This window comes from Oreochromis niloticus, linkage group LG8 (assembly GCF_001858045.2).
Source record: "Oreochromis niloticus isolate F11D_XX linkage group LG8, O_niloticus_UMD_NMBU, whole genome shotgun sequence".
NCBI classification, from domain to species: domain Eukaryota; kingdom Metazoa; phylum Chordata; class Actinopteri; order Cichliformes; family Cichlidae; genus Oreochromis; species Oreochromis niloticus.
In genome coordinates this window covers 22,470,108-22,751,281 of record NC_031973.2, presented here as the reverse complement: position 1 = coordinate 22,751,281, position 281,174 = coordinate 22,470,108, and the positions used below count along the sequence as shown (strand labels likewise).

At 41.4% G+C, this 281,174-nt stretch overlaps 20 protein-coding genes and 1 non-coding gene across 47 annotated transcripts; 10 read left to right on the top strand and 11 right to left on the bottom strand.

The window, feature by feature from the left end:
- The first annotated feature begins 9,185 nt into the window (after positions 1-9,185).
- On the top strand, positions 9,186-14,970 carry maff (v-maf avian musculoaponeurotic fibrosarcoma oncogene homolog F). Of its 5 annotated transcripts, XM_005448020.4 has the most exons (4): positions 9,186-9,630; positions 11,754-11,887; positions 12,112-12,204; positions 12,391-14,970. In XM_005448020.4, exons 3-4 carry the CDS (start codon positions 12,172-12,174, stop codon positions 12,832-12,834), a joined length of 477 nt encoding a protein of 158 aa, XP_005448077.1. In that variant the 5' UTR covers positions 9,186-9,630; positions 11,754-11,887; positions 12,112-12,171; the 3' UTR covers positions 12,835-14,970. The 5 variants fall into 5 exon arrangements, with proteins under 5 accessions (XP_005448077.1, XP_005448076.1, XP_003438574.2 ...); XM_005448019.4 differs by lacking the exon at positions 11,754-11,887 and having other exon boundaries at positions 9,187-9,630; XM_003438526.5 differs by lacking the exons at positions 9,186-9,630; positions 11,754-11,887 and adding an exon at positions 9,649-9,753.
- Positions 14,971-17,237: 2,267 nt separating this feature from the next.
- tmem184ba (transmembrane protein 184ba) lies at positions 17,238-28,919 on the bottom strand. 3 transcript variants are annotated; one of them, XM_013273453.3, is made up of 10 exons: positions 28,550-28,919; positions 28,417-28,467; positions 26,592-26,867; positions 25,193-25,358; positions 22,367-22,457; positions 21,565-21,732; positions 21,116-21,285; positions 20,832-21,026; positions 20,475-20,501; positions 17,238-19,832 (listed from the first exon to the last, which is right to left on the bottom strand). In XM_013273453.3, the coding sequence occupies exons 3-10, from the start codon at positions 26,853-26,855 to the stop codon at positions 19,603-19,605; spliced, it is 1,311 nt and encodes a 436-aa protein (XP_013128907.1). In that variant the 5' UTR covers positions 26,856-26,867; positions 28,417-28,467; positions 28,550-28,919; the 3' UTR covers positions 17,238-19,602. The 3 variants fall into 3 exon arrangements, with proteins under 3 accessions (XP_013128907.1, XP_005448079.1, XP_013128911.1); XM_005448022.4 differs by having other exon boundaries at positions 26,592-26,825; XM_013273457.3 differs by lacking the exon at positions 20,475-20,501 and having other exon boundaries at positions 28,550-28,916.
- Positions 28,920-32,981: 4,062 nt separating this feature from the next.
- On the bottom strand, positions 32,982-42,103 carry LOC100696848 (casein kinase I). Of its 7 annotated transcripts, none has more exons than XM_025909801.1 (12): positions 41,599-42,103; positions 41,053-41,193; positions 40,152-40,249; positions 39,949-40,059; positions 39,335-39,483; positions 38,161-38,389; positions 37,792-37,962; positions 37,530-37,678; positions 37,251-37,449; positions 37,016-37,161; positions 35,961-36,026; positions 32,982-34,290 (listed from the first exon to the last, which is right to left on the bottom strand). In XM_025909801.1, the coding sequence occupies exons 3-11, from the start codon at positions 40,225-40,227 to the stop codon at positions 35,994-35,996; spliced, it is 1,263 nt and encodes a 420-aa protein (XP_025765586.1). In that variant the 5' UTR covers positions 40,228-40,249; positions 41,053-41,193; positions 41,599-42,103; the 3' UTR covers positions 32,982-34,290; positions 35,961-35,993. The 7 variants fall into 7 exon arrangements, with proteins under 7 accessions (XP_025765586.1, XP_005448083.1, XP_005448084.1 ...); XM_005448026.4 differs by lacking the exon at positions 41,599-42,103 and adding an exon at positions 41,343-41,420; XM_005448027.4 differs by lacking the exon at positions 41,053-41,193 and having other exon boundaries at positions 35,972-36,026.
- A 5,020-nt stretch (positions 42,104-47,123) lies between these two features.
- tnrc6ba (trinucleotide repeat containing adaptor 6Ba) lies at positions 47,124-68,590 on the bottom strand. Of its 4 annotated transcripts, none has more exons than XM_005448030.3 (22): positions 68,453-68,590; positions 66,733-66,822; positions 66,084-66,105; positions 65,287-65,723; positions 61,806-64,679; positions 59,576-59,740; positions 59,162-59,358; positions 58,744-58,818; positions 58,381-58,587; positions 58,053-58,172; positions 57,727-57,852; positions 56,304-56,474; positions 55,721-55,837; positions 55,393-55,588; positions 55,032-55,199; positions 54,764-54,910; positions 52,960-53,103; positions 52,177-52,266; positions 51,532-51,735; positions 51,161-51,228; positions 50,138-50,277; positions 47,124-49,563 (listed from the first exon to the last, which is right to left on the bottom strand). In XM_005448030.3, exons 4-22 carry the CDS (start codon positions 65,429-65,431, stop codon positions 48,960-48,962), a joined length of 5,958 nt encoding a protein of 1,985 aa, XP_005448087.2. In that variant the 5' UTR covers positions 65,432-65,723; positions 66,084-66,105; positions 66,733-66,822; positions 68,453-68,590; the 3' UTR covers positions 47,124-48,959. The 4 variants fall into 4 exon arrangements, with proteins under 4 accessions (XP_005448087.2, XP_005448088.2, XP_025765584.1 ...); XM_005448031.4 differs by having other exon boundaries at positions 66,733-66,819; positions 68,453-68,583; XM_025909799.1 differs by lacking the exon at positions 68,453-68,590 and adding an exon at positions 67,844-67,911.
- Positions 68,591-68,846: 256 nt separating this feature from the next.
- On the top strand, positions 68,847-75,280 carry si:ch211-141o9.10 (probable endonuclease 4). Its single transcript, XM_005448029.4, has 7 exons — positions 68,847-69,065; positions 69,145-69,354; positions 69,461-69,643; positions 72,771-72,902; positions 73,054-73,158; positions 73,241-73,370; positions 73,488-75,280. The coding sequence occupies exons 1-7, from the start codon at positions 68,918-68,920 to the stop codon at positions 73,546-73,548; spliced, it is 969 nt and encodes a 322-aa protein (XP_005448086.1). The 5' UTR covers positions 68,847-68,917; the 3' UTR covers positions 73,549-75,280.
- A 27,062-nt stretch (positions 75,281-102,342) lies between these two features.
- Positions 102,343-115,441, top strand: cdc42ep1a (CDC42 effector protein (Rho GTPase binding) 1a). Of its 3 annotated transcripts, XM_025909696.1 has the most exons (5): positions 102,343-102,569; positions 104,043-104,229; positions 107,419-107,522; positions 110,662-111,655; positions 114,031-115,441. In XM_025909696.1, exons 4-5 carry the CDS (start codon positions 111,184-111,186, stop codon positions 114,750-114,752), a joined length of 1,194 nt encoding a protein of 397 aa, XP_025765481.1. In that variant the 5' UTR covers positions 102,343-102,569; positions 104,043-104,229; positions 107,419-107,522; positions 110,662-111,183; the 3' UTR covers positions 114,753-115,441. The 3 variants fall into 3 exon arrangements, with proteins under 3 accessions (XP_025765481.1, XP_005448091.1, XP_025765482.1); XM_005448034.4 differs by lacking the exon at positions 104,043-104,229; XM_025909697.1 differs by lacking the exons at positions 104,043-104,229; positions 107,419-107,522.
- sh3bp1 (SH3-domain binding protein 1) lies at positions 115,211-130,591 on the bottom strand. Its single transcript, XM_005448036.3, has 18 exons — positions 130,264-130,591; positions 125,645-125,687; positions 125,239-125,343; positions 125,078-125,154; positions 124,511-124,622; positions 123,961-124,037; positions 123,779-123,866; positions 123,624-123,692; positions 123,429-123,519; positions 123,200-123,336; positions 122,355-122,466; positions 121,954-122,035; positions 121,797-121,877; positions 120,290-120,403; positions 120,084-120,181; positions 119,310-119,466; positions 118,805-119,175; positions 115,211-116,596 (listed from the first exon to the last, which is right to left on the bottom strand). Exons 1-18 carry the CDS (start codon positions 130,311-130,313, stop codon positions 116,310-116,312), a joined length of 2,151 nt encoding a protein of 716 aa, XP_005448093.1. The 5' UTR covers positions 130,314-130,591; the 3' UTR covers positions 115,211-116,309.
- A 2,602-nt stretch (positions 130,592-133,193) lies between these two features.
- pdap1a (pdgfa associated protein 1a) lies at positions 133,194-137,260 on the bottom strand. Its single transcript, XM_005448040.4, has 6 exons — positions 137,120-137,260; positions 136,165-136,247; positions 136,005-136,079; positions 135,492-135,616; positions 135,253-135,404; positions 133,194-134,641 (listed from the first exon to the last, which is right to left on the bottom strand). Exons 1-6 carry the CDS (start codon positions 137,130-137,132, stop codon positions 134,607-134,609), a joined length of 483 nt encoding a protein of 160 aa, XP_005448097.1. The 5' UTR covers positions 137,133-137,260; the 3' UTR covers positions 133,194-134,606.
- On the bottom strand, positions 136,164-139,975 carry cby1 (chibby 1, beta catenin antagonist). 3 transcript variants are annotated; one of them, XR_003221476.1, is made up of 6 exons: positions 139,796-139,934; positions 139,475-139,573; positions 139,238-139,343; positions 138,996-139,108; positions 137,120-138,520; positions 136,164-136,247 (listed from the first exon to the last, which is right to left on the bottom strand). XR_003221476.1 is itself a non-coding variant. In XM_005448039.4 (5 exons), exons 2-5 carry the CDS (start codon positions 139,550-139,552, stop codon positions 138,440-138,442), a joined length of 378 nt encoding a protein of 125 aa, XP_005448096.1. In that variant the 5' UTR covers positions 139,553-139,573; positions 139,836-139,975; the 3' UTR covers positions 137,119-138,439. The 3 variants fall into 3 exon arrangements, 2 of the variants coding, with proteins under 2 accessions (XP_005448096.1, XP_003438741.1); XM_005448039.4 differs by lacking the exon at positions 136,164-136,247 and having other exon boundaries at positions 137,119-138,520; positions 139,836-139,975; XM_003438693.5 differs by lacking the exon at positions 136,164-136,247 and having other exon boundaries at positions 137,119-138,520.
- A 203-nt stretch (positions 139,976-140,178) lies between these two features.
- On the top strand, positions 140,179-149,701 carry plbd1b (phospholipase B domain containing 1b). Of its 4 annotated transcripts, none has more exons than XM_005448038.3 (11): positions 140,179-140,656; positions 141,279-141,381; positions 141,625-141,708; positions 142,407-142,548; positions 142,636-142,782; positions 143,112-143,256; positions 145,966-146,166; positions 147,033-147,173; positions 147,257-147,442; positions 147,593-147,699; positions 148,994-149,701. In XM_005448038.3, the coding sequence occupies exons 1-11, from the start codon at positions 140,551-140,553 to the stop codon at positions 149,168-149,170; spliced, it is 1,539 nt and encodes a 512-aa protein (XP_005448095.1). In that variant the 5' UTR covers positions 140,179-140,550; the 3' UTR covers positions 149,171-149,701. The 4 variants fall into 4 exon arrangements, with proteins under 4 accessions (XP_005448095.1, XP_005448094.1, XP_003438577.2 ...); XM_005448037.3 differs by having other exon boundaries at positions 141,159-141,381; XM_003438529.4 differs by having other exon boundaries at positions 140,179-140,732; positions 141,159-141,381.
- trnar-ccu (transfer RNA arginine (anticodon CCU)) lies at positions 140,311-140,383 on the top strand. Its single transcript has one exon. It is a non-coding gene; the product is annotated as a tRNA-Arg (tRNA).
- Positions 149,702-150,234: 533 nt separating the features above from the next.
- On the top strand, positions 150,235-169,346 carry kctd17 (potassium channel tetramerization domain containing 17). The gene is given in 8 exon segments (XM_003438694.5): positions 150,235-150,586; positions 150,589-150,722; positions 161,219-161,327; positions 161,754-161,845; positions 162,498-162,593; positions 164,193-164,318; positions 164,802-164,940; positions 166,570-169,346. Coding segments are annotated over 7 exon segments (873 nt in total). The 5' UTR covers positions 150,235-150,369; the 3' UTR covers positions 164,901-164,940; positions 166,570-169,346.
- A 902-nt stretch (positions 169,347-170,248) lies between these two features.
- Positions 170,249-188,452, bottom strand: gucy2cb (guanylate cyclase 2Cb). Its single transcript, XM_005448045.3, has 27 exons — positions 188,009-188,452; positions 186,803-186,921; positions 184,389-184,456; positions 184,007-184,222; positions 183,737-183,855; positions 183,009-183,111; positions 181,954-182,068; positions 181,441-181,582; positions 180,908-180,990; positions 180,631-180,739; positions 179,942-180,023; positions 178,482-178,584; positions 178,348-178,404; positions 178,159-178,230; positions 177,925-178,029; positions 177,715-177,801; positions 175,986-176,118; positions 175,758-175,895; positions 175,526-175,602; positions 175,346-175,437; positions 175,038-175,196; positions 172,656-172,848; positions 172,401-172,575; positions 172,191-172,289; positions 171,906-172,000; positions 171,706-171,782; positions 170,249-171,622 (listed from the first exon to the last, which is right to left on the bottom strand). The coding sequence occupies exons 1-27, from the start codon at positions 188,208-188,210 to the stop codon at positions 171,409-171,411; spliced, it is 3,234 nt and encodes a 1,077-aa protein (XP_005448102.1). The 5' UTR covers positions 188,211-188,452; the 3' UTR covers positions 170,249-171,408.
- A 4,761-nt stretch (positions 188,453-193,213) lies between these two features.
- csdc2a (cold shock domain containing C2, RNA binding a) lies at positions 193,214-202,309 on the bottom strand. 2 transcript variants are annotated; one of them, XM_005448046.4, is made up of 4 exons: positions 202,130-202,309; positions 198,541-198,895; positions 198,281-198,403; positions 193,214-196,877 (listed from the first exon to the last, which is right to left on the bottom strand). In XM_005448046.4, the coding sequence occupies exons 2-4, from the start codon at positions 198,726-198,728 to the stop codon at positions 196,715-196,717; spliced, it is 474 nt and encodes a 157-aa protein (XP_005448103.1). In that variant the 5' UTR covers positions 198,729-198,895; positions 202,130-202,309; the 3' UTR covers positions 193,214-196,714. The 2 variants fall into 2 exon arrangements, with proteins under 2 accessions (XP_005448103.1, XP_025765827.1); XM_025910042.1 differs by lacking the exon at positions 202,130-202,309 and adding an exon at positions 200,950-202,086.
- A 1,266-nt stretch (positions 202,310-203,575) lies between these two features.
- On the bottom strand, positions 203,576-211,615 carry aco2 (aconitase 2, mitochondrial). The gene is made up of 17 exons (XM_013273585.3): positions 211,481-211,615; positions 209,999-210,141; positions 209,444-209,702; positions 209,251-209,343; positions 209,001-209,159; positions 208,766-208,916; positions 208,540-208,644; positions 208,310-208,401; positions 207,692-207,797; positions 207,306-207,463; positions 207,136-207,209; positions 206,758-206,869; positions 206,388-206,666; positions 206,099-206,290; positions 205,886-206,018; positions 205,676-205,797; positions 203,576-205,573 (listed from the first exon to the last, which is right to left on the bottom strand). Exons 1-17 carry the CDS (start codon positions 211,514-211,516, stop codon positions 205,439-205,441), a joined length of 2,349 nt encoding a protein of 782 aa, XP_013129039.1. The 5' UTR covers positions 211,517-211,615; the 3' UTR covers positions 203,576-205,438.
- A 4,602-nt stretch (positions 211,616-216,217) lies between these two features.
- On the top strand, positions 216,218-217,613 carry phf5a (PHD finger protein 5A). Its single transcript, XM_003438696.5, has 4 exons — positions 216,218-216,374; positions 216,642-216,665; positions 217,147-217,313; positions 217,418-217,613. Exons 1-4 carry the CDS (start codon positions 216,323-216,325, stop codon positions 217,505-217,507), a joined length of 333 nt encoding a protein of 110 aa, XP_003438744.1. The 5' UTR covers positions 216,218-216,322; the 3' UTR covers positions 217,508-217,613.
- Positions 217,614-219,222: 1,609 nt separating this feature from the next.
- tefa (TEF transcription factor, PAR bZIP family member a) lies at positions 219,223-228,774 on the bottom strand. 2 transcript variants are annotated; one of them, XM_005448048.4, is made up of 5 exons: positions 228,595-228,774; positions 223,339-223,731; positions 222,664-222,884; positions 221,484-221,695; positions 219,223-220,947 (listed from the first exon to the last, which is right to left on the bottom strand). In XM_005448048.4, the coding sequence occupies exons 1-5, from the start codon at positions 228,668-228,670 to the stop codon at positions 220,926-220,928; spliced, it is 924 nt and encodes a 307-aa protein (XP_005448105.1). In that variant the 5' UTR covers positions 228,671-228,774; the 3' UTR covers positions 219,223-220,925. The 2 variants fall into 2 exon arrangements, with proteins under 2 accessions (XP_005448105.1, XP_005448104.1); XM_005448047.3 differs by lacking the exon at positions 228,595-228,774 and adding an exon at positions 224,466-224,823.
- A 1,653-nt stretch (positions 228,775-230,427) lies between these two features.
- Positions 230,428-247,605, bottom strand: zc3h7bb (zinc finger CCCH-type containing 7Bb). 2 transcript variants are annotated; one of them, XM_005448051.4, is made up of 21 exons: positions 247,283-247,605; positions 246,419-246,480; positions 246,286-246,322; positions 245,774-245,971; positions 245,394-245,552; positions 245,087-245,227; positions 244,962-245,004; positions 244,635-244,870; positions 244,230-244,515; positions 243,747-243,802; positions 243,553-243,652; positions 243,188-243,349; positions 242,871-243,076; positions 242,668-242,768; positions 242,319-242,500; positions 242,016-242,095; positions 237,326-237,585; positions 237,098-237,203; positions 236,826-236,934; positions 234,946-235,079; positions 230,428-234,331 (listed from the first exon to the last, which is right to left on the bottom strand). In XM_005448051.4, exons 2-21 carry the CDS (start codon positions 246,475-246,477, stop codon positions 234,296-234,298), a joined length of 2,691 nt encoding a protein of 896 aa, XP_005448108.1. In that variant the 5' UTR covers positions 246,478-246,480; positions 247,283-247,605; the 3' UTR covers positions 230,428-234,295. The 2 variants fall into 2 exon arrangements, with proteins under 2 accessions (XP_005448108.1, XP_005448106.1); XM_005448049.4 differs by having other exon boundaries at positions 244,635-244,873; positions 247,283-247,604.
- A 1,447-nt stretch (positions 247,606-249,052) lies between these two features.
- On the top strand, positions 249,053-255,623 carry rangap1b (Ran GTPase activating protein 1b). The gene is made up of 16 exons (XM_003438698.5): positions 249,053-249,155; positions 249,503-249,621; positions 249,752-249,879; positions 250,155-250,214; positions 250,678-250,857; positions 251,105-251,239; positions 251,369-251,527; positions 251,622-251,735; positions 251,821-251,920; positions 252,063-252,147; positions 252,238-252,421; positions 252,542-252,625; positions 252,728-252,830; positions 253,469-253,557; positions 254,329-254,450; positions 254,573-255,623. The coding sequence occupies exons 2-16, from the start codon at positions 249,510-249,512 to the stop codon at positions 254,649-254,651; spliced, it is 1,734 nt and encodes a 577-aa protein (XP_003438746.1). The 5' UTR covers positions 249,053-249,155; positions 249,503-249,509; the 3' UTR covers positions 254,652-255,623.
- An 8,408-nt stretch (positions 255,624-264,031) lies between these two features.
- On the top strand, positions 264,032-270,349 carry LOC109203284 (chondroadherin-like protein). 2 transcript variants are annotated; one of them, XM_025909741.1, is made up of 10 exons: positions 264,032-264,165; positions 265,994-266,155; positions 266,761-266,955; positions 267,082-267,237; positions 267,354-267,499; positions 267,595-267,790; positions 268,569-268,712; positions 268,828-268,973; positions 269,067-269,262; positions 269,986-270,349. In XM_025909741.1, exons 2-9 carry the CDS (start codon positions 265,994-265,996, stop codon positions 269,209-269,211), a joined length of 1,290 nt encoding a protein of 429 aa, XP_025765526.1. In that variant the 5' UTR covers positions 264,032-264,165; the 3' UTR covers positions 269,212-269,262; positions 269,986-270,349. The 2 variants fall into 2 exon arrangements, with proteins under 2 accessions (XP_025765526.1, XP_025765527.1); XM_025909742.1 differs by lacking the exon at positions 268,569-268,712 and having other exon boundaries at positions 269,986-270,348.
- Positions 270,350-272,665: 2,316 nt separating this feature from the next.
- On the top strand, positions 272,666-280,743 carry chadlb (chondroadherin-like b). The gene is given in 12 exon segments (XM_019362811.2): positions 272,666-272,801; positions 274,435-274,602; positions 275,006-275,200; positions 275,325-275,480; positions 275,597-275,742; positions 277,275-277,556; positions 277,655-277,865; positions 278,406-278,679; positions 278,754-279,109; positions 279,111-279,167; positions 279,252-279,418; positions 279,651-280,743. Coding segments are annotated over 11 exon segments (2,322 nt in total). The 5' UTR covers positions 272,666-272,801; the 3' UTR covers positions 279,961-280,743.
- Positions 280,744-281,174: the final 431 nt, after the last annotated feature.

Here is a 281,174-nt window from a genome sequence, read left to right as displayed (position 1 = left end):
CTCATAGGTACTAGTATACTTTATGCATGCTTCCTAATCTGTCACGCTTATCAGTGGCTCATGGTTGCTTAAAGCCTATGTCTGTACTCGACCACAGAGGCAGAGCATCATTCAATCCTGCCAGCTGCCTATCTTGGTAGCATTTCAAGGATGACAGACTCCACTTTCTCTGCAGCAAGACAGCTCATAACGTTTTAACAGTCTCTCCCTGTCCTCATACTCCTATATCATCTGCTATAATCAAGAGCCATACACTATCATTGCATCTACACTACAGCTCAAAAGTTTGAAGTGCATTAGAAACGTCGGATTTTATAAAAACACTGAAATTCATGTTCATATCTTTGTTAAATTAATCAGAAAAAAGAAATGTGAATGTTTAAAAGTGACATTGATCACAAATGATGAATGAGGTTCAGTGGAATATCTACATAGGTATACAGAGGCCCATTTTCAGCAATAATACCTGCTGTGTTTCAGTGGTACATTGTGTTAACTACTGTCAGTTTCTCATGTGAAATCCTGAACTTGTCAGTCAAGACATAAGCATAGACCAAAATCATTGTGCAGATTCAAAACACAGCAAAATTTGCAACATTCATGTCAGATCATCCCGTTTTCACTTTGTAACCTGATTAAACCAAGTTTGCACTTTTCTATAACAACAGTGGCACACCCAGATGTTCAAAACCTTCAATTGTTTTTACCTTGTTCTTTTTTCACTTTTCATTTCCTATAATAATATTTCATCAAACCAATTCTTAAAAACAATTTTTTTTTTCATTCACTTTCAGAATGATTGAACGCATAAAGTTGAATTTCCAGACCCCAACTAACCAAATTTAGTGTTTTTAAGCTGCAGAGTAGTTTTCAGCTCTGCTTGTCAGTAAGATGATTCCAATCATATATGAACCATCTGACCTGATACATTTGCATTAAGTACCACCATGTGACCTGTAAATACAGGAGTGATTGTTACTGAAAAGTGGGCCCCTGTATTACTGTGTAGAGATTTTCTAAAACAACATAACTGATTTATGTAAAAAACAACCTCTGTGCAAACATTACTGTTAAACCTCATGTAATATTACATGAAAACCAATGGAAATTTGTCTTTTAAACAAGGACTTTTCAAACTGTTGAGCAGTAGTGTGTATTGTATGCATGTATCTGTCTGTATCTGATCAGGATTTTCTCATCACTTCCAATCCAAGGCTACATTTTTAAACTGTGTCCTTCTTTAAAAATTGACTTCAAGTGTTTCAAGGCTGATGGGAAACTCTCCCTAACAAGTCCACTTTATTGCGTGCTCATGTATTCTCTCCTATAAGTGGCTCATAGGTACTAGTCCACTTTATGCATGCTTTCTAATCTGTCACGCTTATCAGTGGCTCATGGTTGCTTAAAGCCTATGTCTGTACTCGACCACAGAGGCAGAGCATCATTCAATCCTGCCAGCTGCCTATCTTGGTAGCATTTCAAGGATGACAGACTCCACTTTCTCTGCAGCAAGACAGCTCATAACATTTTAACAGTCTCTCCCTGTCCTCATACTCCTATATCATCTGCTATAATCAAGAGCCATACACTATCATTGCATCTACACTACAGCTCAAAAGTTTGAAGTGCATTAGAAACGTCGGATTTTATAAAAACACTGAAATTCATGTTCAGATTTCTGTTAAATTAATGACAAATGTCAATAAATATGAATGTTTAAAAAGAGATTGATCACAAATGATGAATGAGGTTCAGTGGAATATCTACATAGGTATACAGAGGCCCATTTTCAGCAATAATACCTGCTGTGTTTCAGTGGTACATTGTGTTAACTACTGTCAGTTTCTCATGTTAATTCCCAACTAGTCGTACAAGAAACTTATTCACAAAGACATCAACACTCTCTAAAAGTGTTCAGTGTCTCTTCTTAAGAAACCAAACATTTTCCCACAATACTGTACTGATCATCCATTTTTTCTTTCCAAGGTTCCACTTTTCTATCAATAATCAAAGTCAGGTGTTCAAAATCTTTAGGTTTTTCTTGTTTCCCCACATTAAATAGTTTTCATTTCCCCTAACAAGTTTTCTACAACAAGCTTTTCATTTTAACTTTTTCATGCCTTTTCAGAACACTTGAACACATAAATCTGAAGCTTTAGACCCTGACCTTATCAAATGTAATATTTCTTTAGATCAGTGCAATATTTTTCTCTATTCTTAATGTAACTGCAGCTAACCATAATTAAGATACTTAGATATTAATTTTCAGTGCTCTTAGTGTGTTATGTTACTCACAGTTTTGCTGTCCGTCTCTTTGTCTTCATGATTAGCTCTGGTCACCCTTTTTCGCTGTTTTTCTCTCTCCTTATCCTGCACTTTAACGTGTCCTCAGATGTAATCCTGACTCCTCCCTCCCTGTTTCCACCTTGGCTTGTATTGGCAAAATTTCCAAAGTTAAGAGAAATCCAAAAAAGTATTTCCTCTTCAAAAGCTCTTGTCTTCCAGCTGTCAGTCTTGTTGTTGTCCTTTAAATGTGCTCAGTTCAGTTTCTGTTTTTGATGTTTTTTTACTTCATGTTACCGTGACAACATAACACAAAGCATTATGGTAGATTAAATCAGGGGGTTCTGTGCTCCTGACATCAGATAAATCCAAAACTGTGTTAATGATGTTCATCTTTAAGACACTCAATGCCTCAATTTACATAAATTATAAGATTTTACAAAACAGGGGTATTTTCTCATTATTATTATTTTCTTGTTTTGTTTTTTTAATTAGATTTCTTTACATACACAAAGAGAAAATCCAGGTCAAGTCAAATCTACAACCTTTTTCTTTGACCTTTTTAAGAACAGCTGTCTGCACTGATTTCTACTGTGTATTTTTACTTGTGATTTCAACTGTTTGATTCTAAATAAATGTGTGTGATGGCCCTTAGGCCGCTATATCTATACTTCCAGGATTGTTGGATTAGGGGAGTGGCTCAGTTGGAACAATGTTAGTTACTTTGGTTAATTGCTCAAATGTTTCTTGCTTTTCAAGGTCGTTTGGGTTTGTTTGAATTTTGTTAGCTTTGCACAGCACAGAAACACCCATACACAGACTGCACACATTAACAATCAACTGATGACACAAAACACTTTTTAATAAATGTACTTTTTATAGTACACATACTGTATATAGTCATGTGTCATGTCCATAATATGCCCTTCCTGTTGAGCCGGGGGTGTGACATGGTTGATTGTCCTAGGATGATACATTTAATGACACTCACACATAACTGAAGGCACAGACTCGACTTAATCATCTCTCAGTCTTCATATTTTCAAGGTGGCGGTGCCTGATAAAATTCTTGATAATTTTTTTAGACAACTATGCACAGGTCAGTGAATTACATTTTTAGGCATGAAAGAAATTTTCTAACATACCAAAAATATGTGGTAATATAAAAAAACCTTCATGTGTCAGCAGCTAATGAACTTCTGTCCTCTGAGGCGTGCAGTGAGTGTAGCCATCAGACTCTCTGCTAATAGTCAGCAATCGTCCTCCATTAGGTTTTCCCAGCCTGACATAACAAATATTTTCATGCTTCTTCCATCAGGATGTCAACCACAGCACAGCACTGAGACGTTGCTAGGTAAAGTTACAGACATTTACATAAATATGGAGAGCATTTATACAAATACTGGTAGATGAAGTCTCTGGCCGTATTTTTACAGCAGAGTATGAGAGTCGACTCAAAAGCAGATTCAGATGGCGGCACTGTACTTGATCGAAATAACAAAGCTTTATTTACAGATTGCACTTGAAGCTCTGAACATAAAGCGTGAGCTACAGGGGGTTCGAAGATGGGGTCATGGTCCAAGGGACGATAGTCAGAGTCAGTATTGTAAGTATTGATTTACTGTAGTTGGCTTACATCACCTACAAAAATGTATATATATATATTTCTACAGAGAGTTTTTGAACTGGATGCAATGGAAAAATTCCATGAATACATCTACATGGATGAAGCTGCGTTTAATCTCACCAAAAGGAGAAGGAGAGACCGTAGGGTGATTGGCCATTGTTGGTGTCCCTCGGTAGCGTGGTAGCAATGTCACATTGTGTGCTGCCATCGGCAGTCATTGTGTTGTCCACCATCATGCCAACCTAGGGCCCTACAACACTCACCAGCTCCTCATCTTCCTCAATCACGTGCAAGATGCTCTGTTAGGGCAGCAGGATGAGCAGCCCATCTATGTTGTTGTTTGGGACAACGGGGGTTTTCACAGAGGCCTCCAGGTTAGGGAGTGGTGGTTTTATCAATCTTTGCCTTCCACCGCACTCCCCTTTCCTGAACCCCATTGAAGAATTCTTCTCCTCATGGTGGTGGAAGGTATATGAACACCAACCTTACACCAGGGTAAATCTCCTGCAAGCCATGGAACTGGCCTGTGGTGACATGGATGTGGAGGCATGTCAAGCCTGGATACAACATGCCAGGGGTTTTTCCCCCCGTTGCCTTTCCAGAGAAAATGTGGCCTGTGATGTAAATGAAGTCCTGTAGCCTGACCCAGTATGGAGAAATTATGCTGTGGTGGAGTAATGCACTTCTTTTCTTTGTACTTCATTTTTATATTTGTGTGCTTTATTTCTACGTACAAGTAGAAAATGCACCAGATTTCTGTTTTTTGGCAAATTCTCTTTTCTATATACAAGTGTTAGAAATGCCCAGGTATTTTGTTTTGCAACATGCATTTAGCCTAAATAAACATTTATTTCTACCACTTCATGTCCTGAGCTTTGTGTTTTCCTTTTTTCTATGTAGTGTTTAGTAACTACTGAGTAGAGTATATGATTTAGATTGACTTTAGGCATGATTTGACGGCATAGTTCAGTTTTGAGCACAGATTGAACTGTTTTGGGGTGAAAGTTTGGTTTTGCAAGAAGAGTCAGAGGTTTTGTGAATGTAGCTTGAAAATTGGGTTTTGTGTTCACTGTTTGGAGAAAAGGAGAGCAGCTTTCCAGGAATGTGTCTTAGCAATTGTGAAAAACTGTAAGCACATCAGTGTTCAACTGGTTCATATAAATGTCTTTTCATGTGATAGTTTGTGTGTGTCATTTGAAAACAAAACGCCATTTTGAGAAGAAATGACATTGTTTTGGATTTAAAGTTTCATTTTGCAGGAGAATTGAAGGGTTTTGCCCGTTGTGTGTGTGTTTTTTGATTTGTGTGTAGAGTTCTGATGATATGAGGCAGGCTTTCAGGAAATGTGTGTAAACAATTGGGAAAAACTAGAAAAAATTTAAAAGTTACCCCGTCATTTACTTTTTTTTGAGCGATTAGGAAGAGGCAATTTAAAAATGTAGCAACAGCAACTATGTGATGATGTCTTAGGCTGTCTATAGGACAGCAAAAGGGAAGATTACAATAAAGTTTCATTGAAAACATCACTGACTGCTGGTAGGAGAGACACTGTGACCACAGTCAGTTTACAGTTTTTCCCAGTTGTCCTAAAAATCATGGGTGGACAGTGAACCAGACTCTGAAACACACATGATACGTAATACAGACTTGGAGTGATCACTAGTGGGAAGCATAATCAGAGTATGATTACTGTACAGTACTATAATGTATATAGTGTTGAGAGTATGCATCAATTGTGGGATTGTATGGGACTTACTTGCACATAGTTGTATTGCAATTCTTTGAGTGTTTCTGAGTTGCGTTCTGAGTTGCTCTGTACCTTGCAGAGCTGCTTCATCCTCAGATTATTTCTGTGCAAGACACGGTCCAGTGTTGATAAGCTGACCCTATCAATATTCTGAAATATGTTCTTGTCTTCTATTGTTTTTCTTTGTATTTGCTGTACTGTTATGGCGTTATTTTCTAGAACCATGTTTATGATTTCAGTCTCCTGTTCAGGAGACAGAAGACGTTCCCGACCACCTCGTGTTGGTAAGTTTTCAGCTCTGCAATACAAAAAGTATACTGTAAAATACTGTGAATAGGCCTACTATGTAGGAATACAAAGTAGGTATACATTTCCCAAATACGTGAAACATACTTTGCAGTATTTTCACAGCCTACAGAACAGTCCACAGGCAGTACTGTGCTACAGTAATGCACTCATTGAGTACAGTGAGATTTCTTACATATTCTCATTTTGGAAAGTCCGGATGATAGATGCTACAGTGTACCTGCTCAAATTTGGCTGTACTCTTTGCCCAGCCACCCTCATTGTTACACCATGGTTGACCACATGGTGAACAAAAATTACTTTGATCTCATCGTAGATTACATTCCTTGTCCTCCCCATCCTCCTCCTCTTACTCTCACTCCTCTGGCTCTGCCTCTTTTTCCATTGTTGGCATCCATTGCTCCAAAACAGAAGAACTCACCTGTTGCCCTTTTATAAAGCTCTGATTTCTTAATTGCAATTATGTGTGAAAGGTGTTTACCCATGTGAGGAGTTAGTATGCAAGTAGGGCAACTGAGTTTACAGTTTTGAATGCCAGTGTGTTTTTTGTGCAAACAAGAGATTTTCTTCATGAAAATTGTGCCAAATGCAGAGAATTGTGTGTAGTGTTTTGAAAAAGTGTGTTTTAAAACTGCAATTTGAGTGAAAAGCAGGAATTGTGCTTGTAGTTTAGCGGAATTGGCTCAGGGGGTTGGTGCATCAGTTGTAGTCAAGTATTTGTGTGTAAACACTTGGGAAAAACTGTATCATTAAAGACTCAGACTCTACAAAAAATGTAGATGTGTTTAGTCACAAGTAGTTTGCTCGTGCATTTACATTTTTAAGGTACATTTTTTGGTTTGAAATAAAAAAAAACAAGTATTCAAAAGAAAGGTTTGTAATCGTGGCACATCAAATTTGTGTACAGCGCTTTCAAAATTGGACCAAGTCTAAAATTAACTGTAAATCATGATGTTCTTTTAGTTAGCTACCTGTGCAGTTGAGATCAGTAATTTTCCTAAATTCAACAAAGCCCTGCACCTTCTTCCTCAACGCTGTGATAGAATAAAATCAGCTGTCTAGAAAAAACACAACCACAACAAAAACCCCTAAAGATGTCAAACCTTGTTTTCAAAAGTCCAGTGGTGTTTGTAAAAGAACGTTTGTAAAGATTAGAATTGGCTTTGGTGGAGCAGATGGAGTATGGGTGTCTAAATCAGACCTCACCTAGGCTGTAACACCTCAACCCAGCTCAAAGGACCATTAACAGCTACTGCTTCTTGAGCTGCCTCCAACCAGAGGATCCTTTTTCACTACCAGTCGACCAGCAGCTATTATATTTAAGTTTAAATTTAATAACTTTTATCTTATTTCAAAATAAATGTTAATACAAAAGACAAAACTCTTTCATTGTATGGTTTCTTCATTAAATAACATATATGTTGGTACAATTTGCTTGGAGGAATTGAAGGTTTCTCCCCTCCCCTTCTCTGTCAGACAGTGACAACAGCAGCTGTAAATGACTGACAGAGAAAGCAGCAACATTCATTTGTGGAAAGATCGACCCTCACCTGACCGTCATGCACAATTCAAGTCAGAGCAGAGTCATTTAACATATTTATTGACTCTTAAAGGAACAGGAAGTAAATGAACAGGGATCCTCCTTCTCTAACCCATGATTGGGAGATATGATTTTAAAAAAAACCCCAGTAAAAATCAGTCCTCAAAGCAGACCGTTTCCTTACAAATCTACTGCAGTGGAATATTTATTCTTTCTTTAAATTGTCAGGAATTTGTTTTGATGCTTTTTGATATTATTTCAGATCAAGTGTTGAAGTTAAATGGCACAGCTTCCAAAATGGAAGAGGGATTTAATTCTAACGTCTTAAATTGTTTTTATTGTTGCATTTGATTGTGAGTGTCTGAAGAAGAAAACGAGAGACTGGGAATATTGTGCACATTAATTTAATTAGAAGAAATTACACAGATATTACATTATTATTGTAAATGCCATGGGTTTAAAACTGAGTTCTATTGGTTAAAGTTTTTACATTGACAGCAGTCAGAAATATACTGACAGACCTCAGATTATCTAGGATCATTGTGGTTCCTGAATTAATTTAATGGGAAAAACAAAACAAAAATCACTCTGTCCGTTTTTGTCACAAATCATGTCCTTGTTATAGGAATGGTGTATAACATTTTACAGGATGGAGATAAAAAAAAAAACTAAATAAAAAGACCACTGAACTTCCTCTGAACGACAAGTGTTGAACGACAAGTGTTGTACTTTGATGCTTTTATTACAACATGCTGACCTCAGCCTGGTTTAATACAACACGCTGATGTCAGCCTGCTGAATGTAAAAATGTAATGTTTATGACTCACACTCTGTGGGTGACCCTGCACACAAACAGAAATGATTAAAAAAAATCCCTCCTTTCACTGTGGAAACAATAAAAAAAAAAAGATGGATGCAGTTTAAAAATTAGCACTTTTATTTAACTCAATTTTCCATACAGAAATACTCTTATAGCTTTAGTTGTAATAGATCCTTTTGCTGATGTCAGCATGACAATATCAGCAATATTTTATAGATCATTTGAGCTGAGTCAGCAAGATGACATCAGCAGCTTATATAGGTCATTTATGCTGATGTCAGCACTGGTAATATGGAAATATATTGTAGTGTATTAATCTTTTGTGTCATTGTGAAGTCATATAATGTATTGGAAAAAAATGTTTTAAAGAGCTAAAACAAAGAAAGTTCTTATGTCAGCCAATGACTAACAGTATTTCTTTAAAGTTTGGAAATGATACAGTGGAAACTTTTACCTCATTTTAATAACACGTTTTGGAGCTTTTGGTGCTGCATCACCGTCCTGCTGTACAGTGTTTATATATCAGTGGCCCTGTGGGATTTGTGGTAATAGGAATTGGGGAAATAATTATGGAAAATTTCTGATGCTTTTATTAAAATCAGTGATCGAAATATATGAGCACAGTATTATAGAATTGATCCTGTTTTCCTCTGACAGTCGCTCTGTTAGTTCTACATCAAGTAAAATGAACAACAAAGCAATTTCAAATTGCTTTTCATGTTAAAGCTTTTTAACGCTATTATGCTTCTCCGCTTGTTGTCCAGTAGGGGGCAGTAATGTCCCTACATACGGAAGCATCAGTAATCTTTAAATTAGAACCAGAAGAAGACGTATTCGACGTTTTATTATTATTATTAGGTGGCTAACAGGACGGTGTTTCGGCGAAAAGACGCTCGTGGAATTTTCTCCTAACTGTAAATTATAGCTTTTGATAAGTTTGATAAGTTGGGGTTAAGTTGAAATAGTTTCTTGTTATTGTTGAATTCTGCTGGAGTTTTCAACTTCAGCGTCGTTGGGCTGGATAGTTCCAGGAAAGGCTGACTCTGAATCCTCTCCTAGGGTGTTATGGCTTTCCAGAGTGGCTGGGGGATGGTCATGGAAAAGTTCTGGGATTCAGGGATTCCTTGTTTACATCCTCTCGGAGTACGTCTCGGGGGCGGGCTTGGCTCCGCCCTCATTCTTTAGGCCTGACGTCATTGTCGCTTGTGTTTTTTATGAATGAAAGAATCCAACCTCAGAGAGCAGCGGAGTAATTCCGGGAAAAGGCGGACTGACATTTTGTCGCCGGAGTTGCGTCGAGCCATCAGGTAAATCATTACTTTTTAAGAAAAATACTAAACATTAAAATGTTTAGCCGGTATTCGGGGTAACAGCTGAGCACTAGAGGAATGGTATCTGCCGGGGGACGTGCCAACCAGAGTCCTCGAATGGTAACCAACCAAGGACAAATGAGCAGTCAGCAGTTGGCTTTAATCTCCTTTAGCCTGTCACTAACCGTTTATGCTAGTTGCTAACAGTTCATACTAGCATGTTTAAGATGATACGAATAATTTGGCCCCGCTCTGCATATTTCTGTCTATATCTCGGCTAGACTGACACCCGGAGGGGGGAGTTATCACTTCCTTATTTCACAAGTGTGCTTAAATACAGTTTAAATGGATAAAAGTCTACATGTCGGAAGGGGCTCTAGTGATAGCTGTTTACTATAGCGCACATTTGCCCTACGGTGTCCAGCTCCGCTCTTTAAGGGTAAGGCTAGATGCTAACTGGAGCTACATAAATAAATAAATATAGGTCCCAGGCCTGGCTTGTGTTAACCATTCGGTATTTAATCATTGTATATTAAGTACTGAAGATAGACAGGAGTGGAATTTCTGAAATCGTGCTATAGCTTAGGTTTAGCTGCGTTGCGTTCACTTGTTGCTTACCACTTTACTTAAGAAAAAAACAAAAACTACTATGTCCTCAAACTGGGTATTTATAGTGTGGCACAAATGTGGATATCCTGTGTTGTTTGGACTGACCGAGAAAGACGCGGTCACCCACGGTTTTCCTATATTTGTACTGACCGGCAGTCTTGGTGGAGCTGAGCAAGGGCTTTATTGCTGAATCACCCTGACTTTACGAAACGGCGGTCTCCTCGGTTTACAGCCGGAGTCCGACGGCTGGTTGGACAACCGCTGTTGCTGCAACCTCTACTTCCTACGCATTTCGGGAAATGCAGTTTATTGTCTGGCCATAATAGCATTGTTTATTTAGCCCTTTTAGTTTACCATCCAGTTTGCCTGAGTTGGAGGCCCGTGCAGCAAGTTATTGTTTTATTTATTATGACTACGCAGTTATAGCAAATGGGATTCCCCCCAGAAGGAAAGAGATCAAACGTGACATTTTAACTCAGATGACCCTTTTTGGTTATGTTTTGCTTGTGGTTCACTTGTTGGAAATGTAAGTCGTCTCCTGTAATGTCTAAGCACATCAGCAGTCTTCTTTTTATAGTCATTAAGGCATCAGGTCTGTGTCTTTTATGTATAATTTAAAGAGGAAAAGTCACAATATAACTGAGGTTTGTAAAAGTGTTATGACACGATTTAAATACAGCTGTGGATGTCTTTTCAATAATTAAAATGAACACACGCTGTTTTTTGGTGATTCATGATTTAAAAGAGAAAAGAGGCTAAAAGGTTGTTAGGGATCAGTCTGGGTGTCAGGAAGAAAAATAAAGAAAAAGAGACGACTGCACTCATCTCTTAGCTCATCACAGACGCTGCCAAAAGGTCAACAACAACCTTAAAGTAAGCGGTGAGCGCTCTGTCATGACATGCAGCTTTCTGTGTTTACTGTGTTTTTTCTCGCCCTTTCTGGACTACAGCGTGAGAGTGGCATAGGGAAAGACCATTCGCCCTAAGGAGAAAATCCAGTGTTGCAATAAATGAGAAAGTTAACAGAGTGAATTTGCAAAAGTAAGATGGGAAAATCCCCATGGTTTGCATGATGTCAGAGTGAAATTTGGTGGTCTTCATTAAACATTATCATACAAAAAGTTTTAGCTGTATAGCTGGCCCAGAGTACCTTCACGTCACGTCAACAGACCACTTCTAGGTGAAGGAAAGGCAACAAAAAATGTCTCCAGCTGAAGTGCTGAGTGATCTTTTCTTTTTTTGTTTAAATAAGCAGCAGTGACTAAGGTGGGGGTAGAAGTTGAAGTTGGCCCACTTATGTTAGACTTTAATCCCACGCTGTGGCATTTGAAAGGTGTGTAGGCAGTCCTGATAAGAGTCTGTGTCAAACCTGTGTTTCCCAGGTAGACTCTTTAAGAAATGTTATTACAGATTTGTTTTCAAATCAAGTATTGTAATTTTTCAAGTTTAACTGTTTGAAAACTGTCGCTTTTAAAAACCCCATGTTCAAGTTTTTGCTTTTTTTTTTAAAGCCAAGAGCCTCGAACCGTTGGTGTTGTGCTGACAAGAGGAAGTGTTCAGGGAATTGGTTAGGACACCTGCTTTGAGCAACCAAAGGGCAGCCACATGATAACTTCCTCCTGATAATTCCAGCTAACAGAGAAAGGCATGTCACTTTCAAAACCTCCCCTTTCTTTCACATGAAACCACAAATTATAATGAGACGGCGTGCTTTGGAGAAGCACGAAAGATCTGCAGGTTCTCCTTTTTCTTCAGTAGTGCATGACTGCATGTCTTGTGAGCGGATGGTGAATGTCAGGCAGACTATGAACCAAAAATGCACAGTGTCCCACGTTTCATGTGATGTTGTTTGTGTTTGTGTTCCTTCAGATTGTGTGTATCTGGTTTTACTGGTGCTTGGGGAGGGGAAAAAACAAAGACAACTGGATCATGACGACAGAAAGAAACAGCAAAGCTCTGAAGGTAAAACACAGCCAGACATAAAACCGAGTCATGGGGGGTTTTTGTTTTTGTGGGGGTTTTTGTTTTTTCAAGAGAGAAAACTGTAATTTTGAAAAAACGAAGAAGAAAAGAAAGTATGTTTTTCTTTCTCATTCTTCCTCCTTTAAATGTTTCCTCTCTTCCTGTTTCCTCCTGTTTTTACTTCAGGTGAAGCAGGAATGCGGCGAGAACGTGCCCTTCCTGTCGGACAGCGAGCTAATGTCCCTGTCGGTGCGAGAGCTGAATCTCCACCTGCGTGGTCTCTCCCGCGAAGAGATTCAGAAGCTGAAGCAGCGGCGTCGCACCTTAAAGAACCGGGGATATGCCGCCAGCTGCCGGGTCAAACGGGTGTCTCAGCGAGAGGCCCTGGAGCAGCAGAAGATGGAGCTGCAGAGAGAGGTGGAGAGGCTCGGAGCCGAGAACGCCGGCATGAGGAAGGAGCTGGAGGGGCTCAGCGCACGCCTGGCTGCGCTTCAGAGATTCGCCAGGGGTCTGGAAGCGGGAGGAGGCAGCCTACTGGCTACGGCCCCTCGCCTCAACACCGCCTCAGTCATCACCATCGTGAAGAGTCCGCAGCAGCCTCAGCCACAAAGGGAGCAGGAGCCATCCTAGAAGGAGATGCTGAAACCAGACTGGGGTTTGGGGTTTGGGATTTGGGGTGGGGACGGGGAAGCCTGCAATGCAAACACACGCACACATCTGCAGGCCTTAATACTCACGCAAGCAGGAGAGCAGGATGACTTGTAATAATAGGAAAATACTAAGCGCCTTGTTCACATTACAATTGACAGAAATCCGATCACAGCTACGATCACCTTTCTAACAAACAAGGAAACAAACAGGTTCAATACTGTAGTTTTGATAGAGATGTCCTCTGTTGACGATCCTCCATGAAACAGCAGTCTGGTCAAGTAAGATTTACTTAGTGATTTTTTTTAATTTTTTTATTTTATTTTTTTTTAATTGTTTTTTTTCCTGAAGCACTCAAAGTTTCAAATTCTGTTTAATGTGAACAAGGCGTCGCACATATTTATGCACAAAAAACCCTCACAGTCTTTCCCTTGAGCTACACGGGGACTCTGACTGAAGCCCAACCAAGCCAAACAGGGTTACTGAGCACCATTACTCCTCAGCAACCCCCCACAGCGAGGCTGGTGTAGCCTGATTATGCTACCTAAAGGCTGGGGCGCCTTTCTGCTTCCGTTTATGGCACCTGACCAACAGCAAAATGCCAGGGTGGAGCTTCCTCGGTCTCCATAATGCCTTTTAGTCTGAAATCACTAGCTTAGCTCAGCCTCGTGTTCCCACCCCCCTATATTTTTTTTTTCTTTTTTCGTTTTATTCCCTGTCAATGCAGTTTCTCACCCTTTATGTCACTTTATGTGCCGGTGGGATAATCTAATCTGTGTTCACCTCGTTCCATTGATGGCTCTCTAGCTGCTTTAGTCATGAGACTTTTGGGAGCAGAAACGGTCAGAGAAAGGCTGAGAAGTGCTGCCTGAGTGTATTGTGAATTTCTCTAAGTTGTTGATTCACTAAGATTTTCCAGTTTTTTGGGTGGGGGGGATCTCACCAGTCCAAAAAGACAATTCTGTACTATCTGTGTGCTCATTTTTCCCATTAATGCAGTGCCTTCAGTGTATGAAGGAGCTCACCAGTCCTCCTGATTGTCTGAAACGACACATTTCTTATTTCTCATTGTGATTTCTGTGGATTTCCATCTTTTTCTGAGCTTTAATCCCAAATTTCTCGTTTCATGAAAACTCCCGTGCAGCAGTTTGGCCAAGTCTAGTGTCGGTGGCTTCCTCCTTCTGACGACAGATGTTGGTCATTTTGCTAAAATAAATAATTGAATAAACGAATGTGTGGAAGCGGAATCACGTCTGGTAGGAATTACGCTCAAGCCGATGCAAATCCTCTGCAAACATTCCCGTTGTTGTGTTGTTTGTAATGTCTGAGAGACGCAAATGTTGAGTGACATTTATCAGATATATATATATATATATATATATATATATATATATATATATATTCTAAATTTTATTTGTATTTAAAAGTAGATATTATGACAAGACAAGCTAACGAGTGCTGTGATGTTCTGTATGTTTTCAAAAAGTACTTATGACTAGTCTGAGGATATTCTCACGTCTAATTATTGTGCTGCGTGGCGACGATGATTACTTTACAAAACGTTTGATTATTAGCTGTGTAGAAATATGCTCAAAGCCAATGGCCATATTGATGTATGACGATTTGTGTGCGTGTGTGCGCGTGCGTGCGTGTATATGTGTGTTTTACGTATATTTTTGCAATGTTTGTACTAGCTCGTCGTCGTGGATATCTTGGAGGGACATTATTTTTCTAAGATGAATCGTATGTTGTTTGTGCGGAGAAAAAAAAAATTGAGGTCATTTCTGAATGGGCGGGGCAGGCAAGATACACAGGAGGTTAGAGAGAGAGGGAGAAGACTGATGGAGACGAGGGTGAGAGTGGAGGGTTGAGAAGGAGCCGGATGATGGAGAAGGAAAGTAGGCACAGCAGACTGGAAAAGAAGGTGCATAGAGGTGGTGTTTTATTCACTTGAAAAGCCTCCGTCTGACGTAGGCCTGTTTCACTCAGCAGGCTTAAATTTCATGGGAGTTTAGGCCACTGAATAGTGCTAGCAATATAATATATTAAGTAGGCATGGTAACACATGAAACTGTGTTGACAAATAACTCCTAAAGATATGAGGCATATATTTAGCTATATATGAGTATTAGTGTGGCAAAGCATTTATTCTCTATATTTTAACGTCTCACATCTGTCAAACCCTGCTGGATGTTTTATAATACCTGCAAAACAGAAATGGTCTTTGTATTTATTACTTGTATTTTTTCTATTGTGAAAATTTAAGTACATTGTCTATTTTATATATTAATTATAATAAATGTTGTACATATTGTACATAAAACTGTGGTCTTGGTTGTTTTGTTTTTTGGAACATGTGCGGTCCATGAGAGGAAGCGGATCTACAGGATGTGTTGCAAAACTTATTGGTCTGGATGCAAAGATAAAGTCATGCTACATGTGCGAGTGGTTAGCAAAACCATGGTGAAATGAAATTGGCCTCCAGTTTTTGATGTATTTATAGCAATTTACTCTAATAGGACAACTCATTAGGTGTACTTACCTACTACCAGGTTGGACTCCCTTTTCCCTTAGAGTTGCTTTCATTCTTCATGACAGATTCAAAAAGATGCTGGAAAAATTCCTTGCAGATTTTGGTCTATGTTGATACAACAGCATCACACAGTTGCTACACATTTTTTGACTGCACGTCCATCCTGTTCCATCACATCCCAGAGATCCTCTACTGGATTGAGATCTGATGACTGGAGGTTATTTGAGTACAGTGAACTTCAAGTTCAAAAAATCAGTTTCAGATTATTTAAGCTTTGTCACATTGTGCGTTATCATGCTGGAAGCAGAAGATGGGTACACTGTGTTGGTAACATAGAGTGAACCACTGATACAATATGGGATGGATCCATGCTTTCATCTTGTTTACCTGCTGTAGCCCATCTGAAAGGTTTGTGTTTTACTTTCAGAGCTGCTCTTCTGCATGCCTTGACAAGTGGTTATTTGAGCTATTGTTGCTCTCCATCAGCTCAAAGGAGTCTTGCCATTCTCTGACCTCTGTCGCCAAAGAGGCATTGTCCAGAGAAGTGCTGCTCACTCAATACTTTCTCTTTTTAGACCATTTTTTATAAACCCTAGAGGTGACTGTGTGGGGAAATCCCAGCAGATCAGCAGTTTCTGAAATACTCAGACCTGCCCATCTGGCACCAACAAACATGCAACACTTAAATTGACTTTCTTCTCCATTCTGGTGCTCAGTTTGAACTTCAGTGGGTCATCTTGATCATGAATTACTGCCATTTGATTGGCTGATTAGATATTTGCGTTAATAGGCAGTTGAACAGGTGAACCTAATGAAGTGGCTGTTAAATGTATATTCTGAATCACTGTTATGGTAAACCTTAAATGTATAGTCTCTATAGAAAAAAGTGCTTGTGTTATTTCAGCTCTTCTGATAAATCTCTCCTGGTGGTTGGAGGCTGTTTTCCAGTATAAATCACATCTAGTACTCTGTGGTAAGTGTGGAGATTGTGTGTCTGCTGGCTGACTTGTGTTTCCTAGAGTCTCTAGAAATATAATGGGAGGCAGAGCCTTCAGGCTCCTCTCCATGTAGGAAACATCTTCCAGTTTGGGTCAAAGACCACAAGACCTTGTCTAACTCTGAGGTTGGGTGGAAAAGTTTTCTTTATGACAATGATTATAGTTAGAGGAGTTGATCATGTGACCCAGTGTCATCCCTTAGTTATGCAGCTGCACATAGATAAAGCTTATCCTTCGGACTTATCTATCACTCTCAATATATTTTTATGAAATTACTACAGAAGTATTTGTATACTACTCCCTCCTTGCTTCTTCCTTTAAAAAGAGAGTTCTTCCTCCACACTTGTCACCGAGTGTTTGGGGGATCATCAGGTAGCGTTCTTTGATATTGTAAAGTCTTAACTGTAACAGGAAGTGGTGACCTAAAAAGAAAAGTGAATTGAAGATGGAGGTCGTGTGTAATATATGTTCGCTGCCGAAGAGCATTTACTTTGTTGTCCTAGCTTATTTTATTTTAAGACAATTAGCATCACAGGGCAAATACCTTACTTTCTAGCAGATGATCTGCAAAGACTGCTCCTCTGGTGCATACATTCCCAGCAGATGGTGAAAGGAATAACTTGTTATAATATATGAATGCCTTTAAATGTAACTTCAATGCTTAATGTAATTTTGAAATAGAAGCAGGTAAAGGGGTTAACTAGTCTTAACAAGCTGAGCTCCAAAAACACCATTTCCTAACATGCAACTCATTAACATTTTCATTATCCCTTCCTTGGCAACATATTTGAATCATACATGTCATTTTTAATGCACATTAGAGGAAAATGATGTGAATTTGACACACAAAAAAAAACAGTAAATATCTTTAATTTTGTTTTCATGGTTTTCCATCTAACGTGACACAGAAGCATTGTGAGCAGCATTATAATATACAAAGAACTAGAAACCAAAAAAACAATGAAACAAAAGTTGTAAAAAAAAAACTAGGCCTTTGTTTCTCCTGTGATCAATCTATACAGTATATATGATTATTTAAACGTACATTTACTCCTGTAGATAGCACTTAAAACTTTCATGTACTTTATGTGCAACATTAGTCTACAACAAACATTTTTTTCCCCACATAAGAACAACTCACACTGCAGCAAACAGCATGGCTGCAGACAAAGATGAGGAGTACAAGGGTGAATTATGGCATTGAAAGTGCAAATCGGCATACTGTCTGCTTTGCTTTTAAACAGAGTTAATTTAATGCCACGCAAGCAACCTGTCAGTAGGAGCTGCAGTGCAACCTCAGTGTCATCATCGCTAAAAATAACCCCGTTTTTAAAGTGTCTATAAATAAGAGGCTGCTCCTGCACGCACAACGTGGCTTCTCTCCTATTTAGAACTAATAATGTCTCAGGCAGAAGCACAACATTTTTTTTTTTTTTAAATGAAGAAAAACAAAAAACAAAAAAACAAACGTAACCACTGTCTGAACATGGGACACATTTCTGCTTTCCAATGAAAATAGAAGACAGTCCTAAAAAGACATAAAAAAAGTGACAAGCATTTTCTTGGTGCATTAAAAATATGCTTCAAGCTCTGACTGTATGTTTAGGACCTACAACTGGCTCCAAACGTGCTCCCTGTGGCCCCCTGGTGTAGAGACAGTGCTGCAGCAAAGCAGTGAAAGTAGAAGTAAATATGTTGGCAGGTTCGTATGAGTCATTCAGATGACTCAAGAAATCCAGTTACAAATAAATTTAAAAAAAAAAAAAAGAAGAACAGCTTAGACTGCGGTAAACTTACACCAAAAACTAAAAAAAGACTGACTGGAAGAATAAAAGTGAATCCAACTCAAAGAAACGCAGCAATGTCAACAACAGCAACATTTATGACCCACATGTGGTCAAGATGAAGAAAGATAAACTAATCACAATACTGAAATCTGATGAGATGAGAGTTGTACGTTGGCTCTGTCAGCTGGAGGCATGATGTCCATTAAGGTTGTGACAGCACTCAGAATGATGTACTGTCATTTAACAGCTGTGTAGGCACACGCTAAAATGTTTTATTAAATCCCTGCAAAGCTAACTGCCACACAGGCAGTTACCCACACACTCCTTGCCTTAGTTGCCATATCTTTTCAGATATCTTATCAAATTCAAATGTATCCTCTTTTCAAAAATCACAGCACAACACCTAGCTAAGAGTAGAATTGAAACTTCTGTTCGCCCCTGAGCGTGAACTACAGTACACCCAGCTTCGACAAAGCTCCAGTAACGAGAAAAGGCATCTAAAGTTAGCTTTAGCCTATATTCCTCTTCTGTTTTCTCCTCAATCCATTTAACCTACATTGCGGCTGGAGAGGTCTTACTATCAGAGTGAAGCAGAAGCTTTAATCCCGGCCATTCAAATAACGCCCCAATTACACAAGTGTAATCCCGACCGGCTCTGCTGCCACAGCCACAGATGCACTCTGTAATCTATGAGCTGCTCTTCCTCCCCCTCTGCAATATCAATAACAACATTGATCCATGTGTTGTGTTTATTAACTCCTGTTTTTGACTTGCTTTCCCTTTAAATGCATCACCAACTGCTGCACAGGGTCTCTCACCCCCCACTACTAAGACCTCCACAACACTGAAAACTGCTTTAAAGCACTTTGACCAACCAGTCAATGTCTTGACTAAATGTTCTTTCAAGTTTATGAACTATGTCTAAACAAGAAACCTTGGTAAACACTGCCAAAGACTACCTGAAACTGCCACGCTTTCAAAATGTGAATCTGAACAAATAAATAGCAACACACCAATGAAGATTACAGCTCCGCTGCTAAACACAAGGGAGGGGAAACAGGACTGTGCTGAAGAGAGAGAGAGAGAGAGAGAGAGAGAGAGAGAGAGAGAGAGAGAGAGAGAGAGAGAGAGAGAGCGAGAGAGAGAGAGAGAGAGGAAAAAAAAGAAATGCAGCTTTTTTCCACTTTTTGTTCCAAAGCTATGAGTCATTATCTGAAAGTGTGACTCACAACTCAACCGTGTTCCCACTTGTGACCCTTGGGAAAGGCGGGCCCCTGCATTTTTTGATCAGCCGTAAAACCGGGGAAACAAAAACAAACAAGCAACTACTGATTCGTACACTGAGGGGGATCGGCTGCAGAGAGCAGAGTACCAACAGCTGTTAAAACATCAGTCTAATGTCAAGTTTCGCCCGCTTTTGACTTGTTCTGTTCTAGAATTCGTCGTCTGAGCTGAGCAGCAGCGTTTTCTCTGTGTCCCCGCGGCCGCTGACGGCACTGTGGGCACGGGAGACCGGCGGTGGCGCCACCTGCTCCAGCGTGGACTGCTGGGTGTACTGCTGGTAGGCCGGGGAGAAGTTGTGGATGGCGTCCTGGACCATGTCGCCCGGGTTCATTGTCTCCTTAAGGCTACTGGAGATGCTCTTCATGGGGGCGCAGCGGCCTACAGGAGAGCCGTAGAAAAGGGTTAGAGGCCAAAAGCTGGGGTGAAAAATAGAGAGAGTGGATGCAGGTGAAAAAAAAAGAAAAAAGAAAAAGAAGGACGGTGGGAGGATAAGCATTAAAAGAAAGTGGATTTATAATGTTTAAGCAGAGAGAGAGAGAGAGAGAGAGAGAGAGAGAGAGAGAGAGAGAGAGAGAGAGAGAGAGAGAGAGAGAGAGAGAGAAGGGAAAGGAAGAGAGATAAAAGAGTCAAAAACAGAAAGAGGACTGATTTAAGACAAGGGAAAAGTCTGGGAGAAAAAGGAAAAGGGCATCAGTGATTTAGAGGATGTAAGAAGAAGGAATGAGTGAGGGAAAGGGACGGGGGGCAATTGTGGATGAGATTTAGAGAGGAGGCAAGAAAAGGGGTTCACAGTGATTTAAAAGGAAGTAAAACAGGGAGAACTGCATAAAGGGAGAAAGAGAAAGGTTGGGGGGGCTTTAGCAAATGTCAGCACAAGAACCAAAACTGAATTGAAATATGAGATTTTAAAAAAAAGAGAAAGAGAGAGAGAGAACAGAAACTGCTGGCTTAATGCAGCTCAACAAATCAAAATAGAAATAGCAGCAGTGTGAAAACGCACAAGGGCGGTGTTCAACCTACCAAACTGTCCGTATGTAGGAACAGGTCCTTTAGAGTGCAGCAGAGAAGAGAAGATAAAAAAAGAAGATAGATATGTAGAAACAGGCAAGTAGAAAATGAGAAATGGGATATCGGGAGGTGAAAAATAAAGGCGAAGACGAAAAAATTAAGGAAGTAGTAAAAAAAAAAAAAGAAAAAGAAAAAAAAATGGAGGATAAATGAGGAAATATGCATTGAAACAAATGGAAATGAGATGGAGGACAAACACGAAGTGAAAGACTGTTTTTCAATTCTTTTTTAAGACTGTAAACGTTTTACGACAGATGTGTTGAATCCCCCTGTTTCCTTCCTCCCTTCTTTCCCCGCCTTCCTTCTCACCTGTTAAATCGAGACTTTTGTCCTTGTACACGCTGTATGTGAAAGCGTGCCGCAGGGCCAGCGCCGCAAAAAACATCTCGATGCATATGATGAAGTTCTGGTAACCGGCGGCGACTGTTCCTTCGCCAACGGACACTTCCACTGAGTTGATCTGAGGGATGGCGCCACATTTCTCCAGGATGGCCAGCAGCATACCTGACCACAAATAAATAAGCACAGGAAGCTGTCACTCCACCTGTTTTCATAACAAACGTTGTGTGGGGTCTTGTGCCGCGCTGACTTACCCTGCCAGAAGGAGAGGAAGATGACCGACTTGACCATGAAAAACTTGAGCATGGGGCTGTAAGGGCTCAGCAGCTCCCTGGTGGCGAAGTAGAACAGGAAGAGGGCGTACAGCGACAAGCTGACGGAGATGTTGTAGATGATGGTCACGTACAGGTAACCGCTGGCAACACTGCAGAGTGAAGATCAGATAAAACTGCATTAATGATGCTGGTTTGTGTTTGGGGTTAGTTCTGACTACCTTTTGTGGTTGTTGAAAGCTCCCATTAGAGATTAAAGTCTGAAGTGTTCAATTAATCTAGAAATTAAAGTGGTAATTCTCATGTTGTGGAAGCTGTGAAACGCCTGAAAACGCCTGGATTCTCACAGATATACACCACCAAGTACACCACCAACCCACGAGCTCGTGGAGTTTTTAGCTGGCAACCTTCTTCCTGTCTGCAGCACTTACTTAAAGTCTCCATCCTTGTATTTGCCGTAGGCCTGCAGGATGACGGTGATGACAGCCATGAGCGGTTTAACCACACAGAATTGCAAAGTGGCCTGCTTGCAAAATCGCAAGAAGCCAATGGAGTAGGCCTTTCCCCTCAGACAGCAGGTACCGTACATACAGCTGGACCTGATGGAGTCAAACATCAGGGAAAAGGAAAACATGTTGAGCAATAGTTTGTATTTTTTAAAAAGAAGAGTCCATGTCATGAAAACAAACTGTTTAAAGCGGACTTATTATGGCTACACCATGGGTGGCTCAGTGGTTAGCACTGTTACCCCACAGGAAGATGAGGTCCTGCTAAAGCCTTTCTGTGTGCACACTGCATGTTCTCACCAGTTTCACTTCCTGGTTAAATTAAATTTAATCCATTCAAAAAATTTAAAAAAAAGCTCTTTTTCAGCTGCATAACTTCATTCTTGGACTTGACTAGAGCACCTTTGCTTCACACACAGTTCAAAATAATCCATATTTATCTTCTAATAGGCCTCGGTGGGGTCCGTCTGTTCACTGTCTGACTGAACAAGCTGTTTCAGGACAACTTTCTGCTGATTGGCTGCTCTTCATACACAGCAGGAAAAAACAACAACATCTGAAATACACCATTTAGAGTCTGAAGCCTGAGCTTTTAGGGACTTACAGGGATTATTTGTACACACACCCTGATTATTTTAAACTTTGCCCATGTTTAATACAAGTTCACACCAGTGGAACAAAAGGAAAGCATAAGGTTCACTTTAAAGGCCTTTTAGGCTGAACTTACTCTATTGGTTTCCCTCTGATCTCAGCCATGATGGCGCTTTCTCCTCCCAAGTATTCATAGCACAGACTCAGGAAGTTGTAAATAACAAATGCTGAAGAGACACAGGGGGAAAAAAAGCTGATTTGGTTATAATTGCTACATATGTGATAGTTTTTGGAAAATCTCTTATCAAACCACTGTAGGAAACTTGAAATAACAAATGATGGCATCATTGACACATTCAAGTCTCCCAGAAGTCATGACAGTGTGACAGTGAACCAACATGCACAATACCAGAAATCTAAGGGCCGCAGCTTACTGGAAATGAGCCATCATTCAATCGATTTTACAATTGATTTTCTAAGTCTGTGTTGTCCTCCATTACTGGAGCCTGTTCACTGAAACTGTTAATGTTATAACAAACATATTAAGACTTTCTAAACATGTTTGATTACAGATCTGGCTCCATTTGTTTTATATGTATATAAACAACTAAACATTTCACAATACAGAGTTCAAATTGTCAGAAAATAGTCCATATTTTTCACAGCAGACTTAAAAAAAAAAAAAAAAATCAGCAGTAACTCACTCGATTACTCACAGTCCTCCCAGCAGTCACACAATAACAAACACATCACTTCCTGTCACACTTTTTTATCATGCGAACGGAAATATACAGCACAATTAAAACTGAGGTGCAGCTCAAAAACAACAGCTGACCACACTTGATGTAATCATAAGAAATTATTTTTATACTGTCAGAGGGACATAAGGCATAATAATATTTCACTGTAAGAAAGGGGGAAGCAGCTGTTTATAAATCTCTACTAAAGTGTGACCTTTACACAATCACAAACATGTTTATATTTAGTATTAGAAAGCAAGCGCTACTTATGTTCAGATCAAATGCAGTGCTACTCTACTGGCAAAGAACAATGCAAAAAGACATGGAAAAATTCATGTAACCTGACAGAACGTGACCTTTAGTTCATTCTTTAGATATTAAAAATTAAGTTTTATTTCTTTCACTAGCTAATAAATGTTCACCCGCCTATTTTCTCTCCTCTGTGCTGCTTCAGTGAGAAGGTGTTACACATCAGGAGCCTCATAAAAAACACAACAGTGCTAATCCCATTAACCCCCGAGGACCTTCCAGTCCTGCGTGCATACACGCACTCTTGCAGGGGTGTGTTTGCATGCATGCAAGGAAAATCCACTCTTAGATAACTTTTGTGAACTAAATGCATAAGATGAAAATGAATTAAACTGAATCAAAATAAAGACAAGGGTAGTGACTGTGCATCAATTCACTGTGAAGTGTGAAAATGTAACATATCCTGGGTGTGTGCCAAGTTTGTGCATGGGAGGTTCACAGAAGCACTGTGCACGTGCAAGCATTGTGCCATAACACAGGAGTCTCTGTACTGCTGACAGTGACTATATTGCATCAGCTCTTTGCAGCTGTGTTATCACTGCATATTTTCTCGCTCTGTTTTTAACTCCACCCAAACTCTCTCTACAACTTTCCCACTGCTTTCTATCTGCGTCTGACGTCAGACACCTGTCAGACAATACTCAGGTAATAAGATGCCACACATGCCAAACACAAAAAGCTCGTCCACAGAGCTGAGTGATGAGAACTGGTTCATCTGCTTCCAGCAGCTCTGCTTGTGTCTTGGCTGTTTACCATTATGTTCTTTCACTTTTCCCCAAGGACCCCCGCCTGCAAGCACTAGTTGCCATGGTGATACAGTAGGCTGACATACAATGAGAACAGTAGGAGCAAGTTTGCAGCAAGTTTGGTTGAGATAAACTCATTATCAGATGCAGCCAATCTGGTTGATGAGGGAAATTTGTGAGCGGGGTTGCCATGCAACAAGTCGGTCCTCGCCGAGGAAAAGATCTGGGCAGGGCTCAGCGGCATTATGGGAAGATGAGGGCTGACGAGTGGAGGAAGAGAAATGCTAAAGGGAAGACTTGGACAAGAGCGCGGAGACGGAGGAGGTGAGCCATATGTATGACGAAGCAACATGACGAACATAATACTTCCTGCCAAAAGCAAAACCAAACATAGAGATCCCCGTCAGTTCACATTCAAAAGCATGCGACGTCATCAGTTCGCCAACACAGGACACGACGTGTGAGCCCAGCGTCACAATAAGAAGATCATTTTTAGCTTTATCGTGACAACTAAACTCAGAGACTGAGGAGCGGAGGCATTCGACTTCCTTTCACCGTCTTCTGACAATTCCTGACTTGAATAGAGCAGGATCCAACGCGTCGGTTGGAATCTGTTTTGTTTGAGTTACCATTAGCAGAGAAGCCGCCAGCTCACCATCTCCAAAAAAAAACAAAACAAAAAAAAAACAGAGCCCAGATTTTTTATTAACTCCATTTTTAGTGATCATTAAACTCATCCTGTCTCTACTCAGACTGGAGTCATGTTTCCTCTCAGAGCCAGCTGTCCAAATCCAACCAGAAAATTATGCCCAAATCAAAATGGCTGAGACACAGCAAAAATATAATGCAGAAAAGGCAAGAATCTAATAAGGGTGAGAGGGTACTTTACAAAATAAACATTGACTTGTAGTGGTAGATAATCTGTTAAGGATGACGGAGCAGACTATTCATTTCCACTCTAATCTGACCACAATGTGTTTCAGCAACTCAACTGGAAAAGCTGCCTGCAAAGATGTGAAAAGGATTTAAATCAGAGAGTTCTGTTAATGGGACACAAATGGCCAAGTGGGTCATGAGAGCTCAGAGTTTTAGCATGGATGGCTTCTAGGTGGGAATAAAACTGCTGAATTTGGCATTGATGAGATAAAGTCAACAGCACATCCTCACCTTCATAGCAGTCTCTGACGGTGTCAAAGTAAACGTAGTACTGGTCATTGGTGAAGAACAGGAGGCTGAGCCAGGAGTCAAATGCATAGATGGGAACAATGAAGAGGATCCGTACGATATGGCGCTGCTCCCTGGGCGAGCTATAGAAACGCAGGTGCATGTAGATCTAGGACAGAAGGAAGAGACTTTCTGAATACTGGCAGGTTTTTTACAATGATCACAAGTCTACTTTGAGGGGCATGGATGATTTCATAGGAAGTGAGCAGAGAGTCCTTATAACTCAGGATTGAGCAGAGGTTTTATGAGCATCATCTGCTGTTACGTAGATCCTCCATTCAGATTTGTTTATTATGAGTCATTTATGCCTTTTTTCTATCTCATGAGTCGGTCCATGTCACTGACCTCACTAATCAATACATCCCCTGAGCTCAACTCACCGGAATGGGATTTTATACAAGCCTTTCAAGGTTTCACAAAGTTTCACCTTTGTATGTGTATTCATGCCCTGTGTCACAAAAAACCTGCCGTGGGATGTTGCCCAGCAACTCCTGCCTTTCTCTCAGCCTGAGCGTGTTTGCTGGATCACATCACCTGTGCATTAAACAAACACACCCGTCTGTCTTCTTTGTGAGCACATCCATCAGAACAGACCGTCTGCTCGGTCAAACACCAACATGTGCACTTCGAGCAGAGCACAAACAATATATTATAGTAAAAGTAGAACTGAAGAGCTGATGATTTATAGCCTTATCTCTCCTGATACTACTGGGAAACAAGCACGAGCCCATGGAGACAAGCGCTGAGCCAATGTGCAAGTGCCAAAAGCTGCAGTCCCCCTGATGGCCACCTGAGATTGGATCCCAACTTTGCAGCATTAAGCACCTGCTCACAGCCTGGTACAATAACGGTCTTCATCTCTATAGGCAATTAACATTCTTATAAGAACTACTGAGATATTTTTTGTTATATAACTCACCCATTTAAACTTTATTAAGGCTTCAATTATTGTAGTCAATTTGGATGCTGATACATGCAACTGTTGCCTTTAGCTTGCTAGCTCTCTGCAAATTCCAGTCACTGACTCAAAGTCTGAACCGTTTTTGTATAAATAATATTGAATACTTGATACTACCAAACACCCATCCAAGATGTCTGTTCTCCTTTTTTGTGAATGAAACTTTAACATTATTAGTCTGTTACTTAGCACTAATTAATAGCTAACTGAGTCTGTGCAAAAGCACCTCTACAGTGTCTGGGTGCAGCTTACTAATCTAAGCATGCTATTGCTAGCTTAGCTGATAAATAAGCACTCCACCCTCGCGTGAAATCAAAATATGGCCCCTGCAAGTTCCAAAAACCAAACATCTTTTATAAACAGTCTACACCAGGAAGCTGTTACCTGGTGACAGGTGAGGATTAGTGCAGTCCAGACGAAGAAGCCGGACACAGCCTGCGCCGCTGGAGTCATCAGAAAGATAGGCAGATCCGAGCTGAGCAGTGGGGCCTCAGGAAGCCATGAAATATTGGGGCCCATCGGGGCTGCCGTGGGTGGGGGGCCAGGTACCGGAACAAGAGGAGAGTCCTCCCTCAGCCTCTCTGAGAGCGGCACATCTCGCCTCCACAGTTTTAACATCTGGAAGTGACGTAGATGCTGGTCAAGCATTCACATCACAAACTGGACAGAATAAAAGGCACATCAGATTGTTGAAACTCTTATCCAACAGTGATCACACTGTGATCTAATCCATGAAGTATGAAGAGTCACCAGTAATCATCAACCTGGAATGTCGATTTCACATTGTGTTATCAGTGTAATGTGTAATCTGTGATAAGAGGAGATTTCAGAATAAATGCAGACAAACTCTAGGTCAAAATATTTCTACACTCTGAGTAAAGAATGTGTGTGGACTGTTTGCTCATGGGCCCCCACATTCAACTCAATGTAAAACGATGTCTATCAGCAGCGTTTTAACTCTGTTTTTTACGTTAACAGAAGGCAAACTCATCAGCTATCATCCATTCAAGCCTTTCGGGGCTTAAAATGTAAGAAAATGTTTTTTGAACAGAAAGACTAACAGCAAAACATGACGTTTAAAGAGAATTGTTTTCAGTTTCTGCATTTCTCTGTCATTTAACTGCATACTCAGAATAAAATCCTGATGATATGACTTGATGTGGACCCTGGACATAATAACAACACCGAATGGGCCTAAAATAGTTTGTTAAAATTTATAATGTCACACTTTAGGGTGCATTTTTTTCATGTATGATCATTAGCTGAACAAGAACCACTTTCAGCCTGAGGAAATTTAGATAGATAGGAACAAAAGATTTTAAGGTGAGCAGCCCTATCAACAGCTCCCAATGATGGGGACAGCTGCTCGCTGGCTCTGACGAACCATGGGCATGTTCTCGGGGTGTCTGTGTTCTTGCTCACTGACAGACAGTTGTCACGTCATTGTTGACAGAACCAGGGGTAATAAATAAAAACAGCAGGCGTGAGTGCTATAAGTGGACACTGATTGTGAGCAAGAGATGGTAACCTTCAGTCTCACTAATCGTGCTGTCTGTCAGAGCAGCACATGACACAAACAGCACACAAGCTGACATAATGACAACCCCTCCTCCCACAGACACACACACACACAGATCAGCAGTCCTCCCATTTACTTTCTTAAAATAAATTACATTAAAGTGTAACAACTGAATTTAGTGGGTCGATAAAATTAGGCTGCTTAAAGGCGTTTATATGTGGGGCTAAGATGTGTGTGACAGCAGGCCATTTGTATTGGTTTGCAGGGGATCCGCATATGTCAACAAGAAGAAGTGAAGGCATCAGCAGCCACACATATAATACCAGCCATTTGAAAGGGGAAAATAAATAAAAGGTCAGTCTGTGCAGTCTCACACGCACACGGGAATAATATATGGAGAGGCAGGGGGTCAGGGAAAAAAGCAACAGATGGAAAGGGGCAATGGGGGGCAGACGGAGTTTATGTTTATCATTCATGGTAGCCAGACTGGATCAGCAGGCATACAGGCAACAACAACACAGACTGTTCAAAAACAAAACGACGCTAAAAATCTGTGTGTGCCTTTCAGTTACTCCAGTAATCATCTATTATGCTGCTGTGATTTATTCAAGCTGAAGGAATGAATTACAAAGTTGAAATAAGAAAAATATTCATTTCAACAAGATTAAAAAAAAAAAAAAAAAGACTCACCTTTGCTAAATGTTAGCTACAACAATCCACAGCTGAACTTGAACTGTAAACCTGAAACAGACACACACTTTTATTATGTTAGCAATTAGGTACCAATAGAAGTGTTGTAATTTGTTTTAGAGTCTAGACTCACCCGCTGATTTAAAATCCTCCTCAGCTCCGTCACACACAAAAAAATCTTCGGCTAGAAATAACCCACAAACGGCCTTAATTCCTTCTCAAAGCAGCACCGTTGCTCCCCGGACATCCATGTTGAGTCGTCGGTGGACCGCGCCGTTAACCCTCAGCGTCTCACCCCAAAAACTCACCTCTAAAGTTTGTCTGTCATGTTACACAACTTCTACTCTATCTTTCTGTTGCTCCTATCCATTTATAACACCTAGCGTCCACCTAGTTTTATCGGTGTTTCAGGAGTTAGAGCGGTAAACTCAGACACTCCCCTCCGCTTCTCTGTCTGCGCTCAAGATCCAGCTCCAGTCCAATCCCTGTCGGATTAACTGCAGATCGCACAGTCCCGCCTACTCCGCGAGGACGGGCCAACGCAGCCAATCACCTACCGACTACTTTTTAATTATCCGGAAAGGGGCGGGGTTTTCTCCTTAACACTGAGCTTGCGCGGTTCTATTCTTGGTCCAGAGACCAGCAGCAGTGAAAGTGTGGGTGCTGCACAAACAAAGGTGCTCCCACACAATAATGAATGAGTCACTATTCATTTACAACTTCCTGTCCAAACTGTGTAGTGTGGGAAACGGACACTGTATAACAACTTTATTTTACTTTTTCATTTACTTTCAAACTGCTCTGTAGACCTCTGTAGGCTTTTCATGGCAGAAAAGGCGCAGGTCTAACCAATTGCATTAGTGATGGCTAGTGAGGTGCCATTTAAGTGCAACAGTTAGCAGTGATTAGAAAAACTACTTTAAGCACAGTAGCATTAATATAATCTAAAAAAAAAACCTTCAAATGCTTTCAAAATGGTACCCTACAGGTACATGTCAGTAAAATGTATAAGTGAAAGTATTATATTGTGACAGAATGACCCCTTTCAGAGTTAGTTTTATAATATTATTAATATTCCATATGTAAGTAGCCTGTTTAAGCTGTAGCTGTGCATGTGGACATATTTAAAAATAAAATGATCCAAAAAAAGTGAATATGCTTACATCTTTCCCTTACAATTGTATAACTATGTAATTTCATAAACCTCTTTTTTTCTTTCACTTCTAAAATATTTTTTCCACATTTGACACCCTATCATAGACCTTCATTATCCATTATCAAGGCCTGGAAATTTGGGAACAACATTCCACTTGGTAACACAGGAGGTCTGGTTGAAGTCCTTAAGTTTATTTTGACTGACAACATTATTTTTCATCTACAGTAATTCATATCTTATTTATTATGAATAGGTGCAAAAGCAGAGAGTTAGACTTGGAAGAAGAGCAAAAAGAAGGGGCCAGTAAGGGTTGATGTGGGGCTAACATGCACAATTTCAGAGTTAAATTGAACTGCATGTTAGGGTATTCTGTTAATCGTCTAAATCAACCATAAATGAACATACTATATGTGTCATGATTTGTGGCATTTTGAGTGGAGCAGAGGGAGACCCAAACGGAGACGCGTGGAGACTGGAGTTAACAGTGGGCGAGCCTTTTATTCAGACTCATTGGCAAAACAGTACAAAACAGGAAAACCAAACTGAATGAGGAACTAATCATGAAAACCTAAACTGGGAAAACACTAGGAAACCTGGACTACTAGGAACATGGAGACACAGGGGTAGGTGAACAGACGCTCTGACAAAGGACAGAGGAAAACAGAGACAATAAATATAAAGAGGGGGAAAAGAAAAACTTAACACAACACAAAAGAGACAAGGACTATCAAAATAAAACAGGAAGTAGCACGAACACCGAGATTCAGACAAACTTGACATTTAGAAGGAGATAAACACAGAAACACACGACAGACTGGGGAGATAAAGGATAAAACACAGAGAGAAGAACATGGGAACAGGTAAGGGAGGCATAACTGAGATGAGGAAGACTTCCACAGGAGACACAAAGGTAACATATGATAACAGTGAAATGAGAAAATTCACAAGGACAAGAAAACTAAACTATGAAACATAAGTCTGTGAAGGTTCTCAGTCAGCCAGGTCATCGTAGTCTAAGGAGCTTGGAAAGAAAAGCGTCTGGACTTCTTTAAGTTGCTTGAAGACGTTTCACCTCTCATCCGAGAAGCTTCTTCAGTTCTAAGGTCAACTGGTGGAGAGTCCCAGATTTAAGCCCTGTGGGAGTGTCCCCCCAAGAGGGACATGGACCCCTTAATGATCCTAATCACACAAGCCAAGCTGTGAAAACTGGTGTAGGTCACAATCAGTCACAATCAAGGTTTCGGGTGAGCTCATTGTGAAACCTAGCCCCACCCTATCATGTGATTTCCTGAGGTCAAAAGGCCCAGGATGTGAGTGGGCATTAAGGCATCTGGGATGTGATCTCAGAACTGGATTATAGATGGCAGACAGTTGGTGTCGTAAGCCACCGCCTCTATTCAAAGATGGCCGTTCACAGTGGACATAGATGGCTTCTTTCACTCCTCTTTTAAACCATCTGTCTTCTCTGTCCAAAATGTGAACATTGGTGTCCTCAGAGGAGTGACCTTTGTCCTTTAGATGCAGATGGACAGCCGAGTCTTGTCCCGTCGAGGTGCCTCTTCTATGTTGTGCCATAGAAGAGCCTGTTTGGTCTCTCCAATGTAGAGGTCTGGGCATTCCTCGCTACACTGTACAGGATATACATAAATGTACATGTACAGGAATATTAAATGATATTTCTGCTTCAAACTGATAGAGTCATTTTATAAGAGAAAATATAAACAGTGTTGTCCAAACGTCTAAGACCATAGGGGACATCTAGCATCTAGTTTGAATTTCTTTTGAGTTGAACAGAAACAAGTGATAATATTAGCCACCAAAAAACTGATTGAAAAGAAAAATACACTAACATCTACATATTTATTGTCTGGAATGCTTTCCTTTTGCTTTAATAATAACTTTGTGTAAAAGCTGACAACCCGTGTTATCCCAACATGGTTCGACAGTGTTCCAAAGAGCCTGTGGTGATGTCAGGGGTACTTAACTTTCACAGCCTTCACCTCCAAAAAAATGCCCGGTGGCACTAATGTCAGGTCGCTATGGATGAGAGTCCATGAAACTCAGCACTCTGTGGATTATTTTGGTTTTTTGCAAAGCTTTGTGCTTGTGTTTGGGTTTAAACGCTAAAACCAGAGTGTGAAAAAAAATCTTTAAAGAACAATGTGCTACTACCTCTACCTAGTATGTGCAGAAAGAGCCCCTCTCCTTAAGAACAAGGTTGGACGTCAAAATCAGGGAAGCCCGGGAGGATGTTAGTTGGACACGAGTGGTGCAGAAAGGTGTTATAAGAGACAGGGCTTGGATGGATAAGAAGTACAACAAGTTGTCCAAAACTGATACACTAGAAATGGCCTATAGCTCTAACACTAGGAATAATAAATCAGAGAAGCAGAGCACAAAAGAATAAATGGCCTGTTCTCCAAAGACACATCCAGGGTGTACTCCCAGCTGGAAGGACAGAACCTCCTAGAGTAATATTGGAAGGACATCTGGAAGAAAGATGCATCAAATAAATAAATAATTGGCCCTGAGAGCAGACCACAACAAAAAAGAGCCAGTCAACACCACAAAGGCAGACATTCAACAACGAGTCAAACAGCTGGACAGCACTCGGACTTGACATGATCCAGGCTTACTAGCTAACGATGCTAACTGCACTCCACGAGGACCTGGCAAAGCAAATAACAACAGGTGCCCACCCAGATGGGCTAAAACAAGACAGGGCAACCTTTCAACTTACCAGCCTCTCCAAAACTGGTATTTTCCTCTCAGGCATCGTAGCAACCAAGCTGAGTAGGCACAAATCAACACATTCAAAGCTGTTCTTTGGATGTTGGCTGTCTTTTGTTCTGGTTCCACACTCTTTGACAGACCTGTTGCCACTGATTTTCATTCCAATTTTTGTGTGATTTGGAATACTTCAGCCTTTTTCTCACTGTTTCTCATGCTTAAGAGCAGCTTCTCGACACCCACCCTTCCACTGAGACCATTTCTGATGAGGCTTCAGTGAACAGCAGATGGTTCTGTGTCAGGTCTTTGCTATATTCTTTCCTAATTCTTAAAGAGATGACATTCAAATATTGTACACCACACCACGCCAGGTTTTTCTGGAAACACTTTCTTCATGCAAAAATACTATTTTATGCCTTTAAATGAGTCATGCATCAACATTAAGTAGCCTTAAAACTCTTCTCTGAAATTGGTCAGATAAAGGAACTACATTGAAAAAGAGTCCAATGTCCAAAGAAAAACTTTGAAAGACCTCCAGAAAGGCTGGAAGTAAAATTTACGGTCTTGGTTCAAGATTTTTGTACAGCACTGTACACAAATGTATTCTGAGATCAGTTATGAATACGAATATTTAAGTATGTTTCCATCAAGAGAAAGATATCATTAGAAGTTTGTATAAGGTGTGTATATTTTTTATTGAATCAGAAAATATACACAAATATCATATTAATAAAGTTGAAGCATGGTAAAGAAATGTACAGGACATCAGTCATCATCCTCTAATCAGAGACCTCCATCCATCCTGACAGGCCGAGGTCAAAATACAGATTAGCACATTTTATATTATAACAAGAACCTTTCTGTCATTGCCTGCCTCAGTGCAAACCCACGTGGCAGACTCTAAAGGTTTCCGGTAAAATTTCACTTTCTGTCCCAGGTGTGTCAGGAGGTACTCTTCTCCCCAGCTCCGTCTTTAAACAATCTGTCACATTCTGGCAAAAGTATGTACACATTTTACATGTCATACAAAATGGGACAAAAGCAAAAGTAAAGAAAAATACAAATGTAACACCAGACTTGCTCACCAAGATCTTACAACTTTCTCGAGTCTCTTCATGCCTGGAGTTGCAAGCTGGACTAAGGCTTCATCATATCATACAATCCACGTTATATCCCGATCTCTGCTCGCGGCAGTCTTTTTGCGCTTTTCACATTCAGTAATGTTTTCAGTCTTCCTTAGGTAAGACTGTAACAAATGTGCTGAAAAATAGGAACTCTTAACAGGTTTTACACCCTCCCTCTTCCCCTCCTCTAGCTTTCCTTTCCTCTGGCTCTCTAAAGCAAAGCTGAAGGCAAAACGAACGATTAGGACAATAACACAGACAGACACATTTACTGACGAAAAGCAGCCTCGCTCCCATCCACTAATTCACATTTATTCTCTTTCTCTGATCCTCTCAGTGGCCTACGTTAAAGCAATCTCCTGACTCGCTTCTCATAGACCTGGATACACATTTGTTTTGCATTTGTCTCCATGTTTCCTTTTTTTTTTTTTTAAAGATATCTATTAATAATAAAGAATACCACAAGCAGCAGATGTAGCTCTCAAACATTAGCAGATTGATAGTTGTTGATCACAGGTGTAAACCAGAAAATAACTGACTTAGTCCATTTTGTGCACTTTGATGGTTTATTTTATGCGAGTTGAGTTGAGCCTCTGAATTGACCGAGTCGTCCCCAGTCCGGCAACACTCTCTGAAAAGCAGTATCAAACGGTTCCAGCCTAGAGTTTGTTTGTCCCACTGGTTTTCTGTCATCTCAGCAAGCTTTAACACTGGGCATGCTCACACCGCATACTGACAGACACACGGACGATCGATCCCCCTTTAAGAGCCTGTAATGCTGCCTCCTCCTCTTCTCCTCCTGCACTCACTCATGTTTTCATTCATCCATTTGAAAAGTAAGGGGTAATTGATACCCTGCAGCTGCTGAACCGCAAGAGAAAAAAAAGAAGAACAAAGCAGGAAAATGTTAGTCTTTAAATTCATTAAACATGAAGATTTTCAGCTGATTTACTCTGTGCTGCTTCTGTTTTGTAGCCTTAGTCAAACTGTAGTCCACCTGTTTTAGCAGGCAGTTCTGTTGGAGTCTAAGTGCTGTTGTACTGCACTACTGCTACCATTAATACTACTTACAATCTGTTTAGAGTAAATATATTAAGTCTGCTTTTGCAGGATTTTCATTTTAAAAGAAATTTAATGACAAATGTCTTATGTTACCCTGGGATGGCAGAGAGCAGTGCCATAAAACAAGTCTTCAAATTTATTTGTGTCATTTGTGTGCATTTTCCCCCCTGCCCAGTTTTACTACTTTCCTCTGCGCCCTGTTGCACCCATACACTGTATATAAAAGATGGATGTGGTTTACAGGACTGAAAACTGAAGTTGGTTAAAAAACAGCTGCATTCTTTTTAATTGACCAGAAGGTAGCTGACTCCATCCACCCATTTATGCTCGCTGTTCACCCCATAGCATGGTGCTGTGCGACAAATCTGTGATGAAACTGATGTCACATCCTCTGCGCTGATTCCGAGTGGTCATGCATCTCACGATTTTTAACCAGCTGTGTCTGTTTTTACTGCTATTTTAATGCCAAATCAGAACAGAAATAACAGACTGTGCAATGTCTTTGACTCCAGGTTTGACTTCTTCTCTTCCTATATCAGCGCTGATATTTTGTTGTTAATGTCTGAGTGGTGACACCTATTGCCCGGGAGAATACTGCAGCACCTGCCTGTATCTTCATGGCGAGCATAAATGGAATTGACTGGAATGGAAGTGTGTGATGATATTACTGTGAGCACACAGAGTAACCAGTAGGGTCGGTATACTGGGGCCTTTAGTCAATTCAGAGTCAGGGGATGGGCACAAAAGGCCCATCTGACTGATGAGTCACTTGATTCATAACTTCAATAAATACTGATAAAATTATGGTCTCGGTAATTGGTTTAAATTCTTACCGAATACACCATGATGCTCATTTTGTAAATTATGACCCCCTGTAGAAAAAAACTGACAGAAAACCAGGGTTTTACAGTTTGGCTGCCCTCTTTTGACAAGTTGGTACTGTGTGAGCGTGTAGGGTGACTCATGACAATCTGTTTTCAAATAACACTATCCCTATGATGGGGATGGGAGCTTCAAATCAGTCATGGAGGCCACTGCGGTTACATCCTTCTTTTATATACAGTTTATGGTTTTGTCCCTGGGCCTCGTCTAACACACGCCAGCACAGGAGGTACACGCACAAACATAGATGGTGAAACAGAGCAGAGGAGAGCGGAAAAACAACAGCCGCAGACTTTCACAGTGGTTGGCTCAACAATAGTTCGACAGTTCATTCCATAATTTATTGGACAAAGACAATTTTCATAGCTCTGTGCATCACCACAGTGAATTTTAAATCAGTGCTGGTTTTCAGCTTTAAATCAGCTTTACAGGTTAACAGTGTAATGAGTAAAAAGTACATAAATTGTGTCCTAATCCAACAAATTATGGATTCACTCCAAAGATAGTTGTTGTGGCTGGATTTTTTTTTCTTCTGCTGTCATCTTAAAGTTGTGTTGTGTAATGTGTGAGTATGTGTCAGACATCCTCACCTGCCACTGACCTGCAGGCCAGGGAGAAGGAACTCACTTTGCCAGATGTTCAAATGGCACACTGACCTGAGTAAACAGGGAAAATGAGATGATTAAAACAAGGCAAAAGCTAAAAAGTAAAGAAAAGAGCCTTTCTACACCTAAACCACGCAAGCCGCCTTCGAGTTTAATTTAAGTACACAGCCTTCATAAAGTTCGGATCATTTTATTCACTGCAGCGAACAAAGGACAGACACTGAAAAAAACTGAAGTACCTACTTATTACCTGTCAAGATCATAGGATAGTCTGGATAGAAAAGCTCCTTGTTTTATATACAACTACTTTATAAAATATTCAGTCAGTAAATAATGTAAATTCACAAGTTATCCATTTGAATTTCATGTTCGGTTCATGTAAGAATCTTTAAAGAGCTCAGTGTGGTCATTCAGGACGTCTGCTGTCACTGTGACAGGATCCAAGCACTTAAAAGGAGACACTGAAGAAAAGCCTTGGAGGATTAGTCTGCCTTCACATCATATCTGACTTTAAGCCCCTCAGTAACAAAACATCTTCATATGCATGCTTTGGTGGTAATTATAAGTAGATTAATGATGACTATTTTCCCACTTCCAGTATTTCAGATATGGCATCAGTAGTTAGGAGCAGAGTGCCAAGTATAACGAGAAAATTCAGTAACCTAAGTTAGTGCAAACCCTTCTCATCCACTTTCTCCACCAAAAAGAAGAAATAAAGAAAAAAAATTGTTTCAAAAGAGCAAAGAGTGACATCTGCTGCAGATTATTTGTGGTTAAGTTTCATAAAGTTCCTTGTAGTTCCTGTGCTAAACATGCTCGCATAACATGTAAGGTTTTCTGTCTTAGTTTACTGTATTCAGTTTTATTTATATAGCGCCAAATCACAACAACAGTCGGCTCAAAGCGCTTTAGATGATGAGGTATAAACCCTACAATAATACACAGAAAACCCCAATACAGACCACCCCTTATGAGCAAGCACTTGGCAACAGTGGGAATGAAAAACTCCCTTTTAACAGGAAAGGTGCTAAACTTCCTACCTGTGATGTGGTGATGCGTGATTGGTCGAGGCGTGCAGTGAGATCGGAGGAGGAGACATTAGCCGGGGCCCCGCGATGAAGCCTCATGGCTACCTTCCTCTCTCGCTCAGCTCGCTCTGCTCTCCCAGCCTGAGGAGAGCGATTACCTGTGTGAGCACACAGAAACACACACTTAAAATGAAAACCTGAACTCTGCTCCTGCCCTCCAACACCCAGAAGAAAGCAACACCCTAACCTGACTGCTGGACCCCACGCGTAGCTGGGTTAGGAGGAGCAGCGTCCGCCTCGTTCCTCACTCTGTTGGCTGCAGAAGGGTTTGGACCCGGCGGCAAAGCTCGACCTCCCACTCCTCTTTGGCCTCCTCCTGGTCTTTCCTCTCCATCTTTCCCCTCCCTCCTCTCCCTTTCGCCATCGTCTGTTGTCCTGCTGGCCCCCTGAGATACAAAGGAACAGCATCAATGAGAAAGTCTGCTAGAAAAGGGATAAATCCTCCAAGTTCAACTGCAACACGCACAAACTTCAGCATGTTCCAGTCAAAGACATAGTCGTAGGAGAAGCCTTGTCGGTGGAAAAGGTTCCTGAAGAGCTGCCTTAGATAAGAGTAGTCTGGCTTGTCATCAAACCGAAGGGAGCGACACAGGTTCAGATACGTGGAGAACTCAGCTGGGAAACACAGGAGACAGAAGATTTAGAGCAAAGTCAGATGAACAGTCTGACAGAAAAACTGCAAAAACCTCTTTACTGCACTCAAGAACACCACTGTAACAGCTACTCACATGGGTAACCTTTGCACAGCACCTCAATAGGGGTGGACATTTTCTTCTCACTGATACGTTCATACTTCTGCCGCTTGGTGGCAGCCTTGAGTCCCTGCCATGGCAGAGAGCCCAGGTTGAAGTACATGAGAACATAGCCCAGAGACTCCAGGTCATCACGTCTCGACTGCTCTGTGGAGAAAAAGACAGAGCAAAGGGACAAAAAGAGAGAAGAGAATGAAACAGCAGGAAATGTAGGGAAAGGAAGGAAAAAGCTACAGCTCTGAGAACCGCGTCACAACCAATAAAAAAGACGCAGAAAACTCACAATGGGGTCTGCAGAACACAACAATAAAACAGAGCATCTCCGCTGTTTGTGCACAGCCTTACCGATGCCCAGATGGGTGTTGATGGAGGCGTAGCGGGCGGTGCCGGTTAGGTTTTTATTCTCGCGGTAAGGGATGTGCTGGTGTGTCCGGGCGTCACGGTATTTCTTGGCCAGGCCAAAGTCGATGATGTAGACCAGGTTTCCCTTCTTCCCGAGCCCCATCAGGAAGTTATCGGGCTTCACGTCTCTGTGGATAAAGTTCTTGGAGTGGATGTACTCGATTCTGCTGATCTGAAGACAGAGAAAGGGGGGCACTAGTTATCTTGTATGCTGAGGCACAGTTAAAAGAAAATGTCCTTTTATGAAGGTAAACAGCAGGTTTTCAGGTTTAGCCCACAGACTGTATGTAAAAGATGGAGATGCAGATTATGTAAAACTATTCTATCAGTTTGGATTTATCTCATCTTTACTGCCTTTTAGGAGTCATCTACGGTATCCTAAATGTAAGTGTCCTTGAATGCAACAAAAAGAGATGCCCTGTAGCTTTACCGCACAAAAACATAAAGCAGTCACTGTTTAAAGTACAAGACAAAGGCCTCGTGTGTACGAGCATCGAGCAGTTATTCCTTCTCACACAGTTAGTTACATCGACCCTGCCAGTGACTTTATGTACTCGGTGTTACAGAGAGTTTGATCTGGAACTGAAAGTCTGTTTTAAAGTCTCTTTGGCTGGTGAAATAATAGTCGAGTCACTGGTTTTGATCAATAACCCTGCTGGCGTTTCTGCAGATATACAGGTCATTTTATGGTACAGGGGTAGAGAAAGTTATTATTAGAGGAGAGGAGAAAGACTCTTGTGTCCTAGATTGGAACTAAAGGGAATTAATGCTGAGTCTCAAGCCAGAAAACAAGCTTCATCTGTTTAGATGGGAATTCTTCTTGGCTTTTAAATGATCCGTTTAGTTTGAGCCTTAAAACGGCAACAACTTGTGATAAAATTTTCTGTAACTTTCTAATGTGCCATGTGCAAGCAAAGGTGACATTTGTGAGAGAAAAGTGATATATTTCTCAGACTTGAGTCTCAGTCTTTTTAAAAATTATATGAAATTCTGACAAAGTACACAGGAGCTCTCATTTGAGCTCTTAAAGTGATTAGTTACTACAGATGATAAGGTGCAAGGTGAAAAAAAGAAGCCCTGATGAGCTGTTATGTTTTTTGTGGTCAGTCGGTCTCACCATCTGGTCCGCCAGCAGCAGGACTGTCTTCAGGCTGAACTTGCGGGAGCAGAAGTTGAACAGGTCCTCCAGACTGGGACCCAGCAGCTCCATCACCATGACGTTGTAGTCGCCTTCCGCTCCACACCACTTGATAGACGGGATTCCCACTGTAGTGTGGGAAGGAGTGGAAATGTTAGGAAACTGAATCATTTGGAGTAACAGAAGATTTAGATTAAAATTCATCACCTAAATTCAGCTTTTTTCAGATGACACAAAAGATTCTCACTCATATATCAACCCCTGCACATCAATAAAGCTTCATGTTATATATCTTATGTCCATTATTGTGTTATCATCAGCTTAGTGCAGCAGGATGATCATTAATGCCAATGACCCTAAAGACACTCAAATGCTCAATAATTACATTTCAGTCAAAGATAGCTTGAGTTTCAATGCCTTTAAATGCCCTGAAATGTCTTTCAAATCCACCATTATCTCTTTTAAACAACTGCAATCATTGTTGATAGCTCTCAGCAGCCCTAAATACTCCTTAGTGACCCTAAAACTATTTACTACATCTCAGCAGACCGGTAGTAAAGCTTTCAAAGAGACCCTGAAATATTTCTCGGTACCTCCACCCTGCATCATTTTGTAGAATTTGCTCTCGATGTGGAGCTGTGGATGTTTGGTCTTCACACATTCCAGTTTGATGGCTACTTCCTCTCCTGTAGCAATGTTTGACCCTGATGGGAGAAACAGAGGTTAGATCAGGAGAGATTAACTCTACAAACCCCCAAAATTGAGGGCAATTGGTACTACTTGCTTAGATACTCACCAAGATAAATATCTCCAAAGGATCCGCTCCCTATCTTCCTCCCAAGGCGGTACTTGTTCCCCACCCTCAACTCCATGGCTCCTGAGCTCTTCAACTCGCTGGAAGGGTTCGACAAAATCACACAGACACACACACACGCACAAAGCTGTCATCAGTCACCAGTGATCAATAGAGTGAAAGGACACTGGTGGAAAGACTGCAGACTTTAAAGTGTGAGCAGTGAGGCTTTAGGCTGCTGTATCGGTGAAGGGAAATAGAACTGTAAGCCTGAGCAAAGTGAAAAAAGAGCCAGTACAATGACGTAGTGCAGCCCGAGTTGAATCTCTGGAGCCAGGAGGGAAACTGTGGCACACATGTGGCCAAACCGTCAAAGAGACACGACCTAATGAAACACCCCTGCTCCTGACGTGTGCCAAGGACGGTTGACAATAAATTCCAGGCAACAATGTAGGCCAATAAAGTATTTATAAACTGCATGGAGCAAAAAAAAAGCTGAAAGCGAAGAAGAACGGAGCGTGTAGTTGTGTAACATGATTTATTAAGAACTGCAGGGGGAGCGGTGTGTGTGTGTGGGGGGGGGGGGGATCAGCATCTCTCACACACTCTTCCCAAAGCACTTCAAAGGAGTCTGGATCCTGTGTACATGTGATTTGCATAAACTTGCAATTTCTCGCCGGTGTCCCCTGACAAAATCGGAATGAGTCATGTTTTCCTCATCCTGGCCCTAACTGTCTGCACAACCCTGAAATAAGGACATAAAAGTGTGAGGTGATGGATGGGGCTTTTCGACAGGTTACGCTTTTACAAGCCAGCCTGACATCACATTAATCGCTGACTAAGTCCGTTTCCCCCCCCCTCTTTCAGTCTTGACTGCATTGTAGACCAACCTCCACATACGCACCGTGCACTGCTGCACACCGCCAAACCCTTTCCAGCAGGTTTCTCAAGCTCGTTTTTTCTCTCAGCCTTCCAGGAGCTGCTGCTGCTGCTGCTGCTGTGCTGCCAGCGTTACAAAACTGGGACCCACTATTGCAGCAAGAGACTGCAAAAACAGGCGAGACGTGGTATTTTCACCCAGCGTGCAGTTGCCCCAGATATCACAGTGCAAATGATGAAGGCCGTGCATGCACAAAAAACAAAACAAACCCCCCCCACAACCCCAAACAAACAAATAAATAAACAACAACATACCGTTCATGTCTGGATGACCATCAGATGTGGTAATAATTCCCCATAACCGCACCCTCCACACAGGACCTGTGATCGAGCGCATCCCCCCCGCCCCAACACGACTATCTGGACTCTGTTTGGCTAACCCAAGCCCTCCCCCCCTCCACGTCTCTCTCTCTCTCTCTCTCTCTCTCACACACACACAGACACCTTGACCAGCTAACATACACTTCCCCCACCGAACACCACCACCACTACCACCCCTGCACCTCCTCACCGGCTTCGTGGTCGTCCGTCGTCTCACTCAGGACCCTGGACAGCGACGTACCGACGCGGCTTCGGACGGCTCATAACCTCGGAGATGCGTGACCCGAACCCCAAGTGTCGACCAAAAAATTACCAGCTAATCCGAGACGACCCGGAGGTGGAGATGCGACTAGAGGAAGCTCCGTAGAGTCACGTTTATTTAATGGAAAAAAACCCTGAAACTAGACACCGAGGTCCTCCTCTTCCTCTCTCCTTTGGCTGCTCCTCTCAGTCTCCCCCTCACACCCAGCCCTCCCTCACTCTACACCATTGACAATTACAATGATGTCATGCACAGGCTTGCAGAGATGCCCGGATTGTCTTAAAGCAGTAGGGCTGCTGAGAGCTGCTGCTTGCATGCATGAATGAAGCGCCCTGATGCCACCAGCTGCACTCTGACCCCGCCTCGCTCTCGGCCGCCACTCAGCAGACTCTAAAATTAAAGCACAATAGAGAAGTATAAGATGATGACCGCCCTGCGTCTGCTGGAGTAAGCGATGTGCCTGTGTATGGAGGACCGAAGCTGCCAGAATTAAAAAAAAAACAAACAAAAAAACGTTAAAATATTAATATCTAATAATAAAATATCATTTCAGTTGCTTCTATTATTCACTTTTCTATTAATTATCCTTTTTATTTGTGTTCCTATTAAATGTTTTTGCATATTAAGTGCACTCTCATTCGCTCAGTGAGCCCCTAATTTTACCCCCTGCCCAAATAAAAAAATAAATAATTAATGATTAAAAGTCAGATGTGTACTTTATTAGGTACACCTGTCAGTTAGCACAAATATCTAATTTTGACAGCAGGTCAATGCATATAGTCATGCAGACATGCTGAATTTCAAACTGAGGATCAGGATGGAGAAGAAAGGTTAAAGTGACTTTGGTGCAGGATGGTCCAAGTGTTTCCGAAACCGCTGATCTCAAGGGTTTACAGAGAATGGTCTGAAAAAGAGAAAATATCCAGTGAGCAGCAGTTCTCTAGATGAAAATGTCTTGTTGATGTCAAGGGGGAATGGCCAGACTTCTTTGAGCTCATAGGCAGGCAGAAAGATCTCAAATAACCACGTGTTATGCATGCATCTCTGAATGCACAATACACACAAAACACATGGGCTACAGCAGCAAAAGACCATGCCAGGTACCACTCCTGTCAGTTAGGAACAGGAAGACCAGGGTATCGATCAGAGCTGGACAACTGAAGACTGAAAAACAGCTGGTGTGGTGACTCTCAATTTCTGCTTCAACATTCAGACAGGAGAGTCAGAATTTAGTGTAAACAACATGAAAGCATCGATCCATTTTGCCTTGTATCAGTGGATCACACTGGTGTGGTGTCCGTCCACAGTGTACCCATTTTCTAATTTCTGCTTCCAGCAGGATAACACACCACATCAGATCATCTCTAACCAATTTCATGAAAAATTACAGAGTTCACTGTACTCAAGTGGCCTCCACTCACCAGATTTCAATCCAACGGAGCATCTTTGGGAGGTGACAGGAAATCATGGATATGCAGCTCACAAATCTACAGCAGTTCTGTGCCATCATGATAATATGGTCAGAAATCTGTGGAATGCTTCCAGCACCTTGTTGAATTTGTGCCATGAAGAATTACGGCAGCTATGAAGGTAAAAGTGGATCCAACCCACTACTACGGAGATCTAACAAATAGTGTCTGTTGAGTGCAAGTAATCATTCACAGGCCTTGAAAATACCACACATTCCAGTGTTTTCACAGTTTTTGGTATCATTTAGATGTTTACTACATTTTAAATATATATATACATATATATATATATATATATATATATATCCGGCTACGGATACCGACTACGGAACGGAGCGGTTGTCAGCCACCTCCTGTACATGGATGACATCAAGCTGTATGCCAAGAGTGAACGAGACATCGATTCACTGATCCACACTACCAGGCTATACAGCAATGACATTGGAATGTCATTCGGGCTGGAGAAGTGTAGTCGGATGGTAACAAAGAGAGGGAAGGTAGTCAGAACTGAGGGGATTGAACTACCAGAAGGCAACATTGCAGACATAGAGGACAGTTACAAGTACCTGGGGATCCCACAGGCGAATGGGAACGATGAAGAGGCCGCTAGGAAAGCTGCAACCACCAAGTACCTGCAGAGGGTCAGGCAAGTCCTGAGGAGTCAGCTGAACGGTAAGAACAAGATCCGGGCCATCAACACCTACGCCCTGCCCGTGATCAGGTACCCTGCTGGGGTAATAGGCTGGCCAAAGGAGGAGATAGAAGCCACTGACATCAAGACAAGAAAGCTCCTTACCATGCATGGAGGGTTTCACCCCAAGTCTAGCACCCTGAGGTTGTACGCTAAGCGGAAGGAAGGGGGCCGGGGACTGGTGAGTGTCAGCACCACAGTCCAGGATGAGACAAGAAACATCCACGAATACATCACGAAGATGGCCCCAACTGACAGTGTGCTCAGTGAATACCTCAGGCAGCAGAAACCCAAGAAAGAGGAGGAAGGCGAGGAACCATCATGGAAGGACAGGCCCCTGCACGGTATGTACCACCGGCAGATAGAGGAGGTGGCTGATATACAGAAATCCTACCAGTGGCTGGACAAAGCTGGACTGAAAGACAGCACAGAGGCACTAATCATGGCAGCACAAGAACAAGCTCTGAGTACAAGATCCATAGAGGCTGGGGTCTATCACACCAGGCAAGACCCCAGGTGCAGGCTGTGTAAAGATGCCCCAGAGATAATCCAGCACATAACAGCAGGGTGCAAGATGCTAGCAGGCAAGGCATACATGGAACGCCATAACCAAGTGGCCGGCATAGTGTACAGGAACATCTGTGCCGAGTATAACCTGGAAGTCCCAAGGTCAAAATGGGAGATGCCCCCAAGGGTGATGGAGAATGACCGTGCTAAGATCCTGTGGGACTTCCAGATGCAGACGGACAAAATGGTGGTGGCTAACCAACCGGACATAGTGGTGGTAGACAAACAGGAGAAGACGGCTGTAGTGATTGATGTAGCGGTTCCGAATGACAGCAATATCAGGAAGAAGGAACACGAGAAGCTGGAGAAATACCAAGGTCTCAGAGAAGAGCTCGAGAGGATGTGGAGGGTGAAGGTAACGGTGGTCCCCGTGGTAATCGGAGCACTAGGTGCGGTGACTCCCAAGCTAGGCGAGTGGCTCCAGCAGATCCCGGGAACAACATCGGAGATCTCTGTCCAGAAGAGCGCAGTCCTGGGAACAGCTAAGATACTGCGCAGGACCATCAAGCTCCCAGGCCTCTGGTAGAGGACCCGAGCTTGAAGGATAAACCGCCCGCAGGGGCGTGCTGGGTGTATATATATATATATATATATATATATATACAGTTAAGCCCATAATTATTCATACCCCTGCCAAATTTTGACTTAAAGTTACTTTTGTTCAACAAGCAAGTTCTTTTTTGAGCAGAAATGACACAGGTGTCTCCCAAAAGGTAATAAGACGATGTACAAGAGGCATCATTGTGGAAAAAAATATTTCTCAGGTTTTATTTATATTTTAGCAAAAAGTATCATGTCCAGAATTATTCATACCCTTCTCAATAATCAATAGAAAAGCCTTTATTGGCTATTACAGCAATCAAACGCTTCCTATAATTGCAGACCAGCTTTTTGCATGTCTCCACAGGCACTTTTGCCCATTCATCTTTAGCAATGAGCTCCAAATCTTTCAGGTTGGAGGATCTTCTTGCCATCACCCTGATCTTTAGCTCCCTCCACAGATTCTCAATTGGATTCAAGTCAGGACTCTGGCTAGGCCACTGTAAAACGTTAATGTTGTTGTCTGCTAACCATTTCTTCACCACGTTTGCTGTATGTTTTGGGTCATTGTCGTGCTAAAATGTCCACTGGTTCCCAAGGCCAAGTTTTTCTGCAGACTGCCTGATGTTGTTGTTGAGAATCTTCATGTATTGCTCTTTTTTCATGGTGCTGTTTACTGTGATTAGGTTCCATGGTCCATTGGCTAAAAAACACCCCCAAAGCATTAGGTTCCCACCACCATGTTTGACAGTGGGGATGGTGTTCTTTGGGTTGAAGGCTTCTCCATTTTTATGCCAAATGAAGGCAACATCATTGTGACCAAATAATTCAATTTTTGTTTCATCTGACCATAACACTGAAGACCAGAAACCTCCTTCTTTGTCCAGATGAGCATTTGCAAAGGCCAAATGAGCTTTTGCATGCCTTAGAAGTGCCTGGAGAAGTGGCGTTTTCCTTGGTCTGCATCCGTGGAACCCAACAGTGTCCGTTGGACTGTCTGCCTTGAGACATTGCCACCAGCAGAGCCCAGATTCACCAGAATGGCCTTGGTGGTGATCCTTGGATTCTTTTTCACCTCTCTCACTATTCTCCTGGCCAGCACAGGTTTCACTTTTGGCCTCCGACAACGTCCTCTGAGATTTTCCACAGTGCGGAACATCTTGTATTTTTTAATAACACTTTGCACTGTAGCCACTGGAACTTGAAAACATTTGGATATGGCCTTGTAGCCCATTCCTCACTTGTGAGCAGCCACAATGCACAGCTGCAGGTCCTCACTGAGTTCCTTTGTCTTAGCCATGAATGTCCACAGACCACCTGCAGAGAGCTGCTGTTTTTCACCTGTTGAGTTGATCAAAACAGCTATTTCCAATTAATCAGGGTAATTAGGATGCTTTAGAACAGCTTTGACTATTTGGAATGGTATGGAACTTTGGATTTTCCCAGAGACTGTGACAGTTTGTAAAGGGTATGAATAATTCTGGACATGATACTTTTTGCTCAAATGTAAATAAAAGCTGAGAAATATTTTTTTCCACAATGATGCGTCTTGTACATCATCTTATTATCTTTTGTGAGACGCCTGTGTCATTTCCAGTCAAAAAATAACTTGCTAGTTGAATAAAAGTAACTTTAAGTCAAAATTTGCCAGGGGTATGAATAATTATGGGCTTAACTGTATATATATATATATATATATATATACACACACACACACACACACATACATACATCAGGCTGACATTCGTACTTACCTCTACGATTACTGAACATCTGCACTGACGATTCGTTTTATCAATTGAGAATCTGGCTAAATATAAAATAGCTAAAATCTAATTGTTTCGATTACAGGGTTGAATAACGACCCAACATTTTGATGCCAGCTGACATTTCACCCCTGTAAATGTCAACACTTCATTTTATCCTATTAAGACATTTGATAGTGAGATCATAATTGGCGTAAGATTTAAGTCCAAAGATGTGCTTTGTGAGTTCAGGGATTATAACCTTTTTTTTTTAAAAAAAACATAAAATTCCTTCCTATTACAGAAAATCAATTTAGTTCATCAATTTAAGATTCTTAGGGGAAAAAACAACCTGAAAACACAAATAACGTTCTATGCCAACCTCTACTTCTCAACAAAACGACTCAGAGGCACAGACAAAGTGGAAAAAAAAGACGGTGCTTCAATTCAACCTTTATTATCTTGTTCTTTTCTGCTTTAAATTAATTTCCTCTCCTTTAATGTAACATCTGAAAAAAAGGAAAACATCCTGAACAGGAGTGATAATAAAGACTGACTTAATTTAAACTGATACATAATAAAAAGAAATACAGTAAAACATAAAATGTCTTTAACGTGTCTGTAAAACACTGTTCCAGCTCAGCTTGGTATGGTAAGATGTGGCATCTTAATAAAAATGCCTTCGGTTGGTTGCTTCGTCTTAAAAACAAAATATTCTCTTATTGCATTTAAAAGAAGAAAAAAAATACAAACGGGAACAAAACGCGGCTAAAAACACAACTTAAGAGACATATGCAATAGTGCCAATGTTTTGAACTTTTTAGCTATCACAACATCCAGTCAAGCACACAAAAATGTGTATATATCCACACACACACAGTCTTTCTCTCAAATGCAAGCTGTCAGATTAACATCTATTCACTTCCCTGAATGGAGAAGATAAGTGTTCAAAAGCAAACACACACACACACACACACACACGCACTTCTCATGAATCTCTCATGGACAAGAAAAAAGAAAAAGAAAAAAAAAAAAACATTCAATGTTGCAGCAATAACACAGACACTCCCGATATAATTGTCGTCATAATCACATCCTTCTCCATTCGGTCGTAACTGTCAACACTCAGTTCATGCACACACAGGCAGGCAGGAGGGCACCTTGTACAGCGAGTAAATATGTGATCATAGTCACCATTACATCATGACAATATATAATAACCAACTTGATTTCTTGAGTAAGAAAAAATACAATAGCGAGGTCAGTGTTTGAAGGGCAAATAAGAGGACATCTCTGGATTTCCACTGTTTTTTTTCCACACATTTCTCTTTTCTTTTAAAACAGAAAACAAACTGATAAACAACCAACGTACATCGACAAGGAGATACAATTTTGCTTGTCAAATATAAGAGCAGTGTGTAACTGATGAAAAGGTGTGATGATGCTGTTGACATGGAGGGTGGGTGGCCACTGGGTGTTAGCCAAGGCCACTGCTGCTGTAACATTTAATTGTTCTTTAAGGTCTATGTAGTTGTGTTGTAGCTCTGTTTCAAAAATGGAGGGATTTGTGGAAGGATGCGTCAACAACAAACCCAGAGGCATTTAGTGCAAGTTTGGCTAATGTTGTTTTTTTGTTTGATTTTGTTTGTTTTCCCCACCCTGGGTCCCATAGTGATGGCATATTCCCACCAATGTAGACGTGTCGGTACCTACTAAAAAGACTCTTTCCTTTTGCGCATCTCAAACGTTGCTGATCGTCCATTTGACTCAGTAGTGTGGCGCTGTCCCAGATTTTCTATAAAGTCCCGATCCTTCCCGCTCTCAAGCTTCCAAAAATGGGAACTCAGAAGTACGCCAGCCAGGTCTAGGAGGGCTCAGTCTGCATGTCTGACTTTTGAGATTTGACCATTAAATAGCAATATAAAATTAAAAAAAGTGGCACACTAAAAACAGCAATAGCTAAACTTGTTGACGTGTAGGACTCTGGCTGAGCCTGTCTACAGTGCATGCCTGAGTGATTGGGTCTCTGAATGCAGGTGTGTGGTCTGAAGTAAAAAGACAAAGAGCTATCCAGTTACGTCCGAAAGAGTTTAATGGATTTCACCTTTTTCCCCCGGTTCAAGTTTTACTGTTGTCTTCATTTAAAGTTAGGCGGTTTAATGTCTGTGTGAAAGTAATGTGTGCATGTAGCTTGTGTGTAGTATGACTGTTGAGTGTCTATGTTGGATGACCAGTGTAGCTTTTTTTTCTCCACGTCAATGCAGAGCGTGACGTGTTTCACCTTAGGTGTAAAACGTGTGTGTCAGCTGGCCCCTCAGATGGAGTCGGCCCCCCCGCCCAGCAGGTCCCCTGGAAGCAGCGAGGCGGGGCTGCCCATCTGGTGACGATCCTCAAGCGCCGGAGAAGCCCAGAGGCTACTGCTGGGGTACCCTGTCCCCCCATCCCACCCACACTTCCCCACAGACCCTGCCTTCCGGCCTCCACACCTCCAGCCCCACCTATCCCGGTGCCGTTGGTGCTCCATTGGGTGAAAATGCCCAATCCGGGCCCCTGGGTGGCAGACTGGTCCGACGAGCTGCCTGTGCTTTCTAGACTTTGCCATGCAGAACTGGAAGACCCAGCTCCTCCATTTCCTGCCCCTCCAACTGTGGATGCTCCATCTACTCCTCCTACCCCACCATTTCCTCCTGCTCCACCTCTCTCACAGCTCCCTCCGTTACTGTTAGCCCCAACTGTGGAGGTTGCTGTAGGCCCGGAGCCTTGGGAGCCGGGTGCAGTTCCTCCGCTTCCTGCTCCTCCAGCCTGGGAATGTGCAATGTAGCGAGCCACATCTTCCTCACTCATAAACTCCGCTAAGATGGTTGTGTTACCCAGAACACACCTGGAGTAAACAGAAAGTCCGTTATACACTTGTAATAATTGAAGTGCCTCAAAAGCTTGTAAGGTTTTTCAGCCTCAAAATGAACTGCAAACAAAAGTTTAACACTCAGTTTGTGATGTATAGTCTACACAACAGTAAAAAGTGAAACTATACCAGGATATCGTTTGCTACACATCAAGTTTGCGAGCAAGTGAAAATAACTAGGCTTGTTCTTTCTGCAGGATCCAGATCACCTCTAAATTTTCTAAGCCTTATTGTAAAAACAACACTCAGTGGTTTAACACTTTAGGTTCCTTTTCCAGGGATCAGTAACAGGGCTCTTTGCTACTCTTGAAAGCCAAGCATTATGATATTTTACAGAGAAAATGCTCAATTATGAAACAAACTGGGACGATATAATGCTGAACTTTAGATTTACTGGTAGATGGTTTTTGTATCTGGTGGATAAAACCAAGCTAGCCATTTGCTACCACGTCTAGTCAATACATTAAGCTAAGCCAAGACGCTGCTTTAGTTTATTTCCAAACATATATGAGATTTACTTTAAAAAGATGTTATCAAAATAATTCCTTACATGTGAAGTGCACTCTGAGCCTTGGCTGCCTCTTGTCTGGAGCTGTAGCGAATCAGAGCAGTACCCTGGGTCAGGCCAAGGTGAAAGGTCAACAACGGCCCGTGCTGCATGCAGATGGTTCTCAGAGTGGATCCATCAATCTGTAGTAAAAAACAAGTAGATGAAAAAGAACTTAAAAGGACAGTAATAGGTTAAGATGTCAAACAGACTGGGATTTTTAAATGTGCTGTGTTTCACACACTGAAACACAGCACTGCCAAAATCAGGGACAACCATGATGGACCTTCACTGCAGTTTCAGGCTGTCTAACTAGATTTGTTGGGCTGGCTGTAGAGATAGGTGGTGATTTCCCTGGTTCATAGAGGATCATATAAGTCTGGATAATAATCACAGGTCTGTTTGGTGTATCAGAAGCCTTTAGCTCCAGCTAAGACAGCTTTGGGGATCACTAGACCTTACAAAGGTGTGCTTCCACAACAGCACCACACCAAGAGTTAAGGAAGGCAACAGAGATGGTGATCATGAGGAATTAAAAAAAATAAAATAAAAAAAATTGTCAAAAGATGCTTTGGGTGGTCAATACTGGACTCCATGTTCTCCATGTTCAGCAGAGAAATTCAGAAAACCAGGAGGTGGTCTGAGTAGACCTGCTGCTCCTCCAATTCAGTTCAATTTTATTTATGCAGCACCAAATCACAACTGTTGCCTTAAAAGCACTTTAAGTTAAAGACTCTACAACAATACAGATTATTTCGAGCATCCAGTTCTACTTGTTCAGGCACGTGATTAGGATTGGGCGAGACAACATCTCTGATCTGGCGATCTGGGAGTGGGAGTGCTAGAGATACCCGAAGCGGGGGTGGAGGAGGCTGCTTTAGTCTCAGCTCCCACTGCCGCTAATACAAATGTGAAATGGACTAAGCAGTTGGAATTAATTAACAAATAATTTTATTTGTTTTCTTCTCTGCATTTTGAGAAATTCTTTTTCTACACATCTGCTTGTGTGTGAGCGTGTTTGTGTACCTGTGGCGTGAGGTTGCTGAGCACCAACCAGCAGCTTTCTCGAGAGCTGCCGTCACTCCAGGTCGAGCCTGCACGGAAAAGAAAACGAGGAGAAGAATAGTCTTAGTAAGAGGATTCTTCCACGGAGTGTAATTTTATTTTTCCTCCCAGTTTCTCAAAATAAATGATGAATAACTTTACCACTGCATGAACTGAGCCTCACTTAATCTTCCAAATGAAATATAAATGGATTCTTTAGCTCAAAATAACACTTTCAGTAATCAAAGACATTTTTTTTTTTAAATCTCCTGACTAAACATTTTAAAAAGTACTGTGTTCAAAGGCAAAAAGGGGAAAACCAAAACAGCATGAAAAATTAGTCACAGCGTTACCAGTGCTGTTCGAGCCACTACTCCAGCTGCGGCCAGCCAATCGAGGGGCTCCTCCTGACCAAGGGGAAGGCGATGGCTGCTTTTGACTGGCTAGGCCTGGAGGTGGGCGGGATAACTGGGTCTGGCTGCTGCCACGACTGGCTTTCCAAGACTTAGGTCCAATGGGCTCTGGGGGCCAGCTGGTCTTGTATTCTGTGTACTTTGCTGTAGGAGACAAAAGGACACAGGAAAGACAGAGACTTTAAAATATCTGCAGACAGTGTATTAATGTAAGGAGCAACACATATATTCCATATTCTCTTGACTGGTTCATTACAAAGCTACTCCCTGATGTCCATGGTTTTCCAGGACTAGAATTTTCTAACATATTTTAGTGCTGTCCAGATTTCACTGCAAATTATCCAAGTAGCTGCAGAATAACATTTAAACCAGAATCTGTTAAAATTGTGACCTTCAAAGCAATCAAATCGAATTCAAATGTAGATCGCAAATCCTTTCACTACTTCATTTACGTTCTCTTCAAGTAGAGTTTATTAATAACCCGACAATTCACTATTACCAGAAATTATGACGTAAAAATGCAAACGTAGATAGATTAACCAAAAGCCCAGAAGGAAGATGGTATATGTTCATGCGTGTGGTTACCTGAGTTGTGTGCGTTGAGGGGACTGTCTGAGGCACTGTAGGGCCAGGCACCAGGTGAAGGCAGCAAGGTGTTGAGGGGAGGGGTGGAATCTACATACAAAGACAGTGAGAAGCACAAAATGAATGACCATAAACCATGCCAAAAACAGCCTCCATGTAAAATATGTAGAGCTTAAAATGCACCTTTCCAATGTCCAACTGCTTTTTATACATGCCAAGTGAACATCAGCAAAATTTGGAAAACAACATATGAATCCAACGAAGATTAATTTTCTATTTCATGTCATATAGCACCGAATCACCACAGAAGTGACACTCATGTCACCTTTTTATATCAAAGTTGCAACAACATTACAACATCCTGGAAAAAACCCAGTGATTCTCTCAGACTATGAAATCAATCACAGTGGAGGAAAACAAAACAAAACAAAAACTTCCTTTTAAACCTTTAGAAAAGCCATTAGTTTCAGTTTTAAGCACTTGTTTCCAATTAGTCAGATAAGGGAAAACACAAGAGGGAAAAATCTGTGTCAGCAGGCTGTGACCAAGTTTACTGTGAAAACAAACCCACTTGCACTAGCAGAAAAACACTGATCTATGTGAAAAAACTAAATTGAATGTTCTCATACCTGCTCAGTAATGCAGATGAGATGAAAAATATAATTTTGGAGCTCGCCATTGTGCAAAAAGGAGCACAACTCCCTGTTTATGTCTTTACTTTGTAGCAAAATATGAGGAGTGGTATCCATAAGAGTATCGGGTGTCAACACGTTAAATGCTAACCAGTATTGTCTTGTAACAATTGGTGCTCTGTATCATTGAGAGTGGGTGGCACTGTGTTTCCCATCATGCTCCCTGGGGTCATGTAGGGGTCAGACTCAGGATCAACACGGTCAATTCCTTTCCATGGCACACCAGGCTGGAACTCTGAAGAAAAAACAAACATGTGGTCCGTTAAAGCCTGTTCCTAAAATTTAACCCTACAGGCTTAAAGAAGACATGAAACGGCACATTTTAGCAGGCTTTATACAAAATTAAGAGTTGTAATTTACTTTGAACAAGAAAACAGAACAAGTGGTTAGCTTAATACAGAGGAGAAGAAAGCCAAATTAACAGGTAGTTGGCAGAAGATGGCACTGACAAATGATTTGATAAACTACCTTTGACACCTTATGGTTTATGTTTTCAAGCCAGTAAGCAGGAAAGACATTTATATCAAAAAATAGCTCAAATTAACAACTGGTGCTATAAGGAGGTGCAGAGGGGTTGAGAAACACCACCTTATACAGGTATGGACACTGCACAGAGATACCACCAATGAGCGAGTCAGTCTGCAAAGCCCTACCCACCCTTACCAGATACTCTGCTGTGAGAGGGACATTTTGGAAGTAGCAACATGGTCCCTGTGTGAAGTCTGTGTGGAGACAGTCAACAGCCGGTACACTTATTCTAACAATAGCTTGGCTTTTGTTGGAGATGTCGAATTAAACTGAAATTTTAAAAAGCTGGTAATTTTAAAGCTGAAAATGACATCCACAGATGCTGTTTGACTAACAAGTGTTCAAAACTAGTATACCTGCTAGTTAGTAAGCTACTGCAAACTTGCAGTAGTTGGCAATTAAGACAGGAGAACAGACTCTAAAGTGACCATTGGGTAATTGCTAATAGTTAAACGGCTAAAGTCACATGTAAGACTATTTAAGACTTCAGTTTTGTTGAGACAGGAGCTTTACTGGTCTCCTGAAATGTTGTTCAGTGTTGTGAACGTCAACTACTTTTCCTGTGGTCAGCTGGCAGTGACAGTAATGAAAATAAAATGTAACAAAATTAAGCATTGTGGTTATTCTTTTCACAATCATTTACTGAGTGTAGTCTATTAGAATCATGCTGAGTACAATGATCAAACTTAATTTTTTGGCTTTTATTAATACTAATTAAGTACTGTTTATAGCACTGCCCGGCCATCTCCTTGCAGTGCACAGCTAATTCTTGTGTTAGCTGGCCAGGTGGGAGAATCTGTACACCTACAAAGGCAAAATTAAACACAGCGGGGCCAGCATCAGACTTCAGCTTGTTAGTCTCAGCCACCCTTTTCCGCACACAGTCCTCATTTATAAAGTGCTCTATAAACTCTAGCATTATGGCTAATGGGTAGATTCTCCAATTTCAGCTTAGCTAGCCATCGACAAAGAACCACTTAAGAGAAAAGAGAGAAAAGCTCATTACTGCACAAAAGTGACCCCCTTAGAGTACTTTTTAGTTTTGGTTTCCTTGTTTTCCACTAGGTTAATGGTTCTGTCACTATTTAGCTGACATAAACCAATGGAGGGCTATTAACAGCAACCAACCAACACAGTGATGTCATTGAGAAGATTTGCTCTAAAAACTAACTTAAAACATTGAATTTTTAAATCTAGTTTCACAGACTGATAATGTGTGACAGGTTTTTTTTAAAAGTAGGTGTCCATGGTGTAAATTAGAGGTAATACGTGTTGTGTTTCATGTCCTCATTACATAAAGTGCACATTCGTAATAACATAATCTTCAAATTTGATAATCATTATCTTGATTTAAGGTAGTCACTAACCAGGGGGCCAGCTTGGTGTGGAGGCAGGCTTGGCACACATCTTGTTGCCAGGGGTGCGATGCCAGTTGTCACTCAGCCCTTCTCCAACCATCATGTCATACTGCGAATATGGTGAGCCCCCTGGCATCTTTATGGGGGTGACAGGACCTGGTAGGTAGAAAGAGAGCGATCACTTTAAGATGCGACTTGACAGCTAATCTTATTAACCCTTTCTGCCTCAACAGCCTCCTGCACTATGAACTCATCTGCAAAAAAAATATAATCTCACCATTTTTATGAAATGCATTCTCAGATGAGGAAGTGTCTGGAGAACAGTTTCCCTCCATCATCCACTTGAAACGGGACTGCTGACTCCCTAGGTCCTTCATGGCTCCAGGCCCCCCCACCACAGAGCCACCTAGGTCCAGACCTGTAAGGTTCACCCCAGAGCCAAACCCTGAAGAGAAATATTACAAAGGTTATTTTGTTTTAACACATAGGTAGTAAAGTAAATCCACCGCTGCAATAAAAAATACCAACCTACACTACATTCAGTTAATTTCAGAATGAAAAAATATTTCAGCATTGATGTTGAGCTGATTTTCTGCAACAGTTTTAGGAAATTTCTTACTTAAAAAGTAATTGTTTACCAGAGTATGGTCCTAGATTTTTTTGGTGTAGGTCAGCCACAGATGCTGCCAGGCCTGGGTGGGACAGGGGATCAGCCCCAGGCAGTTTAGGACCCCCTCCTCCACTTCCACCATGGTGGGAGGGGGATAGTTTGGAGCTGCCGCTTAACCCCCCGACCTGCCTCTGCTGCTGGAGCACCGCCATGATCCTGGCCAGCTGAGATGATGTAACAAAAAACAAGAACAATCATTGAAGAGGTGGAAGTAAAAAAAACAAAAACAAAACAAACAAAAAAAGAACAAAAAGGAAGAGAGAAGTCTGTGTGTGTGTATTTGTGTGTGTGTATACCTGCTGAGGGTCAGTCTGCTGACGTGTGTTTGGTGTGAACTTCCTCTGGTTTTGCAGTAGCTGCTGCTGCTGCTGTTGTTGCGGCTGCTGCTGCTGTTGGAGGAGGAGCTGACAAGCCTGAACGAACATTGAAAAAGATGCAAAAGGACGTGAGATTGCAACATAAAGAAAAAAGAATTAAGAACAATATTTTTGGAAGTTCAAAATGTGACCAGTTTTAGGTCGCGTTTTGTTTTATATCCTTCATACTGCAATAATATTTGAATGGATTTAACGGTTTCAGTGTTATAAAAAAAAAAAAAAAAAAAATAAAAATCAAATTTCCTTTCAGCTATTACTGGTGTTTAGTCTAATTTGGCTACATAATTTCATATATAATCTGACTGTGTCACACAAAATATGCATGAAAATTAGTCACACATATGACAAAGTAACAATGAGAGGGAATGACGCCTTGGTAATGGTGGCGTACGAAAAGTACAGATCAGATTCTCCAGTGGCTGCGTACAGCCTTGCCTATGCCCTTAGCAGATGTGTGCTGGAGCCCTGCAGTAGCCTTCAGAGACATAATGCTGCTTCTCACCAGCTGAAACTGGATGTGAGGTGGGTAGATGCTGCTGAGCATTGCAATATGCTGGGGGGACAGCTGCGGAGGGAACACACCTCCCCCAACTCCTGCCACCCCTCCCACACCACCAACTCCCCCCATGTTCCCACTGGGAGGGGGCATCTGCTTCAGCACAGAGCCTGGCACCTAGAGACAGACAGCAGACGGGCACACCTGTTACCACAGAAACATTTTGCTTTCCTGTAACCATAAGCAAGTACATTAGCTTCTTCCTGATCAACATTCAATCCCTTACATGGTCTCATCAGTTGGTGACAGAGATGCACTGACTAAAAGCTTCATGAAATCTTTTCCAGTCTGAAACGCTGATTTTTTTTTTTTTTTTGTAAAAACTAAAACTGACTAAATACATAATATTTCTAACTTTTAACAGAAATTGTAATGTATGGTCATATTAAAATTTTAACCATTTAATAACTCTTATAGTCTCGCTAAGTGCAGCAGGTTACAAGGCTTTTGATCGCTTTCACTTAAATGTGAACGTTGAGCAAGAGTTGCTTAACTGACAATCCTGTATTGTAAAAAAAGGAGAGATGACTGGACACCAACCAAATCTACAGACAGATCAGCAGATCTATGAACATAAGGAATGATGTATGCTACATTAGCACATTACTTTTTACTTAAGACTCCTTAAGTATTTACATATTATGTATGTATCCATGTATGTATGTATTCTAACCCAACTGAGCAATGCTAGAAAATGCAGGGCTCTAGAATATGAGTATTTTGTTACATAACACCAGCTACAAGGCAAATCTGGTTTACAAAGAAAAATACAGACTTTAAAACAGTTTCCGAGTTGAAATCATTCTGCATTTGTATCAACTACATCAGATATAAACAATAAAAACAACATGGTACAAAATGAGAATGGTTTAATGTATGGCGCAGATGTCAAACTAAATTTTACACCACATAGCCTACTTTGATCTTTGAGTGGGCTGGATCAGTTAATCTCCCCTTTCTAACAGAATAAAGACATTTAAGTAAACATTTAGTGCCTGAAATTTCTTAATATAAGAAAATGAAGTACAATTTCAAAAACAGGTCTCAGTTTTTCTAAATAAATGTGTAAACTTACAGAATAAGTTCTGGTAGCTCATTGCCTAGACTATCCTATATATATAAAAAACAAAAACCCTTCTATAGTAGGTAGTGGAAAAACAGGAACTTTTCTGTCATTTAATTGTTTATATACAAGCTAATTACTTTGGTGTAATATCAATGCCAATGGGGGAGGTCTTTATCAATATGAAAAGTTGTAAAACTCTTCCAGTGAGCTGGATTGGAGTCTTCGGGGGGCCGATTCTAGCCCCAAGCCCATATGTTTGACACCCCTAATCTATCAGCAGAGAAGAGGAATTTTTTTTAATACCTGAGGTGACAGGAACTGATGAGGCACTTGCGCTCGTATCCCTGGTGACTGGTTTATCTGCGGGATACTTGGCTGATGTCTTGACTGGGCCATTCCTCCACTACTGCCAAAGATATTGTGACCAGCCTGTGATCAAAGACAGAAAATTAAATGTCAGATGACCTATAGCGGAGGACATAGTATGTGAAAATCTTAAAAAATTAAGCAGAATGTGACAGAAGGTGGATGCAAAACTTTTCATATTTATGAACATCTAATGAAAACAGAAGACTGATACAAGGACTTTAAAGACATTAGGGCAGAAACAAAAGGAGTGATTATCTTACTTGTCTAAAGGGGATAGAGTGGTTGAAGAGGGAATGGGGCTTGTAGACAGAGGGTGGAGAGTACAGAGAGCAAGGACCCTCCTCCCCAAGGCACCCATCCTGATTGATCAAAGGCAATGTCTGTCACAGTGACAGCCAGTGGAAGACCAGTTTTGGTGGTATATTATGGTGTAGGGGAAGAATGAGGAAAGGAGAAATGAGGCAAATGGAACAGGCAGGAAGAAAAGGTAGAATCACAAGAGGAAAAATTTATGATAAAAGACAACATGTTAACTAGACATGAACGACACGAGATACAAAAACTACTAACATGGTAATGAGGCATCACCTTTTCATAGTAAATCCCAGCATCCCCAGGTGCTGCCTCTTTGGAACCAGGAGGACGATAAGACACTCCCCCACTTCCTCCTCTTCCTCCCTTCCTCATGTCTCCATTGTAATCAGTCATTCCCATGCCTCTTTTATCCATCTCTATTTTCTTGTCCTGGATAGAACCTGAAGTTGGGTCAATGTTTGGGCCACTGGGATCATCATTCTGTCCAACAAAGAAACCCAATTTCACCATCATGAGCACTGCCTTTAACACTCACTGTACAGAACACTACAACGTGTCAAATGTAATTTATGTTAATTTTTAGTATGAATTCCTACCACAACAAGAAGTAAAATGCCAAGAATGTTTTTATCTTACCAGCAACCCCATGTTAGAGAACTGTCTGTTAATGGGGCCCATCCATGGCTCTCCTCCACCAGCCTTCAATGGGCCCTAAGAGACAAATACGAGGAGAGCAAAGGTGACTTTAAAGATTTTTTTGTTATAAGAATTCACAACAAAGCATTCCAATTGTGGGACTAATTCAATTAAGTATGTTTATCTTAACACTCTGTTGACAAGACTAAATGATGGCTAAATAAATATATAAAAAAAATAATAATCATGAAATGACTTCAAATAATGTAATATTTTTTTAATAACAGAACAACCTGTTAAGTACATCTGTCCTTCCATTTAGGTTGAAGACCTCAGATATTATCGTTTTGATTTTTAATAATTCTACTTTATGTGCATTTTTCCTTTATAGAGATCAACTTCCCCAACAGTAACCCACCTTACTGCTGGGTTTCTTCCCAGTGTGGCTCTGACCCCAGCCACCATTGCTTCCCTGTCCCCAAGAAGACCCACTTCCCTGGGAGCCAGTACTATTCCACATGCCGCCACCTTCCTCCTCATCCTCCCAGCTTGGGTTACGTGAGGCTGCCACAGGGCTCTCTTTGTTCCCCCAGCCATCTTGCATAGTCTTTGAACCTGCAGCATAAACGTTACAAGCCATTAGCAGATTATGATTAAAGCCATTAGAAAATAACATTTCTATAAATACAAATACTTTAGTTGTGTGTCTACTGCATCATGCACCATAACAAAACCTGGTACAACCAATGCCAACCTCTGAATCAGACTGCATGACTAACACTTGTGATTCATTTCAAACACATGTGGTTTCGTTTAAAACTGGTTTTCTGACCAGATTTGATGGGATTTGAAGAAGGGTTTCCCCAGCATGTTGTCTTCCCTCCAGCATCATCAGGGTCTCCCCAACCAGTAGGAGCATCACTAGGCTTCCCCCAAGCTGCTGTGCCATTGTCTACTGTAGGACTAGTTGGGGAAGTGCTCCCCCAGCCTGATGGACCTGCAGATACACATGGGCATGGTTAAGGTGAGAAACAAGAAAGAGGCTTCTTTTAATCAATGTTTACTTGTTTGTTTTTACAGGGGGAAAAAAAAAAAAATTGTAAAAGTCTTCACAAAGGACACTTCTTTGAACAGTTCATGGCTTCATGTGGTCTGGCTCACTGATCCAAAAATCAAAGTGTCTTGTCTGCAACCATACTGGCTTCCGCTATCAGTCAGCAATGACGCTTCACTGCTACTGTGGTTCCACAGTCACGACTGCAAAAACGACAAGCTGCTGCTTGGTTGACTATTTTCCCATGGCTGAGCTGCTATCTTATAACACTAAACTTCAGTGATGACCTATATGACAGTTGTCCCATTAAAACTGCACGTTCAACAGTGGATTTCTGATTTGTTCATTTCATCCAAACAGTAATTTTTGCTGGCATAATTTAGCTTCTTCAAACTGCTGTTTAAGCAATGAACAAATATAAATTTATACAAAGCAATTATACAGAAAACTGTTTTGATTTCAGTACATTTAATACAATTTCCTTGTGTTTTACCACAAGAAAATCTTACTAACCAATGGGATCATTTTTATTCCAAAAAAGATAAAAATAAATCATTGTACAAATAAGAGCTTTCTCATTTTCGCATTACAATGTGTAACAATGTACAAGGTGTGAACGAGTTCAGCAACACAATGCTTTTAAAGGAAGAAATGTTTCATCACTCACATAAAGTGAAAACAATACATTCAGATTAACTGTATCGGCTTTATCTGATCTAAAGTGGGCCGACCTCCACTTCAAGACTTCGCTGCAACAAGGCAACACTTCCTGCACAGAAACCCTGCTTGTGAACCACTTGTGAATTTAAAATCCTCCAGTGTATACAAAATGGTCACCATTCAATTTAAATTTGGGGAAAGATAAAAAGTCAAAGGGAACAAAAATCTGGTGAGTCGAGTGAGTGGTGATCAACAATGATAACTGGTATGCCCGTGTGCTAGTGTACAAAGGTACAAACTAAAGTTAAAGTGGTTTGTGCCAAATGCAGTTCCTCAGCTTAAAGGCCTTTCACACTGGGCGCGTAAAATCTATATAAATATTTTTCTGCGTTAAAAATATTTTTCAGACTCACCTACTCTTAATGCAGCCATTCACACCAACAGTGTATTTTCACTGATATGGAAATAATAAAATGATACCATTTTACCTCAGACACACAGCTAAACACTGCTCTGGCTCACTCAGCTCTCTGAAATTATTTCATCGCCTCCTCAGATGTGTTCCCAACTCTGCCAAGAAGAGTTCAAACTGCCCCACTGACGTCCTTTCATACGTAAGAAAGCCGTGATACAGCTTCAACTCCTGGATCAAACCATGAAATTCTCCCTGCTCCTGCCTTCTTGTGAGAACTGGATGAACCCAAAATCTCTGTTTCTTCATTTTCTTTTTTATAAACATCAGGACCAGCTCATCATCACTTCATGCCAACCTCATTTTTTATTTCACAGTCTTTTAAAAAAAAATTTCAGCAAAAATGCAACACATTTGGTGTGTATACAGGTTACTTGGCTGGTTTGGATCCATAAAATTCTGAATTTCGCATTGTTTTTGCACAACACATTCAGTGTGTAATGGTCTTAATGCAGACTTGAGTCTGACCCTGAGGGACACTTATTCAAAATGCACAAATAATAAACAGTGACACAAATTATAAGCATGCGGCAGGCTTGAAAACTAGAACTATACCACTAAAAAGTCCTGTTTGGAATCTGAGTCATAGCTCAGGCCAGCTATGATTACCAGCAATGAATCTCAATATCTAGGACAGATCAGTTTCCTCCATAAGTTTATCACTCCTCTTTGAGAAAATTTTGACCCAATGGTGGAAACAGACCAAAAAATGCAAACAGTCAGATAAAAAAAAATTAACAGAGGTGTACAAGGACACGAACTTGAACGAGAAATTGTTAAAATTTTATATCAGGTATTGTTTTGGATTTGTATGGGTTGAGTTATGGAACTTATGATTACACCCTGGTTAGTCAAATTCAATTCCTAATAACTTACCCATAGCTGAAGACTTCCCAGGTCCAGTGCTGAAGTCTCTGTTACCTCCAAGTGCTGCAGTCTGCCTGCTGGGCTGCTGCTGCACTGGAGGTCCCTGCTGTTGCTGCTGCTGGGCCGGGGCCTGGCCCTGGACTGCATGACCACTGTTCTTATCCCACAGGTTGACCGGTTTGTAATGATCTGGGTCTCCCCATGCTGATGTTCCATCATCTATTTCGTTCTTCCGGCTTATGGACTGCGGTGAGGGTTCCTCCCAGCCGCTTGGTTCAGATCCACTTCCATCTCCTCCAGAGACACCAGGGATGGGCCCTGAAGTCCAGCCTGAGCTTTGGTTCTGATTCTGGGCTTGAGAGATTAGTTTCCTCCCCCCAACCCCTTGCATAGCCCCTTGGTCCAACGCTTGGTGCAGCTGTGGATGCTGATTGCGGGGCTGTGATTGTTGCTGTTGCAGTTGTGCCTGTGGGCCTGTGATGGAGCCCGACTGGCTGTTTGGCATCTGGTGCATTTTGTTTCCTCCACTCCAACTTTGTTGGGGTTTGGACCCCATGCCTCCAACAACACCAATACCCCCTCCTCCACTTCCTCCACCACCCGTACCCCCTGCCCCCCAGGTCCTCCGGGGAGCACTTTCACCCCAGTCTCCCCACCCACTCACACCTAAATCCCCACCTGAGTGCCCTCCTCCATTCTTTCTCTCATCTCCCCACCCTCCTCCACCACTGTTTAATTTGGAGTCTTGCTCTCCCCAATTCTTACCTACCCCAGCCTTCTGTTCTGATCCCCACCCACCCCCTCCATTCCCACCCATGTCTTTCCACCCTCCTGTCCCTTTTTCATCCTGACTTCTTCCCCAGCCTCCAGTCACAGGGTCACTTTGTTGCCCAAGATCACCCCATCCTCCTTTTTCTCCTCTACTACTGCCTCTATATTCATCGCTACCCCAACCTGTGGGCTCCTGGCAATCCCCAGCCCCCATCCCTCCTCCACCCCAGCCTGTAGCTTTCCCCTGTTGGCTAGATCCTGGCACTACTCCTGACCCTATACCAGGTCCAGTTGGAGTTACTGGCCCAGATTGTGATACGCCAAGATTTCTCATGTTGGGGCCGATAGGTGGTGGGGCTCTCCCAGACAAAGAAGCTCCACTACTGCTACTGTTGCTGCTGCTCTCCCAGCCCTCACCAGAGGACCCAGTGGATGGAACCAGGGAAGGGCTGACCCCTGGAGCCACAGAATCAGTGCTTAAGGTCCTAGGTCCACTAGAATATTGAGGACCACTGAGAGAAGGTGGATGTTTTGATGTAGCTGATGAGGATCCACCTTTACTCTGTCCTGCATGTTCATCAATGTTCCATTCTGTGTTTTGGCGGATCTGTGTCTGGCCCCATCCTGTGTTAGACAGGACCCGAGGATCCAGATCAGAGCGATTTAGCAGGCTCTGTAAGGCAGCTTCTGCATTAACTGCCTGCCGACGTGGTCGGCTGCTATTAGGCGTGCCCCCACTTCTAGAATTTCCACCACTGGACGACGATCCACCCCGTCCTCCCTGTCCTCCTACAACCTCACCCCATTCTCCCGTTTCACCCTCTCCTTTCTGATTGTCCCAGGCTCTGGTAGTAGTAGTGGCTGTTGAGGAAGAGGAGGAAGCAGTGGGCGGGTTCCCCGCTGTGCTGCCTCCACTGCTGCTGCTGTTACTGCTGCAGGCTCCACTCATTCCCTCACCTCCTGGATTCGGTCCACCAACCCCACCAGAGTTCCCACCCCACTCACTACCAGAAATCCCTCTTTCACCACCATCTCCCGATAACCCCCACCCTCCCTGAGATACCCCAGAGGTTTGACTCATGTTGCCCCCATTTCCAGCACTACCCCAAACATTAACCCCACTTGTGGAACTTTGATAACCCCAACCTGAAGTCCCATTATCCCCTTCTGCAGCTCCAAATACCCCTGTGCAAGTTCCTCCACTCTCCCAACCATCAGTCCTTGAGGCACCCGTTTTGGAGTTAGCTGCAGGGTAAGAAGGCTGGCCTCTCCATGAGGAGACAAGGCTGTGCTCTTCACTCATCCCACTTCCTCCCGCACCATGGTCCATTCCTCCCCCTATCCCTTCTCCCCCCGCAATTTTTGGTCCCGCTGATTTACTGTCCCAATTCCCTCCACCCATTTCTCTGTCTCTGGATTGCATTTGGTGAAGTTGGTGCTGATGGGTGTTTGATTGATTCACAGATAAAGATGGGTGACCCCCCAGGACACCAGCTGCCCCCAGGGAAGCAGAGTTGTTGGCAGACCCGCCAGGGCCCTGATGGTGAAAGGAAGACTGACCTCCTTCACCTACAGCAGCGGGGCCATCCTGCTGCACCAGTGCAGGCCAGGCTGAAGGGTTGGCATTTGGATTGAAGTTGGCACCTGGAATCCCACTGCTGCCATCAACGGAGCCACTGGCATCATGGCTCCCTGGCACAGCGGGGGCTTTGGAAAGTGAGGAGGACTGTTGTAGCAGAGGCCCAGCTGCAGTTACTGCAATACCTCCTCCAAGATGACCCTGGGAGGCAGCCGTCACCCACGCTGAACTGCTGGACGACTGCATACATTCATTGGGCAAAGAGAACGAGGAAGTGGGTGAGGATTGGTTGCCAGAGGCACTAATGCTATTCACAGGCATTCCGTTGTTGCCGCTGCTCCCTCCATCACTGCCAGCAATACTAGGCCACTCCTCTAGGTCATTGCCATCAACAATCACCTTCTCCCTGCCCTGAGAGGAGGCCTGGCTGCCTGAGCTTGCCCCCCACATGGAATTTGCATAATTAGAAGTAGTAGTAGAAGCAGCAACTGATGATGAGGTGAGAGCCAATGAGGAGGCAGCTGTGCCGGAATCTATAAAAGCAAATCCCACAAAAGAGCAACTTTAGACTCTTCATCAGTCAAAAAAATATTAAATAATGCAGTAAATGACCTGTGCTTTGATAGAGCTTTTTAACGTTTGCGGATCAGACAGTGCTTTACAACAGCTGTTTCCACACATGCAGAGACACACCAGGTGGAGCTTCAAATGTTTACATTTGCTCCAAATGTTTGAGTCAGTCACATCAGACAGGAAACTATTCTGAGAATTCACAGTGAGGAAGCAGACATCTTCTCTGCTCTGTTCACACATGGCCAAGGTAGCACCCTTGACTAATAATATAAACAATATTGGTTTAATCAGCCATCTCCTGTTTTCTGCCATGTGAGAAAACCATCTAGATTATCCATTAACTTGATTTTCCTGACATTTCCCAGAATTAATGTGTGACAATAGCCTCTATTTCACAAACACATCACAGGTTGCAGGTCTTCAATGCTTGCCTGCCATCATGAGTAACTCCTTTTCAAAGGACTCTTTAGCAAGTAGACAGGAGACTCCAGACACCAAAACACCACCCTGTGATTAGTTGATAAACCCACTTTAATACTTATGAACAACAGCATCGTTAACACTTACCTGAAACAGCAGCCATGTTTGCATTGGGGCCATCTCCTCCCACCCCCCCTCCCAGCAGCATGGAGGACAGTGGCGGCTGACCCCTCTTCAGTAGCACTTTATGGTCCTGCTGGCAGCGGAATCGTGGCGGCACTTCTCTCGGCATGTAGCGCGGTGGCTGCTGAGGCGCCTGAGTTCCGCCTCCGCTACTTGCACTGCTGTTTCCAGCAACACTGGAGCCACCAGCGGTGGAGGAAGAACTGGTGGTGGAGGTGGGCTGTCCGTTGGCCACTGCCAGGCGCTTGGCATTGTTGCCGCCCTGTGACGGGGTGGCAGCACTGCCAGGGCCTGAGGTGGCTGGGGATGGGGAGGCAGAGGGGGTGGGTCCAGGGCTGGGGAGGCAGAGCTGCTCTGAGTAGCAGAAGACTGGGCAGAAGCTGGCTTGGTCAAGTCTGGCACTGCAAGAAGGGTAGGGAGGGGAGAGAAAGATTTGTTTAAACAGGTGCATTTTAAGAACGCAAAATGTATTTACTTCAAATGTAACCTCTAATCAAGTATTTGGCAGAAATGGATAGCAAACTGGACTATAAAACAAAGAAATCGATGGATGTGCTCTTTTTTAAAAATTAAAAAAAATGCATCAAGTGTTGTCCAACACATTACAAAGAGAAATAATAATGTCACTGTGATACCATCACAATCCTTTTAGACAAGAAAAACATTTAAAACTAAAGTGTCTAAAGATTAGCTCTGGAAAAAGGAGCAAACAACAAATATTTATATCAAACTCCATAAAAATACATCACTGTGCTGCTTACCTTTGTTTTTTTGCTCTGCAACCTAAAATGAAGAGAAGCAGAAAGTCATGTTAAAATTTAGTTTTTTTGTTTTTGGCTTTCTTCCTTTTTCCTTTCTTCCAGGCAAAGAAAGGAAACTGGTGTTTTTTTAATATTATGAAAGTCTTTCACTTTTCACATAATCTGTCAACATTTAGTTGACACAAAATTAATGTAACATCTAGGGACCTAAGGACAAGAGATTTAATTGTAACAAGTTCAACAGCTGCAGTGTTAACTGCAACTATAGCTCCAGGAAGCCCAAATTACCCAAGACCATGAATCAGGTATCTCGTCAAACAAAGTTAGATTGTATATATACTGAAAAAGCTGAAATGGCATAATGTAAGATCATTCCAAACTCAATCCAAACTAAATGCTGTTGTTGAATGTTGTTGAAACCACTGCCTTAATATGACAGTTCAAATGTGTCCACCTGAGATAAGAGAAAGCACTGAAGTCACTTTAATAGAACCATACAGATATCCATGCAGAACTGCCATTTTAAATGATATGAGTGAATGTGCATAAATTTTACTGCCAGCATACTGTGTCAAGATACAAACGTTCATTTTAATTTGAGTATATCTGCCCTAGAGGACATGGAATCTGGTAAGACAAACACACTCACCTTCTGAGAGGCTTCCCTTTTCCTTTTTTCGTCCTTTTTCCTTTTCTTGTCTTCCATGAACTACTGCTCCTGTCCTGATGCTCCTCTCTTCTGTAAAAAAATAGCGGGCTATTCAAAATTGTAATTACCTATCAACTATTTTAGAACAAGCAACAGTTTGTTTCTATATATTCTAGCTTTTTCCTGTAAACCAAATTTATTCCTCAAGGGAAAAAAGGAAAACATTTAATTCTGATTGCATATCAGACACAATCTCTGTCACTACACTTCCACTGGACAACTGGATAAACTGACCTTTAGGTTCTGTAGGTCCAATCAGTTTAGCTTGATTGACTGGACCTACATATCCAGAAACCCATACCAGATAAACTGAAAGTCTGAAATCTAGATTTGTTTTTCAGACAGAGTGCTGGCAGTTACAAATCCAGGATCATACTCTTTACTGGCTTTAAGTAAAAAATAAATAACTAAAAAATAAAATAAAATGAATTAAGAGATTTCAGCTACAGCAAAGAATGCATTGTCATTAGGATTCCCCATAGCACCTCTATGATCCCTAGGATGTCGGGGACAAACTAAACATTTTATTATTAGATTTTTCAGTTTGAAGATGGAACAGCTGAGCTATTCTACAATTTTTTAACGAAACGAACGGTTTATACTGTTTATTTAATAGGGTGATAGAAATGTCATTCATTTCTATTAGAGCGGAACCAGGGAAGCGCCCGCGAATGCGCAAAATGTAAATCATGTATGTATTACAATATGGCAATAACCGCAATATTAGCATGTCTGGCTTCATGTTAGCACATTAAAACACAAGTCGTCAGTTTTCTCCTTTTCTCCTCGTTTAAAGCAAAACCCAAGCAATCTGGTATGCTTCGGCTGCCTCGGTCTTGTGTTGGTTTCGTTTTTGCTTCGTGTCGTTAACACTTCCATAAAGCAGGATTACTACATTTGGGAAAAGCGACCTGACATTGTCCCTGAGGCATTTATGATCTCAGGCCTGAAGTATCAGAAAGCCAGACATCATCACGATGTTATTTCGATGTGTCAGATCTGCAGTATAGTAAACCCTATCCAGCAGCTCTACCAGCTTATGCTGACATACCTGTCAACGTTATTCCAAGCTCACCAGCATTAGGCAGCAAACGCCACAGCACAAAAAGGTCTGAGCTTTGAGCTTAAATGGAAAGGCGTGTTCAAAAACTGAAGACACGGGTGAATAAATCCGCTTTAGCTGAAATAGTCAGACACATTCATCCTTGCCCCTTCAGGTTTACACAAGCTGCAAGTTCAACAGCTGCTGCTAATAAAATATTTCGTCGAGGCTAACGTTAAGGAGGGGTTCAGCCTAAAATACGTGGACACGAAGCATAGCAGGCATTAACGAGTTCAAACCAACCTAAGTTCAGTAACTGCTCTATCAAGTGAACACAGCGGTCTTGCACAGCAAACACATAAGAGGGCCAAATACCCAGCTCAGCTAACGCAGTGCCAAAAATACGGCTAAAACGGCGCTAATGCTACCGAACATTAGCCAGATAAGCTAAGGTAGCATTACCCAGTGACAGCAGCAACTACAAGTAGCCAGGTTAATGGCGCTAGCTTGGTTTGCAAGCGCCGTGGCATGGCATTTCAGTAAGATGCAGCCCGCTCGCATGCATTCAAACAACGACACAGTGCAAAGCCGAGAAATGTAAAAAATTCACCCACTTACCTCGGGAATCACATATGAAGATACGCTAGCGTGCTAGCTAGCTTAGCTAAAGTGCTTCAGTGCGAATTTTTTTCTAGCTTTTTGAGGCATTCGTCGAGGCTACAAGAACAGCGACGCCTGAGCGGAGAATCAAGTAAAATGGCAGAAAATGAAAATATACGCGTAATAACGTACTGGTTCGTGAGCACTACCGTTATAATAGTGTAAACCCTAATGTGCAGAAGAATTTAAATTCAAAGCGCTGTGGAGTCAGTCGGGTGACGGGCGGCCATTTTGCTGCTCAGCATGAAGCGTCTCCAATGACCAGCCTGTAGCAGCTGCGTGGAAGCCCTCTGACTGGCTGGCTTCTGCCTGAAGAGATGCATAAAACACGCTATTTGACCTCCATAAACTTCTGACAGTCAAACTTAACATTCAACTTATTGCTTATTTCGTAAGGGCTGCTTTCAACTTTCTCTTCGTAGCATGAGTCAGAGAAAAAGGGGAACGAGGAAAAGGAAAAACGAGGATGCCTCCGCAGGAGAAAAGGAGGGCGAGGACACTGAGGAAAGAGGAGACAGGAGGAAGAACCGCGCAACAAAGAAGTACATTGGAGCTCATGTTGGCATTCAAGGTAGGGCCTAATGTCGTCTTCTTTGACACCATTTGAGATAAGCACGCTTACTCACACTTCTGTGACGTCACGTCCATAGGTGGGATATGGAAAGCCGTGGAGTCCTGTATGGAGATGGGTGGCAGCAGTTTCGCCCTGTTCCTGGGGTCCCAGCGATCGTGGAAGAGGCCTGCATTGGACCATACAGCTGCAGCAAAGTTTCAGGAGCTGTGTTCCCAACAGGGGTTTGACCCAGCTCATATCTTGCCTCATGGCTCCTACCTGATGAACTGTGGATCTCCTAAAGAGGGTCCGTCAGACACTGATTATTGTCTTTCATGCCCAGTTATCGCTTATTATTCTTTTCAGAATTATTCTCTGTTTTGGTCTAACTTGCGTACCATATTTTCAACTAGATGTGTTTGAAAAGAGCCAGGCCCTGCTGGTGGACGAGCTCAGCCGCTGCAACCTGCTGGGTCTCAGCCTCTATAACTTCCACCCCGGCTCCTCCCTGGGTACCATCACCACTGAGCAGTGTGTGGACAAGATTGCGAGCGCCATCAATTATGCTCACCAGGAAACCCCATCAGTGGTTACAGGTACGGAGGGCCGCCAGAGTACCTGAAACAACCAGCAGTGTGTAGCTACCTTCCAGTCATTGCCTTTTTGATGAAACCCATATGCAGAGACATTGCCAGAGGTATTAATAAAACTCACAGACTCTATGTAAACGATGGACATAGGTTCCCAGTCTGAAAAGTGAAGCCAGTGCATTCTTTATAATAACCAACAGGGGGCAGCAACTCTGGTTGCAGAAATTGTGGTTTTATGAATAAGACAACTGAAAATTCCAAGTTCCCAGTTGCAAATTTTTTGTGAAATGCCCCTTCAGCTCTGATTTCCCACTTGGAAAATTGGAGCAGACCAACATGCCCCGAGTTAGCAATCCAAGATGGTGGCACTGAACATGAAAGCAATAAAACTATAAACGTTTAATCTGTACTGCCACTGTTGTGTATTTTTGACTCGTTAAATGAGCCATATGCAGAGCACTGATCAGGCTAAAGAAAAGTAAGTATTAGCCATTATTGTCAGTGATACTCGAATGGCTCCACCTGGCTAAGAACCAAAACAAATCCTGTTTTTCACGGCTTTTTCCAGAACATGCTAACTTGGGATTGACACACTCCAGAGATCCGATATCCGAGTACGCAGTTATCTGGAACGTGGCAAAAGTCTGTGGAAGAATGACTCTCTGACTCTGATCTCTGACCTCAGCAGACACTTTACCAATGAGTTTATAGCTGAAGTCTTATTTAAATACAGCATGAAACTCATATTATAGAAAATGCATATAAAGGAGCACAAAATGGGGGGCGCTGGAGCCTATCCCAGCTGTCATAGGGCGAGAGGCGGGGTACGCCCTGGACAGGTCGCCAGTCTGTCGCAGGGCTAACACACAGGGACAGAAATAATAAAGGATAAGCGGAAGCGAATGGATGGATGGATGGATGGATGGAGCACAAAATGGGGTAGACCTTAGTGTGGGCCTGTTTTGTGATTGGCAAGTAACTACCATATAAACTTGCTCATCTGGTTTTCAAAACAGAAAGAATCCAACAGCAGAAAAGCTCAGCCAGAGGTTTCATAACAAGACTTTACTAATTAATGACGCCATGCTGACTGTATCCATCTTTTATAAACCATATGTGATAAAGCACTTCTTTATTGTATTTGGTTCTAAATCCTGTGCTGTCCAGCAGAGGACTATAAATCATTACCTTAAAGGTCAGTAGCTGCTCTGGCATACTGTAAACCAATTGGCAGTGCATGTCAATCTTACTAAATGTCCTATCCTCCCCGTTTCTAAAAAATGAGTTTCTAAGCCAAAGTACAAAAGGGAGATAAACAATGTAGCAAAGAACCAGTTGTCAAAAACTCAGTGATTTATGCCTTAATACACAAAAAGTGCTCCATCAAACCTGTGTGGGTGGGCAGGGAAAGGCACATGCAAGTTTTTGTGTACACTCCATTTATACATCTGGTCTCTGGTGCATACATATTGCCGAAAGGCTTGACTAAACAGATATGCCTTTAGCAGACTTTTTAAAAGGAATCTACTGAATCTGCAAACCTTTAGAGTGGAGGCAGCACATTCCACACCAGCAAAGCCTAAAAAACGTGATCACCCAGAGGACTGTTTGTGGTGGCGCTTGTAGAGTAGAGGTAGTAGTCAGGTCAGGGTTTTTCTAACACAAGAATCCCTACACAAAATATAAGTTCATGTTGTTAAGCTTTCTATTACTGGACTAAATCCCTTTACATGTAGTTATTATATACGCTCAGTAAAACCTTTATTAGGAAATCCATGCTATTATGGGGATGGACCCACTTTTGCCTTTAAAACTGCCCTTAAGTTTTTGTAGCACAGTTTCATCAAGGTGCTGGAAACGTTATGGTCTATATTGACATGATAGCATCACACAGTTGCTGCAGATTTGTCAGAGTCACATGGGAATCTCTTGTTTTACCACATCCCAAAGGTGCTCTATTGGATTGAGATCTGGTGACTATGAATGCCATTTGAGTACAGTACCACCAATGGAAAAATCCAGACCTTACCATCCAAACTCATCAGACCAACCAATGTTTCTCCACTCTTCTGTTGTCCACTTTTGGTGAGCTGATGTTAACCGTAGCCTCAATTTACTATTCTTAGCTCAGAGGAGTGGGACCCATTCTGGTCTTCTGCTGCTGTAGCCAGAGATGCTCTTCTGCATATCTTGGTTGAAACAAGTGGTTATTTAAATTACCTTTGCATTTCTATCATCTCAGAGCAGTCTTACCATTTTCCTCTGACCTCTGGCATCAACAAGGAATTGACGCCCAATTGATAGCAGTCCAAAAAAGAGAAACTATCTGTAAACCATAGAAGCGGGAAAATCCCAGAAAATCAGCAGTTTCTAAAATAATCATCTGGCTCCCACCAACCATGCCACATTCCAGGTCACTTAAATCACTTTTTTTTTGTTTTGTTTTTTTTTTTATTCCCCCTTTCCGATGCTCAGTTTGAATTTCAACAGGCGGTCTTGGCCATGACAATGTGCTCAAATGCATTGAGTTGCTGCCATGTGATTGGTAACGTAACTATCTAATTAATCAATCAATTGAACACTCAAATCTAATGAAGTTCCTGTTGACTGGATTTTGATGCCTATCAAGAGAAATGATGTTTGCATGGCACGTCTGTTAAATAAAAAGCCATTTGATCTTTGCCTGACATTTTAATGTTAACAAAAGTTTGTTGATACAAATACCAGTGCAACTTTCAGTGGTTAGCACTGTCACTTCCCATCAAGAAAGTCTGGGGTTCGACCCTGCTGAGTGACTCTCCAGGTTTCTCCCACAGTACAAAGGTATGATTGTTATGTTAGCTGTTGTACGTTTGATAGGTTTAGATGTGAGCGTAGGTAGCACGTTGTGATGGACACAACCAAGAGTGTACCTCGGCCTTTACTTGCTGACACCTGGGATATACGCTACAGCAGAATACAACAGCAAAAGCCACGTTCAGACTCTGTTTGAAGAGGTAACGACAGAGAAATATTACAAATGTATGAGTGTGTCAAATTAAAAGCCTTTTTTTTTTTCCTCCTTTTTTTTTTCCTCCTTTTTTTTTTTTTTTTTTTCTTTCTGTCTCTCTCTCTGGGCTTTCTGCGTGGTCAGTGTTGGAGAACATGAGTGGCCAAGGCAGTACGGTGGGCGGCAAGTTTTGTGAGCTAAAGAGCATCATAGACAGAGTGAGAGACCAGACCAGGGTAGGAGTCTGTCTGGATACCTGCCATGCATTTGCAGCAGGTGAGTGAAACCTGATAGCAGCCTGTGGCGTTAACCTCAAATTTGCTTTCTGTCCAACAGGGCTGTGATACCTTAAAATATTCAACCTGGCATAAGACCTGAGGGAGTTTCTTTCTGTGCTCAATTGTTGTTTTATGTCTCATCTTGGGAGGATACGACCTCGCTGCAGAGGGAGGTGTGAAGGCCATGCTGGATGAGTTTGACCAAGAAGTGGGGCTCCAATACCTCAAGGCCATTCATCTTAATGACTCCAAAGGTATAGCCAGGGCATAGAGACAGAAAAATCACACATGCAAGTCTCTAGTTGTCTTTCCTTATTCTTTCTGTGTAACCTGAAGGTAAACTTGGCTGTAACCTGGATCGGCATGAAGATATCGGCAAAGGTCACATTGGAATCTCTGCATTTCGAGAAATTGTCAATGAGCCCAGACTGGACAACATCCCTCTGATCCTGGAGACACCCGGACGGTGAGATGGTTGTCTGTTGTATATGGTAATGTATTTATTAATTTCCAAAACAGGAGCTGCTAGCTCATCCTGTTTTCAGGTTCCTCTTTAACATGGCTGCTATGTTCTTCCCCACAGGCCTGGATTTGAATACACTGAGCAGATTGACCTTCTCTATTCCCTGTGTGAGAAAAAGTGAGAAAAGCACTACTGATGAGTCGGCACTGATAAACTGAACTCTGCAAACACACTGTTAGCCGTGAAGAGAAGTGTTGTTTTTGTTTTTTGTCTAGTACCAAAGTGGAGGAGTGACCTATTGTGATATCTCTAAACACGGTCATATTATTAGTCGTTCACCACATGAACAGTTTCTCCAAATTACAAACCTCATCTTTGAATACGAGTTTAATAAAGGTGATTTTGGAAGTTTTTATATGGCGTGGGGAGGAGTCTTGTTCCGAATGAGCCTTTAGGGGGCAGCAGAAACACACAAATGTAAACCAAACCTAATGAGACTTTGGTTTCAAAGGATGCAGGTAGAATAAGTGTGAGGAAATGGTTTGCACATTTGTATTGTTTTTTTTATCTTTAAGCAAAAAGAATTTAAAAAATTGCTGATAAGTGCAACAAACTCAATTAAATGGAGAAAACATAAATTATTGATCCAAAGGTAAATAAACATTTTTGCATTACATATTTCCAGTGGCAACACAAACACAGACATAGAGATAGAATGATAACTATACCTCATCTCTGAAGTTTCAAACAACACTTTTGTTAAATACTATTTACATTTTGTTAATATGACTAAATTGCTGTAAGTTCTATACTTTTTAATTTGCCATACATTAATCAATTTTCTTTTCAATACAGGCCTGCATGACAAAATTAGAAAGCAGTTTTATTTTCCTACAACGAAAATTCCTGTTCAATTCTGTTTGATGTAACTCATTGCCTCATCAATGGGACCTGCTCCAGATTTACCAGTCAAATTCTGTATGCAACTATTACAGACCCTAACACATGACAATCGGCCGTTTTTGAGATGGGGCCAATGACTGGAATTTTAAAAACTGCTCATATCAGATTAAAAATTATATTCCATTGCCATTTGTAAAGAAGGGATAAATAATTACATCTACTTGACAGCTGTCACAAACACACATCCCACTCCCAACCACAGAGAACCCCCATCTTCCTTCTCTTTATGCCTCCAGCTCTCAAATGGCAACACTCTGGAGCAGCTGTTGAGCCATAGGAGGTCATTAGTTAATTTTTTCACACCTACACTATTCAACACCCTGTGGTGCACACGGGGAAAACATTTGCAAGCAGTGAAGGCTTAGAAATGTACAACAGCTTTCTATCTAAGCTGGGTGGGGGGGGGGAGCATGAGAGAGTAAACAGACTGGGGGGATATGATCTAATATCTCTTGGCTCTATGGCTGTGCCGTGACTCATTACACTTAAAATAGAGCAAACAACACCAGATGCAAGTTTGATCATGAAGTTGAGTGTCTTATTGTCTATCTTAACTTTTTCCCACAGCTGAAATTTGAATTTCAGATAAGAGATATGATATGGAAGTTTGCCTGTGGGAGGAAAAGTGGAATGGGATACAGTAGTAATGAGACAGACGGGGAATGTGATAGCTGACTTTAAACCTCATAAATGAAATCATAAAAATGTATTGGTTCAAATTCTTCATTTAGCTTTTATGTTCCAGCATTGCATCGTTATCTTATGGTTTGCAGTTTTCTGTCTCGCATCATTTAATTGTGTTCACAGCAATGTTGTGCTCTCTCCACGTTCTCTACGACTGTGAGCTTGCACGTCTTACTCTTGTTTACGTTCAACATCAGTGATATTGCAATTTAAAGCCAATCTGCCTTTGTGCTCTATTTAACAGCCTCAAATAAAGTGTAAAATAAGCACAGGTCCAGACAGTTTGTCTTTCAGTGCAGCGTTAACAGAGACAGGAAGTGGAGGTGCCTGGCTCAAGAATGTCTCTGCTCTCAGGTCCCACCCAGAGGAAATGCCTGTCCGGCCTGTTAGAGTCTGCATGGGTGAAAAAGAAGTCTCCTGTTAGTGGAGTTCTGGTTAAGGATGGAAGGAGATTGAATGATGAGGAGGGCGTCCCTCGGCAAGGGACAGTTTAGATAAGCAGATGCTTGATGGTTTTCAGAGGCGTTCTAGTGATCTGGTTGGGTCAGGGGTTACAACCCGGAGAGACTGAAGACTAAACAGTGAACACACATTCCTGAATTCTAAATTAATCATGTTATGGAGGAGGTGTTTGAAGGAAAACACTGATGGGACCATTAAGTGCCTTTCCATTATCTAATTATCTTAAGCTGTGTGGTTGCATTCAGTTCTGGCTTACTGTGCGCCTGTGTTTTACGAGCGCTCGTCCAGCCGTTCCTTCTCCTCTTTGTCTGTCATTACACTGTGCTGCAAATATTTTCCACTGCAGCCTAAAGCCACTGATCTAATTATACAACTTTTTTAAAGACTACCAGATATTTTTGTTTCTCTCAGTATCTTTCCCAAATCATATGTAAGTGCTTCTGAATAACCAATTGAAGAGCTCTCCCTGAACTAAGTTTTCATCAGCTTGCCAAAGTAAAGTTGGAAAGAAGTGTCAAACAGTTACAATGAAGACATTGTTTTTGTGTTAGACGTCAGTGACTCAGATGGAGGGAAAATCAGTGGAGCAGCAGCATGTACGCAGAATACTTTGCATGGATTTTTTATGCTATATGTTGTGGTGGATTATAAAAAAAATACTTCTCCGGGTTCATATACCTGCAGATAATCTGAGGAAGGTTTCCTTTCTTTGATTTTTGTTCTGTACCTGCTAACCCACAAAGGGAAATCTTGGTCTTTTTTTTTTTGCATTTGCTGAGTTATTTTGTTCTCCTTAAATTTACCCAGCAGGCATTGGATATGCTCTGTAAAACCCAGCTCCCTCAGTGATTAGCTCCCCTGGCCCAGGTGCATAAAACCACCCCAGTAAAATTTATGCTACTGATTTAAAAAGGTTAAAGAATATGACAAATGTCATACTAATGATTACATCATATACCAAGGTACTTATTGTTTTTTTTTCTCTCATTTCATATACAAAAGAAAAGAAAGTAGTCCCTTTTTCAAATCTAAGGATTTATATAGAAATGCAGTACACACAGTGATTTCATAGCTTGCAGTAGAACAACCTTTAGCATCAATAAGTTGAAAGTTGATAGTTTTTTGTGTCGCATTTATCAGTTTCACATTGTTGTGGTAGAATTTTAGCCTATTCTTTAGTTCATTGTGTTTGGTGGGCATTCGGTTAAACACACCTCTCATAAGGTACCTCCACAACATTTCAGTCAGGTTGAGCTCTGGGCTTTAACTCGGCCATGGCAACACCCTGATTCTTTTGGACAGATACTTTGACATTTGACTCTAGGAGGAGATCATCAGTGACTGCAAGGTGCTCAGGTCCTGTAGCTGCAAAACAAGGCCAAATTATCACCTCTTCAGCACCGTGCTTGACAGTTGGCATGAAGTGTTTATGGTAGATAGTTGCAGCTGTGTTGAGTTTTCATGCATTAAGGCCAAATGTCTCCATTTTGGTCTCATCTATATAAAGGACATTGTCCCAAAAGTCTTCCATTGTGTTCAGATGCAACTTTGCAAACCTAAGCTATGCTGTCATGTTCGTTTTAGAGGAGAGCACACCTAAATCCTATAGACCAGCAAACTGGCACAACGTCTTCCTTTACAGAGGTCCTACTTTCTGTGAGCAATTGCATCAAAACATAATTTGCATCTGGATTTAAAATAAAGAAAATAACTCTGCTGCACAAAGACAGAAGGGATGTAACTGACACGGGGTCTACGGTCTGTCTGGGGACGCCACAAACCTCCAGACTTCATGTTCTGTGGTGATGGTACTCTATTCTCACTGTCTACAACAAAGAGTCCTGACTTATCATAGGAATCGAGATATTAAGTCCTATTAGATTCTTTTGAGTATTGCAGTCACAGTATTTTATTTCACACACTTTAGCTGCAAGGGCTTGGACTGTTTTGTGTTTTCTTCAGTGTGTGATTTTTATTACTTAAAAAAAGGGGGGTTTCAGTGGGATCACAGGAAGGAATGCATTGACTGCAGTGTGCCGAGACAGAAGGCGATCCACGCTGAGTTATACCAGTACAGAGGAAGGACAAATAAAGTGAAAACACTAGACAAAGACTGGGAGAAAGAAAGCAAGAAGACTGTATGCGTGGCTCTTCTGTTGCAGTGTGGCTTGGGTTGCAGGCTGTGCCAAGCTCTCTATGCATCTCTCTGCCCACAGTCTGACTCCATCTGCCAGTAGTTCCCAAAGAACATGCCACACACACATACACGCACTACAGACACACACAAAATCCTCTGTACTGCCTGTGCACACATGCTCCTACAAGTTTTAGAACTCACACAAACACACACAGAGAAGAAATAAGAGCTGAAGGGCAGGGTGGAGTCCAGTCTGCTTTCTCAGCAAGTCCTTTATTTTTGCACCTCAGGAGCGGCACAGGCATCATAAGTTACCTTCAAGATATGGCATTTCATTCCCCACTGTGAAAAAAAAGAAAGTAACCCTATGGGTCTTTGCATGCTATGTGTATTTTAGTAGATCCCTGCATGGTCAAACTGTGTGGGTTTCTTGTGGCATGAGTGAGAGTGTTGTAATGAGTGAGCAGCTGTCTGAGACTGAGTGGATGTGACTATAAACAGAAGAGCTGAAGAGGAAGGTCTATGACCAGTGGGCGCTGTGAAAACTCTGGAAAGAGCAGAAAAAATTGCTCCTCGCCTCTTCAGCGAGGTCACAGATATATAACGTAGTAGAAGACCTACTGTGGTTCTTCCCCTCATTCCTTGGATTTGTCCTTCTCCTCTCCCCCCTTCGACCCCTTTCTTCCAGTTGGCTCAGGGTGAGGAATGCTACCCAGTGGTGGCTGGGCATTGGGCCATGAGGAGACAGGCAATCACAGAAGCAGAGCAAGAAAATGATGCGAAAAAGAAAAGGGCCCCAAACCAGAGCTGAGCTGGGAAAAGACTGAAAGTCACTGTAACAGTCGTACTTCTTCTTATCCGCTGTTGTTTCTGCGAGCCGATTAAGAAATGTAGTCCGAACTAAAACATCAGCTGCAACTGTCTACCATCCTTCACAGAGTCATCCCACAACTGTGCTTGGCTCCATCTTTAAAACGGTGGAGAGCGGCTCTTTGACCTCTTTACGGAGCTCTTTTTAACTTGTTCAGTACAGCACTGCAACACTGGTAACAGTCACCTTTCTCCACCCCACATCTGCACTTGATGAAAATGGCTCTGACATGCGGGGCGCATGTCACCGTACTGCCTTGGCCAAGATGTTACCAAAAGTTGAGATAAGTAGGGGATCCTGAAGCAAATGTTTCCTGGGTAGTATGATGAGTGTGTGAATGTGTGTGTGAATGGGTGAATGACTGGATATGTAAAGCGCTTTGGGTCCTTAGGGACTAGAAAGCGCTATATAAATACAGGCCATTTACCATTTACCATATGAAAGCATGCTAAATTAAATATAAAGTCTATTAAAAAAGAGTAAGATGATTTATAAGTGCATCCCCTTTGGAATAAACAAAAAATCTTTCACTTTCAAGTTGTTAGAAATGGTGCACTGTAAAAAAGTGAGACTTCACCTACAGAAAATCCTCCTGGCTCACGAATGCCCTTTTAATGCCCTTTTTCTCAACGCTTGCAAGTACTAGCTTGACCTTTTAAAGCAATAGCTGTTGTGCTGCGTGTGATAGCATCATGCATTAGCACTAGTGGCAACAAATTACATTTAAGGGCATATGTGAAGAATTCAAGTGGCAGCCACCAGGGCTGAAAAATGAGGTCATAAGAGAAAATCTGCAGTTCCACTTGAAGCAAGCTCAAAATCCTCACAGACTCCCATGATGACTCTACAGTACAAAAATACATGTTTACTGCCCTACACCAAAACTGCTTTGCTTGTGAGATCTTGTTTCTGTCTCCTTCCTAATATTTAATTTCTGGATGGTTGAAAGGAACAAGTAAGGGCTGCTAGCTTAATTGGTCAGCTGACCAGTTTTACCTTGCAACTACTGTCAACCTCCAGCAAATGGTCTGAGAATGCACATGTTCCCCTAGTACCACTGGGTCACTGTTCAGTCTCCAGGCCCTCTAGATTTTATTTTTTGCAGTCAGTGAAATTTTAATATTTTTCATATGAGGTCTACAGTCTGTGGATGTACCTTGCTAATCAGGCTAGTTAGCATTAGCTGTTAACTTAGAGGTCAACAACAAGTTAAAAGTCAAAATGCCAGAACTGCAGACTTCAGAAAGATAGCCTATAAACCAATGGGTCATGCTGTGGTGGTTACATAAACCCTTTAAAAACAGTCTCTGGGAGAATTCCTGACTTTAGCACTAACCAGCTGTGGTATCAAATTAGACGGATAACTGTCACCGTCATGTCAACGCAGCTATTTGTACAAATTTTGGAGCAACAGGCTTTTCCACTTGTTAGCTTGAAAACATCACATACTGTTATTTTTCACATTTAAATCCAAGCAATAACCATCACCCCGAATGTGACAAAATACAGCTTTCACTCACATGAAAGCAGTAAAACCCCTTTCTTCCTCATCACATTGAAATAGAAACCTCAACAGCTATTTTCACACTTACAACCTGACCACTAGCATTTACACGTTGTCATTTAAATGCCACCAGGGCAAACATACTGAGAACTAATTACAGTGAGTTGCAGACCGACGCCGGCACCCGGCGCAGTCCAGCTTAGATAACCACTTAGCAATCTGTCCAAACACTCCTAGAGCATGTTTTTGGTTAGCATGACTGGGATTTTGTTCATGCTTCAGATCAGAGGCATGCCTGATGTTTTTGTGTGTGAGTGAAGGCAGCGCACACAGGGTCAGTCTTCTAGGTCAATCATCCATATGCAAAGAACACAGAGGTCACACACTGACATTTCTCACAGCACAAAGACATATGAGCCTTTGTTCTGATCTCCTGTCAGGGCCTTGTACATTACTGACCAGTGGATTAACTGAGTAAACATTTAGTACAGTTTATATAAGCGTCTGTGTTGTCACACCTTTAGATTCACAGGCTTTGACAAAAGAATCCACACTCAACTGCACGTACACACACACACATGCACACATGCACAGAAAACTGCGTTACTCTGGCACATATTTGTGGTCTGTAAATAGCCTCCCTTCTCCTGCATCTTCCCCTTCCTTTGACTCTTTTGAGAGTCTGTGTGAAGCCATACATCATCCAGCTTCAGGGCTCGGCTCTCCCCGATAACCTGAAAGGTGACATTGCTGAGGTCACAGCCTGACACTTGGACATGGCAGTCAGAAAAATCCATCTGTGTGTATGTCTGTGACTGAGCAGAATAAAGGAAGGCATGTGGAAAGTTTAAAACAATGTATTATCAGCACCATTTCCCTGGTTTGAAAAGAAAAAGTGGCACTGTCGGGGAGATGAAGAAAGGAGACAAAAGTACTGGGAGGCTCGGTGTACGGCAAACATAGAGGTGGCAATGGCAAAGAAAAAGGTTTGTAGTGCATTTTCTGTGAGGATATTAAAAGGGGATAAAGACTTGAATCACTGGCTAGACCTAAAAAATGAGCTGGGAAGGATGTGCAGCAGGTTAGGTTGACTACGGCTGGAAATGTAACAACTGAAGGGAGTCAGTTGAAAAGGTGGAAGGAATAATCTGGGTAGCTCATGAATGGAGACAATAAAAGCAAGAAGAGGACATGTAGAGGAAAGTTAGTGAACCAGGAAGTGCAGAGGACTAGTGAGGAGGAAGTGAGGGCAGTTATGAAGTGAATGAAGAGTGGAAAGGTTTTTGGTCAATTTAATATACCTGTGGAGGTATGGTAAAGCTAATTGGCCATAACATAGAACAATACAATTACTGGAACAAGTTGTAGGTTAAGAAGTGATGATCAGTGAGCAGCAGCTGAGAAAAGACATGACAGATGTGAGACTGAGAGTGTTGATGGAGAAGTATAGAAAAGGTAAGAAGTTTAATAGGGTTAATAGGTTGCCAAAAGAGGAACTGTGGAGGCTGGCGGAGAAGTATTTGAGGGTGGTGCAGGACACGTATGAGGACAGGGAGGCAGAGATGAAGTTTAGGGGTAGGAGTGACAGATGCATTCAAGGTGAGGGTGGGACTATATCAGGGATTAGCTCTGAGTCCCTGGATGGACAGGCTGACGGATGAGGTCAGGACTATGATGTTGTCAGATGACATTGTGATTAGTAGTGAGAATAAGGAGCAGGTGGAAGGGTCTGAAGGGTTGGAGGTATGGTGGAGAGAAGAGGGATGAAAATCAGCAAAAGCAAGACAAAATGCATGTGTGTGAAGGAGAGGAGCAGCCAGGCAGGAGGAAAAGTGGAGAGTGGAAAAGTGGAAAACCAGAGAGATGATTTCTGGTTTCAGTAATTATGCAAATGTCCTGTTTATAAGATTGGGGAAACCTGCAGTCAGCTGAGACTGAAGAAGTGACTTGGATGAATGACGGAACATTTCTTCCACTGAAAACGCTACGTCCAGATGAACTTTTGGAGACATAGAGATGATTCATGAAAGAAGGTGATGGAGGGGATGCAGAGGAGGATGGTAGGGTGAGCTGGAGGTAGATTATCCAATTTAGGGTCCATGGTAGCTACCTCTAAAAGGATCAGCCAAAAGAAAATGATCAGTAAAGCCTCCTCTTTCATGAGGAGTAATGTATCGGTCCATCATGTTTAGGCCTTCGTCCATAATGTGGTCATGTCAGACACACTCTTTCTGTGATCAGGGGAGTCTCACCCACCTGCTGTTCAAATCTTTTGCTTGAGTGGGACAACCAACCAGAAGAGGAGGGTGGCCTTAAAGATCAGCTTGTTTCAAACAGTAAATGAGCTGAGGCTCCGCAACAAAAAAGTCTACAATAAGTTACGTTGTTATTTTGTATTGTCGGTTGTCTTCTTTTTTTTAAAGATTGATGTTTTTTCTGGGTCAGAAACAGGAAGATAATATTTTGAACCCTGCCTTCAAGGCACCGTTCAGTTAATTGTTTCTCCAGCTGGCTGAACGGAATTACTCCAAAGATGTGACGCTCCAACATGCACAGTGTTCAAAGGTCAGCAACCAAGCTATGAATGAAGATTAGGCTTAAACATAGAGACATAAAAAAGAGATTTTAGTTACATAGCCATGTCTAAAAGGAATGTAAGAGACCCTCCCACATGAAAGATGAAGCATACCAGTATGTATGGTTCATATTCATTGTTAGCTTGGAATTCTTGAATAGAAAAATATTTTCTGTCATCTCTTAAAAGGTAGATGTTTGGTTGAGGCTTAGATTAGGGTCAGAATGCAGATGAAATATGAAATGACTTAAAGACTAGAAGACGGTTACATCTTCAGAAAATATTCTGTCCCTGTTAAAAACTGGACATGGAACATGACAGTCTTTGTGAGGGCAACTTTGTGTATGCATATGCGTCTTAGTGTGGTTTCCTGTTTTAGACTGTACTGACATAAAGCGTGGTCTCACAATAGCCCATTGTCCCGTCTCCACTCCACGCTTCCTGTCAGCGCAGAATTCACGGAAATAAGGACACAGTGCAAACAAACAGCGGCGGCTACACATCTCCACCCACTCTAGGGCCCTCCAGGAGGAACCCGTCCTCGACTCAGGGGGTGGGTGGTAGCGTTCCTGCCAGGAAGCTAATCAGCGTCGCATCCCACTTTGACGAATGCAAGAGAGCCACATTTACAGTGTGCATATGTGTGCTCTTGGATACGTGTGAATGTGGACTGATGAGGAGTGGAGCAGGAGGTGGTGAAGGGTGGAGGGTGGAGTAGAGAAAGAAGGGTTGGGGTATGAAAAACGAAACCAGGAATTGTGGGGATTTCCAACAGAGGCCTCTATGGTTTGTAGTATATCAAACAGTGTGATTACACTTAGAGCGAGTTGGTTTTCTTTGGTGGGAAAGTAGACTTTGCACATTTTTGGGGGTTTGGGTGCATTGTGAAGACATGACTGCTCTCTTTTTCAAAAAGTAAATGTCAGTTTTTTATTAGACGTCTGAGAAAATCACCATGTTGCGGCTCAGTTTCACAGTCATGGATTATGGGTAAATTCTTTGGTCATCTTCACTGTCTTTTCCTTGAAGTCTGGGACTAGGCTTTATCTGTGAGGCTTTCACAAGAAGTGTAAGTTAAATGATAATAATACCACTCTGATAAAAAGCAAATAGCCTGAGTAAAAGCTTACAGCCTGCTAGCTTAACTGCCTTGGCTCTGGCTGCATTCAACATATCGGCCTGCCAGCTCACTTAATGCTCAGCAATTTAAATGTCATATCTGATTTCATACACACAAAAACCGCAGTGTTAAAATTACAGATTTAAATGTGCCTTACTATTCCTTGGCCACTGTGTTTAGGTGTTTGTATAGATTAAACAAGAATGCTTATGTTGATGTTAGTCAGCTCCAGGATAATGAGGTCAGCCGTTAGCGGATTTTGTTAAATGGTGTGGTCGGTCTTACCTTCAGTTAAACACAACCAAGAAAAAATATATGATCACTGATTGCAAGAAAATGTACTCAAATGAGGACAAAAGAAGAAAAAGATTTTCACACGACATTAGCTTAGATTGTTTGTTTTGGGAGATGAGTCAGAGCAGGCGGGTAGTAGCAAACACATCAGACACTGGGTTCAATGTAGTATTATGACAGAGAAACTGATGCTTGTACAGGATTGGCAGACAAAGGGCGCACCAACAGTCCAAGAGTGGGCCTGTAGGATTGCTAGAGTTGCAGCATTTGAAAAAATGTCATATAAGAAACTTTCTATGGTATATCTCTAAGGTTAGAGAGATATATTATAAGGTTAGAGATAAAGTATAGAAAATGGGGAGAATATCTAGACCTCATAATATCATATTACACCAACAGGGCACTTCACTCTCAGACTGGAGGCTTAATTGTGGTACCTAGGATATTTAAAAGTAGAATCGGAGGATCTCTTCTGTAGAACCAGCTCCCAGTTTGGATTCAGGAGACCGACACCCTGTATACTTTCAAGATTAGCCTAAAAACTCTATTTTTGATAAAGCTAGGGCTGGATCAGGCATTCTTGAACCTTCCCTTAGTTACAGTGCAATAGGCTTGGCTGCTGGGAGCAGTCTAGGTCTGAATCACTGTTTCGGTGTCATTCACATCTTCTCACTCTGTGTTTATGCACCACTCTGCATTTAGTCATTACTTATTATTAAACCTGGGCTCTCTTTCAGAGTTTCGCCCTGTCTTCCGTCCACATCCAATCAGATATGGCACATGGCTGCCTCTCCCTGAGCCTGATTCTGCTGGAGGTTTCTTCCTGTTAAAAGGGAGTTTTTCCTTCCCACTTTTGCCAAGTGCTTTCTCATAAGGGTTTATCTGATTGTTGGAGTTTTCTCTCTATTATTGTCAGAAGAATGTTTTTGTGATGTAACCTTATAAAAATGAAATACATTTTCCATAGATACTCAAAGCAGGAGCTTTGATCTTATCTGCTCTTCTACAGTGTATCTCGTATATTTGTGGGTATCTATGCATTAATGTGTATATACATGTACATGAGGATATATGTATATAATATTTTAATTTCTTCTATTTGCTTTTGTTTTATTATGGCTGAATTGTAATTTAAGTTAAAAAAAAATTAATAGTGGGCTATTTGAGGGCGCGGGGGGTGGGGGTGGGGGTGGGGGTTGTGCTGAAATGAGCTGTCTTCTGTTCTGATGTCCTGTATTTGGTTTAAAAAAATAATAAAAATTCTTAACACAGAAAATGAAATCTACACAGACAAAGTAGATCATGACCATTAAGGGACAGACAGTGGATGGTATTCAGCCTCATAAATATCATGGATTGTTTATTGATTCAAATCTGACCTTTGCAGCAAACTGTGAAGCTGTGCGCTAAAAAGGGCGCCAACGTCTATCATGTCTGAGAAGAATCTCTCATTTCCACACTGGGAAAGCCATGATGCTTTTATTTTAAAGTGTTTTTTTCTCTTATCCCTTTGGTTGGTGTCATGGTTTGCAGATGTGTCTGTAAAGAACAGATACTCACAAACTCAGTCTATTTGTTAAATGGTCTAATAGACTGATTGGTGAGCCACAGCTGAACCCGTCATCCCTGTACGCCAGACAGTTACACTGGCTGGCTGCTTTGATTTTACTTGACAGCTCGGTTCTAGTCCCAAAGTGCACAACAACAAGGCTTAAAAATAGCTTTGTTCCAGCAGCCATTAGTCAAATGAGTCAGATTGTTATTTATCTCTTCATTATGATGCATTATGTTTATCTGTTGTCTGTGTTTGTTTAGAAAATGCGAGCGTAAGGATGGACGACCCACTTAGTGCAAAACAAATCTACCTCTGGGTACAAATATAGTAACCTCAACCTGAACTTTATTGATCTTATTCTGTTCCACAGGGCAGCAGCTCAGTTCACTCACAGTCTGAAAAAAGCCATTTAGAGCAGTCTGAATGCCCCCCGGCTCACAGGGTTACTTTTAAATATGCTGACCTCATTATATGAAACATTGTGAGCATCAACCATTGTAGCAGCACATATATGACAGAAAAGCATAACAGCTGATAGGTATGTCAACTAAGCTGAACATGAATTTTTCAAGTCTTTTGTGAGCTGATGTTTTCTTGCATAATCTGAAAAGGTGTTAACTGCCAGACCGGCCCCACACACGCATGTATACAAAACATAGACTCGCAACCACATGAGCGCACAGGGACAAACACACTCGTGCTGCCAAATCCACAGACACGCCAGAGAGTATAGAGATCCAATCAGGAAACAGTCTTGATGAAAACAAGACATTTGGGATTGTTTCCACTAAAATAGCAAGAAGGTCCCTGAACACATCATTCAGACAGAGTCATGGAGAGATAGAGATAGAGAAAGGGAGAGAGAGAGCACCTGTGTCCACTGCAGACTCCCCAGACAGACGTTTGGTTCCAGACTCCTGAAAAACACAGTAGCTGCTGTTATTCTAAGAGTCAAATTAGTGGACTGGACGCTAAAAGTCGGAGAGCCCTAATTTAAACCAGTCTGGCTGCTGGGGAGTAGAGAAAAGATTTACTAACTAGTGCTCAATTCTGACTGCAAAGTGCACCAGTGCAACAAAAAGAGTTATTGCTTAGACTGAGAATTTAAAGTGAATTAAGTTTGGCTTCGATTGAAAGTGAGAGTTCGGATCATAGCGAGCAGTGTCTTCTGGCAGCAGGCCACTCAAAAAGCAGGGTTAAGCTTTACCTTCTTTCTATGTTAGCAGTGTCCAGATGCTTTTTTGAGATCTACCTTTATGGGTCAAGCAGCAGCAAAGTAATAAGAGTGACCCCAAACAAAGCCATTCCTGTAAGCACACTCATTATAAAAGTAGTACATATTTCTGTAATGTTGCGGCACATTTTGGGAGGGAGACTTTTTTTCTTTCCAAACCATTACTTATAATTTCAGAGGGCTGTTGTTCATTACCTGAAAATGTCTCTGGTCTCAAATGCAAATATGTTACAGTTCATGGCTGGCTTGAAAATGACTTTGGAAATTGGTCAGGTTTCTTGGGCTTTTGCTGCTGGAAATGGTTTCAGCGTTTCTGGCAGGCTTTTGCACTGTGTGAAAGTTGCTTCCTGGAAAGTCTTCCCAACTTTTTAGTCTGTGAATTATTCATCCTGCTTCAACTCACTCCACTCACACCTTCCTCCTTAAGCCCCCTGCATTCCCTCTTCTCAATGCTTTTTTTTTTGCAACTTGACATGATTTCCACACATTGATGCCCTTTTCTTACTTTACTGTATGCTTTTTAAATGTCATTATGCCATAGGGTGCTTTGAATCTACAGTCTGCTTAGCCCCGCTCCACTTAGATGCAGTTCTTGTACAAAGCATGCATTTTACAATCACGGCAGATTTATCACCAAAACAGTTTGAATAGACCAAGTAAAAGACTGACAGTTCATTTCACACGTGTGACATTAGCGTCAAGCAACTAAGCTGAGTTTATCAGTTCATGTTAGCTAGCTAATCAAACTAACAGTAAGTGTCACAAGCTAAGTAGGGCTAAGGTTTGAGAGCAACAAGTCTGCATCCTAACACCTCTTAATTCAAATCCATGACTACATTAAATTGGTATTGCTGTATGATCTAGAGGCGTAGCTTTTTGTGCTTACATTTTTGACTGCTAAGCGTACTCGTGGACAAGAAAGATGGATGAAGACTAATTAGTGTTATATGACACTCAACCTTAATTTCCCCAAATTTTCCACAATATCCACTCTTTTTTTGGACTCCAAAAAAAAATCCCTGGCCAGCCAAGATCTCTTTTGCTTTCGTTTCCTATCGTTACATTATATCACATTACAAGTTCTATGCAGATGCAGTGCAACATTATGTAAAGCACTGGATACCATGATGTGGGATTACAATAAATACAGCAGAGCTAACATTAAGTGAGAAAGAATTGCACTTAATTGCATGAATCATAGAGGTGGTTAACTAATGCAACAATACTGTAAAGCTACACTCATCTTATAGTACTGGGTTGGACATCCTTTTTGCCTTCAGAACTGCCTCTTTGTGGAAAAGATTTCAAGTGTGCCAGGAAAATATCCTCCACATCATCACATCACTGCCAGCCTGAACTGTTGATATACGGCATGATGGATCCATGCTGTCATGTTGTTTTTGCCAAATTCTGACACTGCCATCAGATGTTGCAACAAAAACGGAGATTCATTGCAACAGGCAGTGTTCAATCTTCTGTTGTCCAAGTTTTTTACTGAGCACGTATGAATTTACAGCCTTAGTTTCCTGTTCTGAGCTGGCAGGAGCAGCATCCAGTGTGGTCTTCTGCTGCTGTAGTCCATCTGCTTCAATGTGTTGAACATGTTGAATGTTCAGAAATGCTCTTCTGCAAACCTTGGCTGTGATTAGTGGTTATTTGAGCTACCGTTACCTTCCTATTAGCTCAAGCCAGTCTAGACATTCTCCTCTAACCTCTGGCATCATTGAGGCATTCATTTTTTCTCTTTTTCTGAACATTGTCTGTAAACCCTACACTGTAAAATATAACTTGTTGTTTCAACTTAAAAATATGAGGTAAAGGGCTGCCTTAAAATTTTAAGTTAAGTCAAGAAAGAGAGTTTGTTCTTATAACACAACCAATTGTTATCTTAATGAAAAATCACATGTTGTCTAAACTTTCATCTTAGTTTAGTTGACTGAGATTTGTTAGTCAGTTCAACTCCTTTAATTGTCATTTTTACTTGGGAAAACCCTTTCAGCTAAATTAAAATAATCTATTGTTTAAACTCTTGTCCTAGTTCAGTTGACTTGGGTTTTTTAGTTAATTCAAATACTTTAGTAGTTCTTTTAACTTAGGAATCTATTTTAGCTTAACTAACATAATCTGTTAGCTAAGTTGATTTAACTTTATTAATTAACTGAGCTCCTTAAGGTAGCTGAGTGAACTTGTAAATCAGTTTCATTTTAATTATCAGAGTTGATTGACTGGATGTAAAGAAAAATGTGTATTAAACATCTTAAGTTTTGTTTTGTTTTTTTAGCTTTCTAACATCCATTTCAGCAAAACTACCTGTTAGGTTTATCTTAGATCTCAGGTTTAAATATCTACATTCCTTTAAATTAATTTTCTGTTGTTTACAGAAGAAAAAAAAACCCCCACAGATTCCATTGAAGTGTATCTGATCATTTCATACAGAAAGTTTGTTTTAAGAACATGACAAGACAATTACTCATGAGCACCCAACATTCACCATTTATTGTGCCATCTTAGTCATCTGAGAAACAGAAAAATCAGTGACGTAGCTCATCAGGCTCACAATCCATCAAAACTCAAAGGCTGCTCCCTGTGAAACAATAAATTTGAACTTGGTCTTGAGCCCAGTTTGGGTGAAGATTAAATTCTGACCAATACTCTAGGAGCAGTAGTGATTCTTGTGAAGTAACAACATAAAGTCTGCATTAATGTAATGTATCAACGGGACACTTGCTATTTTAGAAAAGTTATTCTTTACATTTACAAAATTTTTAAACTTCATTGTGCTCAGTCACACCTGTTAGCATAAAACTTGAAATATTAAAATAGTACAAAACCTTTGATAAGTGACAGTAAAGATCAGTTTATAACAACTAAGACATCAAACTCTTGTATTTGTCTTCGTTTACAATTGCAACAAATTCCACAGAACCAATATCTCTGAAAATGAGTGCATGCTTCTGAAACATTTGATAATATGGATATTTCAGAAACATTAGTTTGAGTCTGCTCAATTGCAAAACAAAGGAAAAACTACTGACTTGCATGAGATAAGCATCTGCAAAGTCCAGCATTATATTGTTGTTCACATAAGTTTCTTAAACCATGAACAAATGAGTAATTGTCTAATCTGGAATGTAAAGTGTAGTCATTTAGTGACATACAAAAGTGAGAATGAGAACTTGCAAGAATAAAAAAACAAACAGTAAAATAAAAACTGTCCTTAACACTAAGGAGCATACAATTACAGTTCTGCATGGCTTTCTGCAAGAGTCTGTTTCTTAGACCATGCACTAGTGAGATGCACTGCCTTCCACCAATGTTCATTAGGATGTTCTGAATGACTTCAAAGATGTCCTTAAGTTCCTTTGGATAGTCTATGTTGAGGGCAAAAAGAAGGCCCATCAGCATGGAAATGGCACTTGAGACATCCCTCAGATTAGACAGGATTACTGCCGCCTCAAGGACAACCAACACATCGATGATGTCTTCTTCTTTTACCATCGCAATGCCAACTTTCATCCTCTTAGAAAACGTGTCTTCAATACCTGTCGGCTATAAAAGGGTTCAAAGACAAAAAAAAAAAAAAAAAAAAATTACACAATTACAATTACACAATATCCCTTGTGCTTAAGAATTCATGTCTTTCCAAAGAAGAGCCATACTGATGCTTTGGATGATGGTGATTGGCTTTGGGTAACACTTATTAGTTGTTAAAGTTTTTTCAGAATGAGATATGCACCCCCATGTTACAAATCCATTTCTTGCTTTAAACAAAGACCATGTTCATAAATAACTGAGCATGTCTTCAATTGCAGAATTCAAACAAAATTTTCAATTTAAATGGTAAATGGCCTGTATTTGTATAGCGCTTTACTAGTCCCCTAAGGACTCCAAAGTGCTTTACACATTCAGTCATTCACACACATGGGTGGATGACTGAATCGTGACTCAAGAGTTGACAGTTCGTCTTATAATTGGAAGGTTGCCGGTTCGAGCCCCGGCTCCGACAGTTTCAGTCGTTGTGTCCTTGGGCAAGACACTTCACCTGTTGCCTACTGGTGGTGGTCAGAGGGCCCGGTGGTGCCAGTGTCCAGCAGCCTCGCCTCTGTCAGTGCGCCCCAGGGTGGCTGTGGCTACAATGTAGCTTGCCATCACCAGTGTGTGAATTTAAATCTACTTCTGCTAAATATTGGCTGTGCTCTAAACCAAATCTGGCTGAGAATACATGAAATGTGCAAACTGCAGCTACACTACAGGATCAGATTATGACTCCATAGACAATGCTTCTTTAATCAGTTTATTGATTAAATTTTATTTTTTCCCCCTATATTAACAGCATGAAAAAAAGAGCATATAGACATGGCTGAACAGGTTGCATAATTGGCACTGAATATCAACATCCACCTTTACCCAGCTGCCCAATGACTCTGGGCCAGTAACCTTTAATTGCTTACCCAGTCTACACAGTCTCTTTTCCAGGGTCCAGGACATTTCACCAAAGTATTGCCCCCCACAGCTGTAGCAGCCACTGCAGCCCCTTAAATATCCTAATATCTCTGCCATTACAATATACAATGTGAGAAATCAAACGTAAAGCTGAAGTGAACAGTACAGCAGCGAAATGTCAAAGACCCTGGTGAAGACATGAATAAACACAAGACACTAATAATATCAATGCTAGCTTGCCAGTTAGTTTCTCTGAAACCCAGACCAAATCCAATGTCAAAGATCTTGTAATAATACATTTGGTGAGGAAAAAGTACACATGTACTTTTTAATTTAAAATCCACTGTGGTGCTGTCATTATTAAATTTACTAAAAGAAACAATGCTAACCTTCACAGTCTTGAAAGTGTGTGAGGGATCTTCCTTTAGAAAATGAGGTCCTCTGTCCTCTTCCTTTGTGTAGGGCTCTGGTCAAAGAAGTCAAAAAGAAAACAAAAACACTTTTTAAACAGTGTTTATGAAGCATGTAGACAGCTCCAAATTCACAGCTTTTTGATACATAATTCCATCAATATATGATTATCATTGGAGATTTTGAATCAGGCTTATCAGGACATTCAAGTAGAATATGATATCCAACCTACCACTAATATACACAGATTCTGTAAAAGTTACCACACTAAATGTCCAGTTGTGAAATATGATGACAGACTTTACTTATCAGCTTTCTTTCAATGAGTTCATCAGTTGAACTGGATAACCTAAAAATTAAACAAAGGATTAGATTTCGCAGTTGAACACTTACATCATCTCCGAAGCATCTTATGAGCCTAGTTAGCCCTCCTATGCCGCTCTTGATTTTGTACAGCTCCACGAACCTCTCCATAATGGTCAAGCACAGCAAAAAGGAACCCTTTCAGGTCAACAGATGTAAGACGGGCAAATTCTGCTTCAACCTGAGCAATAGAAGAAGAGGGTGGGGAGTACAGGCAGAATAAAAAAAAAGATTCTTTGAGACCCAAATTTAAGCAAACAGTCATCTGAGGCCCATTAGAGAAAACACAAACACACAAAAGCAAACAAACAAAAAGATGCACTTTACCTGCCGTTCAGCAAACAAGGAAGTTCAGAGAACAATAAGCTCTGTCTTGAAATCTTTTAAAGTAGAATGATTGTGAAAATGACTTATGTGATGTAAAACTTTAGTAAACGTGCGATTAAAAGAACACTGAGTAAAAGGACAAGTAACAATTTCCTTATTCCTCAGATGTTTACCTTGATGAGCAATACTGTTTTAGTCCAACTGCCTCATTAAAGTTACACAACAGGCTTTTTACATTAAAGCCAGCAAGTCCATTACATACTCCCTTTTTAGATCTGAAATACTGTGCAGATTCTGTGTATATGTAGTGGACAGCAATTTACCCCAAAGAGCGCAAAGTTTGCAAGTCCACCTCATTTAAATGACAAAGTCAGATGTGATCATCTAGACCTGTGAAAATAAATTAATGACAAACCTGCAGTTATGGATGTTATTACAACCACAAGAACCTAAACAGTCTGCTCCATTGCTTTTGTTAATGAATCATTTGTTGGTAACACGTCTGAATATTTAGTTTATGCCACCTGCATGTGATCATCAATAGTGCCATATTACTTCTTAAGAAGTACCCTGACACTACAATCTTTATATCATTTGTTCTACAGAGCTATTAAATTACAATATAATCTGAGGTGTTTCCAGTATGACAAAATGCACAAATTGTAACTTACCATTTGACTCCACTGACAAAAATAAATCCCCAGCATCAAGTTTGGCTTCACAGACCTAAAATAAGTAAAATAAAAATATATGTTATAATTATATTGTTTTCGCCATTTATTCATGTTTGCTAATTTTCTGACATATAAACAATGTTAGTTTTGTTACAATACAGAGAATGCAGTTTAATTAAAAGGTAAATTATGCAAAAAAAAAAAACTTCTGCAGTATACCATGCCAAAAATCAGTGTCTCTGATGCCAATTATTTTATCACTACAGCTCGTTTAGTATGGAAACTCACATAATCTAGTCATACTGATCACAAGAGTTCAAAAATAAGTCAAAATAGTGAGCTGTTGTTAAGCATAAAGCATTTCAGGGTAACAAATAACTGCACAATAGAATTAAAGCAAAAAATAAACACACTGGAGGACTATCTGATAAAAACTAATATAACGCTGGTTTGTAGACCATATTTTGTCTCAGTCCTCAGTGCACTCTTGCAGCTTAGCATGCAGCAGTTAATAACAACTTAAGTGATTACATAGGGATAAACAGATGACAACAAGCATCGGAGTCCTGCCAAAAAGTTCTTTTTGAACCCAGCCAGTTATTGGAAATATTGCCAAAATGAACTTCCACCAAAATACAACAGCCTGTGAACTTGAAAGAAATTTACAAGTACAGAGACAATATGAAATAAGCTTTATTAATTAGCTGAGTTAGCTTGCTAATATCGCAACAGGGTGAGTGCACAACCTTAAAGCTAGCGGCACAATACTTGTGATTTGGTCAGTGCCACATTAAACCCATAAAAAAAGGCCATGTGTCAGTTTATTAGGTCAAGTTTGGTCATGACACACAAGCTGGACCTTGTCGGCTAAAGTTACATTAGCTAAAGCAAACATTTCGGTAAAAGAGAAAAACACACATCATGCCATAAATTCAAAACATGTTCCAACTTTTGTAGCTCTCTTTCCTTATAGTTATAACCAATGTTACTCACCTTGAAAGCATATTCCAAAGAAGACGATTAGAAAACGTCCAAGTAAAGTGAGCATGTCGTTAACCGCCAATTCCCCATGATGCACCTCGGTAGCAGTCACGTGAGGCAGTTTTGAATCCTGCTGTGCTCAACTTACCCGCATTGTCAAGTTCACATAAGTTGCTGATTTAGCTGGACATGAGTTTTCAAGTTAGCTTTTTTTGGTGTAATTGGGACGTTTTTAACTTGTAATTCTATGTTATAACAACAACTTCAGTCATCTATCGTCAAACTGATATAGAATAATATGTTGAAATAACAAACAGCTAGAATTACATTTTACAGTGTAGAGATATCTATGTAGATCAACAGTGTCTGAAATACTCAGACCAGACCATCTGGCACCAACAACATCCCACATTTGAAATCACTTAAATCATCTTTCTTCCCTATTCTAATGCTCAGTTTGATCTTTAGCAGGTCAATTCGACCATGTCTACATGCTTGAACTGCTACATGTGATTGGCTCAGTAGATCATTATAAGAACGAGCATTTGAACACTTTGCATTCATCATATTGATACCTGTGTAACTAAAGAAGAAAATCTTACTTACTCTGATAAGTCAAGTTTGGGAAGAGGTGCATTAAAGTGTTATTAGTGCATTAACAGTGTATCATAAAAGGAAGCACTACAATATATACAGTATAATATGCTGATTCTTTCACCGGATGCATCAAATGCCATCGAATATTTTCTTTTCCAGACAGCACTTGGAAGGACTCACTGAAGAAACAAGCCACAGGCAAATTAGTTGAAGCCAGACAAGCGACTCTGACACTCTCTGACACCAAGTAAATCGTAGTAGGCGGTTAACAAGCGCGTCATGTGCTGATGTTTGCCGTCACACACCTACTTATGAGGCAGGAGGGTGGTTTGGTTGTGCATTTTTGAGTAAGACACAGACATAAATATATTTTTTCACCCACACTGCTGCCACTGGTGCTCGCAGGGGAAATATTTAGCTATAAAAACAATGAGAGGGTCACTCTGGTTCACGAGGGGAAAGGCTGCCGTCCCTCCCTCTGTCTTCTGGACTGCTTGTGCGGCGATACCCAACTTTCCCCGATCCTGCTCTCTTCTGTTTTCTCTTTGGATGGTTATAATTACCCCGTCGTCATGCTGAGGAAAAAGCAAAACAGTGATCTGTATCTACATCAAGGACTGGTGGCCATAGTTTAAATACAGGGCCCTTCATGCTGTACATATTTGTGTGTGTGTGTCTGTGTCATGGATCTCAGCATGTGAGTGCAGCAGGTTACATAGGGAATAATGTGTAGTTGCATGTATTTTCACAGAATAAAGTGTGTGTTTGTCACATTCTGGAATCCCCTAAATCCCCAAAAGACCTAAACTCACACGTTTGCATGCATTCATCGGAGAAATGTACACTTCAGGTCATTACCCCAAAAAAGCTTTTCCAAACAAGGCAGCGATAAGCAAGTGCCAAATTGGGAATGTTTGGCCGCCGAGTCACTGAAGTGTGTGTTTGCGTGTGCCTCTCAAAGGGACTCGACACAAGCTGCCCAGAGCCCTGATAAGTCGTGTTCTCACGTCAGTTTCTTGCCCCATGTGTTAATCAGAGGAGACATCGCATAAATCACCATTTGATAAACCAGAAGGTTTAAAGACTGTACAGCCAGACCGAGCGGAACAGGAGGAGTAGGAGGTTAAAAATAAAAGCGGTAAGGCATCAAAACTCTTAAATCCAGGGATTGCAAGTTTTGAGAGGCGTACAAGCCGTGAGAGAGTTGGAAGGGGGGGGGGGGGGGGAGGGGGAGTGCAGCTTAGACCAAGAAAAATGAAAACCAGAGGGAGAGATTGTGAAAAAGCACTAAATTTGTAATCTTGCCTCCCTTCGGGGACACGGTCCTGAACGGCATCCAAAAACTTGTGAGCTTTTTTGAACAAATAGCTGAGATGCCTCAGAACAGGGGTTGTTTATCTTGGGATGGGGTGAAGGAGGGAGACAGAAGAGAGATGTAAGGGAAGCCTAGAAGAGAGGGAGGGTGGCAAAAACATAGGGATGAACAGGAGGATCTGAGATTGTGTAAGAAAAAAAGATAAAAAATTGATGCTGAAGAGAGATGAGATGCTTGGGAAAGTTGTCTTTACAAAATAATAATAATAGTACTCGGGCAAATCTACAGGAATAATATTTGGTATCTCAACCTCCAGCAACAATGAAGAGAGCAGTCTTCAAATCTAGACAACCAGCAAGCCCAAACAAAACTTTATTGGAAAAACAAATCTAGAAAACAGCCTCCACATGAGTCTGCAGATGAACAAAATACAATTTTTACTTGTAACATCTCAACAAGCTTTGCAAACTGAAGTGCTGACTTAATGCTGATAGTGTATCAACCGAGATAACTGCAGTTAAAAGTCCAAATCTATTAATGCCTTCTAACATGATTTCATCAGGCCAGTGCAGGGTGATAGCAGCAAGATACTGATTAATTACATTATAATACACAAAGGACATGGCTGTGGTGTTTAAACTGTGCTCAGTTTGCTATGAGGGACCCAAAATATGCCAAGAAAATATCTCCATATCATTACATCACCACCTGCAGCATGAACTGTTCATACAAGGCACGATGGAGCCATGCTTCATGTTGTTTCCATCAAACACCCTACAATCCACATGCTGCAGCAGAAATGTAAGCTCATCAGACCAGGCAATGTTTTTCTAGTGTTCTGTTGTGAGCCTGTGTTTGCGTGGGTTCTTTGTGGGTACTGCGGCTTCCTCCCACAGTCCAAAGACATGCAGTTAGTGGGGATAGGTTAATTGATTAATCTAAATTGCCCATAGGTGTGAATCTGTGAGTGCGAATGGTTGTCTGTGTCTCTATGTGTTAGCCTTGTGACAGACTGGCGACCTGTCCAGGGTGTACCCTGTCTTTTGCCCTATGACAGCTGGGATAGGCTCCAGTGACCCTGAAAAGGATAAGCGGAAGCGAATGGATGGATGGAAAAATATAAGAACATAAATCATACTAGTGAACAACGAGTTACAACTTATAATGAAAACTATCAATATTTTTAATGCAGGTCTGGGTGTCTCAAACCATAAAAATGTATTGCAAATTAAAACTAATTACATTTTGTGTTATTTTTATTCATCCAAATCCAAAAAGCACTATATATAAGTTAGTTATGCTACACTGCTCAAACTAAAAGCAAAGCTTTAAAATACCATATTATTATTTGTGAGTTAAATAAAACAACACTTTGAACACAGCTGATAAGTCCAGTTCATTAACTCAAATTCATGAAGGTAGGGCATGTAACAGACAGCTTTACGGTACAGCTGCCAATCAGACTGACCACACCCCTAAATTTAAGCCTCAACAAAACCTAAATGGTTATGTTAGAAAAGTGGTTTTACAGTGGTTATGAAGAACAGATTTTCCCATAGGATACTTTTTTTCCAGGTTGTAAACGTGTTCACCTGAGTGCTGAAGCTGAGCATTTAACATTGCAGTCTTTTGGAGCCAGCCTGTGATGGACCGAGCTGAAAAAGCAGGAGTCACAGGAATTATTAGAAAAATAGGGTTTCCATTTATTTAACCGAAAAATTATATTTACAAAAGTAATAAATGTTGGACTCATAAAAGAGGTCAAAGAAACAAAACTAAACTAAACTCAGGCAAAGACTGCAAACTTAACAAACCAAACGACTGCCCAAACAAACATAACTGACCTAAACAGCAAATGACACACGAGGGTACATATGATGGCTGATCAGACCACCATGACACACGAGGGGTAACTAAACAAAACACATCATAAGCAACAAACAATGCAGTACAGTCTGGTTTGTTAATAAACTAAAGACCAAAGAAGAAAATCAAAACTACTGAACCCTAAACTCAAATATTTAATTAAGTACAAATACTTTGTTTTTAATTAAAGAAAACATACATTCTCCCCTTCAGCTGGTAGTGGTGGTGCGGTCCAGTTATCCCTCTTTGTATTTAACAGCTTCAAACCCTGGCCACCACCTTCTGTCTGGCAACGCCCAGGAATCATGGCAGGTAAGAAGTAAAAGAAACAAAGGTTAGTCAAAAATCCAACAAAGTAATGAACTGGTATGAATACATACGTAAACTAAATGTGTGCGCTTACAAATAGAACAAATGTATCCAAACCAATCAGTAAACTTATTGGAAACTACATGTGTTATTGTGGTCAAATGAAGAAATGAATATACATACAGTAGGAGTTACCGACTTTTAGAGTGTGGCCATGGGTTTGGCCATCACACAGCCAATGACCAAAAGAGGAAGTATTTGCACTTCCAATGTATTTTAAACTGTAACTGAAAGTAAATGTCACCAAACAAGTTTATTCTGTATTTTCTATGTTCAGCTACTAACACACACTTATTTCTATTTACACCACTGGGACAACAAATCACAGACATCCATGTTCACAGTAATAACAAAAGAAAAGTGTAACATTTCTCAGTAGCATCAATTCATTGTTAAGACTATTTTTCATTAGGTGTGCTGAATGGAGAAACTTATTATTATTCAGTGATCTGTCAGTGTTTTAAGTGATGGTTTGCATTCCTACGAGCTAACTAAATATAATCAACTGTAATTTTTCTAAAATTTGTAACATTTGTAAAATGTGATTCTCTGTAAGAAATGCCAGTTTGACCACATAAACCAAAAGCATTCAAGTGAATATTTGCAAATGAATCTGCTGCCTGTTCGCTCAGCTGAACGAATCTCTGTTGAGGCTGGCGTGAAGGCAGCAGGCAGCAGCAGCAGCATAAGCAACACTTCATGCCTGGGAAGTGTTGGCAAAGGCAGCAGGTGACAACACAGACCAAACACAGCCATGCAGTCACTCATTCACACACACACACACACACACACACACACAAATCCTTGAATACCCCCGAGCACTGTTTAGACAGATTAGAGGTGTGTATTAAACAGTGTCTGTGCTTGAAGAGCTCAGACCTTTGTCACCAAACACACTGTAAATCAGCTAATGTACTAATCACAGACCAATCAGCATCAAGTAACCAGATTTCATCCGTTTGATTTTTCTCGAAGCGCCTGAAACGGACCAAGACTGCAAATGTGAGACATTATTCAGAGCAGAATGGCCGACAGATGAACGGTGTTGGTCCTGTTGATTAAACATGTTCAACTATGGCTAATGAACTCAGCAACTCATCAATCCCTTGGAATCTGGTAAAAGCAAAAACAAAACCAAAAGAACCAAAGTGGATATTTGAGAGCAGATTTGCAGCATTAAGCAACTTTATATTCAACAGAATGTGTAAGGCCAACTTAAGCCTTTGGGAATGTGAGGACAGTGTTTACTGAAACATTGAATGGTGGCAATTTTCCAAGTTGCGATACTTCCTCTTGTGTGTGTAAGTGTGTGTGCCCCTGTGTGTGTATAGTACCTGGGGTTTGGAAGCGTTTTAGCTCACTCGCGAGTGGAATGTGGCTGTGGTGTCATCAGCTGAAGTGCCAGAGCTGGCAGAGCTGCAGGCCACCCCTGAGCTTTAACGACAGACGGGCCTTTTACTGGCCTTTGAGGACAGGATGAGGACTCTGTTCCTGTTGATAAGGCCCTGTTTCCTGTTGGACAGGTCAGCCTGGGACCATTGTCATGTGCGCTTAATGGGGCTGGACTCCCAAAGGCTGTTGCCTAAGCCCTGCACTTGGGGTGTAGTTAATTTAATTGGAGTTTAAAGCTGAACATGCTGAGACATTTATGGAGAACTCGGCTCACCTCAGAGTGCATTAGAGTAAAACCAACTTATCCCTATGATGGGAATGCTATGCTGTAGACTTAAGAGACTTAAAAGTAAAATACATTTGTGTCATAAATAGCAGGCACTTATCCTACGACCAACAAACCTCCACTCCCCTTTTCTTACTGTTGAGTCATCACAGAAATGAGGATGATGGGTGTCATGTTTCAGGATTTCAGTTCAAACTGTTTTCTGGAAACACTGCTGAAATACAAAACTACCCTTAGTGCGATTAAATGTGTCATGTGTAAGAAATTTAACTGAAGGCGATTTAAAGGAATAAAACTATCTCTAGACCCCTATAGCGAGGCAATCTAGGGGCTCTGTGATGCTGGGGAGGAACTTTGCATAAATTTGGTTCACTTATCCCCTTACAGAAAAGGATCACTGCAAATCAATACTAGCTTTTGTTATTGATCACCCTCGTCCACCTAGAGGTGATCTTATCCAAGATGACAGAGAGCTCAGTGCAAGGTTTGTTGAGGATGAAAACGGCATAAATCATATCCTGTGATCTTCACACTCAGCAGCTCTGATTCCAGTTGGAAGCCTAGGACAGAATTTGGACCAATACGTTAGGCATCATCCTTCACAACAAACAAAAAATCACTAAATACGGAAATATTTTTTTGGGAAAATGTCCTGGCACCACCTTAGTGAGAAATTTTATGTTGCTTTTTTCCTTTCTATTTGTCACTCGTCTGTGCTTTTGTCAGTGTGCAGCTGTATCAACAGAACATTTACAGCCTCGTATGACTTTATTTAAAATTTTATATAACCCCACAGTTATGTTGCCAATAGTTAAAGGAGAACACCAGTCTAACACCAGTTGATTGCATGCACTTTTTCCCCCACTGTATTAGGTATAAATGTCAACCGATCTATAACACAAACATCTAACCAGCCAATCACATGGCAGCAACTCATTTAGGCACGTGATCATGGTTGAGACGACCTGCTGAAGTTCAAACTGAGCAGCAGAATAGGGAGGAAAGATGATTTAAGTGACTTTGAACATGGTTGTGAGTACCAGATATCCTGGTCTGAGTAGAAACTGCTGATCTTCTGGAATTTTCCCACACAACCATCTGTATTTCTCACAGAGTATGGCCCAAAAAAGGAGAAAATATCCAGTGGAGTAGTCCTCTGTGTGAAAATGCCTCATATTAAAGGTCAGAGGAGAATGGTCAGACTGCTTCAGAAGACAACAGTAACTCAGATAACCACTTGTTACGACTAAGTCATGCAGAAGAGCATCTCTGAACACTCAACTCTGAAGCAGATGAGCTAAAGCAGCAGAAGGCCACGCTGGGTGTTGTTCCCGTCACGGCTAATGACTCACACAGGCTAAAAAAAAAAACAAAGCCTGGAAAAATGTTGTCTGGTATGATGAGTCTGCTGTGATATTTCACAGCAAAAAATCCTGGCACAACTTCACCTGCTTCCAAGGTGCATGGAGAAGATGAAAGAATAAAAAAAGCAGGAACTCCAGCAACACTTGAGAAACGAAGAACAGCTTTAATAATTGACCAACGCGTTTCGGCTTGTGGCCTTCATCAGGGTCATGATGAAGGCCACAAGCCGAAACGCGTTGGTCAATTATTAAAGCTGTTCTTCGTTTCTCAAGTGTTGCTGGAGTTCCTGCTTTTTTCTTTTTTTTTTTCTGCTGTGATATTTGCATGGCAGAATCAGAATTTGCCTTCTATCAGTTGTTCAGGATGGTGATGGTGTAATGGTGTGAGGAACACTTTCTTGGTGTACTTTGGGGTCCCCAGTAGCAAGTGAGCATACCACAGCTTACAGGAGTGTCGCTGCTGACCATGTCCGTCCCTTTATGACCACATCTTCTTCATGGCTGCAACGATATTGTTAGCAAAATTAGCAGCCACAACTCAAGTTGTAAATTTTAAGGAGTCAGCAACCCATAGCAACCAAGGGCTCCTCTGGAATATTTTGCTGTAAATTATAAAACTGTGCTGCATCATTCAAGTGCATATAGACAGATTAAAACATAAACACTGTGTCCGTGGTTCCATCCCCACGTTGTAGACGCTCTGATATGTGACACATACTGTGACACATCAGTCCATCTGTCATGTTACTCAGTCATTACTGGTGCTGTGAGGCGTGGTGTCAGGATGATGAAGGGTTTACCGAAAAATGTTCTAACTCTGTGAAAACCCCTGGTTTAAAATTCAGTGAAGCTCACTGGGCTTAGTTTGACGTCTATTAATCACTTATTAAGACAAAGTCATTGCTACACAGTTTCATAATTATAGGTTACTTCCTCCTAGCAATAAGTCAGCAGATGCTCAGCTGATAAAGCCTGATGATTCCCAGGTGACCAGAGTTTGCGGGTAGTTTCTTTAAAAAATATATTAGATTACATATATATATTTATATCATGATGGAGTAGGCTTCACATTTGTCAGAAAGCCTCAGTCTGGCTCTAAAATCACGGCGTCCTTTCTTATGGTTTCCAAACCTGCACACAAACCCACTTTGGAGAGAGACAGAAAAGCGGAGCATGAGGCAATGTGAGGAGCTCCCGTCGCGGCTCTCTAATGGTTTCGCTGCTATTTGAACCTCAGCCCGCCCCTTTCCTCATCCTCCGCGCTGCTCCGCTCCGCGCACCCGGCGCACCAGCGGGACAGTCCGGCTGCACCAGCGGCTCGCTCAGACCACCCCAACCTACACGGCACTGCCCACTGAAAAATAATTAAACCTGAGGGAAGCGGTCACTGTTTCTGCGCTTTAAAGTTTCCTGAGGTGAGTTTATATTCTCTTTGGACGTTTAGCCATTATATGTTATTGTGAAGAAATGAATACGACCAAGTAAGAGCTCCGCAGTGGTAAGTTACTGGGAACACGATATGACTTTATTTTAGTTGACCATGCAGAGACTTTAAGCGTGCGTGTGCAGTGAGTGCACTGACTTTGTAGTGATTTCTGTTGTATATTACAGCAATTATGTCATAGGAATATATAAACTCAATGTGATAAATGCATTACATTCTTATTAGGGACTTGAATTCGCCTCTATCTGGATTCGTTACCTGCTCGGTGAGGGCATGAATCTAAAGAACTTTCTAACCGCCTGCTGACATTATTGTTGTGGTTTGATGTGATTAATTATCAGCACCTTTAAAAAACTAAACATACTGTTTAATTAACTTTATAACAAAAAAGTCTTCCAGTGATGAGAGAAGGGAAGTAAATCCAGGTTCAGTTACGGCCAAGGCAGTTCATTTAAGACGTAATAATGTTGACTGAAGCCCAGCTGTTAATGGTCACACTGTACAGCATAAGGGCTTTTGTTGTGTGTCTGACATGAAACTCAGTCTTTTCAGCAGCATATTTATATCCACCACCAGCAGTATATCATTTCACCACTGCAGCCGTGGTCAAAATAAAATCTGGCATGTGCTTTGATTTTTAGCACGCTACTTTGTAATTACAGCAGTTACACGACGTAACCTATCAATTTTTGTACATGTCAGGGACATTACCAAGATGTGCACTGATTCAGTGGTACTGGACTTTGTGAAGTTGAAGCTGGTAGTGGTGTGTTGGGTGGGTGGGGGGGGAGTGGCCTTCTGACCCTAAGCCCTGCAGGAGAGCCCCTGAGGGAGCCCACCCTGTTAAATAACACAAACAGACTCACACTAACACGTATGCAGTGATAAAACAGATCACTGGACTGCAGTAGGCAAACGTGCACTGAGGTGGTCGATAATCATCCAGCCGTGTCACTGGTGATGATAACTTAAAATCCAATAAAGCACATGCTGTTATGGATTCAGCCTTCCTTTCTGAGGACCTGTTTGTACCGTGTTTGACCTTTTCATGTTTAACTGGCTCTGTAATTCCCTCAATTAATCTCCCCACGGTAGCCATACAGTATATCCTCCTTGAGTACTTGCCTTGATATTGTCATCTTGTTGTACTGTACGCAGCAGCAGATGGTTAACACATGCAGTGTAATGTGTTTTCTGTACACCCCCCCCCACATGATTTACACTAATGACATAGTTCTTGAAAACATACTTGATTAAGTAAACATGTACATACATTCCTCGTCGCTTTCATCTCTTCATTTTTCTTTCTTTCTTTTTTTTTACCTGAGTCCTACATTCCTCTGAGGGAAACTCTGTGACCTTTAGGTGTCATTGACGCAACTAACCAGGAAAGGGTCAGTTACCAAGGTGTGAAATCTGTACTATTATTGTTTGTCATCGCCAGATGGTCTCTTCTGACAACAAGATCCAACCCACTGGTTAAAGTCTACACCAAATCTTTAAGAGGCTGAGAATGGCAAACCTATCCATCAACAGCTGCCTGGCCACTGCTGGCTGCTGTTGGCTCATGGAAAGATAAACCATTTGCGGCCTAAAAGATCTGAGGTTCAGCCAGGATTAATTAACATAATGTAAGCATCAAACATAGAAGTGAAGGATCCATCTGTGCACGTTGTGCATATTGTATGTGTAGCCTACATTTAAGACAGTTTTTTTGTAAGATTTTTAGAGTCACCACCACACATTTAAAATAAAGTGTTTTCAACAATGATGAAAAAATTTCCTGTTTGAGACAACTTAAAAAAATTCATCTTAATTCATAATTTTGTATTTTAGGCCTAGTGAACAGATCTAGAGACTGGTTGGTGACCCTCTGGTAGCCTCTGGTCAGTAGGGAAACATTTGTATTCCCGACTACTTAGCGAGTAGTTGCTGACAGATTTTGTGGTTGTTGTACCGCAAAAATCTCCTTGTGGTTCCTTTCCTTGCTCAGAAATTATCAGAGTTAACCATATTTTGCATGGAAGATGCTGCCTTGTCTGCAAAAACTCTCTAACTAGCCAGTCACTGAGCACTTTCAAAGTAAAAGTTGTGTCTGAAACCAACATGTTTTAAAAGTAGCAACTTTTACTTTGTAGGTAAATGGACTAACTGTACAGTTTGCGTTGCTGCCTTCGGTTTCACAACCACTCAGCAAGTAGTTAACAACTGTTTGAAAACAAGCCAGTGTCTATGTTCCCTAACGATAGATAGTTATCATGGGGTCACTGGCCGGTCTTTTGTCCTGTGTGACTTAGCTGTCAATTTCACACCAACCACTCACAACACGTTGGGAAATATTCATTTTTCCCCAGCAATCAGTGGTTGCTACTCGGTGACCAACTGGTCATGTGCTTGTGTGACTAAGTTATTTACTATAGTATTAAACTCTGACTACAACTATCTGACTCAATGTGGGGATCATGAGCAAACCTGCAGCTCACTGCACCTGTGGTGTCACAACTTAGCTAATCTAACACAACCTGAACTGCTGAACTGGAAACACAAATGATATTTAACATAACGTGTAAGAAGATTGCTAAAGAACTTCCCCAATGGGATACTGGGTGTCTGTACACCATAACAGATGGCCTGAAAATAGATGTTTGTTCTGTGTATTTATCCAGAAGACTTTAATGATCACTATCATTGGGAGTAAAATATTACCGAAATTTCAAATTCTCTCCACTTCAGAATTTAATTGAAACACATTTAATTTAAGGAGGTTATTTTTTAACAAGATTACTCAATACATTTTGTTAAGTAAAAAACTTTTTTCAACTGATTTAATTTTGCTATAGGCTACATTATATATGTGCAGATGTGTTTTCATTAGCGAACCAGCTTGTGCAGCTAATGTTAGCTTAATTATTGAGCTAGCTGTAGCTTTAGAGTAGGAAAACTGCCTGCAGCAAACTAAAACTGAGACTTTTTGGAGTATAACTGCCACCGTTAACACTGTTAATGATGTACGTGTTGTGAAGAACAAAAAACTTGGCAATGTCAGCGGTAGTAAGAAACAGGGTTAGGCTTAGCAAACAAACCAGAAGGAAAAAGCTACCCGCTAAAAGGTGACACTAGCTAATTTCAATACTGCAGTGGCTTGTTCTTGTTAATTCACATATACTGTACAGTGAATATTAGTTATGTGTGGTTTGTAGCACTAGTGTTTGTGTATTCTTTTATGCTCATTTATGCTCATAAAGAAAGTAAATTGACTATCTCAAAACTTGAAATATTCTAAAAATAGTGCAGGAGCAGTGAAAAAATAGTGTATGTATGAGAGAGATAAAAACAGAAAATATCCAACAAAGTAGGCAAATTAGGTCTGCCAGTTCCAGCAGATGGAGGAACCAGAGAGGCTCGGACAGTATGGATATTTATTGAAGCATGAAAATGTTTTCTTGACTGAGGAGGAAGTGTAGCAGTGTTTTGCTTGGATTCAAACTGAGTGTGGTTGGTGAAAATAGGACAGTAATTGAAAGCCAAAGACTGACCCTGAAAAATGTGGCCTTATCTTGTATGTTTGTTCACCTGGTTAGTGGGGTTAGTGAGTGGAGGACATGAGAAGGGAGCGAGAGAGCAGGGAGGGGAAAAGCCGCGATAAAACACAAAGTCTGCCGCTGATTTTACTCAAGACAAACTGTAGCAGAGTAAACATTTTGAGTTACAGTCATGAAAAGAAGTGTGTGTGTGGCCTGACGGCTGTTTTATTTAAGCTTTTACATCCTTCATAAGTCAGTCAAGACGTTCAAGGAGTAGGAAAACAAAGAAGGAGCAATTAGAGGTAAAGAAAGCTAAAATGGAAACAAAACTAACAAAGGAACGAGGCAGAATGAAGAAAGAAACAAAGTTTAAAAAAGAAAGACAAATTAAAGGAAAGAAATGAAAAGAAAAGAAAAAAATGGAGATTAGGACGTAAACATGGTTTGAATCAGAGGAGAGGTTGAAGAGACGGATGTTTGATAGTAGTAACGACTCCACCGACTGATGCTATGCTCAGGAATGTGTTCGTGCACACACAACAACCACCACACACGGCTCCTATTAGACTGTGGTTACTCTGGTTTATATCCAGCAAAGCCACCTCAGGAAAATACTGTACACAGTGACATGGAAATGTTGTTCTGAGAATCCCCTGAACAGTAACTTGGCCAAAAAAGCAGCTTAAAACTGAATGTAAAAGCGCGATTAAGTACGACTTTTAGTGCTGTGATGCTCGATTTACATCATTGGGCCACATACAGTGATACTCACATTAACACTTAATAGGTCGCAGACACTGGATCACCAAAGTCACTGAGATTCACTGTCTGGGAACAGCGAATGTCTTGTGCTAACCCTATCCACAATAAAGGGATCTCTCCCACAAGTGGAATCCAGCCATCTTTAATAAACCTGTGCTTTCAACTGCTCTGACAAGTCAGAGTTTCTGCTGTGAGACGAGTCTATCCATAAAACAGCTGTTGAAAGAGTGATTATATTAATAATGTCGTGGACCAATCTCGCTGTTTTTCCCTTATGTCACAGCCTGCGTTCCTTCTTTTCTCCTCATAAACATCCATCAGCGTGCCATCATCCTCTCACATCTTGTTCCCTTTGCTTTCTCCTCAGCTGACCTTTTCTCTTCCTTTCATTCCTCCTACCACCTATCCCTTTCATCCTCTTTTCTGCCTGCATTTGCCATCCTCTCCCTTCACTCCTCCTTCTTACCCTACTTCACTTTAAACTCACTCTTTCCTTCCCTCCAACTCATTTGTATTGTATTTCAACTCTTGCAGAAATCAGAACCAGTGGTTCCAAGCTGAAGCAGCCAGGCTCTGCCCAGACAGAGGTGCCATACCGAGGATAATGGAGGAGATGAAGGATTAGGGGATAATCCAGGGTATGTCCAAGTCCCTGCTGTCAAGTGCTCCCCTATTTTTCTGATATCTAAGACGAATGCACAAAGACTGCTCCCTGGATTATAGCATTAGACTTATTACCATTTAATGTGTTTTTGATGCTTGTTTTAAATTCATGCTGTTTATATAATTCACTGGAGTGTGCAGAAAACAGCAAGCGCACACGAATAAGTTTCTCAGTGAGGAAAGAAGGACAGTGGATGGGTTGTTGAGCTTTGCCCGGAGGCTTCAAATATATGAGATGAGTCAGAGGGACCGACCCCCTCTGAGCTGTGGTCAAAGGTTTTTTTAACAGGATTACAGGCAGAAACAAAAGAGCAGAGCTTTCCGTAAGTACACAGCCAGAGTAATTAATGCCTTCATGTGTGCAGTATTCCGGTAATGCTGCAGGTTATCAATTAGGATGGGGTTTTTCTCTCTAACATAAGAGGAATATTTCCCCCTTATTTGGAATTACTCCCTTATTGTCTCTAACGACACTCACGTTATTTTAATCAGGGAGGTAGCCTGTTGCTTCAGCTCCGCTCATATGAGCATCTACCAGGTTCTTGCAGGCCTGCACGCTGTCTCAGATTTAAGATCGCACCTCGGTATAGCGGTCCTTCGGTGTCCCTTTGCAAGCCTCGATATGGCTTTACTCAGCGCTGGTATGTGGTATATTTCCTCCCCCTCCACACCCAGATGCCCCTCTTAAAACGGCAGCCAGGGGAAGTGGAGCGGAGGGCCTGGGACTGCGGTCAGGAGCAAATTAGAAAGGCTGCCTTGGACCTGACGCAATCCCCATTTCATGAACCATAGCCAGTCATTAATGAAGCCAGACAGGGCCTGTGCACGCGTGGGAGGCCCACTGATATTTAGACGCTGCATCTGGAAAGTGGAGAGAACGAGAAGTCCATGTCAGGGTTGGCTCATGCTATTAAAATATTTTAAAATTGGATATCAATTACTCTGCTGGCAACGAACACATGACAAAGGGCCAAGACAGACTTAAAGAAGTGTGGAACTCCAGGACTGCAAAAAGGCAGCAAAAGATTATCAGTAATGTTACATAATTAAGGTGGAGTACAAAAAGTTAGTTGCTAGCTTTTGCTAATTACTGATGCTCTGGTATCAGACTGGGCTATCTTTTGTTTTTATTTTTTATTCATAAAGAGTCCTATATGAGCTGAAGCCTGTCAGAGTAGATGACAAAAACAGCCAGAATTAAATCTCCCTTCTGCTTAATGCTATTTGTCTAGCTGTGCCAATATTTAACATGAAATCAAATTTCAGCAACACAAAGCTGAAAAAAAGAATAAATAAATATTCCGCAACAGAATATTTACAAGAAGACATTCTGCTTTGATGATGGGTTTTTCTGCTTTCCTGCTGCATTTCATCTGCAGCCTGCTGCTCTCTTTTACCCTCATCTTCAATTCTCCGTACTAGGAAGGAGGCAAAGTCTGCTACTGTCTCATTTAGTGAGATCAGCAGCATTTTTTGTAGTTTAAGAGTCCCCGTAATGTGTTTTACAGCATCATGGAGTGCAGGTTCTAACTTGTGAATAGGTTAGAGTTGATCCTCTCTATCAGCCCATCACAGCAGCAGTGCCATGACTTGCAAAGCCTACAAACCATGAGCGTAGCATTTCTTTAGAGACACATGTCATCCACGCGTTTCTCTTTTATGTAGTTAACAGTAGTTTTCACTGTCAAAAGGTGTCTTTTTCCAGCGTCATGAAAAGTTGAAACACAACAGCATCCAGATCATGTCTCCAATGCCATCTACCGTCACAGATACCAGGGGCTGAAAGTGAAAGTCAGTTTCTTGCAATGTAGATAATTCATTCATCTGTTGTTGATAATTTAGCAGAAGCAGGGACCTGTAGAGCAGAGGTGCAGCATGCTGCTATAGAGATAGAAATGTGGTGCTTTAGAAAAGGCTAATTTATGTTAAAATATGTCAGCTTCTCCTACAAAAGGTTACATAATGCCACCCTGCTACATTCTAAAGAAAAATAAAACATCTGATTAATATTACCTGAATAAAAATTAAAAGCAACAGCACAAGGCTTAAAAGCTTAAACCCTAACCCTTCAGATAAATTTGACAAACAGTCATCTTGTTAATTTCCTGATGTTGAAACGAAGCAGACATTGAAAACATGGAAAAGAAATATAATTATAAGCTCCTTTTCCCTCATCCACAAGGAGTTGCCAACATGGATGAATCTGCATATTTGATTTGGAACTGGCTTTTATGTCACTTCCTGACACAACCTTCCCAGGGATTTGTGTCTTCCCCTGGAATCTCAAACAAATGTGTTAACCACTACACTGTGGAGCCACTGGAAAAAATATAAAAGAAGGAAACAGATAAATGATTAAACTTGGACTAATACCAAAATTCAGAGAAGGTACAACTAAAGAGCTAAGGGGAAAAGGTAGGATAGTGAAAGGTGTATTTTTTTTAAAAAGAGTATAATATCTAACATTTTTAACATATTACTTTTTTTTTTCCTACTATACAAAGCACGTCGCCTGTATTTAGAATTGCTGGGAGCTCTATACAGCAGCAATCTGGTGTTAGAGCCAGATAGCAACAGTAATTTTCTTATCAGGATATTTTCATTATCTCTTCCTATCTCCCTGAGAATATTTCACTTGTTTATAAACAAATGTGAGCTTGCTGAATGAGGCCTGCTGCTCCTGCTTTGAAAGCTTTTTTGAAAGTCGTTTTTCCAGGAAAGTGTAAAATGAACTTTGTGTAACCTGCTCTCCAGACAAAGCAGGACAAAATGGAAGCAGGAATTCCCTGGAAGTACACCCATTTCATGGATAAGAAGCAGACTTTGGTTTGCTTCACAGAGCAGTAACTGTGGTCTAAAATTAGATGGTTCCAGACCAGCGGACACTTGGAACGCAGAATCCTAAAAAACCTGCGGAAAGAAAGAGAAGTTACTGTACTTTACAACGCCGTGTAGCATCCAGAAACAGAAAGTACCAGGGTCTCTCTCTGAATCTCAGCTTACACATTACAAACTGCAAGTGCGATCCATTTCTGTCAATATACCTAAAAAACAAGCACATCCCTGTCTACATTTTAAAGATAGATGTTTTTTCCCTGTTTTTACTTTCAATAGATGGCTCCATGGTGTGACCGCAGAACCGTTTGCAGCTGGATTTGGACCTATTTCTGAGCTGATGTTGACAAAGCCAAAGCCCAAAGCGAACCATTCCACCTGACCACACTCCAACTGGATCGGCTGCCTCCAGGAACACAACTGCATAGTGTTCTCCTCAATTTGTGCCTGTTTAATTCAGCCAGCTATGCATGTCAACAAGCTACAAAGACTGGGACAGAACTTGGCCTGTACATAATAAACAGACATGTTATTCCAGTGAACTATTTGGCACTGTAGGCCTGGAGTTTTACGTTTCAGCCTCAAAAACGACACAGCTTCAGATCTTGGAATAACCTTTGAGAGCTATTTTCCAGGTCCATACTTTGGACTGACGAACTGTCAGTGATTTTGGTAAAACTCTAAAAGGAGAGAAGTTGAAATTTATTGTTAAGTTTGACCTTTCCGTGGGATTAAAGGCAATTCCAGAAATTGTTTCGAGTTGATTCTCAAGAAGATCCGAGCCATTCTTGATTTCTGATCATGAATCTTCAGGAAAAGCTGTCAGGTCTGAAGGGTCTGGTCTCACATTCCCACAGCAAGCGTCGCCATAAAGGAGACCTAACGGTGGACATGATTAGCCCTCCTCTGGGAGACTTCCGCCACACCATGCACGTGGGCCGCGGTGGTGATGTATTTGGGGACACATCCTTCCTCAGCAATCACGGCGGGACTGCCAACGGGAACAATGGGGAAACTGATTCTGTTTCCAGTCCTGACAACAAGATTGGAGCTTTCTTCTCCAGGACCCTCCGTCAAATCAGGAGGGGCTCTGACAATCGACCCAGAGAGGCATCCAAGGATTTCTCTCCACCGCCTCCTGCCATTTCTCCCATCATCAAAAATGCCATCTCCCTTCCCAGGCTGGATGTGGATATGCCTAATGGAAGCCCCACCACCAAGGTGCTCTTCCCCAGTTCTCAAAACACGCCTGAGGAGAAGAAAAGCTCTTATGGTGAGTGGGAGATATGGTTTTTATGGATCAAATGATTATGCATGGCATAATTTGATTCACTTTCATCACTCTTATTAGCTCTTAGCAGCCTACACCAAACATCAGGAAGGAAAACTAGAAATTAGTGGGTAAAGAGACGGATTTTCCCTCTGGATTTAGTAGAGTTACATTCAGTAGGCGATCAGAAGCACAGAAACACTAAATGAATGCTGATTTTCTCCAAGGTACTGCCATGGTACTTTGCTTGTAATGAATGTTGTAAATACACTGAACAAAATGGTCATTAGTACCCTGGAGTATACCGGCTAGCAGAGTCGTATTCAAGCTAAATTTATGGATATTGTCACCACGAGCAGTGCGCTGTTGGTGCTTTACAGTCATGCACACAAGTGTGTTTCTGTAGTCTCTGCATGGGTTGATTTCACATAATTACTCTCTCTGTGTAGTTAAAGCGCTATGAAAATGGATCCCAACATGGGACCATAAATGCCACAAATCAGGTTTGCTATATAAGCTAATGTTACACTAGTTGAGCCCGGTTTACTGTGGGAAACTAATTGGATAATTCGTGGACTTCTCGGGCTCAGGCCCTAGTCCCTACGCTCTTAGGCTCACCTTTGCCCAGTCCTTCAAGAATTCCTCTAACAACCAAATCACCAAACTGTCCCCAAGTGCCTTTCTTTCTATTAAATGACATCACTGGTAAACAATGTCTCATGCGGACAAAAGTCAAATAAGTTAAGTTCCAGCACAGCGTAGGAATGTGGGGATCATCTGTAGAAGTGCAGTGAAATTAATCCATCGTGTACCCAGAGATCTTGAGACAGACTGCCCCAGATGTCCTTATGAATCACCTTGGCTCGTAATCAGCAGCGCTTACATTGATAACACACAGAGGTCCAGACAGAGGTGGCAGCGAGCTGTCTGGGAGGCTGTTTGAATGACCCCTGTTAACACCACACTCATGGCTCATGCAGTCTGGCCTGCTTTATGTGTGTGTGTGTGTGTGTGTGTGTGTGTGTGTGTGTGTGTGTGTGTGTGTGTGTGTAAAGGGTTTGGTGAATATAAAAACAGCCCACAGGAAAAACTTTTTTTTTACCTTCCTAAATTTTCACTTTATCATTAACTTATTTGTCTAATGATTCAGTGACTTCATGATCTTCAAGTTTAAAGAAACATGTTTACATTTTTGGATATTGTTAGAAACAATAAAGACCAGAAAAAAGCTTAAAGGACGCCTCATTGTTCTTAATAAACAAGATCTGAAGCTTTAACCCTAACTTTAAACAGAGTCAAGGTGGCAGTTTGCCCATGTTTACAGTCTTTTTGCTAAGCTAAGCTAACCATCACCTGTTTGCAGCTTCATATTTAGCATATTGACATCAACATCTTATAGTTAAGTGAAATGAATCCAGTTTCTTTCAAATCTGTTCCTTTAAATGACGAGTGCATGATCAGATAGTATTTGAGTTCCTGACTTCTTTAATCCCTGAAATGTGATCAGATCACCAGTGAAAGTGAAAGAAAACAGGTTTTAAATTACTATATATAGTTGTGTGTGATGTTTTTAATCTGGATATGAGTTGATGTCTGCAAACATTTTTATTTATCTAAAACCTTTAAAATAATAAGTGTCTTACATTTGCAGACGGAACTGAAGCTACTTCAGTTTCCAGTTATGTTGCCTTATGACAGATTGCACGTTTTCTTGAAACCAAATCCTCCATAAACTGGTTTAATTCTTTCTCTCTCTGGTTAAAATGTGTCAAACTGTAAAATCCGTCACTGTTTTCGTTGGTTGAAATGAAAACCTCCAGACTCTTGGCCCAATACAGCTGGCACCGAGAAGTGCTGTAATTTACCCATTTGGGTCCTGCAGGCAGCATTTTGTGAGTGCGTGACTTATTCTGTGATCCGGCAGCATCGGGCCGATGATTCACTGTTCACAGAGCGGGACAAGTCAGCACTTTGGATGCTGAAGTGGGTTTTTTTTGCCAGTTTTAATTGTGAAGCAATATGAATACACACTGCCCCCTGCTGGAATGGAATGTAAAGTCATGCAACGGCATCGATCTACTTTAAAGAGCTGCATATGCAAACTTTTCAATGCAGAGTTAAGTTGTTTGTATTCAGCTTGTTTTTTTGGTATTCTGTGGTTGTTTTAACTAGTTGGACTATTTTCAGGTAGAATGTAGTGGCTTCTTTGGTCAGACCATAAGTTTTTAGCTTGTTACTCCTTTAGAGGTTTCTTTGCAATCTCTGGACTGAGCTGATTTTTTTTAACAAGCTCTCAATAAGAAATAAAGTATTCAGTGTTTAGAAAAAATACAGTCAGTTATAATCTGATATATGGATTTCATGTGTCTCCTCCTCAGGTCTGGAGTCTGGTTTCGTCACCTTGCCTCGTCTTTCGCGCTCTGAGCGTCAGCAGCCGTCCATCTCCATCCCCACCTCCTGCTCCACCAACATTCACCGCGGCTCTCTGACCGATCCCTCTGACATCATCTTGTCCACCTGCTCCGCCTCTGTTGAAACTTCCGACCCCTGTCGCACCACTGCCTTCTCCGACTCCCTTCCTTCCCTCACCTCCCTGGATACCTTCACCTTTGATCTCGGCCCCTCCCTCATGAGTGAGGTATTTAGCCTCATCGATGGCCACCCGGAGGAGCGCAGCCACACCTGGGAGGGAGAGGAGATAGGGTCAGCATGCGGGCTGACCGCTGAAGGTTCAGAAATGGACTCCTTGGCCACAATCTCATACGTGGATTCATTGCTGAAGGAAGACTGTGGGGGCGGAAAGATCCCACATGGGGCCCAGTGGGAAGAGGAGGAGGGGAGCGCAATGGAGTCGAATGAAGTCGGGCTTTCTGTTAAAGTTCCTGATGTAGTGATGGGGTCTCCTGAGCGGGGAATGATGGGAGTAAGGATGGAGAGCAAACGATTTCAGAGTGCTACAGACGTGCTTGCTCGTCACTATGGTGCCGGCCTCTTAAAGGGACAGAGCAGGGCTGAGACCGGAGATTCAGAGTTCATGAGCCAGCCGAGGAAGAAAATGTCCTACAGTTATATAGATGACGAGGACGAAATTAAAGTCTGAGCTCAGAAAATCAAACGTGTTGGAAAAAATTGTTTAAAAAAATGTGATGTGTAATTTCTCTGAAAGTCCAATCAAACCAATCATGTAAAATCATCGTGTGGTTGACAAAAGGCTGGTTCTGCTGCCAGAACGAGCATGGAAACTTAACACCCTTTGCCCTTAATACAGAACTCCTTCTATGCAATCGTGCTTCAAGGATGTAAAATTTTGATTCAAACCTGCTGCTGAATGTACCTAAAAGGAGTGAAAGACTTGGCTGCTGCACGTTTCCTGCTCTGCACAGGAAAATAACTGAAGCAATGGAGGGTATGGAAAGTGCGGATGTACTAGCGAATGTAGTTACAATCAAAGGAAAGCCCAGCGTTACTCAACGCGGAAGTTGCAACGCCTGACGTTCACTTTATCCTTTTTTACACTTCCTCATATACGAGGGGAAAGGCTTCCGGTGCAAGACCAGATTACTAATAAGAACACAGAAAGGAAGTCGGGGGGGATTGGAAAAATATATTTGGTCTTAACACAAACTTTTGCTATCACTACAATCTCTTTTTACTCAGGAATATACTAGCAGGGGAGAAAAAAGGGAAGAACATTACTTAACAAGAAAAGGGGAAATCCCAGAACTTACACTATAAAGTCTCATCAGATAATCAGAGATCTCATTTATAACACTACGCGGACCAATGTAATACTACATGTAATACTGGTATTTGCTAGATGCAACTAAAGCCTGAATTATATATTGTGCATTGTATGCTGCAGACCTTCTATATAGATATTCTGTGCACCTTTTTTATGATTATGAAGTCTGACCCGTGTATTGCTTTTTTTAAATAGAGGAAACATCATGCATATGTTACTTTATACAGCTGCACATGAAGATATTGGCTGACCTCCTATGAATATGTACATACAGTATGAGCACCTGCAGTAAGTACATAGTGCAATTCACATCCATATGCTGCAGCCAGTACCAGCGATTATACTACAAAAATATAAAATGACAATAAAGGTGTTTTTAATGAGTTGTGCGTTCATTTCAAGTTGGTTTAAAGGAATATTCCAGACACACTCTATAAACCCAAAAAACTGCTGTGAAAAGTTTGAATTTTCGAGCACTGTTCAAAGTGAGCACAGCCACTATCGGTTTATGGGTGGGGTATCGTTTAATAAGTGAAATGCCAAAACCAGAGTCACCCTCAAGGATCATGGAACAAAAAAAAGTTTTCCCACACTAAAATAGCTTACACAAATACAATTGTTTTGTACATTTATGGACAATTCCAACCTAAAACAGGAAAATATTTTTGCTGTGAATTCATTTATCATAGGTCTATTTTTTTCTCTGACCGTAAAACCATGGGAAACATCAGAATAAATAAAATTCCTACGCTGGTTATCGAAAAAAAATCTGCAACACTTAAAATCAACATACTGAGCAATGTAAGCGTACCCAGCACTCTTTCTCTTTTTTTATGACAAAATATAAAAGTGTTTCAGCTGCTGTTCTACTCGACTCAATAACAGAAGTTTGGATGTTTGAGGGACGTTTGTTTCTCACTGTGCCATAGAAGGAACCTCTTTTGCCTGTGACGGTGGGGGAAGAGGTGGAGGGCAGTTTGGAGCTTTGAGTCCAGGCTTTTTTGGAGGAGGCTTTTTCATGCTGGCCTGCTGTCCTCGGGGTGCAGGTGTCGGATGGGGCCTAGTGTCTGGAACCGTCGCAGGTGCGGTTGGGGGTGGAGGGGCCTGCATCTTGAGAGGTGGCGGCAGCTTCGGTTTGGAGAACTGAACCGTGACCTGCTCGTTTGGCTGGTTAGACTTGCTCAGGGGGAAAGTTCTCCTTGCTGTAAGAAAGACAGCAGAAAAAAATGACAGCGCTCAGCGCACGAGTACAAGAAGTCGTGTACTTCTGAAAGCGAAAACCTTAATCGACTGAATTATAATTGTGGTATAGACTGTGAACAAAAGATGGATGTAGCCACACTTTTAATGCTTGAGCTGAATCACCAGACATGATGCGATATAACAATAATTCACTCATAATATTTTGCAATAACACAATTTATCACCTCTTTTGCAAAATATGTCCTCACACTTAAAATATGTCATTATCTGTGCTATCCAATAAGATAAAGTGATCTCACTTCAGTTTTTTTGCTGTAAAATGAGATTGTTGAGCAACACTGACATAAGACAGAGTCAGTCTGCTGCCAGTCTTATATCAGTCTGCAACTAAAATGGCAATCATATGCAATCTGTTTTTGATTTAACACCAAATAAATCGTAGAAAATCACATGTCTGTTGCAATCTACTCTAGAGGTTAACAGACTCCTGCATGTTACATAGACTATAAACCTATCACTATATACATGTGTCAAGTTTAGCTACTGTTTCAGTGCTCGTACAGTCTATGTTTAGCCGATATGTACAGGTATGTAATTTCCCAATCAACTATATTTGATTTATGTGTTTAGTTTACTTCATTGACAGAGTACCCAGTTGCTTTACGTTGTTACAAGTATAAGCTATTATACAAATGCACTGCATTTAAGGAAAATTATTTTTGTAGATAGATGAACAGCATGAGACTTATAAGGCAACATCTTTCAGCCAGCGAGGCAGTTACAAAAGTGTAAGAGATGACGCATGAACCTAAAGATTGATACTCTGGTCAGCGGTGTGAGACTTCCTGTTTCCTGTGTACATCCTGATTGTTAAAATAAGAGCGGTAGATGTATTTTTCCTCATAAGGTTGAATTACCAAGCCACTATTTTGACTAACGAGTCTGTACTGAGCTTTGCACAATGGAAAAGAAACAGTAAGTGCTGATAGATATACCCTCAGTCCAACAATAGCTCCTTTGAGAGGGATATTTATAATATAGAATAATTACCCTGATGATCTCATCTTTATGTACTGAGATCACGATCTTTAAAATTTGAAAGATAATGCGTAATAGGATATCCCACACTGTTAAAAAAAAATGGTAATATAAAATATTGTACTGTGTATTTTACAGTTCTGTACTGTTTTTCTAGAATATCATTAAATTTACATAAATAGACTGATTTCACATTTCAAATGTGAAATAACATAAAATCACTGTAAATGTAATAAAACATAATTTTCTTGTTTTTTAAATATATTTGTCTGTACATATGCATACTTAGATTGTTAAAGTACATTCACAAATGTATCATAATTTCATAAATATTTGTCCGTTATTTGAAAAATTGGTCTGTTAAATTCAAATGTAATACTATGGAAAAATGTATAAAATGGTTCTTATAAACTTTTTTTACATCAAATATTTAGGGCGATCGTGGCTCAAGAGTTGGCAGTTCATCTTGTTATCAGAAGGTTGCCGGTTCGAGCCCCGGCTCGGACAGTCTCGGTCGTTGTGTCCTTGGGCACGACACTTCACCTACCACCTACTGGTGATGGCCAGAGGGGCCGATGGCGCGATATGGCAGCCTCGCTTCTGTCAGTCTGCCTCAGCCCAGCTGTGGCTACAACTGTAGCTGCCTCCACCAGTGAGTGAATGTGAGAGTGAATGAATAGTGGAATTGTAAAGCGCTTTGAGGGTCTCGAAAAGCGCTCTATAAATGCAATCCATTATTATTATTTAAACCAACTGTTAACTGTATATTTCTGTACATTTAAGTATTATTATTCATATTGCCACATTCATTGACCTTGTTTATAGGTAATATCATTGTTTAATCACATTAACATGTTCCTAATTTAATGTTTAAAAGCACTTGAAAAAGGCAAAATTCCATGTAAAATTAGGGCAACAAACTGTATTGTCATTACTGAAAATAACCGTATTTTTATGAGAAAGTTATTTTCTGTTATTTTCTGGTATTATTTTGGTGCCCCAGCTGCTGGAATATTACTGTTTTTTAGGATTTTTTTTTTTAACAGTGCAGCTTCGCCTGCGTCAGCTTATATTACAGTAATATGATGTCTTGTGAGTACGTCTAAAAACTAAAGTGCTTCTGGAGAGGCAGTCCCAGCTCGACCTGTTTGACTGAACCTTTGACTTACGTTTAAACGGTGATGCGATCTTCACTAATGCCCTGGGAGAATCTGGTGGTGCTTCCAAAATTGGCTCGAGCTGGTTCTGTTCTGAGATCTGCCTCTGGGTGGGACTCCGGGCCTGGCCTGAGTTCGTCGCAGATCCTGCTGCTCTGGGAAGCGGAGTCGGGTTCTGGTTTGCTGTCGAGCTGCAGGCGGCTGTAGAGTCAGAGGCCGGAGACGGGCTGGGATCGGTCAAGGATGAGCTGCTGGGCGTCCTGTTTGGGTGAGCAGGTGCTGCCGTCTCCGCTTCAGGGCTGCCCCATGTAGAGGTGCCACTGCGGCTGCTCACAGAGCCAGATTTCACCAGGAAGGAGACGCCACTGTCCTGAGAGGCTGTGCTGCAGGTTCAAGTATTTTAAAGAGTTTTCACTTTTTAGCATTTGAAGCCACTGAATATTTAACATCATATCATAACATATCTTAAAATATAAATATCAGCCACATTATGATTACTGCACTTATTACGCAGTACCTGTTTGTCTTGGAAAGAGGGAAGTGATATGCAGAAGAGGAGGCTGTGGAGGAAGAGGAGGAAACAGTTCTGCTCAGTTTCCCCTTTTCTGGGACAACGGGAGAGGGCAGAGACGCGTCCAGGACCTCGGGAAGTTCTGGGATCTCGAATGAGAGAGCTGATCAAAACAAATAAATAAAAAGAGTCTTAGTCATTGCACTCAGCTGATGTAAAGGTTCATCCCCGTTCATATCATCTACATTCATCTTTGACCTTCTACACTTCCACACAGTTTCCTTTCCAAGGTAGAAACTATAGGTGTACTAAGTTTCTGAGCGGGTGTTGCAGAGAGGTGAAAATTAACACAGGCTTTATTAATTTCCATGTTTTTCCCCCGTACTCTTGACAGAACAAAGCAGCATTCATATTAACTGCAAATCGTGGTTTAACAAGAACTGATCGCAGCAGAAGAAAGAACAATAAAAAAATTTGTGGTTATTGCAAATATGAAAAAAAAAAAAACATGTTACATTAAAACCACCCACATATGAACAGTGGTTAGCAGCAGACTCAGTCAGAGCAAGTGATATTGTGTAAAAGTGATTCTGTGAAGATCTGTATTGTTCGCGATCTGGCTTTCTTACCAGATAAGTAAGTCACATACATGTCTAAGGGCCCAGTTCTTCATTTTTCTGTATCATATCATATCCCCGCATCAGTGTATGCATCTTTTAGCCATGCTGAACAACAAGTCTTCAAAGAACAACTTTGAGTTTACATTAAGAGTGCATTTACCTTCAGGGAAGAGATCAGAGCTGTACTGAATAAGAGGCTCAATGACTGTCACCACCTGGACTGAAGAAGCTGAAGCCATGTCAAAGAGAGCAGCTTCCCTAAAGAGGCAAAATGATTGAGAGAGCAGAGAAGGACTCACATAAAGCACAAATATTGTTAAGAGTGTAAGAGCAGGAAGAACTTGGAATATGATTAAACACACGTACCCCTCAGCTCGCGGCCAGAGCAGGTTTGGTCCCAGGACGATGGCGACATTACTTGGTGTCATTTTGTTTACAGCCTGCTGCTCAGACAACAGAGACAAGAACTGGACCAGGTACCTGATAAGCAAAAAAAGAAGAAGGAAAGAAAAAAAGAAGAAGACACACAAGATATATGAAAATTTCAATAAATATAAGACATGCAAAGCAATGTTGCATAGGATGACAGCTTCCACTAGATCTGTCAATGATGTAAGGTGAAAAAGAGAAGTTACAATGTGTATTTTTAGGATTTGAACTTGCTGATTTCCTCTGCCATGTTAGCAACACTGAGGCTGTGCTTTGAAATAAGGGTAGTATGAGCCAAATGTTAAGCCATAGAGGTGGACAGATGTATCTGATTGGTTCAGATCAAAACTTTGTTTCTATGCTTTAAGTTCACTGCGTAGCCCACTCAGTGGTGTTACTTTTATACCTCCAACATGCACAATCAAAAATGTGTGAACATTTGTTTTATTTATAGAATAGAAGCTGACTCAAACTGAGAGACAGGTACATTTATATTCCAGGTCTAAAAAATACACACAGTGATTTCATGATCACTAAAATGTGTTCAGAATTTCCAATGTGATGATGAGTCATCCCATAAGTCATGACACACTGCTCTCCCTAAACATAAAATGCCTTAAGGTTAATAGTATCACCATTTGTATTGGTATTAGCAATACTGGCCCTGTATTGACTCGGTATCAGATTAATACCTAAATTTGCAGTACTGCACAGCTCTATTAAGCCACACATAATGATAACATGTTGATGCATAGTTCGCTGACTTAGTTGATGAGGTATGGTGGTCCTTAAAGGTCAAAAACAAGAAAACAGCAGCAAATAGAGAAATGCTGCAAAAGCATGCAAAGGAAGTTAGATAAAACAATGGAAAGAGGGAAAATGGCAGCAAAAGCTCCAAAATAATGTGGCAGCACAGCTGCAGAAGTGAGACGCTAGCAGTAAAGGGCTAACAGCAGGCATGTGTCCACATGAATCATGAATCATGTGATTAAAACACACATTACACATTATTTTTTCCTCCCACAAAACACCATTTTTTTCACTTCTATTGTGTTTTACTAAAATTCCTTTGTTGTTTATTGGGTGTGCCTTGTGTTTTTGTGTGTTTTTGCAGCGTTTTTTCTATTTGCTGCTTTCTTGAGTTGCAGTGCATTCGACCTCTCAGGTCCACCATATACAGGACCAACATAACCTGGCACTAATATAAGCTAATTCATGACACATTAAAAACTAACTAGACGTCTGAGCAGAAACACAAGGGCCAAAATTGACATACACATACAAAACAAAGAGCCATCATGACTCATGAGCCAACAATACTGCTAAAATATTTCAGTAAATTAGGTATTAGGGAAATTTAAAAAAACAACAACTTCTTCGTCAGGACGTTTGATTATATGACTTTAATGCAAAAAAAGAAAAAAGCTATTCAAAGACTACACACCTGAGGTTGTTGTAGTTTTCAGGTGGCAGTTTCTTTAGAAGTATCTTGAATTGCTCCAGCTTCTCTGACAGCTCTTTCTCCCTATGAGGTCAGAGGTCAGAGTTAAGGAACACACCACAGTAAAAATGAGAAACGTAGAAATTGATTTTGTACAGACCCTGCTGCTTTAAACCAGTCATTGTAGAGGTCAAACGTCATTAGAGGTTCGGGAAGTTCTCGGAGGTAACACTTCAAAGCTCCTGTCGACACATTCAGAAGTAAATCCCAGCTCATTTTTACACCGTTAGATAAAAACATATATTTATTAAGCCAAAATATTGCACTTCGAATTTAACCTTCTTGCTGTTTTCTCGAAATAATCCATTAATAAACGGTTTTATATTGCACTGCTGTAAATAATTCTAGCACACTGAAATGGTGTTTTTGACTTCACAGGAAGCTATGCTTGGAGCAAACAGAAGAGGAACTGGGTTGTTAAAATGAGCTGTGAAAGTCACATTGGCTGGCCAGATGAGGAAGAGCCCTCATGACGGGAAATGGAAGTCGGCACAGCCTCACCTGCCACGGCGTGAGGGTCCATGCTGAACTCGCTGTGGTCCACCGTCCCTTGATTCAGACATGTCTTCAGCCTCTTCACCACCGAGGCTGCAGCGGCCAAGCGAAACAGACCCTGAGGAAAGACGACAGTTCATCAAAAACGGAAGAAAAAAAAGAGCTTTCAAGTGGTAGAAGTCGCAACCAGCCTGCAGTCAGTCAGTTCAAATCAACATAACCAGGGAAAGCCCCCACTGCTCAGAAAGAAAGTGTTAACACCCTGTTTACTGATTATATACGTTTAGACACTGATTTTTTTTCTGCCCTTTCAGTTTGTCCATACAGTTTGTGCTTAACATGCAAAACTCATTACTTTCCCATCAATCTTAACTGTACTTTGTAGTTACTGCAAATGAACAAATATTAACACACCAATGCTCTAAACTTCTTTTTAATTTCAGTGAGTAAATCTGACTCCAGTTTTGCAGAGCTGCTTTAAATAGGAACTGTGATGTTAATTTGGAGCTCTTTTCTTTGTTCCTGTGTTGCTACACTAACTTTGGTTCAAAAGAATCACTATTCATATAACACTGGGCCTTTGTGCAGCTCCTCAATTCAGCCGATAGCTGAGCCGTGAGCCTGAGATGACCATGTGATGCATTATAGTGATCCAAGAGTGTACAAAGTGTCTAAATTATTGCTTAGAGCAGCATAAATCCTGAGAGTTACATAACAGTAATAACCTCAGAAACCAATATGATGTGCACTCAAGCTTGGACGGTGCACAGCAATTTAAGTTGGCAACGAAAGCACTTTTAATTTGCATATTTCTGGGTCTGCGTGTTACGATTGCAAACACTGTGTGGTACCTCCTCTCTCATGCCTGTTCTCAGCAGCATGTGAATACACTCCTGGATGGGCACCGCGATTTCTCTGTTGCTTTGAGACAAATGTGAGAGCAGAGGCTCCCCGTAGACCTTCTGGTTGGAGAGGCTTTGTGATGGCTCTGCAAAACACACAGCAGGCATGAGGACGCGTATCGCAATATTACATCAGTGCAGCAGATGAAATGCACATAACAGAGAAAACTCGGGTTACCTTTTTGACTGTGATCCTCTTTGAGTTCGCTGATGTTTCTATCCAGGAACATATGAGAATTCTTGTGGTATTCTGCCTGCAGCTCCAGAAGCTATTTTTTGACCAAGAGAGAAGCAGAGGCGGTGGATATAAAAAGAAACAAAAGTCAAAGTTAAGAAAAAGGTCATCATTATCATTACCGTATGGGTGACTCACACGAATAAAGTAATTTGCATAGTCATCCTCCTTAGTTGCAAAGTGATACAGGTCTGCAGAGTACTGGTCCTACGGAGACAACAGCAAAAGGTCAGAGAGCAAGACTACGCCACTGATTCCATACAGGCGGAAGACAGACACTAAAACACTTGTACCTTGATGCTCTCCAGCTTCCTCCAAGCTTCTTCCATTTCTTCCCTAAGCCCATCCTGCTTTGCCTGAGGTCCAGTGCTAGCCTGACTCCTGACCACACATACACACACACGCCCGCACATGAAAAAATGTGACAAATTGTGGGGTGTGTGTGGTTAAAGTGCAGGATATTTAAAAACCTCACCTCATTCTTGCATTGTTCCAATCTGTTGTGAGCTTTGCAAACTGCTTTTTGTTCCTTAGAATTTCAGGTAAATCATCCTAAATGGACACAAAAAGTGGGAAAAATAGATTTTACGTGATCATTTAGCTACATCTACATGATTGTGCATGTGTGTAGTCTATATTTCTAAATAAGCACTTACAGGGGATGGGCAGAATAAAGCAAAGACTTAACAATGACATTCAAGTGGCTACATGAAAACAAGTAGTTAACTCATCTAGCATTTAACGACCTCCTTTGTACCTATAATGACGAATTTTGACACCTCAGTGTACATCAGTAAAGTTGTGGTTTGATGACCATTTGAACACTTTGGGGGGTTTCCAGCTAATGTTTGATGCAAACTGAGTCATTTTGTTCAACGGGAAGGCCTAAACTTTGACAGAAACCCCTCAGTTCACGGGTTAAAATGTTAAAAAGCACTTTTAGCCTAAATTATATCAGAACATGTTCTTGGTTTTGCTCATCGCTTATCTTCTGTTCAGCAACATGAACATTAAGCTGTTATCACCTCGCTAAGCTTGTTTAGTGGCTCCAGGACCTCCTTCTCCACTTTCACCTCAAAGTCTGCCAGCATGTTGGCCAACATCTTCTCCATGAAACAGCACATTTCCAGCACCCTCCTGTCACACACACACACACACACACACACACACACACACACAACCAAATCATGATAAATATCCACCTCATATCTGATATACTGTTTTGAAAATATATCAGAAGACATGCTATAAATATCATTTAAAAGTGCAAATAATCAGATAAAGCATGTTCCTTCAGATTTAAACTAGATAAATCAATATACAAAGCAAATGGCATGGCTCCAACCCATCAGGCTAACCTATTACAGCGATAAACTCTAAATAAAGCAGATGCACAGAGCTCTGGTCACAAGTCATAGACAGCATCCTCTTTCTTTTTTCACCCAGAACTGAAAACTCGAAAAACCTCCACTGTAGAGTCATGAGGTTTTTGCATGACTCTAGTGTCAGTGAGAACATTGGAGTTCAAGTACAGAACACAGATGGATCAATGGAGGGGTGGATGGGTAACTGCAGAGGATCAAACCTGTCACCTGATTGAGGACTCTGCATCGAAGTCTTTCAGACTTTCTGCCATGCTGACAGACAGAAGCATCAGAGGAAGCTTTTTCTGTAGAGAGAGGAGGACATGTGACATTTTTCAGTAACTAACAGAGCATTTCCATAAACTACGCAGATGTATTAGCACTGATACCATTCGTCTTTCGGCCTCCAGCCCCGGTTGACTCTGCATGCATCCCTGCAGCTTTTTATGGAGGACCTGAGCTGCCTTCCTGGCCGGTTCAATCCTCTGCTCCACCTTTGGTCAAACATACATACAGTGAACCTTAGAGCGTCTAATGATGGTATTTAATTTATTTTTTACTGCTCTAAACGATGTGTGCAAACAAAAAATGCTATAGTTGCATAAATTTACATGAAATAGAACGTGGGTGGTAGGTGAATGTGTCCTCTAGTAGAGCTAGTAGAGCATCGCTGTGGTAACCATTGACAATATACAGCTATGGCTGTAAACCACACTGTATCTTGAATAATACATTATTCATAACAGGATAAGAATAAAAAAAATCTTTAAGGGTAAAGCAGGTTATTTTTCTCACCATAACCAGGTCTTCATGTAGAAGGTCGGTAGCATCTTGTGACCTGCACAAAAATGGATACTAATTTAGAAAAGATCTGCTGTGTAGTCCATTGTTTTAGCATGATATTTAATGCAGCGGTCCCCAACCTCTGGGCCATGGACCAGTACCGGTCCGTGAGTTGTTTGGTACCAAGAGCTGAGGCTTGGGTGTGAAATTTATGGTTTTCAGGGTTTTTATCAGTTTTTATCGTTATTTTATAATAATTTTGATCAATAACTCGGTTTCCTTGGGTCTTTTCCAGTGTGTTATGAATAAATCCTTTTTTTTTTTGGTACTGGTTTTATTTATCCGCTAGAATTTAAAGGCCGGTCTGTGAAAATATTGTCGGACATAAACCGGTCCGTGGCGCAAAAAAGGTTGGGGGCCGCTGATTTAATGCATATAATTAAGCTAACGAAAACACGTGTCTGTTGATATTCAGGGTTTTCTAAATTTAATAAAATCAAATGAATTCAAACATGCAACCTTGGACTGTGATATTCCACTCGCGTTTTTATATTCTGTGGTCTAAAATAAATTGTTACTCAGCTAATCAAAATGTGAAAAAAATACTGATAGCTGTAGCTAAAAAGAAATAAATGTGTAAAAAAAATAAAGGGGCTTGAAATGTACATTTTGACTTAAAAATCGTATCCGTCTCAATGTTTGAAACCAACCTGTAACCCGTGCTTAAAACTGAAACAATAAAACTTGAAAAACGCTAGCATTAGCATGCTAACGTGCTCACAATGAACATAGCCAACATCACACACTGGTTTTGAAGTTTAAAGTTCACTATTTCAGTCATTGCTATCTTTTTTTTTACATATATATTATTATTATTAACCAGACATGACAAACCAGGCCTGGACTTTAAGGCTGGTGAAAATTGAAATACACTATTACTGCTACCATAGGAATTCAGAGGATAAGTAGCAGAGAAACTGCAAAAAACTGCAAGAGCTACATTTACATTAGTTTCGACAGATTACACAGACTGTGTAATCTTTTCATCTTCATTGCAGTACAGCTATAAAAAGATTGAACAAGTGTGACTTGTTTGGAAGGGTTTCTAGTAGAAAGGTTCTACAAAAAGAACATTTCAGCCCAGCACGGTGGCCGTGCCTGAAAAACGTACAAATCTTCTGGAGCAATGTCACAGCTCCATGTTTGACCAAAAACCCCAGAGCGTCAAACCCAGAGCTGATACCCAGAGTATCAACACAAATGTCTCATGTATCAAGCACGGTGGTGGAGGGGTGATGATTTGGGCTTGTTTTGCAGCCACAGGATCTGTGAACCATGCAATCACTGACCATGTCAACCATGAACTTCTCTGTGCACCAAAGTGCTCTAGAGTCAGATGTGAGGCTATCTGTCCGTCAGCTAAAGCTTAGCTCAGAGAGGACATGCAACAGAACAATGATCCTAAATGCTGCAGCAAACCTACAAGAGAATGACTAGAAAAGAATCAAGGTGTTGTAGTGACCAAGTCAAAGTCCAGACATCAACTTGAATGAAATGCACGACATGTGAGAGAAGAGTGGGCCAAAATAATTCCATAACAATACGAGAAACTGATAAAGTCATACAGAAAATGAGTACTTCACATTACTACTTCTACAAACTGTTGAATCATGGGATGTACAGTTAAATCTAGTTTTCTAGTTCATTAATCGGGTAAAATAAAGTTTCAGCCATTATTACTCATTTGTGAGACTAGATAGTGGGACTATCCAAAAGTTGTCCAGTTATAAATAGTACAGTAATACACATGAAACACCAATATAACCTAACATAACCGTAATCTCATGAATATATTCAGGAATCTTTCTTATATATATGTCTATAAAACTAGACTTGAACAATGCATCACACCCTGCTGACGATCAGAAAGAATGCCACTTTAAGGCACTTCTGCACTGGCATCAATCCTTCATATACAGTCATTTAGCAGGTAAGTGATGTTTACCATGTTGACTGTCTCAGTTTAGCATGTTGCTGTGCTAATTAATATTTGCTGATTAGTTACAAACACAAAGTACAGCCCCAGCTGACTAGACTTGCTTTTAGTAACAAATCAAATGAAACTTTCACCAAGAATTCAGTTAAGAGTCATCGCAATTTTTTGGTGTATTTGAGTATACCACGTGATAAAGTTATTTCTGTACTGGGTAACTGACTTTCCTACTGTTTCAGTGCAGCGGCCTCGCAGTTTGCGCCTCTTCTGCATGGGGGACATAAATATATCTAAATGTGGGGGTGGTAAAAGATAAAGGACATTTTAGGCCTGAATAACATGCGACACCATGACAACAGCCTAAGCATGGGCGTGTAGGGTAGTGCTGTGGTTTATTTAGCACCAGGTGGGGAGGACTGCAACACCACAAGTTTCTCTGCTGTTACAAGAGGAGGCAAAGCGATCTACAGAGAGCCGATAAAAGTCACTGCAGCCATTATGTTTGTGTTAAGCTGAAAGGAAACCAAGCCCAGTTCACAAAGAGTTCAGTTATGCTTCAGTACTTCTAAGGTATAGTTTTAATTCCTCTCGTGAATCTGACATCTGGCCTTTCAAAACACAAAGAGAAGAAATCCTCATTAGGTCCTTGTTTTAGAGCACATATACTTTATTAGGAATTCTATGTGAGACCTTAGAGGTATATGTGTTTAGATCAGTGTGCAATATGTCTATTTATATGTGTGTTTATTTCATCAGAGCTCAGTGCTCCAGTACAAAGTGAAAAGTGCTGCTCGTGCTAGTTGGAGCCCACGTTGCCCTGCTGCAGATGCACGCTGCCGAGTTTATTATTAAACCAGAATGCGTCAAAGGTAAAGGGAGCACGGCCTGAAACCGCACTCCTCTAGCCCTGCTGCATGCAAGCTTGTACCAAGAAAACCAAATAGCGCAGAGGTGCATGATTTAGGCACCCACTTCTTTGCTAATGCCAGTGACTCAGTGCTAGTCAACCACAGGAATGCCTAACACAATCTGACACCTACTTTCGACTGCGTTTAAGGTGTTGTGCAAAAGTCTTGAGCCATCCCACATTTCTTCATTTTTTTGCAAGGAAAACAGGAAATGGGTGTTTACTGAAACATGTGCAAACCTGCATGGAAATACAGTATATAAGGCAAAAACAGAGTTTTGTATAACTACCAAGTCTATTTTTCATATGACATATTTATTCTTCGGCGCAGTTTGAACTCATGTATGCAGATTTTGTGTAGTCTTCGGGAATAGTTCTCTGGGCTTCTTGGAAGATATTCAAAATGTTCTTTGGATTTTGGTCTTTTGTTCTGTTCTCTGTCCAGATGTTCCCACACTGCTCCAGTGATGAGGTCCGGGATCTATAGAGCCCAGTCCATTACTATTCCACTGTGTCCACTCTGACAGCGCTTTTGGGTCTCGAAGACAAATGAAGTCAATCAAACACTTTCGCCGCGCAACATGGCTAAAGTCCAGTAAATCTATGTGCTCTATCAATTTTGACAAGCTCTCCAACACCACTTGCTGAAATGCAGACCCAAACCATGACAGAGCCTGTTTTACAGATAAACTCTCCTGACCCGAATTTCACATTTGGATTTAACACTCCATCAGACCCAACAATTTTCAGTCCACTTCTTGTGTAGTTAGGCATACCTCAACTTTTTCTCCCTGTTTCCCTTCTATAAGAACAGCTTCTTGACAGACACCCTTCCACTGAATTTCTAACGAGGCTTTAGCGAACAGTATGTGAATCAGCTGAAGAGCCTTCAAAAAGCCCGGAGAACTGTTGCTCCACTTAAAACAATGACAAGAAAATGTGAATGCTTGGAAGTAAAATACAAAGAAATGAGGGGTGGCTCAAGACTTTGCAAAGTTCTACATGACAAAGGCTTTTATTTTTTACTTCATGTTTGCACTGCTGAAATATCAGTTTAGCGATTTAAAAGCAACCTTTTGGCAAAGAGCCACCATCTTTCTAGAGTGTGTTTCTAACATTTACCACAACCTTGAGACAGTTTCTCTGTTCAGAAATGCTGACCCGCTCTGAGTCCGAGGTTTCCCTCAAAATCCAAACAGTATGAGTCACTTTAAAGAGGAACCAGCTACTTTACACACTTCCATCACAATGAAAGTGAGAACACACAAAAAACCTAATCAGATTATTAAACTGACATGAAAACTTCTGCACTGAGAATTCCCCTCACTCTTAGAGTTAAAGAAAATAAAGTCTTTAAAGTCTCAAAGTAAAGCGATCCATCGTATTAGTAACGCAGCGGTGGATAATTTTCATGTAGTCTGATAGCAGGAGTGGCATTAAGGTGACTGGTAGTATAGGATGAGCATAAATGACCAAAATAAAACAGAGAAGTCTCAGTGATATTTCCCTACAGACAGCCATCGAATACTACTGTTCAAGCTGATGTATATTCATTACACTATGGTCACGGCTGTGGTTACTGATTTCTTTATCTAATGCGGCCATATGTAACTCAAGGGACATCTGTCTTACACGACGCAATGTCTGGGGCCACAGAAGACCTTAAATTTACTTTAAATGTGATCATAATGTCGTTTAAATGCAACATTCAGAATATGAGTTCAGGCTTACCTTGTCGCAGTGCCCAACTGCTTCAGGATGCTCAGAGACTTCCCGAGCATGCTGGCAGCACAGTCCAACCAGCCTTTCTACCTGACCTACCCACTCTTGATCGACTCAACAAGGTATCCTGTTAATAAAAAAATTAAAAAAGTGGAGGAAAAGTCCACTCAGGTTCCAGGCTGCGTTACTGCATCAGGAAGAGAAAGCACAGACCGGTGGCTCTGCCTCTGCTTTGTCTGTTTTTTGTGTGTTCATGCATGCGTGTTTTGGCCTTTGGTTTTCGTTCTCGTTTCAGGAGCACGCTCTCGAGTCACGTCGAGCACAAGTCAGCGAATGAGGAAGTTGCACAGATGATATGCAGGCTGTGAGAGGGAAGAGAGATTTTTTTGTTGTTGTTGTTGCATCGTCACACTATGAGTTGACACATGAAGTGACAGAGAAGAAGGAGTGGGATTGTGTAGGCATCATTTGACTTTTAACTACATGAAAGGTTGAGCCGCCTTTGCAGACGGATGTCTCATAAGGAATAATTTGTGCAGCGCTGCATTTGTTTGTTGCATCTTGTAATTAGAATGATGCTCGCCCACTTAAAATATCCTCCAGGCACGGCTGTGGTTAGTGTGTAGTTCTGTAAACTAAGGTAAAAAGGATGTGAAATGGCCAAAAGAGGAAACTGAGCTGCTCTTTGTAACATTTTTTTCCTGTCAGCTTGAAAGCTATTCCCATTTTAATGAGTCCACTCTCTTCCTCTTTAAAAATCTGGGCATTTTAATTTTTGCTTCAGGTATTCTGCTTCCTTTTCAGTTAACATTTTTAGATCTTTTGGGGGTTTTTTGGTTGTTGTTTTGTAAACACAGCACTGACTTTCTGCAGTCTCTGTAAGTTTACCGTAACAGTTAGTGTAACTCGCCTTTAATCGTTGCTGAAGTTACTTTACTTACGCGTCTCCTTTTAGCTGCATTTCTGGACTTGAGGACCATTCTTATGTTTTCGAATTTATTGTTCTTAAATTTATGGTGATTGCAAATCATGTCTCCATTCATGGCACACAGATGTTTTTATTCTTCTTGTTTCACTTTGACTTTAGATTTAGGCAAGCAGTCACAAAGGGCTCTACCCTTCCTGTTTGGGCTCAGACACTTTCAGTACGAAATCTGTTACAAAAGCAAAAACTACAGTAAGGACATGTTAATCCCATGAATTACATAGAAACGAATAATGATGCCTTTAAAAAATTAAACATTACTGTGCTTGTTTCCACATCATTTTAAAGTTTGTAGTGTGTAGATCACCTTCTAAAATCATCTTGCTTTTCATCCTCAGATCCTGCGATTTTAACAAAATGCACTTCATAACTCAATTAGGAGGCACATGAAATCATCTTATCACAGCCATTAAGTTTTTGTAATCTTATTTTGTGAAATTATACTGTTACTTGTGTAGTGTTTTGCAAACAGTAGATAAATGATCTTTATTTTCTCTGCTCATTCGCTGGGGGTTAAAAACTGCATGTGTAGGATTTGCAATGAAATGCAATACGTTTAAAAATGTTGCTGTATTTGCTCCAAAATACCTTCCAGGAGGGAGCTATGACAGTTCTACCTTTGGATCATGGTGAAATGGCACCTGAGCTTTATTTCACTGCATTCCAGACTTTTTTCTTCTTTATTCTTTCAGCATTGACACTAAATCGATCAGAGGGTGCAAGCGAGATTGAACCCGCCCTCACCTGCCACATGCTACAGCCTAGTGGCAGCATTGTCAAAATGCACATGACAAACAAACTGACACTTTATTTTTAGCAGTTTCCTGACCATTTTTTTTTTTTTGGGCTGCGAGTCAAATTACATTTCTGCAACACTGAGTTTCATACAGCACTGTGCAAACTTTTTGAGCAACCCTTCGCCCCGCCCCAGACTTTTTTTTGGTCATGCTTTAAGGCGAACTTGAGTAATAACTTATCAGGCTTTTGAGAGAAATGTTTTTGTTTGTTTAGCCACTTAATAATCATTCAAACATAAAAAGGCACATAGCTCAAAGAATAAACCAGTGTTGTGTCTGCATATGAAGTATGCATCTTTAGGTATTTTGTTACTAGCGGCCTATCAGGAAAAAAATTAAAGAAAAACATTTCAGATTCTTTAGTTGAAGCCATGAAAAATACGAAAGATAACACAGTTTAACAGGTATAATACAGTAAAATATCAGTCAGGAGAAAAGTACAGTGAGTGTCTAAAGGCATCTGAAAAACATGGTGGAAGCTCTATTGTGGTTTCGGGTTGGATTTAAGCCAGTGATTTTGAGGAGCCTGTCAAAATTGATGGAATTCTTAATGCAGAAAAGCACCATTGGATTTTGATTCATGATGCAATACCATACGGAAAGTGTCTAATTGGCAACAGCTTCATTTTTCGGTATGACAGTGATCCCAAACACACAGACAATGGAGCACTATCAGGCATGGATTGGTCACCGCAGAGTCCAGACCTCAACATTATTAATGTAGTGTGGGATCATCTTAACAGAGAACAGAACAAAGAAGACCTTTGAATGTCCTTCAAGAAACATTGAGAACTATTCCTGAAGACTACTTAAAGAAATGACATGAAAGGTGCCTGAGAGTTCAGGATGTGTTGAAGAATGAAGGCACTCATCCCAAATACTGTTTTTCAAGCTCGTTAGAATTGTATAAACTGTTTTTGCCTCATTTATTGCATTTATTTTTGCACATTATATTTAATCACTGCACCCATTTCTCTAATATTATATATACATTTTGAATTAGGAGTGGCTCAAGATGTTTTCACAGAACTGGACATAGTTTGGCATCTGGCACAAGTGCACTATTACTTTCAGGTCAATCCAAGTTACTCTGTTTATCAGAATCCAACATGTTTTACTGTGTTAGGTGAGCAGATGAAACAGTCCAATGCTTGCAGTTTAAATTAGATGCAGCAACCCAGCTGATCAGTTTATTGTTTCAAATCACTTCAAATACATGAGGAAAAACATCTCTTACACCTCATGGTTTCAACAGTTTGTTCAGTGAACATCGTAGCAAACACCATAATTCTGTTCAATACAATTTTCAATGCACCACATAACAACTTACCAATTTATTATGTTCACCTGTTAAGTCTAAACATTTCAGCTGCCCTGCAGAAAATCCTCTCTTTGTGAAGTTAATAACATTCGGTTTTTGTTTGCGCTGTGAGAGCCATCATCTGGAAGCTGTTTTTAGTGGTGCTTATGTATATAAGTGCATTACTGCTGACTGGTAATGTACCTAAGAACGTACGTGTATGTTAACTGTATTACTTTAATTACAGAAGGAAAAAACAGTGAGCTGGTCTCATGTAAACTTTAACAAGGCGACAAAAGACAAACTCTGCTACAGAAATACAGAAGCTCTCACTAGAAACAGCGCAAGGCCAAAAATACTTAGTATGTTTCAGATTAAACTTTTAAACACAGATACATCACCCCCTCCCCCCCCCCCCAAAAAAAATGTCAGTAAGTTGACTGAAGGTAAGAAAGTAATGACAACAATCACGGGCCGCAAGATGAACCAAATAACGATATAGTGCCTTGCCTTGGTGGAGACAACAGCCAATTATTTCCACTCTGTAAATTTCCAATTAAAAATGTGTTTTCATATCAATGGCAAACTGAAAAATGGGACAACGGTGTCTGAAATTTTGATTTTACTCTAATGGAGTGAGAAGAATGAGAAAACGTTTATGCAAAATATCAACTCAACTGATTTCTGATAACTGAGCTGCAGCATACCATTTTAAACCTAGAACAAAGTAGTAAAGTCCAGAGTGTATTTCCTATATCAGTTCATGTGTTTAATAATGTTCTTTCCTTCTCCTGTCGCAACAAAACAGTTGAAACTGGAGAAAAAGTAAAGCACCAAAGAAATCCTCATGCATGTTCAATTTTACATGACCAGTAAACTTCTATTAGGTAATCTTGTTTAAAAAAAATGCACAAATCAAAAGGAATGCAAATAACTTCAGCAGCTTTTGAATTAAAAACCTGGTAGGTGTGGAACAATGAAGAGGCTGTGAAGCACTTGGAAAACCTGCGATTGTCTCCTCTGGAACATTGAAGGAGTTTTAAAGAAAACTGGAGGCATTCCAAATGTTGCATTTCTCTTCATCTTGTTTTGCTCCACCTGTTTTCTCTTGCCGTGGAAGCCCCACGAACTTCTGATTTAAAATGAGGTACAGGAGTTTAAGAGCAGTCCTGATCTGACACTACCCATAATGGTCCCCTCCCCGTTCTCTTCTGCTTCTCCCTCCATCCCTCTGAGAGTGAAGTACATGGCGAAGCTTTCAGGTGGAGGACTAGCGCTTTGCTTTGGCTTCTTCTGCTTCTTTCTCTGATGAAAAATGACAAAAAAAAAAGAAGAAAACAGCGCAAAGCTTTGAGTTTCAAAGTGCTAAACATTTCCATAAAACTCATCCAAACACTGAGTCATAAAGTCTCCTGCTGGTTGTTGTAATTATGAGAACGGCACACTAAAGCAGCAAGCCTTGCAAACATCTGACATCCTGGCGCTTTCTTAGAAGTTCCTGTCCTGCCTCATTTCAGAAAAATGCATTTGTATCCTCTGGCAGTGCAACACTTTGTGTACACAGAAAGTTTTTTTTTTTTTTCCCTGTACAAACAAATCTCAAATCCTCTTAAAGCCCCAAGCCAGAGAGGGTAAGTTGAATCATGTTCTGAAGCTTTTGTGTTGCAGCTCTCCATTACTCACAATATAAAAGCCACAGAAACAAGCGTGATGCAGTCACTCTGCTGCAGACAGATAGATTGTTATCTATGGCGCTACAAACTTTTAGAGATGTAGTTTGAAATAAATCTTGGATAAATCTGGGGTTCTGTGTACTCAAGTACATTTTCAGAAATAACATATTTTTTAAGTAGCTATTTAAATGAGCAGCAAGGTGTATACTTTTTCCACACTGCACAATTTTCACTCTTCCTCACCTTTCCTGAGTTCTTCTCGCTTCTTGGCAGCCTCCTCCCTCTGTTTCTTGATGATAGCCAGTCTGGCGAGATCAGCTCTGGCCTGCTCGGTCTTACCTTCAAGATGAAGTTTCATGTAGCGCTCTTTTGATTTCTGCTTTTCTATCTCTTCCCTGAAAAAGATACATTAAGATAGTAATATTTAGTCCCCTTGAAAAGGTATGAAACACAAACCAAAACATCTTTTGTTTGACACCCACCTCTCCCTGCGAGAAAGCTCTCTGGGAGCGCTGACGTCTATTTCAGCTACCTTTTTGCTCTTCTGAGCGGCACGATTGGGATTCTCAATCTCAATAAGCCCCTCCACTCCACTCCTCTTTCTAACCTACATAAAGAAAGAAAAAACCTTTATAACACCAATCACTATGACAGGGCTTGCATCAAAATCTCTTCACAAGCTAGCTTCAACAATCGCATACTGCTGTAGTTGTAATGAATCATTTGGATGCAGTTGTTTTCCCATAAAGACATTTCTTGGTCCATCATGTTATTTATGGTGTAGTGCCAAATGTATACAACATATCTGTGTGTGACTGTTGGTCAGTTCAGATCTGTGCCCTGTTGAAACACGCACAGACTAAGGAAAAGGAATAATTGTCTAAATGGTGCTGCTGATAGAGTAAGCATTCAGTGAAAAACAAAAAAGATGCATTTTCAGGTTCTCACACAAACACACACACATTCACCCACTGACAAATGAATAACCCATTCACCTCAGACTCGTCGTCGCTGCTGCTCTCCTCCTCAGACTCTGAAGAGCCCTCTTTCTCTGCACCACCATTTTCTTCCTGTTAAAATACACATACAGTCATACTTAATGTATTTAAAGGTAATCACATATTTGTTACAAAAAAACCCAAAACTTTCACTCACCAGCTCTCGCTGGGCTCTCATCTGCCGATCAATCTCTTCAGGGTTGCTGAACTGCTTCCCGCGGCCTTTGTGGCCCTTTTTCCCTGCGAGACAATTTTTAAGCTGTCAGTAGCAAAAAGACTGCATCTATTAGCAACATACGTATACTCTCCTCCATTAAACAAGTCGCTTGAATAAATGACAAAAGCTTGCTCCCACTGAAAATACTGCATCCAGATGAACAGAATTAACAAATTAACACTTGGGGCAGAGGAGATAACTTATAAGTAACCTGCAAAGTTAATCACTGAGTAGAAACAACTATGAAAATGATGGTCCTCTCTAACTATGTAGCCCTATATTTGAGAACAAGTGCCCAAAGCTATCTTTGGCTGATGACACAATTGACAAATTGACTTCAGAAATCCACACAGGCTGCTGCGTGAAGAGGAGAAGATACTGTGAGCGCTGATGAGTCACACTGACGTTTATAGAGGGCCAGCTCCCCTCACCGGCAAATCTGACAGCCGATGACTATTAGAAGGATGTACCGACAAAAAAAGCCCGAATAGTTTGATCATATATTTGTGACAGTAAACTTGTACGAAGACAACGTCCAAATAGAAATTTCTATAACTGATTATGTATGTAAAATGACCCGGATGCGGTCTTCTCTGCGCATGGTATTAGCGGTTGAAAGCAAGCAACCAAAAGCAAAACAAAAAATCAAATACTATTCAGGTTTAAGTTAACACCAAGTCGTCATCTGAGCTCACGTGAAAACAAATAAATAATTGGATATCGGTACGTTTCCGATGCCTTTAATAAACCGTTCTTACCGGCAAATTACATTATGCTAACTATGTAGCATGCTAAACATGCTAAGCATGTGTGAATTCAAAGGGCTAATGATCCGCTAGCTAAAATGTACTCGCAAAAAGAGGCACATTATGTGAATTTTCGTTTTAATACTTACCACCACGAGGCATTGTTATAGGTAAGGTCTATAAAAGTCCACCACAACGTCAAAGAATAATACAACAGTTCACTCGAAACGCCGGTGATTTAAAGTGCTAGATGAAAAGAATAAAAAGTACTTCGTCTCTCCCGCTATTGGCAGACGCCTCTTTCGCTCGCGGAGACGTACGCATGCGCAGTTGGGACTATGAGCCGCACTGTGCGTGATTGAAACGTGGGATTGACCAATTGGATAAAGAGAGTTACATCATTCATAAAAGTTGCATGTAACGCTTTTCTGTTTAATAATATAATAATGGATAAATAAATAAAATAATAATTATGTATTTGGTTATTTGAATCCAAGTTTTTAGAAATGCATTTTGGTAGATAAACTGAAAGTTTTGGCATTGTTGTCTTTATTTTCTCTACCTATGACTGTAGTAAACAAAACCTTTAGACAGTGCTGAATAAACTCCTATGACTGACTGAACAACATAGCATAATTCACAAATAAATCAAGCTTTATTGGTCGGTCGGGAAGGAGATGCTGAAATTGAAGACAGATACAGCCTCAGAGTTTGTGCAGGTTTATGCACTACTAAAACTAATAAAAGAATTAAATGTAATGCCTTCAGTTTCCCTTTTCCTTTCATGGGTTTGAGCCTGTTTCAAAAGCATGTTTTTATTCTGTTTGTGAGCTAAATAAAAGAAAACAATGTACAAAAAGAGAAGCCCTGTATGCTATGTATTAAAGCTGTAAATAATTCTGACCACACAAAAGTTACAGTGACAAAAGTTACTCAGTAACTATATGGAAGGCATACTGTATATGAGATTATTGCTCTTATACTATGTGGAGCTGAATGAAAAGCCAAAATAGTGAATGAAGCCTTACTTTTCTTATTTTTTTCTTTGTAATGTGTTACTGTATATTTTTAGAGCTTCTATGAATCCAACAATTCACAAATGTTATTTTCTAAAAACCAAAAATCAAACAAAAAGAAAGAAATGCCTTTTGTCAATAGTTTACTTTTAATCCAAAAAGAAAATAGAAAAAATTAAAATTAAAAAGCAGGTTTTACATCACATACAAATGTACAAAGCATAGAAAATAGGCTGTGTATTGACCAAAGAAGGTTTTTAAGGTGGAATAACTCAACAAATTAAAAACAGAACACATACAGTAAATGGAAAATAAAGAGTGAGATGTAACACAAGAATCCTCATTGTGAGGAAAATGGATGATATTTTTACTTTTGTCCTGTTATCTATAGATACAAAAAAATTTTCCTTGGAAGAAAACACTTTATTCAATGGAGGCACTAGATCAGATCTGTCACTTTTTCCTTCGATGTTGAGTCTTGACTTCTTCCACTTCTTTCTCCATCAGGTGATACTCTACCGTAGTCTCGGTCAACTTGAAGGAAAAGATTAAAGATTACTATTTAGAGACTTAGAGACTTAGACTTAGAGCTTTTTATTGTCATTGTGCAGTTTCTTGCACAGCGAAATTGGGTAGCTGGACCACAAAGGTGCTAAAGTAAGAAAAAGAGAAACCAATATACATCGAAGGTGGAAAATAAATAAATAAATAAATAGAATAAAATAAAATAAAAAGCAGTGTATATATATACATGTGTGAGTGGAACTATATACATGGTGTATGTGTAGGAAACATTGAAACAGACTGGGACCTATTTTGCGACAAACCGGGTTATATAATTGAATGAACTGGTAATTACATATATAACTTAAATATAATTTGCAGCCTACAAAAAGCAGTATTATGCAGTTATAACAGCTTTGCAGAGGAGGCAAAAAAAACTTTCCTACCTCAGAGCCTCATATTGCATCCTTAATGTTACTCACAATGTAATTACATTTGGTCTTACCATATCCAGGAGAAGTTCAATCTTTAGTTTTAATACGTTATTTTCCTCCTCCAGCTGGATATTTCTTTTCTTAAGCCGCTGAACTTCCCTATTAGACACATTTCCACCAGATTCTGGTTTCACAAAGGAGAAAAAAAACAGAGTTTATGCTGTGTTGGCCACAGGGAGGCAGACGTTGATAAAAAACACACACACACACAAACACACAGGACTAAAAGGTAATTATTCAGAAAACCCATTACCTGTAATCCACTGTCCCTCTTCAAATTTCAAGACCTGACCTCCAATGTTCATCACAGGAGGTCCATACTCAAGGCCCAGCTCTATTTCTCGAGTTGAACGATCCAACTAAAAAAGATAAAAAGGTATAAATTACGGTGAATGCTATCTCTCAGGATGTTATGCAGATTAACCACCCTAAACGTGCTCTATAACTAGTGTTTCCAGTGTGTGAATGATGGTAAAATTCATTAACTCACCGTGTGGAGGCTGGACAAGGAGGCGGATTTACGTGGAGGAATCTTTTTAGGACTAAATGTGTTTCCAAACAGAGGCATCCTCAGTGATCTTTTAAGGTCCTGTATCAGAGACGGCGAGTGGGAATTACAAATTTTAAGATAAAGCTAGCTTCGCCTAGCTTCTCACTGTGTTTACCGTCGCTAGCGCTGCACGACCAAATTAATGCTAGGCGGCTAGCTGTTTGAATCACTCATATCTCACAATTTAATGAAATTATCCCCTGACTTTCAGATTATTCAGCTAATGCTGTTTCAATTTAAATATACAACTAACATATTTACCTCCATACAGAGTATTTATTTAAGTTCTTAAAGTGGTGACCTGTATCCGTTTCTCTCAGAACATGCTTGCCACTGCGCAAGTGCGAATTTTCCATTTGTCCAAAGTAGGCAATCCTGAAACATTACACGACTTTCGCACAAACTATTCGGGAAAAAATTGTCCACCATAATACCTTTAAAGAAACTAAAATTTAATCCACCGTTTTACAGCTTTTTGTGGGGCATCGTATTCATAGTTTAATAAGATCTTCCTGTTTCTGAATGATAATGGAACAACCCGTGTAACGGAGCATCACCATGGTGATCTTTTACCGTCTTTGCGGTACGACGCTTTAATATTTTATTCGGATAAGCTCAAATAATTAAAAAAAATAACTCCATACATTAAATTGACTATTATGAACAACACAATGCAGATAATGGTAATGTAAAAAAAAGTACAGATAAAACAAACACTATTTCAGTAGGTCACGCGTGGAGTTGAAAAACAGTGACCCCGCCCCACTGTATACGCCGCCCCAGTGGCCTAATGGATAAGGCACTGGCCTCCTAAGCCAGGGATTGTGGGTTCGAGTCCCATCTGGGGTGTTCTCCTTTTCGCTATCGCATAAGATAACCTTAGCCTTCAAAGAAGTCATTTAAGTGCTTCGTTGTCTGTGGAAGAAAATCTTCACAGATCAATCTTAATACGTTTGAAGAATATGTGTGCCTAACTAGGCGAGAGGCAAGCAGAACACGGGACTTCCTCGGCTGACATGGATAAGCGCAGAATGGCACTCTGCGTACTGCTGAGCACTTTAGCTGCATCCGTAAAATCCACGGATGAATTCAGAAGAGCGAACGTGAAGCTCCAAACTTACCGTGAGTAACCTTACTGTGGCGTGTCTGTACACGGCGGGAACCAATTTTATATCCCTATAACTCCGCTAAACACAAAGTAAGTATCTTTACCGCTTTACAGCACTTCTTTAATGGACCGTTACTTTGTTCTCTCCGGTCTAAATTTTACAGTTTTAAAATTTAACATGATTTGAACATGCAACTCGAAATACCATAACCATTTAAATGCATTTAAGCACATCTTTTCTTTTTAAAATGTTTTTGTAACACTTATGTCAACAAATGTAAGTTTAAAAAATATGCTTGTGTATTGATTCGAGCAAGGACACTAACACAACATTGTGTTAGCGTCCTTATAATATTAATATACAATGAGTATTCATTTGACAGAAAATAGTAGCACATGAGAAAGCACCGAAAAATGTAGCTTTTGTTGTAATTATTCTATCTGTGTCATGACATTATCTTACATAATGTGTGTTATCTAACTTCAAGCATGTAACCCATCCTCCTACAATGGTAGAACTCCAAGAGGCCACTGTGCACTGGGATGCTGCCCAGAAAAGTGTGATCCTGAAGGAGGGGTTGATGGAGACCGAGGGGGGAGCGTATGGGTACTTCAATGACACTCTGCTCCTCTCAGGATGGGGCGTCCTGGAGATCAATGCAGGCTATGGAGAAGTCACTCAGGAAGATGAGACCACCTTCTTCTTGGCTGGCTACCTGGAAGGTTACCTCACTGCTGGGTGAGCGGCACAGGCAAAGTGCAAGCATGAAAATACACTCAATGAGCACTTTTCATGCAATTTTCCAGTGAGCCAATCATGTGGCAGCAATTCAGTCCAACACATAATGCAGATACAGGTCAACTTCAGTTCGTTACAGTTTGATTACATTTCTTATTAGGTGTAGCTGCTAGCTCTGCCTGTAACATGCAGAATACTTTTATGTGGGCTAATCCCTCACTGCTTGTTCTCCTTCCGTTGCAGACAGATGTTCAGTCATTACTCCAACATGTACCCTCAGCTGATCAAGGATGAAAAGGTTCTGGAGCCCTTGAAAAACTTTTTGAGGTACAGTGTTAAATTATATAAAATCAAAGCCATGGATTAAACTAAGAGTAATCCCATGTCTAATACTGGATTTATAGGGGTTTCTCTTTGTTTTCCATTGCCTTCAAGATGCTTTTTCAGAGGCTGGGTTAACCAGTATTGTGCACAGAGTGTATATAAAAGATGGGTGTAGCTTCAAGGTTTCAAAAGTCAGTCTGTAAGGTAAGTGATTCAACCCTTCTCTGCTTTTAATAGCCTGCAGGAGGTGACTCTCCTGTTGGCAAAAAGACTGTGTAGAAGTTTAGGGAAATTATCTTAATGCTCACTTAATCTGTGACCTCAGGAAACACTAAGTTTATAGGCTCAGTCTTAAGTCTTACTGGATAAATTCTGGTGATGTGGTCATTGTTATGAAAGTCAAATACTTCTTCACAGCTGTGTAAATTTAAAGCATGCAGTGGTATGCATCAGTTCTCTGTCATATTCACACCTTACCCGTCACACCTGGGTTCAAGACAGCAAAACACCAAAGATCGCAAAGTTTAGTTGAAGGCTTTACAAGACTCATTTAGGCAGCGGACATATACGTCCATCTTTTATATACATTCTATGATAGTGCCTCATAACTATCAACTGTCTATACAGAATTTACAAATTATATTTATGCACCTATTGATTGTTAGAGTGATGTAAAACTGCACCATTTGAATTAACCCCAGCAAACAAGACCAGTGGGCCAGAGAGCAGGTGAAGCTCAGGAGAAACAGTGACCCCTTGTGGAGGCATATGGGACTGATCCTGGCTCAGCTGGATGGACTCCACGCAGGAGCTGCACTGTGGGCCAAAAGCAAACACAGGGAGGTGTGTATGTGTGTGTTTGTGGTTGTGAGAGAGTTGTCACAGTCATTTCATGGATCTCTTGCCACTTGCTCTTTCCCTCCTGCGCAGCCTCTATCAGCGTTCACGGTCCAGTTTCTAAATGGTGTCGGTGACCTCTTGGATCTTGTCCCAGCTCTGACACCTCGCTCCAACTCCTCCGCAGGGTCCGGCGCTTTCAGGATGCCTGGAATGGGCCACTGCACAGCTCTCATAAAGGTTAGGCCAAGCTCATTTGGCTCAAGTGAGGGAGCCCTTGGGAAAACCTCAACACAAACCTAACTGCTTTTATTGGCCTCTGTGAGCAGGGTTTTCTTCTTTTAAATGAGTGTAAAAGGCCATTGCAAGGGGCTTATTTCCTCTTCCACGTACACCAATCTATGGAACAAAGACAAAGTTCAAATGGATGTGTGTTACTGGATTTTTATTAAGACCCCTTTAATGTGTCTTAATAAAGTTAAACTCTTTCTTTTATGATTCAGTGATGGTATGTTGTTTCTTTTAAAAAATATAGATGTTTCTCTTTCTCTCTCTTCTCTGTGTCTCAGGTTCTTCCAGGCTTTGAGAACCTGCTAGTCGGCCACTCTAGCTGGTATACTTATGCAGCCACCATGCGGATCTATAAACACTGGGACTTCAAGGTGTCTGACACACACGTAGCCACTGGAAAGATGTCGTTCAGCAGCTACCCTGGTACACACACTCCCACTACATCGCATACACTATAAAAGCTGCACAACTGCACACTTATATGCATAAATATACTCAAATAACCAATGTGTCTCGAGTAACTTTGGAAAAAAAGATCGATTTGCAGAAGAAGAGGGATTTTCAAAGAACAGACTTCACTTCTTTCTTGCAAAAGCTCCGAGGTGAGGTGAACTTCTTATCCTTAATCCACAAGGGAAAATATGAACACTGACATCCAGGAATTAACCCAAATCCCCAATGAACATTTCCTACTCGACACAATTCTCCTGCAAAGCATGCAGCTTAGGCAGTAATAAGAAAACACTGAATCCAGCGTGTGTTTGTGCACACGCTCAAACAGAGCTACACTCCCCTCACTGTAGAGTTAGAGGAGACAGAGAAATTTTGTGGCTAAAGATTTGTCACGTGGACCAGGCCATAAAAAAATCCTCTTGTGGACTCCAGTGCTATCAGGACATAAGTGGTTTTAAAGCACTATATTTAGAGAGCAGCAGGCCAAGGATATCACCTCACTATATTGAAACAAAGAGATGAAATACAATGGGGTCAGCAGAGGTGACGTGCACCCCCTGTGGCCTTCCTAAGCTGCTTCCCCTCTGACAGTACTGAGGATTCATCATGCACTGCAGGTCAGCGCCATGAGAACAAGAAGAGATGCTGAGCGGTCTCAGTGGTGGAAATATTCAGAGACATCTGGCTTTTATTGTTAATAACACCACCAGCAGAAGAGGCAGTAGCACTTCTAGTGCAGGAGTTGGATTTCCTTTTCATGTATAGAATACAGAGTAGTATAGAGTATTTCTACCTGGTGTTATCATAAAAGTAGTATGACAAGTTGAAACTTGAAATTATTATAATACACGCAATCAGAAGAGGAATGGTGATAACACTTCTGGTACTTGTTATTCATGAGCGTGATATTGATATCTTTAACAAAAGTCATACAGTCACATGAAAATAAAGTTTTCACAGCATAGCATGAAGTGCTGTGAAAAACTACTTGTAGAAGCACCTTTAGCAGCAATAACCTGAAATAATTGTTTTCTTTATGACTTTAACAGACTCTCACATCACTGTGAAGGAACTTCAACGCACTGTTCTTTACAAGGTTCTTCAGTGTATTGAGGTTTGTGGGCGTTCATTAATGCACAGCTCTCCTGAGGTCCCGCCACAGCCTTCAGTCACTTTGCCTGGGTCTATGAACTTTCATTTTTTCCTTTTTTTAGCCATTCTGTTGTAGATTTGTTGCTGTGCATGGGATTGTTGACATGTTGCATGAACCATTTTGAGTCAAGCTTTAGCTATCGGACAGATGTCCTCACGTTTGACTCTAGAATACTTTGGCATACAGAGAAGTTCCTGCTTGACTCGGTGACCACAAAGGTCTCAGATCATCACCCCGCCACCGCAGTGTTGACAGTTGGTATGAGGTGTTTGTGCTGATATGCTGTGTTTGGTTTTCAGCAAATGTAACGCTGCACACAATGGTCAGATATCTCCACGCTGATCTCGTCTGTCCAAAGGTCATTGTTCCAGAGGTCTTGTGGCTTGTTTAGCTACAACTTTGCAGATTGAGGCGTGCTCCAGTGTTGTTTTTGGAGAGAAGAGGCTCATTTCCAGAAATCCTTCCAAAAAAGCCATGCTTGTTCAGCCTTTTGTTAATTGCACTGTGCTTAATTTTAATATTTAACATGGTAAGTGAGGCCTGTAGAGTTTGTGATGTATCTCTTGGGAGTTTTGCAGTTTCTTTTAGCATTGCACATTTGCTGTGACATCCACTACTGGGGAAAAAATGTGGCATTATAGGAGCATACACAAACTATGAAATAATGCTTTTAATGGACTGACTGATGACCCATATTCACCAGCTGGTCACAAACGCTGTGTGGCTGTTGTTGAGTCCAGATACTATACTGCATACTGGGTTTTCAGATTTTATATGCTAAAAACTGCTTCCTGGGTGAACCAAAACAATAAAGTTGCAGACAAGAAAACTGAAAACGCCTGTGCTAAAAGACGTTAAAGACTTGCTAAAAGAAACTGGGACATCATTTTTATTGCTGTGTGCAAATCCTTCCAGGAAGCACGCAGTCATTTGAGACAAGTCAAGATTACTTTATTGTCATGATAGGAGAAAATCGCCTTGGATTAGGCCACACTTTAATAAACACAGACCTCAGAATAAATTAGCAGATAAATGATTTTAAAAATGCAGTTGCAGCAAAACCTCTGCTTATCTGTCTGTCCCACATGAGCTGTTCATTTATCAGCTTAACTGGCAGAGGAACAAATTAATATTTATTATTGCACAACAGGAGCCTGCATCTCCTTCCAGAGTTCATTAGCACATAATCAGAGGTCCACATGAAGGAGCAACTAAAAGCGCTGTTCCCCTTTTTTATGTGTGCTATATAAATGAAAATAACAAGACAAGGAGGATCGTTTCATTTGACTTTATATATTTTAATAACAAATTAATATTGCTGTAATACCTTAAAAATAGCTTTAAAAAATCTACTGAAAATAACTGGTTGAGTTAAAGATACTTATCTCATTTGCTAATAAATACAAGTTAAGCATGTTGTGATTTGCAGATGATCTCATCACAACATTGTTTTCTTGCTCCTTGACCCCCATCCCTTTGCTGACTGTCAAAAAAAAAAAAACCTGCTGCGTGTTCTCTTTCTCCAGGCTTCCTGATGTCTCTGGATGACTTTTACCTCCTTGGGAGCGGCCTCCTGATGACTCAGACCTCCATCGGCATCTTCAATGCGTCTCTGTTCTCTCAGCTCAGCCCTCACAGCCTGCTGGCCTGGCAGAGGGTCCGACTGGCTAACAGTCTGGCGCACACCGGAGAGGAGTGGGCGCAGGTTTTCTCCAGATACAACTCAGGTGAGATCTCAGTGATGTCAATTAAGGCAAGTGGTAATTGAGTTTTGAGGCTTCATTCAAAACCAAAGTAAGCAAAAGTGGAAAACAGCAATCAAATCACTTTTTTAAGATAACATAATCAAGAATATGGACCCACTAGTTTGCACTAATGCATGCTGTTATTGCCCTGCCTTCTGGCTTTGAGACGTAATGCTGGCAATGCAAAAATTCACAGGACACATGTCCATAGAGATGTAGCAGTCTCTCAAACACACCGTCCTTCTCAATTACACAATGCTTGTGTGTGTTAATTGGGAAGGCTGCTTTGATCTTTCACGTCACGTTGCTATGGAGGGCAGAGGAGAGAACAGGACAGGGTGTTCTTGAGACTGACAGCCTTTTATCACACAGAAGAATTGGCGCTCAAATTCACCATCCTGCCAGGCTATTGCAGTGACCTGCAGATCGTGATGTCATTTCATTCAGTTCAGGTTATGTTTTAGGTTTTTATAGCATGTGCAAATATGTATCTAATAAGCTAAAAGTTAATGTGGTTCCCTCTCTAGATCCAAATCCCTCAGGTACATGCAAGACCATACATGTAAGCATTAATTTTCCAGTAGGATAGCTAACATGCAGCAACATGAGTTAGACCAACTACGTGACTTTCAGTATTAGTCTTTAGTAAGTAAAGGTAAATAAAGCTTTTGTAGCAAAGCTTAGGGTTTTTTTAGTCTGTTTTATTTTGTGTTTTGTTATGATGATGTTGTTAAAGGTCCAAGCTGTAGTTTTACCACATCTCACAAGATCCCTCCAATATTTGTTCACACACAAAATCCAAGTGTCCATGGGACAGGAAAGAGTGGATGTACCCCTCTGTATTTCAGGCACATATAACAGCCAGTACATGGTGGTGGACCTGAGCAGGATTTCTCTGAGTAAAAGCATCAGGGATGGAGCTCTGACTGTTGTAGAGCAGATTCCCGGGAAAGTCATGGACTCTGATCAGACTCGGGCGTTGCGCAGAGGTAAGAAACCACCTGTATCTGTGTGATTACTGCTGTTGTTGATTTCTGAGTGACCTCCGCCTCCAGTGTGCTCCATTTAACAGGTTATTGGCCATCATACAATATACCATTTCATGCTGAAATCTACAACCTGAGTGGGTACAGTGTGATGTGGAAGAGATACGGGGAAGACTTCTCCTATGATCTCTGTCCCCGAGCTAAAATCCTCCGCAGGGACCAGGCGAAGGTGTCCGACCTCATCTCCCTCAAACGCATGATGAGATACAACAGTAGGTGAAACAACAGAGTTATTGTTCCTCGCGCTGTATGTCCGCTCTGGAGCTCAAAGCACTTCACAGAAAACACAAATAGCCCAGGATATTTTTGTTCCCGTCAGAGTGAAAGCAGCATGACTAAACATCAGACTGCTTCTGTTTCAGACTACAAGAAAGATCCCTACTCAAAGGGCCATCCCTGCAAAACCATCTGCTGCCGTAACGACCTGAGACCAAGGAGGCCACGGCCAGGGGGCTGCTACGATACTAAGGTCAGAGGACACCAGCACATTAGGCCAGAATCAGCTCTGAGATCTGTTACTCGTATCACAGTGTAAGGATAAAAGCAAAATCCAAAGTACACCATGTGTTTTGGTTGTGTTTTTAATGACTCATTAACCTTTGGTTAATGAGTCATCACTGTCACATGCCCTTTATATTCCCAGTTTTTTAAGCTGCAGTTTTTCTCTTTACTTGCTTCGTTATTTGTTTAACTATTTCAGTTACACTCTCAACATTTAATTACACTTTACTGTTTCCAGTATATATTGTGTTTGTTTAGAAAGACTCTGTAGCTTTGTGACTCAGGCAAAGTGGTGCTTTAAGCTAAATGTTAATGTCAGTGAGCTAATTAGCCTTCAAGCTAGACTGTATACATAAGATGAAAGTAGCCTTGAGTCTGGAAAAACCTCACATTCTTTTTAATGACCAACAGGAATTAATGTTTTATATATTATGAATATGTTTATGGTCTCAGTTGCTGGTCGTAAGTTGTTTTTAATAGAGCAAGATGTTGATTCTGTACATTAAAGTGTGTTTTAGGGTGTGTCTAACCTGTGATTGACAAGTTGCTACCATACGATCAAGCATTGCCCTCAAATTCTCAGTCTGATCTGCCATCAACTGTTCCCTATTTGTTTGCAATAAAAACACTCTGCAGTAAGAGCTCCTCCAATAACAACCTTTTGTTTTAAGCCTGTCTTTTTCACTTGCTAAAGCTAGCAATCATTTTTATATCAGAGTGAATTACAAACCTTGCACCTTGTTAATCAGACTAGGTCAAATATGCTCACAAACAACCGAAATGCCTTGCACAAATCAGTGAGTCTATCTTTTATTTAGACTACTGTCTGTGATCCACAGTGCTAATATGGCGACGATAAAACCGAAATGTAAATCTAGTGTCCAAATATAGATGCCCCAAACAAGATATACCACCAGGTGATATTAGTCATGTCACCTAGTGGTGTTAGAATAAAGGCTAGGTTATCACCCTCCCATTATAATATCTGTGAATGTGAGTGCAAAAGCTGTTGCTAATCTCTCTGTTAGATATTTCCCAGATGAAGTGAAAAAACATATTTGCTGCTGGCAAAATATGAAAAGACTCTCCAAAATTAATAAGATCCATTCACATTAATTATGTGTAGATGTCTGTTCAATTCATTTTAAGTTAAATTGTGCACTGGTTGAAGCCAGTTTTGCAAATGAAGCAACAAGATTTGCTTAGAAGCATTAAATTACCTTTCTTTCACATGTTCCTGTTCCCTCCTCGTTTCTGTACAGGTGACGGACTACCAGATGGCGCTCCAGCTGGTTGCCGAGGCAATAAATGGCCCCACGACGCAGGGGGGTCTGCGCCCATTTTCATGGCAGTCCTTTAACTTCACGATTCATCAGGGACTCCCCCACACGTACAGCTTTCCCTTTATCACCATGAGGCCCGTGCTGGGCAAGCCATAAGAGCACGGAGATGGAAGATGCCATGCGTCCATGTGCAACTGTGTTCAAATTCACAAATCCTGTGTCACAACACTTAACATCCTGTTGGTGCAGCTAAACAGAGAGAAAAAACGTCATTATTTTGCCAATGTTGGTGGTTTTTTATTAATAATTTAAGCATCCATTTAAAAAACAAACAACAACTAAAACTGATCAAAAGTATACTGAACATCTGCCACTAGATGCAGTGAGGTGTGTAAAGTTTCCACAGACGTTTGGATTTAAACCATCAGGAAAATCCTGTTCATTTTATATTTATTATAATTACAATACTGTTTTTGAGTACAACTCTATGCCGTATCTACTCAGGTTTGCACATTGTGGAAGAAAATTATCGAAGTTTGCATTAATATTAACTGCACTAAATTAAATTATAGCCTGTGGTGCATTTTGTCTATATAAACAGAAATAAAATTCACAAAAACTACAACTGTTTTGTGCAAAATATGAAAGGAAAAGATGCTATTTTCAAAATAAAATATTCACAAAAGGTTCACGTTTCTGACCTGGTTGACAAAAAGAGAAAAATACTCCGGTATGATGATTACATTTGACTGCCATGTATAGTATCTATGGGGAAAATAATAATAATAAAAAAAACCTCAAGTAACAATTTTTAAACAACATTTGACTGCATAACAAATAAGATTTTTCAACCACTCTTACCTACTTGTCAGTTCCTAGAATGTTTTTACCTCTAGACTGAAAGTCTCTTAGGGAAGGTTAAATTTATAACTAAATTAGGACAAAAGCGAAGTATAGAAAATAATTGTTTAACTGAGACGCATTTCTAGATGTTTGAAAGTATGTAATTCTTTGACGCTTGAGTTTACTGTACATAGACCTTACATAAAAAACTAGAAATTGTACAAGTTTGGTCTAGCCCTTAAGCAGTTTTTTGTTTTTTGCCTTGATAAAGTTTAAAATTTTTAAAACTTGTAAGATTATTTTCTTCTGTAGCAGCCATTACAGCTTTTACTTTGAAAGTGCATCTGGGACATAGTGTGGTTAACTTCCTGTAACTTAACCAGCGTGCTTTTAGAGTGGGCACTCTGGGGGCGGAGCATGCTCGGTTGGATAGCTGGGAGAAAACGCCGAGGCAACAGTCCGGGGACCTCCGCGCTTGCATCTAGTCCGTGTCCAAACGCTTTTTTCCCCAAATGGCAACGACGGCAGAGGACCAGCGGGAACCGGCGGACGCCACTGCACTGCCAACACACCACGGCTGCCACCACCACAACAGCAACAACAATAACAACAACAACAATAACAACAAAGACAGCGAGGCGGGAGAGAGCGCGACCTCTGCCACCAGCTCGACAGAATCCGGCGGGACGGCGTCGCAGAGCATCGGTAACGGCTCGGTTATCAACCCTAACGGGGGAACAACGGGAAGTGGGTTCGGCTCAACGTTGGCGGCACGGTGTTCCTCACGACGCGGCAGACGCTCCTCAAGGAGCAAACTTCGTTCCTGTACCGGCTGTGCCAGCAGCAGGACCTGCACTCGGACACGGTAAGCCCCGCCAGGACGCTTTAATCCCCGGTGAACGGCGCTTCTCTCCGGGCGAAACATAACTATTACTTTGTCACAGCAGCGGGTGAGCTGGGACCGCACCTCCTCCACTTATTGTCTTTGTGATGGTTTCAAAGTCCTGTGAGCATTTAAAGTTTGCTAGTTACTTTGTCTCAGACGCAATTTAATATTCTGGGAACCGGCCAGTGACATTGTGCCATATATCAGATTTCTATGGAAACAAATGTGGTGACAGTACATTACAATAGACGTTGCACAACATTTCGTGTTGTGGCACGCAGTTGTATTTGTTAAGAACAGAGACACTGATGCGGTTTTTGATCTCTTGATAACACTCCTGCTATCTGCAGCGGCTTGAAGTTAACAACAGCATAGATCGTTGAGGCATCTATTAACACACGATTGGTTTGATTTATCTTAACAGGCTTACTGCTTGGGTCTAAAAAAATTTCTCTGAAATGCGTGTGCATCTGTTTACATAAAGTGCGGAATTATCTCCCATGATATCACTCCAACATGAGTACTGATTTCCCTAAAACTTGCATTTCTGTCCTCTCCCGGAAATGCACGCCTGCAGCTCCAAATAGGCATGGAGCAGCCCACTAACCAGGAGATATACGTGCAGCCTGAAGCATTTCCACTCTCCTGCTTTTCTTCATGTGCCTGTGCATCATTTCATGGTGTGAATGTTGCTTGGGTCAGATGGATGAACACGTGCCTCCTCTTCTGCAGGGAGCCACACAGTTGGTAGCTGTACAGCTGGCATCTTATGGGGAGAGCAAGAAAGAGGGAGAGTCTGGCAGTCACATGTAGACTGAAAGGACTTGAAAGACTCATGAATGATGCAGATTTCTATTATGCTGCGTGGACTTTGATATGCATGAGTATGACAAAGGGAGAGGGGGGAAGGTCCTCCTCGTGAGCTGTAGCGCACTGTATACTGAGACAACGCTGCAGGCAGGTGAATGCCTCCATGTTGCCAAAATTTCAGCTTTTCTGCAGAAAATAGGAGGGGGTGAGGAGTTTTGTGATCATTGGTGTGTAATTTTATACTACAGTACATTAGGTAGCACAGAAGAGGGCTGGCAGGAAATGAAGCAGGTGGTAACGATTAATAAAAGACCCTGACTGAACACAAACCTGTGATGATACAATTACATGGTGAATGTATTAAACTCATTGGCCAGCAGAACAATCCAGAGATATTAATTAGTTATTCAAATTAGCAATTTAAAAGTAGGGTTGCAAATATTCAGTTAATCAAATGACAGATCGATTAGCAATTGTATGGTTTTCTTGTGCAAGTACCTTGTCACCACATCACCATAGACTACAGGAAATTACATAGGTTCTTTCTCACCTTTTAAATGATCTGATGTTTAATTGTTTAAGTTAATCTGTAAATCAATAATTTGTTGTAGCACCCCTTGAATTTTTATTTATTTATTTTGTGAACCAATACATAAAATTCCAGACAAATTACAACAAACCTCCTTGCGGCTCTTTTGGGTGATAGCAGATTGCTGCAGTTGCTCATAGTTTTCATGGAAGATGCTGATTTGTCTGCAGACCCTCGCTAAATAACCACTGAGTAGCTGCTGTGAGCAACCATTCATCAACCAGCTGGGGAATGTACGTTTTCCCTTAGTAACCTAGTATACCAGACCGTAACTGGGGGTTGCCAACTGGTATCTAAGCCTGTGTGACTGGGGCCTAACCTGTTTTAAACCCAGCTGCGGGGCACCTGCAAGCCATTATGCAATCCGCCTTCTGCCCAGCTTCTCCTTTCATGCCGTATGAGACTAAATCAGTATTTAGCGTCTTTTTTTGCCAGCTCTGTTCTGTGCTGAGGTCTTGCTGCTCTTCCTGCCTCCAGCTTTCCATGTATGCACATGGTGGAAGGGCAGAGCCATGCCATCAAATACAAATTACTGCAGCTGGAAGTGGCGATCTCCTTTTGATTATAGTGACCCTACTGAATTGACTTTTTAGTCAGGAACAGCAGTGGACCAAAATAGAAAGAAATTCACCCTTCTAAAAGTACATGTCATGTTTCAGTTGAGAACATTGTGCACCTGCCAGTCAATTCCTGACCTTTAGAAACATTTATTTTAAGATTTTTTTTTCCTTTTTTCTTTTTTGTGTCTGTTACAGGAAAAACAGGAAATGTGGGAGAGCAGGGGAATTTTAGGCTGGTATGGCTGCTCGTGGTCTATGACTACATGTGGTGTTCACCTCAGTCCCAAACTGTAATACAAATACTAAACCAGCAGGGAAAACGGCATTAGGTCGTGCTTAGTATTAGAATTGATCCCCTCTTTAAGATCAAAATGTGGCTTGATGATTTGCCACATCGCTTATGCTGTTATTATTATTACACATGCAGACACTGAAGCAGGGCACAAACTGAATATGCGACAGATCCAGAAAGAGGAATCGGAGAGGATTGAGGGGGATTGTGGTGTGCAGCAGTGATGACTGTTCCCCTGCTGCACCTCCGGGCACTATGGAAAGAATATTCCTGTGTGACCTTCAGCTGTGACCTGACAGGAGCTTTCTCTGCACTGCCTGATGACACGCATGTAATCTCTGTGTGTGTGTGTGTCTCACAAATATTCAGACGCACACTAACACCCTCCTTCATCATCATTATTTTCTACCTCGCTGTGTTATTTTCTTGTCCTCTCTGCGTCCTCCCTCTTGGTAGCTGACTCACTCTGTGTTTCGCATTCATACTTTTTTCTTTTTTTTTGATCGTGCCCCATAATCCGTAATTTATGCATTCTATCACAAACTCCTGAATCTCAAACCATGGAGAAGAATACTTAAGTAAACTTCTTTTTCTTCTGATTACTACCCATTTGATATCAGTTCAAAAACAGGAACTGAGCTGTCAGCGAGACTCTGAATCCTCAGTGAACTGGGAGTTGGGAGCAAGAGGAGCACGGTGGCGTAACGATCTAAGTCTGTGTTTAGTGTTTATACAGCAAAACATAGTGCTCTATAGATGGACTTAACAGAGAGACGCGTTTCGGGGTATTATAAAGGCTTTGCCAGATCCTAGAAACGTATCATCTGTTGTCTGTCTTGAGCAGTGTTGGTCAAGTTACTTGAAAAAAGTAATCAGTAACTAATTACTGATTACTTCCCCCCAAAAGTAATCCCATTACTCTACTGATTACTTATTTTCAAAAGTAATTAAATACTTAGTTACTTTTTAAAAACACGATTTACCTGAATAGGTGATAAAGCGATAGATCTTTCAGCCCAATTCTACTTTTTCTGCATAATCCATCATACAAAATGTAATCAAATGGAAACGTCTCTTTTTAAAACTTGTTTTATTAGTTTTAATCTTTTAACTTTATGCATCAAGCAAAAATTAAATTATATGCAACAATCTCTGACTGGAAGAAATTTGTTTAACATTTAAACCTATTTTCTGCACATTCCAGCACATAAAATAAAATATGTTTTTGTGTTTACACTCACTCTTTCAAATAGATGCAAGTAAAACACAGCAGAAAATAAATAAAATCAAAGACTAGCAGTCCTGTTGCTCTATTTTCACCTATAAAGCAGGAGTGGGGTAGGTGGAGGTTTACCCTGGTGCAGGTGTGCCACAGCTGTCAGTGGAAGAATCCGTGAGTTTCTCTGTGAATTTCACATTACGTCGTAGCGCACTCGGTGCTTGCCTGGAAGTTTAGGGGTTTAAAAAGAAGTTTTCTTCCCACGCAGTGAACAGTGGACACTAATGTTTTTGTCACTTTTTATGGAATCAAACTCAAAGTAAGGTCAGTACTTCCACGCTTTAAACGCTGCATGCTCATACTCTCTCCCGCACTCGATATATGATCCATTTTTGATCTGCACACAGCTGTTGTCACGAAAGTCGCACTCGCTTACGTCACTGTCATGAGACATTCTCGCAAAAAATCACGGTTTTAGTAACGCAGTAACGCAGCGTTCCTACGTGAAAGTAACGGTAATCTAATTACTGTTTTTGCAACAGTAATCCCTTACATTACTCGTTACTTGAAAAAAGTAATCGGATTACAATAACGCGTTACTGCCCATCTCTGGTCTTGAGTCCCTGTTTACTTAATCCATTATGTAAGTTAATACTGCAGTGATAACAAGAAATGTTTTTGTTTTATACCATTTTCAAAGTCAGGAAAGAAACTGTAATTCCTGGAAGATTAAGGGCTCGACTCTAGTAGCCTAAAAATAAAACAGAGTTTGAGTAATCAGTAATTGTTTGTGCTGTTATTCCCAGAATTAAATGCAGTACAAATTGAAGGACCCTGTGAATCAGTAATGCACTGATCTTAACAGCTGACTGCATGAAAGAGGGAGCAGATTTGGTGCACAGTTGGTCTGAAAATATCTGCCTCAATTTAGCCTGCTCTAAAGCAAAATCTGCGTCTTTCTTTTTAAAGGAAGTGTTTAACAGTGAGTGTGCTTTGTTCCTCTCAGCTTGTCAAACTTGTTAAGATGTGAAAGTTGATACTGGAGACCAAACAAACAGACACTGCCTGCTAAAACTGGGTCACATCATCTCATCAGCTGACTGCAAATATCGCACTTCTACAGTTTGGAGCGACACAGGGTATCCTTCGAGCGCTGCCTCACCTGAATTAAAAACCCACTAAAAATCAGAACCCGAGTGAAATCAGTGCACTTGCATGAATGAAATATACAGGGTGGGCCATTTATATGGATACACCGTAATAACATGGGAATGGTTGGTGATATTAAAGTCCTGTTTGTGGCACATTAGTATATGTGAGGGGGCAAACTCCTCAAGATGGGTGGTGACCATGGTGGCCATTTAGAAGTCAGCCATCTTGGATACAACTTTTGTTTTTTCAATAGGAAGAGGGCCATGTGACACATCAAACTTATTGGTAATGTCACAAGAAAAACAATGGTGTGCTTAGGTTCAACGTAACTTTATTCTTTCATGAGTTATTTACAAGTTTTCTGACCACTTATAAAATGTGTTCAATGTGCTGCCCATTGTGTTGGATTGTCAGTGCAACCCTCTTCTCCCACTCTTCACACACTGATAGCAACACCGCAGGAGAAATGCCAGCACAGGCATCCAGTATCCGTAGTTTCAGGTGCTGCACATCTCGTATCTTCACACCATAGACAATTGCCTTCAGATGACCCCAAAGATAAAAGTCTAAGGGGGTCAGATCGGGAGACCTTGGGGGCCATTCAACTGGCCCACGACGACCAATCCACTTTCCAGGAAACTGTTCATCTAGGAATGCTCGGACCTGGCACCCATAATGTGGTGGTGCACCATCTTGCTGGAAAAACTCAGGGAACGTGCCAGCTTCAGTGCATAAAGAGGGAAACACGTCATCATGTAGCAATTTCAAATATCCAGTGGCCTTGAGGTTTCCATTGATGAAGAATGGACCCACTATCGTTGTACCCATATACCACACCAAACCATCACTTTTGTTGCTCCAACAGTCTTGGAGGGATCCATCCAATGTGGGTTAGTGTCAGACCAATAGCGGTGGTTTTGTTTGTTAACTTCACCATTCACATAAAAGTTTGCCTCATCACTGAACAAAATCTTCTGCATGAACTGAGGGACCTGTTCCAGTTTTTGTTTTGCCCATTCTGCAAATTCTGTGCGCCGATCTGGGTCATCCTCGTTGAGATGCTGCAGTAGCTGGAGTTTGTAAGGGTGCCATTTGTGAGTAGCTAATATTCGCCAAAGGGATGTTCAACTAATGCCACTCTCCAGTGACATGCAGCGAGTGCTACGCTGTGGGCTCTTGCTGAATGAAGCTAGGACAGCCACTGATGTTTCTGCATTAGTGACAGTTTTCTTGCGTCTACATTTTGGCAAATCCAACACTGAACCAGTTTCACGAAACTTAGCAAGCAGTTTGCTAACTGTAGCATGGGAGATGGGTGGTCTCGTAGGGTGTCTTGCATTGAAATCTGCTGCAATGACCCGGTTACTGCGTTCACCAGATATCAACACAATTCCGATCGCTCCTCACGTGTTAACCTCTTCGACATGTCAATGGCTGTGAACAAAGAGAAACTTGTAAATAACTCATGAAAGAATAAAGTTACATTGAAACCAAGCACACCATTGTTTTTCTTGTGACATTACCAATAAGTTTGATGTGTCACATGGCCCTCTTCCTATTGAAAAAACAAAAGTTGTATCCAAGATGGCCGACTTCTAAATGGTCACCATGGTCACCACCCATCTTGAGGAGTTTGCCCCCTCACATATACTAATGTGCCACAAACAGGACTTTAATATCACTAACCATTCCCATTTTATTACGGTGTATCCATATAAATGGCCCACCCTGTATTATTATATCACGGCTTTGCTAAATATTTCCAAGAAGAAGAAAAAACAGCAACATGAAGTCCTGCAGTATTTCATGCTGCTTTCAGCAAAACGATAAATTACAATAAAGTCCCGCCTCATTTATTTTTTGGGGGAGGGGTGGGGGTGGATAGGGGTTCATTTTGTCGGTTAACTTGTTAACCGGCTGACACCAGCCACCGCTTGAGTTGTTTACTACACAGAACATTGAAAAATCCAATCAGTTAAAAGAACTTCAGCCTGTGTTTCTTGCTCAAGAGAGGAGCTGATTTTTAGGTGCTGGACAACACTCCCACCCCTCCCTCTCAGATGTTTGCATGTCTGCACTCAGGAGTTCCTGTCTGTCATTTCTTTTTAAACCTCCTCATAGACACATACAATCTGTCTCTGTGCGACTGTTTTAATGAGATTACTGGCACTTAAATGCTCTGCCTCCTCACCCAACCAAACCCAGGGCTCCCCTCCTTTATTGGTGTGGATGATCTCGCACCATCCCAAGCCAATTACACCATTTAGCTAAAGAGGAACACATGCAACAGGATGACTGGTTGTGAGCTATAACAACACAGCCTGGTTCTGTGGTTTAGGGATTATTTACACGTACGCATGAATTTTTTTTAATTAAGTTTTTAACTTTAATTCTCCACAGAACCCATCTCATCCCACAGTGTCAAAACAGTCTCCAAAAATGCTAGAGGCAAGGTTTTTGCTTCAGAGTTGTTTAAACTTGTCGCTCTGTTACCGTGAAAATGCACAAATTGAAGGCTGAGTAACACGGTAAGAGGTTGGTGGGTGTTTTAACCATATCCCATGGGTGGATTTCACAACTTTATTTGCTATTTCTGTTTACTTACACTTATTTGTATAATTAGATTGATACATATAGAGGTAAAATAAGTCAGAACTACAGGATGGGGCAGTGTTTTACATGCTTACAAATATGTAGTTGCTGTTTGTGAAAGTTTGCAAAAAAAGCACATGTGACCGAGCTTATTTCATGCCTCCCACACCAAAAGTGTGACTGGCACTTGAGAAGTCAGTAGTTTAGCTAGGCCATCTGTGATCCCACAGATCATAAATTAGGCTGATCCGTAATTAGAAATCACACTTATGTCTAGAGTTTTATCACAACTCCTGCCCACGTTCATATCAGAATTTCATAGACAAGCTAAAAATGAATGTGTTATCTCTTATTTTCACCAAGACTGAGGATTACTAACAGTAATAATAATACTTAATAGTCGCAACTGCACAGATATTGTAACAGCGATACAAAGAGTACAGTGTAGAAAAAGAAACTGGACTTGCCGTGGGACTCTGAACACCAACATATACTGAGATGCACTGAGAGCCTGGCATACCTGATAAATGCATTAGGTCACAATTTGTTGGAAAAATAAACCTTTCAGTACTGGTAAGCAGTCTCCAAGTTGCTTAATACTGAGATATCGTGTATCGTATGCATGTTTTAAAAAGTGAACGGGGTTTTGTTCGACTATAGGCGATGGGCTATGGGACGTCCTTACCGCTACAGGGAAGTGTTGTAGATTCGCATCCTATTTCCCTGAACAAATGTTGTGTAAACCATTAACTCACCAACTAGTGAGTACCTAAATGTCGTAACTGTTGAGTCCCTCCCTTTGAGTCTGTTGGACTTCCCACAATAATGAAACTGAGAAAGTGACCTCTCACAAAAAAGGCAAGTTTTTTATTTTGTTATTTCTGTACTTTATTCATACTCATTTTCTCTCAGTGAGAGAGTCCCTGCTATTGTTTCTTCTGTGTTCCTCTGCTCACTGTTTCACTGTGTGTAACATGGTGAAGCAAATACACACAGAGTGGAGCAGAACAGGAGGTGGAGTAAAGAGAAAATCATTCTAGTTTTTCATAATGCGTTATGCAATTGTAATAAACAATTGCTATAAACGCTTAAGACATGAAGATCGAATGTCTGAAAGCTAAACTAAAATGCCTGTTTTTCTTGTTTGTTTTCAAACACACCTCAGCCAATGAAAAATGGCACGCCCAGGCCATTCGGTGTCATTTACATTAGCATGGGCTTATAGTCATGACTGGATGTGTTTTGCTTGTTTGGTTCTTATGTATACAACCTTTTTGGTTGTAAATGAAGTGCAAAGGGAAATGTGCTAATTTGTTTTTCTCTGAGGTGCTGGTGCTTTAGTTTGGCCTCCAGTCACATTATATATCTTTCTATCTATCACCTGTGCAATAAGAATAATAATACTAAAAATCAACCAATAGCAGACGGAGAAAGACAGCAAGACTAAAGCGATGGCTGTGACACAATTCAGAAAGCTTTCCCCTACTGTTGTTATGGCCACACTGTCAAGTCACGTCGATGAGACGTCAGTTTGTCCTCCACTGCAGCTCTGCTCATTTAGGATGTCGAGTGTGTCTGTACGTACCTCTGTTTATGCTCGGAGCTGCAGTCTCAGCTTTTCCACACTCTAATCACTGTTTTTCAGTACAAACACATACTCTTCTAACATGCGCTCAGTTTATACCTGGTGCCTCTTGGTCTTCAACTCGGATCTCTCCATGCTTTCTTGCTCACACACACAAATATGTAAAGCCCATATGCCTTATTCTTCCATCTCTGTTACAGCGTACACCTGTTTCTTTGAACCTTCTTTAATACAAAGAAATTGCCTTTATCTCCTATTTCCAGCCCAGGGTACTTGTCTTGTTTTTTGCATTTTTTTTTTTTTCATAGCATTTTTTTTTATTTTTTGTCCTCTACTGATGTTCTATTGTCCTCCTGTCTTTTTTTTTTCTCATCTAATCCATCCTCACCTAGCTATCCTTCCATCCTACAGAGTGCTCTGAGGAGTGCACTGGTGTTTACACTCCTCACACTCCATTTTCAGTAAATGCTACTATAAAAGAGCTAGAGCTTAACCAGCAGTGCTGCTGTTTCTGAGGGGTTTTTTGTTTTGTTTGTTTGTTTGTTGTTGTTGTTCTAGTAATAGCAGCAATATTGCTAACCATATAACTTACTCTTATAGTGGACTGTGTTGTGCATGTGCATGCAGAACTCACAAATAAACGCGCTAACATCCATCTGCACACGATGTTGCTACAGGCCAAGATTGTTACTGCTTGAGCAGGCAGTCAGATAAAGAATCAGTCATGTGACTGGAGCATGTTCTCATTATCTAGCTGGATATCTTCCTGCTCATTGACTTACTGCATTAACTGTCCTTTCAGTCTATATATGGAGACCCAGAATAGCTCTGTACATAGCACCAGCCAAATGCTGGTATATGGTTAAAGCTGTAGAAAAGCTAACTCTGATGCATTCTGTCTCTTATCAAGAGATAATGGTTTGTGTTTTTTGGGCTGAGGAATTTGGCTTTTAAAAATTAAATCATTTCCAACAAGTCCCACCCCTTCCCACCTAACTTATATGCCTTTGCCTGTATCTCCTAATGGTGTGTTTATGAACTTCTCCAGCAATGGCTCTTTTGTGAACTCGACTCTAAAAGGGCGATGTGCTTCAAGCATTCATCATGGGGAAGAGCACGGGGAGGATAAGTGTATATGTGTAAGGATAGGAGTCATGACATAACAACCAGGCAAGCTTGGCACATGTAGCCTGGAGGTGCAAGTGAAGCAGGCTGTTGACACACATGAGCGCACAGGTTACGCTGACTTCCAGTAACCACCAGGTTTTTGTTGTTGTTGTTTTTGTTCCCGAGTAAAAACAGCTGTTGTTACAAGAATGAATCTGAAAAGTTCAGTTTTCAATCTCAGGCTATACACACAGAGTGGAGCGCACAGTGCAACAGACACACACACAAAGTGAAACCAAGAGAAGAGGTGAATAAAGAAAGTAGCACAAGCGTGAATGGTAGTAAAACACAAGCAACAAACAGAAGAGTGACTGCAGACACTTCTTGAGCAACACGTCACCGGCTACATTGTTTATGATAGAATCACATGCACTGAATACCACTCTACTTCAGGAAAATAAAAACTCTGCGTTTCATAACATGAGGAAATGTGTTATGGAGGTTGTGAAAACGCAGTAATGGTATAATGGGCTGTCCTCTGTCTGTCTCCGACTCTTTCTCTGTAACAGGATGAGACTGGAGCTTATGTAATTGATAGGGATCCCACCTACTTTGGCCCCATCCTCAACTACTTGCGGCACGGCAAACTGGTCTACAACAAGGAGCTCGCTGAAGAAGGTCTGCATGACTGTCTTATTTGCTTTCCAGTAGAAATAAGAATTTTTCCCTGATGCCTTTCTTTTGCTTTTGTATTTTTAATTGAAGTTGTGCACTTTATATGAAGATTTGGTATGTCTGAAGAATGTATAAGTCTGCTACTGAGGTAGCTAAAATCAGTTAATGAATAATTAAGAAACGGTTGACAGTAATGGTTAACAGATGGCTTGGACTAATAATCAATAGTAGATTGAAGTGGTTAAATATATGTTCTATAAAAGACAGAAGTAGAAGTAAAAATGGTTAGCTTAAAGCAGTAGATTGGTGGTTGAAATATGAATGATGTTTAGCTTAATATGATTAAGCTGCAGTTGAGGTCATCTGGTGTGGAAATGTTGCACTACAGTGTCACACAGCAGCTGAGTTGAGTGTTTCTTCTGTGACCAGGTGTCCTGGAGGAGGCCGAGTTTTACAACATCACCCCGCTCATCAAACTGATTAAAGAGAGGATCGTAGAGAGAGACTCCAAAGCCACACAGGTAAACGCACAACCTGTCAACAGTGAGTCACTGAGCTTCCAAATATAAAACACAGTATATCACATTTGTTTATTGTATTATTACTCTTGAAACGTATAATATTTATTGTATTTAGCTGTTCTGACATGTTCTGTGCTAAATATTGCAGTATTGTTTGGAGTCATAGGATATAGGCATGTGTGAGCCTTTCAGTGCTTGAGCCTTTATTAATGATTTTGTTCCCCCGGGTGCTTCTATAAAGCGGCCACTGCTGTACATTAGCCTTCTCTCTTCTTTCTTTGCTTTTCTCGGGATGGTTGCACTCACTCTTATATAATCCTTCTGCCCTCTCAAACATACTCCCACTCTCCCCTTATCCTACTGTTCTTTACTGGACTCACTGCTCGTGTTTGCCTTGCCGGGTTAAATATTGTGCCGAAATATGAAAATAGTAGTGCTGGCTTTTAAACTGCCCCAATAGGATTTGGTCATCCAGAGCCTTGAATGTTATGCAATATAAAATGACTGCACCTTATTGGAAAATACATAGAATTCAATCTAGCAGTGTCAGTATTTAGTTCCCTTTTTGTATCTCTGGAAATGGTTGCACCTTCCTTTTCATTCATTTCCTGCATCGTCAACTCTTTCCTCTCTCTCCCTTTTATACCAGCAGGTGCCCCCCAAGCATGTCTACCGAGTTTTGCAGTGCCAGGAGGAGGAGCTGACCCAGATGGTCTCCACGATGTCGGACGGCTGGAAGTTTGAGCAGGTCAGCGTGCGCGCCTGCAGAAAGCCCCGCACCGGACTGCTCTGGACTGTGGGTTGGACTCACGCTGCCGCTGACCCTTTAACCGTGACCCTTGGTCTAACCCCTCGGTCTTGACCCGAGCATTGCTGTTTGCATTCCCAATCTGAACTTTCTATTAAATCCTAGATTATGCCCTTAGTCTAAGTTCTTGATTTTCTGGCCTGATGTTACACTGACACTTGAGAAAACAGTGGTTGGAGACAACAGCACATCCAAAATAATTACATCCACGTGCCATGAACCGGCAATGTTGCTGAGTTTGAAGTGGTTGCTTGGAAGCTGGGGACCAGGTCTCCAAATACTTCCTTCAAAGTCAACCTTCTATCAGTCTGCTGTGAGTTTGTGATTGAATAGGGTGAAGTTGGCAATTATATGTCATCTGTTTGTGATAATATGGCAATTGTGACAAAGGAAATCACAAATTTGTGTCCTACTCCAGCAAAGCTGTTGCTGTCTGCATACAGAAATTTACATTAAATAGAAATTCAAAGTAACTACTTGCATTCAGAGTCCAACCAGAACCACACAGATTGGGGGGAAAAAAAATTCAGAAGTTCCTCCATAAATAGAGGCGTAGTTGCTCCAGGAGTTTAACTGCAGAATGCAGGCACTCAGCAACATCGCATTAATGTAGGAATAACCAAATTACATCAAGTTCAGTTAAGTCCCCGTCTGGCAAATAGACTCATCAGAACCAAGTTCATCAGTGCAGACCGACAGACTGATTGCAGTGTGTTGGCAATCTGTCTGCCTTTTATAGATTAGACAGCAGTTGTTTGCAGACATCTGAGCGTGATTGCAGTCAGTCCGTGTTGGACCACGGCTATTTAAACACAGCTGTGGGGACCAGACAGCCCTTGGTCCCCTCACCTACTTGCATTTGGTCGCTGAATTCGATGCAGTCACTGGGCAACCACCTATTTGCAAGGAGGTTGCCATTTAATTCATACTCTAGCGTGACTGAGCCATTAAACAGTACTTTAATCTAGTGAGTCCGTGTGAGTTAGTCCCAGAACCTGTAATCTTAAAGTAATCGTAAGCTTTTATAGTTTTAAAATTATGATACTGATTTTGGAGAACCAGTTCTGTCAAATCCAAATGCCTTCTTGTCTGTTGTAATGTCAGTCTGTTATTGGCCACATCTCCAGAGTCGACTCGTTAATATGTTTATTAATTCTAGACTTCATGGCATTAACTGGCCAGCCTTTACAACACTGTAGGCTAAAAATCGCACACAGACCCTGTCTCCCTCCCCCACTCCTCTGCTTTAGCACTTGGCTCCCCTGCATGCTGCACAGCTATGATTTTCACATATTTTTCAGCAGAGCTGTCCTGCAGTTGTTTTGCTGTTTCCGCAAGTACACAACGCTTGAATCTACTGCTGCGTCCTCCCCCGTCCCCCAGCCATGCATGAGCGAAAGAACCCTTCCTTAGCTGTAGTGTGGGATCTCCACTTTCTGTCTCCTATCCTGGAAGTCTCCATGATACTCACTGTGTGTCTTTGTCTCTGTCCCTCTCTGCTCTGTATATCTCTCTGCATCTGCGTCTCTTTCTTTCTAGATGGTGAACATCGGCTCGTCGTACAGCTATGGAACAGAGGACCAGGCTGAATTCCTGTGCGTCGTATCGAAGGAGCTCCACACGGCCGGATCTGGGCTAGGAACAGAGCAGAGTCACAAAACCAAGGTGAGTCTCGATATTTTGCATAAACACACGAGTATATTTCAAAATACACTATGGGGAGAAGCTGCTAAGCTGTGTGTTCGCTGTGTTCGTATGTGTGCATTTCTGCTTTGTTGCGGGATGTGTGAAAGAGTCGAGGTCTCTCGACTCATTAAAGGTGATACGAGTGTGCTTTGATCCTGCGCCTCTCCACTCAAAGCTCCAAATGTCACTCCCCTCAAAATGTCATTCACAAACACACTCACTCCATCATTCACACAGCTCTGCCTTTCATTCCTGCAGTTCTCAATCATTACTATATTGGTTCTTCCTCCTTCATGTGGATATATTAATATATATCTGTGTCTGTTTTTTACCTCTCAGCCTCTCACTGTCCACTCACTGACACTCATCCATGTGCTCATTTTTGTCATTTTTCTGTCTCGTTTTTTTTTTTTTTCTTTTCCCCTTTTGTATTTTCTCCTCCTTCCTTCATGCTGAATGAAGCCCGCAGAGATGCAGGAGGAGGAAGCGGCGAAGGAGGAGGAGGAGGAGGAGGAAGAGGGGGGGAGAGATACCACACCAAATGAGTGGCTTAGAGAATGAGGGAGTCATGTTTCTTTGTTCCAAAGAGATGCCTGACTGGGTGAGGAACTGTGCAAAAGATGTGCTAGTGGGTAGATGTAGTGGATTTTAGTGTGTGTGTGTCTATATGTCTGTGATGTCTATGAGAAATATAGAAGAGGTTTCATGGCACAGCATTGAGTATGGCCTTAAAGTTGCCTTTCTGTTTCAGTGTTTCAGTCTGAAGCTCTTTCTTCATTGAGTCAGTCCTCTTAGAGTCCCATGTTAAAATGCAGTTGTGCATTTGGTCAAAGTGAATGTTGCATTTAGATTACTGGTTGAAAACTGTAAGGTTGCAATGATTGTAACACATTAAAAAAAACATGGGCAAAATATACCACATGCATAATCACTAATCATGATTTAGACCATAAACAACAAAAATAAACTCTTACTTTGACTAGGATGGAGGCCTCGTGCTCATAACCAACATGAGCACAGGACCAGTTAACTTGTATTATATTTTTAGGATAATTATAAGTTATGTACACCATTGCTCAATTGCTATTGGTCCTATATTTACAGATATGCTTGTTATACCAGCATGCAAAATGTGCTCTTAAAGTAACATGTCAGTAGTGTTCCTGCAGCTAACTACAAGAACGAAGCGATTTCCTCTTTATCTGCCACTTTACCCCTAACTGTAAAAAGGCTGATAAGGGGGGAACAGGACAACTTGAGGCGATGCAGGATTTTTGAATTAATACTAGTAAATATGTCAGATGAGTTTGAATCTCAGTGAGGTCAGGGTCAGAGGTCAAGTCTTTTGAAAATCTTGTGAACACGATAACTCGCAAAGGTAGGCCCCTAGGATTGGGTGTAGCACTGTGTCAGTATTTTTTAATTCATGCACTGATGTTTTGTGTATAACATTTAAAATAACCAGTATTTATTATAATAATAATAATAATAATTATTATTAGTTTATTGTTATTTATTAGTTTATGTGTTAGCACTCGATCACCAATCACAGTGGTTAGCTGATAATTTGACACAAATATGACCAGTTCTTGTTCAGAGAAAAAACCCCCAGCTGTGATCAAGATACCAAGACCATCTTTTATATACAGTTATTTGTCACTGTGAAAAAACAGATTTCGATAAAGTGCATGTGTGTGAGAGAATGTGATGAATTTTGCTAATTGGCGCTTGGTTGGAAATGTCACTTTCCCCACACAGCCTCACATGTATCGATTGAGAGCTGCGTCTCTATGGACTCTCATTGTCAATGCTGTGACATGGAATATCTCTGACCTTTCAGTGCAGCAATAGTCTTCAGATGTCCTTCCCAGTCTGTGCACATACATATACAGTGTCGGTGTAAAGTCACACACAGTGTTACCCACCGTGTAATTAACATTTGCACAATGCAAAATTTAAAATTCAGTAAATATCAAAGGAGAAAACACACACTTGTATGTAGTAAGTAGCGAAGATGGCTGTGTTTGTTTTGTTGTTGTTTCCAGTCATTATGCGTGATAGTTAAGTCACTTATTCTCAGTTGCTCAACATATTCATCATCATTGCCATCATCGCAGCCAAAACCATAGCTTAGATTGTTTGCAGTGACTGTAGATTTTATCTCTGAACTTTTCCAATCTCTAATGTCTGTTTTTGTTTTTGTTTTGTTTTTTTGTCTTTCATTTTGCAGCTTTTTCAGATCCACGGGTCCCGGATGTAGAAATCACGAGAATTTATTTTTCCTATGCTTGTCATGTTCTGTACATGGCATTTGTGTGTTTTTGTCCGTGGACAGTCATCACAATACGTAGCATTGTTGCCACTTCATTGACAAAATGCTAGTTAGCATTAGCAAACGTCCAAAAATGTCTAATATCACTGTTAACGCAATGGAGCAATACCATCTTAAAAAAAAGAAAAAAGTGAAATCATGCTCATGTGTTGGTGTGTGCAAATGTTATATTGCCAAGGGCAGTAGTGCAGCTTAGTAAATCATGACCAAAGAGCCATATTAGATCTGGCTGAACCAAGGTGCTGATTCTTAATATGACAGGAGAGAATTGGCCTCGTCTTGGTTAACCTGTGAGGACCTGTCCCATCTGTGCTGCACAGGATTTGCGTCATTATATTTCCTAATGAAGCAGCTATCCCAGTGATTTACGCAATCGTTGCCCAGTCTTTGACCACCGACTCTGCTGAAGTCCTGACAGTATTTCATAGTTGGGTACGAGGTTTTCTCATGACAAAAAAATTACCTTGTTTGTGAAGAAAACCCGCCAGCAGCTGCTGGACCCCACAGAGCAAAAGTGTGTTAAATCAACCTTATTTAGAGATGACTTCAAGCGTACTCAAGTAATTAAATCTTCACAAGCTCAACTCAAAGTCCTCGAATTTGTTGCTCTCAGTCATTCAGGAAAGTGTGTGTTTATGCGTTAGCATAGCCACTTCTTAGTTTGGACTGTGTACCTGAAGTAGGTCAAAAAAATTTGCTTGTGGGGACAATTTTACACTTTCTGGACATTACAAAGGTGCACACGCTGCACTGGTGAAAACACAAACTGCTCTACTTTGTCGCCCACAGACACACACACACACACACATGTGCGCATACACATATATCCCTTGTTTGTGCTGATGCATACCTGCATCACCTTGCACAACAGCAGTGTTGCCTCGGTCTGTTGCCATGGCTGGGATCCAGTTCCTGCTTTGGCCTCAACAGACTTAGAGACGTTGGTGTAGTCAGGAAAGGCTTAAAAAGCAGGCATGGAGGAGGAAGAGGACAAGGATGAGTCTGGTGTACCACAGCTTTGTAATATTAGTGATCATATCCTGTTTTTGTTCCAATAAAGGCCTCACAGCAGGCTGATCACAACATCACTGAAAATAAAATGTCAAAAAAAAAAAGCCACGTGACTTTTAACAACCTCTGCTGTGAACATGCAAGACATGCTACACCACAGATCACATTTGAACTCATGCACAAGACTGTGGCCATTGTCCTTATAGCTCTAGGCATCACTCAGCAAATACACCACTCACATTTGGTGTTGATTAAACTTCAGGAGGTGCACTTAGTGAATGTTAGGGTGAAACCAAAAGGGTTATACATGAGTTATAAAACAGCAGGTTTTTAAAGCATTTAGATAAGAATTTAGAGTAGGTCTGCTGTAGTCCAACATCATGCTGTAGCTTATAAGAAAACCCTTTATAGAACAGATGCTAACATTAAAATGCAACTCAGCACTTCTTGGATGCATAAATAAGTACATTTGTGGAGTAAGTGATGTAAGTTATTGGTCTGTTTTCAGCCTCAAATTAAGATTTGGTGCGCTTCTCAGATTTAACACAAGCCCAGAGGGATTATTTCTGCCTCTGAGACTACAGCAGCCGTGTTAAGCATCGTCTGCCTGCAGCTTTAGTCTCACCTCCTGCTGTTTAGCTCCTGCAGCACACCTACTGACCAGCAACACACAGCCAACAAGTGTGCAGGGGTCACAAATTTGAGACAATCGAGAAATAAGATCGTGGTCGGTAACCTATTTTTTTTTTTTCTCCCTCTCTCTCTCCTAACATTTTTGATAATAAAATCAATTTAAAATAAAAAATAAATAGGATGTAAATACAATATTCCATGTTTGTTTTCCATTTATAGCACTGAACAGAAAACATATCCTCAACCTGTGGGATCCTCCCGATCCCTAATTAGGAGGATTAGCAGAACACTGTAAATGTTAAATGTGTAGTTAGCCTGCAGTTACTGTGTACGATACTCATAACAGTGATATTGACAGAACAGAGAAGACCAAAAGATTTTATTTCTTCAGCTTTTTTTTTTTTCTCTTCTCTTTGTGGCTTTTAACTCGGATCATTCAGTGCCTTGAGTTCAAGCAGCAAAACAGACATGTCAGCATGATCGTAGCTGTTATTCCATGCGTTTTTAAGTGGCTGCTTTTAATATTTTACAGTAGATGGTTTACAATCTCACTTTTTGTTTTTACTGTAAATGTCTGCTCGTGCATTTACTGAGGTGTTCCTGTAGAGATAAAGAGTAAGTGTGCACACCAAACAGCTGCATGCATGAGGTGAAGCCGGTTTAAGATGTTTTGTATAAAAAGCACCACCTTTTTTTTTTAATTGTTTTGTAAGTTTTGATGTCTAATTTATTCTTAGACTTTCTTTACATTGTAAGAAGAATTTGGGCGTTTGTTTTTAGATGTGTGGGAAGGGGGGGGGGGGGTTACTTTTGTTTGTTTCTACTTGAAGAATAGCGTTTCTGTTTGACTGTCCTGACGATCTCAAACAGCACATACTGTATAATCAGCAGGTTTACTGAATCCAAGTTTTTTGTCTTGGTTCACTTAAATGTATAAACCTCCATCTGCATGTCCTGATACAGTACCTTGTTTGTTTTTTGCTTGATCCTCACTTCATTTTTGCTGTACGATTAGTATGTAATGTGTAAAAGTCTACGCAGCGGCGCTCTTTCATTAGTCTGTGCAAAAAAAAACATCTGTCATCATCAAATCGGGATAGAAAAACATTTCTCTCTGATGCTGGAGATTCTTTCATCTGCTGTCCGTAGAGCCACTTTACTGTCTGTGAACATGAAACGGATCCATGTGTGACGCATGGATCGTACGGGCTTCAGGAATCAGTGTTTGGATAGTTTCAAAACTGGACTTCATGAGGACCTGAACATACGACATCTTCAACAGAATGAAAGGAAAATGTACTTTTTTTTTTTTTTTATTTAATGTAAATGAATGTCAGCATTGTCAACAAAAATAAACATTTGGTTTAAGGTACAAAGTCTTTCTTTCGTTTTTAGCCCTGATCACAATGAGCCCACTGTACACTGCTTTCAGCGGTCCCCAACCCCCGGCTCACCGGTCCGTGAATCGTTTGGTACCGGGCCGCGAGAGTTGACGCTCGGGAATGAAATTGATGGTTTTCAAGGTTTTTATCGTTAACTCGGTTTCCCTGGGTCTTTTCCCTTGTGTTATGAGTACATTTTCATGCACTTTATAGTTTTTTTGTAGTTGTTTTATTTTGAAAGAAATGTGTATGCGTTACCATAGCGACCAGCGAGGAGGATGTTACTCTCTGTTGCGGCGCATTTCAGGAGGACGCCGCTAATAAAGTTACACAATTACACAGTGAATTCGCATTTATTATTATATTTATATTGTATCATTTTATTTTGTTGTATTTATCCGCAACACCTTAAAGGCCGGTCCGAGAAAATACTGTCTGACATTAAACCGGTTCCGTGGCGCAAAAAAAGGTTGGGGACCGCTGCTCTACACAATAACAAAGGCACTCTTTCAAGGGCCTGCAGTGCAGCATCTTCCTCCAAGAGCTTCCTCAATACAGCCTCCTCTGCATGACATGAGATGCATAGAGTCAAAAACTGGCAGTCATTTGGTTAAAGTAATAAATGCAGATGATGCTGAGTTGTGACTTTTATAAGCATTGTCTATAGATTTTTATGGGACATATAATTTACTTACTGGCTGACAAATGTGGAAACAAATACACATTAAGCGCTGTACATAAATAGAATAACCCAGTTTTAAGCTAAGCAGCAGAAACAATCAATGAACATTAATGACAAAAACAAGAGGATATATTACAAATACAGTAACTGTATTACTGTAGTTCTAAAACTTTTTCCAAACTGTACAATGCACAAAAAGGGCGATCCTGCATTTCTGTCTGCGCAAAACGGCCTCTTCTGTTCTTATCGTGTTCCTGTGTTTTGTTAGTTGAACAGGCCATTAGCAGCATCTGCACCGGCATGCGAGGGTGCTGCGGCTGGCTCATTCCATAGTAAGTGAATCAAATCCAAAAACGCTGCCACCTGACCACATGAGCATCAGCTGTGTTTGGGTTTGTTTGTTTTTTGCAATATAACTGCTGCTGAAATTTTTTGCTTTTATGTATTTATTTATTCTTTATTTTTCCAAGTGTCTTTGACCCCTCATAACTTCAGTTTGGGTTTCCACACTATTTTATAGATGTAAATCTATGTAGATCCATTTCTTACACATTCACAGGTATAAAAATACAGATGTAGCAAAAAATAATTTTGGCATAAAAAGAAAAAGAGCTAGAAGTTGAGCCTGGAATCAAAATTTGGATAAAAATGAATCCTTAAATATGCTAAATCTTCTTTTAGCTGAGTACCTGTTCTTCAAAGTTGGCCTAAAATGCACTTTTTGACCGTTTTTCTTTTGACAGGGGATGACAAAACTCCCCACCATTAAAACTTCACAACTGGTTATAGAAAAAAATCTGCACTGGACAAATCTAAGGTTTTGGCTTTCAGCTAATACACTTGGATGGGTACTGGGTAAAAAATAACAAGTACAAAGTTTCCACCCACCCTTTCCAACCACCCAAAATGATGGCAGGAAATAATGCGGGAATATTTGAGGTCTTTAGACGCAGGACTCTTAATTCCTCATTTTTCTATGCTTGATTTCCTGCTCTATATGCAATAACAGGCAGATAGTTACAGCATGCTCTACAGGAAGGTACTGAGTGTGTTATCCACAGTGGCTAGATGCAGGTACTCGGGAAGGCTGCTCTCAGACTCCACCTCTGACCCCTGGTCGCTGGTGTCCTCCTTGCTCTGACTTGGTAGCAGCTTCTTCCTTCGCACGGAACCTCGCGAGCGACGCTCCAAACACGTCAAGATCATGTGGGCGAGGTCCTGCTGGAGCCGCTGGACGTTTTCACTGGAAGAGAAAGCACCATGTTGAAAGAGTGAATCTCAAATGCGGAGCTGCATGTGAAAGGATTTTATCTCTTTTTTGCTTACGTTGTGGGTGGAGTAGGAAGATCGTAGTCTTCACCAGTTTCACCTGTCAACCAGTAAGTTGTTTCTGTGCCTTTACCCTAAAAAACCCCACATATTCATCACAGTCACTGGTATCAGTGTCGCAGTGAAGATTTTTGTCACTGTATCTCAATTTAATTTGGCTGACATGCTGCTACATTGAATGAAGAGACCAACTTTACCTTCAGGTTTGTTTCCCCTCTCATCTCATACTCAAACTTGCAGTTTGTTCTCTCCAGGATATCTATGGTAGGCTGACTGACATGGATCCGCAGGGCTGTGAGATAAAAAAGAAAAACAACAGAGCTTGGCTGTGGTCACTTTATTTAATTAGGCTGACTGCTGGCTTCTATAATTGCACTAGAGTAATGTACGGGAAGTCATTCATGTAAAATAACGAGAACAAAGGAAGCGGCTAGAGAAAATGTCAGTGTAAATCAGTTTGCTCATTACATGTGTCCACTCACGGTGTCCTGTAGATTCCATACGAGATGCTGTGTTGACCGTGTCTCCGAATAAACAATATCTGGGCATTTTTATTCCCACGACGCCCGCCGCACAGGGACCTGAACCCACAAACAACCAGGAGACAGAAGAATTAGTGTAAAGATCAGCAGGAGGTGAATTGATTTGCCGAAATGACCAATTTAAAAAATGCAAAACAAAGAAGAAGAGACCTGAGTGTACACCGATTCGTATCCACACAGCAATACCAGGAAGATGTCGGAGCTGGAAGGTGCCCATGAATGCCAAGATGTCCAGGGCCATGCGGCAAATATCCACTGCATGCCTGTTCCCGTTTCTCTTTGGAAGACCAGAAGCAACCATGTAGGCATCCCCTATTGTCTCCACCTGAGGATAGTAAAGGAAACCATGATGTTCGTGCTCATTGCTGGGTGCCTGAATCTCTTCGGTTGCATCCTTGCCAATACCTTGTACACATCGTGGTGGTCGACGATGCTGTCAAACCCCTTGTAGATGTCGTTAAGCATGTCCACAACTTCCATCGGTGTGCTGTACTGGCACAGAGTGGTGAAGCCAACTATGTCACTGAAATATATTGTAACTTCATCGTACAGCTCTGGCTCCACAGCCCCGGTCTCCTTCAGGCTTTTAACCACCGGGCTTTTAACCACAGAGAGAAACAGATAATAAAGAAAAGACATTTTTTCCATTGAGATTTCATTCTGATTTTGAGTTGGTTAAACCAAATGCCCCCCAAGTTTCCCCAACAGTTCATCCATCCATTTCATCCATGTATCCTTTATTTTTAGATAACTATCCTTTTTAAACAGTTCAATAATGCTACTTATTACAACCATTTAACTGTTAATTTACACTAACTTTTTGATCATTAATTAACACTAATTATTTCAATTATTTACTAATAAATTTAAGGGAACATTTCTAACCATTTAAAGTGACAAATGTATGCTAATTTATTAACTATTTAACCATTAATTTGTTTTAGCTTTTTAAAAACTATTTAGCTTTTAATTAATAGGGTTACTATTAGACTAGGTCTTTTTTATTCAGTTTGTTAAATGAATAATTAATACAATTTTATTCAACAATGTATGGTAACTTTTTAACCATTTATAGCCATTCATTTATGCTAATCTTTTAACATAAGATAAGATAAGATAAGATAAGATAAGATAAGATGGCCTTTATTAGTATAACCTTCATTAGTCCCACACGTGGGAAATTTGTTTTGTTACAGCAGAAAGTGGACAGTGCAAAGTTACAGAAGCAAAAATTAAGAAAAAACACTGGGATGGGATAAGATAATAAGAGTAAGAATAAGATACTGTACACAATAGAATAGAATAAAATACTATATACAACAGAATAAAATACAATGTTGTCAGAAAAAGAGAATTGCACATAGTGTTATTGCACATGTGTGGATGTTTGGTCAGCTGCGCAGTCTTTGTTGTGGACTCTGACAACAGTAGGAAGGAAAGACCTGCGGAATCTCTCCGTCCCACATCGTGGGTGACGCAGCCTGCCACTGAAGGAGCTGCTAAGTGCTGTCAGTGCTGAAAGACAAGCTGGAGAACACAGGAGTGGACCATCACCTCACATCATGGATACTGGAATGCCTCACCGACCAACCACAGTACGTGAGAACTCAGGGCTATGTGTCGGATAGGGTGGTCTGCAGTACAGGGACCCACAGGGAACGGTTCTGGCTCCGTTCCTCTTCATCATCTACACTGCAGACTTCTCCCACAACTCCACCCAGTGCTTCCTTCAGAAGTTCTCTGATGATTCTGCAATAGTCGGCCTCATCACTGATGGTGGACTGGTGCCAGCAGAACTACCTCCAGATCAACACCAGTAAAACCAAGGAGCTGGTGGTAGACTTCCGCAGGCACAAATATCCTCCACTGCAACCACTAAACATTCAAGGTATGGACACTGAGGCTGTGGACAGCTACAGGTACCTTGGTGTTTATCTGAACAATAAACTGGACTGGACTCATAATTCAGGTGCCCTCTATAAGAAAGGGCAGAGCAGGCTGTACCTGCTGTGGAGACTCAGGTCTTTTGGAGTGGAGGGCCCACTCCTGAAGACCTTCTATGACTCTGTGGTGGCCTCAGCCATCTTTTACGGTGTGGTCTGCTGGGGCGGCAACATCTCTGCTGGGGACAGGAAGAGACTGAACAGGCTGATCCGAAGGGCCAGCTCTGTTCTAGGATGCCCTCTGGACCCAGTGGAGGTGGTGAGTGACAGGAGAATGTTGGCTAAGCTGTCATCCCTGTTGGACAACATCTCCCACCCCATGCAGGAGACTCTGAAAACATTATTTAACTATCTATCTGCTAATTTATGCTTGCTTTTTAAACTATATACTGTAACTATTAACTTATCTTATCTATTTCAACTATTTAATCCAATATTTTATGCTGTTTAACCTCAAATTTATATTCACTTTTTAAAATTATATAACTATAAATGTATACTACCCATTAAAAATATTCAATCCAACAATTTATGCTTAGCTGAACTTTTATAGCCACTTAGCAGGTTTAGCATATTTCTTCTTCAAATTTTGACTTGTTTTTGGAGGCGTAGCACATAGACGGCCATTCACATCTACAACTAATTTAGAATCACCAATAAACTTAACATGGATGTCTTTGAACTCTGAGAAGAAACCAAGCAACGTAGAGAAAACCAACATAGGCAAGGGGTGAACCTTCTTGCTTTAAGGTGACAGTGCTAACCACTGAAACTCAGTGCTGGTCACTGTTAATGTAGAAATAAAACTAATTTTCTAACAGTACATGAATGAGTGTAAACAAACCAAGGCAGCAGCATAAAGTTAAGATTGTCAGCTCGATCCCTCTCAGCTTTGTAGAGGGCCGTTCTCTCCTCCACCAAGTACTCCAGGTTTCTGGAATACATCTGCAGCCGTCTGATCATGTTATCCAAGTAGCTCTCATTTTCCTGATTATGGATTTTACTGGAGTGATGAAGAGGAGAAGAAAAGGGATATGAGGAGGGAGATATATTTAGAAATCTGTAATCTGGTTCCCAGAAACTATATAGGCTACACCAGGACATGCACACTGATAGCTGAAAACAGCAATAACATAAAGAGAGCGTTATTACCTGATGATTTTCCCCAGATAAATTTCCACTTTCTTAAAGTCAGGTCTTTTTTCTGGATCCTCATCCCAGCAGCTTTTTATCAACGTGTACACCTTACAGGAGGAAACAACAATGTAAAGACATAACAGACAAAACAGACACTGAAAATAAATTAAAGCTAGCACATGAATGAAAAAAAACCTCTAATTCTTTCTCTGAAGCCGTCTCAAAGTTAAGATCAGGTCTGAAGTAGGATGTCATGAGCCTGGACAGTTTTTCTGTTGAGAAACACACAGAGACGCAGATGGCATTGTAGTGTAGCTCTGGATCAAACAGGCCTTCTTTCTTTCACTCTGAACTTGGTGGTGCGGAGATGATCATTTGCAAACAAAATGACTGTAACTGTCACGTATTGTATTTGAGTGTTGGAAACCTGATCGGTCGGAGCAGGATTCAGTGTAGAAGGTGTTCTTCCTGAGAACAATCTCTTGCGCAATGATGGCAAAACTGTAGATGTCTCCTTTCTGAGACATGCCCTGGTTCCTCAGATGCTCCGGAGCTGTCCACAAGTCTGACAGGATGATGTGGAGACAGACAAACGTTAGCAGGTAAAGAAGAGAACTAAAAGATATTTCAGGAGGATTTTTGATTGTGGCGTCACCTTGGAAGGGGCTAAGAAAAGCATTGCAGCCAAAGTCTGTGATCTTCACCACCATGCGGTTGTCCACCACACAGTTGGTGGATTTGAGGCGACCGTGAACCTGAATGTCACTGGCATGGAGGTAAGACATGCCCTGCACAGAGGATTCAGAGCAACATTACACCTTCCACTGGTGGAAGTAATGAGATTTATGGAAAATCAAAGAGGCGGTGAGTAATCTGGTGTTTAATGACCTCTGCTGGCAGGCAGAGGCAAGTGCAACAACAGCTCCCATAACACAGGTCTGCAAAAACAATTTATTTTTTCAGTCGCATGGGATATTTTTGGTAAATGTTATGTTTTTTAGGGTGCTGAATCCAAAAATGATCTCCATTTCCCTCCATTACGTACAGTTTGTTTTTGCAAAACATGAGGAGTTAAACTAAAAGCATGAGTTAAGAAAACCTGACGAAATTGAATTTTTAAAATATTTTTCCTCGTTTCAGTGAGTAAAAATCTATGAGAAACATTTAAAAATCCTATGCACCTTTTAGTTGCAGACCTGTGTAATCCTGCTCTTCATTTAAACCAAACCTTTTAAATAATGTTCCCCCAATAATTTTGAGCCAGAAAAAAATACTTATATAAAAGCTTACTGTGCCTTCACAGGGTCTGACTTATCAAACAACAAGCTTAGAACAAAAAAACCCACCAATACTTAAATGATTAAACATTTAAAATGTAACATTTAATTATTAACTAGTGGGATAATATTGAGTCTTTCTGATAAGTTGCCAAGTTAAAAATTAATCACTGTTTATCGCGCTGTGACAGTGATCAAACTGATCAAACTTTAGAGTCACAGTCTTTTAATGGCTTTGTTTTGATCACAGTTGTTACAGATAAGGAGGCCTCGTCACTATATGTACTTCTTTGAAACTACAAATCCATTTTCTTTATACTTGTCCATCCATCAGCTCACAGTGACAACATGACTAAAGATAGAGTTTAAAAATGGGTTCTTTGCAAAGTTGCTTGTTATGTGTAGATACAACACTGGTTCATCTCTTGAGTCAGGAGCCTTATTTATGCTTGCATAGTCTACTGGACTAAAAATGAGTGAAAAAGCAGCCAATGTCTAAATAAAAATATTAAAAGATTTTCAGAAAGCCTGCAAAACTATTGCTCAAGAGCCGTTTGAACAAAGCAACCAAATCTGGCTCCTTGGAAACAAACTATGAAGACATAAGGGGACTTTTGCACAACGCTGTCAGGATTGAGCGAACCTTCCTTTCTTTTTGATGATGAACGAGTTCTGGGTTCAGTTTATTATACGGTAACAGGTGAAGTGATCCCATTACAGTTTACATCAGGTACAAAAGTTTATTACCAGTTATTCAGGGAACTTTTATGTCACACTGCATGAATGGAGAGTAACACTGAGTAACACTAAGTTTCATAACCCTTTTTCAGTTATGTATTAAGACAGATTGCTACTATGTCAAGCTCTCAGTACAAAAACTGTCATTCATTACATTGTCCTTGACGCTGTAATGATTTCTGGTGTTTAGTGAATGCTGCTGCTTTATGGCAGATACACGTGACCGTTTTTCCGCTCAGGGCGGTGAGTCACGAGTCAATCTACACTTGTGTGGTCTCTTATCATGCCACACACCGCTTGTGATGCTTGCAAATGCTTAAGTTCGATAACTGTTCTGCTCACGGGCAGAGTCGAGCACTTCTCTCTCACCTTGGCGATGTCGTACATGACAGAGATCTTGAACTCCCAGTCCATGAAGGTCTCCTCTGGGTATGAAATCTTGTCATTCAGCACATACTTGAAAAAGAAAAAGACACCCACGTTCTGCATTCATGCACTTTTATTCTTCACACGTCTTGACAGCTGTGTTTAAACTGAGACCTGAAGATGGACTCAAATTGAAAGTTTTGCTATACGTACCTTGAGCGAGCCTCGCTCGCCATACTCAAACACGCCAAAGACACCATGATCTAACTTGACTGTGCCGTAAAACTTTGTGAGGTTGTAGTAGTCGATATGCAGTAGCTGCAGGGGGGGGACAAAAATGTGGAGTGCTAGTGAGTTTGGATAAAAATTAACAAAGAGGGCTGGCAATAAAAGAATTTCAGTGTGACAAGACATCAAATCCAGAAAACTTGCTTGTGTGCGTCTTACCGCATTGAGCTCCCTTTTCTGGGTTTCATCAAAGTTCCCATCTGAGTTCTTCAGCTCCTTCAAGATCACAATCTGAAAGAAATATTGCAGAAGCACCAACCAGATTACATCTGCTAACTCACTTTCATCAGTGCAAAAGCACTAGATGCTGACTGATTTGGAAAACACTGCCGGATGCTGTCCATCTACCTTCTTATCGTAGAGAGCACAGCGGATCTTGATCTTCTTTTTCTTCTTACTTTCAATCTAATAGGGGTTAGAGGAAGGTCGGTTTCACAGCATTCTTAAGGCTGACTTGACTGAGGTGTTTACATCTCACTTACATTAAGGGAGATGACGTTGATGTCATCATTTTCCATCAGCGTGATGAGATCAGAGTTAACGTGGGACCAGCGCTTCCTGAGCAGTCGATCTCTTCTGTTCTGTCTATGCAGGAGAGAAAAAACTGCATCAGGAGATTACTGGTAAAGGTTGGTTGCACGAAAAGCAGCTGACTCCTATGTTTATAAAAGGCAGCTTTCAATTTTAATTTCATGTCATGAGTCCATGTTTTGAATTTAATGAAAAGAGTGTAATAGAGCTGTAACCTGTATAGTACATACAGACTTTCAGATTGTTTTTCATGTAACCTGAAAGTCTGTATATACACAGCTCTAACAGGTAATTGTAGCACCTTTTAATCAGAGTGTAGCATCAAGCCAGTTACACTTCTGGTAAACCGATCTGGTCAGTTTAGAGGCGGTTAGTTCAGTTTCAGGTGGAGGTCGCTGACATTTTCTTCCCTCTTCATCTTTTCTGACGTTTTTTTCACTACTTTTGCATTTTTCTGGGGTCAGTGTCACTGCTGGTGGCATGAGGTGATACCTTGACCCTACAGAGGCTCCACAGGTAGTCCAACTCCTCCATGTTGGCACATTAATACGTGCCATTTTCAAAAGGTTTGCTGTGCTGAGCACATGTGACAGAAGTGAAAGGGTTTGGAGAACCCGTGGAAAATGCAATGCTGTCTGTAACATCCTTCAGCATGACTGGTTTGGTGGTGGGTCAGTGATGCACTGGGGAGGCATATACATAGAGGGACGCAGAGATGTCTACAGACAACGGCACCCTGACTGGTATCGGGTATCAGGATGAAATCTTCCTCTGAATACACAGCAATGCCCGGCCTTATGTGCTGAGAGTATGCAGGAAGTTTCTGGACGATGATACCGATGTCTGGCCTCCACACTTGCCTGACACCTTCGGGACTTTCAGTTTCAGCCCATCTGAAGCTGTCAGATTGCACCTCAGACTGTCCAGGAGCTCAGTGTCACCCAGGTCCAGATCTGGGAGTAGATCCCCCAGGACACCATCCATTATCTCATCAGGAGCATGTTGCCGACGTTGTCAGGCGTGCATGCAGCACCATTTTGAGTTGTTGCAATGAAATTTCAGTAAAGTGGCCTAGCCTGCTGCTTCTTTTCTTCAGCCCTTTGTAGGTTGATCATTACATTTCCATTAAATGATGGGGCACTTTTTCCCTCCTAACACATTACCAAGTCCCTATCAGTGTAGATATCCACTGTGATTTTTTTTCCCATTAAAAGCTGTCGTGTTTTCAAAGTTTTCCTGCAATTTTTGGAGCAGTGTATCTACCGTACTACTATATATGCCATTATATGATGGGGCTAAAATCATTTATGTAAATTCATGACCTTTTGCAGAGAATGCAAACATTTAATTGAAAGCTGCCACACACTTAATAACTCCCTGTTATTCTCATGTTCTATGTGCTATGGCATACCTGTAGAAAATAAAGGCGATCGTGGCCACTACGACCACAGTGACACCCAACACAATCACGATGATGGTGTGAATTGCAGGGCCTACAGTAATAAAGACAAAAAAGAGGCACCACTTCAGTTCCAAGCCGATGCTTCTGACACACAGAGGACAAAAGATAAACATGGGCCGAGCATTCAAGTGCCATAATATTTAAGCTAATCTCAGATAGGGCTGTGAGGAGGTCATCTACAGGAAACAAAAGAAGAACTGAGCCATAAAACCACTTCATATAAAACATGCAAAAGTTGATGTATGTGGAGCAGTTTATGGTTGCTATAACTTTTCCTCCTGTTCATACCCACCATTAATGCTTATTAAATGAAAACGGGGACACAAATCCACACTAACTAAGATAAAACAAAGAGGTGCTTAAACCACAGCTGAAGCCTTACATATAATTCACCGGAACCTTGGATTAGTGCAAGTCTTTGAAAAAGACCTGTCTGAGCGGATACAAACTGATCAGGCCTTGTTGTGGAGATCTAAATCATTATGGTGGACATGCCTTCTTTCTAGAGGACAAAAAAGGAAGTTCTCTTAACATAAATCTTTAAAATATTAAAGTGAAGACATATTTTGAGGTTGTGCCCGCTGAACTCAGTGATAAAAGCTAAACGTGTGTATGTGTGTGTGTGTCTTTCGATGTACCGCTGTCTGGCGTGGTATTGGGAAGTCTTTTCCCCCAGATGAATTTAGGAGCCTCCTCCACCACTGTGGTTTTATAGCGCGCCGTGTCAAATGTGAATAAAATATCGTACTGGGTGTGACACAAGAGGGGAGGAAAAAAGCAAAAAGACACATTTCAGCATCAAACCAAAAGCAAGAGATGCAGCACAGTAAGGTTTTATTCACAATGAAAGCACAGCGTATTTTCTTCATGTACTCACTGCTAAATGTCAAAAAAGAAAACAGGAGAAAAAGATACCTTGTTGTCACTAGTGGTGTAGATGATTGAGAAAGCCACGTCTCTGTCCCCGTACTCGTCCAGCGCATACTCCCCAGCAATCCCTGAGCAGAATCACGTAATCGTTTTTAAACTTCTGTTCACTTCATTTCACCGTGTGTGTCAGCTGTAAACCTTTAATGCGTCTCTCAGTCAAACTTGCACTCACAACCGGCTGCTTACAGCTGTGGGCTGTTATACCAACTCTCTTTGTGTCAATGAAAACACAAAGAAGTAATAGCAGACAGCCTCCATCTGTTCGACCTCACAGTAGCCATGTCTGCTCTGAGATCAGCTCATTAGTGTTTTGGTGGATGGCGTTTTCCCACTTTTCACAAGCTAATTTTAGTATTTGTTTCTGTTTTGCTCAGTATGTTTAACTGCAACTATCTGCAGCCGCCAAAAAAGTATTAAATGCTAACTTGTGTAAATTCTTGTGTATTTGCTAATACAGGTACTTGCAGCTCGTATGCAAGCACTTCCCCCTCCTCGCTGTTATCTTCCACCTGCCTTACCAGTAAATTTGGTGTTTCTGAAGTAATTTACATTCACATATTCCGTCCTGTGAAGCTGAGACTGATTTTGTTTAGAAATTGTTCTCATCACTTGGCCAATAAAGAGCACTGCGTCATGGTACGCGGCCATGTAGTCGTTCATCTGCAGAGGAACAGACAGAGACAAATGGTTGGAACTACTTTCTCATATAGCCCTTAGATTTGTGTGAAGGAGCTCTAATATGCATCCTTCCTTCACTACACAGGCGCTGAATTATTTTATATATTTTATACTCAGTGAAGACTTTATTTAATGATATTTCATTGAACATTTATTATTAACTCTTCCGAGGTCCATTTCTGGTTGGCATGGTCCTGTGTTGTTAATCCCTTATTTTCCCTTAAAACCCTACAAGTTGATTATTGAGAGTGAGCGGAACAAAAGCAGCCATTGTGAAATCAGAGCTAACCTTTTGTTTTATTTGCTACAGAAGCACTGCAAAGAGAGACGTTGTGTATTTCTGGTTTGCTCACCGTGTTGTTGTCTTGAAGGTTTGGGTTGATTCTGTAGCTTCGGGTGTTCGGCATGGTAAGCACCAACACGTTCTTCATTTCTGGCAGCGACGATGCGTTGGTGTAGTATACATCACTGTGTAGAGGAATCAGCAGAGGTCTGATGAAAAATTCTACATGTGCAGAAATTTCCTTCAGTTTCCTTCAGTTATTATATATTATTCTATTATATTCAGTAATTTAGCTGCATTTGATTGCTTAGTTATTCATTTCTACTCTATCCACTCAGTTTACTTGGTATAGATCTTTGCTTACCATGCTTTACCAAAATTTATTGGTATAAAGATGGATATTATCATTCAATAATAATACTGTTGAAAACTCAATAGATTTAGCCTAGTTTGTGCTATTTTGTGCATTTTTGCTTTCTAAGTTAGCCATTTAGCTTAGCAAGTTTTGTCCAATTTTTAAAAAATCTTTCTTCCAGAAATTGAATTAGGCTTACTACTTCTGCTGTGTTCAGCTTTTGACAAAAACATTAAGTGTTTAGTCAGGGCATCAAGTAAAAGTACATTGGATCCCAGAGGAGCTTTAGCCTGACCATAACCGCTACCCCTGCAAGCCATTTTGCAACCCAGCTCCATCCCATCTCTCAGTTTTCATGCTGACTTAATGTCATGTTTGTTGCCGCTGCCACTGATGCCCTCCCTGCTTTGCTGCTCCTCTCCCCTCCTGAGGCTTTCTAACTGTGTCCATTGGATGGTTGAGCAGTCATAGATGATGAAAATACTATTACGCTGGCTCAAGCTGTTGTGATTGAACTATTTATTCCATCTATGTCTGCTTCTTCACTTCTTCCCACACTTAGTCTCATTTTATGATGACACACAGTAACTGACTCCATGAAATCACTCAATCAGTCAGTCACTACTTTACAATTTCCAGGTACCCATTCACCAGTTAGGAAAGTACTTGTGATTGTGAATCACTGCTGTGGGGTTAGAGAAAAAGACTACAAATTAAGAAAACAAGTGGAATAAAGAGGAACCAAGGTGAAATAATTCAACAGCACTAACCTATAAAGATCAATGAGGATGAAGACGATATCACTGCTGTCCGCAGCCTTAGAGCCATTTTTAATTTCCACTAGGTCCATTGGTGATCCACACATAATGAACACTGCAGCAGAGAAGTATTTGTAACAGCACAGTCCTACAGTTACTTTTTTCTTCTTTTTTTGCCAAGTTGGCCTTGGGATGCAAATACAAACTTGATTTCCATTTAAATTACTTCTTCAACCTTGAAACCAAAGTTAATACCAAAACCTAAAACCCTCTTTTATGGTGACATCAACATGAAACAAAGGGGAGGTTGTGTGTCCGTAAGGCTCTGGGACACAAATTCTTAAATTAAGGTCATTCTTTGAAGCGTGAAAGCTGTCATTATCAAAAGTCAAACTTGTAAAGGCATAGCTTGATACTGTTGGTGTTTTTTTTAATTCACCCTTCGTAATGTGGCGTAAAAATATGCAGCAGGAAGTTCAAAGAAAAGCTATTATGGCCCTCGAGCTAGCTCTCCTTCTGAAACAGAAAATTCAGAGTCTCCCTCACAATGACAGCGTTAACAAACTCAATAGTTTTTATTAAATGTGCTTTGTAGAACCTGGCCCTGGGCTCTCTTATGAAAATAGCATTCTAGCCGTCTGTGTGTGTTGACCCAGCAAACTGAACGCCATTGTTATGTCTCGCTGTGAAAACAGAGAGGTTTTCGATCTTGTTTGAGAAAAAATACATCAAATTCTTACAGTTGCATGTCCTGTTGGGTAATGTAAGCACGCTGTGCAGTTCTGCGGGACTGCGTAGAGGTATTATTGAAACATTTAAGGCAAGCGGTTCCACCGTCGCTTCAATTGCACTTACATACCTGAAGATGAAAATGAATATAATGCAAAATTTAAATTAACAAAAATATTTAACTTTCAAAAATGTAACTAGAATATAATTAAAAATATCATTTATCAGATTTTGTAATAGCTCACAACAGATGAGTCTCTCCTTAAAGATGGGTTACTCACCAAACGCATTCCTCTGTGGGGTTCGTTTTTTTATAAATATACGCTGTCTTCCATGAAGGTTTAAGCTCATTGTTTTCTTTCCAGAAGTGGTCGACAAAGTCAGCGATCTTGCGTGCAGGTGGCAGGAGTCGCTGCAAGTTAAAGGTGTAGTCGCACGAGCGACCAAAGCTTCCCGCTGACAAAATGGGTCTACTGAGACTCATGCCAGCTTCCTTACTGGAAGAAGAGAATAAAAAAGAGAGGGAGACAATGGTATTGACTAATTATGATAAACTGATGAATGATAAGCATAGTGCAACACAGGCAAAACCTGTTTGAAAATCTGAAGTGTCTTTTTCAAGCTTATTGGCAGAATCATGTCCTTGGAAAATTCAGAACTTACTCCACTATTGGGAAAGTAACATAGGTGCACGTGGGTCCAAGCACAGCACATCCCAGATTTCCTGATTCCTGCAAAAATAAAAACATATAAAGCGAACAATTGACAGAATTTTATGCAAATCTTGCCTGATCTTTAAACTCCTGAGACCCAAGCCCTTGTTTTCTTTCAGGTTCCTTGGAAAATCGACCCGTTTTCCTAGCATTAGAAGTAGTTTGTGGAAAAATGTTCTCACCGTGGGACAGCAGGTTTATTTTACTATATAACATAATAAAGTCATCAGGTTGTAGCAAAGTCTAAAATATTTTTATTACAACACTTGCTCAGACAAAATTGCAAATGATGCAACATATCCAAAAGCCTTGTAACTCGAACATTTTACATGCTCCATACTCCAAACTTAAGGCATGCACCAAGGCAAGAAAACAAACAAGCAAGCATGTATTTACTACACTACGCCACAGAACTGTGCAAAATGTCAGGCGTGGTGCATAATAAGACATTACTTGGAATTTATATAGGACCTTATAGAATCATGTGAAAGACTTTGTGTTAAACTGAGATCCAAGCCCTGCTTGTACAAGTACCTTCAGCAGGAATACCTTGAAGTTTTCTGTATGATTTTGTCTAAAATCATTCTTATGGAATTTTGCCCCCATCTTCTTTACAACGTTGCTCACACAGAATCACAGAATTTCAGGTAGGCTGAACTTTGGGCCTTTGCAGCACTTTGATCCTTTCATTTCACAGAAATTATGTTGCAGATTTGCCGCTGTGCTTTGATTATTGTTGCATGAACCATTTTTAAGCTGTTGGATAGATGGCCTCACATCTTAAAAGGAATTCATGGTCAACTCAGTGACTGCAACGATCCCAGATCCTGTGGATGCAAAACAAGCCCCAAACAGAACCCCTCCACCACTCTGTTTGACAGTTAGTATGAGGGTATTGTGCTAATAAGCTGTGTTTGCTTGTAGCTCTTGGGTTTTTTGCAGTTTCTCTGAGCGTTGCACGGTCTGAGCTTTGGGTGAATTTGCTGGAACATCCACTCCTGTCATTGTCTTAATCCTGGCATTATCTGAATGCTCCATACCAGCAAACTGTCAAAACCTCTGCTTTTATAGAGGCGTTCGCACTTACTGATGATCAGTTAATCAAGTGCATTTGAATCAAACATCATCCTCTTTTCTACTTGTGTCTTGGTCATGGCTGTGGAGTGTTTTTTCAGAGATTTATCTCATTAAATTCTATAATTTGCAAATATTTCTAAAGTAAAATACATGCAGTAACGAGGTGGAAACACCCAGGCCTTCTTCTATTAGCAATCCAACTGCTACTCTGCAACCTGCTCTTCTCAAAGCCAGTTGAGAGAATTTCTTCCATATGCCCAAGGTCCACCTTCAAATCTCCTCCTATTTGAACATTAAAAACCTCACCTAGGAGGCATTCATGAGGGGTCCATGTCAGATGCCCTCAATGTGCCTGTATGTTTGGGTTTCGCCCAGTGGACAAGAGGATTGCTCTCAAGTCGGGGAATGGGTCCTGACCATCATTTGCACTTATGCACCGAACACATGAGTTGGGGGAGGAAGATGGCCCAGCTGCGGACTCCAGCTGGGAGTTTTCATTGTTCACATTCTTATGTTGATTTCTGATAACAGTTAAACTTGAAGGGCTGAAGGCTGGGAAATGGCCTGCATAGGGTATTCATAAGTGCACTCAGTACTGATATTTGATTTTGTAATCCCATCATCACATCTGGACCAGATGTCTTGGCTAGGTAGTGAGTTGAGCTGTCAAGTAACTACCTGGTGGTACAGTAAAGGTACGCTGGGAGCATCGGGCAGAGGCCCCTAATCCGGGAGATCTTCAGCTCCCACCTCTGGAGAAGCTTAGAATGGGTTCTGAGGGTGAGGGGTGACACATATTCTGAACCTCCATAGCTGAGGTAGTTGCAAGGGGCTGTGGCCTTAAGGTGTCCCGTGCCTGCCATGGGAGCAACCCGAAGCATGAGTCCACTCAAGCTTGGCTGTCGTGTGGGACTTTGGCAGTAGACAGCAGATACCAGCAGGCCAAGCAAAGCATGTCTTTGACAGTATTTGAAGGAAAACCGAGGTGTTTAAAGAGTTCAGAAAGGAAGTGAAATAATAGTTTTTGCTGGCTTAGCAGTGATTCTGTTAAGTTTTTACAGAGATTTACTAAGACTGGCATAGTCTTGTTTTGATTTGTGGTCTTGCACAAAAAAGTGTCTATGGCATTAATGAGGAGAGCAGGTCTACGAACTAAAAAAGTGCATCCAACCCATAAATGAATGTCCTGTGGAAGCAAGATCTCAGGGTTACGCAGGCTCATGTATATGTGCATCCAACATGCTGAATTTTTTTTAAATTTTTTAATATAAAACTGTAGCTACTTACCGTCAGGTTGTTTAGCTCTGCAACTGCTTCACATGAACTGCTCCGGCAGCCTCGGTGCCAGTATAAGTTTGTGTCAAACCCACTGAAATTCGCAGTTAGGTTAAAAGTCACAGCTGGATCTTGGGTGTGTGGAAAGAAAGACAGTTCCAGATATTAGTTTTGACTTTCTCTTCATTTTGAACCACAGTGTGTCTGTGGATATTACATTTGTTTTAAAGAGAAATAAAGTGTGTGTGTGTGTGTGTGTGTGTGTGTGTGTGGAGGGGGGGTTATGTACTAGAGCTTCCTATATGGAAGTAGGCCCTGAATTCTACCATATATGTAAAATCTATTAATTTGGGGAAGTGTACACTCCACAACAGTAAAAGACACAGAACCATGTAAGCTTAAATAGCGAGCTACAGCTGAAGAATCACAGTTGCTAATAAAAAAAAAACACCAACAAATTTCAGCTGGCAAACAAGACAACTACTTTTGATTACCTGTGTCATAAACTGGGACATTCTGTTTAAGTTTTACTGATAATGTTTAGAAATAAACCCGTCCAGGGCTTTCCTAACAACCACTTAATAAAAACTTGGCTAGATAAAAAATTCCTGCTAGCCAAAAAAAAACCCTTTTATGTTTAATTATCTTAAATAATAGGTGTCGATAGCAAATACTTTTTGCATAATGGCATCATTGCAGACTGTGGGTGAGTCAAAACTAACAGCAAACTGTACTGTTGTCATGTTGACCAAAAGTCAGGCTAAACTGGTATAAGATAAGTAAGGTAATAAGCGTTGCAGGTAGCTTCCTTGTAGTTAATAGGATAACGATCTTTAATCTACTAGTTTATGAAACTAATGAAGAATATCTGTTAACAGTAGCAGCTTTACTTTTCTTGCATACTTTTTTAGTCTTTAATAGTGAAATCCCTGAATAATTCCTAAAACAGCTTTAAAATTGTTACTTTTGGGAAAAGCAACATAAAAATCTGAAAATAGGACTGGCGTTGAAGGTTGGCAACAATATGCAAAGCAGTAAATATAAATGAACAATAATAGCCAGTGATATATGTGTTAAATTATCAATATCTATAAACATGAGTGTACCAATATACATAATGTATATAGAGAATGCTGTTACACTAGAGATCAAATTGTCTGATTTTGTGCAGATTTGTCATGTGGTTTGTTTTTTTGTTTTAGTTTTTAATTTCATTACCCTGGGCAGCATTAATGGCTGAATCTTTCTCTATGGCCTTCAGTATTTGTCCTTCCACATACTGGAGGCTCCAGGGAGAGTCCTCATCATCCAACAGTATAACGTTGATTGTAATCCCACTCCCACATTGTCCAACACTAGGACACGATGCCACAAGAATTCCAAAGGTGAACAAACAAAGTAACCAGCTTCCCGAGCCCATTCTCAGCTCCGAGGTGAGTGCTTGTGCCTTTTAGCCGTTAAAGAGAGTCCATGGTATCCACCGATCCTGAATCCAGTGCAGTAAAGTCACCAAAACACTCAGAAAACTCCCTCTTAACTTATGATCACCTTGAATAAAGCTTTGCCTGCTGAAAGGTTTGCTTTGAAGAAAAAAATAAATCCTGTGCGAAAGTCTTCTCCTCTTTCAGCTTCCCTCTAAGCGCTACTCACCTGTTCGTTCTATGTCACCATGTTAATATACAACCTTTAAAGACACAGACGCAGGCCATATAACCTTGTCAGTGCTGTGTCATGGCCTGCATAAATTAAAGCTTAAAGCAAACACACAGAGCATGGCTTGGTTGTAAGTTTGTTGATAATCTTACACTCACAAATTTAATTTAATGGAGATTCGTACCATGAAATTGTTTTGTGCAGATATACAGTTCAATTGGCAAACAGGAAAACAGCCCAGAAAAAAAAAAAAGATTAAACCTTGAGATATCTTAATTTAAGAAAAGGATAAAGCGTCAATGGCCACACGGGACACTTTTATCAGTAAAGGTAAAGCTATAAAACTTATAAAAATGTAGTTCAAAATTTATTCTGCCTTCATCTTCTAAAGCTGTCCAGTTGAGCCAGATTGGAGTCTTTGCCAGCCCAGTTCTGCCCCTGGCCTTATATCTGACAGACTTTTTTTGAAGGGGTTTCTCTTAATCGAGGAAATATTTCTGTAATCATCCACTTTAGCAGTCTTCTGTGGTCTTTCAGCTCCTTTGGCATTGCTGTACGGGCCAGTGCATTCCTTCTTTTGTGTTGATTTGTCCTTTACTACAGTTTTTGGTATTTCGCTGACAGGTTAGTTGAGGTTTTCCAGAATAATGATGCCCCCCTTCACTTCAGACCTTTTATCTTATTAACTTGTCATGAAATAATAAGAGAACAGACCTCGCCTGGCTTTGTAACTCCAGGTCAATGAATTGTCTAATTAATTTTTAGCCTCTGAAAAATTTAGGACAATATATATCCCTTCAATTCCTAAAGAGTTAATGTCAACTTTTTAATTTTTTAAACCCCTTGAATTAAAGCTGGAAGTCTGTACTTCACTCACAGCTTGACTATTTGATTTAAATTCCTCCTTTTGGGTTAAATAAAGTGGCAGACAGCAAATCCTGTTCTCTGGAATATCATGGTGCAGATTTGGGTTTACCTGTACATGAAAACTCATATGTTGACTGGCAAAATTCATTATTTAAATTAAGAGAAACCACCAGCATGGAGATAGACAAATAAAGAAGAAATGCCAAAAATGTCATTAGGAATGAAAAAAGGAGAAAGTGATGAAAAAATCAAAGTCACAGCTGAGAAAAAAACCTCACTTAGTTCTTACACAACAACAAGCATTCGTGTCTACGTGCCAAAGACAGAGAGCCAAACGCACAGCTTATAAATGTCTGATTCACTCCCGTCAGGAAAGGACGGCAAAGAAAGGGAAAAAAAGAGAAGAACAAAGGTTGGTCAGGCCATAAAACCAATACCAGATAAGATGGCTTGGCTGTGAAACCACACATACGCTGATGATTCAGTTCACCGGTGATAACTATAAACTGAGAGTCCCCTCTCTCAGTTAGCGCAACCTCTTCACCTTAATTAACATGAATACACACACAGTCAGTTAACTCTCATGTTTAATGGTCTGAGCAGCTCCACAGTAACACGCACAGTCAAAACGATCAGCATGTGAACAAAAAAACACCTTTTTACTTCCTCTCAACATAAACACAAAGATTAGTGCCATCGAGGGAACCTGACCTTGGCAGTAATGTTAGATAATGGTAATAATATACTAATAAACTAATTATTAGTGATGCAATAACTATGTTATTCTTTTACATTTAGGTTTTCTCCACAACTACAAGCTGTAAGCAGCAGAGGAACATTCTGGGATCATTGACAAAGTTAATTTTATTTTTCATTTCATTAAAACAGTTCCTGTTTTATATCCAGGCATCTTCACTGATTTTGTTTGGTTGTTGATTTCACAGTAATCACATGTGGCGCTGCTGAATTCCCATAAAACCACTCTCTGCTGGATGACACGTGGCTGCAGTGTTCAGGATTTAAAGACAGTTCAGTGTAAACATCACATTTGAACTAAACAAACATAGTACTTATGAATCTGACCAAAGTCCTCTTCTTTCTGCTTCTCATTTCCTGCCTTCATTTTTAAAAAATCAATTTTACTGATTTTTCTTCATAACTGGAGCACCTTCTGCTTCACTCACTTTCAGCTTCATCCCAAAGTACTACTGTATATTTACTGGGTGTATTCACGGATGCTTTTCACATGTTCTACTCTGCGCTAATGATGAATATGAAAGAGCTGCTAACTTACCAAGTGTAGTATGTGTTTTAGATGTCTCACAGCTTTGTTTCTCATCGTTTATCCCTCCTCGTTGTTGTCTAACAGATGAACTTTCTTGTCATTGTTGATTACAATGGAAGCCCAAAAGCATCGATAACCAATTACAGGTTATCTCTGTGGTGTTGCTTGATCAGTGATCAACTCTGACTTGGTGCATGTAGTCAAGTATTGCACTTGTGTTGTGTTCTTGTCCTTGTGCATTTCTATTTTATGATTTTATTATATTTTATGGACGCATTTGTGATCAGGATACTGATGAAACCCACTAATTAAATACGATCCACCTCAGTAATGTGGAACTATTAAAAACTTCAGATTAGCTTTTAATGCAATGATATAACAGTAAAATGATGCTCAGCTGGTACTAAGGGCCTCAAGCTTTGCCAAGAAATACCACCAGCCTGAACCACTGATACAAGACAGGGTGGATCTATGTTGTCATGTTGTTTATACTAAATTTTGAAAATGTCCAGAGAAGATTTTGTCTCTCTTCTGTTGTCCAGTTTCGGTGAAACTGTAGACTCAGTTTCCTATTCTTAGGTGACAGGAGCGTTCTTCAGCAGCTGTAGCCCATCTGTAGCACTCTGGCCATTCTCCTCTGGCCACATCAACAAGGTATTTTCAGCCAGAGAACTGCTGCTCATGGATGTTTTCTCTTTTTCAGATTCTATAAATGCTACAAATGCTGGTTGTCTGTCCAGCACGTCTGGGACAAAGAACAAGCCACATTCAGAGTCACTGAAGTCACCTTTCTTCCTCATTCTGCAGCTTATATTGACCATATCTACATGCAAGGCACTAATCACTGCTCCCACGTGATTGCCCAATTAGATATTTGCAGTAACGAGCAGTTGAACCTAATAAAGTGACCGATCGTGGTAAATAGAAGACTGCTGTCTGTTTGAGATCCAATATCTCCTGTTTTTCCCATTTGTGTGGGTTTGTGTGACGTTTCAACCCACTGACTTTGTTTTTTGCTCCGTGACTTTCACGTTCTGGACATTTCCAGTCTGGTTTCCGCAAATTGCACTCCACTGAAACCGCTTTACTTAAAGTGTCTAGTGACATTCTGATGGCAGCAGACTCTGGAGAGTGCACCGTTCTGGTTATGTTGGATCTCACCTCTGCTTTTGATACTGTTGATCACAGCATCATGATAAATAGGCTGAAGGACTTGTTTGGGATTACTGGTGTTGTTTTAAAATGGTTTATGTCATATCTATCTGAAAGATCTTTCACTGTCTGTATGAATCATGTGTTGTCTGAAACATCAGTTCTGCCTTCTGGGGTACCTCAAGGATCTGTTTTAGGTCCTATTCTCTTTTTGCTGTATATACTCCTTCTAGGCCAAATTATCAGACGGTACAATAATATTTCTTACCATCTCTATGCTGATGACATTCAGTTATGCTGTTCTTTCAAAACATCTGAGTTTTATAAATTGTCGTGTTTAAATAATTGTCTGTCAGAAATCAAACAATGGTTAAATGACAATTTCCTCCAGTTAAATGCAGATAAAACAGAAACTTTGATGTTTGCACCTGATCACATGCTCTCAGAAATTAAGCAGCATATCAGTTTTTTAGACCGTTCATTTCAGTCGAGTCTCAGAAACTTAGGTGTTATTTTTGACAGTTCAATGTCTCTTGAGAAACACTCTAAACAACTGGTCCAGAACTGTTTTTATCATCTAAGAAACATTTCTAAACTCAGACTACTGGTGTCAAAGGCAGAACTTGAGATGATTATTCATGCTTTTATCTCTTCTCGTTTGGATTGTTGTAATGGTCTTTTTATTTGTCTCAACAAATCAGCTCCGGATCGCCTTCAGACTGTACAGAATGCTGCGGCAAGACTTTTAACTGGCACAAACAAGAGGTCACACATTACTCCAGTTTTGGCTTCTCTTCATTGGTTGCCAGTAAATTTTAGGGTTCATTTTAAAATTTTAGTTGTAACTTTTAGAGTTCTGCACGGTGAAGCTCCCCAGTATATCTCTGACCTGTTGAAACCTCATACTTCATCCCGAGCACTTAGGTCGTCAGGTCAGATGTTACTGTTGGTCCCACGTACTAGGTTCAAAACACGTGGGGATCGGGCTTTTCAGGCACTGGCACCAAGGCTGTGGAACTCCCTGCCGTTGTCTTTACGCTGTCTAGACTCCAATGACTCCTTTAAAAAGCAGCTGAAGACATTTTTATACAAACGAGCTTTTAATTAATTTTTTTTCACTGTTTTATGTTATTTTATTTGTATTTCTGGTTTTATTGTGAAGCACTTTGTGATTTTTATCTGTGAAATGTGCTATACAAATAAACTATACTTACTTACTTACATCTACCATACACAGCTATGTAATGAACCAGGAGATTATTTCTGCTGGGACGCCCTCTAATGGACAGGATATGGACATAAAACAAGCACAACACAAATGCAGCAAAATATTTCCCAAGATTCACAGCAAAACAAAAAACAAAAAAACTGTCAAAAGTAAGAGTGCTCTCAGAATACCTACCTACTTACTTCTCTATGAAGCAGCGCCAGTAAGGGATGGAGAAACTCACAACAACAACCTTTTGTGAATACCATTGTAAGTTTTATTGAAATTTTTTCTTAACAACAAAAGACAGGTGTCACAGTGATTTGACAAAAATAAAAGTGCTCGCCAACACAAACTCTTTTCTCCCACAGTAAAGAAACTACACAGATATAGTGCGCTACAATGATGTTAAGTCACACTTGTGGCCAAAAAAGAAAAAACCGCAATAAATAAATAATAATTAAACGAAGAAGAATCAAAGATGCATAGGATATCTGACAATACCTCTGTGAAGGCTCCGACTGTGTTACTGCATGATGAATTAACACATTCTACATGAAGATTACGACAAACGGTAGAGAACATGCTGACTTCCAAAACAAACAAAACTTGCTTGTCATTTTGAACGCCACATAGTTATATTAAAAATTAGACAAAGATTACATAGAAATTAGAAACTTGTGTTAAGAAAAGTTTGTTTTTTTCTCTTTTTTTTGCCTCTCATTAACGACATAGACCGTAGCAAAGGGATCTTGACAGGGTAGTATCATAAGAGTGAGGTGTGCAGTGTTTTTCAAACAAGCTTAGTTTTGCACAAGTACTTGAAAATGCAGCTTTTAATTACCAAACACCTGATGTTCTCCTAGTTACAAATGAAAATAAATAGGTCAATAAATAAATTATTTTGTTAGACTTACATTTGGAAGCATTTGCTGCTCTGTTTGTTTTTGTTTTGTTTTTTTCCACAGTCATTTGCCGTGACATATGAGATTTTCTACAGTAAATTCTCAAATGCTCAACCTGCCATCTAAATTTAAAAAAAAAAAAAAAAAAAAAAAAATCAACACATTCCTCCAGGAGGCCTTGAGAGAATGATTTCAAGAAATAGTTCAACATTTACTGAAATTTGCTTTTCTGCTCACATGCTGAGAGCTCCATGAAAACATCAGCATGGCTCTCATAGCTGTGCTCCGTACATACATACATATACATAAACTTAGCACAAAATGTAACGAAGTTTGTGTTTGGTTGATTATTTCTTTGTTGTAACAATGCAAAAAAAAAAATCTTAAACAGTTAGAAATCCTGTTTATTCCCCTTTTAATGACACTACATTTGTACATTTATGGGTTGAGCAGCAGAGTTGAGTTTCCTGTGTTCGGTTCATCCACATGCTACTAAATTGTCAATATGTCTTTTTTCTTCAGACTTCAATCATCCATCCGACACCAAGCAAAAGTCAATAGCAGAATAAACTATTTGGTACCGGCAGAGAAGATTTGGCAAATTTTACATGGGTGCAACCCACATACTCACTCTGCTGCTCAACCCACAAAAGCATTGTCCTTATAAATGTGGTACCATATGAGGGGAAATAAGCAGACTTTCCGCTGGTATGAGATTTATTGTCAAGAAGCATTGTTACAATAAAGAAACAATAATCAAACACAAATGTTTTTACTTTTTGTGCTAAGTTTATATAATCAGGTAGCAGCTGGTTAGTTTAGCCTAAAGTTCTAGGATAATTGAAATAAATGCCAGGCTACCTCTTGTCCCTTTTTCTGGTCTTAATGCTATGCTAGGCTATGCTGTGGCTGCTTGCTATGTTTTCATATTTACCACACATAAATTATCAGCTAAAGTAGAAAATATAATGTGGAAAATATATTGTCATTGCTGCTAGGCTAACTGTAACACGTTCTTTTAGTTTAATGATTAGAGAGGATATGGTAATGTAAACATCACTTCACTTATTACTGCTAACAATGGTCACTGAATTTGAGCAGAAACCCAGATTTTTAATGAAGCGTAGGACTCAGTCTGAGAATGGCTATGTAACAAATGGTAGAACTGGTGATTCACTGTTAGGCTCTAATGATCCATTTTCAGTACTGCAGTGTCTGAAGCTATTATTAGCTGTAATGAAGCTGAAACTACTCTCTCACTTTGTGGGACACAGCTGCAGGTGATCCTGTGCCCGATAAGGATGCAAGTATTTGATATGGTTCTACAAAGAGTCCTAAAAAGATTCCTGGGCACAGATTAGGCTACATTTGCTGGCAAGCCTTTGTAAACATAAGCACATTAACAATCTTTTGCACTCTCCGCTGTTTCTGGATCAGTGTTGGTGCTAAACAGTGGAAAAAGCCTGATGTTTAGAGTTTGTATTGTGTGCGGAAAGCTTAGTTTAAACTTTTTTTTCTATAAAAGAGAAACTCAGAAGCTTGCTTTTTTGTGTTTTCTATATTTTAAATAAGATTCGTTCCAGCAGCGTGAGACTGAAGGTTAAAGCATTTGTCACACGCCAGAAGCGTGAGAGTAGGAAACCCCTGACATGAAGGTGAAATCAGTCCTATAATCTGTAAGGCAAATAACTGTGTTTCCCAAAGTGTTAAACTATTTCTTTAAGATCATTGACGTCACCTGATGACCCACAAAGTGAGAACTGCTGACTTTAATCTCAATCATCCTCCTTACACGTGCTTTATAACACCCACATCGAAGCTAGCTGCATCTGTGCTCGAGCACATCTGCAGATGATCACTCCATCCTCTGCCCGTTCCTTCACCCTCTGACCATTTCCTCCACCAACCCTAAACCCTCTGGCCTGTTTTTCCAGCAGCAGGCCCACATGCCCACTGTCTACCACAAAAACTTTAGACCGTCATAGGAGCTGGCTACAATAATACTGGATATCTACACTTGCCAAATAGAAAAAATACTGTAGCGCTACAATATTTAGAAGGAAACATCTTCCTAACACGTGAAACTTCTCACAGCACTTGAGGCCGAAACGCATTAAGAGTGAATTGCAAATATGGAAAAGTTACTAGTGAAAGTATACTCATAGTTCCCATTTGGGAAAAGTAAACAACCTGGAAAATCTTGGCATTTTTTAAGTGTTTTTTCCTTTGAATCCTACTTCTTCTTTCTCCTCTGCGGTTGTAAACATAGACATTATGGCTAAAATGAATGTTTTCAGTCTGACTTTTTTAATGAACCTTGGCAGTGGTGGCACACAGTGTGAATATGTAAAATTGGAAGTACACACATACGTCCTCTGAGCTGCTCCCAAAAACTCAAAGTGTGTGTCTGTATGGTTGAACTGTTTCATTAGCTCAAAATGCATTTCGGCCCCTAATACATCTTTATCCAACTCATTAAAGACACTTCCTTTACAACCACTTATTTCCCAACTAAAATATATTCCCTACCCCAAAGTAAAATTGCTAGCACCAAACCCTGAACCCCTTTAAGCCCCCCAACAGAAATATTCAAACACAAATGATGAAACCATGGCCTCCAAATAAAAACATTCAAACACATACATTCAAAGCTTAACTCCCAACCCTAACTTTTATATCTAGAAGTTCACTTTCCGTACCACTATCACCTCAGGCCAGCGCTCGCCCACCGCACACCGAGCTCGGATCCCTCTCCCCCAGACCTGATCCTACTGTTTCCTTTACCAAAACATAAAATCTGAAATTAAGTCTAAACCCCTCTTCGCCTTTGCAGATCTGAAACTTAAATCGCTGGTCTAGGAGCTGATGATCTGACCCGACCAGGTCTCATGCTTTGTGCCTGGATTCAGGTGGGTGATCATCACATCGACAGCCTGAATCTTCTGGTTCTTGGGAGGGATGGGGCACACTTTGTACGTAACCTCGTCTCCTTCCATAGGCACGTACTCTCCCTCAATGCTGTTCAGGAAACAGAGACAATACAAAGAAGAAGTAAAAACAAAGCATTTTTTCACATTTTTGCAGAGTACTTTCTTTAAATCAAGCAACTAAAATCAAGGTCTGTGGACTTGTTTTCACACCAACCAAGCTGCTACATTCATGCACAGCAGCCATCGAGAATTCAGTTTGAGAAATTCTGGTAGATTAACAAACAATGATCAGATTTCATTCGAATTTCTCCACCACTGATCCCCACCAAACCTGGAGGACTCTACCTGTTGCTATATAGACTGTATATAAAAGATGATCAGAGCGACCATGGCATCATCCTTTGATTTGAAAAACAGTTTTGAAGCCTTGAATAAACAAATGGGATTTCCAACTGCTGTTAAGATAAACGTGAATTTGAGATGTTAGATGTTCAAATTCATACTAACTTACTTCTCATTATTGACCCTTGAACCAAGTATTTAAGGTTAGAGCCTGATTGATTTAATGGCAGTTTGATATTATAAGTTGATGCTGGCCAGTCTTGATCTATGTTTACAAAGTGTTTACAGTGTTTACAAAGAAAAAATAATTTATTATGAAGAAAAATAATTTATTACACCTTTTATTATGAAGAATAAAAAGTGAAAAAGAGACAAAAAATAAACCCTTAAGTGAGTGCTGATGTGATGTTGTATAGTTTGTCCACTAGAGGCCACTCTACAATTTCCTGATCTGAGTAGAGATGGGCAGAGTGTAAATAAGTAAATAAATAACTACATATAACAAATGTTAGAGAATTCTGTTTTTGTTTTGTAAGTCTGAAAGAAAAAAAACAATATCGGCGCATATATCGGAATATCAGATTTTTTAATTCACCAAATGTCTGTCTTAAAAATCGTACATTTCTGGGGCTCTACTTCTGGTGCCCAAAGCTACGTCTACTTTATTATCTTGTTTACGCTAATAGGGAACATAATTTATAAAAAAAAGGAACATATGGCTATACCAAATAAGTCCTGAAGGTGGCGATTATGAATATAAACTTATCAGAAACGTGTTTATTAGGTCATAAATTAAATGAGTTAGGTTAACATCTTATTTACAATCAGATGTGTTTTTACAGCCGGAGAAGTCTCCCTCTGCTGGCCATTAGAAAGAATGCAGGCTTTAACCATTTTCGATCCCAGAGGCTAGGCCATCTTTTATATACAGTGTACAATTGCCATCTACTTCACAGCTGACTCCAATCATTAAAAAATACATTTAAAAAAAAAACAGAAATTACACAGTCAAAAAAAAATACTGTAAAGTCTTAGTAATTTCTGTGTGTAACCCACATTTACTTGCTGCTGATCTGTGCATGTTAAATAGACTGCTCTGTGAGTCCAAAGAAAACTTTGATACCAGGACATTTCAATGCGGTCACTCACTCAGAGATGTGGACAAAGATGTCCTCTCCTCCGTGTGAAGGCCGTATGAATCCATGACCCTGAGACCTGGAGAAGTTTTTACACACCCCTTTAAATACAGGACCTGATTTAGCTCGCACTGTCCTGTAGAGGAGGAGAGATAGAAGCAAAGAGAAAAAAGAGACAGTGCATTTTAAATAAACAGCATAATTATTTTACAAAATCATTAGTTTAAAAAAAAAACAGAGAGATAGAGCACCAATAGCGCTATTTGTACTCACGCTGAGTATGTGCGAGTGCGTTTAGTAGGCAGTGGGCTAGGCAGCTCTCCGGGCTGTGGTGGTTTCCTCTCCTTCTCCCAAACCCGGCTGCCCTCCCTCAGAAAGGGAAAGGAGAGCTGCAAGGGAGTGCGTGGAGAAGTGAGGGGCAGTGGGGGGACTGTCGGCAAAGAGGGGTCAGGGTCTGACATCGTGACTTGTGTCTGGGTTTTCTTTTGCTCTCTTTTTGGGTTTCCTCCAGCGGTTTGCAAAGAAAGAGAAGGAGGAGGGTTCACACCTCCTGCATGGCACAAGTGTTGGTGAGGGAGAGGAGGATTTTCAGAGGAGAGCTCTTACAGGTGAAGGAGTCGAGCAAACCCTAAAGTGAAGGAACAAGACAAAGGGTTAATGAAGAAAGAGAATACGGCTTTGTCACTGGCACAAAGGTGAGGAATAAAAGTCACAACCAACAGAGAAACCCAGTATGTCCAAATACGCACAATACTTTGTGTAATAAAAATTTTGTAGAAAATATGGTAAATGGACACATTTTCAGTTGTTTTGGCTAGTGCTGGTACAAATACAGCTCAGTTTAATTTATATAGTGTCATTATGTGCCTGGTTCTTAAAAGTAAAGTCTGTTTTTCTTAAATTTAATGAAACTACAATGCATAGCATGTGTTCTTTAAAGCTTTCCTTTACTCACATTGTTGCACTATAAACATCATGACCCCAATAAGAATTTAGAAAATGCATAAACATTAGCATACATGTATTGTTGCATAGCATCTCCAAACTCAGTGACTCTAAAATTATTTGATAAACTGAAAAGGCTTAGTATTCCTTCAGGCTATGGAAAACAAACATCACCTCTTAAACCAATAAAGCCTAAAGGTCCCATTATGATGTAAATATCAAACCTCTCCTGGAAGGCCACGGCTCAGCTCATCACATATTATTAGATTGAAGTGCCGCACTCTACCGGACTGATATCCATTACAGGATTGGTCTGCATTCAAATGACGAGCCGCTTCATTTCAGAGCTGGCCGTCGTGCCTTGACACAAACCCAACTGCCATTTCAAAGCCACTAGATGATGAATGCCGTATTAGCAAGCTCATCAAACAAACGGCTTTGGGGCATCGCTCAACAGAGGTTAAACACCTAACGCTAAAACCTGGTTTATCAAACAAACGCAGATGCGGGCGGGTGTGTTACTGGGACCATCAGCAAGCACCTCCCAGTGAATCACTGAGGCTTGCAGGCTAATTGTTTGACAAAGACTGATGAGACGTGTGTGTGCCAGAGTGAATCCCACAGGCTCCATCCAATATCACCCTTTCTGTCTCTTACTCTCAGTCTAAATATAGTCATGTGTAGTGGGATTGAGGCCATCTTTGAACTAGACCACAGGATCCTGAGGCAGAGGTTAACAACTGGGCTGTATTACAATGAATACAAGATTCAGAAATGTCAATAGAAGCTACAGGGGGAGCTTATGTTGCTGGGATTTTTGAGACCATCTTTATTCTTCACACTCTGAACTCTCCTAGGCAGCTTCAGGAATAGTTCTCCAGGTTTCCTGAAAGACAGTCAAGGTTCTTATTTCTTCTTATTTCTATTTTTCTATCTATTTACACTTTCAAAGCATTGGAAGTGTGTTTGGGATCAGTGTCCTTTGACAAGATCCCCAATACTGCTAGCTGCCCCAAACCATAACAGATGCTCCACTGGGTTTTACAGATGATTGTAGACCTGTAGACCTGTTGTGACTGATTTTCACTCTAGTTCTCGTGTAATTTGGCAAACCTGAGTCATTTCTTAAGAACAGCTTCTTGACAGCCACTTTCCACTGAGCACATCCCTGATGAGGCTTCAGTGAGCAGGAGATGGACCTGCTGAAGGGTCAGATGCATCTCTCGGGTTCTGTGTCAGATCTTTGCTTGATCCTCTGCTGTAGATAGGTTTCAAGGCCTCTTCTTGTCCAGTTTTCTAAATTTTCGAGTGTGCACTGCACAGTATGCTGAGATATGCAGAGCAAATGGCTCTGTGGAAATCACTTTTTGGTGTAAAAATACTGCACCACATAATGCCTGTCAAACTGATCTAGCTTTGGTACTTTTGACAGATTCAGCTATGGAACAAATGATGTGTTTTGTGACGGACTGCTAGTAACAAATATCATTTAAAATGGTATTTCCTAAGTTGCCTGTTATATGTAGATATGACACTGGTTCAATGTCCAAAGAAAACTTTTGAAAGACCTTCAGAAATCCTCGAGAACTATTGCTCACAAGCATCAAATAGTACTTTTGCAGCACTGAGGTGAAAGTCTTGGCATATATCAACATCTATGTAAAAAGGGAGAAAATTGAACAAGTGGAGGACAAAAGAAGAGTGACAGTACTCCCAGCCTCTGAGGCCACTTCCTACCTCTGTTTAATATATGGTTCGCTGAAAACTCAGCAAGGTTTCCATCCTCTTTGATGCTGATGATATGGCACCGTGGCACTGGTTGGTAATCCCTGACCAAGTAATTGTGAAATAGACAATATATGTAGTGAAATATGAAATGGTTATATTAAAATTTTCATCACCAAACAAGCTTAAAAGATGATTCGAAAAAGCCAAATTGTGCCTAAGAGTAGCTCTAAAGGTTCGTGCTGGTTTCTGTGAATATTAAAGGATTTCAAGTCCCCAGCATCCTCACAGCAGTGCTTCTGATCTCTGACTTTCTAAAGAAAAACACTGCAAATGGCTGCTGAGCGAGGGCTCTGCTGGGGATCCTGTTGGATAGACAGAGCTGATGCAGTGATGGTGACGAACACACGCATCTGCCATCACGGCGGCACAGAGGACAGGACTGATGGCACGACTGATGGATGACAAAGCATAAAAATGTAGCCTGAATAATTCAGAAACTTGACAGGCACAGCTTCCTCTCTCATTAGCCCATATATTAGGCTGAGAGTAGGCCACTAAAATGGATTTCTCTAACGAGTCTGCACTGTCAGAGCAAACATTTTAACCAGGAGGGGTGAAGGCTGATCTGGAGGAAGGAAGGGGGCTACAAGAGCTCCGAGGAGACAGACAAAAGGCCAGAAAGAAAGCACCTCCCTGCCTGTGAAACTGTGGCCGTCTGTGGTCCTCTGCATCAGTATGGGACACACGTCAGCTCCTACACACACACACACACACACACACACACACACAGAGCCTGTCTTTAAACTTTACATCAGCCTTTTAAAGAGACAAACAGCCCAAATGATTTTATGGTGTCATTTGTGTGCCTGAGGAGTCTGAATAATTCAGCAGCAAATAAGCGCCCTTCAGGCGGCTTGTTTCCAGAACATTCTCACACAGTGGCAGCCTGAGACAAGAAGGCGAGAGGATGCTCCACTAACGGCGAGAAAAAACCACACACCTAACATACACCAACACGCAGAGGAAGAAAAAAAAAGAAGAAGACTATAGTAAACGTTAGTTCTGGGTTAGAAAGCAGAGATTTAATCACAACACTGCCAGAAACCGCCGCCGTCTGCCGGACGCAGAGAAGAGGAGGGCTGGATGCGTAAATCACTCCATCAGGCAGATCGATCCAACGATTACTTACTGTAAAAGCGCCGATCAGCTGTCAGGTCAACACGTCCCCGTCCTTTAATGTGGCGTAAGGCAATTATGAAGTTAAATCTGCGGGGACATGTGGCGGATAAGTCAGTGGATCTTGGTATGGACGCGGCGCACACGGGTGGGATGGGAGGAGGAAAAAAAAAGCAGCAGCAAATGAAAAGGAGGCAGCAGAGATGGGGCGGGGGTGCAGGAGGTGGGGGGGTTGGTGGTGAAAACAACGGCTTCCCTATCCTACACCCCACTCTTTGTTCTCTGCGCGGAGGGAAGCGTGTTTTTTTAATGTTTTAGCAGTCTCGGGGTGCTTAAATAGTGTGAAACACGATGGCTTTATATGATTCACAGGCCCGTGCTCGAGTGTCCTTTAAAATTAAAAGTCATGTCAGCTTTGATTTAATAATAAAACACATTAATTTCATTGGTGGTCATGGGCACCTCTGACAGTTTTCCATCAAAAGCTAGTTTAACTGGACCGCTTGGCTAGCATGTCTCAGATGACTGAAAGCTGTGTCTGATAACAAGACATGAGTTTAGACCTTCCTTTCATTCATTCTTTGCAATAATTTGTGTCCTGTTTACTCTCCTGTGCTCTTCTTTTCCCCTCTCACTCCTCAGCCTTCCAGAGGTCTCTTCCTCTTAAGACAAGGGGGTTCTTCACCACAGTCGCCAGTTACTTTCTTAAAAAAGGCTTGCTGGGGTTCTCTCTTATATTGCACAGCTGCACCTGCAAACGATTCTTTTTGTTAACTGTACAACCCAAATTCATTAAAGCATTGCAGTTTGCACTTTAATATTAAATTATGGATGAAATTTGGTCATTATTAAAGCTCCCTTCATTCCAAATCATTTACTACAGCAGCTGTTCTTTATTAAATAGAGAAAAATTGACAATGTTGAATCTACACTTCTTTTTCTTATATTACAATATCTCAGGAATTAAATGTGTATTTAAATTTCTTTACAGCTGCAGCCTGTATTTTTGCAGTTACACATCTTCGCTCTGTCTTGTAACTAAAAAATTCCTCCCTGAAAATCGTTTCCGGGCCTTTATAGCCGTCCCGTGTTTCTGTGACATTTCAGAACTGACACTTTGTTTAAAATAGCTGCAAACATTTTTTTCAACTGATTGGCTTAGAGGAAAAGGACCAGAGGATTAAAAAAAGAAAGAAAAAAAAATGAGGTTACCATAGTGTTAGTCGTGTGTAAAAATGTCACATTCCCACCAGAGCCACACCCATCTCAGTACACCAGTATTTACAGATTTTTTACTTTAGGAATCCAAAGGTCTTCAATCAATCCAGAATATCAGAAATCAAAGACTAACCTCGCTTTATCTAGTCTACTGTTTATTTCCAAATTTGCGAAATATATTGCGAGGATGTTTTTTTTAAACATTTATGAAGAGGGAGAAAAAAAAGAAATCAGCTTAATATGAAGTCACCTCACTAGAGCACAGGCAAATAAGTGAGATCTGTGAATTTTTATTGTTTGTACAACCCACTGCATTTCTATAATACAGAAAAGATCATTTGTGAGGAAGAGAACACAGAAAGCACACTAAAGCGGACATTTGACATACACCGTTTTAGAATCGGGAGGGGGTTAAATCGTTCACCTGATTGGAGCTTCATTGGGTACCAGGAAGTTTTGAAAAGCATAGGACTGTCATGTGAAGGTTTCAGAGGGACCTTTAATTAAACTGACACCATCACAGATCACTGCTCTGGGTTTCTTATGAGAGTCCTCATTAACATGTTTTTTTAACACTTTGATCGGTCACAATTTTAAGCATTTCCCCAACAATACCGTTATATTTATTGGTGGGGTAAAAAATAAACAAAAGAAGAAGCAAACTAGTGCCCTCCAAAAAAACAAAACAAAATTAAACCAAAAACCTAACGATATAGGTTTGAAGAGGTCCAAGTTAACCCTGTGCTTTTATGGAGGTGCAGGTACGTCTGCAGAAAAAAAGATAAATAAGTAACACACATAAATAACTGGGAGTGGGTCGGCTGAAGTGCTTGATCTTGTAAAGACAAGAAGACTGATTGGGAGGAACAGTTTAGGGATAGTGGTTGTGATATTAGCAATAAAGAAAAAAAAAAAAAAAAAAGAGTGCAAGTCACTGTATCCACGAGCAGCAATAAAGCATGTGGTTTTTTTGTTTTTTTGTTTTGTTGTTGTTTTTAAATACAGCATGAAATGTAACACCGTCTTTTGTGTCTTAAAATGAATATGTACCGTAATGAAGTACAACCAGAAAAAGGACCCCCTCTCACAGTTAGATACACAGTAATCTGATGTTCAGTGCTTCCCACATGTTGCAGCTAACCTGACTCAGTTTCCCAGAATGCCCTAGATCAAATTCCTAGATCAGGGGTGCCCAATCCTAGTCCTCGAGAGCTACTGTCCTGCAGCTTTTAGATGCATCCCTACTCCAACACAGCTGAATCAAATGGTTTGATGACCTCTTCAGCATGCCATCAAGTTTGGCAAAGGCCTGATAACAAGACATTCATTTGATTCAGGTGTGTTGGAACAAGGATGAATCTAAAAGCTGCAGGACGGTAGCTCTCGAGGACTAGGATTGGGCACCCCTGTCCTAGATAAAGGAAAAGATGTCAACTTGGTGTTAAAGTGGGCATTCATATGAAGATGCTATACCTGCTACACAGCAAACCACATCCTCATGGCCACCAGGGGGCAGACGAGCTAAACTTCAGGGGGAATAAATACGTGCATATGGCTTAACAACATCTGGATTTTTGACCTTCACTAAATGGACTAAATGCAATGCATGGCAGCTTTTAGCTGTTTAGGGTGAACTTTGGAATAACACTGGGACAATTTGGATGAAGCCATGCAGAGGTCAACACAGTCCTAAAGCAATAAGGTGATTGCCCTCCACACTGCAAACGCACTAGCAGAGCATCAGCTTGCAGCGTATTATGTCACCGATTAGTGTGTCAAAGTGTGCGAGTGTGTCCCTCGTTTGTTTTGTTACAACAGAATCTCTAACCGGTTATCAATGATTCACTGAAACATGGCTGCTTACAATAACTCTGTACTGATGAATTAAATTTTAACATCGGAGCAAACTGTTCCATAGTGAACATTAGCTTCACACTTGGCTCTACGTTTAACTCTTACAGGCATACAGACACATTAAATCAGTCAGAACTGTAAGATAATGCTGACGATGAAATAATCATTATCATTATATAATCTTTATCCTCCTTATTCTTCACAATCCTCACCACGGTTCCCCCCCCTCTGACAATCATCTTCCTCATTCTCAATGCTGCATCTCCTTCATCCTGTTGAGGGCAGAGCCCGCCTGGAACCATTGGATCTGTGTCTCGTTGAAGCTGTGGTTGAGCTGCAGGGTCTCCTCAGTGCCGTCGCTGTGTTTTAAGACTGCGGTCAGAGGCTGCCAAGGATGGGAACAAAGAAAAAAGGAGAAGACATGATTGTTAACAAGAATATCAATCATGTTTATGACTGCTTTTTCAGCATTTCTTCACCCGCTCACCTTTCCTGGAGCGAAGCTTTTAAGTCCTCTGATGGAGATCTTGTCGTCGGGGCGGATCTTGTCATAGTCTGATGGGTTGTTGAAGGTCAGGGGGAGCAGGCCCTGCTTCTTGAGATTTGTTTCTGAGGATATGAGAAAATCAGGTTGAGGTGCGGAATAAGTGACACTACTATCTACGATTCCTCTGCTCATCTCATGTTTATGCAGTACCGTGGATTCTGGCGAAGCTCTTGACAATTATAGCTCTCCCTCCCAGATGCCTGGGCTCCAGTGCAGCATGCTCTCGGCTCGAGCCCTCACCGTAGTTGTCGTCACCAACCACAACCCAGGAAATGCCGTTGGCCTTCACGCAACATGACAGAAAGCATGTCAGAAGAGATTTCTGGTTTTAAATGAGACTCAATGATTCGTTCTGGTCTTTACCTTGTAGTGACGGGCTACGTCAGGGACTCCTCCATACTCTCCTGTCAGGTGATTCTTGATCTTGTTGACAGCATCGTTCTCACTGTTGACTGCACCGATCAGCATGTTGTTAGAAATGTTATCGAGGTGACCGCGGAACTTCAGCCAAGGTCCTGCGGCGCTGATGTGGTCTGTGGTGCATTTTCCCTTCACCTGCACAGATAGACAGACCCCAGTGTATAAACATTTTGACTCTGATCAGAATTTGAGGGCCAAATCTGACAGACCAATGCCCTTTCAGGACCCTCACCTTGATGAGGACCTGCATGTTCTCCAGATCGTTTCCGCTCCACTTGTCAAAGGGCTCCAGCAGCTGCAGGCGGTTGCTCTGAGGGTTGACGTTCACCTTGAGGCTGCTGCCGTCAGCAGGAGGGTGCTGGTAGGTGTCCTGGCCAGGGTCAAAGTCCTTGGATGGGAGTTCGTCTCCATTTGGGGGCTCCAGCTTGAACTTCTCCCCATTGGGGGCTGTAAGGTAATCTGTCTCAGGGTTGAAGTTTAATGTGCCAGCGATGGCGAGAGCAGTGACGATCTGATGAACGAGAGGAGAAGGTTTAAGCTGTGAAAATGAGGCTTGTGTGTAGTCTGCACTGTCAGTGTGGGCTGATTTGCTGTGGGTTTACCTCAGGGGAGGTAACGAACGCGTGCGTTGCGGGGTTAGCGTCGTTCCTGGCAGTGAAGTTTCTGTTGAAGGAGGTGACGATGGTGTTCTTCTCTCCCTTTTTCACATCGCGCCTGAAACAAACAAAAACATTGCACTTTTCCAACTCAAGGCTCCACAGAGCAACAGCCACTCTAAAACCAAAGCCCACCGAACGGGAAGACAGAATGTCTTTAGTTGGCTAAAAAGAAAGTTGTGATTTAATATGTTAAGATTAGTGCTGTCAGCGTTAATCTCGTTAAAATGACGTTAACGAGATTAACGCTGCCTGCACTAGTTAAGACACATTTTTTTCGGTATGCAGTCAAAGCAGTCAAACACTTTCAGACAGAGCATCTACCTGTCCCACTGTCCAATGCAGGGTCCGCATGCATTTGCAAGGACCACACCTCCGACATCTCCGAGGATCTTTGACTGCAGGAAAACAAAAAAAAAAAAAGTGTTAAATTTAGACTGTTGTTACTGTAAAGAAAGTGCAACTCTCCGCTGCTTCCATGTGCCGACACTCACATATCCATCTCTCTCAATGGTGGCACGAATCTGCTCTGAGCCGGGGGTGACTGTGAACTGTGCTTTACACTTCAGGCCTTTGTCCAAAGCCTGTTTGGCCACAGAGGCGGCGCGACCCATGTCCTCGTAGCTGGAGTTAGTGCAGCTGCCAATCAGACCTTTAAAAAAAAAACAAAAAAAGCAACTTTATAACTTCATCCACTGTAAAAATCCCCCAATTCAAAACATGCATGTCTCCTTCTAAATAAGCAGGCACCTAAATGTAGCTTTATGTAACTGCTAAAGGAGCTCTGTAATTGTAATCTGAGCTCTGTAATTAGAAGTCCATAATCACATGAAGTACGAAAAAAGCCCTGAAGCTTATTCATCAGCAGAGAGTTACGTACCAACTTTCACCTCAAGCGGCCAGCCGTTCTTTTGAGCCGCAGCACCGACTTCAGACACTGGGTGAGCCAGGTCAGGAGTGAAGGGTCCATTAATGTGGGGCTTCAGCTACACAAACAAATAGCACAATGGTGAATGGACCACATAAACTTCATCATTACGGATGTGTATGTATCTCTCACTTGCACTCTTCTGATTTATTACAGTCATGATCAGTTGTGTTGGTGCAGAAGGTATTTAGAGTTATACTGAAAAGCTGTGACAGCACTCTGGGATATTACAGTCTTATAGTACCTCTGGGGCAGAAAAATGACAACAAAGCAGACCCTGATAATGTAACTTGACAGTAATACAAAAACAACAACAAAAAAAAAACATGTATGAAAACTGTATTAAGCCTAAGAGGGTCAATTATTAAACCTGTGGCCTCTTTGAGTGATGGGTAGGTGCCAACTAGGTCAGCAGCTATCTACTAGGCCTCAAATCAGCTAATACGAGTCAATAGTGTCCAACATCACGATGGTCAAACTTCTTTAAATACATACAATTTACTGGGTGAAGTCACAGTGGCTATAGCCATCTTTTACATATATTCTGTCTCAACTTAAAACGGGACGCACCTCGTCCAGATTGAGCTCGATGATCTGGTCATACTCGCAGCCTTGATCCGGTACCAACAAATCTGAGTATTCATCAGCCACAGCGGCGATCTCTGAGAACACGTGAAGATGAAATCAGCAATGAGCAGAGTTTAAAATGACACAACTCCGCAGGTTTCCATCACTCTCTAGGTGATTATGAATGTATTTAAAAAGGACGCCAACACATCATCTGTGACCTCAGCACACACCTGCACGTCCAGTCTTCTCCAGGTAGGTCCTCATGCGGTGATTGTAAGGAAACACGGAGGTCGTTGCCCCGATTTCTGCTCCCATGTTGCAAATAGTGGCCATTCCTGCACGCACAGACAGGCTTCAGTGAGAGCAAGTCATTCCACTCCTGCTGTTTCTTGGTGTTTGGTACAGGAAGTTGTACTGTATGAACATTTTCAGCCTCATAAGCTTTTGATTACTGACCAGTGCAGGAAATGGAGTCGACTCCTGGTCCATGGTACTCTACGATGGCTCCAGTGCCTCCCTTTACTGTCAGGATGCCGGCCACCTTCAAGATGACATCCTTAGGAGATGTCCAGCCGGACAGGGTGCCTGTCAGCTTCACGCCAATCACCTTAGAGGAAGACACGGAATTTTAATGAAATGACAAAAAAAGAGGAAAAGAAAGACAGCAAGATGAACTTTGCAATCTGCTAACCTTGGGACACTTGAGCTCCCAGGGGATTCCCGCCATGACATCTACGGCGTCAGCTCCACCCACTCCAATGCAGATGCCACCAAGCCCACCACCGTTTGGCGTGTGGGAATCTGTGCCAATAAGCATTACTCCTGGATAGGCATAGTTCTCTAGGATGATCTGTTAATACACAAAAAGCATTGTTATAGCCCAATAATCACAGCTGTCATAGGCTGACTGAAGCTCTGTTTACACGTTTAGTAAAAAATACCTGATGGATAATTCCAGAGCCAGGTTTCCAGAAGCCAACTCCATATTTTGCCCCAGCACTGGACAGGAAGTTGTAAACCTCTTGGTTCACTTCCTATGAAGAGAGTCGCGTCTACAGCTCAGTTTCAGATTATATTTTAATGAGAAGAAGTCGCCACAGTGTGGAAATGGTTTAAAATCCCCCCCCCCCTTACCTTTGCTCTGGCTAAATCCTTGGCTCCTCCAATCTGAGCCTCAATCAAGTGATCGCAGTGGATGGTGGAAGGCACAGCCACCCTTGGCAGCCCGCTGCTGATGAACTGGAGCATCGCCATCTGGGCAGTAGCATCCTGCATGGCCACGCGGTCAGGACGCAGGCGCAGGTAGGTGCGGCCACGATCGATCTCCTGGTTGTGCGGGTCATCGAGGTGACCGTACACAATCTTCTCTGACAGGGTGAGGGGACGGTTGAGCCTGGAGAAAAAATAAATAAATAAAAATATTTGGGAGATTGTAAGATCCTACAGAAGAAGATGTAGATGCGTGACAGAACTACAATCTCCCAAATCACAGATAACACATTAAAAAAATGGACCTGGAGGGAGGATTGTGTACTTGATGATAACAAATGGTACTACAACTATGACGAGAAACTGTGTTAAAGGGAAAATAAACACTACAATTCAAGCATTCAAGCAGATAAGCCGAGTGTTGGAGGAAACATTGGTGTGTGCCAGAGCAAATATAGAGCAGATCAGGGTAGTGCTGACCTTTTTCGCACAATGTCAACGTTGGACTGGAGCTTCTCGTAGCTGATGAAGGAAGAGGGCTCAAAGCGGCTCATGGACACTTTGGCCTTCGCTCTGTACGCTGCGGAGATGTGCAGGCGCCGTGCACCGTGGCCCAGGGCCAGCTGGAGACAGTACCATCATAAAAACAAACAGTGTTAGCAGAACAACAAAGCAGAGAAAGAGCATTCCTCGACACAAATCTGGATTTACTTGAGTGTAAATATTTTTAGCACTTTGGTCGTCTTTTGAAAATCATTGTGAGGCACAGCTGGAAGAGCGGGATTAGTAACAGCTAAGCTTAAAACCATCCAGAATGGGAAGTTAACTTAGGAATGCTATTTTGCTCCCAGTTCTTAAGCGTCACATGTGAGAGTTACCGCCCCTCCCCAGAAGACTTGCCAAAAATACATTGTCAACCTTTGGAAAGAGTGTCAAAAGTCCCCTCAAAACATTAGAAGCTCTTTAATGTGAGTATAGTAATTCAATAAAACCATAAAATGTGTGTGAGGGACTTGATTTACAAGGAGCAGCAAAGAACCTGTGTTAAAAGTGCCTTTGAGCAGGGCGCTAAACCCATATACTCACTCCAGAGAAGACTAAGCCTCTCCACTTGGAGCACTTGTGTGGCTGTAATCTCAAACTTGATTGTTGAAAGAGGAATATTAATAAAAGGGAAGTGAGAAGCTGGTAATCTTCTGTTACGTCTTACTGCTGAGAAGCAGCCATCAAAGTTATCAATTAATCAGTACGTGTATACTTTACAAATCTAATCGTAGGTTAAAGCTCCAAATCAAAGTCAGCGAGGGGCTCGGACTGCTTCTTGGCCACCTGTGAGTGTTTATTATTGCTTCTCTCTCGGTTTAAGCCGCATGTGACTTCTAATAAACGTCAGTGAGAGTTCAATGCGGGTTCAGATAATGGGAGTTTTGACACCTGTTGGTCTCTTAGGCCAACAAGAAAGCCTGCGGTTACTGCATGTATTACACACATCACTCGGTTTTAAAGCTAACTGAATAAATATGTTTTCTTTGGGCCTAATATATGTTCTATTATTTCATATCTACTTCCCTGTATTGCAGGCTGCTTCTCTCTGCGTATGCGGGGAGCTCTAACCTTGCGGTTAACCTTGCTGTTAAGATCAAAACTTCTCCATTACAGCCGAGCCATTCACGGTCATTAGACAGCTCCGAACAGCCACTGTAACTCCCGGTAAACGGAGTCACTATAGTCGTGATTTATTAAGCCTGAGTCAAACTAGCTAGATGCGTTCAGAGCAGTCGGGACACGATGACCTGGACAACTAAGCAGTGCTAGTGTCTCAGCTTATCTCTCCACTTTAGCCTCTCTCGGTGCTTTATCTGGGTCAGCACAGCATTCAGTCAGATTTATTAAATCTCATACGGAGGGTGGCATCCGCCTCGGCTGGACAAATGCGATGAAATTAGTCAATTTGTCTCTTACCTGGAGCCGAGCGACCGTGAGACAGTAAGTTGCCATTTTGTTCACTGACAAAGATGTGAGGGTCGGTGATGACGTAACACAATTGTAAGGCGGCCTTCTTCTTCTTCTTCTTCTTTGGGGTTTAACGGCAGCTGTGACATGAAGCGTGCTGCCGCTTAGTGGAGAAAAAAAAAACAAACGCTCCTTCATAGTCTGCTTTATGTCCTCCCAAAGTTTTTCAATTATTATTTTTTTATTAATTTTTTTTAACAACACCACTCCCACAGGGCTTCTTTTTTTGTGGGGAAAATTTTTAATTAATTAAAATACAAACCAAAACTGAAAAAGTAAAACTGTCTGAAAGGATTTTGTGAGCTTGGAAAACTAAAATAAAAAGAAAACTGATGAAATTGCCCTAATTTTAGCATTTGTTAGTCAAATTAAAAATGAATTAAATTATCGCAGCTTGCCTGATGAGGTTTTGATGGACATGTTTATTTGGGACTTTGAATGTGTACATGAGTACGCTGGAAGCTCTAGTGAGCTCATTCGGCCAGCTAAGGACCGCTGACGGCTCTGAATCCTATCTGCCACCTCCTGCATTGCCTGCAGTGCCTTCGTCAGGGGCTTCCACTCCATCACCTGCAGCGCCACCACCCGCAGCTGCCACGCTGCCGCCTGGTTCCGCAGCTGCCACGCTGCCGCCTGGTTCCGCAGCTGCCACGCCTGGTTCCGCAGCTGCCACGCTGCCGCCTGGTTCCGCAGCTGCCACGCCTGGTTCCGCAGCTGCCACGCTGCCGCCTGGTTCCGCAGCTGCCACGCTGCCACCTGGTTACGCAGCTGCCACGCTGCCGCGCCTGGTTCCGCAGCTGCCATGCTGCCGCACCTGGTCCTGCCTCTGCCGTGCCTGGTCCGACCTTGCCTGGTCCTGCGGATGCTACACCACCGTCTGATCCAGCTCTCCCTGGATCACCTCACCTCTGCCAGCCACTTTCCAGGCCTCTAGCTGGACGTCATCACCGTCAAGGGCGGCCCCTGAACGAGGTCGCCGCCGCCGCCACTGTCTCCCGCGCGGTCGGCCTCCGGACCTGCTCTGTCGCCACCGCCACTGCGTCCTGCGCGGTCAGCCTCTGGACCTGCTCTGTCGCCGCCGCCACTGCCTCCTGCTCTGTCGCCGCCGCCGCCACTGCCTCCCGCGCGGTCGGCCTCCGGACCTGCTCTGTCGCCGCCGCCGCCACTGCCTCCCGCGCGGTCGGCCTCCAGACCTGCTCTGTCGCCGCCGCCGCCACTGCCTCCCGCGCAGTCGGCCTCCGGACCTGCTCTGTCGCTACCGCCACTGCGTCCCGCGCGGTCAGCCTCTGGACCTGCTCTGTCGCCGCTGCCACTGCCTCCTGCTCTGTCGCTGCCGCCATTGCCTCCCGCGCGGTTGGCCTCCAGACCTGCTCTGTCGCCGCCGCCACTGCCTCCCGCGCGGTCGGCCTCTGGACCTGCCTCGTCGCCGCCGCAGCCTTCCCCGCGGTTGGCCTCCGGACCTGCTCTGTCGCCGCCGCCACTGCCTCCCGCGCGGTCGGCCTCCGGACCTGCTCTGTCGCCGCCGCCGCCACTGCCTCCCGCGTAGTCGGCCTCCGGACCTGCTCTGTCGCTGCCGCCACTGCCTCCCGCGCGGTCGGCCTCCGGACCTGCTCTTTGGCTCATGCTCCTGTTTAGAATTCCTCTTCCAGTGTTTCAGTCCTTAGTTCATCTGTCCAAAGTTTTGTTTTGTTTTTCCCAGCAATAAAGCTGCGCTTTGAGTTTAAAGTTCCGTCTCCAAGAGTCCTGCATTTTGGGTCCTTTTTCCTGCCTGCCTGCCTGCCACACAGCCAACCATGACACTAATTGTACTGTCATAAACTTTAACATGCTAGCTGAAGCCCGTATAGTCTGAGTGTCAAAATTCGTCTGTGTGCCAGGCAGGATGTGGACACAAACGCACAACTTGAGACAGAACATCAGCTCAAAGGACAGCTTTAATGCTCAACTTTCAGAAAGACAAAAAACAAGGAGTTCATCAGGAGCAAACAATAACAAAAACTAGAAATCTCAGGGAAACGTGAAATAAGGAAAAACACAACCATCCAGGGAGGGCATGACAAAGGGGAGACTGACACAATATAAACACATCAGGTAACAGGAAACACAACTGCATCTAATGAGGAAAAGAAGACAGGGAAGGTAAAACGAAATACCAAACGCACAAGACAAAGGTTGCCAAAATGAAACAGGAAATAACTAAAATCGGGTAACATCACAGGCAGAGGCTTGACAACACACAGGGAACAGCGGGGCCCGTGGTAAACTGAAGTAACAGTAACTGAAACAAAAGCACAAAGCAGGAAAAACAACGACTGAGAAACAACCTGACGATGACGAAACAGAGAACATCCTTCTGAATTCACATGACTGCTTCAGTAAGGGTGAACTTTCTTTTTCCCCTGACTGCATATTAGATCATGGACTCATACCTATTGATTCATTCACATGTAAACCACTTTACTGTTGCAGCTAGCGATTATTTGAATAACTGAATTGAACTGGTCAAATTGCCCCCAATTTTCTATGTTATGATCCGGAGCAAGGACTCGGGTGGTGCTGCCGAGCTCAGCAGCTGGGCAAGAAGGTGGACAGCGGATGGCATAAGCTGGCTTGTGACAGGACTGAAATGTCAACTCAGGTAGAGGATGAGGATGATAAGGTAGGTAGGAAAGGACGAGGACGAGGTAGTAAGTGGGGAGAGGATGAAAATTTGGTTGGAATGCCAAATTAGAAACGGGCGATAGCAGAAGTTCAGATGAAGGGAGTGCTGTAGTTCGGAAGACGATAGTAAGAGAGGAATTCAAAATAATACTGAAGTTTAGGAAGGAGGATGAGAACATGCAGTTAAGTCCAAGTGCAGTATCGAGGGAACTGAAAAAGAAGATAGGGGATGTCCAACAAGCAAGAATCCTAAGAGACAGGAACTTGTTGATAGCACGTAAGAGGGAGGAGGAAAAAAATAATAATGCGTATTGAGAACATATGTATAAAGATGTAGTAGAAAGGATGCCTGAAGGAGAGAATAAAACAACAAGAGGGTCATAACAGGGATTCCGGTGGATGAGAATCCTGAAAAACTAAAACGGAGCATTCAAGGTCTGGAAGTGAGTCGAGTTAAAAGACTATTAAGAACAGTCAATGGGGAAAGAGTTGATAGCTTGTCAGTGATGTTTAAGTTTCAAGGTCCTACCCTTCCAGAAAAAGTCAAAATAGGATGCATGTGTTTTACAGATAGGCCATATATCCCTCCCTCTCTAGATGCTACAAAGGTCAGAGATATGGGCATATAGCAGCAGTATGCAGAGGACAGCAAGGTGTCCCTAGGTGTGGGGACAACCATAGGTATGACATAGTTGGTCAGTAGCCAATGGTCTGCTATTAATCACTGCCATGACTTCATACAGGAATGTCCTTAGAGAGGAGCTGTCAAGTTGTTTGGCTCATTGTTCAAGAACTGATGTGAGTACACTTTGCGAATGCGAATTTGTCTTTCCCAGACACCACTCATATGACTACGTGCTGGGGTGTTGATGAGAAACTCGCGGTCCAGTTTTCAAAGTTTTGCTTGATGTATTTCTTTAAATTCTTCAGTAAATCATTGCTTGTGCCGACATAGTTTGTGCCTTGATTGCATCTTATCCGGAGAACTGTACCTCTGATGGCTATGAATGCACGTAAGGAGTTGATGAAGGAATCTGGAGAGAAATCGTCAAGCATCTCGAGATGCACTGCTCTGGAGCACATGCAGGTGATTAGCAAGCCATAACGCTTTAAGGCAGTGTTGGAAAATAATGGTTGCCACACAAAATATTGATATTTTGGGGACAGTTTGGACATTTTCACCTAGGTGTGTACTCACTTTTGTTGCCAGCAGTTCAGATGTTAATGGCTGTATGTTGAGTTATTTTGAGGTGACAGCAAATTTACACTGTTATACAAGCTGTACACTGACTACTTCACATTGCATCAGTGTGTCATATCTTCAATTTTTTCCCATGAAAAGATCACCCCACAATGGAAACAATTAAACCTTGTTGGCAGAAGGAGGTAAAGGAGTCAAAGAGCTTTGGATGGACAGCAACCTGGAAAACAATAGAAATCCAAATAGATCAAATTAATATTAGGCTGCTAAAGGAGATCAAGTTTAAATATCAGTATTAGCAACGCTGAAATGAAGAGCACAATAAAACAGATAATGTGGGAAATAGGGCAAAAAGCTGTGGGAGGAGGAGAGGACAGGGAGATGGTTTTATTCTATTCAAAGGAAAACAAGAAACATGAGAAGCACAGGGAGGACCAGGAGAGAGGAGACAATAATATCTTGATTCAGATCTGGCCACACTGGATTAAACAGTACGCTATTCATTATAGGGCAACATCAAACAGGGAAATGTAATCGCCGTGGAATAAATTAAACCAAAATCAAAATTACAGGAAGAAAGAACACAACTGATTCAAAATCTGGGGGGATTAAGCTAGATATAAAGGATTTATTGCAAAGGAATTCTAGATGTGAAAGTTTTATGGCTTTATTTCAGTTTCTAAAACAAACTCATTTGTGTGAAAGGATATGAGGACATATATATATCCTGTAGTATTTATTTATTGTATTTATTTTCCGATTATTTGATATGAGCGAATTCCGGTCCACACTTGTGGACAGTTGGTGGCGGTAATGTACCACATCGTTGTTTGCCAACCGCCAAAAACGACAAAGAAGAAGAAAAACCAGCTGCAGCAGCAGAAGAAGAAGAAAAAGAAAGAGAAGCGCTTTACTTACGTAAACCTAAGATGGCTAAACATCATCCAGATTTGATCTTCTGTCGAAAACAAGCTGGTGTTGGTAAGTTTGGACTCATTTTACGTTTCAGTATTCGGCACAGTGGATTTTGCTGCAGCCGGAAGTCCCTTGTTGTTGTTTCGTAGGTCATAGCGTTAGCATCCATGCTAACATGGCGTGGATTTCATTGAAAATGTGTTAGCCTGGAAGTGTTTGCAGGTCTGTGGGCTCTGGTGGCTAGAAGGGTATCGTAACTAGAAGAAAGTGGGGTTTGTTTTTTGTGTGAATTCCTGTCACATTGACTCACTTTGTTTTGTTTCTATCCCGCAGCTATCGGGAGACTCTGTGAGAAATGTAAGTGTTTTTATCTGTGAGTAATATCTGGAACAACAAGCGGCATGTGTTTTAAACTAGTGTTAAGGTCTGTTTATGTCATATTTTTGTTTCATTTATTTAACTACAAGTTTAATCAGCTAATTTTATTTTTATAACCACGTTCATAACAATCAGGATTTAATCTGTGTGTGTTTTTAATTTATTACACCAGTAATATTTACTTACCCTGTGTTTCTTTCAAATCTCTAAAACTACAGACTTTTAAATCCCTGCTTTTGAAAATAAGCCAGAGTATAGATGTTAATCTCTAGTTTTAATCATTAATTTTATTGCTGTTGTTTTATTTGTACACTCTACAGTCAACATAGTCACTATATCTGTAAATTGTTATTGTTATTGTCTATTTAGTCCAAAAGAAAACAAAATACACAAACAACTCTAAACTCAAATTCCTCCAGTATAAGTTTAAACCTTTCTTCTTCCTCTCTTCTCTGTCCAGGTGATGGAAAGTGTGTCATCTGTGATTCCTACGTGAGACCGTGCACACTGGTGCGTATTTGCGATGAGTGTAACTACGGCTCCTATCAGGGGCGCTGCGTCATATGTGGAGGGCCTGGTGTGTCTGACGCCTACTACTGCAAAGAATGCACCATCCAGGAGAAAGATGTGAGTTTCCCGCTCCTCTCTTCACTTTGACACTGGATACTGAAGCAGCAAAATATCCAAGAGACTTGTTCTTTAAGATAAAAAATTTCTTTCTCTCTCTCCAGCGAGATGGATGTCCTAAGATTGTAAACCTGGGCAGCTCCAAAACAGATCTGTTCTATGAACGAAAGAAGTACGGCTTCAAGAAGAGGTGAACACGACCACGACGACCCAGTGCAACGTTTAGTCTTTCAGATTTTCTTTAAAACTCACAAAAAAACCTTTGTTTGATTTGTCAATAAAACTCAATTTTATACTTTTTTTCTATGACTGCTTTGTTGGTGTTCAAGATTTTTAAATAATCAGTGAACACGTCATAAAAATGGGGAAATGAAGAGGTGTCACTGGAAAGGATTTTTTTTAAATTAAAGCTCACTAAACAACTCTGAGCTTTTGATTCCATTTTGATGTGAAGTCTGTCTTGTTACTTGTTGAGGTTTTTCCTCTTAACAAAATCTGCTCAGGACGTTTTCCCTCTTAACATCAGCAGTGAGTCAGTGGCAGTGTTTGCTAAATCTCAGTGTCTTCGTTCTCTTCTCTTCTCTTAGCTTCTTCTTCCAGCTGGCAATGCATGATGCTTTTTATACACAAAGACCTGAGCTGTTACCATTAATGGTATAAATACTCCCACTTTCTGTGGACTGCTGAACACAGGGGCAAGAGCCAAAATGAAATAACATTTTCAGTGTAAAAAATGTCAGGATCTGTTTTTAGTAATGATTTAAAAAGGTACAGATGGGTGGCGAGTAAAAGAAACCCCCTTTAACCCTTGACCTCTTTCAGTGAGGGGCTTCAGTCTCTCTCTTATATTGTGGTTTGGGTCCATGTACAGTAAGCCGAGGAGTATTAGTTACCTTACATGAAAGCAATGATTGCAATGACTTCCTGTTTCTTATACTCTCTGATTATGCATGCATACATAAAACTCCACTAAACACATCTGGTTAAAAAAAACACTCTTTATAGGAAACGCCACAAAATTTAAAGAGTCGCTGAAAACCAATACAAATTTGTTCTGGGTCACTAGATGTCAAGCCTGTTAAAAACCAAATAAGAAAATATCTATTTTTTAACAATCAGCTCTTCAGTAGAACTAAATTTTATTCATACAGCGCCAAATCACAACAACAGTTGCCCTATATTGTAAGGTAAACATTGTACAATAACCCCAGCCTTCAGATGACCCCATATGAGCTAGTACTTAGCAACAGTGGGAAGAAAAAACGAAAAAAAAGAAACCTCCACTTTCAGCTGTGGGTGAGGGAAGGAAAAAAGACAAAGGAATCAATCTGACATACTGCAGTAATATGTGAGATACTGAACATGTTTACTGACATTTCCTGTAGTTCCTCTCAGCAGCACCACCTGGGTTGCTTTAGAACAGGGTGGGAATTCCAGGCCTCAAGGGCTGGTGTCCTGCAGGTTTTACATGTGTCCTTGATCGAACACAGTTGATTTAAATGGCAGATTAGTTTAGAGGCTCAGTGCGTCACTATTTCAACAATAGCTTTAAATCTGTCAAGAATCAGAATAGTCATTTTCATTCACTCAAATCCATTCATGACCCAAAAAAATACAGTGAACTACGGTCACTAATGTGCCCCCTGTTCCTGAGGTATGGCCTTAAATAACATCAAGAAAACTTGATTTTAATTATTTGATCTTAAGAAAATTGTGTGAACCCTTATAATTTATACAAAATTGTGTTTTATGAGGTCCGGATGATTTTCAAACACCAAGCAGTTCATTCTTGGGTTCAAGTAAACGTTTGTACCAAAGTTGAAAGTTGTCCTTCCAGGTTTTCCTCAGATACTGCAGTCATGACAATAAGATGGCATAAAAAATAAAAAGAAACAAGAGACTCAAAGAATTCGGTCAACAAGGCTTTAATCTTACATAATGTATATACAAGGCAAAAGATTGCCACACTCAAAGATGTTTCTTTACAAAGAAACACAAAGATGTAACCAGAAAGGTTAAAAAACACAACAAACTTAGCTAAATGACCTGTTCCTGAGAAGGCAGCTGCAACAACCATTGCAACAAAAAAACTCCAATGAGTCCAAAAAAAAAAAAAAAAAGCTCATTACCAGTTACACCAGAATCAGTCTAAAAAATGTGATTTAAGAAAAAAAAGACACATTTAGAGACCTTTTAAGGATAATCTGATTAGAATTACTGAAGCTTGGAGTGAAACAATTTTCTGTTAAAGAGGTCTGGAATATTTACACAAAAATCCTACTTGTAGTTTTACTTCACAAAAATGCACACGCCCATTCATTAAGAAGAAGCTGTTTTTTAAAAAAACGGAAAAAAAATTGTAAAGAACACAATGTTCACTTTTATTTAGGTCACAAAGTGAGAACAGTTATAGATACGGAAGCCCTGCAGCGAAAGAAAAATAAACAGCTTTCCCTTTTTTGTCAAAAGTGGACAGCAAAGTAACCGGCGGGTAAGTCACAGCTGTAGTTTGGATGCAAAGTTAACTGTAAACTGGCAGACTGCTCGCTGCATTGAAATGGCTTCAGACGTAGAAAACACTCAAAGGGTTTAAAGAGGCGTCCCACAACAGTCTGTGTTACGGAGACTGAAGAGACACTCGGTGTGTTTCGACACAAAACTTGTTGGACAGAAAACCTGTAATACGGAAGCAGGTGTAAATGGTAAATAAAGATTCTTCAAAAACTCAAACAGCACTGTATGTATGGTTTATGATGCTAAATACATTTTTTAATGTATTACATTAGCCTGAGCTATTTACAGTGCATGCATCAGTAGATTCTACACAGACACTTCTGAAGTGTTGCTGACAGAAAATGGACAAGTCCACATCGACGACCCGCAGAGAGGCAACGACTCTGTGAGGGACACAGCACGAGAGCGACACGCACAGAAACGGGGACGACCAAGCGTTTATGTACAGCTCTGAGCCGCCGCTAGTAGAAAGCTTATACATGAAGAAAAGTGAACATGGGTGCTTTTTTTGTTTGTTTGTTGTTTCCTGCCAAGTCACAGGAATCCCCTGAAGAAGCTTTTAGGTTATTGGAAATGTCACAGTCAAAAAAACGAAGTCTTCATGGGTAAAGAAAAGCCCAACTCTTTGCACGATCTCTTATATTATGATATAAAACTGCTATGAAAACTGCTGGAAGCAACCTGCAACCCCCAATAAGGAAGCCATGTAGCCTAAACCATTACATGTGCTACCTTAAAAAAAAAACAAAAAAAAAACCCTACTGTATGTAAAATCAAACCCCGAACATCACAAACAATCTCATCTCGGCATCAGGCGTACAAAACATGATAAAAAAATGACACCTCAGAAGCGAGGTGCACCAAAGAAGCACTTGTATATCCTCACACACCCCTCTCACTTGCACAGATGCTAAATATAATAATAATAATAATAATTAAAAAAAGAACATATTGATATCTTAACATGCTATGACATCTCGCTGGCAGCATCGGCCCTCACACATGCTCTTCTGTTCTTTATCCTCTTCTTCCACGTACCAACCAAAGGTCTGATTTATTTATTCATTAGAAAAAATAAATGAATAAATCAACTGTTGTCTATTCGTCATCTGGCACCGCTCTTAAAAGAGAAGAGAACAAGGATGAATGACATTGGAAGGGAGGGAGGAGAAGAGAGGCCAGTATTAAGCAATGTTTCCATCAGCAACTGGCAGCTCTGAAGGCCGGTGTGTGGGACTACCAAGAAGTTATTGTAAAGCAGAATATCCAACATGAAGGCTGAGTGAGGCTTTAGGCTCCTCTCCCTTTACCTTCTTAGGTACCACATGAGAGGAAAGCCTCTGCTGTTTTACTCATTCTCACGTTATTGTGACTCAAATGTAAGCAGGTTTTTTCACCAAATACACTCACAATTATTCAAATCAACCCCCCTGACGGATTTTCATCACAGTGTAGGCTATACAGGGGTCTCATTCTCCCCTCTTCCTCCCCCTCTCTTCTGGCTAAGGCCATCTCTCTCTTCAGCGGTACGGTAGGTTTGTATCCGGTCACATGGCAAAAGATCAGGTCTTAAAAATATCTATCTTTCTAAATATTGACACTGTTCGGTTTGCATGTCCTTTTGTGTATTTCATGTGTGTTTTCCTCATCCCTTACAGTGGTCCGTATTTGTTTTCATATCGGCCCAAAACGTTCTTGTAGCGGCCGCATTCCTTCCGCAGCTCGGCCACCTCCGTCCGCAGCGCCGTGTTCTCACGCTCCAGGAACGCAGCTCGGACAGTGATCTGGTTCTCCTTCAGCCTGCGGGCATCGCGGGAACGTTTAGCTGCCAAGTTGTTCTTCTTCCTCCTCTGCCAGTATTTGTCATCCTGGGGGAGTAAAACAGGAAAGAAACAGCTTACTTACTGCGTGTTCTTTATTCTAATCAGCACACTTTAGCCTGAATCTCGCCCATGTTCCCCTAATCCTGCAAATATGGCTGACAGCCAAGCTCCTTTGTCCCTGTAAACAAAACCAGCGTTCTTCTGGGGGAGCGGGAAGCAGGGAAAAAACTGATTTCAAGATTATAAGATTGCTGAGTCATGGTGAGCCGCAGAACTCAACAACAGATCCTTTTTCAAACCTCCAACACTGATGAAATTCCAAACCACACAAAAATAAATAGAAAGTTTTGTTTGTTTAAAAAAAAACTTTAAAAAAAATTCCTGTTTATTTCAGGCAGTGACTCTAAAATGTTTGCTAGCATTCCCTCCTTCAAAAATAAATAACATTTTAAAAAAACAAGCTCACATGCCTCACCCTTTCATTTTTATCAGTTATTAACAGTAATCCCAAATTACCCCAATACATGCAAGTGAGAGCGTGTATATTAGACACAGCACTGACAGCTTAGAATAAAGCGATGAGTGAATGACTGGAAAGTTGACATATAATTGCCAGTCTATTTATCATTTCTTTTCCATGTTTTGAATCATATTATATTACAGTAAAAGAAGAACTGCTTTAAGGAAATGGGATTTTCTGATCTGAGGTTGGTAAACAATCACTGTTCTTCATACATATATATATATATATATATATATATATATATATATATATATATATATATATATATACACACATAGTAGCACGCTACTATACAGTACAAACAGTTCTTCCAATATATTACTTTACAGCAGTCAAAGAGACGACAGAGGAATGTTTCTAGTGTGATTATACTAGACCGACTGTCTTCCTGTTTTACCGATTTGCCACGAGGCACATAAACACAATGAAGCGGCCTGCTAGACTGAAAGCGCATTTTTTTGTGGTTTTCCCCATCCAGTTGCCAGCGTACCTTCTGTTCGTCGGGTACAAACACCTTCTTAGCCTTCTTAATCATAGGCTGTGGCTTGAGATCATCTTCAGAGAACTTGTGTTTGCGCGGGTCAAACAGTTCGCCCCCGGGCACGCTCGACAGGACCAAATCTGTAGGATCTGGCTCGTAGTTGACCTCAACCTCAATTTCCTCAGGGCTGATGGGCTCAGGAGTCACCCTGTCCTTGTCAGTGGTCACCTCTGAGCACACAGATAAGAAACACAAAAACAGAAACATGAGACACCAACTGTAAAGTCTGCAATCTCCAGTATGCGGCTGCACTAGCTTCTATTTCTGCTGTCTCGCCAGAATAGTTACCACCCATGGCTTGTTTCAGGATTGAGTGACATTGTTAGATCACAGCGTATCCTGTTTCGCTAACATCATGACAGAACCAAATATGAAATACAAGTACGCATTATTACCTGTATTTAGGAAAAGTCAAGCTGGATTTTTACATTATTATACAATTATACTTCTCTAAAAACTTTGTATTTTTATTCTTAGATTGTGCTAGAGTAGCTTTGCATGAGTCACAGTTCAAAATAAGCCTTATCTTCTACTGGCCCTTGATCATCCAAAAGTGTAAGCAACTTCCTTCTGGCCCCCATAAACACTCTCTCTGACATCATACAGAGCCAAGAGGAGCCTCACCTGTAACAACATCAGAGGTGATGTCAGAATCACTCTTTGTGATGATCACCACTTCCTCGTGGCTCTTGTCCAGCTCCTGAATGGGCAGCAGAGTCATTGGAGACACTGGCTTGGTGATCTTTGTCTGTGCAGAGGACGTAGCCTTTTGGTTCTCCGTCTTCATGGCGCTTCCTTCTGGGGTGCCCTTTAAGGAGTTCTCGTCTAGTGATGTGGGGATGCCATTCTCCATGAGGAACTCCTCCAGGTCCATGTACTCCAGGTGGAAGCTCTCACCATCATAGGGGATGGTTTTCTCCCAGATAGCTGGGGTCAGAGCGGCTGAAGGACCCATGTCGCTCCCTCCTCCGCCCAGGTCACCGGTGTCTCCAAGACACAGCTTTTCCTTGTCGGTGTCTGAAACAGGAAAGATATATATATATGTTTATGTTTACACACATAAGGAGTTTTTTGCCTTGACATAGAAAACACAGCTTTCTCAGTGCTGAGAAAGAGGATCTTTTCTTCTCTTTGTTTCTACCCCAAACTATCCAGTGTGTTACAGTAAAATCTCCTCCCCCTCCCACCATCACCTCTGTCACTGTTCTGTAGAAAACTATTTTAAGGATCCTGACACCCTATAGTATACAGGACGACAGCAGCAACACTGGACTGACTATGATTCAGTTATGCGGTTTTTAAACTGAAGGACTCATGTCCACAGTGAACACACAGTGGGGGGAAAAAACAACCAGGTCGTGTTATCACGCTTATTGACTTACAACCAGTTGTTATCATCAAAATATCACTTTGTTTTAACCGGAGAAAGGGTGCCTCGCGTCAACAACAACAAAATAACTGCATTTAAACTTAGGGGCGTGTCTAGAAAAGTCTGGATGCTGAGTAGAGTCGGACCCAGGAGAAAAGAAGAGGCCTTTCTAGGGTACATAGCGACTGCAGCTAGCGCTGCAAATTAATATCCGCTCGGATATGTTAGCACACGCAGCACCAACTGTATACAGGCTGCTACACTATTATGATAAGAAGACTATTTTTAATAAATATTTTTATTATTCTCCAGCCTCTTTAATCGGGTGAACTCGTTTCAGAGCCGACATTCGCCTCTTCCTCTTCATCAGCTCTGCGCTTACCGTCGTCTCCGTCCAGTATATTCGGCGGAGGCATTTCCATTATTTTCTTCAAAACCAGCGGGAATGAACTCGGGGCCCCAGCGGCAGTCTCCACCGTGACGAGAAGTGGCTCTCCAGACATTTTTTAAATTCTTTTTTTATTGTGTCTTTATTATCTAAAGTTCACCGCGGAGCAAGTACAAAAAAGATGCAAACACGGCGGGTTAGCTTGATAACGGCAGTTCTTCAGCCCGCTGAACCGCTGTGACAGACTGCTTTAAAATCCACTGAATCCGCTCAAGCGAAATTTTATCCGCGAAAGCATCCAAGAGAGGCTCACTAACCCACTTCCTCAGTAACTGTGGCAATCTGAAGATTTCTGTTTTTTTGTTTTTAGAACAAACCGCGCCTCCTTGTGAAAAAAGGTCCTGCTTGCTTTGTGTTGATTGGCCGGCTGAGTCTGACCTCATGAATATTAATATTACAGCGCGAGGGGGCATGGTCCCGTAACTGCACTCTCATTGGTTGACCGAGTTCACCTAAATACGATATAAAAAACTATTACAAAACGTATTTTAACCCGATTTTTTCTACCCTTATTCAGTTATTTAGCTTTCTTTCCAGTTCTTTTAATGTTATATGATCACATAAATACAGACAGTGAAGGTTTATAGCACCTTTTATAAAATTACGAAAAGTGAAAAAGCAATAACTATAACCATCCAACCCAAATCAGACATTAATCAGAAATAAAGGAACATTATATTAATTTAATACTTTGACAGAAAAACAAAAAAGAAAAAAAACTGCACAGAAAGTGGAACAAACTGTTCCGTCCATGTCCTGATTCTCCAAGCCTGCCCCACTCACATGCAAACACACGTGCAGAAGCCGTTCTTACATATCGCCCGGTTTCATCCAATGACGCTGCGATGTGTCTTTGTGGCTCGCACGCAGGCGTGAGCAAGAAGGGCGGTGCTGCAGTGCCAAAGTGTTATTGGACAGAGGAGCAGCACCTTGAGGTTTAGTTGGTGTGGGCTATGCTGCTGCAGCTAAGCAGAAGACCCAGGGGCAACGATGTGCATGTCTCTGCTGCACCGCAGAAAGCTTAATCACGATCGTGGTGGCTGATAATTGTCCCACATCGCCTTTAAGCATACGTAAACAACTTTTTCCCTCTTTTTAAATATGTGGTGGTAAAAAACAAATAAATAAGCAATAATCTGAATGATGTAGAGATTGAAGCAAATCATATCCTGCTGAGAAAGAAAAGAGGATTTTTCCATTTCACTCATGGAAAACAAACTGAGCACGCTTGGACACAAAACAGGATGTGCGTTCATTTGATTTTCAGCATAAACACGGTTAAAATCCACATCCTGTTTTCTTATGCAAAAAGGCATTTAAATAGACACATGTTATTTACATCAGTGCGCCCTCCAAAGTGTGCACTAACATGAAGTATTCAGTAAGGCAACCTGCAAAGGGCAGCTACATGCATGCTTTCCTCCGACAAGGCACGGATTTATTGTCCTTAGTGGGAGAGGGAGTTTTTTCCTGCGTTTGTGTCACAGCAATAAAAACAAAAACGATCCCCCAAGGTCATCTGCTATAGGTGGTCACACTGAACTTTGTCCCACTTATTATATATGACACTTAACCACAAAGTATTTGTGGTCTGTACAGCTCCGTGTGATTTTAGGGCAAAATAATCTAAGTGTGTGTAGACAGTATGCATTAGAGGTGGTGGACAAGAACATATAAGAAACTACTTTATTTGACCTTCATGTTATGTCCTCATGTAGACAACTCCCACCCCTTCCTAATCTAACACACAGCCCAGCTAAAAGTGGCAGAGAAAAAAAGCGTCTTCGAAGTCCTCACATCAAAATCTTTGGCTTTGGAGAAACACACAAAGACGAATGTGAGATCTGATCCATCCTGGTTATTTGCGTCTGTCTTGTGGTACACACGGGTTCTATTTATGATCAGTATGTACGACATGCAGTACACACCTGAGCGTTATTATATATGTCATCATGAAATTTCTACCTCCATATAATAATCTGTTTTATATTGACCCTTGGTGCAGTCCTTCATCAGGATCTGTCTGCCCCTCTGGTCATGTTAAATGTTAGAATGCACTATTGTAACCGTGTATATAGGACAGAAAGTTTGAAAAGAATAACAGGTCCAGCTAAAAGTCTGAGGATTCCCAAAATACAGCAATAAGCCCAAATTTTCTTTGGCTCAATAAATTTACACACAGCATCAATAATGCCTGTGCATTTATCAAAATGCTCTCTCTCAGTCTCTCGACACTTGGCGGAAGAATTTTCGAGCATGAAAGACATCGAAACTTCCCTGATAAGTCACACGTGAGTTTACAAAGAAGAAAAAGAAAAAACGTGAGCTGGCCGAGCATGCCACCTGACATGAAAGCAGTAAATCACCATCAAAGGTATTTTAAAGAAGGAACACAGCCCCTCTAGCAAGGAGCAGCTGGAGAGTGGCTCATTCCCTGACCTCGATGGTGGGGAGGATTTAGTCTCTGATCAAAACTAAAGGTGGAAAATATGAAGCTCCTGAATCTCTCTAATGAAAGGTGCTCTGACTTGAGGTGCATTAAGCTACTTAATTAGACACAGAGCAGCAGAGTACTCTCGCCTGCTGTAAATTTACCACTTGCTCCCTCATGGTCTGCAAAGACCAAAGACTCTATAATTGGCCAAATTTAATATATAGAACCAATCCGCCCATTTTCTTCCACTTATCCAGTTCAGGGGGGTTGGGGTGGGGCTGCAGCCTATCCCAGTTGTCACAGGACAACAGGCAGACTACTTGACAACCATTCACGCCATTCATTACCTATGGACAAATCAGAGTCACTAATTAATGTAACCCCATGCATGCCTTTGGACTGTGACAGAACCCATGCAGACTCCACAAAGATGACATTACACGCTCCCCAGTTTCTGCTCCCAAAAGAAATATTCAAGATCTTATCCTGGGTTTGAGCCCAGCACCACTAACTACTGATTCATCACACCGCATAAAGGGGCAATTCACCCAAAAATTACATTTTAAAGCACTTGAAGCCGTAACCTAATCTGACTTCTCTCATACAACAACAAGTGAAACATACTATGCAGCACAGCAGCAACAACAACAAAAAAAACTGCTTCTGCTTCATGAGTCAAATTAGTACTGCAATGGCCCCATTTAAAAACCCAGCCTGAGTGATTACTGTGCAGTCCAGTTAAAGTGGGACATTTGGTCTCGAATTGAAGATATTATATTTCTGTGATCACTTCCACGGAATGAAAACAGACTTATTACATCGACCTCAAACGCCACCCACGCTGAGATTGTTGTGTTGGTGTTAAACACAAAACCAAAACGGTCAGTCTAGATTATGTCAGGCATCGTCTCCCGTGCAGGCTCGCTTAAAGGGGCCACAGTGGTCTCACACACCTGCATGTTTCAGCAGTCACATACCAAACATGCTTTCCTCACTGAGACGGTGTCAGAGCGCAATTGTGCAACAACAAAACCACCACAGGTCACAGAGGATCAGTGGGTGTTAGATACTGATCTGATTTGCAGGTCGATCTGAGTCTGCTTACTGGAGCTTTCATTCAAAAGAGGCGTTGTTACTAATCCGTTACAACCACGAATGACAGCATTTATATTAGCCTGCAACGCGATGATCATGAAAAACAGCAGGTGATCTTATTTCAGGGTGTTTAGCTTTATCAACATATCTCCCCTTATAGAAATCCAGTGACCACTAAAGCTCAACTAATTTTAAACTAAACACTGAGCGGTCTTTACCACCGCAAAGAAAGGATCAGTACCTGCTTGTGTGCTACAGTATCGTTTTTTAAATTCTGTCTATTTAGTAATTTAGTCCACATTTTCTGTTAAATTCCGCCAACTTTTAGCTTCTAAATCCAGCCAAGGAGCAGCTCCCCGCTGTCTCATGCGGCTCAGCTGACTAGGATTACGCAACAAACACGCAGTTTGAGCAAAAGTTCCTGAATTTCCTCAAAATCAGTTTCTCGCTTCAGATAAGCCGTCTGCGTGGTAAATCTCTCTCTTAATTTTCTGAATTTTAACTTAACCACAGCTACATTTGGCTGTCACTTACCATTGTCATCAAAGTTTGGAAGAGTGAACGGATGCTCAAGAAGAGTCCTGAAAATCTCTGGGATTTCAGTGGTCATGTTTTCTCCCGTGAAAGTGCACAATCCTGGAGGGCCGGGCGGTGCTTAAACGTGTCTAAGCGCTCCTGAAAAGTGTCGGAAATATTAGAACTTAGGCAGGTCTCTCACTCTGAACTCGGCCCAAATTACTTAACGCGGCCCGCCCACTCCAGCTCCGTACAGCCAATCGGCAGCGACCATTCCCACGGAATCGACGGAAAGAGCGCCCATTGGCCATACTTTGTGCCAATCACGGCGCTCCCAGCCAATCCTGGGCCGCACCTGTGTTACCTAAAGTAAAAAAAAAACGTGACCCGTGGCGACCCGTGACGTTATGAGTCGGGTACACACGGAATGTAAAATTGGTATTAACACCTACATGCCCCCCACGACTGAAGAAACTTTAGTAAGTGAGTTAGTTTAAAAAAACAACAACAAAAACATGACCTATATTATCATAGAGTAACTCGCTTAGGGTCACCGTGAGGGTGACTAAGGAACAAGCCAGAGGCTACGAAGTCCTAAATTTAAGCTAACCCGCGTTTACGTTCCAGTTCTATGTCTGAAATAGCAATTATGTAAAGTATAGGCCTTGTAATGCTCGTCTATACACACGTTTTACACCAACGAAGACAAAAACAGCCCAATGGGTGTCAAATATAAGGTCCAGGGGCACGCCTCGGACCTCAATGTGGCCAGCTGAACAGCTTTGGTAAATGTGAATGGAGGGTTAAATATTGGATTTTTAACTGTATTCTGCCAAAGTTGTTGCTCCCCACGGTCATTTATACTACACCAGAGTAAATGAGTAATAGATTTTAAAAAGTGACAGAAAAGTCTTTTCCTGTTTTTTTCACCTTCTACTCGAGAATTTTAATATTATTATTATCATTATTTCTACAGTGGGTCCCATAACTTTTTCTGTAATTTACACATTTATTACTTAGTTCAAGTCTAAAGAGGGCTGTGGACATATCTTTCATTTACTAGAGCAGCATTTCTTTATTATGCAGAAAAAGAGGTGCTGTTGAAATTTAATCTCAGGAATTAAGTGTATAGTTTTCCATCTTCTTTACTTTCACCGGTCGGGTCCACTTAAGATCAAAATGAGCTGTATGCGGCTCAGTGTAAAATGAGTTTGACACCCCTGTATTATACTAATTATGAACGTTTATGGAGTCTATTCATGCAGTTTATGTTTGCTGAGAGAAATGTCTAAATTAAAGGGCAGAGAAGAGTCTCCATTTAACTTTCACTGTGGCTCCAAAGTGCACCCAAGGCCTCAGACTGAAGAGCAGGCTCTGCAAAGGGTGTTTTGAAAGATCCCTCTAAATCACGTGTGGGGCTCATTAACCTCTGAGCGTGACACAGTCAGACCGGTTTGTAAAAAATCCTGTCACCGTTAAGTTTCAGCGTTTCACATTTTGACTGCCACCGATCATACTCGTGGATGAATGTCGCTTTATTTTAAGGAATGGAATCCACCTTTTTTTTTCTCTAAAAGTTTATTAAATGCTTTCAAGAGATTTGGTCCACATGTGTGATCATTAACTTCCAACCAGGGAGGAGAAAAGAAAAAACAAAGTCAAGAGGAAAAAACCCAAAAATATAACAACAAAATGTAAAAAAACAAAAACAAACAAACAAAAAAACCACGTACAAAACAAACATACAAACAGAGGCCTTGTTTTTTCCACTTCTTACATCCCTGGTTTCCTCATTCGAAGTTGCCGAAAACAATAATCAAAAAAAAAAAAAAGAAAAAAAATTTTCTAACCTTTTTGAAAACTGATTCGTTCAGTCTTTTGTAGCTGTGTAGGTGTGTGTTGGTGCTGCCAAACACATGACACAAACTTCTTCGGAGGGTGGGGGAGCCGGAGTGTCAAGAGGCAATGGGGGATGGTAGGTCACTTGAATATTTCTTTTTGGAGCAGAAACTGGGGAGCGTGTAACGTCATTTCACTGCTGCAAGATGCAATAAAGTGAAGTGATTGGATCAGGACACTTTATCAGAACACACAACTTTGAAGTCAAGTGACATTCAGGAGAAGCATGCCTGTGTAAGCAACAAAATTCATTATGGACCCCCTTTACTTTAAGAGGGGGGATAGAGTAAAGCAATCTCTTCCACATCTGCGCGAGCAAATCTGGCTGTTTTATCAGATGCTTCGGCACCAGAATCCGTCGCACGCTCGATAAGGTTGTGTCATGATTCATCGTCATTTAAACGGCACGCACACAACAAGCAGCCCCGACATTTGCTTCTTTGTTTCCCCTTTGTTTCCCCAACCTCTCTCACAAACACAAGGGAGAGGAGCCTCACCTCAAATGATCTGCTCTCTTATTTAAACAGCAAAAATCTAAATCCAGATCGACAAATTTTAGTCTAATGGCCAAATGGGATTTAAAGAAAAAAATCAAATTATATTTTCATTGGGTGAGCGCCACTCTCCTTTACAGCCTGTCCCATTTAACTCTCAAAAACAAGATGCGAACACATTTCTGACCACAGCACACTTTTCAACAGCCACGGGAAAAAAAGACAGCCCATCATCTCTTATTCAGATTACCTTATAAGGGTGTCTAAGTATTATAATAGGTATCAGGTATCATATACTGTATATAGTAAGGAGGGTTATACAATAGGGGTATGTTATCATCTTATAGGTGAAGTATATTGAATAAGGCGCTATACGGGAGTATATAAGCCTCTGTGTATGCGGTCGTTTCCAGATCTGTCCTTGCCCGGTGAATCAGCTCAACCAGAGAGGCAAAGCAAAGGCAGTGAGCAGTGAGTTCTGCTGGTAGGATCAAACTGAGACACTGCAAGAAGGAAAGACGTTACAGTATATATACTTTAATCATCGACTATCTAGTTTTACCCTTTGGTCCTACGAGCAGATCTCAGATATAGCACTCATGTACAAATCTACAGCTGTTGTCAGCTGATAAATGAAATCTACCAGAATTTGGGTGTTTTCTGCTCACTGCCTTCACCCCCAAACAGAGCTGTGCACCAGCAGCATACACAGACACATATTATATTCATACATGGATACATATATAAAGAGAGAGTTATACATTGCAATTAACATACATATATCAATAGCATATAGAAGAGAAATCGAAATAGCAATCATTATAGTCATCATATTCATCATAATACTAGGAGCAGTAGTAATACGATCCCTCGAAGAAGCTAATAAGAGGGCTGTTCCAGACAAGGCCTGATCTGCTGCCACGCGACAAGCCAGGCTGACGTGCGAACTGCGTTTTTGGTCAGCTTGGGCCGATTAGCCGTCTAAATTCTGCTGCAGCGTTCAGTGGTCAGCAACATCAGAAAACTCATGTAAAGTAAGTATCCTGTGGTTTGATGCTCTTGTTTCTTTAGGTCTCTCCTTTGCTCCTCTTAACCACAGTGTTCTCCCGTACTAGCAGAGTGTACAACTGGAAAATTACAGCATCCTGCAAATCCAGTTTAAGCTGTTCTGATCGTGGAAAAAAACAAACTTCAACTTGACTGACTTGCTTGATTTCTAGCCCTCTGCTCCAAGTGCAAATATTTAACCCTCTCACTGATCCATCTCTCCACATTCAGCCACTCGTATCTAACCCCGTCTGGAACAACCCACACTGAAGGAAAATCTTTCAAAATAAAAAGAATCTTAAAAAAAAAAAAAAAAAAAAAAATCACTATAGTCATCTAGTTCAGCGATACATGTCATATAGCAATACCTCAATAACAAGAAGTTCTATGTAATCAATACAGGTTTTCAGGTTATATATTTATTAAGCTTAACTGCTAAGTTATCAATTATTATTAGTAATATAGCATTATTTGTAAATATGTATAATATGTATGTATCTGAATATAGACATACCTTCATCGTGTCTATCCACATTAAAGGCTAGAATAAGATGGCAACAGATATCCTGCCTGTGTGTGTATGAATGTGTGTGTGTCACATGTGGTGCTGTTTATAGGCACAATATGTGGTGCGAATTCTTTCCCCATCTCAAGCTAGCACGTTTCCCCCAGGCGGGCTATCGTTAGCTATCGGGAACAGACACATTTGTGTTCATATGAGGAACACAGGTCTCCATCTGAAGGATGTGGGAGTGCGACTGGTTTGTGATGACCTCAGTTGGACTGAAGGCATGCCCACTTGCCTTTGCATTCAAATCTTCTTAAACAATACAACTTTAAACTAGAAAAATATAGTTTCAATCATCCTTATTATATCTTTATGTTTAAGTTATTATTCATCTGGATGTCTTTCTTTCTTCTTGAACTACTACAAAAGCTATTTTTTCACTCTTACAACTCAAATATTTTGCACAGGCAACATTTTCACTCTGCTTCAGTCCAAGTGAGGTCATTACTTTAAAACAGCCACCCTCAGTCTGATCCATTACAGAAGGGCAACTCCAGCTGGGACTGTGAAATGCTGCAGTCACTTCTAAGTAGCTCTCCTACACCAGCTTCACCCGTCTGTCAGCTGCATGCCAGTACAGTATTTTATGATGAATATAGCATCGAGGACTCTTAGCCATCAGCCTTGCGTACTTTAATCAAGGGGTTTGATCAGCTATGTTGTGAAAGCATAATTTTACCTCCCCTCTTCTGTCAGCCTGAGAGGAAATGACATTCAAAGTAACTCTGTGGGCAGCAGTTATAAGGTGAACAAGTAAGAATGTGTCTGTGCTCATCCCACTCAGGAACCATTGGTATGATTACACAACCAGCTATTAAGGGGCCTTTTTTTTTTTCTATAAAAGAGGGATGAGAACTGTAGTTAAACAGTTTTTGGGAAATAAACTTACATACATTCCACCACAGCAACATGTTAGATGACTAATCTTCTCTTTATGAAGGCCCATGCAGGCATTACATTCATAGCTTCTACCAATATGGCAGACATTACAACAAGGAAGCATGTAACTCTCCTTGGAAAACTAAAATGTTGCTCAGAAATCAATTGAATTTATTCTGATCCTCTCACTATATTCCCACAAAGGAAGAAGAGCAGGATTTGGTTGTTGCAGAGCTTAGCGAGGCGTGTCCACTAGGAGCCTCTTTCTCCGATGCTTTACAGTTTCTTCACTTTTGACAGCCATTACAGCACTGAGAGCATTTGCCCGCTGGAATGGCGAGCATTTACTGGGCTTCTGAACTATCAGCGAGAAAAATGTTAGAGCTGCGACCAGCGCGCTCACCCAAGAACTGCTCCAGTGCAACAAGGATTTGGAAAAAAACAAACAAACAACCAAAACAATGGATTCTGGTGGAAAAAGCTGCTGTGTGAAATCACTTGGGAACACTTACTTTAGTCAAAACAAAACAAGCTGTCTGTGGAATTTTTGGGAACCTAAAGGAGTCACATTCTGACTGGGAAAACAAAAGGCTTATGTCCCCCACTGTATTTACAAAGCTTGAATTGGCTCCTGTGATTTGTGTGTAAAATGTTTGTGTGAGGGTGGATTCAACTGTTTTTCATGTCAATTTGCTGTCTCACTGCTGGCGAGATGTTAAAGAAGGTCAGACTGGTAAGATGACAGACTGTTCGGTTGTAGCTGGTGTGGCATGCCCATCTCTCTGTATGCAGTTCGGCGGCGATTGGCTGCTTCTATTCAGCACAGCTTCGCCTAAAGGTCGTCCCCGTCCGATAGCTGCCGGCCTCCCTGAAATGAAGCAAACCATCTGTTGTGTCACATGCCAACAAGCTGCACAGATGTGGCGTTTGATGCTGGCTCCAAACAGTCCCGACAGACTTTAACATTAAAAACCAACAGTAAGCACTAATTTGTAGAAATGTGGCATGAGCATTAGCTGATGACTAATAATAATAATATGATGGCCCTTTTTCACTAGTATCTGCTCAGATTGACTCTGTTTTGGCCGTTTCCATTACAATTGAGTACGACATAATGTGCGTGGCTTGTTATAGCAACACGGCCAGCTGAATAGGTACTAAAAAAAGTACATGGAAAACTACACGGTACCAGGTACTGCCACCTAATGGAAAATCCTAAAAACCAAGTTAAGCTGTGCCGCACCTACCTGAGTAGGTACTAGTGGAAAAGGGCTATCAGTACTCCACCTTGTCCTTATGGCTGGGGGGGGGGATCTAAAACTATACCTTCAAAATGTGGAGACCAGAAACCAAATGTTTTTGCCTTTTATACACAGTCTGTTGTTGCAATCTGCTCATCATCATATTTTGCTCAGTGGAGGTTAAGAATAGGAAAATAAGCAAGGTTTGACCTCGGATATTGACGTCTTTTTAAACACTCACCATGGCTTCTGTGTAATCTGCTGTTATGGTGACCTGCTTGTCTTCTGGGGGCGGGGTCACAGCAGAGTTATCTGAGCGTCTGCTCTGATTGGTGAGCTGCAGCCACAGTTCATACATCTGCTGCATGTCTCTCACTAAGAGGATCGAGGGAAGACAGAAAATTAAGATAATATCAGTAACCTAGAAGATGGTTATCAAAAACAATCAGTGCAAGTGGAATACAAAAAAAAGAAAAGATTTAGAGGCTTTTATAGTGGCTGAGGGCAAAGGGACGGTGGATATGAGAGCATGATAAGAAAATTTAAAACAGATCCAGTTAAATAAACCCCATTTTCACTAATGGAAAATGGTGTCTGTTTTTTTAGCATTATCTTTATAATAGTGACAACAAATAAACCTGTTTGTTTTGTTTTCATGAAAAGTGCACCTTGCATATAAATATCCATTAAATTCATTTAAAAAAGGAAAAGAATGAGAAGATCCAGACATTTAGGGTCTGGACAGCCTGCCCCGGCTAATTAAGCTCAAGAACAGTGTGACGCAAAGCAAAAAGCTGGTATCAAAGAGTCACGATCGGAAGAGAGTGAACCAGTTTGGCCTGCATGGCAGCCATATGGGGGGGGGAGGGGTTCAACTAGTTAAATAAAATGTGTGTGAAATCCATGACTCCTTCAATGCTGCTGTACACACAAACGCTGGCCATAATGTTAATGTTACTCTGCAGAGTGGGTCACACTGGGGACTTTTGTAGCGCTCTTGATGTGAATACATAAGATGAGGGGAGTTTTTTTCCCCTCATTCAGATCTTGCTGATCATGAATTTACCCATACTACAATCTAATTTTCTGGAAAAGGTGAAACCTTGTGTAAAATGTAAATAATAACACAACGTAATGATCTTTTTTACTATTTTCTAATAAATAAGGTGATTACTGGGCAGGCTTGATTTGCACGTCATAGTTTCTATATAGAAACTGAGTTGTACATAAACGTAGTCACAAGGTTTGTGAGGAGATCACAATTCATCGCATCGTCAATTCTGACAGAAGTGAGTCAGTCAAGTGTATAAAAAGTTTACGGTTCCATGTTTGTTCTTGTTTTGTTACAGTGGGATGAAGTCAAAACAACAAACAAACAGAAGTTAACAGAGTTTTACCTCCTTTAGATAAGTAACCTAATTCCATAATCCAAACAATTTTAGAGACCTGACTGAATTGTACTGCACATTTAGGGTCTTACATTCAGACGATCTAATAAAACAAAATTCAAGGACCTGCAGAAGTCTTGTTCTCAGAAGCAGCATGGGGGTGGAAATGTTATGGTTTGAGGTTTCTCAGCAGCCGCAGGGGATTAGATGGCTGCAGTTATTGAATAAACAACAAGTTCTACGTCATATGAGCGCTTGAAGATAATGTGAGGTCTGAATGTTGGACATCTCATTACTACATTGATAATAAGCACACTAACACTAACTAACCCACCATGGCTCAATAAGCGAAACTGGTGGATAAGAGAATAGCCCAGATTCAAATCCCATGCAAATGATGTAATTTTGCATAAGAGAGTAGTCTTAGTAGTATTGTCATTGTTGTGTGCAGCTAAAGGTTGCAATACTTGTTTTTAGGGTGAAGGGTGCACTTTTTCCAACACAACAATAGTGTTTTTATTGGATAAAGAACCTAATCCTTAAAGGGATTAAATGTTTATTTGTCCCAATCTCCATTTGACTTTTTCACGTGACAAACTCCAACTTGAACCAGTAATCACTTAATCCACATATGAAAGTGTAAAGTGGAGCTCACACCGCTGCCTTTGTATATTTACAGACTCTTAATGGCCTGATCTCAGTACAATTGTCCTAGCCTGAACCAGAAGCTTACAACTGTTGTTTTTCATGTACGTCCAGACGTCCCTCTCCTCAAGACTGTGGGCGAAAGAGCAGTTCCCAATATAGTGGCATTTCTTCTGCTTCATCACGTGCACGCACATCTGGGTGAAATATGTAAAGCAAAGGTTAAAGTGTGCGAGTTACAAAAACGCCTGTGCCCCGAGGCAAAACCAGTCAGCTGGATTCTGCATGTGAGAGGTGGAGGGGCAGAAAGAGGGTGGAGTAAACATGAACAGAAGAGGAAAGAAAAACAGAGGAACTCACGTCATATTGCTGTGGATAGGTGCGGGAGAAGGGAAGAGGCCGAACAACAACCCACTTCTTCTTCTCAAATGACTTTACCAGCAACACACGGCGTTCTTTCGTCCAGCTGAAGAAACGGAGAGCAAACATACGAGCCTTAAAGATACAGTTTTTCTTAAGATCATCAAACTTGTTAGACCACCTGAGAAAACACAGTCAGCACGTGTGCATGTGTGAATGGGGCCTCACCTGTGCCGTGCCTTGGCAGTACAGTACTTGAGGTTCTTGTCCGGCTCGTTGACCTGACCTTCTCTCCAGCACTGACCGCACACAAACTTCATTTTCAGGTTGAGGGGGCGACCTCTTCCTGCTCCTGCTCCTAACGCACCCACTGGGCTCACACCACCACCACCTATGCAATCTCCTCCTACTCCTACTCCCACTCCGCCACCCATTCCCCCCAGCCCTCCTGCAGGTACACTGCTGCTTGGATGTGGTATATGGATGGGCTGAAACAAAAGAAATGACATTAATTCATTAAATATGAGAAAACTGAGGAGAAAACAGATTGCACAGGTGGTCCAACTCCTTCAGGATAGCACATCATCACAGTCTCAAGAACATAGAGGAGTTTCCAAGAAACAGGCAGTTACAGTGGGAGAGAGCTGGACAGGGCCATAGAAGCTCCTCGACCCATCACTAGGACCGGTATCTGCTCTTTTGTGCAAGGAAGAACAGGATGAAAACTGCCAAAGCTACAAAATGACCTACAGGAGGACACTGGTGCTGAAAGCTTCTTTAAGGTATTCTCTTAAGCCCTTATCCAGAAAACAAGGAGCGGTGCCAAACCTCCGTTTCTCTCGGCGATCGTTGGATCCTGTCTGTGCCTGGCTGGTACCTGTCCTCGGCCTGGATGGGACGTCCCAGTCCCGAAAACCCTGCTCTCCTCGTCCCCGCCGGCGTGGTGTGAATCTGCGGAACCTGCGGCCTCTGTGTCGGGCTTCTAGGACGGCTAGCGACGGGGATCCGCCGTTTACCGCCAGGATTGGCCTGGTAAATGCTAGGTCCTTAGCGAATAAAACGTTTATTCTGAAGGATTTTTTCACATCCCGAGGACTGGATTTTCTCTGTGTGTGCGAGACGTGGCTGAGCGCCGGTGAGTGCAGCATCTTCTCAGATCTTCTACCTGGCGATTGCTGCTATTTTAATTCCCCGCGTATGTTGGGCCGAGGAGGAGGAATAGCTACAATCTTTAAAAGTCATTTTAAGTGTAAGCAGCTATCAACCCCGTCGTTCACCAGCTTTGAACTGTCTGTGTTTGAGTTGGGCTGCTCTCACACAGTGTTGTGTGCGGTGGTTTATCGGCCTCCAAAATACAATAAGGACTTTGTGGGTGATTTTGCTGACTTCTTGGCTGAATTCATGCCAAAATATGATCGTGTTCTTATTGTTGGGGATTTTAACATTCACGTGTGTTGTCCTGATATGCCCATGGCGAAGGGCTTTTTAAACCTTATTGATTCGTTTAATCTGGTGCAATGTGTGACAGGTCCCACACATGAACGTGGACACACACTTGATCTTGTTTTATCTCATGGCTTTTCTGTTTTTAACATAGAGATTTGTGATGCTGTGTTTTCTGACCACAGTCCTGTGATATTTGAAGTTCCTCTTGCCTGTGCCTCAGTTAAACCTCGTGCTGCTGCTCAGCGCTGTCGTGTTTTTAACTCCTCCACTGCTGAACACTTTTCAACAGTCTTTGACCAGATCTGTCAGATCCCGGATTTTTTATGCAGCCAGACTGAGGAACTGAGCTCATGGTTTTATTCCACCTGTCGGACTGCTTTGGACACTGTGGCTCCATTAAAAACCAGGCTGCCCAAAACTAAATCTGAGCCCTGGCTGAACGACATGACCCGAGCTGTCAGACGCGATTGCCGTCGAGCTGAGCGCAAGTGGAAAAAGGACAAACTACAAGTGTCATTCCAGATGCTGAAGGACTGTTGGCGTCAATATCAAAGAACTGTAAAAGATGCCAAAAGAAAACACTTATCTGACATTATTTTGTCAAACTGCCACAACCCGCGTGTTTTATTTAAAACTATTAACTCTGTTCTTAGTGCACCATATACTGACTGTATCGAGCCCTCATCAGAAGCCTGTGAAAACTTTTTACACTTTTTTATTGAGAAGGTCTCCTCCACAAGGGCTCAAATCTGTCCTTGTGCTCATGACCCCTCAGTCTCTGTTTCCTGCTCTGCTGTCTTTGACAGGTTTGAGCCTGTGACTCTGTCCTTTCTAAAGGAGACTGTTGGTCGTCTTAAGCCTGCAGGGTCTCCAAATGATGCTGTCCCTCCTCGACTTTTAAAAGAGGTGTTATCTACAGTTGGTCCTTTGGTTCTTGAGCTGGTAAACCATAGTCTGATGTCAGGCGTTGTCCCTAAAGATTTTAAGCATGCAGTAGTCAAACCCCTGATTAAAAAACCTGCTCTTGATCCTACGGTTCTTGCAAATTACAGGCCTATCTCCAAACTACCTTTTCTCTCCAAAATTCTTGAAAAGGTAGTTTACAGCCAAATAATGGCCTTCCTGGAAAAGCAAAATGTGTTAGAGGTTTTCCAATCTGGTTTTAAACCCTTTCATAGCACTGAATCAGCCCTTTTAAAAGTTTTTAATGACATATTTTTAGCAACTGATGCTGGGGACTGTGTTGTTCTTGTGCTTTTAGATTTGACAGCTGCTTTTGATACTGTGGATCATGCCATTTTATTCTCTCGTTTGGAGCACTGGGTGGGCATTAGGGGCACAGCACTGGAGTGGTTCAGGTCCTACTTGGCGGGGCGAACTTTTTGTGTCAGTCTCGGTGACTATGTGTCGTCCTCCGCTCCTCTCTTGTGTGGTGTCCCACAGGGCTCAGTTCTAGGCCCCCTCCTCTTCTCTTTATATCTGCTTCCTCTTGGTTCTGTACTGAGAAAGCACGGCATTGCTTTCCACTTTTATGCTGATGACTGTCAGATCTATGTCCCTCTAAAGAAAAAAGGCAGATACCTTACACAGCCATTACTTCAGTGTCTCGACGACATTAAGGCTTGGATGTCTGTTAACTTTTTAAAATTCAATGATAAAAAGACAGAGGTAATGGTTTTTGGTAGCCCCACTGAGACCCCCAATGTGTATGTAGATTCCTTGGCCCAGTATGTTAAGCCAACTGTCACAAACCTGGGGGTCAAAGTGGACTGTGATCTGAAGTTTGAAAATCAGATTAAGGCAGTGGTAAAATCTAGCTTCTTTCACCTCAGGCAGCTGGCAAAAATAAAGCCAATTCTTTCACGGCAGCACTTTGAGACAGTGATCCACGCCTTTGTTAGCACTCGGCTGGATTACTGTAATGCACTTTATATTGGGGTCAGTGCATCATATATTAGTCATCTACAGAGGGTGCAAAATGCCGCAGCTCGTCTTTTAACTGGCACTCGAAAGTTTGAGCACATTTCCCCTGTTTTAGCTTCACTTCACTGGCTGCCCATTTCTTTTAGGATTCATTTTAAAATTCTTTTATTTGCTTTTAAAGCTCTCCATGGCCTCGCCCCATCTTATCTCTCTGAGCTGCTACAGCCTTATACACCCACCCGCTCTCTCAGGTCAGCTGATCAGCTGCTCCTGAATGTACCCAGGACTGGGCGTAAACTTAGAGGAGATCGTGCTTTTGCTGTAGCAGCTCCAAAACTGTGGAACGAGCTTCCTTTAGAGATTAGACAGGCCAGTTCTTTACCTGTTTTTAAGTCACTCTTGAAAACCCACCTCTTTACCTTGGCCTTTGACACCACGTGAGATGTTGGTTTTTATTTTTTATTTTATTTTCATTTTATTTCAGTTGTTCTTAGGTGATTCGATGCTGTTTTATCTTGTTTTTTATTTTAATATAGGGCTGTTTTAATTTTATTTATTATGTGTTTTATTTATTTATCTTTGCTGTTTTCTGTTATTCTATTGTTTTAATGTATTTTCTGTACAGCACTTTGTTCCTGTGCTGGGTATTTTAAAGTGCTTTATAAATAAAACTGGATTGGATTGGACTGGTGTAAATATCTTTCACCAAACAATCAGAAAAAAGACTTCATTAGGGGGCCTGCACGAGTCCCCAAACTGTGGATTCCAATTGGCATCTGCCATAGAATACCAGAATTGGCAGGTCCACTGGCACCCTGTGCTTTTCACAGATGAGAGCAGGTTCACCCTGAGCGCATATCCCAGACATGAAAGGGTCTGGAGAAGCAGTGGAGAAGATTATGGTCCCTGTATCATCGTTCAGAATGATTGGATTGTTGGTGGGTTAGTAATAGTCTGAGGAGGCATATCCATGAAAGAACACACAAAACTCATAGAATTCAGGTATCAGGATGAATTCATTGGCTTCACTTTCAGACCCTATCCTGGTGCTGTGGATCCTGGGTTTATGAAAATGCCATCCCTCATGTGGTGAGAGTATGCAGGAAGTTCCTGGAGGATGAAGGAATTGACACCACTGACTGGCCCCACGCTTGCCTGAACTAAATCCAACAGGACCCCTCTGGGATGTTATGTTTCGGTCAATCTCACGCAGCTCAGCCTGCAATTCAGACTGCAAGAGCTCACTAATGCCTTGGTCCAGATGTGGGAGGGGATCCCCCAGGACACCATCCATCTTCTCATGACGAGCACGCCCCTACATTGTTGGGCTGCATATATCAAACGATGTGGCATCGTTTAATTACTAACACATTACCCAGTGCATATCAGCATAAATTTCCAGCAGGATTTTATTCCCAATGAGATCTGACATGTTTTCAAAGTGTTTCTCTAATTTTCTGAGCCATGTATTCAAAGACATTTAAAACTTTTTAAGGACTGTGATCACCCAAAATGCATCCAAATGTCTCAGGGTCTTTTACGGCCTCACCTTCTGCTGCTTCTGTGCATTCTGCTCCAGTCGTTGCCAGTGTCTCTTGGACTCTTGCACCATCTCTTCATGGGTGATACCTACAGGAAATGTTCGTCACAGCTCAGTGAAAGCATCTTTATTTGATGCTCACTTACTAACTGCTGGTTAGTGCTGATTGTCATTGTGTTTACAACAGCAGCTTTTCCATAACATACATCCCACATTTGTCAAGACTGAGCACTAATATTATTCACTATTTACTGGATTACATTTAATATCTTGAACAAATTAAAATTGCAGCTAGGTCTGTGTTCTACCTACCAGTGTCCTGCTGCAGAACCCAGCATTTGAGCTCTATGACAGAGTGCGCAAAGGAGCAACTGTCCTCACGCTGGCAGCCATAGCGAACCTCATGCCGACAAATATCAAACTGGCAGAGGGGGTGAAGAGGACGCACCTTACTGTAGCGCACATTGGCTGACCTCACCACATGCACCAGGCACCTGCAGGAGAAAATAAGATTGCACATGATCATTATGTCTCTTTTCTGTACAGAGGCTGGCTTTTACCACTTAAAAAAAATCAATAAGAATTTCATTAGAAAAAGCTAAACTCATTAGAAAACCAGTTACTTCAGCAAATGAAGACCCAGAAAACCTGTTGCACTCACTTGTTATCGTCAAACGGGTGTCGAGCTGTGAGGTTTGAGCAGACCGCCAAGTTTTCTTTGCTGCGTTTGCTGATGATGCGAGGTTTACTGTCAAAACATTCCTGTTAAGAAAGAAAGTTGAGGCAGACGAGTGAAGATCCATTTCCACTTTTCCAAACGCCAAAGAATTTAAAGAGGAAATGTGTAGCAGGCTGTGGTCTGACCTCACAGAGGAACATGAACATGCCCATGTGGAGCTGCAGAAGTCTGGTGACACTCAGTGCCCGCCTCTCCGTGCTGCCCAGAGGATCGAACAGCAGCTCTCGGCTCAGAGCGCCCTTCCTCTCCTGAGTCCACACGTCAATCTCCTCCTGGCAGTACGCAAAGGTGCAGTTCTCCCCATACTGGCACTCCTGACGCTCCTGTACCTCTGTGGGACCAGGCAGAGAGAGAATACTCAACAGAATATAAACATAATGGTGATCAAATGTGTATCTGATAGATTACATTTTCCAGCGTTAACTCCCCACGGGAAACATACCCTTACAGAGTACAAAAGCCCCCAGGAAATTGTTCCGTGCAGGCCGGGGTCGAATCCTCTTCCAGGTGGGGTCTTCTGAATTTTTGAGGCGACACAGCAGCACATCTCTTTTACAGCGATGTGCTGCCTCTGGCTGATACTTATAGTCCATCACTCGTGGACCTGGGTAAGAGGAGGAAATGGTTAGATATGATTATTTCAAAAAGAGCAATAAGTGGCCTGTTAACATCTTGTCAGCAACTAAGTTAAAAATTTCCCAAGAAATGCATTTCATACATTAGACACAGTGATGCTGCAACACTCCACTGTGAACATTCAGAAAATTCAGGACAAAGGACAGCATGTCAAAGGCTGGTAATACAAACCTATTCTGCTGTAACAGGCATGACAGGCCTGCCGAAACTCATGTGTGGCAGCCAGAGGATTCCTGGAGAGCAGTGACAGGTTGGTTCCTGCTGGACCATTCTGAAAATGAGGTGATATAAAAGAAAGCCAAGGTAAATAAACAATTAACAAAATAAAATGGATTTCTTGTAACAGATGTGTGTGTTTTGCTTACTGCATGTGCACTGTGGTTGCGCATTCCAGGAATGAAGCTGTGGCACACTCGTCCCCCTGAAAAACACAGACACAAGGACACCGATGTCAGACTTCACATTGTATTGTTGCTGACTCACACCGTCTACTGATGATGCATATCTCAGGTTAAAGCCAGCTCCCTAGAAACTGTGCTCTGGCAGATAAGCAACTTAAAATCATTGTACTGGGTCAAACTTAATTAATGTGCATCCTGTTGGTATGGGGGTAATATTGCCTATACTGTACTTAAATCACAGTTGGGATGCTTATCGACCTGCTTTCATTCCTGCAGCTGCACTAAGTCATTTTAAGTGCAAAACATCAGATCCTGAACTATATAAGCATTCCATGTGCAATTTATTTTAAACCCTTAAATGCTCTTTCTTCACAAAAGTTTTTTACTTAGATCAATATGTGTTGTCAAGCAGCAAACCATTCATGAAAACTTTCCCTTTCTGCTCACCAGGGAGAGTGTACTCTGACAATGAGTCTAGTCCACCAGCGGCGACTCCTGCCTTCCCTTCTCCTTCCATAGACGTCGTGGAAAAGCTTCCCAGTGCGTCCTGCGCCTGGGTGGAGCCCTGGTCACACAGCGACGAGTAAGATTCCAGAGGAGGAATGTCGCTGATCGAGGAGCTAAAAAAGGCTTGGGAAAGCTGGGCTGAAGGGGCTGGAAGGCTGGGTGAGTAAGGAGGCCGGAGACCAACTGCTGTGTTGGGTAGGTTTGTGGGAATAGCACCCACTGGAGTCTGGAGGAGGGGACACAGGAATATGACGAGTTAAGATCATTCCTGATGAAATAAAAGGGTTAGAAATACTGTCCAGTTTAGTGACAGTGCTGAGTGATATTGTTTTGTCCTTCACTCACCTCACTGACTTTCTTGGGGATGGATTCTAACAAGCTGTCTAGCTCATCCTTAATGACACTACTGCTGCATTCCTCCATGTGCTCTGACACCGGGACTGAGTACTGCATGGGAGGCACCTGGCTGCTGGGGCTCTCTGAGAGGTCAGTGCACGAGGTTACCACAGTGGTCGTTGGGTCATCGCTGACTGGAATAGGAGTAGCCAAAGGAGCGGGGATGCATTGTGCGCTGGAGATGTCTGCTGGGGAGGAGGAATAAGAAAACAACTGTCAGAAACAAGTGGGGCTGGGGATGAGCAGGTAAGTTAAACATGTGGCAGCCTGACATACCTGGTGCAATGTCACCCAGAGATTCAATTCCATTGGAGGACATCTAAAGAAAGGAGGAACCCATCAGGCTCTCACTCAGCTGCTTCATTATGTTACAAACTTTACACAGTGACAGCAGCACCTACCTCTCCAGTGGGTGTGGAAGTCTCTCCAAGACTGTCACCTTCAGTGGCCGTAGACTCCGTCTGTGGGCTGACATAGGCCTTACGACCCTTTAGTCCCAGTTTGTTGGCTAGATCCTGTGCCAGATCACTCACCTGCCTGTCCTGGAAGATTAATTATTTAAAAAAACTGAAGCTCAGAATAGGTAAAAGCCATGAAATTACAATACCAATAACACAATATTCACACAGTATTCTATTCCACATTTTCACCCGCACCCGATCTTCAAAATTAAATGATAAGTGCTTGTTTTAAGTGGTGATGGCATACATTTGGTGCTGTGAGGAGACATTTGGTTCCACATGTGTAAGCCTCTCTGAGTTGTCCCATCTCCCTCAGACACAGCGCTTTGCGGTACAGAGCCCTGCGACTTCCTTCTGACACACACAGTGCGCTGTCACAGTCCTGAACGCCGCGTTCATACTCCCTCTGAGTCAGAGAAACACAGCAAAAGTTATAGCCTATACCTCCACCAAAGATGATTTAATAAGGAACAATTATTTGTAATGATAATTCTACACCAATCTTTAAACTTGCATCTACAGGTTTACTTGAGACTCCATTCTCTACAGATTTTGAGTCTTCCACATGAACACATCTTTATACTCTTTGAGAGGTAACACATCCATCCCGCTCCCCTTCTTTCTCACCATCTGGTAGTAGGCAGCAGCCCTGTTGACGTAGAGGCTCTCGAGCAGCTCGTGGGGAATGACGAGAGCCTCAGCCTGGGCGTAGCGAGCAACACTGATCCCCTCTCCATACTGCTGGGTTGCTTGATGCCAGTCTCCATCCCGAAAACAAGAATTCCCTTCATCCAGCAAGTTACACACCAATTGGGTGAGAAATGCCTGAGAGGGATGTGTAAGAAGTGGGTAAAATGATTGAATAAGCATTGAAATTAGGTGGCATAAACAAAAAAAAAATGCAGACAGGTAGTATTAGACAGAAAGAAAAGTAAAGGAATGTGGAATAAGAAGAGGAATGCATAACAGATTGAGGACAAGATTAAAAAATGATGTCTGAATTCAACTTCACACCTTGGCCTAGGTAAAATTAGAACAAAATGTGGGTACAGTCATGTGGTAGTCTGCATGTAAATATTACATAAACAAATTGGTGATAATGAAGCTCCAAAACAAGCATAAACCAGATCAACACATACCTCATAACTCTCTGGCTCCGGGAAAGGCAATGAAGACCTATGGATAGGAAAGGAGAGGTGTCAAACATCTACATGCAAAATTTATATACTTTGGTCTGAAATCACTGGTGGTCTCCAGGTATTTCTCTCTTACTGGATAAAGCTCATCGCCTTCTGAATCTCCTCTCTTCGTTTCTGCCGTTCAGGATCCATATCCTAAATATGAAGACAAGATTGATTTGCACCTATTTTGTTTGTTTGTTTTTTCTGTACAACAGTGTTTACAGCTTTGACGGCTACAGCCTAAGCATCGCTCTCTGCTACATATCATTGTCCCGTCCTACCCCAAGGCCTGGCACTACAACAAGCTAGACAAACAGCGGGGTCAACTCATGGTGAAGCCTGCTATAATTGATGTTAGTGGGGTGGACATTTAGTGTAACCGGGGAATGAGACTCTGCGGCAAGAAATAACATTACTCGACGTACAAACTGCGAACATTCTTTTAAGGGAGGCATTTAAAAGCCCCGTAGATGTTTTCAACGACAACCAAAACAATGTTGGGACTATGATGAGGTTAGCTAGCGTTAGCGTGTCATGTGAACGTGTTTCTCAGCTCGTACTGAATGTTGCACCATCAGATATGAATGTATACAAGACAGGCAGCTTGAGTCTGGTCAGCTGCTAATGCAGTTAATGATGAAAACCACTACAGGAGTTTTTCTGCCGATAGTTGGGATTAGCCAGTGGACGAAACTAGCTAATTCTGCTACATGCTAATCACTGTAACTTAGCCGTAGTAAAGAGGAGAAAATCAAAGGGAGCTTTGAAAACTGTTTCATTCCTATAGAAGTCACTCGCATCGTACAGCCTCGTTTAGCTAGTTGAGGTGGCACATATAAGGGGACACTGCACGAAAGCAGAGTTACCTAGCTACCGGGTAAGTTAGCTGACTTCATTTACTAGTGGAGCTAAAGCTAATAGCTAAACCTTGTCCAGACAGAGCACGGCAACTCACCGAGAGTTCAGTTGCTGCGCTTTTCAAAATCACAGATACCTTCACGCAGCGTTGGCGATAACGATGAGAAAAAGCAGCCAGTTATCAATTCATAACCTTGCGCATATTTCTACGTTTTGTGTTCCTGTCATTGGTTTGTGGACGGAGCACGACTTTTCCAGCTATTGCTACGGCTGCTGGTAGATAGAACTCAACTACTGGCTACCGCTGCTAGCTGTTATGGCCAGTGCAGTATGGCAACAAGTATCCAGACACAAGAGGCCTGTGACCGCAGGAGGGCAGCAAAAACTGTGTCAATGTGTTGGTAAATTACTACCGTGCCCCCCACGATGTTCTGTGCAAGAGTCTTGAGGCCGCCCCCCCCTATCTCTTTGCATTTTGCTTCTAGGAGCCAGATCTTCTTGTAACGAGTGATTAGTGGTCCTGGGCACTCATTCATTGCTTTATTACTCATTTCCAGTCCAGTCCTTGTACCTGACCATTTTCAGAGGAACACCATATTTGTTTGTTAACCAACTTAACACTCACCTGTGAATCATTCAAGCATACTAAAGGCAACAAACTCAAGAGAAGAGTTAGATGAGTCAACACAAAACAGACAATGTAGCAAAGAACCTAGTTTAAATTGTACCTTTAGTTACTTTGTTGCTCACTGAATGTCACAAAACATATAACTTGTTCTCACTTCTTTAGAGAATTTCTTCTTATTTCCTCTTTAAAGAAATAAGAGGGGGTCAGGACTTTTGCACACTACTGTATATAGTTCATGTACCCAGATTTCCTCGTTATTAATATTTTTAATTTATTAATTACATGAAGACTAAAAAAACTTTAGTCTTTAAGCAAAATTAATTAATAATAATAAGTTGTGCATCTAAAAAAATTCAGTAAAATGTTACAAATCAAGAAACACAGAAGGAATACAGGGCTTTTCCTCTGATCCGGATGACCTGATTGGGTTGGACCAAATATATAGAACTATATAAGTCAAATTAATAAACACATACAAAAACATACATAAATAATTTTTTTTAAAAATTTACATACATTTTGGTTTCATGGGCTATTTTGTCCGACATAAGGTCATGCTCATCAGGTTATCAGAGCTCATTAAAGGGTTCACCTAGACATTTGGAGTCATTATCTTTGTTTTCTACAGAGAAGCAATTCTTAGCTGTCTCTGTCTGTCTGGGCCTTTAGATTTTGGCATGAAGGGGACAGAGGTCTGCATATGTGGGTCACCTTCTGTATCCTGTGAGAAAGGATTGTTTTAAAGCTCCCTGGCCTACCAAAAGCTTCTGCACATTGACTCGCAAAGCAACCCTATTAGTTATAATGTGAATGAGTCAGGACACCAACCAATAACAAAACCTGTCCTGTGAGTTTTTAAACTTCCTTGTTGAAACAAAGAACATTTTCAGCTATTTTAATCTTTCAAATATCGAATTACCTTTCATCTTTAACAAGCTTGTTTCTGGCACTTGGAAAAAAAATTGACTTACCAACTCAAATTTTTGTGCCAAAAACTCGAAATTGAGAAAACAATTTGATAATTCGATTTCTTAAGTTGGAATTTTGATTTAATAACCTGAAAGTTTGACTTATGGAAGGCTTTTTTTTCATTGGTAAAAACAATCTTCCTTTACTGGTTTAAGCATAGAGAAGAAAAGACAACACTCAAACTCAAACCGAGGCGTAAAACGGCAGAGACAAGAGGAAAACAGCAGATGGCGATAATACTCAGACGCTGAAAAAAATCCACGAAAAAAAAAAATCCAGGCAGCGTGACGTCACGTGACGTCACGTTAAGCTACCGGCGCGCGGAAGAAGCGGCGTGTTATCGTTTTATTTACCGGGAACATTTTCTCTAGTGGTAAGCTTCTCTTGTTTGAAAAGTCGTCTGCGTTTTAAAGACAGTTGTGTGTCTCACAGAAATGAGGATTCTCCTCTAACAGACGGAAAAAATCACTGTTTAGTTTAGTCTAGTCAGCGTTTCTCTTGTTGCGCATTAACTACTTGTTAGCACAGCACAGCTAAATAGCTAACTTGGTTGTTGACAGTACTTTTTTGGACATTTCAATAACGCTGAATGTTCTTAACTCTTACTGAACAGCGTCTGGCCTTTTTTGTCTGCTCTTGTATTTATTCTTATTTATGTTGCTGGATAAGCTTATAAAATGTGACACTTTTCCCTTCTCCGTAATTTGTGGATGTTTCTAGAGTCACTATGGCTTCAGATGACATTGCTCAGCTGGCTGATGCTCTCTCTAAGACCCATGTTGGTGATGGAGAGTTGAGCTACAAAGGCCTTGGACTGAAGCTTGACAATGCAGAATCAGGTGAGAATATGTAGCTCTATTTTTTATTTATTTATTTATTTTTTGCTGTTATTCCCTTGTGTGTGCTGTAGACATGAAGGTGATCCTTGTTGACTGCTTAAATCTGACAAATTGATCCCTGTGCTTTCAGCGGAGCAGCTGGCCCGAGACATCAAGCAGTACCAGGGTTTGAGAGCTCTACGCCTAGAAGGAAACACTCTGGGAGTTGAGGCTGCCCAAGCCATTGCAAAGGCTCTGGAGAACAAAGACATGCTTCAGGTACTTTCTTAGTTCACCATTTCCAATCACAGTAAAGCATCATTTATCATTAGGATTTGATTATTAGTAAAAAACCTTTTCAGATTATTTGTCTTAGTAATCTAATATTTCAAGTGCATTTCAAACTGCAACGATTTTTCCTTAGTTGAAATATTTCATCAAAATTCTTCCATCTTGAATATACAATACTCTTACATTCTAACAGTATTTATACTTTGCACTCTCCTGCAGTGTGATACATTCTGTTAACTGTTCCCATTTCTGGTGTCTTTCAGAGATGCTACTGGAGTGACATGTTCACTGGAAGACTACGCTCTGAAATCCCACCAGCCCTGGTGAGAAGCCACTGAGTTACACGCCCAATAAAAGGAAGAATCCATCCTCTTACTTACTCTTGAACTGTTAAATATTCCTTTCATGCATGAATTATGGAAACCTCAATCAGGTTTTTTTTTTTTTTTTAGTATTTTTATTCATCTTTAGGCATGAAAAAAAAGATTTTTGAACTTCATTTTTGTACTTGTTTGTACTTTTCAAAAAGTTTTTTACATGTCCCTGCAATGTGTCACTGGTGGCAGGGTATGAAGTGACACATCAGTGTCCAACGTAGTGGTGGTTTATGTACAAGTATACACTGTCCACTGTAGTGACCACTATGTGTGAAAGGGATATCACATCAGTTTTCTGTGTATGAATGTTGATGTTCTTTTACACTTCCTGAAATTTTCTTGTGTTCATACATGCGCAATCTAATGTGCTTTATACTGTTCTATATTTTTGTCTATTTTTGTGCTTCAGAGGTCCATGGGGAGTGCAGTGATGGGTGCAGGGGCCAGGCTGACTGAGCTGGACCTGAGTGATAATGCTTTTGGGCCAGATGGTGTCAAAGGAATCGAGCAGCTGCTTAAGAGCCCCTCCTGCCACACCTTGAGGGAGCTAAAGCTCAACAATTGTGGTATGGGGATTGGTGGAGGAAAGGTGAGCTCTCAAACAGCTTTGTCAAATAATATGTAGACAAAGACACAGATTTATTTATGTTAGTTGCCCATCACACCCTGATTGTTTTATTTAAAATTTGCTATGGTTGTGTACAGAGGCACATGCTCAAATTATGTACGTAAGTGTAGGCTTTTTAATGTAGTTAACAGATTTTTAAAAATGTAACACTTTATTGTGTATTTGCATTATAGTTCCAACAGCATCCGTGTTTGTATGTTTAATATAGATCTTGGCTGAAGCCCTGATTGAGTGCCATAGACAGTCATCGTCTCTTGGAGCTCCACTCAGACTGAGAGTGTTTATAGCAGGGAGGAACCGGCTGGAAAATGAAGGAGCTAGCGCCTTGGCTAAGGCCTTTCAGGTACAAAATACTCCCACCTTGTTCAGTTTTATATTACCGTAAATGTAATCATATTATGGACTTTTGATTTGGGAGGAACAAAGACCATTTCTGTTTCATGATGCACTTTCTTCCTCGCTTTCACATCAGCTGCTGGGCAGCCTTGAAGAGATTCACATGCCCCAGAATGGAATAAACTACTCAGGTGTGATGGCGTTAGCTTCAGCCATTCGACATAACCCAGAGCTTCGAGTCCTCAACCTCAATGACAACACTTTCACCAAGAAGGGCTCGCTGGCCATGGCACAGGTGAGTTCCATATGTTTTTTCAGCAACTTTCTGTAAGCAGAAATGACCTTTATCCTGTGTTTGACTGTGTCCCCAAATTCACTTGGCCTTATAGGCTCTGAGGCATCTCAGGAACATCCAAGTGATCAACTTTGGTGACTGTCTTGTCCGTTCTGAGGGAGCTGTCGCCCTCGCTGCAGTCCTGAGAGAAGGACTGCCAATCCTCAAGGTCGGTGTACGATCGCAGCTCAGGACTTGGTCTCCCTTTGTGTCTCTTCAATCTCACAGTGCTCTCTCATGCAAATTTTTTCCAGGAGCTTAATCTGTCATTTGGTGAGATCACTGAAGCAGCAGCACTAGTGGTGGCTCAGGCTGTTGCAGACAAAGCTGATATGGAGAAATTGGATCTGAACGGTATGCACATTGACCCTGAAATTGGTCTTTATGTGTTTGTAGAAAGAAGGTCCAGGTTGATTGAACAATGCTGCAGAAATGTAAAATAGAAAGACATTGTTAGTTTGCAAAGTCTGAAACTGGTTTTGTTTGTGGCTGATAGGTAACTGTCTTGGAGAGGAGGGCTGTGAGGCTTTGAGAGAGGCTATGGAGAACATGAACAAAGGAGACATGCTCGAGTCACTCAGGTAACGCAGGCTTTAAGAAGTCCATAATCATTTTCAGTGTTTAACTGCACAAACATGCAAACACTAGATTTAAAACTTTCACTGCTACAGTGATGATGAGGGAGATGAGGATGATGAAGATGACAGTGGAAACGACGATGATGATGATGATGACGACGATGATGATGATGATGTCAGTGATGACTGCAATGAAGAGAACGAAGAGGGCAGTGAAATCGCAAAGGAAAATGGCATAACAACAAATGGAAATAGTCCTGTTTCGCCTAACAGTCCTGTAAGTTGAAGCTTTATTAGATGAACAGTTGCTTTCATGTGATTGTTGATCAGTTAGTTATTTCACATAAACTGGGAAAATGAAAAGAGTTCTCAGTGATGTCTCTATGTTCGTCCACAGGCGGAGATCACATCATTCCTCAGCTGCCCCTCTGCAGAACAACTTCTCCAGCTGGGAGAGTTGAGGACAGACCTTCAGCAAGAGGTTACAAGTTTTTAAGTAGTCAGCAAAGTGTTTGTAGCATGTTGGTGTTGGCATGTTTTACTTTGCTGGAATGGGTTTAACCTGTTGCTGTCTTCTCACCAGGTCGATGCATCTGAGCCACAGAAAGCTGCTGATGTCATTTTGAAAATCGGTTCCCTATACAGTGAAGATCCCGAGACCAAGACCGCTGTTCTGGATACTATTGGTGAATAAAGTCACACTTACATTAGACTGAATCTGCTCCTCATTAGTCCCACATTTGCAGGATTCAAAGTTCAAAATAATCCTTATTTGTCTTATACTGGGCCTTGGTGCCACCTCTCAGTTCATCAGAAACAAGCTCCTCTTAATTTAAGCCAACTTTCTTCTGATTGGCTGCCCCTCACAAACAAAAGGATTAAACAGCAGGTGGAGCTTTTCTGCGCACAGCTACAGCTGTGTGTCTGAGATGACCATATCCACTGACTGCATAAAGAGCCAAAAGTAGGAAAACTGAAGTCTGAGCTTTTAATGTGCAAGGATCATCTGCACAGACACTGCCGTCATCATTTGAAACTTTTAATATGAGCAGACACCATTGGAATAGTTTATATATGACTGATTAATGACAACAACCAAATTAGGTCCTCTGTCACTTTTTATAGTCAAACATTGAAATGCAACACAGCACACCCTTTTCAAAGCTTTGGCATGCAGAGATTCCTCAAATATAATTGCACTGAGTGGGCTGTTTATTAGTGAGGACGTCAACGTGCAGTTTCTCTCTTGTGCTGTCCTCTTTTTCACGTGGATAGCTTCTATTCTCTGAGATTCTGACATGCAGTGTGTCACTGTGCTCCACAGATGCAATGTTGAAGAAGCTCCTCTCTGGCTCCACCCTCCAGTCATACTGCTTCCTGTCCACGCTGCTGGTCATGATGGGACTACTCAAGGTAAAGCCTCGCTGCAGTGCTTCCTAGCCTGTGTCCTCTAAGATTATTATGTAACACTACACAAGAAACTATAAACAGAATATCAGTCATTTACATGCACATAGTAGTGTCGCCAGGGCTCCAAAACTGCTGTCAGAGATTACACATCCAAATATTTAAGTAACTTGAACGATCCGTAATTCTGTTATATCTCAGAATTTATCTTAAGAGAGCCATAGTTCTTGATATTTATTAGTATTGTGTGATTGATCCAATACCGAGTAAATACAAGGCCAGTATTGATGATGCTGATACTTTTAACCTGTAAAGGCAGCTTGTGTGGGGAGAGCAGTGTGTCATGAGATGAATAATCATCAATTTGCAAATTCTGAACACATTTAATGACCACTAAATCACTGTGAGTTTTACTTTTCAAAATAATTAGTTAATACAACAAAACACACCTTTCAGCTGTTTATGTATTTTAAAACTGGGATTTTTGGAGACCTGGACTCTTTAAATGTGTCTGTATTGTATAGTATTGATCCTGTCATGCTAGTATTGATCTAGTACCAATACCAGCATTGGTATTGGTACTATCTATATATGGGTCAGTCCATCCACCTTTCATACTTACCCAAAAGATTTTTATTTATTTATTTTAACATATTCGTATAATTCCTATTAAAAACCTGGTCTTTGCCCTGAAATGTTTCAGGCAAATCTGTAATGGCCAGGTTATAAGTTGTTTTTAAATGTGGTGAGCCTTTTCTTTATTGTTTTTACTTCCAGGGAGAGGGGAAGACAAAAAAGGCTTTGCTGGTCCCAGGTCAGCTGCTATGTTTGGAACATGCTGTCCAGCAGGAATACTTCTCTAAGCACGATGCCTCACTGCTTCACATCTTCCTGTCCAGGTAGAACAGTCTTTCATCACCTCGACTTAGTTGAACTTCGTATTTCTATTTAAATGTGTGTTAGGCTGTTGCATGAGCGGGACAGCAGCCTCACACGTGCGCATTTTTGTTTGACTCTTCAGGAACGGTGGGGTTCTCAAGTCATGCGGCAGCGCCAGAGAGAGGCTGAGCTCTGCTTTGGAGAGGAGGTGCCAGGATTAACATTGGGTTAACTGACACAGGGGCACACTCTGCACTCACATTCAGTTTTTCACCTTTGAAAAACAAGCAGGGGGGGGGGGTTCTAGTCAAAGGCCAAGTCCAACCACTGATTTCTGCTCCTAACTTTCATTTTCTATGAAGGCTTCACAGAGACTGTCCAAGAATGTCTTAATTTTTATTTTTCTACTTGTGCTTGTGACTTATATTTTTATAGAAAATAGATACAAATGCTTTAAAAAAAAAAAAAAGGAAAAAAAAACTTCACATCAATCAGACTTGAGTTTAATGTGTTTAAAATGATTAATGACTGTAACCTGAAGTGAAGTGAACATCCTACTTTTAGTAATTAATCGAGTTAAAATTTACAAATTAAAAAAAAAATGACACAAAACAGAATTTATTTCAGAAACATGCTTTTATATCTGTGGAAATATCAGCTTGCATATCATTAGTGTTTCTGAAATAAATTGGGAAATTTGTAGAATAGATCCCACCAGTGTGGCAGACGCTGATACGACTACTGATTTTTTGTGAAAACCTGGTTCAGGAGTGCTAAGACAGAAATTGTGATGCCAACATTATTATGATCTAGAAGTAAAATAAATAAAAAGGTGTCTTTTTGATATGTATTTGAATAAATTTTTTGAAGGGAAAGAAGAGCAACTTTAGGGAGAGTTTGTTTACTCACAGCTGTCATTGTGCTGCTTATAGGGACCAACCCATACTGCAGGATCATCATGGTCAGAAAACAGAATCACCTTTATTTGCAGTTTCTTATACGACTTTATGTTGCACAACGTCCTGTGTATTACCTCATATAGCTCTCTGTGTGTTGGTGGTATGAGAATGGAATATAGCATTTAGATCACCTGTTTGATTGTGCATCTATTCTTTGAGGATTACTTTGGTTTACCTGATTAGTAATTTGTACCAAATGTTCTGTCCTAAATATAGTTCATCTAACAAACCTCACACCCTCTGTGTTTGTCTGAGTGTTTTCACAGTCATGTCTGCAACAGTCGCTTTTGAACTCATTTTAAGAAAAGTTAATGGGTTTTTTGTTTTTTTTGAGTGGTGATGTTTATTAGTATCGGTCCTCAGAAAGCATCCATTTTGAATAAAACAGGTGAGATGAATAATGGAGCGTCACATCAAAACATGATGAGTTAAACTTAAGGAATATAATCTGTCCAGTTAGGAAGCAGAAACTGTTATGAGTGTAGTTCACCTGCTTTGGTGTAAATAAAAGTGACAACAGGTCCCTGGGAGAGACAACAGAATAAATCCCCCTCTCACAGATCATTGATATTATCCCTCCTGACTGATTCTTGCAACTACTGCATGAGACTGTCCCTGCATCGCACTGAGGCTTCACAGAAAGTCCAACTCCAGGATGACATATCCATAGGTGCTATCGCAAGAATGTACAGACTAAAGTGTGGAGGAGATGTTAGGAGCCCTGGGTAGGGCTGTAGAATAGCATCAACCTAGCAGCAGGACCGGTGGCTGCTCAAGTGTATGAGGAGTAACAACCCCATAATATCATCTAGCATGACCAGTTTGGCAGTGGGGTAGAGATGGTCTGGGTAGACATATCCATAGGTGCCGAAATGGGCAACTCCAGGCCTTGAGGGCCGGTGTCCTGCAGGTTTTAGATAACACCCTGGGTCAACACACCTAAATCAAATGATTAGTTCATTACCAGGCCTCTGGAGAACTTAAAGACGTGTTGAGGAGGTCATTTAGCCATTTGAATCAGCTGTGTTGGATCAAGGACAAATCTAAAACCTGCAGGACACCGGCCCTCAAGGCCTGGAGTTCGACACCTGTGATCTAGCATGACCGGTTTGGCAGTGGGTTAGAGATGGTCTGGGTAGGCATATCCTTGGAGAGAACACAGACCTCCACACTTGATCCAGGTCTGGTTAGGCTGAGATCTCACAGGAAAACATTCACTCTTTTATCAGGGGCATGCACAGATGTTGTTTCATGGTACCAGTACAGACAAAGACACTAAACCCCCTTAATGCACCCATTGTAACCAAAGCAGGAGAAAAGGATTCATAATCATTTATGCCTTCTGATTTTGCATGTGTTATACTGTGATCAGAGTGCTTACGAATTTTAATGTCACTTTCATTTTTAGTGGTGCATAAGAAAGTTACAGTCTTTAGTGTTGGCTCTGAGGTGACTGAGTCTCCTCACTTTGGGCTGAACTAGTCCTTAAATAAACTGAGGTGCAGTGAGCAGACTGCAGCAGTGGGGTTCAGGGCTGTGCAGAGATATTTTCTGAATAACAACAACCCACATTCATCAAGAATCTAATATGGAATTGCATCATGCTATATCACTGTCATCAGGTAGGCACAATGCAAAGCAAATGTAGCCTGATGTTTTACCTGATGGGTACAATGTTGCTGTTGAGGCGTTGCCCCTGCTCCTGCTGTGCTGGAGGGCAGGCCTGTGTTGATCTGTGATTCTAGACATTAAAAAGTCCATAGGAGAGATGGTGGATGATTTAACAAGTGTCATCAGATAATAATAAAATGCAAACCTTGTCTTGTGTTTCCAAGCAGTGTCATCAAACACAAGACAACAGATTAAGGGAAAAAAAAAATATTGGGTGTAACGGACTGAGCAGTGAAGGAAACTCGAACACAGATTAAAGTCCAAAAAAGTATTTTATTTTATTTAACCCCAAAAACAAAATTGGTTAGATACAGAAATATCTAAATATAAGCATACAAGGTCAAAGTAACAGAACTCTAGTCATAAGCTGACAAACTATACTAGTAACTCAAACTGAATGTGTGCACTTATTTTAGGATACAGTATTGTGTAATTGTATAAATAAATTCTAAACCATAACCAATTCTTTATTACTGTAATAGAAAATTTCTATTATTCTCATTTAAAGTATTTAAGTGCTTATGCATATTCTTAGTTGTGACACTGTAATAGACTGTTCAGTGGAAGTTTCTAAAACTAGATGAACTTATTTCAGCCTCAGCAGTTGGAGAAGACAACTCCCTTTAGAGGTTCTGATAATGCCAAGGGCACAAAACATCAAACCCATTGTTTCGTTAGGTTTCATAGCGAGGCGCGTGATGATCAGTTTCTAAGTTCCTCCCTCTTCCTTGGAATGCGTAAAGGAGTGGGAGCACCACTTCTGTTTCAGAGCGCTCATTACGTGTTACAGACTTTATTACAGAAAATTCCACAAGTCCCTGAAGGTCTTTGTGGAGGAACTGGCATCACACAGATGCCAGTGAAAATACAGCAGGATGTTCAAGTGATCACGGAACATCTTAGAATTGGGCTCGTTATTATATCACTATTTCTCTCAATTTGCTGAGCTTGTAGTGTTAAAACAAGTAGATGACATTGCGTAAGACCAGTCACCATTTACAGTCATTCTGAACAAACACATGGGATGATGGATCAATGATTTGAGGATATTATGGAAACAATACTGTTTTTACTGATTCAGGATAATCCATTGCACATGACAAAATGGTGGCTGCAATGCTGGATGCCTTATTACTCCTCTGACCTAAAGTTGTTTGAGTTAATATAGACTTCACATTTACAAAGATTCTGTTTTTCTAGGCAATTACAGAGCAGATGCAGTGGTGAAACCTGAATCAGAATGACTTTATTTATCCCCAAGGCTCAGTTAACATACAACAGAGCAGCATGACGTTGAAGAGAAGGACAGGGCATAAACAGGCAATAAGAGATAATATACAGTATATACACAAATTACACAGTTTTGAAATTAAAGTGACTGAAAGGTGAATAAATAACTGTAAGTGAGTAAAGTGTCAGCAGTATAAAAAGAGTCAGTCCTGCAGGAAATGCAGCGGAGGCGTCGCCCAGAGGGGAGCCATTGAAATGCGGGGTGAAGAATGTGAGAGGGCTCATTGATGATTTTGGCTGCCTGTCTGAGGGCCTGTTGGCTGAAAACCTGTGCCAGAGTTCTGACAGGCAGTCCAATGACTTTAGAGCACACTGATGCAGTGTGCTGCAGTCTGTTCTTGTTCTGAAGGCTGAGGGAGTGGAACCAGCAGGTGATGGAGAAGGTCATGATGCTTTCCAGGAAGGCATAGTAAAAAGTGATCATGATGGGTGTGCTGACCCCAAAGGAGTTGAGTTTCCTAAGGAGGTATAGCCGTTGGTGGCACCTCCTGAGAATCTCCTCTGTGTTGGCAGAGAATTTCAGGAGGTTGTCAAAGATGGTTCCCAGGTATTTGTACTCCTCAACTACCTCCACTGGCTTCCCGTGGATGGTGGTGGTGGTGACTGAAGCAGCCAGATCCCTCTGCCTACTGGAGAAGGTCACCGTCATCTCTTTGGTTTTGCTCACGTTCAATTCAAGTTTGGAGCGGTCACACCACTCTACAAACTCCTGAAGAGTGGGCCCGTGGTGTTGTGAGGGGTCTGACAGCAGTGACAGGAGAACTGTCGTCGGCATATTTCACCAATTGACAGTTGGGCTGTGTGGATCTGCAGTCATCGGTGTAGAGGATGAAGAGCAGGGGGGAGAGCACACAGCCCTGGGGGGGAGCCAGTGGAGGTGGAACGGAGACCGGAAAGAGACTTGTTGTCCCGAACTTTCTGAGTCCTGTTGGTCAAAAAGTCCAATATCCACAGGATTAACTGATCATCCAGGTGAAATCGGGAGGAAAGTTTAGTGGCCAGGATATGAGGCTGCAGAGTGTTGAACGCTGATGAGAAATCAGCAAACAGAAGTCTGGCGGAGGAGTCAGGGAGCTCCAGATGTTTGTGGATGGAGTCCAAGATGAAGATTTTTGCATCATCAACACCTCTGCGTGCACGGTAAGCAAACTGGAGTGGGTCCATCAGGGGGTCAGTTGCTCTTACGATGTGCTGTTTTATGATCTTCTCCATGGCCTTCATCACCAGGGAGGTGAGGGCCACAGGACGAAGATCATTCAGAGACTTTGGGTTGTTTCTTTTGGGGATGGGGATGACTGTGGAGTGTTTCCACAGCTGGGGGGGGGGGGGGGGGGGAGACGGTGTGACTGTCAATTGAGTGTTGAAATAGAGTCCAGAACACACGTCCTAGTTGCCCTGCACAGTGCCTCAGAACTCGACTGCTGATGTTGTCAGGGCTGGGTGAGCTCCTCTCCCTGGTCCTCCTGAGGGCTCTCACCACGTCCTCAGTCCTGAATGTGAGTGCAGAGCTGCCAGGTTTGAGTGAGGATCCGGACTCCTCAAGCTGGGCCATGTTGTCCGTCTCAAACCTGGTGTAGAAAGCGTTGAGGTTGTCAGGGAGGGAGGAGGGGTTGCTGCCCTCCACCTGGATGGTTCTGGGGGTGGTGACCACAGTATTCACAGAGGCCATGGTTTTGAGGCCCTGCCAGGCTTAGTGGAGGTCCCCTGTGGTGAATTTTTTTTTCCAACTGTGTTTTTATACTCCAGTTTAACAGTTTTTATGGCCCTCTTCACCTCCCTGTTGACCTCTTTTGTCCAGTGCAGAGCCGGTGAAGAATTTTTTATTTTTTTCCCCATTAAGGATTTCCTTGAGCTCCTTGGTGATCCAGGGTTTGTTGTTGTGGTAGATGGAGACAGTTTTGAGGGGATAATGTTGTCAACACAGAAGGAGATGTATGATGTCACTGTGTTGACTTGTTCGTTGATGTCATCAGAGGGACAAAGAAGGCTGTCCCAGTCAGTGGCTTTGAAACATCCTTGTAAGGTGAGGATACTTTCCACTGTCCACTGCTTGATGTTTTTGGTGACCTTTTTAGTCCTCTTGATGACTGAGGTGTAAGCAGGGGCCAGCAGGATGGTGTGGTGGTCTGCTGACCCGAGAGGGGGGAGGGGTAGGGCTTTAAATGCATCTGGTACAGAGCCATAGCATTTATCCAGAGTCTTCCTCTGACGTGTGCTGCATGAAACATACTGTTGGTATCCTTTAAGCAACTTGTCAGGGGAACAGTGGTTGAAATCACCCAGGATGAACTTGGGAGAGTCTGGTGATAATTGCTCCAGGTTGAACAGAGTTTTGGTGATGTACTCTGTGGCTTTACCTGCATCAGCTCTGGGGTGGACGTAAACCAAGATGATGAAAAGCTGTGGGAATTCTCTGGGGAGGTAGTAGGGACGCAGGGAAACAGCCTAGGAGCTCAATGTCTGTAGTGCACAGCTTCTCCCTCACCGGGACTGTAGAGCAACTGCTGCTGTTTACATACAGACACACGCTGCCGCCATGTTGCTTCCCAGTGCGTTCGCGGTCTCTGTCCATATTAAGAGGTGGTGAAAAGCCATTCATGTGCAGCGTGCTGTCGTCGTCACTGTTGTTTAACCACGATTCCGTGAATGCCAGAACAGAGGCAGTTCTGTACTCATGCAGGTGGTTGACGCAGGCTTGCAGCTCGTCCAGCTTGGAGCGGACACATTAGCCAGGATAATGGACGGGAGCGCTCGTTGTTTGTGTGTCTCCCTCTTGAGTCTGGCTCTCACCCCACTCTTTTTTAATCTCCTCCTGGTTACCTCGTTATTGTGAGTTTTTCCAATTTCTGTGTCCACGGAGTATTTCCTCGGGAAAGTAGTCTGTGGAAGCGGAGCGGAAAAGCTGGAGGCCTGGGCTGCAGCCGCGGCTGGATGAGGGAGTCCCTGGTGTAGGTGAGCGTTGGGGTCATGTCGAGTATCGAAAAAAAGTCTGGGAGGGGGGGAAAAAAAAAAATCACAAAAATTAGGAAAAGGAAAAGAATACAAATATACTGAGTAGATGGCGAAAAACAGCAACGAAAAGAGCATTTAAGTCAGAAAGACAACGCAAAACTGCTCAGATGAGTGGCTGGTCGACCACATGAGCAGTGACCCGGAACCAGAAGTTAAACAGACTTAACATGAAAACTACACTAATTTTGACTAAGAAATCATGTACCTAACCTCTCTTTTCCTCATTCTCCTAATTATGGTGAATTGACAAATGGGAAGGACCATACCTCTTAAGGAGGGATTCCAGGTTTACTCTAAAACTATTTGGCGATTTTTTAATAATGTTTTTATGATTTCTGTGACTAACAATTCATGTACAGGTATTAAAACTCTACAGGAGGTACATAATAGATAAGCTTTTGATAAGCTACAAGTAAAGTTCACTGAACAGAATGTAAAATGCTGCTTGATATGGTACACATTGCTTCTGGTCAGTTTTTCCCCCTCTACATAGTCATGTCTTGTGGGCCTGTTGGCAGAGAATGTAATTTGTGCATAATTTAATTAAAAAAAAAAAAAAAACGTTAATATGTTTCTCTTTCTATTAATTTGTATTTATTTATACTTGTATGTTTTGTCAGTGCCCTTAGGACTATTGGGATGCTGATTCAAAGGTCAGTAAGTCTAAGGCAGATTAAAGCTCCACGTAGGCATTCATTAAGTGATTCCACAACTAACTGTTACTGTAATACTGTACACTTTAATAAAGTGGATGAAACAGGTATACACGAACACAGCACTGCAGGATACTTGATCAGTGAAACCAATTGTGTACAAAAAGTCAAGCGCCTGCCAAGTATCCTGGAATCATACATGTTACCATCAACAATATCATTGTGAATGTTACACACTTAAAAAAACGTTTACAACGAGCACGAATGATTGCTTTGGTACCCAGTCATACTTAAGCTCTCCTATGTCTGCACTTCTCCCTGTGGCGTGTCCAGCGGAGCTCAGATATCCGAGTGTAAGTGAATGCAGCATCGGCTTCTGCGCCATGAGCATCATGTTAGCAAAGGTAGGAGAGCCAATCACGAAAGACAGCATCACAGAAAACAGTTTTTCGGCGAAAGATTAATAGTTTAACATAGCTGGACTGGCCATCGAGCATGGCGGAGCTTCCACGGCGGCTAGCAGGTGGATAGTGGATGAGGGAAGGGTAGGCAGGAGGAGGAGAGACCCGAGGCGGCCGCCAGTCCGAGTGTCAGGTGAACTGAACTTCAGGTAAGAAGTTATGACCTGCAGTCTATCTGGGTCAGATATAAACCAAGTTTAGGTGGAGTTTATTTTCGTTGTGCTGACTTTTTACAGTCGGTTACAATAACTTGTACTGCGTGAGCTAGTATGACAGTTTCTATACAGCTGGGTGGGTGCTATGATGTTACTGATAGTGAACTTTATTTTATTCATAAGTTTAGTTAGTAGAGTTGCCAACGGCTCCTTAAAAATGGAATGGTCCCTCATTCAGAGAAAATATTACACGTTTCTTATTGAGCCATAGCCACCACCAAACAAGTTATTTTCACACACCGACAAGCATCTGGCCAATCCACCACCTTTCATTGTTCATGCTGTTACAAAAAAAAAAAAAAGTCATCAGTCCACCGGGCAAATGCTCGGTATGCTCGATGGCCAGTCCAATTATGTTAAACTGTTAATCTTCCTCGGTGCCGTCTTTCGTGATTGGCTCTCCTACCTTTGCTAACGTGATGCTCATAGCGCAGAAGCCGATGCTGCATTCACGTACACTCGGATATCTGATCTTCACTGTGAAAACATAATCGTACATTTGATATTTCATTGAATTTTATTGTTTTAGCTTCAGACTGGCCACCCCGAAGCTAAAACAATATGCAGCATCGGCTGCAGGAGGGTGGCCTGTGCCCCCCTCCCCGGCCAACCCGCTGGACACGCCACAGACAGTGGTCCCTCGTTTATCGCGGGAGTTGCGTTCTAAAAATAACCCGCGGTAGGTGAAATCCGCGAAGTAGCCTACTTTATTTTTTAAAATTATTATAGATGTTTTAAGACTGTAAAACCCTTCACTACACACTTTATACACTTTTCTCACACAGGCATGAACATTTTCACACTTTTCTCTTTTGTTTAAACACTCTTAAAGTTCAAACCTTCATAGAAACAAGTCCAGTATTACAGAATGAAACGTGCAAACTGTGCAAAACGTTTCGTCAGCATTGTTGTGTTTGTTGGGAAGAAAACTTACAAACATACAGTACAGCCATACATGCCAACCAGTGCCCCTCCCGAAAATCTCCCCTGGGCTTCTGAAACAACAACCAGGGCTTAACCCCCAGTAAGCCACCCCGCTCCGCCGATGTATGATACACTTACTACTTTTCTTCCATCGTCCTACCAGCTGACGCAAGAATGTGAGGTGAATGTCAGCTGGTAGGACGATGGAAGAGAAGTAGTAAGTGTATCAACTTCATGGTCCGGCGTTTTGGGCTGAACCATTTGTTAATAGAGGGGGGAACACTATGTAATATATTCGGTTTTAGAATTTATATTCAGTATTAACTGTAGCTAGGCTCAAAGTCTTAATACCATCTAATGTAAATAAAAGTACTGTCATATGTACAACCAGGTTGGCACAAGGGGTAGCAAGAGATCATTTTAGGGTGCCACATGCCACCCCTGCCAAGAAACCTGCAGGACACCTGCGATAGGGGGGGATCTGCAACCATCAGTAGCTGGTAGACATTTCACGTCTCATCCGAGAAGCTTCTTCAATTCTAAGAATAAGGTGAGAGCGCCATATTTCGTGAGTAAGTTTTTTAAAAGGATTCTATCATTGAATGTCGGGATATAAAAGTACCTAATACACATATTTAAACGACTGGTGTCCGGGGAAATGGTTAATAACCGATGCAAAGGTGTTCAGCTCTTTATTTTTATTTTGTATCAAAAAGGGAATTATGTTTTTAATAACGAACCTTACTACTAGTGTGGCCGACTCACACCCAGTAGTGTAAGGAGTGTTATTGTTTACACAGTTTACTGCTAAACCCTTTTTTTTTTTCTTCTTTTTTCTTTTTTTTGCCATGTACTAATTCCACGCTAGACAGCTGCAAAATTATTCAGCATTCTCACAATATGCAAAAGACGTAAATAAATACATTTTTATTTCCTTTCTCGCTTTCTGGGTAACAATGTGCCAGTTTTGGCCCCCGTGTCGCAGTTTGACCTTAAACACGCGCTTTTAGGCACAGACCTGGCTATTGGAGCATTTTGGTAAACCTAGTCCCTGCGCATATTTTACACAACCATCCCGCCTATTACCGCAGCTCGTCCAGATCCTACAGTGTGATAACGACCCGCCAATTTATCATTCATTGCGGCAAATCACGGCGGAGACTGCGTTTAATTGAGTTTGCATTGTATTTCGTCGCTGGGTGCCTTTCTCACTACAGGGTGTGTGTGTGTGTGGAGAGGGGGGTGAGGGGGGATTCTGTCTCAGGCCATCCAGTGCAACTGCGGTGGGAGGAGGAGGTGTAAGGAGAGGAGAGGAGAAGAGAAGAGAGGAGAACCTTACCCCCCCCCCCCTCACTCCTCTCCTCCTGCACCTCACCTCACCCCCTCCTCCTCCTCCTCTCAGCTCCGCCTCTGTCTTACAAAACAATCAACTGGTAGTGTACGGAAAGTGTAGACGCAGAGCAGACGCTCAGGCCGGCGCTCATTCACTGAGCCTGTCGCTAGAGTCCCTCTGGTAGTTCCACAGCAGTGCAAGAACACATCTACTGACATAATGAGGTATAACCTCGTGATTTTCTTACAAAATTAAACATGTAGCGTTTTCCAACCTACTACATAAACAAACAGATACTGACAAGAAAGGTTGTCTGTGAAGCTGCAACCAGTGGACAACAGTGGAAAACAGTACTCACGAATGCAGGCAAAGGTTCACGTCTGTTAATCACACACGTTGTTTCCCACCGGTCGCCTTTTCTGTGGCTGGAAATAGGACACCAAGTTGCGCTGATCAGCCAGTCTTCACGCAAAATATTTCACCTAGCGTCTACATGCTCCTTCCTCCTGGAATCTGGGCCTCTCCCTCATTGAGGTGCTGACCCAGCTTTTCTAACATATCCTTTCAGCAGCTGATAGGACGCATCAGGGCACACCCAACACCTCAACCGGTGCCTGCTATTGACTAATTTGTCCACTGTCCAGTCAGTCCATAGTGGATTAAAACGATGTTATACATAAACACTAAAAACATGCATTACAAGTATCAAAGTAAAATCATGCAAATAAAATCAGAACCACACATGCAAATAAATATTAAAATCAGCATAAAACAGACTATAAAACAAATACAAATTTCCACTGTGTGACAGTAACCAAGGACAGTGTCCAACCTTATTGCAGGCTAAAGAATTACTAAAATCTAATCAGCAGTAATTTGTTGGTGTGTTTGCACCTTAAACATTTAATGTTACTGTTTGAATTTATATAGCAAAACTAAAAGACTGAATGTTTTCCATGCTGAAGCGCCTTCATGTTACTTGTTGGATTCAGTTTGACATGTTATGTGGCCAAACTAAAAGAGTGAATTAGGGTTTTCCCTACAGATGGACCTTCCCGTTACCTCTTGGATTCTGCTGATCAGCCTGCTGGTCTTCTGCATCTCTGCAGTCAAAGCAGCAAAATGCCCACAGGAGTGTTTCTGTGTCCAGCTCAATGTGACCTGTGTCAACAAGAACCTGACCCAGGTTCCTGCTACTGTTGATGAGGTAACTATAAACATATACACTTACTGGTCAGTTTGTTAGGTACAGCTTGCTAGGACCAGGTCATATCCTCTTCTATCTTCAGAACTGCCTTAATTCATCATGCATAAATTCAACAAGGTCCTAAAACATTCCTCCCAGATATTGGTCCGTATTAGCATGATAGCATCACACAGCTGCCTGCTGCACATCTAAGATGCAAATCTCCTGTTCCACCACATTCAAAAGGTGCTTTATTGGATTGAGATCTGGTGACTGTGGAGAAAATTTGAGTACAGTAAATTCAGTGTCATATTCATGGAACATGTTTGAGATGATTTGAGCTCTGTGGTACGCTATCCTGCTGGAAGCAGCCATCAGAAGTTGAATGCACTGTGGGCATAAAAGGGATGGAAATGGTTAGCAACAACAGTCGGGTAAGCTGTGGAGTTTAAACAATCCTCAAAAATGGGGCTGTTTAAACAATTCTGTTGAACAGGTGTTTATTTCCAGGCAAATACAAATTTTAATACCCCTGTTAAAGAATGATAAGGCTTGGGCTAAACTTCTCAAGCTGTAGTACCTATTAAATACTTATTATTACCCTCTAATATATAATCTCCTTATAGAGAACAGTCAAACTGGACCTTCGAGGTAATGACTTACAGGAACTTCCCACTGGGGCTTTCATGCACACCCCCTACCTGACTCACCTGTTGCTGCAGCGCTGTAACATCCACAAGGTGAAGGAGGGGGCGTTCCGTGGCCTCGATCGCCTGGTCCTCCTCGACCTTGCCAACAACAACATTGAGATCCTCTACCAGGTATTCTTAGACTTAAACCACATATATCCCATTGTCATTTTAAGTGGTTTTTAAAAAATAAAAATTAACTTCAAGAAGTCTACCCAACCATTCTCAGTGCAGTCCTTTGTTTTTTTATGATTCTAGGAGTCATTTGATGGTTTGTTCTTGCTAAAGTGGCTTATTATTGACGATAATCATGTGAAAGAGATCCAGCCTGGAGCGTTCTCTCAGCTGGGCTCCCTCAACCTGCTCTCCCTCTCACACAATCAGCTGGTTTACATCCCTAATATGGCATTCCAGGTACCCACACTAAACCGTCTGTACAAAATACTTCAAAATGGAAAATTTCAAATATTTTACAGATATGCACCTGTTGCTGGAGCCTTAAATAAAATGTCTGCTTCCTTTGCTTTCAGGGCCTGCAGAATATCAAGAGGATTCGTCTTAGTTACAACTTACTAATCTACCTGGACACTGAAGCCTTTGTCGAACTGGTTAACCTAACCCGTCTGAACCTGTCCAGGAATCCAATCCTCTGCATCTGTTACCTGCGTCCACTAAGGTACGATGGGCTGTTGTTGGTCATGTACTGACAGCTTCAGGAAACCTCAGGAAAGTGATCAGCACGATTTCTTTTTTTTCCCCCCTATTCTGCAGAGAGTGGGCTATCCATAACAAAGTGAAGCTGATGGGGACTTGTGGAGGGCCATCCCATCTTTCAGGTGAGAGACTGAACGCTGTCCACCCTTCTGACCTGAGATGCCAGAGTGAGGAAGAGGAAGCAGCAGGGATCACACCACGACCCACTGAAGAACCAAACAAGGTCAAGTGTCCTGCCAACTGTGCCTGTGAGGTGAGTGTCACTACTTTTTTGTATATTTATATTTCATTTAATGCCTTCAGTCAGTTCCTTCATCATAATTATGCAAATTCTCATAACCACTGATCAATGGCCACTGATCAATGGCCATGAGTACCATTCACAGAGAGTTGGGTAATGGCTGCAATCACAGCATTGTAAGATGGCAAAAGATGTAACCTTAGGCCCCCTCCTCAAATCAAGGAGGGGGCCTAAGGTTACATCTGTGCGGCAGTGCCAGAGAGAGGCTGAGCTCTGCTTTGGAGAGGAGGTGCCAGGATTAACACTGAGTCAGCTGCCACAGGGGCACACTCTGCACTCACATTCAATTTTTCACCTTTGAAAAACTAGCAGGGATGTTTTTTGGGGGGGTTCTAGTCAAAGGCCAAGTCCAACCACTGATTTCTGCTCCTAACTTTCATTTTCTATGAAGGCTTCACAGAGACTGTCCAAGAATGTCTTAATTTTTTATTTTTCTACTTGTGCTTGTGACTTATATTTTTATAGAAAATAGATACAAATGCTTTAAAAAAGAAAAAAAAACTTCACATCAATCAGACTTGAGTTTAATGTGTTTAAAATGATTAATGACTGTAACCTGAAGTGAAGTGAACATCCTACTTTAAGTAATTAATCAAGTTAAAATTTACAAATTTAAAAAAAAATGACACAAAACAGAAATTTATTTCAGAAACATGCTTTTATATCTGTGGAAATCTCGGTTTACATATCATCAGTGTTTCTGAAATAAACTGGGAAATTTGTAGAATAGATCCCACCAGTGTGGCAGATGCTTATTATTGACCATAATCGTGTGGAAGAGATCCAGCCTGGAGCGTTCTCTCAGCTGGGCTTCCTCAACCTGCTCTCCCTCTCACACAATCAGCTGGTTCACATCCCTAATATGGCATTCCAGGTACCCACACTAAACTGTCTGTACAAAATACTTCAAAATGGAAATTTCAACTATTTTACAGATATGCACCTGTTGCTGGAGCCTTAAATAAAATGCCAGCTTCCTTTGCTTTCAGGGCCTGCAGAATATCGAGAAGCTTTGTCTTAGTTACAACTTTCTAAACTACCTGGACACTGAAGCCTTTGTCGAACTGGTTAACCTAAAACGTCTGAACCTGTCCAGGAATCCAATCCTCTGCATCTGTTGCCTGCGTCCACTAAGGTACGATGGGCTGTTGTTGGTCATGTACTGACAGCTTCAGGAAACCTCAGGAAAGTGATCAGCACGATTTCTTTTTTCCCCCCTATTCTGCAGAGAGTGGGCTTTCTATAACAAAGTGAAGCTGGTGGGGACTTGTGGAGGGCCATCCCATCTTTCGGGTGAGAGCCTGGACGCTGTCCACCCTCCTGAGCTGAGATGCCAGAATGAGGAAGAGGAAGCAGCCAGGATCACACCATGACCCACTGAAGAACCGAACAAGGTCAAGTGTCCTGCCAACTGTGTCCGTGAGGTGAGTGTCACTACTTTTTTGTATATTTATATTTCATTTAATGCCTTCCATATTTTCCAAGCTGAGTTTAACCTCTTTACCTGTGTTTGCCAATGATAGTAGGTTATAGTTGAACACATTGAGGAATAGGCTGGATTCTTGATTAGGTTAGAAAATCAATGCCAAGTTTAAGTCTGTAAAAACTAGCAGCTGATTTGCCGTTTTTCCATGACTTGTGTTTTTAATCTACCAATTAACAGCCCTCAAGTTCATTGATCGAAAAAGGTTTTAAATTGAGCCAGGTTTGATGTTTTCCTCTACTTCGGATATTAATGTAAGCTAAGATGGTTTCAAATTTAACACATCAGAATGAATCAGTTGTCCTAACTAACTCTTAAGAGGTTCGTATTTGATCAGAAGTAAAGAAACAACACTTTTAAAATCCAAGTTATTGGTCTGACTTTAGCTCCTCTAATGTGTGACTGCCCCCTACTGCCACTATGCATGTAAGACAGCTGCAAGTCAATAATGTAGTTAAACAGGACTGAGGTTTGGGCAGTGAGAGATTCTAGTATGTGGAAAAAAATGTTTCGCATGTGTGATTGTTGTTTATTACAGGAACAAAACCATTTCCAAAGATGCATCTTTATCTGTTAAGATTAGCTTTAAGGTCCACATATTATACCATTTGAACATGAAATAACTAACACTAGTAACTAATTTGGATCTTTTCTCTTTATCTAGGTGGATGGAGAAAGTTAACCTGAAGGTGCGAGCCACCTGTGCCAAATGAAGGGTATTTCCTTCTGTATAGTATTGTTTATTTTATTTTTAAGTAATATTTTGAGTTGTATTGTATGCAGCGTTTTACTTTTCAAACCATTTATTTGTGCAAATGAGTTTGTAAATTAGATAAATAATGTTATTCCTGTTTCTTTGTTTAGATTGTATCGTTTGGTCTAACCTATTTCTTAATGGTAGAGACTAATGAGGTGCATGTGTGTGTAAAATTCTGTACAAAACAAGTAAGATTTTGACAACCGGGGTTGTTTTAAAATGGTACCAGATGGTGCTAGAAAATAAAGTACACTTGTAAGAAATTTGACCAGTCTGCTGATGCTGTCTACTTATCACCTTCCTTACCACTTGCTTTACACTACCTCACAGCCAGCAAAGGCCACCAAAGCAACCAAACCCAAACCGATGCACCTCAACGGCCATCGGCAGGTCAAGATGCTCAAGGCCAAATCCAAAATTCGTGGGAGTCCAAACACAAAGCAGGGTGCAGCAAAGAAAGCTGCTAGAAGCACAAAGAGACGCAGCATGGCCTGAATCTGCCACCTTTTGCTGTGCTGACGTTTTAAAGTCAGGGCTTCAATACAAACATCAGCACAGCACAGAACCAAAGTTTTGAGGTTAAACACTGAACTGAACTGTCCCAGCTGCAGGAGTCGGGCTTGTTTTTCACACCAATCATTCTTGCTGTCTTAGCACAATGTTGAACAACAGTATAAATTCTTTGTACGGTTGCATTAGTAAGCTATATCATGTTAGGCTTTAACTTTTATCACCTTAAAAGCGCTACAGTCAGATATTTGCACAGTACTAGTAGTTTTGCCACAGTGAATCTTAAATCAAGCAATTACGATTTAAGCTTTGATTTAAGGAGTTAATCTGTTTAGGAATTACAGCTCAAAATTAACTGAATAAACTAACATAATTTTTTGATATCAGGATTGTTTTTAATACTTGGATGAATGTATGTAGCATTTGGCTGATTCTGAACAGAGTATGGGCCTGTATAATCCACATATCATTGTCCTACTTCTGTCAGTGGTCGCATCATCAATAAACACTAGTGATCGCTGCCTGGGTTCCTTTGGCAGCCATATACATGCCCATAGGAAAATGGCATTTTAATATGAGCAGGCACCATTGGAACAGTGTCTATATGACTGATTAATAACGACAACCAATTTAGGTTCTCTATCGCTTTTTATAGTCAAACATTGAAATTCAACACAGCACACATTTTTCAAAGCTTTGTTATGCAGAGATTCCTCAAATATAGTTGCACTGAGTGGGCTGTATTATGTAATACTACATGAGAAACTTTCAACAGAATATCAGTCATTTACCTGCACAGGTTCGGCATGTCTCCAAATCGGCTGATAGGAGATTAGACATCCAAATATTTAAGGAACTTCAGCGATGCATCTCCGAAAGTTGATTCTGTTCATCTGGACGTAACGTTTTCAGTGGGAGAAATGTTTAATCACTAATGGTAAATGGACTGATTCTCATATAGAGCTTTTCTACTCTCCCGGAGTACTCAAAGCACTCTATACAACATGCCTTATTCACACGCACTTCTAAACGCAAGTGCAAACTAATCTACATTCACACTCTAATGAACACATCAGAGGGCCATTTGGGGTTAGTATCTTGCCCAAGGATACTTGACATGCAGACTGGGGAAGACAAGGATCGAACCACGAACCTTCCGATCAGTAGCTGATCTGCTCTACCACCTGAGCCACAACCACCCTAAGTGACTTCTTCAGTCTCAGCTGACTGCAGGTTTCTCCAATCTTATAAATAGTACATTTGCATAATGACTGAAACCAGCACCCCTGAAGGAACAATGGGCTGGGAGGTCAGTTCCTTCACCATAATTATGCAAATTCTCATGACCATTGATCAACAACCACTGATCAATGACTACTGATCAATGGTCATGAGTACCATTCACAGAGAGTTGGGTAATGGCTGCAATCACAGCATTGTAAGATGGCAAAAGATGTAACCTTAGGCCCCCTGAGGAGGGCCCCTCCCTCTCACAGATCATTGATATTATCCCTCCTGACTGATTCTTGCCACTACTGCATGAGACTGTCCCTGCATCGCACTGAGGCTTCACAGAAAGTCCAACTCCAGGATGACATATCCATAGGTGCTATCACAAGAAGGTACAGACTAAAGTGTTGAGGAGATGTGAGGAGCCCTGGGTAGGGCTGTAGAATAGCATCAACCCAGCATCAGGACCAGTAGCTGCTCATCTGTATGGGAAGTAACAGCCCCATAATACCATCTAGCTTGACCAGTTTGGCAGTGGGGTAGAGATGGTCTGGGTAGACATATCCTTGAAGAGAACAGAAACCTCCACTTGGTATCCTGATGAAATCCTCAGACCAAATGTGGGTGGAGAATAATTCCTATCCACAGTTATACTGTGATCAGAGTTTTTACATATTTTAATGTATTTTTTTTTAATGTCACTTTCATTTTTAGTGGTGCATATGAAAGTTACAGTCTTTAGCATTGGCTCTGGGGTTACTGATTCTCCTCACTTTGGGCTGAACTAGTCCTTTAATAAACTCTGAGGCGCAGTGAGCAGACTGCAGCAGTGGGGTTGGAGGTGGAGGTAGCAAAGGAGCAGACGTGAAAGAAGGGGATAGACGGAGTTTGTTTTGGATGGGGCGACAAGCAGGGGAAGAGCGGCGGAGTTCGTCATAGACTGAGGGACCAGTAGCGCTCTGCAGCTGGACGGAACCGCCACGGTGAGTTTGTGCGTAAAGGGGATTCCTATCATTGAATGTCCGGATTTAAAAGTATTACACACATTCAAACGATTGTAATGGTGTCCGGGAAACACTTAAACAGGCCGGAACGGTTAATACCCCGATGCTCAGGTATTTAGTCCTGTATTTTGTTTTGCGTCAAAAAGGAAAGTATCGTCTTTTAATAGCGAACCTTAGTATTTTTTTGTTATAAGCACTTGACTTGAACAAATGTAACCTGATATCTACACAAATCATATTCAGATTTTTGTAATGATCGTAGTTTAGGCTAAATCAGTGTCTCGGGGCTGTACAGTGCCTGCTATGTCGCACTGCCCGGTGGACAGGCGTGTGTTTTCAGGGGAAACGCATTTTGGCACAGCCCCGGCAGAGAAAGACAGTGTGCCTTTGTGCACGGCCGGTGCGGCTGCTCCTCCACGGTTTGGACCTGTTGATCCCCGGGGAGACGAAGACAAACAGCCCGAACTGAGGAAATTCCTTCCTCTCTAGTTTCTGGGCCTCTTTCTGTTCAGGTGGTTGCTCGAAGAAAATATGGCGTGAATAAATATGAAACTAGCAGTTTAATTCTTTTAAAACGTGTGGTACAGCTTCGTTTCCCTGCTGCTTGAGATGACACCAAAAGGAAGAGTTTCCAGTTAGTTCAGTCTAGAGAGGAGAGTTTGACGAGTTAAAAGGTCAGATTTTCACATATTTTCAACCTTTTATACCAACCTTATCATTAAACTTGACTTTAAATGCACATAGCAAATAAGTTCATGAATTTGCCGTTTGTGTTGTGCGGTCAATGGTTTCTTTAAGGTCACAGTTTTAACAGAAAAAATTTAGCCATAGCATACTGCACGTGTCCACATTTCCAGAGTCCAAACTGTAGAGTGTGGAGCTCTGAAGCTTTTCATGTCCGTTCCTGTGGATCAGCACTGTTGATCCAACATGGGAATGTGGTTTTAAGGCATTCCAGTGAAGACTACGGCAGACCAATCTGACCAAATGGCATTAATCCCCAAGGGTGCAGAAGGGTTTCTTTTTTTTTTTTTTTTTAAATTACCTTCAGCTTTGGAAAAGGAAAAAAATAACTGAATGACACACAGCTTTTTCTCACGGTGTCCGAATTCAGTGATAATAACATTTTTTAAAACTCCCTCTGAGAACGACATTCCTTATGATTCTACTAACCAAGGACAGCTTTCGACCTTTTTGCAGGCTAAAATAATTATTCTTGGTTTAATGAGAATCTATTACAATGACATCTCTTGCATCAATAACACTTTGATGCAAATCTGTCAATAAAAATGTGCTTAAAGTGTAAAAAAACAAAACAAAATACCTCTAAAAGAAGTTGCCCCTGTAACTGATATATTAGTACATTAACACTATTTTTTATCCAAATGCATATAAATTAATGTTGAAGCTGTCAACATGAACAGAAAACTGGAAAGCTGTATGCATGAATAAATTATCTATTATGGTACATCACCGCAAAAAAAAAAAAAAAAAAAAAAAAAAAAAAAAACGAATCTGCGGTAATTTGTTGGCGTACGTGCACCTTAAACATTTAGCATTGCAGTTTGACATGTGGCCAAACTAAAAGAGTGAATTAGGGTTTTCCCTACAGATGGACCTTCCCGTTACCTTTGGGATTCTGCTGATCAGCCTGCTGGTCCACTGCGTCCCTGCAGTCCAAGCAGCAAAATGCCCACAGCAGTGTTTCTGTGACCAAATCCAACTCACTGTGACCTGTGTCAACAAGAACCTGACCCAGGTTCCTCCTGCTGTTGATGAGGTATCTATAAACATATACACTTACTGGTCAGTTCATAGGTACACCTTTCTAGCACCAGGTCGTATCCTCTCAGATTCAACAAGGTCCTAAAGCATTCCAAACAGATTTTGGTCCATATTAGGATGATAGCATCACACAACTGCTGCACATTTGTCTGCTGCACATCTACGATACAAATCTAGATGGAAATGATTAGCAACAACACTCGGGTAAGCTGTGGTGTTTAAACAATCCTCAAAAATGTTTTTTTTTAAACAATTCTCTGTTGAACAGGTGTTTATTTCCAGGCAAATACAAATTTTAATACCCCTGTTAAAGAATGATAAGGCTTGGGCTAAACTTCCCAAGCTGTAGTACCTATTAAATACTTATTATTACCCTCTAATATATAATCTCCTTATAGATAACAGTCAAACTGGACCTTCGAGGTAATGACATACAGGAACTTCCCACTGGGGCTTTCATGCACACCCCCTACCTGACTCACCTGTCGCTGCAGCGCTGTAACATCCACAAGGTGAAGGAGGGGGCGTTCCGTGGCCTCGGTCGCCTGGTCTTCCTCAACCTTGCCAACAACAACATTGACATCCTCTACCAGGTATTCTTAGACTTAAACCACATATATCCCATTGTCATTTTAAGTGGTTTTTAAAAAATAAAATTAACTTTGAGAAGTCTACCCAACCATTCTCAGTGCAGTCCTTTGTTTTTTATGATTCTAGGAGTCATTTGATGGTTTGTCCTCGCTAAAGCAGCTTATTATTGACCGTAATCGTGTGGAAGAGATCCAGCCTGGAGCGTTCTCTCAGCTGGGCTCCCTCAACCTGCTCTCCCTCTCACACAATCAGCTGGTTTACATCCCTAATATGGCATTCCAGGTACCCACACTAAACCGTCTGTACAAAATACTTCAAAATGGAAAATTTCAAATATTTTAAAGAGATGCACATCTTGTTGGAGCCTTAAATAAAATGCCAGCTTCCTTTGCTTTCAGGGCCTGCAGAATATCAAGTGGCTTCGTCTTAGTTACAACTTTCTAAACTACCTGGACACTGAAGCCTTTGCTGGACTGTTCACACTAACTCGTCTCAGCCTGGATCACAACGAGTTACAGTTTTTCCCCACTGAGACAATGACCAGGTGAAGTGAGAGGCACCAGCGCTCAGCATGGGGGCTAAATAGGAATCTCACACTGGATGTAAATCTAGACAAAAACTAAAATCCAATGTGACGATTATGACATTATAATTAACAGCAAAGTACAGGCCTTTCCACACAATACAGGTTCTTAAGCTTTTTCTGGCATTCTCGACTTCCAAAGCTGAAAAAATGACACATCTCTCTCTTTTTTAATCATTGATTACCAATAATTAAAAGAGTCCAATTTGTATCACCTAAAAAAAAAGGGAATAGCATCAGCAAAGTCTCCAAAGACTCCACCCCACACTTTGAAAACTACTGTCAAAGACTGTACATTAAAGATGGACATAGCTACTGTGAATCACAGTGGGACTCAACCTTTGATATTTTAGGCATTACAACGTTGGTTTGTTTCTACTGGATGTGATGATCAATGGGTTGAACTGACTGAAAAACTTAGGACACCGCATGAGTTGTCAATCACAAGGTGGCCACACCCTAAAGCAATGGTTCCCATTCTTTATCCAATGTTCCCCGATAGTCTTGTCAGAGTAAAAAAAAAGCACTTTCCTTCACTCTTCAACACATTCTGTGTTCTTGAGTTCAAATGAACTCCCATTTCTTGATTTGTGTTAGCTAACTGTTTCAGTCGTACACAACAATTAAATTACTTCTTTTAAAATGGTAAGCTAATAGTTATTCACCGCCTTGAGCGGACATTCTTGGACCCGCCTCCAAATTGTAACTTTTAGGGGCTTTTTGGGCAACGTTCCCTGAAGATTGCTGTTTGTTAGCTTTAAGCTACGGATCAGTAAGCTAGTCAATTCCTTTGCTTTAGATAACAATTTCAGCTGATTGCCTGTTATGTTTTTGCTGTTCTGTTAATGACATCATGTTTACAGCATGTTAAGCTGCTTATCCATACCTATAGCCATTAATTTATCAGTTATCCATACTTTTACTAAGTTATTTTAATTTGGTTTTGTTTGTTTGTTTGTTTTTTTTTCTTTAACTGTTTGACCATTATGTATAAATTAATATTATCTTCTGCAGTGCAGACCATTGACTCATTAGGAAAGCATTTTTTAGAGAGAGAGGTGTAGCGTCTCCCCAGCTGGTCAATACAAAGGATGCAGATTAAAGGTTATTAGGCCTCAAAGGTGAAGCCCGGTGGCTTCACTCTTCAGTATAACAGGGTCTATCCATCATTTATGTGCTATCTATTATCATTTATAAGTTATGCTGGTTAAGTTTTTTTTAATTAGGCTCTCCTATTTCTAGATAGAGAAGAAAATAGAAAATCTTTAGGTTTTAAATAAAGTCATGAGCTGTATGATATTAATCAGTAGAAAGAACAAAAGGGATTCAATTGTTTGTCAAATCCCTCTCTCACAGACAGTATAGTCCCTTGTCTGACCAAACTTCAACACAATGGACAGAAAGTCATTCACACCCGATGTCTGTGTTGACAAAGAGTAATAAGAGTAATAAGCATTGTTCTTATTTCCTGCCTTGTTCTTTTCTGCATCCAGGCTGCCAGAGGTGACTCGTCTCGATCTCAGCTACAACCCCATGACGTACCTGGGGGAGGAGGCTGTGTCCATGCCCAAGCTGACCCACCTCTTCCTGGACCACATGTCCCTGCAGGACCTGGTGAACACAGCGGTTTCAAAATCCCCCAACCTTATCCACCTGGACATCAGCAATAACCAGCTGCGTGTCATCCAGCCCTTCGCCGAAGGCTCACCGAAGCTGTCCCGTCTCAATCTGGCCGGGAATCCAATCCTCTGCAACTGTTACCTGCGTCCACTCAGGTACGGCGGGTTTTTGGTGGTCATGTCCTGACAGCTTCAGGAAACGTCAGGGAAGTGATCAGCACTTTGTTCTTGTTTTCTATTTTTTCCTACTGCAGAGAGTGGGCTATCTATAACAAAGTGAAGCTGATGGGGACTTGTGGAGGGCCATCCCATCTTTCAGGTGAGAACCTGGATGCTGTCCACCCTCCTGAGCTGAGATGCCAGAGTCAGGAAGACATCATAAAGGAAGAGGAAGCAGTCAGGATCATACCACGACCCACTGAAGAACCAAACAAGGTCAAGTGTCCTGCCAACTGTGCCTGTGAGGTGAGTGTCACTACTTTTTTGTATATTTATATTTCATTTAATGCTTTTCATATTTTCCAAGCTGAGTTTAACCTCTTTACCTGCTTTTGCCAATGATAGTAGGATGTAGTTGAACACATTGAGGAATACGCTGGATTCTTGATTAGGTTAGAAAATCAATGCCACCAAAGTCTGTAAAACTAGCGGTTGATTTGCCTTTTTTCCATGACCTGTGTTTTTAATCTACCAGTTAACAGCCTTCAAGTTCATTGATTGAAAAAGGGCTTTTTTTCCTCTACTCTGGCTATGAATTTAAGCTAAGATGGTTCTTTGCTGGCTGAAGTTTCAAATTTAACATACATCAAAATGAATCGGTTCTTCTAACTCTTAAGTGTTTCGTATTTGATCAGGAGTAAAGAAACAACACTTTTAAAATCCAAGTTACTGTTCTGATGGTAGTTAATCTTTTTATATTAATGTAAGAAGCTGGACAGTTTCATACATACACACAAGGTTGAAGCGTTGGTGAGCTCTTCATTTCCTTTACCTACCTGTCTACAGGCAGAGACACACCACTCTTCATGTGAGAACCGTGGTCACACTAAAGTGCCTCGCGGTTTCTCTGCCAGCACACGTCTCCTGGACCTGCGTGGCAACCACTTCCACTACATTCCCAGCAACAGCTTCCCCGGTGTCGCCCAGGTCGTGTCCTTGCACCTGCAGCGCTGCAAAATTGTGGATGTGGAGGGAGGGGCTTTCAGCGGGATGAAGGGACTGATATACCTGTACCTGTCTGAGAATGAGATTACTTCCCTGAGCCCAGATGCCTTTAAAGGTCTTTCACTGGCAACGCTACATTTGGAGTAGATGTTCAGACAAGATCCAAACTCACTTGCTTTTGTTTTTAAGGTCTCCCTAAGCTGACTTACCTCCATTTGGAAAAGAACCGCTTCACCAGCTTCCCCAAAGGTGTCTTCAAACTGGTGCCCAGTCTGCTCGCACTTCATCTGGAGAACAACTCCATCACCAAGCTGGAGCCAGGTATCATGACGGGGGCTGAGGGTTTGAGAGCTCTCTATCTCACCGGGAATGCCATTGTGCATGTGTCGCCCAGGGCTCTTTACCAGGCAAATGACTTGGACACGCTTCACCTGGGAGGAAATAAGCTCAGGGAGGTGCCCACTGAGGCACTGAGCAAGGCAGGGAATCTCCGAGACCTCAGGCTGTCTGGAAATTCAATTCGTTGGATCGGATCGAATGCTTTCAAAACCTCTGGGGAGGTCACTTAAAGAGCTGTACCTCGATAACATGGGACTGGAGAAGGTGAGCGGGCTTTGTGCACTCTACAAATGTTTTCATATGTAATGTAAATTTTTTTTCAAACTGATGTGATCACTCTTGCTGCAGATGTCGCAGAGCGCCCTGGCAGGACTGGGTCCTGGGTTGAGGAGTCTTTTCTTGGAGGGCAACCAGCTGGAGGAGGTCCCTGACTTCCACCCACTCACCGCTTTGGAGGTCATCAATCTCGCTGACAATCCTCTAATGTGTGACTGCCCCCTACTGCCACTACGCATGTAAGACAGCTGCAAGTCAATAATGTAGTTAAATAGCCCTGGGGTTTAGACGGTGAGAGATTGTAGTATGCGAAAATGTGTGAATGTTGTTTATTACAGGAACAAAACCATTTCCAAACACGCATCTTTATCTGTTAAGATTAGCTTTAAGGTCCACATATTATACTGTTTGGCTCAATTACATTAAATAACTAACAATAGTAACTAATTTGGATCTTTTCTTTTTATCTAGGTGGATTGAGAAAGTTAACCTGAAGGTGCGAGCCACCTGTGCCAATCCACCTGAATTGCGGGGTCGGAGGGTCAAGGATGTCCACGGGTTCAAAGCCTGCCCTGGTGGAGAGAGTCTTCCCTCTGCCCCTGCTGTCACCTCAAAGCCAGCAAAGGCCCCCAAGGCAACCAAACCCAAACCGATGCACCTCAACGGCCATCGGCAGGTCAAGATGCTCAAGGTCAAATCCAAAATTCGAGGCAGTCCAAACACAAAACAGGATGCAGCAAAGAAAGCTGCTAAAAGCACAAAGAGACGCAGCATGCCCTGAAACTCCCGCCTTTCGGCGTTGCATCCATTCTGGCGTTCCGTGCTGACGTTTTAAAGTCAGGGCTTCAATACAAACATCAGCACAGCACAGAACCAAAGTTTTGAGGTTAAACACTGAACTGAACTGTCCCAGCTGCAGGAGTCGGGCTTTTTTTTCAAACTAATCATTCTTGCTGTCTTAGCACAATGTTGAACAACAGTATAAATTCTTTGTACGGTTGCATTAGTAAGCTATATCATGTTAGGCTTTAACTTTTATCACCTTAAAAGCGCTACAGTCAGATATTTGCACAGTACTAGTAATTTTGCCACAGTACATTTTAAATCAAGTAATTAAGATTTAAACTTTGATTTAACGAGTTTATGTTAAAATTGTAAAAAATTAACTGGACAAACTAACATTTTTAATATAAGGATTGTTTTTAGTACTTGGATGAATGTATGTAGCATTTGGCTGATTCTGAACAGAGTATGGGCCTGTATAATCCACATATCATTGTCCTACTTCTATCAGCGGTCACATCATCAATAAACACTAGTGATCGCTCCCTGGTTTCCACTGGCAGCCATATTCATGCCCATACCATCACACTGCCTCCACCACGTTTGACATAGGATGTATTCTTCAGATCATGAGCTATTTCTCTAATTCTCCATACCTTTCCTATCATTCTGGTAAAAGTTAATCTGTCATATGTCGTCCCCGGCGGCATATGCACTCTTCTCCAGCACAGTGTAATCCAGGGGTGTCAAACTCCAGGCCTCGAAGGCCGGTGTCCTGCAGGTTTTAGATGTATCCTTGATCCAAGACAGCTGATTTAAATGGATGAATTACCTCCTCAACATGTCTTGAAATTCTCCAGAGGCCTGCTAATGAAATAATTATTTGATTCAGGTGTGCTGACCCAGGGTGATATCTAAAACCTGCAGGACACCGGCCCTCGAGGCCTGGAGTTCCCCACCCCTGGTCTAATCTGTTCTTACTTTTGACAAATTATTTGGACAGCATTTTGTATTTTTATTCATGAGGATATCTGTTGATGGTAGAAGGATTCTTGGCTTGGTTAGATGTTGTTTTTCCTAACCAGTGAAAGAATTCTCCAATTCTCCTTCAGGTGTCTTTCAGTGTTGCTGAGGTGGCCAGTAAATACATTGTTTTTAGGAATGTACCCGATTGTTGTTTTGGCCTTTTATATTTAATAGTACATGTATGAT

What these genes read in the sequence shown, in the direction of transcription:
- maff (XM_005448018.4), top strand. Translation starts at nt 9,995, where the DNA reads ATGTCGGAAGGGGCTCTAGTGATAGCTGTTTACTATAGCGCACATTTG. An exon ending in TCCAGCTCCGCTCTTTAAGG is followed by an intron (nt 10,073 to 12,111) that starts GTAAGGCTAGAT and finishes GTGTTCCTTCAG; the next exon opens with ATTGTGTGTATCTGGTTTTA. An exon ending in GAAACAGCAAAGCTCTGAAG is followed by an intron (nt 12,205 to 12,390) that starts GTAAAACACAGC and finishes TTTTTACTTCAG; the next exon opens with GTGAAGCAGGAATGCGGCGA.
- tmem184ba (XM_013273453.3), bottom strand. Translation starts at nt 26,855, where the DNA reads ATGCTTGACCAGCATCTACGTCACTTCCAGATGTTAAAACTGTGGAGG. An exon ending in ATCAGAGGGAAACCAATAGA is followed by an intron (nt 21,733 to 22,366) that starts GTAAGTTCAGCC and finishes TGACTCCATCAG; the next exon opens with GTCCAGCTGTATGTACGGTA. An exon ending in CTTCCTCTCCTTCTGGCAGG is followed by an intron (nt 21,027 to 21,115) that starts GTAAGTCAGCGC and finishes ATTTGTGGTCAG; the next exon opens with GTATGCTGCTGGCCATCCTG.
- LOC100696848 (XM_025909801.1), bottom strand. Translation starts at nt 40,227, where the DNA reads ATGGAGTTGAGGGTGGGGAACAAGTACCGCCTTGGGAGGAAGATAGGG. An exon ending in CAACACCCATCTGGGCATCG is followed by an intron (nt 37,963 to 38,160) that starts GTAAGGCTGTGC and finishes TTTTCTCCACAG; the next exon opens with AGCAGTCGAGACGTGATGAC. An exon ending in ACTGGAACATGCTGAAGTTT is followed by an intron (nt 37,450 to 37,529) that starts GTGCGTGTTGCA and finishes TTTGTATCTCAG; the next exon opens with GGGGCCAGCAGGACAACAGA.
- tnrc6ba (XM_005448030.3), bottom strand. Translation starts at nt 65,431, where the DNA reads ATGCCGAGAGAAGTGCCGCCACGATTCCGCTGCCAGCAGGACCATAAA. An exon ending in TTCAAATCCCATCAAATCTG is followed by an intron (nt 59,359 to 59,575) that starts GTCAGAAAACCA and finishes TTTATGCTGCAG; the next exon opens with GTTCAAAGACTATGCAAGAT. An exon ending in CACACCAAGCTGGCCCCCTG is followed by an intron (nt 53,104 to 54,763) that starts GTTAGTGACTAC and finishes TTTTTTCTTCAG; the next exon opens with AGTTCCAGCCTGGTGTGCCA.
- si:ch211-141o9.10 (XM_005448029.4), top strand. Translation starts at nt 68,918, where the DNA reads ATGAGTCAGAGAAAAAGGGGAACGAGGAAAAGGAAAAACGAGGATGCC. An exon ending in AACCCCATCAGTGGTTACAG is followed by an intron (nt 69,644 to 72,770) that starts GTACGGAGGGCC and finishes CTGCGTGGTCAG; the next exon opens with TGTTGGAGAACATGAGTGGC. An exon ending in ATCCTGGAGACACCCGGACG is followed by an intron (nt 73,371 to 73,487) that starts GTGAGATGGTTG and finishes TCTTCCCCACAG; the next exon opens with GCCTGGATTTGAATACACTG.
- cdc42ep1a (XM_025909697.1), top strand. Translation starts at nt 111,184, where the DNA reads ATGAATCTTCAGGAAAAGCTGTCAGGTCTGAAGGGTCTGGTCTCACAT. An exon ending in GGAGAAGAAAAGCTCTTATG is followed by an intron (nt 111,656 to 114,030) that starts GTGAGTGGGAGA and finishes TCTCCTCCTCAG; the next exon opens with GTCTGGAGTCTGGTTTCGTC.
- sh3bp1 (XM_005448036.3), bottom strand. Translation starts at nt 130,313, where the DNA reads ATGCTCGGGAAGTCTCTGAGCATCCTGAAGCAGTTGGGCACTGCGACA. An exon ending in TGGAACAATGCAAGAATGAG is followed by an intron (nt 123,867 to 123,960) that starts GTGAGGTTTTTA and finishes ATGTGTGGTCAG; the next exon opens with GAGTCAGGCTAGCACTGGAC. An exon ending in CTCTGGCCGCGAGCTGAGGG is followed by an intron (nt 120,182 to 120,289) that starts GTACGTGTGTTT and finishes TTGCCTCTTTAG; the next exon opens with GGAAGCTGCTCTCTTTGACA.
- pdap1a (XM_005448040.4), bottom strand. An exon ending in GCAGCGACGACGAGTCTGAG is followed by an intron (nt 135,617 to 136,004) that starts GTGAATGGGTTA and finishes TTCTTTATGTAG; the next exon opens with GTTAGAAAGAGGAGTGGAGT. An exon ending in GAGCTTTCTCGCAGGGAGAG is followed by an intron (nt 135,405 to 135,491) that starts GTGGGTGTCAAA and finishes TATCTTTTTCAG; the next exon opens with GGAAGAGATAGAAAAGCAGA.
- cby1 (XM_003438693.5), bottom strand. An exon ending in AGAGGGACAGTGGATTACAG is followed by an intron (nt 139,109 to 139,237) that starts GTAATGGGTTTT and finishes TTGTGAAACCAG; the next exon opens with AATCTGGTGGAAATGTGTCT. An exon ending in TTGAACTTCTCCTGGATATG is followed by an intron (nt 138,521 to 138,995) that starts GTAAGACCAAAT and finishes TTTTCCTTCAAG; the next exon opens with TTGACCGAGACTACGGTAGA.
- plbd1b (XM_005448037.3), top strand. Translation starts at nt 140,551, where the DNA reads ATGGATAAGCGCAGAATGGCACTCTGCGTACTGCTGAGCACTTTAGCT. An exon ending in CCAAAAGCAAACACAGGGAG is followed by an intron (nt 142,549 to 142,635) that starts GTGTGTATGTGT and finishes CCTCCTGCGCAG; the next exon opens with CCTCTATCAGCGTTCACGGT. An exon ending in TTTCTCCAGATACAACTCAG is followed by an intron (nt 146,167 to 147,032) that starts GTGAGATCTCAG and finishes TCTGTATTTCAG; the next exon opens with GCACATATAACAGCCAGTAC.
- gucy2cb (XM_005448045.3), bottom strand. Translation starts at nt 188,210, where the DNA reads ATGGGCTCGGGAAGCTGGTTACTTTGTTTGTTCACCTTTGGAATTCTT. An exon ending in ACCCAACAGGACATGCAACT is followed by an intron (nt 183,112 to 183,736) that starts GTAAGAATTTGA and finishes TCTCTGCTGCAG; the next exon opens with TGTTCATTATGTGTGGATCA. An exon ending in ACGAATCGGTGTACACTCAG is followed by an intron (nt 172,290 to 172,400) that starts GTCTCTTCTTCT and finishes TTGTGGGTTCAG; the next exon opens with GTCCCTGTGCGGCGGGCGTC.
- csdc2a (XM_005448046.4), bottom strand. Translation starts at nt 198,728, where the DNA reads ATGTCAGACCCTGACCCCTCTTTGCCGACAGTCCCCCCACTGCCCCTC. An exon ending in CGCACTCGCACATACTCAGC is followed by an intron (nt 198,404 to 198,540) that starts GTGAGTACAAAT and finishes CCTCCTCTACAG; the next exon opens with GACAGTGCGAGCTAAATCAG. An exon ending in ATCTTTGTCCACATCTCTGA is followed by an intron (nt 196,878 to 198,280) that starts GTGAGTGACCGC and finishes TTTCCTGAACAG; the next exon opens with CATTGAGGGAGAGTACGTGC.
- aco2 (XM_013273585.3), bottom strand. Translation starts at nt 211,516, where the DNA reads ATGGCAACTTACTGTCTCACGGTCGCTCGGCTCCAG. An exon ending in GCTCTGGAATTATCCATCAG is followed by an intron (nt 209,160 to 209,250) that starts GTATTTTTTACT and finishes GTGTATTAACAG; the next exon opens with ATCATCCTAGAGAACTATGC. An exon ending in TGCATTGGACAGTGGGACAG is followed by an intron (nt 206,870 to 207,135) that starts GTAGATGCTCTG and finishes TGTTTGTTTCAG; the next exon opens with GCGCGATGTGAAAAAGGGAG.
- phf5a (XM_003438696.5), top strand. Translation starts at nt 216,323, where the DNA reads ATGGCTAAACATCATCCAGATTTGATCTTCTGTCGAAAACAAGCTGGT. An exon ending in TCGAAAACAAGCTGGTGTTG is followed by an intron (nt 216,375 to 216,641) that starts GTAAGTTTGGAC and finishes TCTATCCCGCAG; the next exon opens with CTATCGGGAGACTCTGTGAG. An exon ending in GCACCATCCAGGAGAAAGAT is followed by an intron (nt 217,314 to 217,417) that starts GTGAGTTTCCCG and finishes CTCTCTCTCCAG; the next exon opens with CGAGATGGATGTCCTAAGAT.
- tefa (XM_005448047.3), bottom strand. Translation starts at nt 224,586, where the DNA reads ATGTCTGGAGAGCCACTTCTCGTCACGGTGGAGACTGCCGCTGGGGCC. An exon ending in CACCTCTGATGTTGTTACAG is followed by an intron (nt 222,885 to 223,338) that starts GTGAGGCTCCTC and finishes CTGTGTGCTCAG; the next exon opens with AGGTGACCACTGACAAGGAC. An exon ending in TTGTACCCGACGAACAGAAG is followed by an intron (nt 221,696 to 222,663) that starts GTACGCTGGCAA and finishes TTACTCCCCCAG; the next exon opens with GATGACAAATACTGGCAGAG.
- zc3h7bb (XM_005448049.4), bottom strand. Translation starts at nt 246,477, where the DNA reads ATGGATCCTGAACGGCAGAAACGAAGAGAGGAGATTCAGAAGGCGATG. An exon ending in TCTGGGTGACATTGCACCAG is followed by an intron (nt 244,874 to 244,961) that starts GTATGTCAGGCT and finishes CCTCCTCCCCAG; the next exon opens with CAGACATCTCCAGCGCACAA. An exon ending in TGCCTGTTACAGCAGAATAG is followed by an intron (nt 243,350 to 243,552) that starts GTTTGTATTACC and finishes CCTCTTACCCAG; the next exon opens with GTCCACGAGTGATGGACTAT.
- rangap1b (XM_003438698.5), top strand. Translation starts at nt 249,510, where the DNA reads ATGGCTTCAGATGACATTGCTCAGCTGGCTGATGCTCTCTCTAAGACC. An exon ending in CCTTGGCTAAGGCCTTTCAG is followed by an intron (nt 251,240 to 251,368) that starts GTACAAAATACT and finishes CTTTCACATCAG; the next exon opens with CTGCTGGGCAGCCTTGAAGA. An exon ending in GGACAGACCTTCAGCAAGAG is followed by an intron (nt 252,626 to 252,727) that starts GTTACAAGTTTT and finishes TCTTCTCACCAG; the next exon opens with GTCGATGCATCTGAGCCACA.
- LOC109203284 (XM_025909741.1), top strand. Translation starts at nt 265,994, where the DNA reads ATGGACCTTCCCGTTACCTCTTGGATTCTGCTGATCAGCCTGCTGGTC. An exon ending in TCCCTAATATGGCATTCCAG is followed by an intron (nt 267,238 to 267,353) that starts GTACCCACACTA and finishes CTTTGCTTTCAG; the next exon opens with GGCCTGCAGAATATCAAGAG. An exon ending in TGTTGCCTGCGTCCACTAAG is followed by an intron (nt 268,974 to 269,066) that starts GTACGATGGGCT and finishes CCTATTCTGCAG; the next exon opens with AGAGTGGGCTTTCTATAACA.